Source organism: Halichoerus grypus, chromosome 4, assembly GCF_964656455.1.
Source record: "Halichoerus grypus chromosome 4, mHalGry1.hap1.1, whole genome shotgun sequence".
NCBI lineage: Eukaryota > Metazoa > Chordata > Mammalia > Carnivora > Phocidae > Halichoerus > Halichoerus grypus.
The window spans coordinates 85051631-85339988 of record NC_135715.1 but is presented as its reverse complement, the minus strand read 5'-3'; the positions used below and the strand labels follow the sequence as shown (position 1 = coordinate 85339988).

Here is a 288358-nt window from a genome sequence, read left to right as displayed (position 1 = left end):
CAGTTGCCTAGCTGAGTCCAGTGTCCTGGTCAGTGCTCTGGATGGCGAGCTTCTCATTATCCAAGGATGAGCCAGCTAAGTGCACATGATTACCATTCTCTCTCCCAGGAGTTTACATTGGGACCTTCTCGCCGCCTCATTTCCCTCCTGAACCCCCTCCTGCGCTCAGCACCTGGGAGAGTCTACACACAGTCCCAGTCTTTGGCTGGGACAATGGAGACTTGGGACCTTCAGGAGGTGCCCATATCACCCTGATTCCCTTCCCTGCTAGTGTCACAGTGTCTATGACTGTGAAGATAGATGGGGGACTGACTGGTGGGGTGGGCCCTGGCCATGACGTGTGGACCCTACACAGAGAGTGGGTACCCCAAGCCTCAGTACCTCTGATAGACGACCAGCCTCAGACCACAGGAGAAGACGCTTAGGGTCCAGAGAACACCTCCAGCTAAAGTGGACAGTGGCTGGGACCCCAGGGGAAGGTGCAACACTGGTGTTTATGCACTCTAACAGTGCCAAGCCATGTGCAGGGTCTTGCCCTACGAGGTGGAGAAGGTTGCAAACCCCAAGCTATAGCCTACAAAACCCAGGCTCAGAGAGGTAGCCTTCCCAAGGCTGCGGCTGTGTGGCTCTGGGTGCTGTGCTCTATCCATCCATCCATCCAGCCAGCCTTTCATTCAACAAAGCATTTAGGAGAATCTAATCTGCTCTGGGTGCTGAGGATCTAATGCTGAACAAAACAGCTGTGGTTCCTGTCCTCAGAAATTCACAGGCTGGTGGGGTGGTAGTGGGGTGGATGAGCACTCAGCACATCATGGCAGTTTACAGTTGGGGTGGTGCCGTGAGGCTGAGTGGGAGGGTGTAAGAAGTATGGTTCAGGCATCAGACGTAGCTAGGGTGGAGGGGCAAGGGGCTCCTGCGCAGGAGGCTGAGCAGCTGGCTGGTGGGGGTGGTGTGGGGTATGGACCAGTAGCAGACTGCAGGAGGGGTGAGCACAGGGGGCAGGGCAAGGCCGCACCTGAGCAGTGGAAGGAGGCCCTCGTGGCAGAGCGAGGGAAGCAGAGAGGCTGGGGCCTACACATTGTGCCCTGTGAGGACGGGACTCCTTCTTGAGAAGCTGTGCCCCTGAGAGTGTTGCTGAGACAAGGAAGCCGCCCAACTCGGCACCCGTCCCTTTGTTCTTCAAGTGAGAGAGATAATTATAATGCTGACCAACAACCCGTCCTTGCACAGAGCAGGCCCTGTGCAGGCTGCCATGCTGTGTGGGGTTGGCATGCACTGAGACCTGCTGAGGGTCTGGTCTAGTAAAGCCCACAGGCCAGCAGCTGTATGAGTGCGGGATCCTCATCGCTGGACCCTGCCTGTCCATCTGCCAGTGCACCATCTGCCAGTGCACCATCTGCTTGACAAAAGAAGACAGGTGGAGCTGGGCTCAGAGAGGGTGGGCAGAGGGAGTTCTTTCAAGGAGGCCTCTCTGAAGAGGTGATGTTTCAAGAGAGTCGAGAATTATGATGAGGAGCAGAGAGCAGCCTTTTGAAGACCGCCAGACAGAGGGAGCAGCCAGTGCAAAGGTCCTGGGGCACAAACAAACTTGGCACATTGATGTGGACACCAGTGAGGGAAAGAAGGTAAGGCAGTAGAGGGAGGCAGGGCTCAGATCCTATGGGGCCTTCCTGGTAGGCCATGGTAAGTAGTTTGGGTTTATTCCAAAGGAGGGGAAGCCATTAGATTTAGGCAGAGGGGTAACACCTTCCTTGTCCTCCCCTATTTTGTCCCCCGCCCTTTACTGAGGTCCCTCTGGCTGCTGTCTGGAGACTAGGTAGGGGTGGGGAGGGTGAGCAGATCGGAGTTGCAGCCAGTCGGTGAAAGCTGAAAGGTGGCCATGTGGGGTGGTGGTGGTGCAGCTGGGGATGTGATTAGACCAGGGACTCCATGGGGTGAGGGAAAGAGAGGAGGCAAGCCTGTGCCGGCTCAGTTACCCACAGACATTGACCTGCCAGTCTGTGTTCGGGTCCCAGGTGGGCACACGGCAATGAATGGCGCCTCCTGCAGGGAGGACACACATGAACAAGTCTATGAGCAGCCACCCGTCTCAATAGACAGTGGTGGGTGGCCCCATGTCTGCAGCTCAGGGGACAAGGTCTGGGCTGGTGTGTCGTCAGAGTCTTGTGGGCAAAGCTTGGCATCTTCAAACCTCATGGGCAGCCACAGGATCCCCTGGGGAGGGGTGCCTGGGAGTGACCCCAGGCTGTGGTGGCCCAGCATGGAGTGACTGGGGGAATCCAAACCTGACCTCTCTTTGCCCCATCTGCCGGTGCCTCCCACTGGCTGAAGGTGACAGGAAGGGCCCACAGAGGCCGTCCAGTGGGTAGAGGAGGCTTGATCAGGAGGGGCAGATGGAAGAGGCTGACAGCTGGCTGGCCAACGTGTCTAGGGTGGGGTCTCTGCACTCAGGGCGCTGCTCGGTCCTCCTCCCCCTGCAGACCTGCTTTCTCTCAGCATGAGCTCCGTCGGGTGGACTCTTGGCATCTGTATTTATGCACCTGGGGCCAGGAGGAGAGAGAACTGGGACGAGTGGCTCTGGCTGGGTGTCTGGCCTGCTCCAGAGAGCCCCAGCTGGGGGAGGAGGCAGGGGCGTGTGGGTGCTATGGCTGGGTGGGGCCCCCGTCAGAGAAGGGGCCTTCTGTGGGCGCAGCACAAGTGTCTGTCATCCTCGGTGGGCCTGGGCACATTCAAAGGGCATTATCTGGGCTGCTGACCCCTCACACTGGGTCCCTCCACCTGCCCCATGCCAGGCCCTGACCTGAGCTCTGGGCCACAAGCTCTGGCCTCGGCTGGCCCATGGGGAAAGCCATGTACTTTTAGGACCAGAAAGGCCCACCAGTGGGGTCCAGAGACAGACAGGAAAAGAGGCCAACACTTTCCCAGTACCACACTGCGGCCACTGACTCTTTTCTCGGCTTTTCCTGTTTTTGTTTTTCCCCAGGAATATCTCCTCACCTGCCATGAATTTGGATGACCCTTGACCTCCAGGTCAAGCCAACTGCCTCTGTCAGGGTGGGCCTTGCAGGAGCCCGCGTTCCTCTGGCATGGGTGTGAGGTGGGGTCTGAGGCCAGCTGAAGCAGCCCTTGGCGGGGAGGCCAGGTGACAGGGGCTGTATTAGCGTAGTGTCTGCATCCAGAGGGGCCCCTCACACGTGGTATTTCATCGAGTTCTCACCACTACCCTGTGTTATAGATAAAACAACTAAAATTAAGCACTGACAGAATTTTCCACCGGTCCAGCTAGCAAGTGGTGAGCGGGGCTGAAATCCATGTGTGACACAGTGCCTGCCTATCCCTGTCCCTGAAAGCCCATAGGAAGGAACCCCCCGACGCGCGCGCACACTCGCCCATTCCCTCTCGTCCGTGCCCGTTCACCTGCACGCCCACGACTCCCCATGCCTGCCCCACATCGCATGAGGCTGTTTTCTGAACGCACATGGCCCTTGGTGCCTGGCTTGGCTGTGGCCGGGAGTGGGGATTCGGAGTGCAGAGGTAAAGAGAGATTTTTCCTAATTCGAACCATGTCCAAGCCATTGTCTGCAGACGCAGCCCTGCGGCCACCACATTTCTCACAGACGGTGTCTTGCCAAGAAAAAGAGGAGCCTCTGCCAGCAGCCGAGGGGGAGGAGAAAGACCAGGGAAGCTGCGCAGCAGGGCAGGCCTGGCTTCTGCGGGCCCCCAGGGGGGCTCCTGCCACAGCAGCGTCGGCCGGCGGGCGATGGCCTGCTGCCCAGGGTGGGCACAGCCTACTCCTGCAGCTCCCGGGTTCACATCTTCCCGGCCCAGCTGGGGAGCTGTGCCCCTGCAGGCCTTCGATGCCTCATTCCTTCTTTTCTTTCTTTTTAGAAACAATTGTTTTAGATTTTGTGAACAGGCAGAATATCCACATGGCTCAAGTGCCAACAGCTGTTAAGAGGCTTTTGCCCCATTCCCACTACCCTATTTGCCTTCCTGGGGTGGCCAGTGTCACGTGTTTCTTGCCTGTCCTTCCAGAGATATCTTCTGCATGTTCAAGGCACACTCTCCACACTGCTCTTCACGTGGCTGTTTTCACTCAACAATGTCATGGTGGAGCCCACTCTGTGTCAGGGCATGGGAGACTCTTGCTTAGCTTTTGGAGCTCCATCATCGTTCATGGGAGGGAGGGATCACAAGTTACTTAACCAGGGATGCATCCCGTTTTCCAAGCTCCTGTGGGCAGCTCCCACCATGCGCCCGGCACTGTGGCCGGGTCCCGAAGGAGACAGGAGGCAAAGGCCATTGGTTATTACGTTCCTCGAAGAAGAAGAGCAGGGCTCGACGTTGTACTTCCGCCCTGATGATGCCGTGGGGAAAGACCCCCCGTTCATGTGGACCAGGCCCGAGAGGATGCAGACCAAAGGGGCACTAATGTGGGGGGCTTGGAGGGTGGTTCTTAGCCACCCACCCAGGAGCAACTCTTGTCCTGGAGGCAAAGGAATGTACAGATAGAATGGCAGCGATTTCAACAAGTCACTTTGTATATTACATTTTTTTGAGTATATCTGACACACAATGTTACATTAGTTTCAGGTACACAACAGAGTGATTCAAGTTCTCTTTAACAAAGTACATTTTAAAACATAAGGCACATGTGTAATGGCCACCCTCGAGACCTCCCTGTTCCTGTGGGGGTGGGACTGTCCCTGCCCCTCCACGTCCAGGTCTGTGGGGTGCTTCACGGCGGCTGGACAGGCCACCCTGTGATAGGTCCCCATCTTCAGGTTCTAATTCTACCACTTGTCCCTCTCCCAACAAAGTCACCAGAGCTTATGGGCCTATTTCACGACCCCCTGCCCCCCTCACTGAAAACCAGCCATCTTGTAGCTCAGTTCTAGGACTCTGTTTTCCAAAACAGGGGAAAGGGAACAAACCAAAATTTAATGAGCATGTACTGGGCGCCAGAGCGAAGGGAAAATAAGGGCTGAATTATAGGGTAAAGTCAGTGGTCTATCAGTATTCAGAAATCATCTCATAAAGTCTGACACAATTATGAAAATGGGCAGCAAATTTGAAATTGAATTTCTTGGTGGCCAAAGCAGATCAGCTTAGAAAACGCAGACTTGTGGATATATGCATTTTTCATATATGACAAAACTGGCAAAGCAGTAGGAAAGGAAAAGTTGTGTTTTTTTTTTATTAATAGACAGTGCTGGGATAAGTGAGTGGCTAAGTGGAAAAAAAAGAAAACAAACTTGACCCCCATCTCACACCAGACTCTATGTGGGTTTGGATTAAATGGGAAAGGCAAAACAACATGGTCTTAGAAGGTAATATAGGTAATATGCCCATATAGGTAATATCAGGGTTCAACCAGAGAAGCAGAACTAGTAGATGATTGTGTGTGTGTGTGTATGTGTGTGTGTGTGTGTGTGTGTGTGTGTGTGTGTATGAATGAATTTACTACATGGCTTACACAGTGGTGGGGCTTGGCTAAGCAAGGCTGAAGTCTGTGGGGCAGCCATCAGGAAGGAAGACCCATTGGCTGCTGGAGTCTGGCTCAAGGAATGGCTAAGCGCTTTGGGAAAGGCCTTTCAGCAGGTTGAGTCAGGCCCATCCAGAATAGTCTCCCTTTTGATTATCTTAAAGTCAACTGACTTGGGAATTTAATCACACCTGTGGAATTCCCTCCCGGCAGTGTGTGGGAGACTGTCTGTGTGCTCCCCTCTGTCCTCTGGATCTCAGAAAGAATGTCCTTTGTCACTCCGTAGATCCCCTATCTGAAAGCATAACTAGAAAGGGCATTCTGGTGACTGCAGTTCAGCCAACCCAAATTTGACACACCAAAAAGCCATCACAATAGGAAAATAGCTTATAACTTTGGGGTAAGAAGAGACTTTTTAAGCAGGATATAAAAAGCACAAACCCTAAAGAGAAAGCCTGATACATTGGGCTACATCAAAAGGAAGAATGTCTGTTCATCAAAGATATAATTAAGGATGTGCAAAAGCAAGCTAAGAGTGGGAGAAAGTATTTGCAGCACATATAACTGACAGCGGACTCTTTTTTGTTTTATGTTTATTCAGCTTAAAGGTAGGCTGTGTTTACTGTTTTCTTTTTTTTTTATTATTATCTTATGTTAGTCACCATACAGTACATCATTAGTTTTTGATGTAGTGTTCCATGATTCCTTGTTTGTGTATAACACCCAGTGCTCCATGCAATACGTGCCCTCCTAATATCCTTCACTGGGCTAATGCATCCCCCCCACCTCCCTCCCCTCTGAAACCCTCAGTTTATTTCCTGGAGTCCATAGTCTCTCATGGTTTTTCTCCCCCTCTGGTTTCCAACCCCTTAATTTTTCCCTTCCTTCTCCTAATGTCCTCCATGCTATTCTTTATGTTCCACAAATAAGTGAAACCGTACAATAATTGACTTTATCTGCTTGACTTATTTCACTTAGCATAATCTCCAGTCCCGTCCATGTTGATGCAAAAGTTGGGTGTTCATCCTTTCTGATGGCTGAGTAATATTCCATTATATATATGAACCACATCTTCTTTATCCATTCGTCTGTTGAAGGGCATCTCGGCTCTTTCCACAGTTTGGCTATTGCGGACATTGCTGCTATGAACATTGGGGTGCACATGCCCTTCTTTTCACTACATCTGTGTCTTTGGGGTAAATACCCAGTAGTGCAGTTGCTGGGTCATAGGGTAGCTCTATTTTTAATTTTTTGAGGAACCTCCACACTGTTTTCCAAAGTGGCTGTACCAACTTGCATTCCCACCAAGAGTGTAAGAGGGTTCCCCTTTCTCCACAACCTCTCCAACATTTGTTGTTTCTTGCCTTGTCTATTTTTGCCATTCTAACTGGGGTAAGGTGGTATCCCATTGTGGTTTTGATTTGAATTTCCCTGATGGCTAATGATGATGAACATTTTTTCATGTGTCTGTTAGCCATTTGTACGTCTTCTTTGGAGAAGTGTCTGTTCATGTCTTCTGCCCATTTCTTGACTGAATTATTTGTTCTTTGGGTGTTGAGTTTGAGAAGTTCTTTATAGATCTTGGATATCAGCCCTTTGTCCGTAGTGTCATTTGCAAATATCTTCTCCTATTCTGTGGGTTGTGTCTTTGTTTTGTTGACTGTTTCCTTTGCTGTGCAGAAGCTTTTTATCTTGATGAAGTCCCAAAAGTTCATTTTTGCTTTTGTTTCCCTTGCCTTTGGAGATGTGTCTTGAAAGAAGTTGCTGTGGCTGATGTCGAAGAGGTTACTGCCTATGTTCTCCTCCAGGATTTTGATGGATTCCTGTCTCACGTTGAGATCTTTCATCCATTTTGAGTTTATCTTTGTGTATGGTCTAAGAGAACGGTCGAGTTTCATTCTTTTGTATATAGCTGTCCAATTTTCCCAGCACCATTTATTGAAGAGACTGACAGGGACTCTTATCCAGAATATATAAAGAACTTCTACAAACCAACAAGAAAACACAAATACCACAACAGGAAATTGGGAAAGAGGCTTGAATAGGTACTTCACAAAAGAGTTAATCCAAATGGCCAGCAAACACATGAAAAATAAACTTCATTAGTCAGAGAAATGCAAATTAAAACCACAGTGAAATACTTCTAGTGGTTTAAAAATATGCCCACAAATTCTTCAGTACTCCTCTTTTGAATAGCTGGACCTTACTTCCCCTCCCCTTGAGTGTGGGCTGGACTTAAGTGACTCACTTTGAATGACTAGGATATGGCAAAAGCAATGGTGTGTCCCCTCCAACACTAGGTCATAAAGACAATGTGGCCTCTCTCTCTCGGCTCACTGGCTGGGGGAAGCCTGATGCCATATCATGAGGACAGTCCAACAGCTCTGTGAAGAGGCACACGTAGTGAGAAACTGAGGCCTTCTGCCATCTTGGGAGTGTGCCATCTTAGAAGCACATCCTCCAGCCCCAGCCAGGGCTTTGGATGAGTGCAGCCCTGGCTGACTTCTTGACTGCAACCTTGAGAGAGACCCTGAGCCAGAGTTGCCCAGATACATCCCTCATGACTTTCTTACCCGCAGAAACCTTGACGTTTACTGTTTTAGGGTAATTTGTTATGCAGACAGATAACTAATATAGCACCTTTACTCACCGGAATGGTTAAGGTTAAAAAGACTGATAACACCGAGTGTTGATGAGAATGTGGAGAAACTGCAACTCATACCCTGCTGGTAGGAGTGTCAACTGGTACAAGCATTTTGGAAAACAATTTGGTGTTTTTTCTATTTCTACTGTTTTCCATATAATTGAAGGCTTCCATTTCTGATGCCCTATCCCCAATGATCCAGCAATTCCACTTATAGGAATATACCCAACAGAAACATATATAGATGTGCACATCAGGATTTATATATGGAACGTTCCTAATAGTATTCGTGATCGCCCCAAACAGGAGGTGGGTAGAAAGTCAACTCATAGTTTGTTCATACAACAGGATACTGTAAGCTATGGAAATTAATGAATTGTGGCTGTAGGCAACAACATGAATGGATCTCATAAGTATAACTTTGGGGGAAAGAAGCCTGACACAAAAGAATACAAATTGTATCATTTCACTTAAATGGAGCTACCTGTGGTGAGGTGGAGGGGCCCCAGAGGCTTCTGGGGGAGTTGGAAATGTTTTCTTTATCTGGGTGGCAGTTATATGGGTGTTCACTACACTCTCTCCACATTTTTTTGTTTTGTGCCTTTTTCCATGTGAATGTACACTTTAAAAAAGATTTTTAAAAACCCCAACAAAACAACAGCATAATAACAACACAACCCTGGTTTTATGGGCCTGTCTTAACAGCTCTCAGCATGGCTCAGCAGACAATCCTGATGGGCCAAACCACACAGTCAAGCCTGAGGCTCCCTGGGAGTTGTGGTCTCCAGGAGTCCCTGGAATGTGTGTTCTCTGGGCAACCCTCTGTGAATAATATTCCTTCGATTAAGGCTGGAGAACAAAGTTGGAGGCATGTTCTCTAACGAGAGCCTGAAACACTGTTCCTCAGCCCGGCTGATCAGAGGCCGGTGCACCCGTGTTAGGAAATGAATGGTACTGCGGGAGAGCTGACATCCTCTTCAGATGGCCAGGGAGCCTCAGCCTAGTTCTCATAGGAATCCATAGGACCTCCTGCGCTCGGTGGGCAAGGGGAGAATGTTGGGGGGCGGGGGAGGACTTACGCTGGACATTGCTGAAGCTGGAGTTACCAGTTGCCCCGAGGCCACATGTACACCCCATCCTGTATTTAAATAGGGTAGTCGGCCCTCTTGAGGATAAGGCTGTGGAACAAGCTGAGGTGACTGTGCAGTATGTGCCTCCTGTCACGGCTCCTGTCATATCTGCATCCCTCTGCTCATGGAAGCAGTGCAAGCTGCTCGGGCTCAGGGCCAGCCATTGCCTGTGCCATGTGGGCATCTGACCCCAGGCCTGGCCGGTGACCTATGGGAGGGGGATGGTGGTTCATGAGCCAACCTGATGAGTCCCTCTTCAGTCCCTGCCCCTCCAGAGCCAGAGAGGGAGGAGCTCTGAGGCAGGAAGACCCAGGGAATTTGGGCAAGAGCTTGGGACTTTCTTCCTTCTCAGAAGTTGGGGAGCACCTCTGGTCCTTCACACAGCTTTTCCAGGCTGTCCCTTGGTACCTGTGGTCCAGGCCTCATCCCCATCCCTGCTTCAAGAGAAAGCCGACTGCCTTCCTGGCAGGACAGTGAGGCCGAAAGCAGAAGGTAGCCCCACCAAGTATCAGAATGGAGGCTTTTATTTGCAAGAAACAGAAAATCTACGTCAAATTGGCTGAAACAATAAAGATTGTTAAAAAGAATTATGATTCACATGCCATAAAATTCACCATTTTAAAGTGTATATTTCAGTGGTGGGTATATTCACGGAATTGTGCAATCATCACCAAGTGCAGAACATTACGTCACCCTCCAAAGAAACCTTGTATGGTCCACTCCCCATTCCTTGCTTCCCCTGGCCACTGGCAACTATAAACCTACTTTCTGTTTCTTTGGATCACCTCTTCTGGAAGTTTCATGTAAAATGGAAGACTTCTGTCTGGCTTCACTCAATAGCAATAGATTTTCAAGGTTCACACATGCCATAGCATTTATCAGGACCTCATTCCTTATTTCATTGAGCATAGATGTATGAGTTTATTTCTGAAATCTCAGTTCTGTTCTATTAATCTCTCTCTATATCCTTATGTCAGTACTATACAGTTTTGATTATTATAGCTTTTTACCCAGTTTTGAAATTGGGAAGTGTGAGTGACCCAAATTTGTCCTTTTTCAAGATTGTTTCGGCTATTCTGAGTCCCCTGCATTTATTTTTATTTATTTATTTATTTATATTTTTAAAAGATTTATTTATTTATTTTGGTGGGGAGGGCCAGAGGGAGAAGCAGAGAGAATCCAAGCAGACTCTGTGCTGAGCACGGAGCCTGACGTGACGCTCGATCTCACAACTTTGAGATCATGACCCTGAGCTGAAACCAAGGGTCAGATGCTTAACTGACTGTGCCACCCATGTGACCCTCCCTTGCATTTCTGTATGAGTTTTAGGATCAAGTTGTCCAATTCTGTGAAAAAGAAAGTTGGAATTTTGATAGGGATTGCATTGACTATGTAGAATAATTTGGGATGTATTGACATTTTAATGATATTAAGTCTTCCAATCCTTGGATGTCAGGTGTCTTTCCATTCACTTAGGTCTTTAATTCCTTATAATGGTGTTTTGTAGTTTTCAGTGTACAAGTCTTACATGTTTGTTAAATTTATTCCTAAGTATTTTATTCTCAATTCTCTTATTAGTAGAATTGGTTTATTACTGTCATTTTTGGATTGTTCATTGCTAGTGTAGAAATGTAACTGACTTTTGTAAGTTGATTTTGTATTGTGAAATTTTGCTGAACTCATTTGCTAGCTGTAATAGTGTGCATGTGTGTATGTGTGTGTATTCTTTAGGCTATTGTATGCTCAAGAGCATGTCATCTGCAAGTAACTAGTTTTACTTCTTCCTTTCTTATATGGAAACTTTTGTTTAACTTTCTTGCCTAGTTGCTCTGGCTAGAACCTTAGTATAGTTTTGAATGGAAGGGCCTCCTTTTGAAAGAAGCTTTAGTAGAAGCCCTGCCCAAGAACTACCTATATACCATTGGCCAAAATTAGTCACATAGTCACTTCTATCATAAGGCAGGCTGGAAAGTGTGGTTTTTCTCATGGGCATATTGCTGTACAAAAAAAAAAAAAAAAAAATCAAGTTTATTTTACTAAGAACAATAGAGGAAAGAATGGATATTTTTGTAGGCAACCAGTGATTCCTGCCACACTGTCTCCTATAAGTAAAATGCAAGAATTCTTGCTTCATTGCTCTGTGATTCTTCTGTACTTAACTCTATGGCCAGTCCCATCTCAGGCTGACTTGTGCATGGTAACAAAATGACTTGTGCAGTTCCAGGCCTCACTCCTGCTCAGTTACATGATCTAGAGCCACAGAAAGCACCTGTGTCTCAGGATTCCTGCCAGAGTATCCTGAGACTTGTTCTAATTGGATGAGCTTAGGTCCCATGCTCATACCTGAACCAGTCACCAAGGCCAGTGGATTGAACATGCTGTTTGGATCAGCCTATGTACACCTTTCACGTCCCGGAGCTGAGGGCAATCTGAGATATTGGTCCCCCTATATCCACTCTGCTCCTGAGAGTCAGGTGTTGGGACTGAGAACCTGGGGGCTGACTGTGTGTATGAGTGTACCTGGAAGCCATGCCTCATTCCTTATCCTGGCTGTCAAATCTGGGGGGCTTAGGCCCATTGCCCAGTGGACTCTCACCTCCGCTTCCACCAGAGAGGGACCTGGCCATCCTACAGCCCTGGGACAATGGTGAAGATTCCCAAGTTCAGTGTAAATGGGACAAGCATTGATGATGGTGCCTTATTTTACCTGATAAGTAAAAATGTGCCTGTAAATTGAGGAATTGGAAACCCCATTCTATTTTTCCACTTTCCAGCTTTTTCAGAGGTACATTAGTGTTATTTCTGATTGTGTGTCTGGGAATCGTGGGTTCTCACGCTTGACCTCCAGGTTTTGGTAGCTGAGAGCTGTGGAGTCCGGCAGGCCAGGGACGAATCCTGGCCCAACTGTCTACCATCTGAGCGACCTTGGGCATGTTATTTAGCCTCTGTACACCTTTGTTTTCTCCATTATAATATATATGTTATGGATGGGTCCTGCTTATCTTTTGGGGGTTGGAAAAAATGGATGGGATGGTTTGTGTAAAAGACACTTGGCACATTTTAAAGTCAGTAGATAGGGTGACAATGACAAAGATGAAAGTGATGCCGTGTCAGACATTTGCTCTTCACTCATTCACTCTCAGCCCCGAGAGCTGCTAATTCCTCCTGTTCACTGATCTGTCTTCGCATTTCCCCATTGCTGACTGTGCTCCAGCAAGTGAAAAGGAACTTTTACTTACTGGTCCTTGAAACCAAACCACCTTCACGCTGCTCGGGCAGAGAGGGCATTTATTGGCATTCACCTGGGATAGCCAGGGCCTCATTCCTTACTCCACTGAGCATAGATGTATGAGTTTATTTCTGAAATCTCAATTCTGTTCTATTAATCTCTCTATATGTCCTTATGCCAGTACTATACAGTTTTGATTATTGTAGCTTTTTACTCAGTTTTGAAATTGGGAAGTGTGAGTGATCCAAATTTGTCAGGTGGGCTCCAGAGATGGTGCCTGGCTTCATTCTAGCCCCTGAGCTTGCTTTCCCTTGTGCTGGTGTCACTTCTGCCTTCTTCCCTGCAGTGGGGGAGGATGGCGCTCAGCTGCTTCAGGCTGCCTTCCTCCCAACGAGCCCCACAAGGAGACAGTGTGGGGGAGTCCCAGGGCAGGGGAGAGTGATGTGCAGCAGGGTGGGTGATGACCTTCGGTGGTACTAGAAGTGGGGCCTGGGAGAAATTTCTGGGTCCAACATGTAAGACAAACAAGGACCAGGTCATCTGGTTCCTCTGGGACAGGAAACCTTGCAGCTTGGAGTTTCTAAGTGAGTGATCAAAAGGAACTTAAACTTCATAGCCACGGTCTCCTGCACAGGGTGCCCCTCAGGGCACACCCAACTGTGGTTTCATCCTCCAGGCCTTTCTTGCCTGAACACGCTCTGGATGCCCAGAGGTCCAGCCTCAGAGGCCGAGGACTGTTTCACACCTTTGTCATTGCCATTACCTACCCTGGGCGTTTGTTCATGCTCAGGGACATGGGACATTGTTGTTACTCTTTCACAGCCTGGCGCACATTCCTTCCTGAACACCCCCTCAATACTCCCATTTGACCAATGGGATGACTGATGCCTCCCTTGGGCTCTGCTGTCTGCACCCTGTGGCCTTCTGTACCCTTGGAGCTTCCGCATCTGCCCAGGAGTTCAAGGGCAGGGCAGCCTTATTCTTCTCTGGGTTCCCAGCTCCTAGACCAGGGCCAAGCCAGTGGAGATGTTGGGGAAAAGCATGGTGGGCAGTGGCAAGATCAGAATGGTCACAGGGCCCACTGGGCCTCGGGCTTGACAGCTCTGCTACAGGTTAGTTTCAGGGTCACTGCACCAACTCACTTCTAACCTGTTTGGTGTAGTCTAGCTACCTTCTGGAGAGGTCTCACCCCTGTGAATTATTTTTCAACCACCAGGCTTTCTGCTGCTCCATTTGTGTCCCTGCTCAGCTTTCCCATTGGCAGTGGGGCCTGGGGTCCTCTGTGAGGAATGTGGCTCAGCAGTCCAGGGCAGTGGTGCCAGTAGGCTGATCACAGCCAATTTCATCAGAAACCTGGTCTGCCCAACAGTGGAGCCAAAGACCTCCCCACTGCACCGGCCCCTAGCTAGAGGTACTGCTCCCTGCCCCTCAAGACTGTAGGGTCCCCATCCCCTTCTCAGCCTTCCAAGTGACCCTTCACTTGCTGAGTCTCCCACCAGTTAGGGTGGAGCTTCCAGAAGGCAGGACCAGGTCCTCTGCCTCCTGTGTCCCCATCCTGCCTAAATGCCATCCTTTGCATGTTGTTTGGTTAGGGACGGTATGGAGCAGTGGTTCTCAAACTTTTCGATCTCGGTGAAAAAGAACTTCAACTCCCTCCATTCTGACCTCAATCTATACTTTCTAATTGACTAAGTTCTTCTTTGCAGCTTATATTTCAAGTCAGGCAAATGACCCGGTGGGCAAAGCATCCCCTGATGGGACCCAAAACTACCCCAAGACAGTGATGGACCTGCCTACTGCCCAATGCCTACCGACCTTTGCTCGTATTGTCCTTACACAAACCTAGAAGTATTTTCAGCACTTTGGGGACAGTCTTAGGGACACTATCCCACTGTCGTCCCAGTGTTGGCTTCCTGGAAATCAATTCCTTTCTTGTTTTACCACTCTCTGCCTGTGGATTTTGACAGTGGTGAGTGACTGAACCTGGTCTGTTGGGACCCCTGGAGCCCAGTTACATCAGGACCCCTTTGTGTTCTTTTTCTTTTTTAGTCTTCTTTAAAACTGAAGTATAGGGGTGCCTGGGTGGCTCAGTATTTAAGTGTCTGCCTTCGGCTCAGGTCGTGATCCCAGGGTCCTGGGATCGAGTCCCGCATCGGGCTCCCTGCTCGGCGGGAAGCCTGCTTCTCCCTCTCCCACTCCCCCTTCTTGTGTTCCCTCTCTCACTCTGTCTCTCTCTGTCGAATAAATAAATAAAATCTTTAAAAAAAATAAATAAAATTGAAGTATAATTTTTTAAATTTAAATTCAATTAGCCAACATATAGTACATCATTAGTTTTTGATATAGTGTTCAATGATTCATTAGTTGCATATAACACCCAATGCTCATCACATCCCGTGCCCTCCTTAGTGCCCATAACCCAGTTACCCCATTCCCCCACCCACCTCTCCTCCAGAAATCCTCAGTTTGTTTCCCGGAGTCAGGAGTCTCTCATGGTTTGGCTCCCTCTCTGATTTCTTCCCATTCAGTTTTCCCTCCTTTCCCCTATGGTCCTCTGCTCTATTCCTTATATTCCACATGAGAGTGAAACCATATGATAATTGTCTTTCTCTGACTGACTTATTTCACTTAGCATAATCCCCTCCAGTTCCATCCATGATGATGCAAATGGTGGATATTCATCCTTTCTGATGGCTGGGTAATATTCCATTATATATATGAACCACATCTTCTTTATCCATTCATCTATTGAAGGACATCTCAGCCCCTTTCACAGTTTGGCTATTGTGGACATTGCTGCTATGAACGTTGGGGTGCATATGGCTCTTCTTTTCACTACATCTGTAACTTTGGGGTAAATACCCAGTAGTGCAGTTGCTGAGTTATAGGGTAGCTCTATCTTTAACTTCTTGAGGAACCTCCATATTATTTTCCAGGGTCGCTGCACCAGCTTGCATTCCCACCAACAGTGTAAGAGGGTTCCCTTTCTCCACATACTTGCCAACACTTGTTTCCTGACTTGTTAATTTTTGCCATTCTAACTGGTATAAGGTGGTATCCCGTTGTGGTTTTGATTTGTATTTCCCTGATGGCTAATGACGTTGAACATTTTATCATGTGCCTGTTGGCCATTTGTACGTCTTCTTTGGAGAAGTGTCTGTTCATGTCTTCTGCCCATTTCTTGACTGAATTATTTGTTCTTTGGGTGTTGAGTTTGATAAGTTCTTCATAGATCTTGGATACCAGCCCTTTATCTGATATGTCATTTGCAAATATCTTCTCCCATTCTGTGGGTTGCCTCTTTGTTTTGTTGACTGTTTCCTTTGCTGGGCAGAACCTTTTTATCTTGATGAAGTTCTGATAGTTCATTTTTGCTTTTGTCTCCCTTGCCTTGGAGACGTGTCTTGCAAGACGTTGCTGCGGTCGAGGTTGAAGAGTTTACTGTCTGTGTTCTCCTCTAGCATTTTGATGGATTCCTGTCTCACATTTAGGTCTTTCATCCATTTTGAGTTTATCTTTGTGAGTGGTATAAGAAAATAGGACCCCTTTGTGTTCTTAAAAATTATTGAGGACCCCAAAGAGCTCCTGCTTATGTGTGCTCTACCCTGTGCTGTGCTGGTGCTGTCTCTCACCAACAGGCTTTGTTGCTTGAATACCTGGTTGTTGAACATTTAGCAGTGTACTGTGGTTATCCTTGTCTATGTTCTGTCTCACAATTTAAAATTGAGAACTTTGTAAAACAGGAATACACTGTATATATTTCATTAGCTGTGAGAGTGAGGATGTATTACACATCAGCGGGCTCTGGAAAACTCCTGGATATATTCATGAGAGAATGAGAGTAAAAAGAGCAAATGATGTCTCGGCATTATTTTGAAAGTAATTTTGGGGCGCCTGGGTGGCTCAGTCGGTGAAGCGTCTGCCTTCAGTTCAGGTCATGATCTCAGGGTCCTGGGATTGAGCCCCATGTCTGGCTTGCTGCTCAATGGGGAGCCTGCTTCTCCTTCTCCCGCCCCCCCACTCATGCTTGCTCTCCCTCTCTTTCTCAAATAAATAAATAAAATCTTAAAAAAAAATAAACTTCTTAAAAAAAAAAGAAAATAATTTTGACCTTTCCATCCCCCTGGGAAGGTCCTGAGCCCAGGAGACCCCAGGCCACATCACAAATTTTACAATGTCATGAATAGCTGTCTCTTTTATGGAGTGAATGTTTGTGTTTCCCTAAGTTCTTCTGTTGAAATCCTGACCCTAAGTGTGGTGGTATTAGGAGGTGGGGCCTTTGGTAAGGTTGTGAAGATGGAGCCCTCATGATTGGGACTAGTGCCCTTATAAGAAGAGGCCCAAGCGATGGTCTCTCTCTCTTCCTCCAACCCTCCCCACTATGTGAGAACACAGTAAGAAGACAGCCATCAGTGAATCAGGAGGAGGCCTCTCACCAGATACAGCATCTGCCTTCAGGTGCCTTGATCTTGGACATCTAGCCTCCAGAACTGGGAGAAATGAATGTCTGTTGTTTAAGCCACCCCGTCTGTGGTATTGGGTCATAGCAGCCTGAGCTGACTGAGACAGGCCCCTACATGCATACCCTTTTTGGCATCTCTAACATGATGAGGATCACCGTGGCTGCTTTAACTCTTCCAGGCAAATGGAGGAGAGAATTGTTGGAGCCTGATTAGGGGAGTGCCCTGGAGGGAAAGAGAGTCCTCCATGGACCTCAGAGGGGCCTGTAGGTAGGGCATGTGGGCCTCCCAGGGTTTGGCTAAACAACTTCCTAAGCAGGGAGAGGATTAAAGTGGGGCCAGCACCTGGACAGCCCACCTGGAGTGGCCAAGGACCCGACCTCCTGTGAGTTGGCGAGCCCATGGTACACGGCTGACCTCGAGCCCCATGGATTCCCAGCGGAAGAGCTGCGCTCTGGGTGGGAGACTGATCAAGCAGTAGGAGCAGACACGGCCCCTGGGACCACCCCCCTGAAGGGCACCCACATTCCCAGGAAGGACCCTGTCTGGGCGCTTCCTTGGAAGGAGAAGCAAGGCCTTGCCAGGGAGGGCCTTTCCCTCCCTAAGTCCTCCGGCTGCACTTGTGAGGGGAGCACGGGTAGTAGATTGAGTTTTATTGAGACTAGATGCATGGATGCTTTCCTTTGGGGCTGGAGTTTTTAATACTTGGACATATCCAAAGAGAGATTTGGCTGAGAGTAGTGACTGGAGGAAAACTAAAAACCATTTTGTATTCACACCACTGACCTCAGACTCAGAGGCAAGCTCGATACACCAGCTTTCCCTCTCACTTCCCTGGGCAGGGGCGAGGAGTGCGGGGAGGTCTCTGGTACAGGCAGAGGTGCCAGAGTGTGGCTGGTGTCGTCAGCTGTCCCGTCTGCTGTCTCGTCTGCCATGTTGTGTCTGCTGTGTCCTACTTGCTGTCCCCCCGTTCCGCTGTGTCCTATTGTTCCCTGTTGACTGTCCCCTGCCTGCCACGTCCTGTCTGCTGTCTCATCTCCAGTCCCCTATGTTCTGTGTCCTGTCTGTTGTCCTCTGCCTGGTGTCTTCTGTCTGCCGTGTCCTACTTGTCATCCCCTGTCTACTTTTGGGGGCACACACCTGCCCGCCAGAGGTAGTCCAGCCTGCTCCTAGGTGTATAATTTATCTTACAGGTGGGTTCCTCCTTAGCCCCAATGCCAGACTAGTTTCTGGGGGCTTATCAGGGACATATGTCTTTTAGTGGGTGAGTGTTCTTTTTCCACCAACCTCTGACTTCTTTCTCAGGGCCATGGTCAGGGAGGGCCTTCTGGATGAGCTGAATTCAGAGGAGCTCTTAAGGAAAAGCAGGAGTTTGCTTGGTGTCAGGAGTTGGGGGCCTGACTAGGGTTCCCTCTCCACCCCCTTGCATCTGCTTCTTGATCAGGAGGCTGACCTGAGTGGGGGTCCTTCCTGAAGATCATGCCTTGAGGTGGGGTCACTGAAAGCTGCATGATCAGGAGTGACAGGGGTCAGCGTTCCTTCTTGGAACTGGCCTGCTGGGCACACAGGCAGCTTTGGGGGTGTGTGGAGGAAACCTCCAGGCTAGGCTGGGGTTGGGGTAAGAGTTCCATCCCATCTCTGGGAGGGTTGGGGGCTGGGCTTTCTTTTCTGACCCTACTCTCTGAGTCCCCGGAGGCCTGGGGAAACAGGCAGAGGCTGAGACAGGGGTGCATTTTTGGAATTCCAGGCATGTCTGCTTCCTTTCCAGGCCAGGCTCTGCCTAGAAGCCAGGAGCTGTGCAGAGCTTTTGGCTCCGGGCTCCTGGTTAGTCCCATCCCAAGGATCTGGGGGTGGGGCTTTCCAAAAAATGTTGCCAGATGAAACCCGCTCCACCAGGTCAGGCCTTCCCAGTTCTCCACTAGTCTCTGAAAGGGGGTGGAGGGTGGGTGGGGAGTGGGGCAGCCGTCCCCTCCCCCAGCCTCTTTCAAACCCTCGTGGGGGACTTCGCCCCAGGACACATGGTACCAGAAAAAGGCCACAGAAAATGACTCACTTAATTTAGGGACCAAACTATTGTAGGGGGTTCTTTTAAAAGAGGTTTACAGGGACATTGTGTAACCATTGAAACGTTAAAGGTAAACACTTTAAAAAGCTTGATTTTTACCTTATTCTTAACTTTTGGTTATGATAACTCCTATGCAAAGATGATATGTATGCATGTGTGATGTTACTGACAAAGCTGGACATTTGGCTCTTGTGACATGATCATAGGAAGTGTCTCTTTTGAAAGAAAAATCTGCCTGCAGGTCAGTTTCCCTGTGCACCTGGCAAGTCTTGGAGCCTCGTCGATGGCCTGCTACTTCTCCCCCTTGTTGTGTGTGTGTGTGTGGGGGGGTTCCTCCTCTTCAGCTGGTCACCTCCCCATGCTGCCGACCTCTCTACACAAGGGCTTGGGGTGTTAAAGGCAGCCATTCTCCACTTTCCTCGACTTTACCACATCCTGCATTTTTCTTGCAAGATTTGCCATTTCCATCTGCAAAACGTCTCCCATTGCTGGGAGAGGCAGTGGGGGAGGCTGAGGTTAAGACACTGCAGACATCTGCATGCAGTCATAAGGGGTCATTTGTGAGAGGGTTTTCCTGCACTGTGACCTTGGCTTTCACATCCCCACCTGTGGGGAAGTAGCTGCTGGAGACTTGGGTGAAGAGGGCCTAGGACCAGCAGCTCCTCCAGATTCCATGATCTCCACCCCCCTTGCCTGGCCAGACTGGCGCCGAGGCCGGAATGCCGCTCCCAAGCCCCCCTCCTCCCTCTCCCTTCAGGCCAGCGAGAGAGGCCCAGTCCCCACTTGAATGTGCCTGCTCTTCATAGCAGCTGTCCCCAGGCAGCACCCTCCGTGGGGGAACCTGATGTCCCTCACCTGCCCACGGGCCTGGGGATGGCTGTCTGCAGCTGAAATTGAGCTTGCATGTCGAGTCAGGCCCTGCCCACTCTAGTCGGGGTGCAGGTCCTGGGGGAGCTGCTGTGAGTTCCCTGCAGAATGCTAGGCCTGTCGACTGGGCCACCGAATGCTGTCTGTGTGACCCTGCCTTGGCATAGCCCTGCACGTCAGTCTTCCCAGACTGTGGGTGACACCTCACCCCCTCCCCCAGCAGATTCTCTTGCTTTTGCTGGACTGACAGCTTGGCAAATGTGGGACACGGCTCGGCCACTCCTTTCTGGCCAGCTTCATGAGTTCTTCCTGCCAGGTTTGCCTGGGGGTCCCTCAGGTTCCTCCCTCCACTGGAGGGGGGGCACATTTAGCAGTTGTATCGCCTATCTATCACTGGGTAGTAAGCCACTTCAAGATTTAGTAGTTTAAAAATAACAATAATTTGTCTTCCTTGTGAGTCTTCAATTTGGGCTGCTCCTGGCATCAGCAGAGGGGTCCCTTCCAAGATGGTGGACTCACATGGCATGCTGGTGCTGGCTGTCAGCTGGGAGCTTGGCTTGGGCTGTGGGCCCGGGGTCATGGTTTTTCCTGGGCTGCTTGGATTTCTTTAAAGCAGGGCAGCTAGGTTCCAAAAGTGAGCATCTCCAGAAAAAAAGGGGAAAGCCTTTAAAGTTATATCACATCACTTCTACCACTTGATATGGATTAAAACAGTCACCAAGTTTCACCCAAATGCAAGGAATGGGGACATCGGCTCCATCTCTTGATGGATGAATGGCAAGGTTCTAGAAGAGCATGTGGGATGGGAGATACTGTTGCAGCCAGTTTTGGGGAAATGATCTGCCCCAGGAATGAAAATGATATGCAGCCTCTGAGATGGCTCCAAGAATCCTCTCCTCCTAAGATTTGTGTCCTTAGGGGCAATCCTCTCCTCTTGAAAGTGGGATGGACATATGGACTCATTTCTAATGAGCAGAATATGGCAGAAGTGATAGGACGTTACTTCTGAGATTGGATTACAAAAAGGCTGTGGCTTCTGTCTTGGGAGCTTTCTGATGCTCTCTGTTGGATCACTCATCCTGGGGGACACCAGCTGCATGTCATGAAGCAGCCCTGTGGCCATGTGACAAGGGACCAGGGCCTTCAAAACCATGTGAGAGAGCTTGAAGGCAGAGTTCCCCATCAGGCCTTCAGAAGAGACCGCAGCTCTGGCTGACAGCTTGACCGCAGCCCCATGAGAGACCCCTCACCAGAGGCCCCCAGCTAAGCCGAGTCTAGATCCTGGCCCACGGAGATTGTGGGATAATAAATGTGTGTTATTTTAAGCTGCTAATTTTAGGGGTAATTTGTTACACAGCAGTAGATAACACAAATAGTTTTGCCATAACAAGTAGCTTGAACCCATGGTACACTCATGTGTCCTTTCAACCCAGAGAATATGAAGGCCATTTCCTCTCCTGATGTTCTCTTGCTTTTGCTTGCATTCAAGCCTCCAAATAAACATGGGTCATACTGACAGCAGCTAAAAATGGTTTGAATTAAGAGTGAAGCAAGGAAGAAAAAAAGTATTTTGGTGAAACGTTTTCTGTATCAGGAAGGAGGTATTTTTTGCCAAACTCCACCAACTGCTCTCCACCAACTGCCTAGTTCATTCACGTGATCTGCCCAACATCTGCTAGGGATAGACCCACATTCCTCCACTGCTGGTGGTGAGGCACCACCTATGAGTATCCCTCATAGGACGGGAGCGAGGGTGCTGTAGGTGTTGCCGAGGCTAAGGCCACAGAAGAGAGATGTCTGGGTGGGTCTGTGAGGAGGCACGGATGCATGCAGTACTTGGATTGGCTAGGCTGTTTGGAGCTTGGGGTGAGGGAGGGTCAGGCTTGGAGGTGGGTAAAGATGCTTGGCTGAGGCAGGTGGCTGAGGCTTTCCCTCAGAGCTGCTTTCCCTTAGCAGGGGAGAAGCTGGAGAGAGCTGAAGGTGCACTAGCTGGCCTACAGTGGAGGTAATGATCTAGGAGAATTGTAGGCAGCCAGGTCTGGGCTGTGAGTCATGGCTGAGCAAGGATGCAGTAGGTGCCAGGGCCACAGCTCCTCTCCAGGGCATGGAGGATGCTCTCCACACTGGGGGAGGCTCTGAGGGAAGGGCCAGCTTGGGAAGCCCTCCCCTGTAAGGGGAAGCCCAGACCGTGGGCTCGGGCTTGGCTCTGGGGTCCTGCCGCTCCAGCGCCAGTCCCTCCCCGGCCTCCACCCACGCAGCTTTGTCACCCTGACACCCATGCAGTACTTGGACTGGCCAGGCCGTTCCAGATGCTCTTTGCAGATGCTTCCCCAACTCCCTGGAGTGCTCTTTCCCAACTTGTCCCTATGACCTGTTCAGGTGTCTCCTCCCTTCTGAGATGGAGGGGATCCTACTCTTTCCTCCCAGCCTGGCAGTGTCTCCACCTGCTGGGCCCCCCACCCTGAGTTTACCTCTCACACTGGTAGGCTTCCTTCCAGACCCAGGGCTTCTTGGCTGGTGCTCATGCCCTGAGGACTATCATTGGGCCTCCTTAGCCCTCTGCCACACGTCCTGATGTCCCAGCTCTGCTGTGCAGACCCTTGGACCTGGGAGCCTACCACTGACTCATTTTGAGGCACTTCTTTGCATGAACACAGAGTGTTCTAGAAACTGAAGCCAGCTAGAACTGAGATAGGCCTCCAGGTCTCCTGACTCCCACCCTACCCTGCCTGCAGTGTATGCTCCCCTCTGCCCTTGACACCTTTACTTTGCTTTTTCCCTTTTGTAGTTTGGACCTTGACCATGGGGACCAGTCCCCATGGTTCTGTATCTGAGTCATACCTATTCTGCTGACAGAGACTTCAAATTTTGCAGATCATTGAAGTCCACATGTCTGGGACATCCTGAAGGGACATTAATTAATATTTGGAAGGATTCCAGGGGCCCCTTGTGGAAAGGTGCTACGTGTAGGAGATATTCTTTTAAAAACTGATTATAGATCCCCTCCTGAGACCCCGTAATTAGGCAACTGTTGCTGTACTTGAGTAGCTGCAACTTTAATATCCAACTAGATTGTAATTAAGTCGGGCCTCCTGGAATCGGATGGGCCTTGCTTTGCAATTGGGGAGAGAATTCCACCCGTAGCAACTCATTACAGGAATGTGCTTGGATTCCAGGAACTTTGCCAATTATTTTTTTCTATAATTCAAATGTGGTTTTAATCTCCCTCCTTGCAATTTCCTCTTAGGTGAATGGAAATGTCTTCTCGTCTCTTTATACTTTTCTGGTATTTAATTGATCAAACATCCTACAGCTAAAGCCACATGTGGGGGTTTCAGTTTGAACAGTCTTGATTTAGCCCCTGTCCCAGAAGCAGACTCAGAGAAGACATGTGTAGGGAAACCCAATGGCAAGATGGGTGGTGGGAGGAGGGGAGCCAGATCCTGGGCATCTAACCCAGGCCTGGCAGGAACTGGCCTGATGTCCCCAGTCCCAGTCCCTCAGGCCCTTTTTCTGGGCACACTTGGACTACATTTCCCAGCCTCCCTTGTGGGAAAGTTGGGTCATGTGACTGCATTTTGGCCAATGGACGTGGGCTGAAATGAGGGGTGTGCCAACCTTCAGGCTCGGCAGAACCTTCAGGTTTGGCAGAACCACATCATATAGGCTTCTCCACACTGTGGCCAGCACAATGTAGAGGGTTCAGGCAAAGACCCCAAAGACCCTCGACGACAGTGCCCCTACTAAATGGCAGGAACTGGCCAGCAGAGCCACAGACCAGAGTATCTGCACTGGGTTTTGCATCAATAAGGAATAAGCTTTTCTTGTGTCAAGCCAGGTTTTTTGGTTTATAGAGCAGCCAGCGTTAATAACTGTAACACATGGAGACTCGATTTTCTTACCGGCAAAATGGAAAGAATGACACTTTACCCAGACCACATCACAGGGCTGTTGAAAAGGCAGACAGTGGATGAAAAAATACTTTAAAATGGGGAAATGTCCTTAAAGAAGGGACTGCGTGGAGCCCTTAGAGTTCACAGGTAACATTTACACGCTGTGCTTTCTTTTCAAAATGGTGCTGTGTGTGTGGGTGGTAGCCTGGCTGCACAGAGATCTGGGGCCCGAGGTTGGGGTGGGCAGAAGGTATAAGCCTGGGCAACTGAAGCCCCAGGGTGTGTGGAGACAGAAGTGACTCGTGTGTCCTGCGGTGGTGGGGGGCCTGGGCCCTTGCTCTCCCAGGTGCTGCCCAGCCTCTCTAAGTGCTGGCCGTCCCAGGAACTGTGTAGCCTTAGCTGCTTGGGAAGGCTGGTGACGGGAACTCTTGCAGCAGGCAGCTTAGGGCCGAAGGCTGCACCCTCAGAGCCCCAGCCCGGAAGCTTACAGGCTTGGCCCTAACTTGCAAGCTCTATGACGTCTTTGCTGAGGAGAACTCGAGAAGCATCTGGCACCCAGGCTCATCTCGCTTCCCTCCCTGTGCTCTTGCCTGGTCCCTGGCCCAGCCCAGATGCCCTGGAAGGGACTCTGCCCTGTCTGTTGAGGTGTCTACTGTTCCCCCTAATTCTTACTCCATCCCTTCTTGGTGCCTGTTGGGCCTCTGCCACGTTTCCCTCCCCGCACCCCTGAGTAGCATGGGCCGATGATCAAGGCGTAGGGAGGGCAGAGCCCATGGCTGGTACCCCCTCCTGCTCCCAGCACCATCCCCTTATGTCGTGGAGTGCCCACCTGCTCTGCCCACTGGGCTCTGGAAATGGTGGTTCATTCTTGGTTCTCAGATCGCTCACATGGCCTTGGCTTCCTGGAGCCTCAGTTTCCTCACTTCCTGTGTTAATGATACCACTTTGCAGGGATCACACAAGCGTTCAATGAGGCTGCGTGTGAAAAGTGCCTGGCACAAGAGCAAAACAACAAGAATAACAACAGCTCATATCATGGAGGGCCCACCTGCACCGGCACTGCTGTGTGTAGGCGCTTGACTCCTCCCACTTGCTTGTGAGCAGGGCCCACCACCTACAGCCCCACTTCACAGAAAAAGAGTAAGCCTCTGAGAGGTGCAGTGGTGAGAGCCATGGCCACACAGGGACAGTCATCGAGCCAGCATTCAGTACCCTGAGTGCAGTGCCCAGTGACTGCTGCTGGGTGAAGATGTGAGTGTTGGTCACGGTCAGCACTCTATGTCCAGTGGCTGATGCATCACCAACAGCAGAGGACTGGGGCCCCCACTGATGCCACCCATCTGCCCACCCATCTGGGAAGCTGGGAGCGGCATCACCCTGAGGAAAGAGATGGGTGCTTTCAGGATTCTGGGCTGTTCCTGAAGGCTGGATGTGGCTGGTGAGAGATGGGCCTGGGTTCAGAAGCCTGCTAGGAGGCTGTGAGGGTACAGAGGCAAGATGGGGGCCATTCAGAAGCTTCTCACCTCCCTCTAGGTTCTCAGTGGCCGTTGAAGGTGTGTGTCCTGTCCAGGAAGGTCATGAGGAGGAGGAAGCACAGGGCAGGGGTGGGACTTCCTCAGCATCCCACAGAGGTGACCACTCACTTGTAGGGGGTGGTCAGCATCATCAGGAGGGAAGGTGAGCTATGGACACAGGGAGTCCATTCCAGAGTCCTGATTGTCCAGAGCCAGTGTAAAAATGGTGTTTGTCTACTTGGGCTGCCATAACTAAATACCAGAGACTGAGTGTCTTAAACAGCAGACATTTATTTTCTCACAGTTTTGGAGGCTGGAAGTCTGAGATCAGGGTGCCAGCATGGTGGGGTTCTGATGAGGAGTCTTTCCAGTTTACAGATGGCTGCCTTCTCACTGTGTCTTCACATACTGAGGGAAGGAAAGAGGGGAGAGAGAGGGAGAGAGGGAGAGAGGAGGGAGTGAGGGACGAGGGAGAGAAGGAGAGAGGGAGGGTTCTTTGGTGTCTCTTCTTACAAGGGCACTAATCCTATCAGATCAGGTCCCCACCCTTATGACTTCATTTAACCTTAATTATTTATTATATTTATTTTTAAAAGATTTATTTATTTGAGAGAGAGAAAGCACAAACAGAGGGAAGAGGCAGAGGGAGAGGGAGAGGCAGGCTCCCTGCTGAGCAGAGAGCCCGCTGTGGGGCTCGATCCCAGGACCCTGGGATCACGACCTGAGCCAAAGGCAGACGCGTAACCAACTGATCCACCCAGGCGCCCCCATTTAATCATAGTTAAATGGCCCTATGCTTAAATACAGTCACTTTGGGGATTAGGGCTTCAATGTAGAAATTTTGGGGGCACACATTTCAGTCAGTAGCAAATGGTGACATTTTCATGAAAATAGAAAAATGAAAACTTGGCAAGTAATTTCTGGGCTTTGGTGGTTCCATGCTTGAGATCGCCACATTGGGATCAAGAGCTCTGGTTTCTAGTTCTGGCTCCACCCTAAACAACCATCTGTAAATGGCCCACAATTTAGGCCCCTTCTGTGCCTGTGGCAGGCATCACTAATCTACCACAGAGCACTTTCCTTCTGAACTGACAGGCAGCCTCAGAATCCTTCTCAACACACTGTTCTAGGCAGCTCTGACCAACAAGCCACAGGTGGCCTGTGACTTAAAAATGACCTGTTTTTCTTGTGTTAAATAAAGTATGGGTTTGCTCAGGGCGGGGCAGGGTCTTCTCATCTTTGTGACTGTGTCTGACAAGGGGCAGGCCCTGCAGAGGCCCTGGTGAATGACGAGGTGGGGGCTGCTCAGGTTTCTTACCTTTCGTACGGTGGGGAGAACTCCTGTCTTGCTCCACCAGATCGTAGGTGGAGTCTCGGGTGGTAACGAAGGAGCCCGTGTTCATCGTAGCAGCTGCTTCAAGCACAGAGACTCAGACGGGGCTCCCTATCTGTTTGCAGAAGGGCCAACTGTCTACTGACAGCAGTAACCGGTGATTGCATGGGGTGCCTACCAGGAGACAGGGCCTGCCTGGGCCCTTTTCTCATTCACTCCGCCATACAATGTGGGTGCTATTGTTATCCCTAGTTACAGATTGGGAAACCGAGGCACAGATTGGTGAGGCTACCTGCCAAGGTCATGAAGGGAGGTAGGAGGGAAGGCAAAGAGGTAAGGGGCACCCAGACTTTCTGACGGCGAGGATGCTGGGCTGTCCACCTAGGCCAGAGCATGGGGACCAGGCCCAGACTGTCTGGAACTTGGGTGGGGGTGGGTAGGGGAGAGAGGAAGAGGGTTTAGAACTGCTGCTGGGGGTTTGGCAGCAGGAGGGGGGTTGGATGTGGGCACCCAGCCCGGGCTGAGTTTCTGGGCTGGGATTGGAATACTGCTTGGGTTTTTCTAGGGGAGGTTTGTGCCTGCTCTCAGCGCAGCATTGTTCCTGCAACGAGAAGGCTTTTTATGTGGGTTCCCTGGGAAATCAGACATGCCCAGGCTCCCCGCTGCGTGTCCGCGTTCCCGGCAGGCTGGTGGGAGATGACTGTGGAGTTCTTAGCACTTGAGAACAAGTTGCTTAAAAACAAAACAAAACAAAACAAAACAAAACAAAACAAAACAAAACACACAAAACAAAGTAAAGCAAAACAAAGCTTATTGTTTTCTTTTATTCCTTCAATTAAAAAGTAGAGATTTTGCAGAGACTTTGGAAACATAGAGACGAGAAGAAGAAGCCAGCGAAGCTGGTGGTAAGCCCACCAGCCTGAGGTGCGTGCGGGGGGAGCATCCTCTGCTCCTAGGGGGTGAGTTCCCTGCGAGCTGGCCTTTCTGACCCATCCATTAGGGATGCCTGGAGCTGACCGTGGGAAAAGGCTGCAGGCAGGGCCTAGGCCGGGCTGCATTGTCTCGTGTCCCTCCCACCCTGTAAATCCTTCTCAGTCAGAGCCTGGAGTGTCCTGTGGGAAGATTGATGGGGACTCTGAGCCTGTCAGCTGTTCCTGCCCTGGGACTTGTGATTTAAGTCCCTCAGCAGCCGGGGGTGGGGTGGGGGGGTGGGGGGGGAGGAGCCTCCAAAACTATCCCTTGCAAAATAGATGCCATTCCTGACCTGGAGAAAGAGGAATGTGGAGGACTTGAGGTCACCCCCAAGGCAACATGTGAGGTCAGTGATGGCAGAGGCCAGAGCCTGCTTTGGATCTGCCTGCCAGGAGGCATCTCCGCATAATGAAACATTTATCTTCTTACAGCCACCCGGTAGAGAAGGTCAAGGGGCACGGAGGGACTCCCCATAAACATCTGAGGGGGATGAGCACCACCTTCTCAGCGAGGCCACACCTCTTCCCCTCTCCCTGGCCCCCTGGCCTCCTGGCCTCCTGTCTGTGCCTTGCGGTTTTGGAAGAATTTCCCAGACTCTAGGAGTGAAAATGTGAACATTAGAAATGTCTCTGCCTCTTATCTCTGCCAGGGAGATGTGAGTAAATAGGCTTATGCTAAAGAAGTGGCTGGTGTACCAGAAAGAGCAGTGTCATTGGGCTCTGCAGACTGCTTTCTGGGGAGAGCGGAAATGGGAGGATGTCACTTCCCAGCCCTGTGGGTTTGCACTGGCTACTTCCCTCACTGAGCCTCAGTTGTCTCATCTGTAAGATGGGAATGACTACTGTGCTGTCTTCGTATGGGAGCCCATCAGAGGCCTCCTGTGACCAGGACTTGCAATATTATCTATGCCTGTGTCTCATGCGCAGATGCAGGATCTCTAATTATCCCACCAGCCCTTCTGCGAGGCAGGAATTCTCAGTCCTGCCAAAAGGACGAGGAAAACCAGAGAGGTTGAACAGCCTGCCTGAGGTCCCATGGTCAGGCTTGAACACAAGTCCAGTCACCTAAGGCCTCCTCACAATTTTAATGTTACTTCTCTGTAACATGTCCAGGATTGTGCTGGCCTGTGTGTGGGGTGGCAGTTGCCCCCGGTGAGCTGGCCTCCTAGATGGCCCTGAGGTGGCCCTGCCTCCGGGCTGACCCTGCAAGATGACAGGCACCTCTGTCCCCGCTCCGCTACTCCCAGCAGCCAGGTCCCTCCCGCTCGCGCCTCTCCCATGCTCCTGTCACCAGGGGGCTGCCCTCCCTCAAACTTACCATCCTCTTCTCTCCCTCCTCTTCACCCCTTCCCTGACCTGGCTGTCCTGACTGATTGGGGGGGTGGGCTGCTCCTCGGGGCAGGTTTTTCTTCCCTCCCCCAGACATGTTTCATCCCCACAGTGAGGTGGCTCCAGGGGTTGCGGTGTCAGGAAGTGGCTGCAGATCGCAGCTCCCTGGGGCCGGCAACCTGGTGGCAGAGTCTCCACCCAGGTTGGCGAGGCCCCCACTTCCCCTGGCCTGGGTGTCCTTCTCCACAGTGGCTGTGGCCACTCTGAGGACAGCTGCAGGACCAGCTGATGGTGCTGGTGCTGGAAAGCTCCCGCGGAACCTGGTGTGCCGGGGCCCCAGGCCAGCTCTCAGCCTGGCAAGACAGGAGACCCAGAATGCTCCCCCGTGTGCCTTGCTGAGATTCCTCCTCAGGCCTGTGGCTGTGTGTGGCTGCTCATCCACGTGCAGGGAGAGAAGTGCTTTGCTTCTGTTGGCTCTGAGAACGTTAAAAAAATTATCTTTTAAAGTAAAATATTTGGTGCCTGCAAGGGAATATATAAAGCATGACCATGACATAAACAGGAAAATCTACACCCAGCCAGGCCTGTCGCCTGATTGCTGCTGGTGGAAAATGTGGCTGTCGGTCCCTCAGATATAGCTTTGAACCTCATCTTTACCATCTGCCACCTGTTAAACCTTGGAAAGGTCGCAGAGGCCCAGACCTTGGTGTGTCCAGCTGAAAAATGGGTAGGCAAAAAGTTCAGGGTGTCCTGGAGGACTGTGTCCTGAGACTCGTGCAGAGCTTTTCCTTTATTCTTCCCCGTCCTGCTCCAAGACTGGTTCGTGGTTCTCTGTCGGGGGCTGTCTTGCCCAGAGAACAGGCTCCCGACCTGCGGAGCCTCTGCAAGTGAACAGCCACGGTGCATCAGGTTTGGGGGCTGGGGGCTGACATGACATTTGTCCCCCAAGTATCCATGCTGCCCTGCACCAGGGCCATCGGCCCGGCCTTGGTCCTGTCGTCCCTGCCTTGGGAGATGCCTGCCGCAGCAGGAAGGGCCATGTCCAGTCTCCAGAGGCTCCTGGTGTGCTGGGCCACCGTCGCTCACTCAGCTGGTGTCGGGGGCCTGCGCAGCACTCTGAGATTCCGGGGCGCCGGCCACCCGTGCGGGTGCTCGCTCGGTGGCTTCACGGACGTCCCGGCACAGGAAGCGTCCTTCCGGCCGAGCGCCACCGTCCTTCAGAGCCCGCTGGCTGCGCCACCTTCTCCCCACGTCCCGCCCCCTCGCCGCCGTATCTCCGCTCCTCCGGGGCTCGAGGCGCCTTGCCTGGCTATAAATCACACACATCTAGTAATTTTGTGAAAATTTATGAACTCCTCTTTTGGCTGTGAACACACAACTTCTTTTTTCCTCCTTTTGAGCTGCGAGACTGGCAGGCTTCGTTAATTCCCGGGATGATGTCGGCAGAACCTGTTGAGATAATTGAAAACCCAAACATGTAGATAAAAAATGGGGGAAGTGTCACCAAGGCGTGTCTGCGGCAGTTCTTTGGGATGCAGTGTGTGTGTGGGGGGCTGGGGGTAGAGCGGGTCTGGGGAGGCACGTGCTGCACAGGCTGCAGGGGGGCCCCAGGCCCAGCCAGTTCGCGCCTTCTCATGCCTTCTGCTCCAGTCCAGCAGGCCGGGGTCTTCACAGCTGTCCCTGTGCCTGAGAGCCGGGCTCGAGGGGCTGATCCGGGCTGGAACCACCCACCGCTTTCCTGGAGACTATGTGTGTGTTCTTACTCCAGGCGCCTCTCCTCTTTGCGCTTCCTTCCCTCATCTGGGGGGTATCCATCCACACCTACCAGTGCCATGAGCTGATGTGAGAGAAATAATGGCCACGGGCAGGACGCTGGGTTGGGGTTGCTGTTTGAACATATTTTTTTTGTCCTCTAGTTGGGAGGGCCAGGGAAGGAAGAACCGCTTGTGTGTGGGGCCTCCTTAGGGATCTGGTAATGACTCTAAGACCAGGGGCCGGGGAGGATTCCTCCCTCCTCACCCCACCTGAATCGCTCACCCCCACCATGTCCTCTTGGTTTCATGGTCCTCTTTGGATGTACCCCCTGAGTTGTCACTTGAGCTGTGTAATTCTTCCATTCCCATCTTGTCTGCCCGTGCCAGGAGAGGCCTTGGGTGGATGGGGCAGGGTGGCGGTGTTTCTGCTCACCACTGTCTCCCCGAGTGCTCAGCAGCTTGCTCGGTCACATTTATTGCCTGGGTGTCAGAGCCCATCCCCTTCAGCAACACCACAGGGGGCTCCCTGAGTCTGCAGGGGCCCCTCCTGAGGCAGGGGTTCCTCCCTCCGCACACGGTCTCTGCCAGTCTGCGTGGTGCTGGCGTCTACCTGCCTTGGTGAGACCCTGTCTGTGAGACCACCCAGACAGAAGGCACAGGGCAGACCTCTGGCTGCGGAACATCCTTCAGGTCCTTCCCCAGTCCCTTGGTTCCCACTGTTTCCAGCATTTCCTCTTAGGCTCGGTTCCTCTGGCCCTCTATGGCTGCCCCAGAGGTGTCTCAGTTGGGGCATGTCCTCCCCCAGGCTCACACACTGGCTCCCACTGCCCTCACGCTCAAGTCATGCTTTCTTCCCAGCGTTGACGGGCCATGAGTTCGCCCCTTCTTGTGCCTTCTGCTCCAGTCCAGCGAGCTGTGTGGGGGCCCCCTGAAGTCCTGCCTCTGATCCTTCCCTCACACCAGCCTCTCTTCCTGAACACTCTTTAACTTGCACACTCCTCTCCAGTGCCACCATCTCTGGGCACCCTCTCCTGTCCCCCTGAGCAGGCCACCCGCCCGCTGTCTGGGCACCAACTCCACTGCAGCGAGGGACACACAGGCACATCTCCTCACTTGCTGGTCTCTCCCCACGGGGCTCTGGGCAACTCGAGGCATCTGGCGGCCCTGGAACTAGTTGTGGAGTTGACATGCCCGCTCGCCAAACAAATGAATAACCTGGCCTCTCCTTCCCTTCCCGCCTCCCACAGGAGCTCGGGGCTGAAGGCCTGGATGGCACGCCCCCTCCCCCGTCCAGTTAGATCTTCCACTGAAGATGCAACCGTGTAGCCCTGCCGAGTGTGGGCGGGAGCGGGGAAGGCACAATGGGAAGCAATTATGGAGCGGAAGGCCAAGGGGTTTGGGGCTGCACGGCTCTGACATGTGCAGAGGAATATTTGTGGCTGCCGTGGCTTGGTGTGAGGGTAGGAGAGGAATTGCAAGTATGTGTACTGAGTAAACACCAGGTACATTCAAACCTCCTGGCAGGTGTGGGTGTGCCTGCTGAGACTGTGTGTTCTCCCTTTCTGTCTCCCTGCCAACCAACCCCGGGGGAAGACTAACCCGTAGCCCTGGCTCAGAGAGCAGTAGCGAATGTCGACAGCTTTCCTTCCCAGAGATGCTGGGCATCTGGGCGTGCTGCCATGGCCTTCTGGGCCCCTGCTTGGGATGGGCAGACATTCCCGAGCCCCACGGGGAATCCTACGCTCTTATTCTGGGAGAGGGGAGCTCATGAATGTTGGGTACAGGATTTGAACCTGGCTTTGCCTTTTGTCAGTCCTGAAGAGTTTCCTGCAGACCACGCTGCACCTGGCCCACGGGGAGGCGCCATCGAGCAGGGGCACCATGGTCACTCCTGTGCTGAGGCAGACCCTTGGTGGGGAGGCACAGCTGCTGTCCAGCCAGGCCCCGCCTGCGTGAGGGCCCCATGCGGGTTGTGCAGCCTGGTGCCCCTGTCCCATCCAGGCTAGCGAGACAGGAAGAGGGCCCTCTCATTCCAGGGCCAGGGCCAGGAGGAGTGGGGCCGAGAGATGGGGCAGGGGTCAGCACGCCGAAGATATTAGGACGACTGCTGGCGTGGGGCTGGGGCCGGGGGTCGGGGGTCGGGGACAGCGAGCTGTTACCATTCACCCAAGCTCACTCCATTTCTCCGTGCTGTGCAGATTTTCTCATTTTCACTCCAGACTCTTTCTTCCTTTCCCTCTCACCATGTTGACCAGGTGCAGATTGTGGCATCTGGCAGCCCTGGGCCAGGGCCGAGGGAGGGCTGGGCAAGGACACCACAGGCCTAGGAAGGCCCATAAATAAATCATGGCGGCACACTTTCCATCTTGAGGAATTTGGAGGAAAAACAGATGGTTGTAGCTGGGCGACATTTACTTTACTGTCTGTCAATATTTGAGAGGTTTTATTACTTCGCAGTGCCAGGTTTTAGAATAAATTAAATGGCTAATGGAAATATTAAAATAGAATTAATTTAACTAAACAAATAAAACTTGGAGGGTTGGTATGATTTGTTTAGAAGTTACTAAATATATTTTCAAAATGAAACCTCAGGGAAGTGAGTAATTCCCTATTCACTGGATAGGGGCCTAGCCAGCCAGATATCACCAGGCCCTTTCTGGGTGCCAGGACCTGGGCTGGCAGTGGTGCAGAAGCCAGGCAGGCCGGGGCACGTCTGCCCCTGGAGAGCTCACAGCATGGCAGACTGATGTGTGGGAGACAGACGTGCGGGCCGTAGCATCGCCTGTGATTCCTTTGAGTGTGCAGGGCTGGGGGGAGGTCTGGCGGAGGAGGACTCCATCTGCTACATCTGTCCCTTCATCCAATCCCTGGGCACTTGCTCAGTGCCTGGCTGGAGGTTAAAGATTCAGAGAATAATGGGTTGTACACCTCTCAGCAAGCTCACAATTTAGGGAGGGGAGCAGAAAAGGTAATGGGTAACAGGTAAAATACTTTTAAATAACATAATGCTAGAGACCTGGCCAGGGGAGCTCGGATCTCGGATGGTGGAGGAGCTGGATGAGGTAAGCAGAGTGGGCAGCAGCTCGGTCGTGCACCGCCTCAGGTGGAGGACAGATGATATGGATGTGTCACCTTTGAGATGTCTATGAGAGCGGGGGAGATGCTGGGTGAGAGGGGGAAGAGTCTGGAGGGATGTCTGGGTACGCCTGTGTTTGGGAATCTGCACACATGGATCGGCCGGGATGGGAGCAGGGAGGGCTTGGAGAGAGAAGACAGGGGTCTGGAGTAAGCCCTGGTGCTCAGAGGAGGAGACCAGTAGGCCCGTCTAGCGACCTCGGGACCTGACGTGAGCCGGGTCGGGCCATATCCTGCTCTGAGAAGGGAGTGTTGTGGCCCATTCCCAGAAGCAGCTCCAGCAGCCCTCTAGGGCCTGGGCACTGCCATTTCCCCAGCATGCCCTTACCTGAGTACGTGGCTGTAGGAGCCTCTGGGGAAGGACCGACGAAGTTTACCGAAGATCCTGCCACAGTGTTTCAGGGCCTTCTTCCTGGAGACTCACCCTCTCCTACAGTCTGTAGCTTCTGGATTCAAGACTGGCTTAGGGCCTGCCACTGGGCAAAGGGCTGGAGCTTTTTAGTGGAGCCTTTGTCCTCAGTGTCTGGTCGTTCAACCCCGACTTATCCTGATGGTGTAAATTGGCAATCCCCTGGTTCTTGGCCCATCTTTGTGGCTCCTAGGAACTCCACCTTCTTCATTTCCACTGGCCACTACTCGGAACTTGTCGCACCTCATGCTAACCTGCACACCCGGCTTCTGATGTTCAGAGTGGCCCCCTGGACTCTGTGGGGTGGGCTCCCGTGTCTCCACTGTTGCCAGTTCTGTAGCAGCATCTTCTGCGTCCAGCCTGCGTGGACAGCCAACCCTGAGCTCCTCAGGGGCCGCTGGGGCTGCTCCCCATTGCTGTCATCCTCACCAACAGATGAGGCGTCCCCAAGCCCTCTTGGGGAACACGGGCATCTGTGGTTGTCCTTCTTACCTAGTCCAACCACTCAAGGAGGTCCACTTTTTGGAGTCCCTGTGCTGTCCACGGTCTGGCACTTGCGCCTCACCGAGTGTGGGCCACTTCCTACTGCAAACTTCCAGGAACCACGTGTGTGAGCCCTCCTCTCCCGGGTCCCTGCCAAATTACAGGACAGCCTTCCCAGGTCAGCACCTCCTCCCTGTGCAACTTCTCTCTCCCTTGCTGCGGCCCACCCAAATTCAGCCCTACTGTTGCGCGGAGTGGCTTCTGCTGGAGTGTGCGGGCTGGCCCCGCAGTCATGGGCCACGCTACCTGTTCTTCCTTTGGCAGGCTGGCTGCCTTCCCTGCCAGGCCGTGAGGAGCATGATCCTAGTGTGCGGGCTGGCCCCCCGGAGGGCGGTGGGCACATTTTCAGGGGGTGGCACTGTTCTGGTGGCACCCACCTCGTTAAAGCCACACAGTGCTCCCATCAGGTGGGGCGCTGTCTTCTCAGCGGGGAGTGGTTGCTCTGGCAGGTTCAGGGAGCTGGGAGTTGCATCCCGAGAATTGGGTCCCCTTCATTGCACACTGGGGCCCTGAGCTTGGTGTGGGGGACTGGCCAGGGCTGAGAATTCCATCTTCTCTGAAGTTTGCACTCTTACGTTAAGTCCTGAGCTTGTTCTGTTCTTAGCCGCAGGAAGTTAGAGTTTCCTTAAAAGCGGTCAGGAAAGGCCCCCTTAGCTTTCACGGATTGCCCTCAGTTGGTGATTAATCACTCCAAGCTGTCATTTTCTTTCTTCAACGAATCAGTGGCCTCAGCAAGTGCCACCCATTCCCTAGTCCTTCTGCTCACTGCTTCTCCCAACCTCTCAAGGGCCGGGGACGCTGCCTGGCCTGTGGTCCTCTTCTGCAGGCCTGTCCCTGCTCACCACCAGCATGCTTGCCGGGTCTGCTGGTACAGTGTGCCCGGCGTCCACGCTCCACCCTCCACCAGCGCTGGCCTAACTGTGGGGGCTGGCCAGAGGGTGGCTGCAAATTTCCCTTTAGAATCTGCCTTCAAGGACTGTGCCCACCACCAACTGTTTTAGGTTGGGAAACAGATTCTGAATGGGGAGCTGGGTGTTTACTGGGAGACACATCTGCAGAGGAGTGGGGGGCAGAGCTGGGCAGGGGCAGGTGCTGACTGGCAACATGGTTGCCATTGGGGCCTCTGCCCTCAGAGCTGTTTCAATGGAGGCAAGGGGCCGAACCTCTGGACCTTCTATCAGCGGTCACTGCCTGCAGACTTGTCCCAGAAGGGGGTGCAGGTTGGGTGGGGTGGCGCCCCAGGCTGGGGGCAGTTGCCAGTGAGGGATGCAGCTCTGAGCCCATCTTCCCAGCAGCTGGCTGGGCAAGCTAGCTCCGAGGAGATCTGTTCTCCAGATGCCAGGACAGCAGTGTGCTTCCAGAAGGAAGAACGGAGTCATCTTGTTTATTGCCATGGAGAGCCAACTGTCGCAGTTCTCTTGTCATGGGGGAGTGGTGGGACCAAGGGCCTGAGTGGAGAGGGTGAAAAACCCATCAGAACTTGCGAGGAGCCATCCTGGGCACTAGGGACAGCGGCCTGCACAGGAAGGAGGTCGGAAGGCCGGCTCTGGAGGGCGTCCGCTGTGCGTTATGTGGGGCCTTCACTTGGGCCTGGGCTTCAGTGGGCAGGACAGGCTTTTTCTTCTCTCTGCTCTTTTTCTCCACCGTACACATTCCAAGAAGGTGAGGGAGGAAAAAAGGAAGAACAGAACTGCCAGTGCCAAAGGACATCCTGGTCTTGAGATCTTTGCAGCCGGCAAGGAGAAGCAATCTGGGGAGGCACAGTGGAGTGGCCGTGGCCTGGTCTGTGGGGGCAGGCGGCTCGCTCTCACTTCACTGAGCCGCGTCCCAGCCTGCCTACGAACGATGGCACGGCTCCAGCTTTTATTAAATCAAGAGAGGAAAATATTTTTGAAAGGGGCTAAATAGAACTTAATTTGCCATGTGGTTGGAATTAACGGAAGGCACTCCCCACCAGCCTTTGGAGGCTTTGGCGGTTGACGAGGCCTTGCTCTCTGGTCTTTGGGCACTGGTGTGGTTCCGAGCCAAGTCACCAAGATCTGTGGACAGCCCCTGGCTGGCCCGGGACATCTTGGGTAACTGTTGGGCTTCAGTGGCTGCGCCCCGGAAAGCCTTCCTCTTCACAAAAGCCTTCCCTGAACCCAGCAGGAGGCTGACTTGAGGCTCACATTCCAGGGGAGGCAGATGTTACCAGGGGTCCAGGGATGGCGGTGCTGGCCAGAGGGACTCATCCAGCTTCTTTGGTCCCCTTCCTGCTGTTCAGGCCTTGTTCCCAAACAGCTGGTCGCCCTCTGTTATAGGGAAAAAGTTGTGCGATGCAGAGAAGGATGCACTGTAGAGAACATTGGCCTGTGTCATTAAAAATTCATTAAGTAATATTTTATTTTATTTTATTTTATTTTATTTTATTTTTTTTAAAGATTTTATTTATTCATTCGACAGAGAGACACACAGAGAGAGGGAACACAAGTGGGGAAGCGGGAGAGGGAGAAGCAGGCTTCCCACAGAGCAGGGAGCCCGATGCGGGGCTCGATCCCAGGACCCTGGGATCATGACCTGAGCCGAAGGCAGACGCTTAACCGACTGAGCCACTCAGGCACCCCAATTAAGTAATATTTTAAAGTCTGCATAATACCCCCCCCAGTGACAACTATAACACACTGATCAACCCCCACCGCTGGGCATTCTGGCTGCTTCGGTCCCTCTGCAGGCAGGCCGCCCGACAGCTCGCACTGTGCCCACTTCACCCATCCTCACCGCCCCCAGCCCCCCACCTATGGGGGCCTCTTCTACATGTGTGGTCCCTAGTCCTCCCTCGAGCACCCTTGCTGGGTAACCATTAGCAGGTCCCTGCCCTGGGACAATCCTGCCTGCCCCCCCCCACCCCCCGCAAGCCTAGCCTGTCATTCAGAAGAGCCACACTGGGCCTCTGAGCCACAGTGGCCCCTGGGAGAGGGTGTCGTGTGGGCTCCAGAGCCCTAACAGCTGACATCTTGCCTGGACGACATCACGGACACCAGGGACCCTCCTGTCAGCGGCGAAGGATCAGCCAGGCCGTGCAGCCCCCTGGAGCCTGGCCCGTGTTCCTGCTTTCTCTCTAGAACACTTTGGGGGTCTTTTGTACCCTAGCAGGGGTCTGACATCTGCAGAGGCTGGACAGCAGCAAGGACCCGAGCCACTGCTGACATATCAGAGTGAGGGTATGACGGGGAACCCCCCTTTCCTCAGGGGGCGTGTGTGTGTAACCCACAAGTGCAGTTTGGCCTCTCACCTTGTGCCTCACCCTGTCCACAGCATGTGCGCTCCCCTGTGGGCTCTGAGGTGAGAAGACTGTGGGCCCCAGCCCTCTCCCTCTTCCTTCCGTTCACAAGGCACCTCATCCCGTGGGTGTTTGTCCCAAATAATCGTGAGGTTCCAAACACCCAGCCTTGGGCCCAGGGCCAGCACAGGCCGGATGGGCCTCTGGACCCTGACATGTGATGCCAGCAGTGGCCCCAGATGGTGTCCCTGCTGAGTGCAAGGAAGTGAACCTGGGGCGCGGGGCAGGGGATGAGTGCGGCACAGGGCAGACACCCAGACTGTCAGGCTTGGGACAGCGAACATTAGTACCGGCCCGGGCAGACCCCTGAATCCAGGGCAGCTCTCCTCCCGGGGCCCATTCAGTGCACCCATGTAGGTGACCCACTTATTCTCCCCAGGGTCTGGGGACCAGGCAGTGCCATCGTAGGGGCTCAGGACTCCAGCTCCATCAAAGCCAGTGAGCAGGGCAAGACATTAGCCAGGAGAAGGGGAGGAGCCCCCGCCCCGACAGAGCCTCTTACTCTGGCTTTGTGACTCCAGCACCACAGCTCCTCATCTATGAAAACTGAAAGAGACTCGCAGGGTCGTCAGGAAAATTACTTGACGGGGGCCAGGTGTGGGAGCTGTCTCCCGCTCCTCCCTGCGGTGACTTCTCTGGGTCCTTGGCAGGCTCCCGTTTCTCTCCCCTCTGCCAGGTACCTGGGGCCCACCCACTGTGGCTGTCCTGTCTTATGGAGGCTCAGCTGCTTAAGGCTATGCCTGTGGGTCCCCAGTGGCTCTGAGCACAGGGACCTCTCTGGGTGGGGGTGAAGGCCTCTTAGACACAGAGAACAGCTCCTGTTTGAAAACAGTAAGTACTGCACTAAATAACCTTGCATTCTTTCTACACCCACTGTGCGCCAGCACCACACAGACTCATGTCATGCATGACATTATCAGATTCAGTTCCCATGACAACTTGACCAGGTACCTATTATCCTCCCCATTTCATGGTTTAGGGAACTGAAGTCCAGAGAGGTTGAGGCACTTGCCCAAGGCTGCACAGCTACTCCTAGGTGGAGATGAGATTTAAGCAGTTTGTTGCTATCAGTCAGGATGCTCCATGGGGAGCTCCGGGGAATATGGCCACCTCCTGTCTCATTTACTTATGCTTCTTTGAACTTCGTCTGTTATCACAGTGCTGCCCAGTGACCGGTCACCTTCAGAGTGTGGGCTCCGGCCGTGAAGAGGTCAATGAGAAGTCCGCCTCCCACCACTGAGCCACGCGGTCGTCCACGCCTGTCTCAGGTGTCACTGTTACCCATTTCTCCTACTTCCTTCCCGAAGCATTCTATTCCTCTGCAAGTGAATGTGTTCTTGCCCCATCAGGTGGCCACATCTTGGGTTTTCAGTCCTCGGTACTTCTCAGGGACGGTTGGCGGTCGGCACCTGAAGAGTGATTCCTGTTTTAGTGTTGTCAGGATTCCGGTCAGGAATTCCATTCACCTGCCCCGTTGGATGGCATCTGGCTTGGTGACTCACTCCCGAATCACAGCGGCCTAATCCAGGGATAGGCATTTCTCAGGCACGGAAGGTCCCAAATGGCCTCTAGGTCAGCAGTTGGCTCAGGGCCTTCCACTGGTGGCTGAGCCACCGACCCTGTGCAGCTTCCGCGGGTGGCCATGGGCGGACTGAGCAAGGCGAACTGGTGTAGGAGTGTTTTAGGGCCACCCACGTGGCACCGCCAGTGCTGTGGAGGTTCACTGCCTGCCGGGAGGCCACCCGGGTCTGGCTGGGTGCCCAGGGGAAAGGGGAATGTGTTGGTGACTGATGGGTTCTCCCATCACTTGCTTCCATCCTTTGCTCTAAAGCCAAGGCTGCAAAGTGAGATGGGTGCACCCCAAGGTCAAGCAGGCAGCAGTATTCCCTTTTTAAATTTAAATGTAAATTTTTATTATTTTTTTCTTCAATTTTTTATTTAAACTCTAGTTAGTTAACATACAGTGCAATATTGGTTTCAGGAGTAGAATTTAGTGATTCATCACTTACGTACAACACCCAGTGCTCATCACAAGTGCCCTCCTTAATCCCCATCCCCCATCTAGCCCACCCCCCCACCACCTCCCTCCAGCAACCCTCAGTTTGTTCTCTATAGTTAAGAGGCTCTTATGGTTTGCCTTCCTCTCTCTTTTATTTTTTCCCTTCCCCTATGATCCTCTGTTTTGTTTCTTAAATTCCACATGTGAGTGAGATCATATGGTATTTGTCTTTCTCTGACTGACTTATTTCACTTAGCGTAATACGTTCTATCTCCATCCACGTCATTGCAAATGGCATGATTTCATTTTCTTTGATGGCTGAGTAATAATTCCATTATGTATATATACCACATCTTCTTTATCTACTCATCAGTCAGTGGGCATGTGGACTTTCTCCATAGTTTGGCTACTGTGGATAGTGGGAGCAGTGGTATTCTAATCTAAATAGTGAGGTTGCACCAAGAACCCAGACATGGGTGTGGGCCTGAACTGGTGCACCTGCATCCCTCTGCTGGGTTCGCAGAGCAAAGCACTGCAGACCCCATGTGTGAATGTTCTTTGCTGCCCGAGCATGCTTCTCAGACACCTGCATGGGAGAAACGGGTTCTGCTCAGGTCCATTGGCACTGGGGTCCCAGGAGTAAGTGCATGGACCTCCTACAGCCCGGAAAGCCCAGTGTTAACCCGTGCCTGAGACCCACAAGAAACCGAGGCGTGTCTGCAACAGAGGGGAGATGGGAAAGCGCAGTTCCATCTCTCTCTAATCTGTTCTGATCTGATCTGACTTAATCTAAGCCAGTATTTTTATGGATAGTAGAAAGCTTTTATGTATAATGCAAAGCCTAGGCATGCAGGCACTGAGGGTGAGTGAAATATGTACCTGCTCTTCACAAGTTCATACTTCACGGCCACTCTGGGGTGCGTTAAAATTACCTGGGTGTTTAACAAAACAGGTCCCCCCTCCGCCCCCCCACCTTACCATCCATCTCCCCAGACACATCCACTCACTCACTTGGTTTGGGGTGGGCCAGAGTTTTGGCATTTTTAATGAGCCCCAGGCAATGCTAATGTGCAGCCTGGGCTGAGAACTGTTGCCCTGGGGAGAGAGGCAGACACCCGGGGCTCTGCTTCAGAGCAGGTAACCAGGGTTGTTATAGAGACAAGGCTTCTGAAAAGCCCAAAGGGACCCGCAAGATGGGGACAGGGACAGGGCTATCTGCTGGACATCGTCTTTCTGTCAGCAGGTTTATACGTTATCTACTAAATGCATATTCCAAGGGGGCTACCTCAGCACACAGAGTGAACTGAGGCTCCAAGAAACCCAGGGACACATCCCGTGGCTCCTGTCCAAGGTGCTAATCCTCAGTTCTGCGTGTTCGGCCGTGTTGGAGGTGGCCTTAGTGTGGTGGCATTTTGGCACAGCTTTGGGAGGTGGACTGAGAGACTGCATGTCAGAATCATGGAGCAGGAGGGGAGGTTTGAAATCCTGTGGAAAATACAGATTTCTGGGCCTTCCTCTGGCTCTGATTCTGAGGGTTAGGCAGGAAAATCTGTTCTAAAGCAGCTGGTGCGCTGACCTGCACGGAGACCGCTGAGATCTTTCTGTGTCTGGAAGACCAGGGTGCATTATTAACAACGCGCATTTGTCCTAGGACAAAATCTCCCTTCAGTCAAGGCTGAGGGGGCACAGTGGAGGCGGCACACTGGAGTCCTGAGGGGTGGGCGGAGAGCAGGGCTGGGGGCGGGGGAGGGGGCGGGGGAGGAGGCCGCGCACGGCTGCTGAGCACTTGCCCGCCCGCTCCTATCCCACTCCTGTATGGGACCATCACAGCAACTCCACAAGGAGGATGTTGTTTCTCCCCAACTTCCTGAGGAGGACTATTTTCTCGTTATGCATTGCTGCTTAACAAATCATTTCAAAACTTAGTGGCTGGAATAGATTTATCACAGACCTTACTCGGAAGTCTGCCATCGGGCGGCTCACCTCTGCGCGTGGTGGCTTCCACTGCAGTGGCTCCACTCTGGGCCGCTTTCGGAAGGCTCTCCCGCATGGCTGGCCAGGTTGGTGCCAGCTCTTATCTGGGAGCTCAGCTGGCTTGAGGGGTGGCCTTGCTTCTTCTTCACGGGGCCTCTCCGTGTGCTGTGCGTGCTTCCTCCTGGTCATGTGGCTAGGTCCCCAGCGTGAAGGAGCGGAGAGCAGGCCCTTTCAGTGCCTGACCTTTTCATGATGCAGCCTTGGAAATCACGTAGAGTCAGGTCTGCCGTGCTCTGTTGCTGGAGGCGGTCCAAAGACCCTCCCGGGTTTATGGGAGGGAGGTGCAGACCTAGCACAATCTGATGGGAGCGGTGTCAAGGTCGCAAGGCAAGATGAGCCATGTGGGGCTGGAGACAGCGCTGCAAGCCGCTTTTGGAAAGCACAACCTGCCACAGATGTGAACATTTGGAGATGTTGCTGGCTGTCTAAAGCTACCGGTTAGGGAAGGAAAGCACCAAGGAGATGGGAAGCTTTTCCCGCTGAGCTCCTTGGCAGGGAAGGCCCTGGATTCAATCAGTCAGAATTCACGTTTTATGATCCGTTTCTAACCTAGGACATGCATGCCTACATTTCCAAAGTGAATATTTTCATTGGGAAGATGGGTTGATAAAGCCTGTTCTCAAGTGTTCAACTTCCCTAGAAAAACAAAGGAGGGGGGTGGACCGAGCAGCATGATTGGGGGCTCTCCATTCCCTAATTTGCAGCCTTTGTCAATGTTCGAATTCAGCCACGACTGATTTCAAGCTACTAACGGTTTAACAACAGGCTTGCACAACTCCTGAATATTTAACATTTTGCTGCCAATAAACCACTGGCTTTTATCACTGTAAATGAGGGTAAGACCGTAACCTCACACTCCCATCCCCTCCCCCCCCCAACAGTGGGAGATGTCCCTGAACACGCTATACTCTTTGGCCTTTGCCCTTCCTGTTCTCTCTGCCTGGAATGCCTCCTCCCCTTGTCCTCCAATCCATATGGGCCAGCTCACATGCCACCTCTGTGGGAGGCTGGCCTGGGATATCCTCCCTACATCTACGTGCTTTCCCTCAGAGAACTGAGTACACCCTCGTGGTGCTTGCAGCATTTGGCTGGAAAGTGTTTTTGTGCTTCTATTACTACTTACTAAGTGCTGACTGTACTTACTTACTGCTAGGGGGTGTGCTGGCTTCTGGAAAGAGCTTACCCTGGGGGGATTCATTGTGCACGTATTGTATGCCAGGCATCGTCTAGGTCCTGGGTCAGCAGCAGTAGGGCTATGTGTGAAATGACAGGTCCTGCAGATGTGGCAGAGACACCCCACTGAGATGGGGGTGTCTGGAATCCTGAGGGCAGCTGGCAGAGCGGGGAGCCTTCCTTGTTGGGGGCAAAACCGGGAAGCCCGAGTATCTGGAGCACCAAGAGCCCACGGAGGGCATGGCTGGGGGCCAGGAAAAGCCGCACGGAGGCTTGGGGTTAGCTTGGGTGGCAGCAGGCAGGCCCGAGGGGAGCCTGTGGTGAGAGAGCTCCTTGTTCCTGCTTGGGACCAGGGTGGACGGGGTGGGGCAACGGGCATAGGGCGTCCAGTGCCGAGGCAGATGTGGCTGGCAGAGGAGAGGCAGGTCTGGTGAAGGGGCTGTGGCCGGGGTGGCTCTCCAGTGTCCTTGAGGCCCTGACCTTTCCCCATGATAACTCATACTTTTCCTGAACTATTAAAAAGAACAATAACAACCAACACACCACATTTGTTCAGATGTCGTGGGCTGAGGGAACTGTGCTACTGACGAGTGTCCTTTTGTTACCTGACGGAGGCCACCCATCAGGAAGGTCTGCATCTCCAGGGCTGCCCGGCCGGGCGTTCTCCTTCCTGGCTCCCATTCCTGTCCTCTACTTTTGAGCTTTATCTGCTCCCACTTTGTCTTAAATGATCCCATGTCGTCTCTGCATTTTTGTGAACTGACTTAAATCCTTTAGGCTATATGATGGTGAAATCAAATCAGTTAAAAATGTCAGCCGTTTGGTTCACTGATGTGTACTGGGAAGGACTTGTGTGTGTGTGTGTGTATGTGTGGGTGTGTTTGGGGGTGTGCTCCTGGCTCTGGGGTGTTAAAAGGAGACAAGGCTCTGTCCTCAGCTGCCCCTGGATCGGGTGGTAGTTTCTGGTGAAGCTGATTTGTGTTACTAAGGATCTTGCCGACAGCGGCCTTCTGCGTGCTGCTCACACAGCCTTTCCTGTGTCTGTGCATGGAGGGAGAGCAAGCTCTCTGGTGTCTCTTTTTATAAGAACACTAAACCCATCACGAAGGCCCTGCCCTCATGAGCTCATCCAGCCGTAATTACCTCACTAAGGCCCCATCTCTAGACATCCTTGATCTGGGGTTAGGACTTCAACACGTGAATTTTGGAGGAAATGCACACATGCACAAATCAGGGATAATTTCAGTTCAGGAACCACTGCAGCGTGAGGGTGCCCCACTGCATCAGCAAACCACCCTTTGGTTGCCCTTTAGCGCTGCACTGTCTGGGTGACTGGTTGGCTGCATGTTTTCTCTTGCACATGCATAAAGCCGAGTTCTCTCATGCTCCACACATGTACCCTCTTCCCGTACTTCCAGCTTGGCACTGTGCTGTCTGCCACCTCTGAAGCCCGGTGTCCCGGTTGGCAGCACTGCCTGGCTGGACATCCTTGGAGGCACGCGGTGTTGCTCAAAGCTGCATCTCCCACAGGGTGCTGGGACTGCCTGGGGTGGGAGGCACCCCAGCTGGAAATCCTCTGCCTCGATCCCTTGGATGGCTCTGTTGGGGGTCTGTTGGTAAGGGTATAAATCAAGCTTGCAGGAGACTGTCCAGTCTTCACTCCCTAGTTTTGTTTGGTGAGTGTGTGTGTGTGTGTGTGTGTGTGTGTGCTTGTGAAGATCCTGCTGCTTACAATCTTTTGGACTTGGGTGGGTGGGGCGGGAATTTCCTTTCTCAGTTTGTCCAAGTCCTGCTGGAGTTTATGACCCTGGGACTAAAAGCTGAACCCAACTTAAAGTGAGGAGTCTATTCTTGGCAAAAATGCATTTGCCTCTTCCTTGATAAAAGGGTGCTAAATGACTTATAAGAGGTTAAAAAAAGAGCTTCATGCATGTTAAAAATTCTTGCAAAACATGTTTGTAACGATTTGTAAATTAATAAGAAACAAATGCATAATATTTTCTTTCCTACACTATGAAAATTAAAAAGAAAATATAAGAAGGGTCTGTGGGGAAATCACGAGCGGGGGGTTTGGCCTTTTCTGTATGGCTGAAGACCCCTGAGGGTTGCCCTTTTGTGTCCCACACATCCTGAATCCTAGTCAGTGGGGACCTGGCTTGGCTCCTCGGCTGGCCCCAGGTGGCTTCCAGTGCGCTCAGCAGAGGCTGGGTGAATGGGTGCTAAGGCCCTCCCTCCGAGCTGGGTGGTGCTCTCCGCAGCCTTTGTTGCTTGTCTGCTGGGCCAAAGATGACCCTTGACACACGGAGATGGGATGGCCGTGTTGGTGTCCTCAAGCAACTCTTTAAGACTGCACGGAAACCATGGGCGAGGGGCTTACCAGGCAGACTTGGACTCCCTGTGAATCGGGAGTTGGAGACATTCTGGTGTTGTCCCTCTATGCCTGGCAGTGCGTGATGGTCACCCTGTCTTCCCTCGGGGTGATGGCTCCTTCCCTCTGAGACCCCCGGACTCCTCCCCTCGGGGTTTGAAGCCCCGCCCCGCATATTGGCCCTCCTCTATTTCTCTGACCTGGTCTTCCCTGTGCCCACCCACCGGAAGTCCCTGACACGTGTGGAATGCAGTTTACCTTGGAAAAGGAGACCCACAGAGGCTCCCTGCTCAGAGCTCACACCGCATCAGCAGTTAACAAGAGGGACTTACTTTTGACAAGCAGGGATGCTTTCCACCGCTGGGCCATGATGGGGGCAGATGGCCTGCCAGAAGCACCAGCCATGCTGTCACTACCGTAGTGTGACCTTGGGCAGCTTATCTACCTGGTCTGGTCATGATGCAGCCATCTGCAGGTGTAGTGTAAAAAGAAATGAGACAACGTATGACAGGCCCTCTGTAAGTGGTGGCTCTCGCAATGTGTTGTAATGCCATGATTACATTTCGGAGCTATGATGCCTGTGGTTAGAATAAACAGCCTCTGGCTTATTGATCGGAGCAGTTGGCTGTTCATAAACCTATTTCAGGCAGACATATTACCTTTCAGTACCTTACACTTGAACCAGAATTCCCAGCAGGGAAGGGTGATCACCCCTCCCAGTATTACGATGCTGATTTACATAATCAGCGTATTATTTAGACAGTCAATGCTTGAACAGTTTGTGAACTTCTTGAGCAGTTTCTTCTTGTGCCATTACCTTCTTCTGGTTTCGGTTTTCTTCTTCAAGTTCTTTCTTTAGTGTTCTTTCAGTGAGTCTGTGAGTAGCAGTAAACTCTCAATCCGTAAGATGATTGACATTTTCTCTTGGCACTCTGAGACCATTATTTAATTGTCCTCCAGTCCCTGTCATTACTACTGTGGACTCGGCTGTTTGTCTAATTCTTGCTCCTCTGTGGGTAATCAGCCTTTCTCCCTGGCTGCTTGTGAGAGCGTACCTCCGTCTCTTGGTTCAGCAATTCTACCTTATGTGTCTGCAGTGAGTTTATTTTTATTTATTCTGTGTGGGGCTCTGATTCACTAATATGTGCATTAATATCATTTTGGAATATTTTTAGTCTTTATTTCTCAAATACTGCCTTTCTGTCATTCTGTGAGTTTTTAATTTCAGAGTCTTTGCTTCTTGTTTGTAGCTATTCTATTTGCTTATCTTTTTTTCAAATGGATCTGTTCTTTTAAAAAATATTCTTTTGGTTTTGGGGCATCTGGGTGGCTCAGTAGGTTAAGCATCCAGCTCTTGATTTTGGCTCAGGTCTTGATCTCAGGTTGGTGAGATCGAGACCTGGGTCAGGCTCCTCGTTCAGTGCAAAATCTGCTTGTCCCTTTCCCTTCCCCTTCCAGCATCCCCACTCCCGCCACCCCCCTGTACTTCTCTCTCTTAAATAAATAAATAAAATCTTTTAAAGAATAGTCTTTTGGCTTTGAATTCTTCTTTTGTTTCTTTAATAATTTTATTTTGTAGTCCCTGTCAGATTATTCTAAAGTCTGCGCCTCTTGGGTTAATACTCTAGTTTGTACTCATGACTCTCACTCATGGTGGGTGATCTTTATTGAGTGTGTTAGTATTTTTTGTTGTGAGCTTATCTTTGTAGTGGCTACGTCTCTAAGGCTCTCAAGAACTTAGCTGAGGTCACGTCCTTCCAGACTCAGTCTTTGCTTTTGCCAGGTGCTCCAGGGACATCCCTGGCCTGTAACTTCATTTTTATGTTAATTTCTCAGATTGGTGGTTTGTGGATCATGAGGTTAAGGTAATTTTAAAAATCTGAAACAGCTGAGCCCTAAGCTCAGGTGTTTCAGATTTTCAGGGGAGGATTTTATTTAATTAATTATAAATATTTTATTTGTTTATTTGTCAGAGAGAGAGAGCACACGCAGGGGAAGCAGCAGGTAGAGGGAGAGGGAGAGGGAGAAGCAGGCTCCCCGCTGAGCAGGGATCCCCATGCAGGGCTCCATCCCAGAACCCTGAGATCATGACCTGAACCGAAGGCAGATGCTTAACGACTGAGCCACCCAGGTGTCCCTCAGGGGAGGACTTTAAATCTGTACTCAGAGATCAGGAAGAACAGACAAGCTTCCTAGTCATTCCCCTGTGCCCGTGGGTGGGCTTTCCCCGAGTTGACCCTTCTGTGGGTCTGTAGCCCATTACAGGCTTGGCCTGGATCCCACTCACTCAGTGTGGGCCTTCTATCCTCACTGCATGCTCACTCAGGGCTGCACCTCCAGGCTTCCCCATGGCAGAGCTTTGTTTCCGTATTTCTGACTGAAACCAGTTCCGTTCTGTCGATGTGTGTTAAGTACCGACTGGGTCCCAGGAACTGGAGTGAATAACCTAGTCCTGCTGGCTCCTGCAAACATGTGGACAAGCCCTCAGCTTTGAGAGCATCATGTTCCCACCCTTCTCCTCCCTTTGCCTCTGAGGCAATCCCCGAGTTCCTTTGCATTTTTACATCCTAGCTGGAGCAGTAAGAGAGCAAAGATTTTGGTCAGACCACGCATCTCTCTATACTTCAGCGGTGTGACTTCCTCTGGTTATCTCTTTTTTTTTCCCTTAGATTTGAAAGGGACCTCAAAAAATTTGGCCAACTCCTAGGTTTGTGAAGTAATAGTCCACCATCCCTGTTAGGACATTATTCTGTTGTTGGTATAAAAATGGCCCTAGAGCCACAGAGATCTGCTAGTTCACCAGAAACTCACTTCAGTAGAGAGGTAGGACATCAGCATGCTAATGAAGCTAATTAGAAGGGAGGACTGAACCAGGTAAATGAGCCTTTCCTTCACTCTGTGTTGCAAGCCAGAAGAATTTGGAAGCCTGAAATCCAATGTCTAGTTTAGTTCAGCTTTGACTTTTGTTCTCTCTGTGGCAGTCAGGGCTCCATTACCTGTTATAACAGAGCTGAAGTGTTGGCCAGCCAGTTGCCGTCAGTGGGTGCTGAGGACAGGATATTAAGGGACTGTGTGGAGGCAGGTCTTGTGACAGTAGGACCAGCACCAGGAAGAGGCAAGAGACACTTTGCTGTGTGATCTTGGGCACATCCCTTAACTTCTCTGAGCCTTGGTGTTCTGTCAGGAAGGTTTCATAACTCCTGCCTTGCAGGGTTGTTGTGTAGTCAAAGAAAGAGTGTTTTGGGGACCAGTTTATAGTATTAAAAAATCTGAAAGGGCCTAAAGTCACCTGATGTAATTTGTGAAGGTTTTCGCGCAAAAGCACTTTCAACAAAGGACTGAGATGACAAATGGTCACCGGTCTGTCAGGCTTTTCTCTGGAACCTGGTGCTTCTTGTCTTGAGAGTTTCCATCCTTTTCTGTGGGAGGGACTTTTCAGCTGCTTAATGTCAACTGTAGATGTACCCAAGGTGCACTGGACACGTCTCAGTCGAGCTGAGAGAGTAAACAATCATGTCCTCCCTTTGCTGGGAGTTGAACATGGCTGACACTGCCCAGCCTTGGGCGACAGGCCCCCAAAGAAGCTGGGCTGGGTTTGGCTGCATATGAAGTGAGGGCTTCTCTGGGGGTAGCAAGCACCAGGGCCCCTTGTTAGTCTGATCTGTCCTGGGAGTCCCCATGCTGGGGTCTCAGCTGAGGGGCAGACGGGCAGAAATCCTGTGGGGAGAGGTAGGCCCAGAAATAAGAATTTAAGATGTTTGCTCAAAGTTTAAGTGCATCAGAGGAGGACCTTTTGTACTGCCTATGATTATTTCATTAAAAGTTTTGGTTAGAAAGTATATATTTTCATCTTTTGAATATTCTAAAATTGGGGCCCTCTGAAGTTGGAGGTGTCAAGAGTCCCGTAGAGCTAAAGATGCTGGGGGTAGTTTTGGGAATGCAAGAGTGGGTGGGTCCTGAGTGGCCATACCTTCTTGCTTTTTCTCCCTGGGCCACGGCCATGGCCACCAGACAGGCCTTGGGAGGCTGAGGGCCTTTCCCCAGGCTATGTTCTCTGGCCTCAGTATTCTCATCTCTAAAGCTGTGGGATTAAAATACCAGAGTGGGTGCCTCAGTGCCTGAATGCTGCTGAAGGAAAGAACGAAGAGGTACAGTTCCGGGAAGTTATTATTGCCCGTAAATGACTGCCACCAGCTTGTTTCCGGGGTGCGGCGGAACACTGTGCATTGTGCACCAGGGGTTATCATTGCTGTTTTACAGGAAGGAGGGATTGCCAGGTCACTAGCAATGGGGCGTCCCTGCCAGGATCTGGACTCAGATGTCCCCTGCACAGGTGTTCCTGCTCCTCCCACAGGTTACCCCGGGGGCAGCTCTGGGCCTCGCTGTCTGAGCCCCTCCCCATGCCCCCAGCCTCCCCCGCCCTCCCCCCGCCGTTTCCTGTGGGGCAGCTGCTAATGTCCCAGCGGCTTGCACATCTGGTCAAGTTCTGGCCCATTTCTCTCTCAACAAATGGTAGCTGGGAAGCACACATCTTTTGTCAAGCATTCTTATGACTACATATTAAGCACCCGAAACTTACTGGTGTTTTTCTGGGGCCAGATTATTAATTTGCTCAACAAACAGTCATGGAAAAAGGATAGGGAGTGCTGTGGAGGCTTGCTAGCACTCCCAGCCGTGCCCTGCCTTGTGAAAGCATGGAAGGGCACGGATAGTCCTGAGGCTGGGGCTTTGAATGGCTTCCCTACTCCCTCCTGGTGTTTCCTTCTGCCCAGCGTGATGGTGATCATAGGGGGCTCTTCATTCTCCTCATTTCTTTTTCTTTTTTTTTTAAGATTTTAGGAGAAGGAAGGGAAAAATGAAGGGGGGGAAATTGGAGGGAGAGATGAACCATGAGAGACTATGGACTCTGAGAAACAAACAGGGTTTTAGAGGGGAGGGGGGTGGGGGGATGGGTTAGCCTGGTGATGGGTATTAAGGAGGGCACATACTGTATGGAGCACTGGGTGTTATACGAAAACAATGGATCGTGGATCACCACATCAAAAACTAATGATGTATTGTATGGTGACTAACATAACATAATAAAATAAAGTTAAAAAAAGATTTTATTTATTTATTTGACAGAGAGAGAGAGAGAGAGACAGCATGAGAGGGAACACAAGCAGGGGGAGTAGGAGAGGGAGAAGCAGGCTTCCCGCAGAGCAGGGAGCCGGATGTGGGGCTCGATCCCAGGACCCTGGGATCATGACCTGAGCCAAAGGCAGACGCTTAACGACTGAGCCACCCAGGCGCCCCACTCCTTGTTTCTAACTTGCAGGGGGGAACAGAACCGAGCAGGTAGTGACAAGGAGTCCTGGTCTTGATTGTGTTTCCCCAGTGGCTGGTGGCACTAAACATCTTAAACATGCTTATTTGGCATCTGTTTATCCTCTTCTGTGAAATGTCTCATGTTTTTTTTTTTTTTTTTTTGCTCATTTTCTAATTGGATTGTTTGTTATTTTTAAGAAATTACATGTAGTATTCTTTCACCTTGATTTATTCCTTCATATGCATCACTACTCTTTGAGATTTTTATTTATTTATTTACTGGATTTTTGTCCAAATCCCTCTAATCCCTCACCTTACCACTACCTAAAAAAGAAAAACCGTTCATCATACATTCTAGAAGCAAGTCGTTTGTCACATATGTGGTTTGCAAGTATTTTCTCCCAGTCTGGCTGGTTTTTTCATTAGGGTCTTCCCCAGAGCAAAAGTTTTAAATTTTGATCAAGTACAATTTAATGATTTTTCTCTTTAATGGATGTGATTTTGGTGTCAAGTCTAACTGGTCAGCAAGTCCTAGGTCCTGACGAATTTCTCCTATGTTTTCTTCTAAAGGTTTTATAGTTTTATGTTTGCATTTAAATCCATTTTGAGGGGCACCTGAGTGGCACAGTTGATTAAGTGTCAGACTTTTGGTTGCGGCTCAGGTCGTGATCTCAGAGTCATGAGATCGGACCCCCCTCGGGCTCTGTGCTCAGCGTGGAGTCTGCTTGAGATTCTCTCTCCCTCACCCTCTGCTCCTCCTGCTAACGCTCTCTTTCTCTCTCTCAAATAAATAAATTGCTAAAAAAAAAAAAATCCATCTTGAGTTAAGTTTTATATAAGGTATGAGGTTTAGGTTGATTTTTCTTTTTTTTTGCCTATGGATTTAGAATTGCTCCAGCACCATCTGTTGAAAAGACTCTTACATCCATTACTTTTGCACCTCTGTCAAAAATCAGTTAGCCATATTTGTGTACATCTATTTCTGATTTCTCTATTCTGTTCCACTGATTTACGTCTGTCCCTCTGCCATACCACACGGTCTTGAGACCAGTAGCTATATGTCTTAATGTTGAGCAGAGTGATTCCTCCCACATTATTCTTCTTTTTAAATTTGTTTTAGCTACTAGTTATTTAGACCCACTTCTTTTGACTTTCCATATAAATTTTAGAATAATCTTGCCTATGTCTCTGAATATTCTTGCTGGGATTTTGATAGAAGTTGCATTAAGCTTATGATCAATTTGGGGAGAACTGACGTCTTTGCTAAATTGAGTCTTTCGATCTATGAACATTATATGTCTCTTCATTTTAGATTTAGATTTTTTTAATTGGCATTTTGTAGGTTTCAACTTCAAGTTTTATTAGATTTACACATATTTCATTTTTTGTTTTGCACTGTTGTAAACAGTACTGTATTTTTAGTTTTGGTTTCCATGTGTGCATTGCTAGTACGTAGAAATACAGTTGATTTATGTATGTTGAGCTTATATTCTGCAACCTTGCTGAAATCACTTAATTGTTCTATGAGTGGTTTTGTGTATTCCTTGGGTTTTCCTACGTAGACCATTATGTCCCCGTCACCTGCAAATCCCTTTATTTCTTCCTTTCTGATCTGCACCCTTCTCCTTCCCTTCCCTCCCATGTTATTGCCTTGTTGCCCTGGCTAGAATTTCCAGTGTCATGTTGAATAGCAGTGGTGAATGACCATCCTTGCTTTGTTCCAGTTTCAGGGGGAAATAATTTACTCTTTTACTATTAAGTCTAGTGTTAGCTATAGGGTTTTTGTAGATGATCTTTATCAAGTTGAAAAAAAAAAAAAGAAGTACAAAAGGTTCCCTTCTATTCCTGGTTGGTTGAGAGTTTTTATCATTAATGGGTATTATATTAGATTTTGACAAGTGCTTTTTTCTGCACCACCTGATATATGATCGTATGCTTTTTCTTCTTCAGTCTGTTAATATGTTGATTACATTGATTGATTTTCAAATATTGAACCAGCCTTGCATATCTGGAATAAATCCACTTGATTGGGATGTACAATTCTTTTTATTGGGTATTTTTATGGGTTCTATAAGTTAATCTAGTGTTAAGGATTTTTGCATCTATGTTCATGAGGGATATTGGACTATAGTTTTCTTTTTTGTGCTCTTTTTGCCTTATTTTGTTATCAAGGTAATACTGGCATCATAAAATTAGTTGGGAAGCATTCCCTCTTTTATTTTCCAGAAAATATTATGTACAATTGGTGTTAATTATCTTTTTGGGTGGGTGGTAGATTTTTCCAGTGAAATCATCTGGGCCTGGAGATTTCATTTTTTGGGAGTTTTTAGCTTACAAATTCACTTTCTTTAAGAGTTACATAGTTATTCAAATGATCTATTTCATATGACGTGAATTGTGGTAGTCTGTGCTTTTTGAGGACGTGGTCCATCTCATCTAAGTCATGTATTTATGTGGGGAGAGTTGTTCACAGCATTCTCTTAGCCTTGTGCTGGCTGCAGATTCCAGCCCTGTGGTGATAGCCCCTGTCACATTCTTGATATTGGTAATTTCACTCTCTCTCTCTCTCTTTGTTGGTCAGTAAAGTCTTGTCAATTTTATTGATCTTTTCAAAGAGCTGACTTTTTGCTTCATTGATTTTCTCTATTGTTTTCTGTTTTCAATTTCACTGATTTCTACCCTTACCTTTAGTATTTCCCTTCTTCTGGTTACTTAGGGTTTATTTGCTCTCTTTAATTTTACCTAGTTTCTGAAGGTGGGAGGTTAGTTTATTGATTGGAGTCTTTCTCTCTTTTCTAATGAAAGCATTTAGTGCTGTAAATTTCAGTCTTTGGTGTCAACATTTTACTAGTTTAAACGAAATGTGGAACACTTTCCTCTTGTTATGTTCGTTTACCCTGATCCATTTATAATATAATTCTTACATATTTCCTTTACGTACATATTGAGAACCACATCAGACCATGATGTAAGTCTTGCTTTAGCTATCAAACATAAGTTAGGAAACTCAAGAGCAGGAGCGTTTATTGTATTTCCCTACATTTTTTACTTTTTCTATTGCTTTTCCTTTCCTGATTGTCCAAGATTCTTTCATTTTTTTTTTTTTTCTGTTTCCAGAACTTTCTTTAGCCTTTTCCTTAGGGTGAGCCTGTTGGCTCAAATTCTCTTGCCTTTCCTTTGCTTAAGAATGTAGCCACAATAAAAATGTTACAGAAATGCAGTTTTGAACACAATTGAAATAAGTGAAAGACAGAAAATCTCAGCAAAGAAATAGAATATCCAAAAAAGAACCAAATGGAAATTTTAGAACTGAAAAATACAATCACTAAAAAAAAAAAAATCTCAATGGGTAGGCTCAAAAGTAGAACAGTGAAGGCAGAGAAAGTATTGATGAACTTCTAGATAGAATAAAAATGATCCAATCTTAACAACAGAGAGAAAGTAGAGTGAAAAAATGATCACTCAGGGACTACAACAACACAAGATCTAACATTTGTGTCATCTGAGCCCCAGAAGGAGAAGAGAAAGAGGGTGGGACTGAAACAGGATTAAAAGAAATAATGGTAAAAATGCTACAATACTTTTTATAAAAGAGAGAAAGACTCCAATCAGGCTTCTTGAATCTGGAGGCTTATATATTTTGCTAAACAAACAGGAAAAACCCAAAGGAACCATGTCAAACATATCACAGTCAGACTTCTGAAAACTAACGACAATTAAAAAATCTTGAAAGCATCAAGACTGAAATGACAACTTAACCTAAGGAATAACTGATCTGAATGAGAGCAGATTTCTCCTCGAAGACAACGGAGGCCAGAAAGAGGTAACGTGACCCATTTTGAGGGATGAAAGAAAAGAACTGTCAACCAGATTTTTATACCCAGCAAAAACTTGAGGGGAAAGCAAGACATTCTTAAGCAAAGGAAAGGCAAGAGAATTTGAGCCAGCAGGCTCACCCTAAGGCAAAAAGAAAATCCTGGGAATTCTTGAGGGACACTGCCATGTTCACCCTAAGGAAAAGGCTAAAATTCTCCTCAAGTTCCCTAACTGGGCAGGCTTCTCTCTCCTTTCCAGAGTGTTTCTTATGCTTGGTGTTTGGTTTATATGTAATATGCAGGGCTTTTAGCTGTGATTTGTGGGCAAAAGAGGGAGAAGTGTGTTTACTCCATCTTGTCTGGAACTGGAATGCAAATGGGTTTTAAAGCCACTGCATGAGGGAACCTCCGTGTTGTTTCTAATTACCTTTTGGGGTTGGGTGTGAAAACTCACTCAGGGGGCTACTCTGCTGGCTGAAATTAGGCAGGACACCCCCATCTCCTCCTATAACCTGGCACAGGGCATCCTGAGGCAGGCATGACTTGTATACGCACCCAGAATACTCACTGCAGGGGGAGAGGGCGTCTCTGTTGTGGACCTCTTTCATACCTGGCGCAGCACCCTTGACTCCCACAGGGTTTCCTGTTTCTGATAGCCTAAGGACAAGATACTCTTTCTTCTATGCTGCCTGCCCTGTACACGCACTATGCATCTCCCTAAGTGTTTACCCATTCATGTGCCCATGACTGGGGAGATATATTTCCTTTTATGACCCAAACCCAGCCCGGGTCTGTTACACAGGAGCCACGAACTGAGCTGGGTAGAGCTGGACAGGCTAGAAGGATTCCTGGGGCTCTGACTAGGTGTGTGTTAGGGCAGTGTTGCTGGGAACAGAGACTTGGAGGCTCACAGTTGGGAAGGGCATGTGTAGGTCATTGGCTTCCTAAGAGTGACCTGTGGGATTCCCCAAAGCCCCAAATGACAGAGATCTGGATAGAATTTTATCATGGTCAAGACAGTTAAATCTTCTTTCACCCAAGTCTCAAATTCAGGGAATGCTAAATAAGAAAGAACAGAATTCAGGATTAAAGTAAATAAAGGAAAGATTAGTTTCTGTTTGAACTACCTGGGTGATTTGAATATTCAGCTCTTTTCAGTGGAATGTCAGAGGATTTTCAGGAAAAACAAATGAAGATTATCCACATTTGTAGAAGACTTTAAAATAAGTCTGTTAAACAATTATGTTCATCTGTCAGGGGCTGAAGTGGCGTAAGTGAGGGGAGGAGAAGTAGGGTGGGATGTTTCTTCTCACCAGACAGTGTGGGCTAGGGGACAGGAGGTCTGGGTCTGAGGTCAGCCTTTTCCCCTGAGTCCTTCTGCTGTGTGATATTGGGTGATTTCTTGCCCTCTCCGGGCTTTGGCCTCATCATTGGCCATCTGAGGCAGTTGGACATGTCGTCCTCAAACCTAATGTTTTGGGATCCTTAAAGTTGACTCACTTAAAATTCTTCAGAGGATCCCCATGAACACCTGAATCAAGTCCAGACTGTAAAGGGCCTCCTGGTAGTTCAGAAATACACCCATGCATATACGGTCAACTAGTCTTTGACGAGGAAATTAAGAACACACAATGGAGAGAGGACAGTCTCTTCAATAAATGGTGCTGAGAAAACTGGATATTCATATGCAAAAGAATGAAACTGGACCATATCTTACACCACTCACAAAAACGAACTTAAAGTGGATTAAAGACTTAAGTTTAACACCTGAAACCATAAAACACCTACAAGAAAACATAGAGAAAAATCTCATTAATATTGGTCTGAGCAATGTTTGTTTTTTTTTTAAATAAGACATCAAAAGTGTAGACAACAGAAGCAAATATAAACGAGTGGGACTGCATAAAACTAAAAAGTTTCTTCATAGTAAAGGAATCCACCAACAAATGAAAAGACAGCCTATGGAATGGGAGAAAATATTTGCAAACCATATATCAGATAAGGGCTTAATATGTTAAGTACATAAGGAACTCAACTCAATAGCAAAACAAAAACAAAAACAAATAATCTGATTAAAAAATAAGCAAAGCACTAAAATAGGCATTTTTCCAAAGAAGACATATAAGTGACATAGCAGCACTATTCACAATGGCCAAAAGGTAGAAACAACCCAAGGTCTATCAACAGGTGAGTGAATAAACTAAATGTGAGGTATCATACAATAGAATATTAAGGAGCCATAATGAAGGAAGGAAAGGTAAGGAAATTGTTCTGGACCTAGAAGTGGTGATGCTGCAACATTGTACAGGTAACTAAATGCTGCTATATTGTACACTTGAAAATGGTTTATGTGATGACTTTTGTGTCATGTACATTTTACCAGGATAAAAAAATCCTGATTTCTGGACCCCACCGGAAACCTCTGAGATCTAAATCTCTGGAGGCGGGGTCCAGGAGCCCTGATTCAGAACTCTCTGGGTGATTCCAATGTGCAACCAGAGTTGAGATTTCTGGGGTCTAGAGTCCAGTGCTTGCAAAGATGCATCGGAATGGGCACTTCTGTATATTGTTAGTGAGAATGTGACTTCTTGCATTTTTGGAAAGTTAATATGACAGTTCCTGTTGAGATCCCCTTTCTGGGACTCTACCATAATAGAGAAATTGTTACTGAAGAATTGCTTATAGATAACAAAATATAAACCAGAAATAACCTGCAGGCCTTCAAAAGTGGAATGGTTGAATAATCAGAATGCACTCACATCATAGGATATTATGCAACTATTAAAAATAGTGAGTTAGACATCTATCTATTCACTTGAAGAAATTCCATGTTGTAAACACTGCCAAGTTAAAAAAAATGCCAGTTTTAGAGAAAACAAGGCCTCCTGTGTGTGGCCTATTTTTCTGTCTTTGTTCCCTCCCTCTCCCCCATTCTGCTGTGGTCTTCAGTTCTACTTGCAGTTCCTGAAATGGGCCAGGCTTGGCCATATCTCTGGGCCTTGACCATGCTGTTCCAGTTGCCTAGAATCACTCCTCAGCTTGCCACCTTGCTAATACCAACTTACTGCTCACATTAAGGAGGTGTCTCCTCCTCCAGGAAGCCCTCTCTGGCCTCCCCTCCCTCCGATGTGTCCTCTAGTTCCCCAGGCTTCCCTCTGACCTGCCCTTATGATGTTGTTACTACTCTTCCTTTGCCTCTGGCTGGGGGCCTCCTTTATGGGAGAGGGGCTGTGCCTTGGTCACCCTTGAACTCTCCATGCCCAGCACCAGGTCTGGGAAGGGGCAGGAGTCGGGGGGCAGTGGTGTCGAAACGGAATTGAAGGTGATGTGGGGCTACTGCCTGTAGGGGTGGGCTGACCATTGTGAATCAGACTGCGAGTGAAGAAGAGGTCAGCAATTTTCTTGTCTGCTTCTCTAGACCTAGTCTTAGGAAATGTTGATCCATTTAAAAGGAATGGACTAACATTATGTTCTCGGTTATCAAAATCTTTGAATGAACCATTATGCATTTTCTAGCTCTTTAAAGGTGGTTGGAAGCAGGGTGATCAGCTTGTCTTGGTTTGCCTAGGGCTTTCTTGCCTTTGGTGCTAGAAGTCTCGTGTCCTAGGTAAGCCCTGACAGTTGGTCGCCTGACAGTATGAGTTACTTGGTGAGGTCTCTTATTTTCCTCTCCAAGGGTCCAGCTTGTGTGTGGAGAGTGGGGTCAGCAGGAAGGAGCTTTCTAGGGGAGAATGGTACTTGGTGCTGGCATGGCCAGGTTTGGCCAGTTTCCTGCCACTTTCAGCAAATGCCCTTGACCCTTGAACAACATGGCTGAAAACTGCATATAGTTATGTAAATGTATTTTCTCTTCCTTATGACTTTCTTAATAACATTTTCTTTTCTCTAGATTACTTTATTGTAAGAATACAGGATATAATACATGTAACATACAAAATATATATTAATTGACTATGTTATCGGTAAGGCTTCTAGTGAATAGTAAGCTACTAGTAGTTAAGTTTTTGGCAAGTCAAAGTTAACTGTGTGTGGGGCAGTGCCCCTAATCCCCAGTGTTACTCAAGGGTCAGCTGTAACCTCAATTTAACTCCAGGAACCTCAGTTTTCTAATACTCAAAAAGGGCATAAAAATCCTAAATCAGTTTGGTGGGAATTTTCAGTGTGATATAAATAAAGCCACTGGAGTGAGGTGGTCATGGCAAGAGCTTCTACCTTTAGTGCACAGTGGGGGCTAGGCACTATGGTTTTAACTCTCAACAATCTTAGAGATTGGAGCTAATATGATTCCCATCTGACAGACCAGAAGGCAGGGGCTCAGGGAGGCTGAGCAATCTGCCTCATGCAGGTGGCAGGGCTAAGCAATTGTTCAAATGCCCTGGGGCCCGTGTCCGTTTCTGACTGCAGGCTCCTGGGGCTGGCCAGGTGTACATGTGTGGTTGCTTTCTCCTAGACCAGGCCTCCCCACCAATGTTGGGTAATCGTGCTGGGGAGGCTCTGGCTTGATCCTCTGGCCTAGGGCAGTGGGAACAGCTAGCAAAGCCAGCAGCCGCCGCTGGGTGCCCATGATACATCGCCCAGGGCTTCATCAGAGTTGGGGAAAAAAAAGGACCCAGCAAGGTGATCAGGGCAGTGATTCTTTCATTCTGGCAAGCATTCCTGCATGCATTAATTCACACAGGGGTGCACTCACTAACTTTTCCACCTGAAGGGAGGGAGACCCCCACCAGCAAATACACTGGTGCTCCTAGGGAGAGGAGCACCCAGGATTGTCTGCCTGGGGCAGTCAGTGAAGGCTTCCTGGAGGAGGATGCATTTGAACTATGCCTGGAAAGAGTGACTCTGCTGCTGGGTGAGCAAACTGCCAACAGCATTGTAGCAGCAAGGCCGGAGCCATTGTGCAAGTGCAGGAGACTAGGGGCAGTTTGACACTGCTGGAATTGAGGAAGTGTGGCAGGGGTGTGGTGGGGAGGAGGTCAGACCGGCTCTGTGGCCTCTGGAAGGGGCTGTGGTCATCCTGAGGTCATGAGCGGTCACTGGAGAGTTCTGAGGAGTGACAGCCTGCGTTGTGGGCTAGGAAGGCACAGTTGGGATTACTGGGGGACTGAAGTGTCCAGGTGAGGGATGGTGAAGGCCAAGAGCAGAGCAGGGCAGGGGCCCAATCTCTCACTGCACCGTGTTCTTGCTGGCCCCAGAGGGAGGGAAGGGAGGGGTCTGGCCTCAGGCCCAGGGCCCAGAGTGGGGGGTGGGCGGAGGGGAGACGGGAAGAGAGGTGGTGGCGGCTTTCCGGGTAAGGGGAATGATGAGGACTTGGTTTGAATTTGGAAAGACATTTCCCCCCTACCTTCCGCAGAAGGAGCAAGTGCCTTTCAGACGCCCTGACAGCTCCTCATCCCGCTGTTTAGCACAATATACAATTTCTTTGCATAACAGACAGAATAATCTCATTTTCTCACTGGCTACACAGCTTAGCTTTCAATCAATTATTCCAAATACATTAAAAAAAAAGTCTCCATGTCACTTCTCCACCTGCTCAGTGCTCCGTTTTCCCTGTCAAGGAATTTGCAAATCAATTGCTTTAACAATACTTTCCACAAATTACCTTCGAATGCCTGTGATGTCACCCACGGTTAATGCGCTCCTGATAAATAATGCATCAGGAAGTGGTGAGGCTTTTTCTTTCTCCTGCCTTCCTGAGATGCAGTCAAGGAACCAGCGTGTTTTGTGTTGAGCAGCCTGGCTTCGGCCCTGGGGCTCTGGCCCGTGTGGTTGGGTGCTGGGAGGCAATTGTGGGTGGAGAGCGAGCCCGCTGGGGGCGGGGCGGCTCTGCACCCACTGTGTGGGCTGGCCTGCGCAAGACCCTGCACCTCCCTGCACCTCCCTGCACCTCAGTTTATGCGCTAGGACTCGGGGATAGTCAGTCTTCCATCCTTACAGCCTTATCTGGAGTCCAGAGAACTCCATCCAGCAGCTTGCCCGTGGGAGGTGTGGGACTGGGTGCTGTTCTCACTGTGGTGCTTTGGTCCACTGCAGAGGGAGTGATTTTGGCTCCTAGTTCCTGAGAACCATGGAGAGTGGCTGGGAAGCAGAGAGCGTTCTCCTGAGCTGGCTAAGATCCCAGCCCAAGGAACCCCATTGGGATGCATTCTTAAATTCACCATCCCCTGTGCACGGCTACTCTGGAGAGACCTCTGTGCTCTGAATGGGGCTGCGGACCCTGAATGCAGGCCTCAGGTGTGCCTAGAGGTGCTGTGGCCTCGAGGGAGAGCTGTGTGTTCTGGGGGCTCAGGCAGCACATGAACTGGTCTTGGCTGGGGGTTGGGATGACGGGGGCTTTCGGCTGGGTTGAGTTTATGCAGTTCCTTCATTATAGACTGTGTGCAATATATGCTTGTGTGCATGTGTGTGTGGGGGGGGCATGGTTGTGTGCAATCACTTTATGAGTGACATGGGGTGGGCACTCTGTACTGAGGCTTTTCACAAGGGGCAGTAGGATGCTGGTAAGGCCATCCTCCGGGGCTGCAGAATTTGCTTACAGGAATAAAGTTCATTTTTCCCCCCTGTAGGACTCTTACTACTGCTGGTGTCTTCATAACTATAAGTGTATTTTGATATTGCAAGCAATAATATAGAGTTTCAGCACAGTTAAATAATAGCAACCACAAACCAAACATTTGGAAGTGGCCTGAGCTACCAGGAACATAGAACAAGGACCTGTCACCCCCATGTGTGAGATTTAGGCTCCTGACAGCCCTGCATTTAACCAGGGCCCTGTGTGGAATGCACACTGCGTCTCCTAATTAACTGATCGCACTGTGTCTAATTCACATCATGGGGGTGCACACCACAGGAAAGCCTGTCTGCGTGCAGGGCTGCCAAGGTAAGAGGGAAGGAGGGCTTGATCCTGCGTAGGGAAGTCAGAGAGGATTCCAGAAGGAGAGGACTCTGGGTTGAGTGTGAAGGGCGAGTGGGGTGTGTGGAAGTTCCTGAGGTCCTGGGACCTGGGAGAGCGGCTGGCAGTTGGGGAAGTGTTCTCTGGAGCCTCCTGGGTGGAGCCAGGGGAGATGGAGAAGTTTCTCTGGTGACGGGCTGAGGAGTCTGTGTTCCCTCCTGTACGGTGACTTTCCCTCAGTGTGCGTCTTGAGACGTGAAGTCCAAACGGCACACTTGGGTGGGCAGCCACAGGGCCTTGGTGGTTTGGGTGGCCTGCAAAGTGGTGCCCACTGGGCTGTGCACTCAGGTGGTGGTGGTGTCAATGCAAAATGAACAAACTTTTTTACAAATTTAAGGAGGGGCGCTTGGGTGGCTCAGTCGGTTAAGCGTCTGCCTTCGGCTCCGGTCATGATCCCAGGGTCCTGGGATTGAGTTCCGCATAGGGCTCCTTGCTCAGTGGGGAGCCTGCTTCTCCTTCTCCCTCTGCCTGCCGCTCCCCCTGCTTGTACTCTCCCTGACAAATAAATAAAATCTTTTAAAAAAAATTAAGGAGAAAGGAAGAGAGTTTTATTGGAGCCCAAGTTAGGACAGCTGCCTAGGATACACAATCCTCACAAAGAAGAGAATGCTCCGAGGAAGGAACATTTGGTGCAGAGTTACATACATTTTTTACATAAAGAGTTACAAATCATCAAGACAAAGGACATTCCAGAAAGTTACAGACGTTATCTTCTATCTTTAGTATGTGCAAGGCCGTAGGACTTTAATCTTATGGGAACCAGGGAAGTTTCTTTCTTTTTCTCATCTAGTGTTCAGAATTCTCCTTTTTGGTTATTATTTATTTATTTATTTATTTATTTATTTATTTAACAAAGCAGACATACAACGTGTGCTCGGAGAAGAAATAGAGCCCATGCTCTGAGGTTTTGCTCAGTCATTTTGACCTTGGTAAATGTTAAAGTATAGCTTCCCTGGGAGCCCAGGAACAGGACCCCAAAACACTAAAAGTTGAAAATGTCTTTTATCAGTGGCACATGGGGATACTCAGAGGCTCTGGGAGGTCCTAAAAAAATCTCTCTCAGACACAGGGCCACCAAGCCACTTTTATTTTGTAATTTGTATTAATGTAATGCAGAAAGTGGTTTTGTGGAACATACTTTGGGAAATACCATGTGGACAGTGAGGAACCATCAAACTGTTCCTTGTTTCTTGGTTGCTCCTCTGGCTGGTTGCTGGCCCTATGAAGGACTGGATGTTTGATGCCCTGGCACTGGGCTGACTCAGGGCGACCCAGCACCTCTGGGCTCCTACAGTGAGATCCTCTGAGGACCAGTAGTGTTTGGGGCCAGGTGCACGTGGAGTCATTTGTGGCCATAATGTCTTGGTCTTGAGGCCTTCTCATGGAGGCACCTGATCTGTAATTTCTGAACCAAAGAATAAAGTGGGCGATGGGGAAGAAATAAAACTTGAAATGTATCAAGATTCTTTTTAGGCCCCCGTGAAATCTGAACCTACCCCAGATGATTTGGGGTCACTTGGGGGGCACCTGGGGAGGAGTTAGGTTCAGTGGGCTCTCTGTCCTGATGTGTGCCCTCCTTCTTCTTCTAAAACTCCCTAAACTCTCTCTGAGGGTGACCAGTCAGGCTGGCCAGTCCTGCTGGGGCAATATGAGCTCAAAGCCAAACCCGAGGAAGCAATGATGAATCTCGGATGGCTAATAAGCAGAAGAAAAGCTGCTCACCTGGCCAGGAATAAGATAGACAGGGAGGTCCTGCTTCCTGCCCAATCATACTGGAAGTTAGAACATCAGATAATGACAAGTGTTGGCTAAGATGTGGGGAAGTGGGCCCCCTGTTCTGCTGGTGCAAGAGCAGTCTTAGACTGCGTGTAGCATGGGATCAGTGGTCCCCCACCCAGATCAGTTCTGAGAGACCTGCTCACATCGTGGGGAGCGGGTAAGGGACCTGCAGCAGTGCCGTGGGCACCATGCAACAGTGGAGGTCATGGCTGGGCATAAGTAAGCACCTCAAGTGGTCTGAGAACCGGGAGCTGAGTGCAGAGGTCAAGGACAGGAGTGAAATTTGCAGTACAATTTCATTTATGTAAATTACAATGCAAACACTCAAAAGACAGATTCAAGGAAGCCTCCATCTTCCAGGAAGTCCAACCACATAGGGCAGTCGATGCCTCCAACGGGAAGGAGGATGAAAGATGGGGTTGCGGACAAAGGAAAATAGAGGCAAACACCAAAGTGGTGTCTTAGCCTGGGTTCCCTAGGAAGCAGAGCTTGAGGCAAGGATTAAATACTAATGCTTTATTAGGGAATGGGAAGGCCAAAGGGGAGCCTGGGCAGAGGTCCCCCCATGCGGGGTTGCCTTGCTGGCCTTTGGCAGCACCTCATCTGTGAGTCCAGGGACTCTGGGAGCATGACCAATTGGCTGCAGGCATCGGAACCACAGTGTGATGGGGTGCACTGGTGGCCTAGGGGCAGGAGGTTGAAGGTTAGGAAGACAAGAGACCAAGAGAGACTGAGAAGATGCTCAGGAGGAGGCAGTCAGCTGTCAACGGAGCAGTGTCACGGACTTGTGGGCTGAGAAGGAGCCTGAGTCTCCGTGCCAGAGCATGTACATGAGCACGTCTTAGATCTAAATAGACCTGGGTCTGAACGCTTGAGCAAATTAGGTGCCTGGCTAGCCTGGGTTTCCATGTTGACAGAATGGACACAATGGGAGCGTCACTTCATGAGGGTTTTGTGAGTATAAAGTGCCCGGCATGCTTGGCACTCAGCAAACACACCGTGTCACTACCTGGAGTGAGCAGGCCTGCCGTGTGGCACTCAGCTGCCAGCCACCCGTCCGAAGTGGGACTGTCAAATTGCCCAGCTTCGAGGGATCTCTTTCGCATTGTAACAGCCTGGGATCTGCAGCAAGGTGCCCTTCTTCCAGGGAGAAAACCCACCCAGATCCCCTTCATAACCAAGCACATGATTTATTTTTCTCCTTAGGCTTCTGTGTTTTGACACCTGATTACATTCAGCTTCACACTCCGAGCTCTCTGTGTACCAAGCACTAATTATTTCGTGTGTTCTGAAATAGAGACAACAAAATGCCACTTATTGCATTAATTGGGATTCGTTTCACCCCTGGGACTCTCGTTCTGCACATAGGTTTTATTCTGTGTTTGTTCATTAATTCAGCCAGCTAGTCATTAGGCATTTTTTGAGGGCTTGCTACACGCCAAGCGCAGTGTGGACACTTGGGTTCCAGAGGTAAGACCCAACTCTGCCTCCAGGGCCTGCAGGCCATGGGGGGACAGATAGGCGGCACCCAGTGGGATGGCCCCTTGGGAGGGCCTGAGGGAGCAGATGAAGTGCTAAGGGGCCCCTGGGAGACCACTGCCCCTGGAGAGCCATCTGGCCTGAGTTGTAAAGCATGGGTGGGATTTCTCAAGGTGGCAAAGTGGGGGCTCGTTTGGTGGTGTGTGCTGATGAGGTGCCCGGATTTGGACTGAAGTGTCCCTGGGGTGAAAGGAGTACCAGGAGGTGAAATTGGGGCTCGATGAGGTGGGCTCTGGATGCCAGGCCCAAGTGTCATTCTGTTGGATATCAAGCAGCCGTGGGCCAGCTGGGAGGTGGAATGGGGTACAGGGTGGCAAGCCTGGGGGTGGGGAGACCGATGGGAGGCAGTGATCACAGACTGTACCAGGTCCAAGGAGGGCCTGGCTATGTACACATATTAGATGTCCCTGAGTGATCATGGCAGGGACACCCACGACCCCTGGCATGTTGGGGGGCGCCCCGGCTTCTGTCACTCTCACTGGGGACACTTTGTTCATTGTGGGCTCTGGCTTTGCTGCTGTGATTACAGTGTTCAGGACGGTGAGATTTGCTTATGTAAATCCAGCTTTTTGGTCTTTCAAAATTTGATCTCCTTTTATTTTAAAGAATATACTTATTTTATAAAACAGGACAGATTTTATGTGTTAATGCAGTATACTCAATATAAAGCATAAGGTTTCTAAACAGGAACTACATGAATTACTACTGTGGGCTGGGGGAGGGCAGGCGTTGACAGTATTTCTCCAGAAGTGTTGTGGTCCTTTGCAAAGATGTGTCCACTTTGGCTTGGTCTCCAAACAGCAAGTGACCCCTCCTGCCCAAGAGACAAAGCTGGGCAGGAGCTTTGGTGGAGGAGCAGCCTAGAGAGACGGCATGGGTGACCCTATATGGGAGATAAAGGCTACAGTCCAGTGTCAATGAGCAAGTGTTGTGTTGGAACTGGCGTGCAGATGGCCTAGAGCAGGGGCAACCCTATCTCCCTGGACAGTGCCGCAAGTCCGTCTGCTCTGGTGTGTGTTTTCCAATCGAGAGAGAAGGTTGGGTGCCAATAGCCCACACTCTGTTTTTATAGAACATTTGTAACTGTATGTTGGTTATGTAAGATTCATGTAATTCCAGTATTTTTTCTTACCTACGGATGCTAGATACTGGGAGGCCTTGGAAGGATCTTAGCAATAGTAGTGCCGAGGTGTGTGAGGTGGCGGATTCACCTGGGGATTTCCTGGTGCTCACAGCAGCACATTGTGTATCACGAAGTAAGGCAGTGGGTGAGATGAGCACGTGGGTCCTCAGGATGAGGAGCTCTGGGTCATCCCTCTCAATGAGGGCCCTGCTGCTGGTAATGGGGTGTGGGTTGTGATGGTGACAGGAGGGGATGGGCAGTGTGCACAGGTTATGAGCTCCTCAGTGCTGAGCAGAGGCACCATGTCTCCTCCCACAATGCTGATGGGCAGCAGGAAATCAAGACCATGTTCTGAGATTTTGCACGTCAGACTCTTGTCTATTTCTGGCCCAGCGTTGGCCCCTGGACATCAGAGAAGCCATGATTCCTGATGGGGTAGGAGGGGCCAGAGGCTGTAGCATGCCAGGAGTTTTCCAGAGTGTAGTAAAGGAAGTGAACCTTTAGATAAACTAACGGATAAGAATTGGTGTCTTGAAGTAAACTTTGGGCAAAAACATTGAGTGAGCTTGAAAATTATTTGCGAATTGTTACAAGAGATGACACAAACTGAGCACAGGTCAAGAACTGCAAGGGACTAGGAGAGAATCCAGAGAACCTGGTATGAGAGGAACACAGACTGGCACACAGTTCTAGACGCTGGTTTTGGAATCTTCTGTCTACCCTTCATGGTTGCTGCCATTAATGTAGGTCAACCATTCATAGATCTTCTCTTAGTATGTCTCCCAGCAATGCCGAGTAATGCCTTGGTTAACTGCATTGAGTCCTGAGTTAAAAAGCCCTCTAGATGGATAGTTGTTTACCCACAGTCAATACTATGGTACCGAGAGTAGCCAAAGCCTGGGGCGCTACTCTCTCAGGCATGGAGACCACATACTCTCTCAAAGCATGGAGATCTACTCCCGAGAAAGCCCTGCAGTTAGAAAGGGCACCGTGTGGGCAGTCAAGCATTTGCTTTTGTGCTCAGTCATTCAGGAGCTGAGGCCCCTTGGACAAGTCACTGCCCCTCTCTGGGTGGCTGTTCACTCACACATAAAACGGAGGCTTGAGTGGACTCAATGAGCTGTATGGTCCTTGCAGTTTTGAAACCCTTTGATTCTAGGCTGTGCCTACTGGGAGGTGGGGATCACGTGTTGCCTTGGGTCTAGCTTAGGACACTTAGGTGCTTAGGACAATTAAAAAAAAATATTTTATTTATTTATTTAAGAGAGAGAGGGAGAGAGAGAGAGGATGGGAGAGAGAGAGAGAGAACGTGTTGGGGAGGGGCAGAGGGAGAGGGAGAGAGAGAAAATCTCAAGCAGACTCTCTGCTGAGCAGGGAGCCCAATGTGGGGCTCAGTCTCACGAGCCAGAGACCATGACCTGGGCCGAAATCAAAGAGTCCAATGCTTAACCGACTGAGCCACCCAGGAACCCCAGGTGCTTAGGACACTTAGCAGATCCAAAACACCTGCCGGTTCTCTCTGGTGGGGGCCTGTGTGGGAGAGAGCATCCAATCCTACTTTCTTGGAGGGACTCAGGTCTTTGGCAGACAATAGATGATTGCGGGCAGTTCCATGTACTCTGGAGTGTATGTCTTGTGGCCATGCTGTCTATTAGATGTAGAACAACTGGCTTGCACCAGGTATTCAGACTCTAAACCTAGTGCTCTTCTTGCAGAATTCCAGGGTCTGTCCCTAGGGAGAAGTGAGGTCCCTGCATAAGTCAGAGCGAAGTAGATAAGCCTTAGTGCAGTGGCTAAGTGAGGTGGGCCTTGCAGGGTCAGTGCAGAGAGCTCTTGGGTTCTGGTTCATCATTTAATTCACCACTCACATCTGGGGAATGGCTGGTGGGCCTGCCATGAGCTGTGTTTGCTACAATTCCAGTATGATTAGGGAGAGTCATTTTCTGTGCCTCCTGGCACAAGGTCTGGTCCACAGGTGGTGGAGATAAAACTCCCCTGGAAGGATGCTATAATGGCCAATGTAGATGGTGGCAGATTATGCATCTTAAAATGTGATTGCAAAATCAATAAGCCAATTACAGTGATTAAATCTTCCCCACCTTTTCAGAGCTGCTTGCGGAGCTGAGCTGCTTGCTGCTACATCAGGTGGCTGTGCGGCCCAGACTGCAGGGCTGGAGGGGTGGGGAAGGCCGCATGGGAGGCCTCCTTTCTCTCCTTTGGGAGCCCCACCCTCACTCTCTGGACTCCTCTGCAGAAACAACAGTTGCTAAAAACTCCTTTGCATTGAGGCGTTGGAGATGGGGGTGGAAGGTAAGGAATATTTTTTGAGCTCCTCTGGTGACTTCATATATCACCACTACATCTTAACCACCCTGTGAACCAAGTGTTGGCGTCATCATTTCACACAGAAGGCCCGTCGGTCTTCCTTGCTACAGAGCAAACCTGCTCAAAACTCAGTGGCCTAAAAGAACATGCCACTGTCTATTGAGCTCACAGTTCTGTGGGTGGTTCCTTTTGGTCTGGGCTGGGGCAGGCTGATGCTGGTGGGTTGACTGGGGGCCTGCCGGTCCCGGGTGGCCTCATCCCAAGTCTGGGAGTCAGCTGGTGGTTGGCTGGCGTGGCGGGGGGCGGTGACAGTACCCCTCACTGTGGCAGGCGAGCCTGGGCGTGTTCCCATGTCAGTGGAGTGTTCTGAGAGCAGCAAAGATGGAAGCCGAAAGGCCTATTTTAGGTCTAGACTCAGGGTGGACACCATGTCACATCTGTCACTGGCCGGAGACAGTGGCAAAGCAAACCCCTGGGGCAGCCCAGCATGATGGGATGGGCTGCCAAGGATGGTGGCCATTTTTGTAACCCACCACATGGAGCCACTGAGGTTCTGAGACTCGAAGCTGCCTGCCCGGGTCATGCAGCTGGAATGGGAACGAGCCTGTGCTTTTCCGATCCAGCATGTGGTGTGCAGCCCCAGCAGGGAAGTTCCACTCTCGAAGAGAGAGCAATGCTCAACTCAGATAAATGAGTCTGTGCTGTGGAACTTGAGCAACAGTGGCTGATGGTGGGTGGGAGTTTACAGATAGAAGGCGAGTTTTTAAATTGCTGAGTATGGAGAGCATCCGGTGTTGTACGGCTGTTGAGTCCTCGTTGGCTGTGACCCTCATGGACCCCTGAGTACAGGGCTTCTGTATGTGCTCTGTCCGCCATCCCCTGCCTCCATCCCCTTGCTCCATGGCTCTGTTATTCTTCTGGCCTCATTTGTGGTGGGGGAGGCGTGTGTGTGTGTGTATGTATCTTCTAGCAGAAGCTATGCTTCATCTTTTTGGAAGTAATGGGGTTTAAAAAGACAAATTCATATCAAATAGATTTTTGTTTGCAATGCTGGTATTTACTTCCATATTTTGAAATAATATGCTGATACTGCTATTTCTTGATTAATTGATTTTAAACATTGTCTATTGACTGCAACGGAAGATGGTGATTTAGTTCTGTACACACTTCCTTGCATTGGCCCTTCCTCCATCCTTCCATGTACTTATTATCACAACTTTTGGTTAAATCAATAATCAGTGTTTCTGTTCCTAGGACAGTACATTTTGCTTACTGCTAAGTGAAATAGACTATGATGATGTTTCTTGGACTTAATGCGTGCATGTTTTCCCTTTATATGGTTTTCTATGTACCTATACTTATTTCTCCTAAATACTTTACCAGATCATTTTTTTTTAAAGATTTTATTTATTTATTTGAGAGAGAGAGAGAGAGAGAGAGAGAGAGAGCATGCATAGAAGGGCAGAGGGAGAGGGAGAAGCAGACTCCTTGCTGAGCAGGGAGCCTGACTACTCGGGGGTCCATCCCAGGACCCTGAGATCACAGCCTGAGGTGAAGGCAGACACTCAACCGACTGAGCCACCCAGGCGCCCCTGCCAGGTCATTTCTATATGAATCAATATTATGTTCCCAATAGTCAAATTGACATTCTATCAATTTCCTTTTTTCCCCAGCCCTTCCCACGTGGGGTTTCTGGCTCTTGGTTGTTCTGAAGATTCCTGAGCAGCCTGTTATTGCAGGGCTTCCCTTCGCAGCACGCTCTGGATGGACTCCTGGGTCTCACGGTTCCCTTTCCTGCTTCACACCATCATTTTGCTAAAGCATGTCCTCTGGTAGCTCCTAAGTTATGGGAAGTAAATTTTTAGGGTCTCTGCATGTCTGAAAATATTTCAGCCAAGCCGACTCTGGGATATGGGTTTGTGTGAAGACGATTCATTAGGAAGATACTCCCAGGAGCAAGTGGGAGGGGGTGGGGAAGGCAGGGCAGGGAGGAGGAAGCCAGGCCAAGTTCGATTTCACTGGCAGTGCCTGACTCAGCCTTACCAGGGAGCCTTGGGGTGGATACTACATGACAGAGTTTGTCCTGCGAAAGGCAGGGGCGGGGTGTAGGGGAACCTTTGCTGCAGGCACTCTGCCTGGGCCCGAGGGTCCTCACCTGGAGACCACTGATGCCCAGCACATAGGCCAGGAGAGGCCGGCTGGGGGAATCAGGAATGATGTCACCAGGGCAACTTGGCAGCTGTGCTGTCAGGGTCCAACGTTCAATGGAAATAGATATCATTATAGGTGTTCACACCATTTTTGGAAAGAAACGATTTCTAGGCGGGCCCCCTTGGGTGGATTCTCAGAACAATACGTAACTGCCCACTAGGGAGCCACTCCCTGTGCCCCACCCCGTGCCGCCCCCCCCCCCCCCCCAGTAGCCCCAGAGCACAGACCCTCAGTTCTTCCATGCAGGCTGAGTGATAGAGAAAGAAGCCACCTCTACCTCTGCCATAGCTTGGTGTCACACCAAGAAAGCAGCGAGGAGGAGTCTGGGGACCTGTTAAAGGAAAGTGGCCCCTTCTTAACCAGGATTGACTGCCGGAAGCTTCATGAAAATGGCCTCGCCCCCAACGCAGAACCCAATTTATATCCAGGACGGTGGCTGTGAGCCAGTCTGGGAAATAGAGTTTTATCTGTCTAATCTTTACAAATACAAGGAGGGTAAGCTGGAGGTTTAGAGAGCAATACAAATGTCATACAACTGGATATACAATTCTAGATTAAACAATTTCTTTTTCCTGAGAATTTTGAAGGCATTGCTCCATTATGTTCTAATTTCTGCTTTCACTGTTGAAAAGTCTAATGCCATTCTCATTCCTTAATAAGCGACTTTCTTTCTTTTTTCTTACCTTTGGAAGCTTTGAAGATGTACTCTTTTTCCCTGGCATTCTAAGATGTTATGATGATGTAGTTGGTGTGGGGTTGTTTTTCTTGCATTTTGCTGGGTGCTCAGTGGACCCCTTCAATCCAAACCATATGACTTGTGCTATGAATTAAAATTTGTGTTCCCCTTCCTCCAAATTCATATGTTGAAACTTAATCCTCTATGTGATGGTGGGGCCTTTGGGAGGTGCTCTGGTCACAAAAAGGAGCAGGGTCCTCATAAAAGAGGCCCCAGAGAGCTCTGTCACCCCTCCACCATGTGGGGACACAGGGAGAAAGAAGACGGATGTCAGTGAATCAGGAAGAAGGCCCTCACCAGTCCCGGATTCTGCCAGGGCTATGGTCTTGGACTTAGCCTTCAGCACTGTGAGGATAAGTGTTGGCTGTTCATGGTATTTTTGTTACAGCTTCCTGAACAGACTAAGATGATCTGCAAAATATTTAGTATCAATACTTCATAATTTCCCTCACTAACTTTTCCATTCTCTCTTTCTGGATCATATAATAGATTGAAAATTTTCTGAGTTGACCTTTTCAGTTTCTTGTCTTTTCTGCTTTCCATCTCTTTCTGCTCTGATTTTTTTTTTCTACTTATTTCAGCCATTATTATTTGAATTTCCAAGAGTTCTTCGTGCATCTGTTACTTTTCCCACAGAACTCTATTCTTGTTCTGTGCCTGCAGGATCTTTCTGATTTAAATTTTTTCCTCCTTTTTTTCTATTTTGGTTTCATTTTTCCTGTGTTAGAAGATTGCTTCAAATGTTTGGTGATTGCTGGCTGCCAATTCATATTTAACAATGAAGCACTCAGAGTGAGTGAGGAGCTCTTGGGTATGGGGGTGCTGATCAACCAGAGGCTTCACTATATGAGAGCACCTGGCAACAAGACCTGTCATTTGGGATCCCCGAACATTAGGACTTGGAGTGTGCACAGTAATCCTTCTATGTCCCCTCTCTGGGTGTGAGCCAGGAGTGGGCTGGGTGGTGATGCTTCTGCTGTTGGAGTTCGGACTTCCTGTCAACCTCTGTTTCTCATCTGCACCTCAAACCCACACTCTGTTGTGCTTGGGTCCCCTCGGCTGGAGCCTTCTGGCTTAATTTCTCCAGAAACAAACCTTTGATGTCCCAAGTCACAGGCTTGAAGGCTTGAAGAAGTGCTGGAGAGCACCTGAGCCTCTGGGGGCTGCTGGACATCCATCACCTTTCACCATTCCTGGGATTTTCCTCCGCAGGCCAGCAAAAGTTGTGTCTGTTGCCTGGCAGAATTACTGATGGCGGCCCTCCTGAGTGGTCCCACTTGGGATCATAAATGTTGTGGCCACCTACCCACACTTCCTTCTAGCCTCTAGGTGTGCCCTGGGCGTCCCTATCCTGGGTCCTGCAGGGGTGTTGGGACCAGCCAACCACCTTCCCTGTGCCCTGTCCCTGCGCTTCACCCAGGGCAGCTTCCCAGGTCCTCCTGGGTCAGTTACCCTCTGTAGCCTTTTTCTAGATTCCAAAATGTTCCTGCAGTTTTGCATCTGTCCCCTCCCTCATTCTCTCAGTCCTTATGGATTTATATATTTAAAAAAATCCATTGATGTCATTTTAGTAGAGCATTGTGAGGGAGAGCTGATGACAGGTGTGATCAGACTTCCACGTTTACCTGCAGTCTGGAGGGGACTCAAGGGAAATGCCCAGCCATTAGGAAGAAACATGGTGGCCATCACACCTCCTGGGTAAGCTCTTCCCCTGCCTCACTGTGGCAGCTCACAGGTTTGCTGCTTAATTAATTTACACATGGGGTTTGCTGGATATCTGTGCATTTACAGTGCACGAGATGGTTATTGGTGCCTTGCAGGGCCTGGTCTTGGCCGGGGATGGGGCAAGACAGTAGATGAGTTCCTGCCCACACAGGCTTACACTATTGGGAGGACAGGTCTTGGGTAATGGGTGCCAGGGCAGGTCATGCACTGGGTCAAGAGGAGGTCTATATAAGAGCCTGCCAGGCATCTACAACCACCGGGGCCAGACAGGAATAGAGGTATGAGGCATAATGGGTGCCTTCAACAGCATGACGTTTGAAGCTTTGTAAAGGAGAAGTGTAAAGAAAGTGCAAAGAAGCTTTGTAAGGCAGGCAAGCCCTCCCTTCTTCTCCCTTTCCTACCTCAGTCTGCAGAGACACCAGAAGGGCCCCTTTCTGTGTCCTTAGAAAAATCTGCAGCAGCATTGGGTGAACTGATCAGGGCCAACTCTAGTTCCCATGGTCCTAGAGCATCATGAGGATTTTCTTTCACTGGGTCAGATTTGCATAAGTTGTGACAAGAACATATCGGTGGATCTGGGGTCTCTCCCCAGTGTCTAATAAAGCAAAATCCAATTCAAGGTAGATCCTTCTCTGCCCCACCAGACCAAGTGTGGTTCAATTTAATTCACCCGAGATTAATTCCTTGTGCATTCGTTGCACATCCTCCCTCTATTAGTTTTCTATGTTACGTAACAATTACCACTGACCTCAAACTGTATTAGCTCCCAGCTCCGTAAGTCAGAAGTTCAGCATGTTGTGGCTGTGTTCTTTGCTCAGGGAATCACAAGGCTGTAATAGAAGTTTTGGCCATACTGAGTTTTCTTCTGGAGTCTCTGGGGAATAATTGCTTTCTTGCTCATTCTTTTTTTTTTTTTTTTTTGACATATAAAAATTATATATGCTTAAGGTATACAAAATGATGGTTTGATATATGTATACATTGTGAAATGATCACCACGATCATGTCAACACATCCATCACTTCATATAGTTACCATCTGTGTGTGTGTGCATGTGGTTGGGTTTAATTTGAGGTCTGTCCTCATAGCACATTTCAAGTACACACACAGCATTGTTGACTATGGTCACCGTGCTGCACATTAGATCTCCAGGATGTATTCATCCTGCGTAACTTCGACTTTGTACCATCGACTAGCATATCTCCATTCCCCCCAACCCCCAGCTCCTGACAACCTCCATCCTACCTTCTTCTTCTACGAGTTTGACTATTTTAGAGTCCACATGTGAGATAATGCAGTATTTTTCTTTCTGTGTCTGCCTTATTTTGCTTAGTGTAATGTTCTCCAGCTCCATCCACGTTGTAGCAAAGGGTAGGATTTCCCCCGTTTTAAAGGCGGAATAATATTCCATTGTTTCCTTATCCATTTGTCTATCTAAGGACACCTTAGGGGGTTTCCATGTCTTCGTTATTGCGAATAGCGCTGCAATGAACATGGGAGTGCAGATACCTTTTCAAAATCCTGGTTTCAGTTTCTTTGGATATATACCCACAAGTGGGGCTGCTGGGCCATATGGTAGTTCATACCGTTTTCCATAATGGCTGTACTAATTTATGTTCCCATCACCAGGGCACAAAGTTTCCCTTTTCCCCACGTCCTCACCAGCACTCATGTTTTGTCCTTTTGAGCACAGCCATTGTGGCAGGTGTGAGCTGAAAGCTCCCTGCGGTTTGATGACGAGTGATGTTGGGCACCCTCTCACATAGCTGCAGGCTGCCCGCAGGTCTTCTTTTCATAAGGGTCTATCTAGGGGCTTTGCGCACTCATTCATTTTATTGGTGGAACTCAGCTCCTTGTGGTATTAGGACTAAAGTGCCCTACTGCTATCCCCTGGGGAGTGCTCCCAGCTTCTAAAGGCCACCTGTACTCTTTGTCATGTGCCCCCCTCTCTCTTCGAGCCAGCAGAGGTACATTAAATCCTTCTTATGCTTGGAAACTCCGACTTCCTCTGCTCTCACCAGCTGGAGAAAACTCTCTGCTTTTAAAGCGCTCATGTGATTAGGTTAGGCCCTAATAATTTCCCAGTCTTGAAGTCAGCTGTCCCAAGTACCATACCCTAATCACAGAAATAACCTCCCCCCACCCCGCACCCGGCATTCACAGGGTGTGGACGCACCAGGCTCCCTGTGGGGCAAGGGCCTGGTCTCGGCTCTTCACAGCTGCACTCTGTCCAGGGACACAAGGCTGACACAGATGAACTCAGGCCGGGTGTGGAGAGTGTCAGGAGAGCCATGCTCTCTCTGCTCCCATCACTGTCGCTAACTAGCTGCCTCTCCCTGGGGCTCAGTTTGTAAGTGGCTATACTGGGGTTGACTGAGGGGCTTTATTTCGATGCTAACTCTGGCTGGTTGGCATGGTGCTTGGGGTGCTTCTTGAGGCTTGTGAGGTCAGCCTTGACCCTGGCGGGGAAGAGGATGGTGATTGGTGTCTGTGAAGGACACCCGATGGGCCCTCTAGCCAACTACCGACCTCTATGCCCTTCCAGCTCATTTGTTCAGCACATATTTACCGACGCTCACTTTCCACGGCATTTCAGCCTGCTGCTGAGTTCACACTGAATCATCAGGGAAGTTTTTTTTTTTGTGGGAGGAATAACAGGAACTCAAGACTGGGGCACTAGGGGATAAATGGAAGGCATGAACCTGTGTAAAACCTCCGAGCATGAGAGACTCTATTCTGGGGACTAAAACTTCATCCTGTTTTTTTTTTTTTTTTTTTTTGGTTTGTTTTTTTCTGAAAAAGATAGTGCATTGAACTACTGAACTGGTCAAAAGCATATGACTGAACGCATGACTTCGGCCCCCACACTCTTGATAAAAATTGGACACTCTGCAAAAAATATTTTCCTAGTAACTGTCATAATGTACTCAGATAATTTTGTACTTTGTAGAATTTAATTGTATCTTCCAACCAGAATTTTTGGAAGACAACTTGTGCAAGTTTCTGGAGACTTCCGCAATTTGCTAATAAAGATCCCGGGCTTTTACTCCTCGACAGGACACATTTTGGGTTGCTACCTGAAGTTATGCTTCCCAAATTGCAATCCTAAGACCCCAGATAAATGCTTTTGCTTTATTTTGGTACATCCTCTTTTCTTGGTCAACAAGGGGAAGGAGGAAAACTGACATTCTGCCCATTCTACCTTGATGTGTGCTGCGTGGGCCGTCTGCGCCACACGCAGCCTGCCATGGTCTTGTTCTGCTCCGTGGATGCCATGTCCCCCTGTAATCAATAAGAAACCCGAGGCACAGAGAATTCAAGTCACTTACCCTGGGACACACAGGGGGGAGACCCCTAGAAGAAACCATCGCCCCTCTGACAGTATTAAGCACTAGGCTGCTGGATCAAGGGCCCAGGAAAGCAAGAGGAAGCCCCTCACGCCCAGGCCTCCCCCAGCCTCCTGCCCTGACAGTCATTTTCCTACTAACTTGGTCATCCCACCTCAGGGGGCATGTGGCCTGGATGAAGTGATAAAACACCCTCTTTGCACCAAGGAAATTGAGAGCAGAGGGTCAGGGGCTGGTTGCTCTTGGGTCTGATGCCTAATCACTTTTTAAATCCCTGGTGCCTTGTGAAATAAACATGATTAACTTTGGGGGCTGGTTTCTGAAGCCTTGTGAAGAGGAGAGGCCCGAGCAGCCTGCGGACAGCTAATTTGATCAATGGTTGTGATTTCTTCTTCTCGCCTCGTGTCCAGCGCAGATAAAATGGAAGGAGGGCGGAGATGCTTAATTAACCCTGTAATTCTTGCATGGACTAATTAGCATATAGATGAGGGCAGCTCTCCAAGCCTGTCTCTGAACTGTCTCCTGTCTGTGTGCGGAGCGCTGGGCCAGCCCCATGTCACCCAGCCCCCGTCCTTCCCAAGTTCTGCTTGAAAGAGGCCCAGGACAGTGAGGTTGGTAGAGGGGAACTGGGGGCCTCTTATGGACTTAGGAATTTTTAACACAGTCCCTCAACCACTGCTTGAGAACAATATTACCAAGGCTGCTTGGGCTTCTGATTATTTTGGCCTGGTCTGACATTCGGGATACTCTGGGGTCCACTCCCACCCACCCCCTGATGCTGTCTTCCCATGCTGACTATGCGGCCAGGTTGTGGCAGTTGCCCAGGAGGAGGGGTTGGACTCAATCATCTGCCATGTCTTTCTTGGAGGTGCCTCTGTTACCTCTCCCCTCCCTTGTCCAGTTGCTGGGTTCAAGGCTTGGGGCATCTCAGAAGCCCTCTTGGAATTTCCTCCTGGGGCCTCCTATCCCAACCACCCCACCAACTAGGCTGTGGGCATGGCCAAGCACAGCTGGTCACATGGTGGGGGGTTGAGGGTTCCAGCGAGGAGTCTGGCAAAGGTACTGTGTGGCCCAGTGTGTTGGGGAGGGGGTGGCAGGGAAGAGGTAGAACCGTGGGTGAGCCCCTCTGGCACCCCACCCTTCCTGTGTCCCAGCCTGAGGGTCTGCCCTTAAGCTCTACTGCTCTCCCCCACCTCCCTCCCCACCCTGCAGCTCTGGAAGTCTGCCCGCAGTACCATGTGGGGCTGGGGTTTTGAAGAATGAAAACATTTGTTTAACAAAGTCCAGATTTTTTTTTTTTTTAAATTTTTTTATTGTTATGTTAATCCCCATACATTACATCATTAGTTTTAGATATAGTGTTTCATGATTCATTGTTTGTGCATAACACCCAGTGCTCCATGCAGAACGTGCCCTCCTCAATACCCATCACCAGGCCAACCCATCCTCCCACCCCCCTCCCCTCTAGAACCCTCAGTTTGTTTTTCAGAGTCCATCGTCTCTCATGGTTCCTCTCCCCCTCCGATTTCCCCCCCTTCATTCTTCCCCTCCTGCTACATTCTTCTTCTTTTTTTCTTTCTTAACATATATTGCATTATTTGTTTCAGAGGTACAGATCTGAGATTCAACAGTCTTGCACAATTCACAGCGCTTACCAGAACACATACCCTCCCCAGTGTCCATCACCCAGTCACCCCATCCCTCCCACCCCACCCCCCACTCCAGCAACCCTCAGTTTGTTTCCTGAGATTAAGAATTCCTCATATCAGTGAGGTCATATGATACATGTCTTTCTCTGTTTGACTTATTTCACTCAGCATAATACCCTCCAGTTCCATCCACGTCGTTACAAATGGCAAGATCTTATTCCTTTTGATGGCTGCATAATATTCCATTGTATATATATACCACATCTTCTTTATCCATTCATCTGTTGATGGACATCTTGGCTCTTTCCACAGTTTGGCTATTGTGGACATTGCTGCTATAAACATCGGGGTGCACGTAGCCTTTCGGGTCCCTACATTTGTATCTTTGGGGTAAATACCCAGTAGTGCAATTGCTGGATCCTATGGTAGCTCTATTTTCAACTTTTTGAGGAACCTCCATACTGTTTTCCAGAGTGGCTGCACCAGCTTGCATTCCCACCAACAGTGTAGGAGGGTTCCCCTTTCTCCGCATCCCCGCCAACATCTGTCATTTCCTGACTTGTTAATTTTAGCCATTCTGACTGGTGTGAGGTGGTATCTCATTGAGGTTTTGATTTGGATTTCCCTGATGCCGAGCGATATTGAACACTTTTTCCTGTGTCTGTTGGCCATTTGGATGTCTTCTTTGGAAAAATGTCTGTTCATGTCTTCTGCCCATTTCTTGATTGGATTCTTTGTTCTTTAACAAAGTCCAGATTTGAATTCGATCTGGGCTGAGCATGTGTCCTGATGCACACAGGTTCCACGTGGGTTCCTGATGACCTAAACACATAGGGCGGAGGGGGTGCATAGGACAAAATGGCCAGGACAGGGATGCTGACCCTGCCCCATCCCAGTAGTCCCCATCTGTGAAATGGGGATGATGATACACACTTCACAGATGCTATTTCTGATCTCACAAGAAGAACCCTGAGGGTGGAACCATATCCCCATTTTACAGACAAAACTCTTGGGGTTCAGTGTTGCCATGTCTAGCTCAAGAGGCCAGAGCTGGGAACTGAGCCCAGGGTCCTACATGGACCTGTAGGACTCTGAGCTCCTGTCCTCCCCAGCAGAAGGGGGCAGAAGAGGGCAGAGGGCCCCCATGTAGGGCCTGTCAGGGTGTGCATGCACATGTGTGTACACGTGTGTGTGCCTATGTGTGCATGCATGTGGTCCAGTGCTCAGCAGTCCTGTAGGGCCGCTCTGTGGAGGTGTGTGTCTGTCTCCCCAACACACAGGCCTGAAGAAAGGCCTGTTTATTCTATCACTTATCTTGGTGGGACAGGTGTGGGCAAAGCTTGCAAGTAGCCAGAAATATTTTAAGAGAAATTTTTTATGGAGATAATTGTAAATTCACATGAAGTTGTAAGAAGTAATAACGTTCCCTTGTACCCTCTACCAGGTTTCCTTCAATGGTAATGTTTTACAAAAGTATAGTATAATATCACAAAGTACATGCTGACATGGATACAACCCTCTGATCTTGTTTGGATTTCCCCAGTTTTACTTGCATTCACTTGTGCGTGTGTGCTTATTTGCGCATGGGCATGTGTGTGTGTCTGTGTGTATAGTGATTTGAGGTGTGAGGCTGATCAAGGGGTGGATGTGACCGTGACAGGCAGTAACACACAACAGCCTTAACTGGGTGATGCTGGGACAGGGCTACATGTGGGGAACCCCTCCCAGCAGAGATCTGTCTAGAGGCTGTGAGGTCCAGAGTGGGGGTCACTACTCAGAAGGAGAGGAGGGTTAGGTACCTTCTGGGAGAGGAGGGGGTGGGAGAGCGGGCTCATCTGTCCAGGTGATGCCACTCAGCCGCACACCAGGTGTCTCTGGGTCACAGAGCTGGGAAGGGTAGCAGCAGCTTTGGGGTTTTTACCTTATCAATAGGGAACAGCTATTGGGAGAGTTTCCATAGGGTATGCAAAGCAGGCAGTTTCTGAATGGCTAAAACCTTGCTTGTTTGGACTATTTTTTAAAATAATTGGATATGTGAAAATTGGAATTTGTTGCCTGTGGGCTTTTGACCTAATGGGTCCCAGCCAGTGGTAAAGAAATAAACAACGAAGGGGCAATACACACAGGCCATCTTTAGCTCATTTATATGAGTGTGTGTGTGTGTGTGTGTGTGTGTGTGTGTGTACATGCCTGTGTGTTCATATAATTTTATCACCTGTGTAGCTTCATGTATCCACCACCACAGTCAAGGTACTGAGCAGTGTTAACACCACAACGTTCCCTCCTGTTGGTGTTTTATAACTCACTGCTAGTCTCTCCCTTCGACCCCCACCCCATGGCAACCACTAGTTTGTCCTCCATTTCTTAAGTGTCGTTATTTCAAAAATTTTATATGAAAGAAATTATAATCTCCTTGGGATTGGCTTTTCTTTTTTTTTTGCTCAGCATAATTCCCTGGAGATTTGTCCAGGCCCTGTGTATTGAGTTTGTTCTTTATTACTGGTTAGCATCCAATGGTATGTAGGTATCACCTTTAATGATTCACCTGTTGGAGGACCTTTGTGCTGGTTCCAATTTGGCCTATTACAGATAAAGCTGCTGTGAACATTTGTGTATATGTTTTCATGTGAACACAAGTTTTCATTTCTTTAGGATAGTGTTCAGAGTCCTATAGCAATTGCATGTTTACTTTGTAAAGAAACTGCCAAACTGCTTTCCTGAGAGGCTGTACCATTGATGTGCCCCAAAGTGTGGGACATCTGGTTTCTCCACCTGCTCCCCCAGTATTTGGTGGTGTCACTATTTTTTACCGTAACTCTTCATAGGTATGTAGGGATATCTCTTGTGGTTTCAATTTCCATTTCTTTAGTGGCTGATGATCATTGACTATCTTTTCGTGGGCTTATTTCCCATCTGTATATCCTATTGAGTGAAATGTGTTCTCATGTTTTTTGTTCTTCAGACTGGATTTATTTTCTTAATGTTGGGTTTTGATCATTCTTTATATATTCTAGATACTAGTCCTTTTTTTTTTAAAGATATATGGTTGGCAAATATATTCCCCCAGTCTGTAGCTTGTCATTTCATCTTCTTTATGTAGGTATTCATAGAACCAAAGTTTTAAATTTTAATAAGACCCAATTTATTAAATTTTCCTTTTATAGATTATGTTTAGGTGTCAAGTCTAAGAACTCTTTGCCTAGCCTTGATCCTGAAGATTTTCCCTTATATTTTTTTTCCTGAAAGTTTTATAGTGTTATGTTTTGCATTTAAATCTATGATCCATTTTGGATTTTTTTTTTTTTTTTTGTATAAGATGTGAGGTTTAGATCAAGGTTTATTTTTTTGTTTTTTGAAAAGGCTATTCTTTTGTCTAGTTGGTTTTACACTTTTGTCAAAAATTACTTGGGTTTATTTGCGTTCTCTATTCTGTTCCATTGATTTATGTATTCATTCCTCTACCAATACCACATTGATTACTGTAGCTTTAATATTAGATAGTGAGATTCTTCCCACTAAATTTTTCTTATCTCAAGATTATTTACTATTCTAGTTTCTGTGCCTTTTCATTTAAATTTTAGAAAAGTTTCTCTATGTCTACAAAAAACCTTGCTAGCATTACATTAAATCTATCAATCAATTTGAGGGAGAGTTGACATCTCACTATTTTGAGTCTTCCAATCCATGGAATATCCAAGAAGTGGAATAGCTCTCTATTTAAGTCTTCCTTGATTATTTTCATTAGCATTTTGTAATTTTCAGCATATAGATCCTATAGGTGTTTTGTTAAATGTATATCTAACTATTTCATTTTCTTTTGAGCAGTTGTAAATTGTATTGTGTTTTAAGTTTTGCTTTCTGTATTTCATTTCAGAAATGTGATTGATTTTTGTGTGTCGATCTTACATCCTGTGACCTTGCTGAACTCCATTATTAGTTGTAGGAGGGGTTTTTTTTTTTTTTTGTAGATTTCTTGAGATATTTCTATGTGGTTAATCATGTCATCTTCAAATACAGTTAGTTTTTTTTTTCCTTCTTGACGTCTTTTCTTTTCTTTTTCTTGCCTTACTGTAGTGACTAGAACTTCTTGGGGGAAATATTCAGTTTTTTTGCCATTAAGTATAAACATTAATAGTTGCAGGGTTTTTTTTTTTTTTGTGGGGGGGTAGATGTTCCTTAACAAGTTGAGGTAATTCATCTCTTCCAGGTCTTCTGAGAGTTTTTTCCTTTTAAATTGTGAATGGGTGTTGGATTTTGTTAAAGGCTTTTTATGCACCCACTGATATGATAAATGGTTTTTCTTTAACTTGTTGATATGGTGGATTATACAGATTGATTTTCAAATGATGAGTAAGTTTTGCATTCTTGGAATAAGTCCCACTTGATCACAGTATATAATTCTTGTTGCACGTTGTTGGATTTCTTTTAAATTTCATTGAGGGTTTTGTATCTAAGTCCATGAGTGTAGTTTGGTCTTTGATTTTGGTATGAGAGTATTCTCTCCTCTTCTGTTTTATGGATGAGATTGTGTAAAATTGATGTTACTTTTTCTTTCAAATGTTTGATGGAAATTTCCAGTGAAACCAGCTGGTTCTGGACATTTCTTTCTTGGAAGCATTTAAATTATGCATTCAACTGGATTGATAGTTACAGGACTAGTCAGATGTCTATTTTATCTTGATTGAGTTTTGGTACTTTATAGTCTTCAGTGACTTGGTTCATCTCTTCTAAGTTGTCAAATTTATGAATATAAAGGTGTTCACAGTATTCCCTTATTACATTTTTAATGACAGTAGAATCTGGAGTCATATTGGTGATTTGTGTCTTCTCTCTTTTTATTTTTGTTAGTCTTGCTAGAGGCTTATCAATTTCATTGATTTTTTTTTAAAGAACCAATTTATTCTTTCATTTATTTTTCTATATTGTTTCTCTATCTTCAATTTCATTGACTTCTCTTTTTATTATTTAATTCTTTGTGCTTGCTTTCCACATATTTTGCTCTATTTTTGCTAGTTTCTTGATGTAGGAACTTAGGTTGATTTGACATTTGATTTGAGATTATTGATTAGATTTTATTAATTTCTAATGTAATTATAAATAATAAATACAAATATAAATTGTGCTATAAATTTCCCTCTCAGCCCTGCTTTAGCTGCATCACATATATGTTGTGTTTTCATTTTCGTTGTGTTCCATGTATTTTTTTTATTTTTTTATTTTTTTTATTTTTATTAATTTTTTTATTGTTATGTTAATCCCCATACATTACATCATTAGTTTTAGATATAGTGTTCCATGATTCATTGTTTGTGCATAACACCCAGTGCTCCATGCAGAACGTGCCCTCCTCAATACCCATCACCAGGCTAACCCATCCTCCCACCCCCCTCCCCTCTAGAACCCTCAGTTTGTTTTTCAGAGTCCATCGTCTCACATGGTTCGTCTACCCCTCCGATTTCCCCCCATTCATTCTTCCCCTCCTGCTACATTCTTCTTCTTTTTTTTTTTTCTTAACATATATTGCATTATTTGTTTCAGAGGTACAGATCTGAGATTCAACAGTCTTGCACAATTCACAGCGCTTACCAGAGCACATACCCTCCCCAGTGTCCATCACCCAGTCACCCCATCCCTCCCACCCCACCCCCCACTCCAGCAACCCTCAGTTTGTTTCCTGAGATTAAGAATTCCTCATATCAGTGAGGTCATATGATACATGTCTTTCTCTGTTTGACTTATTTCGCTCAGCATAATACCCTCCAGTTCCATCCACGTCATTGCAAATGGCAAGATCTCATTCCTTTTGATGGCTGCATAATATTCCATTGTATATATATATATACCACCTCTTCTTTATCCATTCATCTGTTGATGGACATCTTGGCTCTTTCCACAGTTTGGCTATTGTGGACATTGCTGCTATAAACATCGGGGTGCACGTACCCTTTCGGATCCCTACTTTTGTATCTTTGGGGTAAATACCCAGTAGCACAATTGCTGGATCATATGGTAGCTCTATTTTCAACTTTTTGAGGAACCTCCATACTGTTTTCCAGAGTGGCTGCACCAGCTTGCATTCCCACCAACAGTGTAGGAGGGTTCCCCTTTCTCCGCATCCCCGCCAACATCTGTCATTTCTTTACTTGTTAATTTTAGCCATTCTGACTGGTGTGAGGTGGTATCTCATTGAGGTTTTGATTTGGATTTCCCTGATGCCGAGCGATATTGAGCCCTTTTCCTGTGTCTGTTGGCCATTTGGATGTCTTCTTTGGAAAAATGTCTGTTCATGTCTTCTGCCCATTTCTTGATTGGATTCTTTGTTCTTTGGGTGTTGAGTTTGATGAGTTCTTTATAGATTTTGGATACTAGCCCTTTATCTGATATGTCATTTGCAAATATCTTCTCCCATTCTGTCAGTTGTCTTTTGGTTTTGTTGACTGTTTCCTTTGCTTTGCAAAAGCTTTTTATCTTGATGAAGTCCCAATAGTTCATTTTTGCCCTTGCTTCCCTTGCCTTTGGCGACGTTTCTAGGAAGAAGTTGCTGCGGCTGAGGTCAAATAGGTTGCTGCCTGTGTTCTCCTTTAGGATTTTGATGGACTCTTGTCTCACATTTAGGTCTTTCAACCATTTGGAGTCTATTTTTGTGTGTGGTGTAAGGAAATGGTCCAGTTTCATTCTTCTGCATGTGGCTGTCCAATTTTCCCAACACCATTTGTTGAAGACACTGTCTTTTTTCCATTGGACATTCTTTCCTGCTTTGTCAAAGATTAGTTGACCATAGAGTAGAGGGTCCATTTCTGGGCTCTCTATTCTGTTCCATTGATCTCTGTGTCTGTTTTTGTGCCAGTACCATACTGTCTTGATGATGACAGCTTTGTAATAGAGCTGGAAGTCCGGATTTGTGATGCTGCCAGCTTTGCTTTTCTTTTCCAACATTCCTCTGGCTATGCGGGGTCTTTTCTGGTTCCATACAAATTTTAGGATTATTTTTTCCATTTCTTTGAAAAAAGTGGATGGTATTTTGATGGGGATTGCATTGAATGTGTAGATTGCTCTAGGTAGCATTGACATCTTCACAATATTTGTTCTTCCAATCCATGAGCATGGAACGTTTTTCCATTTCTTTGTGTCTTCCTCAATTTCTTTCATGAGTATTTTATAGTTTTCTGAGTACAGATCCTTTGCCTCTTTGGTTAGATTTATTCCTAGGTATCTTATGGTATTGGGTGCAATTGTAAATGGGATCGACTCCTTAATTCCTCTTTCTTCTGTCTTGTTGTTGGTGTATAGGAATGCCACTGACTTCTGTGCATTGATTTTATATCCTGCCACTTTACTGAATTCCTGTATGAGTTCTAGCAGTTTTGGGGCAGAGTCTTTGGGATTTTCCACATAAAGTATCATATCATCTGCAAAGAGTGAGAGTTTGACTTCTTCTTTGCCGATTTGGATGCCTTTTATTTCTTTTTGTTGTCTGATTGCTGTGGCTGGGACTCTTGTTGTGTTTTTATTGGTTTCTAGTTTCATTCCATTACGGTCTAAGAGCTCAGTCTATGTCATTTCAGTTCTTCTAAACTTGTTGAGACTTAAATTTTTTTTTATTTGAATATAGTTGACACACAATATTATATTAGTTTCAGTTGTTAAGAGTGGTTTTTTTTAAGTTTTTATTTAAATTCCAGTTAGTTAAAATACATTATAATATTAGTTTCGGGTGTACATTTTAGTAATTCTATACTTCCATGCAACACCTGTTGCTCATCACAACAAGTGCACTCCTTAATCCCCATCACTTGTTTAACCCATCGCGCATCCACCTCCCCTCTGGTAACTCTCAGTTTGTTCAAGAATGGTTTTGTAGACCAAGATATTGTCTGTCTTAGTGAATGTTCCATGGCCACTTATTAAATGTGTATTCTGCTATTTTGGGGTGGAGTGTTATACATATGTTAATTAGAGCTTGTTGAGTAGTTGTGTTGTTTGCAATCCTTCTATATCCTTGCTGATTTCCTGCTTAGTGGTTCTGTAAGTTGCTGAGAGTGTTGAAGTCCCAACTATAATTTTAGCTTTATGTTTTTCTTTTTAGCTCTTTCAGTCTTTGCTTCATGTGTTTTGATGCTCTGTTGTTTGGTGCATACACATTTAAGATTGTTATGTCTTCCCGGTAGTTTGGTCCTTTTATCATTATGTGATATCCCTCTTTGTCTTTAGAAATTCCTCTTATGAAGTCTATTTTATCTGATATTAATATAACCACACCTGCTTTAAAAATTTTTGTATGACCTTGGACAATGAATTCCCTTTTCAGCTTTGGGTCTCAGTTTCTCATCTGCAAAATGGAAGGAGAGATTTGGGGTCAAACAAGGTTGCCTTGAAGACCTAGTGGTAATGTCACATGACTCACGCCTCCTCCCATGTTCTCTGTGTAGGTGATGCTCTGTGGTGCCTCTGTGTGAAGGATTCTTTCCTTGGTGAGTGCAAGCCTGGGGAGCAGGCATGAGGCCCAGGGCAGTGGAACAGGGCAGGAGGAGGCCCGGGGGAAGTATCTCACTGAGCTGGACTTGAGTGAGAGTCCAGGGCCCCTAAGAAGCTGGTCCTTGAGGTGAGGGAAGGGAGCGGCAGTGAAGGAACTTACCCACTGGTTCCTGTATGCCACTGGATAAAGGTTTGTCTTTGGGGTATTAGCCCCCGGCTCCTCCATACCCATGTGTGTAGATGCTGTGGCCTCTCTGGGGATGTCAGTAGGGATGCTCAGGTGGCAGGGGTGGCAGGGGCAAGGGCAGGGGGCAGGCACTTCATTTCATCTGTGTGAAGTTGGTCAGAGACCACGTGGAGCAGGAACAGAGACAGGAGGGCGAGAGGACCTGAAGCAGCAGCCTCAGCCATCTCTGTTCTCACTGTCAGTGATACTCATCCCTTCCTTCCTTCATTGACTCAGCCGAACATCATACCATGTACGGATGGCTTGATTATTCTTGGACCACTTTTTCAACACTCAGGCACATATGACCTTTTTTTTTTTTTTTTCCCCTGAATGTGACCATTCTGAGCCACTGGCTTCCAGCTCTGGGATGGGGGAGGCTGAGCCATCTGTGATGCAGGGTGAGGCTCTGCAGCATGCCATGGCATCCTCTACCCATTGCTCTATCCCATTGGGGTCCAGGAGCTCCATGACCTCACAGTTGCAGGGGCTCCAGCACTTCTGTCATGCTGGAGTGTTCTGCCAGGGGTGCCCTAACAAGACCCCTTGCATCCGCTCTGAGCTGCATGGAGTGGGGATCTTGTCTGGCTCAGCTCTGATGTGCCCATCTCCATCCACATGACAGTTGCTTTTGTGAAGATTTGCTCAGTAAATTGCCTTGTGTACTACGGTGCACCGTCTGAAAGATCACCATTAATGCATAGTTCTTGCTAGGTTTCAAAGACCTTCCCATGGGTCCCTAGCCTGTGCGATGATAGCAGAGATGAAAACCAGTGGGGGCAGATGACGGAGCTGTTGGGAAAATCCCAGAGTCAGAGGGAAGACATTTGCCTGATAACTGCTCCAGTCTGCAGGAAGTCAAGAAAAACCTTTTTTTTTTTTTTTTTTTGGCTTGCCTTTCTCTTTTTTCTTCTGGCGGGTGGCAGTGATTCAGGCTATGTTTCCAATGAGGACATATGGTAGAATTAACGAATCTCTTCCACTGTACATTGCAGGCCACATTTAGTATGGAGAGGATGTGAAGTTTTCCTTGGTGATAATAATGCCAGCAGCTGTCATCTTCCAAGCACCTACTCGGTGTCAGATCGTAGCAGGCACTGTCTCATTTTATCTTCATGACAGCCCTGAGGGTAGGTGTCATTACCCAATGTCACCTGTTCTGGGTGGGGGCTTTGGAAATTCCTTTGTTCATGTTGGGGGTGGGGTGGGGCTGGGTCCTCTCAGTTGCTCTGAACTCAGGCTGTGGATGAGGCCTGTGTGAGCCATGGGTGCTATTAGGAGGATCATGGAGGAGTGAGGATGGGGGACCAGTGCTCCAGGGAGTAGGTGCCCCAGCCAGTGGGGTGGGATAGGGCCCCTGGTACACAGAAGGAGCAGGGCACTGGCATCAGCCTGGCCCCTGGGTGGACCTGTGTCTGGACCCTAGTGGAACTTGGGGACAGTCATTCTTCTGGGGCAGAACTTCTGTCTTAGTCTGTCCAGCTTTGGAGCCACAGGGTTCCTTTGGGAGTGGAGTTTGAAGAACCTGGCCTGCATTTTCTCCCATTATTCCATTCCCCGGGCCTGCATAGAGCATCCACTGGGCTGGAAGCTGTGCAGGGTCCTGGGGATAAAAAAGTAGAAGACAGGGAGTGGGTGCGTGCAACCCTGGTCCTACTGCAGGTGTCTGAGCCAAGTGGCCCTGGGCTGCTCCACGTGTGGCCTCAGATGGAGCCTCCTCCTCTCTGGACCCCAACTCTTCAGCAGGAAAGGACAGGTTTGAGGCAGATGATTTCTAAGAGCTGCCCCTTTATGATATGGAGGTCACCACTCCAGGCACTGGCGACAGGATAGGCACCCCGAGGTGCGAGGCGGCTGTTGGGGCCCCGCACAGACCCAGCCCTCAGGCTGGTGTCACGTGAGTTCCAAGGACTTCCAGTTTTTCAAGAGAAGCCAGAATTTAGATTTTATGCAGTAACTCCTGGGTTTTAAAAGCTGGTAACAAATTAACAACAACCACAGCAACAACAACACTGAAAGCTAAACAAGGCCCCTTTGCTAGCTGGTTGTCCCACAGGAGCCACTGGGCACATCTGGGCTAGGGCTCTGAGTCCATGAAAACAAATCTCTACAAGGAGGGAGGAGGTATCGGCATCTGAATCAGCACTGCCCCCTCCCACCCATGCCCTGTGTCTCCTTCCTTCTGTGCTGCTTCCCAGTGCCTGGCACAGGGCTGGGGCCTAGTGGACTGTTAGTAATTTCTGAGGAGGTGATTTCTTTCATACATCCTCCATGACTTTCCATCAGGGGTCCAGAGCTTTGTGCTTCAGGGTCATGGGGGTAAGCATGTGTGAGAGTCTGTGAGAGTGGTTGCATGTGTGTGTGTGTGAGATGTGTTTGTGTGTATGAGTGGGTGTGATCAGTGTGTATGTATGTGTGATTGTGTGCCTATATGAAAACGTGTATGAGTGTGAATGTGTATGAGTTATGCGTGATTATGAGTGTGCATATGAGTTTGTGGGTAGGAGCAGGTGTGAGTGTGGGTGAGTGTGTACAGGACAGAGTGTGTGTATGAGCAGGTTTGAGTGTGGGTAAGTGTGCATGAGAGACTAGTGATAGGAGCAGGTGTGAGTGTGGGCGAGTGTGGTGCCATTTCCTTCAGAGTCTGGGGTTGCTTTGCAAGCTGAGCACTTTTGCTCCGGACTCCTGCTGGTTGCTGACAAGAACATAATTATTCCATGCTGCCCATTCCCTCGGCTCCTGTCGAAGATGTTTTCCCCACAACAAAAGGGACTAAGCACTTTCCCCCCTCTGGTGTCAAGCATGGGCCTGGATCCCCGCACCTCTGCCTGGACTATTGCCCCTGGAGCCCTGCTGGAGAGGCCGTGTGGCATGGCCCTGAGACCATGATGGGAGGGCCAGGGGCCTAGGCATGTGAGTGGGGACATCCTGGACCAGCCATCCTGCCAGCTGAGCACATGGAGCAGCCCTAGTCAACGTCGCACAGAACCCAAGAATCACCCAGCCAAGTCCTACCTCAATTCCCAACTCACAAAATAGTGAGATGTTATAAAATGGTATTGTGCGAAGCCACTAAATCTTGGGATGGTTTGTAAAACAGCAACAGATAAGCAGAATAATCAATTCCTTTAATATTTCCCAAATGGTAATGTGTCATATTTGCTAAAAGATTTCTTTCATGCTGCTTCAGTTTAGGAAGAACTATGTCAGCAAACTGTGACAATTAAAAAAAAGAAGAAGAAGAGGACGAAGAAGCCCAAATCCCAGTGAGACCCAGGCTAACTCATTCATTTGGATTCAGTTCTAATGATGATTACTTATTTCCCCCTGTTAGCAGCATCACTGGTAACTAAAGTTAGCCTTGGCTCAAAAATCAATGTGTTATTTTAGAGCCCAAAGTAGGGAGTGAAGTGTCTGATGATTGACGACAGGACAGCGGGAGCTCGGCTGGCTCCGGGCCTCACTCCCTTCTCTCGGGCTGCCTCCTGGGTAGCAGCGGGGGGGCAGCCAGCCCCCTGCCCTGGTGGCCCACAGCCTGTGTTGAGGCATAGAAGCCGTCAGCCAGTGTCCATCCTCAGGCCAGGCCGTCCTGGAGGCAGCGAGGCAAAGCGAGTCCACCGCTGCTTGCTGTTGTGAGCTGAATTGAGTTTTCACCCATTCGTATGTTGAAGTCCAAACCCCCAGCTCCTCAGCATGTGACCTTATTTGTGCATCCAACGTGCGTGGAGTCCTCGTGAGATGAGGAGGTTAGGACACAGATACACACAGGGAGGACGATGGGAAGACACTGGGGGGATGGGCATCTACAAGCCCAGGAGATGGGCCTGGGACCCATCCCTCCCTCACAGCCCTCACACAGAACCTGCCCTGCTGACACCTCGGTTTTGGACTTCATTTTGACAGCCACCGACCTGCACTGCATTCCTGGGCATCATGTTTGGTTACCCATTCACTGCCCACCGGTCCACCACTCTCCCCATGCTCTCAAGACCCTCCCAAGCTTGACCCTACTCCTTCCCAGGATGACGCTCACAGGACCACACTTCACTTGTCCCAGTGGCCCTTTATGCCATTTGTGGGGTTTTGCTCTTTGTGGTTTCATTAATGTGAGGTGGGGGGTCCCACAATTGGGACAAGCAGGAGTGACACTCCAGCTGAGTCCTCTGTGTCTTATGGCTGAGAAATCCCCAGGGTGGGACAACCCAGTAATTCTAAATCAAAGCTCGGCTAGCACCGGCCCACCCCCATGTTGTCTCTGACAGAGCACATTTGGACCCACTGGGCCCATTCTTCGTTTGTTCCAGCCAGGCTCCTCATGGCACGGTTATCCTGCACATGAAGGCTGAAGCCAAGGCTGAGGCAGGAGAGGGGCCTCCCAGGAGGGGCCACCCCAGAGGTGGTGTGGGGTGAGGCCGGGCAGGCCTAAGAGGCCATAGCCGTGGGCAGCGGCTGTCAGAGGGCCGAGGCTGCAGGAAGGACAGGATGTGGAAGGAGGGCACAATGTGGGTTGGGAGCAAGGACTGCAAAGCCTGGCAGGGCTGAACTGTTCACTGAGTCACAGAGGAGCCGGCGGTAAGCTGTAGTGGGAGAGGAAAGCAGGCCAAAGGCTCAGTGGGGAGAGGCCTGCGGCCAGCCTGGCGGTGTCCTGCTTCCCGGAGCAGCGCCTCTTTAGCGTCCCTGGCATTCGTACGTGGTGGTTGCACACCAGCTTCCTGGACGCAGGGTGATTTTTTGGGAGGCATCTTGGGAGGCAGTGAGGGTGGATGGGGAGAAGTGGGGCTGCCATGCAGGCCAACTCCCCAGGGAACACTGGCTAGAGTGGCCTTCAGAGATGTCCCATGGTGGGCCGAGATGGCCTGGCCCTGCCTCAACCAGCCGCTGGACAGGGGCTGCCCGGGAGGGTGGGACCTCGGGCCAGGCTGCTCTCTGCAGCTGGGGCCCACCCTGCAGTAGCTGACAGCACCCCAGCAGCCTAGCAACCATTCGGGGCTTCCTGCCTCTGCCCCTGCTCCTGCAGGCCCCCTCTCTGCTGTGCTCTCCATCTTCCGTCCCCCAGTATGCAGGGTTTCCCAGGGACACATGTCCTCCTCCCCTCAGGCCTGGCTGTCTCCACAGGTGTGACAGGCAGAGGCCTCTGGTGCCTGCCCAGCTCTGTGGGACCAGCTCTCTGCTGATGCCGTGTGCTTGGTGTCATCACAGGTGCTGTGGGCTCAGCTGGGCCCTGCCCCACTCCTCCAGGAGCACAGTCCCTCCCACTGGGCACCCCACCGTAAGTAGGGTACGTCTTGCTCGGCTCACTGCTCAGCTGTGTGTGTTCCCAGCCCTTGGTGCCGCCACCCTTGAGGCCCGTGTCCTCTGCCTGTCACACCTGTGGTGATTGCATTCTTTCCCTTACTCTTTCCTGAGGGCATCCACTGCCCTAGGTCACTGGGGTCAGGGCTGCTCCTCTCCCTCAACCTGAGCCAAGTGACCAGAGGAGGGTACTTGAACCGGGAACCTATTTGTGGCCGCCCAGCCACCTAGGCCCCAGAGAAAGCCACCGAGGGCTTGAGCTGGGCCAGTCAGGTTCCAGAAGTGGACCCTGAACTGGGGAAGCCAACAGAGCCTGTGGTGAGAAAGGGACGGGGAAGGGGCTGCTGTGGTCCAGAGATGTGGAGAGCAAGCAGAGCACAGAGAGGGAGAACGACCCAGTGGCCAGGGAGTGTCTGCCTCAGGGAGCCCCACCCCCCTGGGCCTGCTTGTGCTTTTAGGAAGGGCATCCCAGACCTTTCCCCAAGGCAGCCTTGGTTTTCGCCAAACCAGTAACCAACTCATCCTCAGGTAGGGCTCCTACAAAATTGGTGTGTGGCCGGCCCGGGCCAGCCCTCTGCGGAAGGTGTGAGGAGAGCAGGGGTGAGGGGCACTCAGGGAGAGCTCAGGCTGGGGAGATGCCGCCTGTGAGCACCTGTCCCTCTTCAGGCCGAAGTTGAGGGCAGGCCCAGGAGTAGCTGGGGTCCTGCAGAGGGGCGATTTCTGGGCCTCCTCTTGAGATGGTGCCAGCCGGGTGCCGCCTTACAGGCCTTCACAAAGGCAGGACTCTGAGCAAAGAGGCCAGGTGAGAATGTGCCCCGGGCATGCTTGGACATGCAGACCACGATTTGCACCCAGAAAGAGGCCCTGCGGCTTTATTTATGTGGCCTGAAATTGGCAACTACCTAAGGTCCACCTTAGGGGAATGGCCATCTAAATTTTGGAGCGGTTTGAATGAATGTCTCGCAGCCATTACAGGGTTTACTAAACATATGAATTAACACCATCACGTGCTTGCAATGTGACCTCGAGTACAAAAAGCAGGCTATAGAATCATACCCCAATCTCGTAATTTTGCTTTGTGAACAAACAGAAGGTAAGCATAGAGAAAAGCTTGGAAGGAAATATATGAATATATTTCTGGTGACAGTGACAGTAGTCAACAGTGAGTTTCTGGGTTTTAAATTTTTTGGTATTTTACATATTTTCTATGAAGACAAAAGTTATTTAAAAAAAATAAAGAGACTGTGAAATGCTATTGCTATGTTGGTATCAGGTGGGTATGAATGAATTCAGGCTTCCCATCCTGCAAACGTCCTGATCATGTCAAGGCAGAGCCTGTGCTGGGCTCAGAGGCCAAAGGGGACGATGATGGGCCCAGCCCATGGGAACCCACTGTGTACTGGGGCAGCTGACCGAAGACCAGGCCTTCCAGCTGTGGTGAAGGGGAGCAGGGGTGGGGGAGGGGGTACAGACAAATCTTCTTAGAGGAAGAGGCCCCAGAAGGACCTGGCCTGAGGGCAAACCAAAAATCTCATCTTCCTGGGATGGAGGCCTCAGTAGGCCCTCCCATGCATGCCATTCTCCTGGCTGCCTGCAGGAAATGCAGTGGGCTGCCGGCCGCCGCGTACTCTCTTTTCTCCGGAGGCAAGTCAGCTGGGTCTAGTCCTCACTGGGCAATTCGCCAGCAAGGGCCAAGACAAAACTCTTAGGGGCCTCTATTTTCTCACCTGCATAACTGAAGTGGTCACCTACCAGCAGCTGAGGGCCTCAGCCGGGTGCCGTCATGCAGAGGCTTCCGAGGGAGAGGCCATGTCATGCCAGGCCAGTGGGCAACAGCTCAGTGTGGGCTCTAACTGCATCTCAGCCCGGGGCCTGGTGCTGGGGAGTTGTGGAAAACACAGGATGGTGCTCCTGTCGGGGCCGCAGGGTCAGGGAGGGCCTGGGGTAGGAGCTCAGTCCCCACACCTGGTCCAAGCGTCTGACGGAAGGGGCTAGGTACTGCTCATGCCTGACACCTATTTCGCTGAATGAGTGAAGGGTGAATGAATAAACAGTGTCTGGTCTTTGGCAGACACTGGTTTTTGCCTAAGGCTGGCATGCTGAAAGATGCAGTGAATTTGGCCCCGGGATGGTCACTGTAACGCCCGGAGCCATCTCTTCTGCACTTGGGCATTCCTGCAGTCCTGTCAGGAAGGACCTCCCCAGGCAGCGCTGGGGTACCTGGTCGTGGCTTGTGAGGAGGAAGCTACATGAGCAGCACTAATTCCCAGGGTTTAATTCTGGCCTCACCAGTCCCTCTGACCTTCCCCACCCCCACACCACTGCCTTTCTGGGATCCCCAGGGCTCCCAGGTGCCTGCCAGTGTGGTCTTCCCTTTCCTGCTCCCCCAAGAAGCTGCCCTGTGTATAGGGTCCTCATGAGGATGCTCAGATGCTTGAGAGGGCCCAAGCTGCCAGTCCCAGAGTACTCCCCACACTTCATCCCAGGGGAGCCCGTATAGCCGAGGCTCTCCTTCCTCCCTGTGCAGGGCTCAGAGCTGATGCCATTCAAGGGCCAGCCGGCCCCCGTCTGCTCTCCTCGTCCCTCACGGCCAGGCAGCCCCGCCTCAGCCCCAGCCTGGGAGACTCCCGTGTGGGTGGTGGTCAACGGGCACACGGCAGGGGAAACTTACTGGCTCCCCTGTGGTTTGCGGGCTGAGGCCCAGGGCCTGGTTCTGGCTTAATTGTGAGCAGAAGTGATGAGTGTAACACCCAGACTGGGCATTTCATTCTGATGTCAGGCCCTTCAGAGTTCTTTTCCTCTTCCAGTGACCAGCAGAATTCCAGATGTAGCCCTGAAACTCCACTCGGGTCTCGAGGTGAGGGAAGCCTTTCTGGGGGTTTCACGGTGTGAGCGAGGCTACCGCTCGCTCTCTGTCTTGTAAGTCACTCAGCGTGGGTTGTCAGCTGTCCCAGGGCCGGCAGCATCCCGACTGAAACAGGCCCTGTCGAAACTGCATCTTGCCCAGAAAGGAAGCGCTCCTTCCACTGAAGGGGCCCTGGTGACTCATCTAGTTCAACCCTTTCATTTCACAGCGGGAGAAACTGAGGCTGGAGATGGGAGGACAGCATCTCCAGTCACAGCCTGTTGGAGACACAACTGGAACCGGGTCTCTGCCTGTTGTGTTGCCCGCCCCCCGCCTTTTTTTTTTTTTTTCCTGAATCATGTTGCCTCCAGAGTGGATCTGTGGAAATGCTTCCAAAGCAGAACAGAAAAATGAATGGCCTGACTTTGGGGTGAGGGAGAGTTAATAAAGTAGAAAAACCTCTCACTGAACACTCATTATTAAAGTTAGCCTGAGGCCAAGAGGGTGTGTGCAGCTGCTGTCCCCCAGGCTGAGGGCTTCCTGGCAGGAGGGACGGCCCGGTGAGGCCAGGACACCTTCGCGCCAAGAGTGTAGAGCGCAGACCGGCCTGAGGTCCGTGAGGAGCGGAGACAGCGGAGACCCGGCGCCCGACAGCCCGGAGGGGTCGGCGATGGACTGCCTCACTCACGGCTAGGCCCTTCCTGGACAGCCCTGCACCAAGGAGGTTGTATCAGCCCTGTTCCAGAGGAGGCTTGCAGACGTGAAGGGACTTGTCCAGGCCACGCAGCTTGTGGGTGGTAGAGCTGGGGTTTGACCCTGGGTGGTGTGGCCCCGGGACCTGTGCGTTCTTAGGACCAGCCCATGGTGCTGCTGCAGAAAGCCTGGTTAGCATCCCGGTTTTGCCACATTTGAGCTGTGTGTCCTTGGGCACTGCTTTGCTTCTCTGAGCCTGTTTCCTCACCTGCCCATCAGATGGAGGTGCTGGGGCGATCCTGGGACTGGTTCCTGGTGTTCCCACTAGCTTGGCAAACAATGTGTGGGATGCCAGGCACTGCCCAGCATATGGTAAGCCTACCCTTGACTGTGATTTCAGAGGCTCCAGGCTGGGGCCGTGCATTTACTGGGGTCCTTGGAGGTTTCTCAAGCACAGACTGCCCTTGGAGATCAAGTACTTCTACCCCAGTGACCTGTGTGGGTGCCTGCACCCGGCACGTTCCCCAGAAGAGAAGCCTGTTTTCCCTGAGGCTTTGTGGGTGGTGTGGAGAGAGAAACGGCCCTTTCTGGGAAGGAAGGAAGAGAGAGGGTGGTGGGAAGAGCAGCTGGGGCCTGAGCACAGAGGTCAGGTGAGGGGAGCAGACGATGCCGGGAAGAGCGTATTGATTTCCTCCTTTTAAAAATGGACTCAAGTGGAATCATTCATAATGTGCTCTCCCCACTGCTGACAATACCCATTGCCATCACTGTTGGGGAAATGGATTTGCAGCACTCTCAGAAAAAGAAAACACATTGCCTGAGATGTGCAAAGAGGGCTTGGTTCCCTTCCCAAATGCTTTCTGGACAGCCTGCTGGTGACTCTCTGGGACAGAGGGCAGCAGGATGCACTGTCAGGGGCTGCTTCCAGGAGGTGGTCTGCATTGAGTACTGTGGCCATAACATGCAGTCAACCCCTGGTGAGCTGGGCCTCCAAGGGGGTGTGGATGGAGCTTGGGGGTCAGGAAGCCACCTGGGGGAGGCCGCGTTTGAGCTGAGTCTCCAAAGCAGGAGTGGCCATGGGGAACATTTTAGGTAGAAGGAGGCCATACCCAATTCCCCGAGGCCAAGTGGCTCCTTGCAGGGAACCAGGGGAAGCCTCGTGTGACTGGGACCCAAAGGGTGAAGGTGGGAGATGGGGTGGCTGGAGAGGTGGGCTGGGCTGGTCCTGGAGGTTCTGATGCTTTTCCTTGCTGCCACTCTTTGGGGGCTTCAGTCCAGTGTGGACCAGAACACCTTGGGAGACAAGAGTGGGTGTCTGATCAACCCAACATGCCTCTCTTGGGCCTGGAGCTGGGCAAAGGGAGACTGACTGGAGGTCACTGTTCTGCTTTCCTTAGTTTTGGCCTGAGGCTGTGTGGCAGCACGTCAGCCACCAGGCTCAGCTAGCCATGGCCCCTGAGCCAATCCCCTGCCCAGCCAGATGGTTTCTCCTTGCCAGCAGGGGTCAGGAGACTGCCACATTGAAGGAGTGTCTTGGTGTTGGTTAGTTTATTCACTCATTTATTCATTCATTCATTCATTCCCCAGGAGGCCTGCTGGGTAACCCATGGCGAGCTGGACTCCTAGCATTAAGGAGGCCACGTGGACAGACACAGGCGTTGGAACCAGCCAGACCTGCGATCAAGTCATACATACTAGCGAGTGACCTTTAGAAAGCCATCTGAGATCTCTGAGCCTCAGTTTTCTCAACAGCAAAATGGTGCTAACCCTTATCAGATGGTTGTGGGTAACCCTAAAAGTAGCTGGCAAGTCCAGGCCACCATCTGGCCACCAGGAGCTCAACAAGCTTCCTCCATTTACCTGGACACAGTGGGACGGCTGAGCCTCAGGGCCTTGGCATATGCTCTGTCCTTGCCTGGGGCACTCTTATTTCCTGATGCCCTGCGGTCAGCTCCTAGACTCCCTTCAGATGCTTGCTTAGCTGTCACCTGCTCTCCCCACCACCTCCCCAGTCCTATGCACACTGCCATCTGATGTAGACTTGTGAACTTCATGAGGGCTAGAGCTTGTTTTATTCCCTGGGTCTCTTCTGTGCCTGGGACAGTGCCTGGCACATTGCAAAGGGTGAAAGGATACTGCTGAGATGAACTTTGCCATGCAAGGGCACAAGCACTCTGCTTATTAATCTCCAAAGCCACAGAGACAAGGGCCCAGTGTCTCAGTGGCAGGAGCTCTACTAATCTTTCTGAGCCTCAATAAGGTGGGCACAGAAAGCGCTGAGCTTTGAATCAGACAGAACTGGTTGTCTGTGTTTGTGTGTGTGTGTGTGTGTTGGGGGAGGGGTGCAGTGTGGCCCAGGTCTCAAATGAATGAGGCTCTCTCTCTGCCTGTGAGGAGCTCCTGGGTCTGAGGGGACACAAGGCCTAACTGAGGTGAGCCCTCCAGGATGACACCAAGCCCAGGCCCAAGCAGTGACTTCCCAGGGAAGGGATGCCCTGGGGACCTCAGAGGGGTGCTTGTGGCAGCTCCTGGTGGGGGGGCTCCTCCTTGATCCCTGTTTGTGTCTGTGAGACCTGGGCTACTTACAGACGTTGTCCTGGGGGCCCTGAGAGCTGTTCTCCCCTGGACATTACAGGGAACACGCAGGTGGAAGAGGACTTTGTAAAACTTCTGAGGGAGGTGGGGTGCAAAGGGACCCCCATCTCAGCACACGTAGCCCTTCCCTCGGTGATGAGCAACGCAGTTAAGAATGCAAGTCTCCCAGGAGAGGGGACCAAGCCGGGTCTGAATCCTGCCCCTGCTGACATGCTCTGTGACTGTGAGCTAATGACTGAGCTCACTGAGCTTGTTTCTTCATCTGTGCAATGGGCACGGTAAAAACACCTGCTTCAAGGGGCTCTCGGGTTCATGAAAGCACGCTTTGCATGCACTGTGCTCACTAAATGCTACTCATTCCTGTTATTACCATGCGGACTTACATTCACAGCACAGTATAAATGACAGGTACCGGAGCTGTTCCTTTTGGGAGGAGAGATCATAAGAAGAGACCCCAGGCAAGAAAGGAGGGCTGTGGCCCAGGCCACATCCAGTACCTTCCCAGGTGCCCACGGTGTTGCCTTTCTTGGGGGGAGGAAGCTCCCAGAGTTGGCCTGTATGCCTGCTCTCTGTCCATGCCTGGCCCACAGGGACTCAACTGAGCTGGGTCGGGGAGGGCCGTTGACAGTAGGCAGAGGTGGGGATTATGGAGCATTCTTCTTGGGGGGGGGGTAGTACCACATTTGCTAAGTGCCCACTGTGTGTCTGGCTCAAAGCTGGGGCTCCCAGCCCCTCCCTTCAGGGGCCCAGGCCTCTGGTAACAGACTCCCCTCAGGCTCCTGGTCAGGGCGGCCAACAGCTCCAAACTGGGCAGTGACCTCTTTCTGTTTCTGCGCTCAGAGAGTTGTAGTCAAGATTCACTCCCAGGCTGGACAGGAAGAGAGTGTGAAGGAGAGACCGCTGGTCCCTGTCCGTGGGATGGAGCTGCCGTAGGCCCTGTGCTGAGCAGGGCCACTGAGGAGGATACGGCTCCTGGAAGGGGCTGGGCTGGCCTTGGAGGGTGAGGACGATGGGCTGCATGAGGGAGGGCTGGGAGACGCAGTGGGGAAATGCGGCTTCAATGCTTCTGCGTTGTGGCCCAGTTCATGGCCATGTTTGCTCCCGCTGGACAGTAGATCGGTGAGCCCACAACATGTAGAGAACTTTCCTGATCCCATTCTGAGACCCGAAGCCCCTCTTGTGCACAGGGGCAGGTGACCTCATTCTCTCAGGGGTCACTGGTGAGGGAAGCTAGCCTCATTCCTGTGTCCTTCAATCTTTCCAACAGTCCTGGGTCACCCCCTTGGCCCGCCACCCCGCCTCTTCCATCTTACAAGAAAGGCAACTAGAAAGTTAGGGAGGTTGCTTGTGAGTGGTAGATGCGAGGCACACCCAGGGGCCTTTGCCCCGGAGACACCCAGTGCGGCTCTGGGCCCCAGCAGAGGATGTTGCTTTTGGAAAGATTGTATTTGGATCTCTGTCTCACCTCTGCTCCCAACTTAGGCCCCTACCCAAACTCCCCAGTCCCCCTGCCTTGTGTAAAGAGAGGAGTTCCACAGAGCCAGACCCGGGCTCTGGGGAGCCATTTCTAATGGGAAAACATGCCCATTTGCCTAAATGAATCAAATCCATTTCTCTCCCATACATATTTCATGGGCTTCCTCTCTGTGTAATTTAATTATCACTGTTGTTAGTGTTAATGTCCTGGTTGGTGCAGCACGGCTCCCCAGACCCTTGGAGCCTAATGCTACAGCGGGGCTCTGAGGAGGAGCCAAGAGGATGGAACCATCTCTATGGTAACAGGATGCGATAATATTTCCCAGTGATCTATTGCTTTAATCTTGAGGGCTCTGGGTATATTGCCAGCATTAATAAATAAGTCTAAATAACACCCTGGTGAGGTTGATGTTATTCTATCCATTTTACTGATGGATAAACAGCAACTCAGTGGGGTTAAATGCCTTGCCTGGGGGAAGAGGTGAGAAAGATGGTGATGAGTATCACCCTGAGTACCGCCCTGGCTGAGTACCACCTGGCTCCTGGGAGGCCCAACATCCCTGCTGGAGGGGCTGCATTGGGTGCACAGAAGCCTTAAGGGAGCCCGTGGGACCATGATGGCCAAGTGCACTCTGGATGTAATCTCTGTTACTCTTTGGCGGGGGGGGGGGGGGGGGGAGCCAGGCTTGCTCTTATGGGCAGCAGGAAGGACCCTGTAGCCCTCAGCATTGCTCCCTTGCCTTCCCACTGTGGGGGGGCCACCCTAAGAGCTCCCATCCTTTGGTGTCTGTGTGTTCAATAATACCTTTCCTGGAGGAAATAGCCTTTAATCCAATACAGGTCTTGACACCCACTGTGAGAGCTACCAGGATGATGACTGAGACTGCGTTTCCACAGTGGAGAAGCAGGAGTGAGCAAGGAGACAAGGTGCCTCTGTGATGGGGGTTGGGCAAGTCGTCACATGCCCACCTCTCTAGCAAAGACATGCAAACATGTGTTCCCACCTTGTCCAGCTATGGGCTCGAACCTCTGCATACCTTATTAGGAGGAGACCTCCCTGCTCTCGGCTGCCCCCAGGCTTACTTGCTCGGAGGAGTTGGTTCTGTGTCCAAGGGTACCCCGTGCTTCCAGGCCTGGCTACAGAGCATCACAGGTCCTGTTACACGGTTCCGTAAGCCGGGTGGCTGGGTCCCAGTGCTGCTCCCTCTGGCCTCCTGCACTCCTCTTCCCTCTCCCTGAAGAACATCAGCTCCCTGCCCCCTCTGCACACGGGCCAAAATAGCTGCCCCTGGCACCCAGCCTCATGCCGTGGCCAGCACAGCCCTCCTCACAGGCCCCTGCCCACCTCATTACCCAGGCTCCTTCTTCCTGCAATGTGAAGCTCTTTTGGGGGGTCACTGGTGTCCTTTTTCTTCTGTGAGCCACAGACAGAGCCACCCAGTCTATCGGAGGGGGTCCTGATAAAGCGGGATCAAAAGACAAAGGATCTGTAGCCCCGTCCCTTTCATTAAGGTGCCTCTTTTATTCCTGTCCCTTTTGTCTGACACCAGGTATGTCCACCTGGGGGACCTAGGTGCAGCGCAGGTCTCACGCCTGTTTGGCAATAAGGCTAAGTCATTCTAGACTGAGATTATTTTAGACTGTTTCAGGCCTTCCTGGAGAAGACCAATTCCAGGGTGCCGTGCTGATGGCTTTCCTGGCTACCCCGGGCAGGGTGGCCTCGCCAGGCCCCTCTTTCCCCAGGTGCGCTGTCTCTCCACTTGCTGTGTGAGCTCCAGTGCCTCACCTTCCACGTCAGCGCTGAGCACCGTGCCCGCGGAGTGGATGCGTTGGAAGAGTTGCCCCAGCCTGCACCACCTTTGCCTGTACGCACCTGTCTGGCCGTGGCTGCCTGGAGCACGTGTGAGCGCCTGGCCCCAGCTGGACCCCTCACGTTCTCTCTCCCCATCACTTGAGCTCGAGAAGCCTGTGACTGTATTTGAACCAGGAGAAATTATAGGGCAGGCGGCCCGGGGCAGCTACCTTTGGCCAGTGAGCCCGTGGAAGAGGATGTTGGGAGGGAGGAGGGGAGAGGAGGGAGGAAGAGAAGAGAAGGAAGACAAGGAAACTGAGGCCGGAAGAAGCAGGAGGAGAGACCAGGAGGCCGGTGTGGGAGGGAGGAGGGAACCCTGATGCCTAATGACTTCCCTGGTCTGTTCTGCTTCCCCTGGCAGCCCTGCCCTGAGCTCTGGGAAGTACAGTCCCCTTATTCTGCTTTGCGGCTGGGAAGGAAAGGGTGAAGTCAGCAGGCTTCGGTTGCTCAAACCCTGCACATTCCAAATAAAGGCCTGTCTTCAGAGATCTTAGAATATTCTGTCTGGTAAGAGTGTTTTTGCGTGCCTGAGGCCTGGGGCCATGCTATACCGGTTTGGCAGATAAGTTTATCCTGCCCATGTGACTTATAGACAATGCCTGGGTTTTCTCTGGGAGGGGGCTGGGGTCCGAGCAGCTGAAGCCAGTCACATAGGTGCTGAAGGCTTACATGACTGATCCCCAGTAAAAACTCTGGACACAGGGCTCAGGTGAGCTTCCGTGGTTGGGAACTTTGCAGCTATTTCTGAGTTGTTGCTGGGGGAATGAAGCGTGTCCCCCTGGGATGCTGTTGGGAGAAGGCACCTGGAAGCTTGTACCTGGGTTCTCCTGGGCTTCTCCTGGTGCCTTTTCCCTTTTTGTCTGTATCCTTTCCCTGTGATAAACCGTACCTGTGAGTATAACAGTTTGTCCTTCTAGCAAGTCATCGAATGTGAGGATGGTCCTGGGGACCTCTGACATGGCACTTAAGGTGGCTTATGCATATTTCTCTCCCTTGCCAATGGAACAGATTTGTCTGAGGCAGCTTGGAATGAAAAGGATGTACAGGAGAGGGTCCCAGCGGGGAATGGCCCACTTGTCCTGGTGACTGGGGAGGGAACTGGGGAGCATAAAGACATAGCAAACAGGGGAGCTGTCAGCAGCCCAAGGTGGGGGCCGACCAGAACCTGGAGAAGACTCTGGTTGTGTAGGAAGGGGCCCTCACAGAGGCCATGGTGGCAGGTAGAAGACACAGCTCTGCCCACTGTGGCCTGGCAGGGAGAGAGCCACAGGATGCTAGCCTGGTTCTGACCTGCTTCCTTCTGTCTCCGGGCTCTGGCCAAGTCCTCTCATTGCCCAGATCCAACAGGAAGCTCCACGGCAAGTGGGTCTGCAGGGGCAAATGGGGGCCATGCCTGCCCTGACTACTGGTGCTGGGGAGGGACCAATGTAGGGGCTGCCCCTCATGGTCCCTGATGGAGGCTGGGTTTAGGGTGCCAAGGGGTTTGCCCTGTGCCTGCTGAGCTCAGCCCAACTACACAGCCTCTGTGGGCCCAGGCACCATGATGAGCATGGGGTGGGGCTAGTGCAGTGGGGCTTGGGAAGAAGGAGGAGGGAAATGGGGCTGTCCCGCTAGTAGAGTGCAGAGTGGGTGGGGGATGCTCAGGCAGTCAGGATGCCCTGTGAGCGGTGCCCGGTTCCAGAGCTCCAGGCTTCTGTCTGCTGCCCGCAGGCCTCAGGGAGGGGCCATGTAAGGCAGGGTGGGCTTCCAGGATCTCTGAGTGGGGCCCCTGCCTGCCAGCTCACAGCCTTCTCCCTAAAGCTGCCTCCTTCCCACCTGCAGGGTGCTCAAGGTGTGTGCTGTGGGAATGGGAAGGCCCAGGTGTAAAGAATGTATGGAAAAAGACTTGCTAATTAATTTGTTAATTAATGAATGCCATTCCTCTTCCCGCAAAGGATTCAAGGCAATTTACGAGAACTTATATAATACAGTAATTACAAAATAGAGACAGACTTACTGGGCCTGGGACAATGTAAATAAAAGTGTGGAGTGGGTGCTGGCAGGCTGCCCCATGGCCCTTGCTCACACTTCCCACCGCAGGCTCCCAGCCTGGGCCTGCCCTCCCTTCTAGGTTCTGGGCTCTGGAGCATGTTTGGCTTCCAAGGAGTCTTCCTCACTTCTGTGCAGGACACAGGGAGCTGGTTTTACCCCAGGAACAGTCTCTGTCCTCCCTGAGCTGGCTGGCTACCATTGCCACCCCTTGGGTCTCTGTGTCCCATGCTGTGCCAAGCTCCTCTGACTGCAGCCCTGGTCAGTCTTGGAACCCACCACACCCTTCCACCTGCCCTGGCTTTCATGCTGCTTCCTTCCTGGCCAAGTCTGTGAAAGGATGCTTCTGGGCCCACACACCCCAGGTTGCCTTAGTCCTAGTTATTTCACTGTATTTTACCATGCTTGACACGGTCAACATCACTGACACCTGTGTGATTCTGTCGGACTAAGTGTACAGTGGTACTACCAGACACCCCGAAGCACCTGCCGGGAAGCCTTGGGACCTGTAGTGGGCCACGTGGCCAGGAATGGTCCTAGCCCAGACCTTCCCTGCTGCTGGCTGTGATGCACCAAGGACAAGGAAGGGCAGGGTGATGTGAAGTCCATCTGGGGAGACCTCCTGTGGCCTGACCTCACCTCTCTACACAGGTGCCTCAGCTGGCCGTGAGTGGGCCACCAGCCCTCCACAGAAGATCTGACAGGGAGGCTGTACAGATATCCATGGAAAAAGAAGACTCACTCACCTGGTTTTGGGTGCACTATCATATTCCCACTGTTCCAGGAGGAATATACAAACAAAAAGGGAAATCATGATATAAATGTGCTAGCAGTAAGCAGTCAGGCCTGACTTTATTAAACCATTAAACCATGCATTGAGTTATATTAATTATTATAAATGATAGCACAAAACAGAAGAAAATGTCTCTAAAAATAATGGAAGATAGAATGTATAATATAAAATAATGATTTAAAATAAATAACTCTGACAATTTATCATATGTTAAAGTGGCATGCTGAATCAGCTGGGTCAAGTGGATTAATTTGCCAACAAATATAGTGAGTGCTCTAGCAGGCCCAGTTTTTTCATCCCACACGGTTGGCCTGGGCCTGGATCTGTGTGACCTTGGCCACTTGCCTCATTTCCTCGCTGGAATGGTCATCATGATGGTTCTTGGACTTTCTGCAGGACTAAGGCCACTAGAGCTACTGTGTTGACCCATCTCCCCTCGCTGTATGGGCCTCCCTGGGGCTGAGAGCAAGGGTCACCCCTGAATCCTACCTCCACAGCTCTCTGCCCAGGTCTCACCCTGTGGACCACAGGGCCTGCTTGGAGAGGCAGGGGAAGAAGGCAAATCAGTGCTCCAGGGGGTGGATGTTGGCCAATGAGTGGAGCAAGCAGGTGACAGGCTGTGCCTCCCCTTCCTGTGGCTGCTCTGTGTTCTCTAGACGTGACCTATTTGGCTGTGTGCCGACAGGCTTTGCTTTCCCCTCCTTCTCTGGCTCACTTCTTTCCCTCACTCTTGTTCCCTGGAAGCATGAACACATATGTTTGACCTTAGGCTCTGATTTCTAGGGACTCCCTGCTAAAATAAGTGCACACCTGTGCAACACTGGGGGGGACACATCCACCCTATGTCCCTCGACATAGCAATGCACAAAACAGAAAAACATCCCTGTCCTCATGGAATTAATGTTCTAGAAATGATAGTGGGCTGGGGAAGACAATAAACAAATCAGTAAGTTACAGAAAAAATCAGAAACTGGTGAGTGTCTCAAGGGTGGGAATGCCAAGGGGAGGAGGAATGGAGCAGTTTTTTTTTTTTAGTTTAAAAAATTTTTTAATTTATTAAAAAAATTTTTTTTATTAACATATAATGTATTATTTGTTTCAGGGGTACAGGTCTGTGATTCATCAGTCTTACACAATTTACAGCACTCACCATAGTACATACCCTCCCCAAAGTCCATCACCCAGCCACCCCATCCCTCCCACCCCCCTCCACTCCAGCAACCCTCAGTGTTTTTCCTGAGATTGAGTCTCTTATGATTTGTCTCCCTCTCTGGTTTTGTCCTCTTTCATTTTTTCCTCAGTTCCCCATGATCCTCTACCTTGTTTCTCAAATTCCACATATCAGCGAGATCATATAACTGTCTTTCTCTGATTGACTTATTTAGCTTAGCATAATACCCTCTAGTTCCATCTACATCGTTGCAAATGGCAAGATTTCATTTTTTTGATGGCTGCTAATATTCCATTGTATATATATACATCTTCTTTATCCATTCATCTGTTGATGGACATCTAGGCTCTTTCCATAGTTTGGCTATTGTGGACATTGCTATAAACATTGGGGTGCATGTGCCCCTTCAGATCACTAAATTTGTATCTTTGGGGTAAATACCCAGTAGTGCAATTGCTGGGTCATAGGGTCATTTATTTTCAACTTTTTGAGGAACCTCCATACTGTTTTCCAGAGTGGCTGCACCAGCTTGCATTCCCACCAACAGTGTAGGAGGGTTCCCTTTCTCTGAATCCTCGCCAACATCTGTCGTTTCCTGACTTGTTAATTTTAGCCATTCTGACTGGTGTGAGGTGGTATCTCATTGAGGTTTGATTTGGATTTTCCTGATGCCGAGTGACATTGAGCACTTTTTCATGTGTTTGTTGGCCATTTGGATGTCTTCTTTGGAAAAATGTCTGTTCATGTCTTCTGCCCATTTCTTGATTGGATTATGTGTTCTTTGGGTGTTGAGTTTGATAAGTTCTTTATAGATTTTGGATACTAGCCCTTTATCTGATATGTCATTTGCAAATATACATTTATTTATTTTATTTTATTTTAAATTTTATTATGTTATGTTAGTCGCCATACAATACATCATTAGTTTTTGATGTGGTGATCCACGATCCATTGTTTTCGTGTAACACGCAGTGCTCCATGCAGTACATGCCCTCCTAATACCCATCACCGGGCTAACCAATCCCCCATCCCCGCTCCCCTCTAAAACCCTGTTTGTCTCTCAGAGTCCATAGTCTCTCATGGTTCATCTCTCCCTCCAACTCCCCCCGCCCTATTTTTCCCTTCCTTCTCTTAATGTCCTCCATGCTATTCCTTATGTTCCACAAATAAGTGAAACCATATGATAATTGACTTTCTCTGCTTGACTTATTTCACTTAGTATAATCTCGTCCAGTCCCATCCATGTTGATGTAAAAGTTGGGTATTCATCCTTTCTGATGGCTGAGTAATATTCCATTGTATATATGGGCCACATCTTCTTTATCCATTCATCTGTTGAAGGGCATCTTGGCTCTTTCCACAGTTTGGCTATTGCTGACATTGCTGCTATGAACACTGGGGTGCATATAGCCCTTCTTTTCACTACATCTGTGTCTTTGGGGTAAATACCCAGAAGTGCAATTGCTGGGTCATAGGGTAGCTCTATTTTTAAATTTTTGAGGAACCTCCACACTGTTTTCCAAAGTGGCTGTACCAACTTGCATTCCTACCAACAGTGTAAGAGGGTTCCCCTTTCTCCACAACCTCTCCAACATTTGTTGTTTCTTTCCCTGTCCATTTTTGCCATTCTAACTGGTGTAAGGTGGTATCTCAATGTGGTTTTGATTTGGATTTCCCTGATGGCTAATGATGGTGAACATTTTCTCATGTGTCTGTTAGCCATTTGTATGTCTTCTTCAGAGAAGTGTCTTTTCATATCTTCTGCCCATTTTTTGACTTGATTATTTGTTTTTTGGGTGTTGAGTTTGAGAAGTTCTTTATAGATCTTGGATACCAGCCCTTTATCTGTAGTGTCATTTGCAAATATCTTCTCCCATTCTGTGGGTTGCCTCTTTGTTTTATTGACTGTTTCCTTTGCTGTGCAGAAATTTTGATCTTGATGAAATCCCAAAAGTTCATTTTTGCTTTTGTTTCACTAGCTTTTGGAGATGTATCTTGAAAGAAGTTGCTGTGGGCGATATCAAAGAGGTTACTGCCTATGTTCTCCTCTAGGATTTTGATGGATTCCTGTCTCACATTGAGGTCTTTCATCCACTTTGAGTTTATCTTTGTGAATGGTGTTAGAGAATGGTCAAGTTTCATTCTTCTGCATGTGGCTGTCCAATTTTCCCAGCACCATTTATTGAAGAGACTGTCTTTTTTCCATTGCATGTTTATTCCTGCTTTGTCAAAGATTAGTTGACCATAGAGTTGAGGGTCCATATCTGGGTTCTCTATTCTGTTCCATTGGTCTATATGTCTGTTTTTGTGCCAGTACCATGCTGTCTTGGTGATCACAGCTTTGTAATATAGCTTGAAATCGGGCAACGTGATGCCCCCAGCTTTGTTTTTCTTTTTCAACATTTCCTTGGCGATTCGGGGTCTTCTCTGATTCCATACAAATTTTAGGATTGTTTGTTCCAGCACTTTGAAAAATGTCATTGGAATTTTGATCGGGATGGCGTTGAAGGTATAGATTGCTCTGGGTAGCATAGACATTTTAACAATGTTTATTCTTCTGGTCCATGAGCATGGAATATTTTTCCATCTTTTTGTGTCTTCTTCAATTTCTTTCATGAGCGTTCTGTAGTTCCTAGAGTATAGATCCCTTACCTCTTTGGTTAGGTTTATTCCGAGGTAGCTTATGGTTTTTGGTGCTATTGTAAATGGAATCGTTTCTCTAATTTCTCTTTCTACAGTTGCGTTGTTAGTGTATAAGAAAGCAACTGATTTCTGTGCATTGATTTTGTATCCTGCCACATTACTGAATTGCTGTATAGGTTCTAGTAATTTGGGGGTGGAGTCTTTTGGGTTTTCCACATAAAGTATCATGTCGTCTGCGAAAAGAGAGAGTTTGACTTCTTCTTTGCCAATTTGAATACCTTTTATTTCTTTTTGTTGTCCGATTGCTGTTGCTAGAACTTCTAGTACTATGTTGAACAATAGTGGCAAGAGTGGGCATCCGTGACGTGTTCCTGATCTTAAGGGAAAGGCTCTCAGCTTTTCCCCATTGAGGATGATATTTGCTGTGGGTTTTTCATAGATGGATTTTATGAACTTGAGGAATGTTCCCTCTATCCCTATACTCTGAAGAGTTTTAATCAGGAAAGGATGTTGTATTTTGTCAAATGCTTTTTCTGCATCAATTGAGAGGACCATATGGTTCTTCTCCCTCCTCTTATTAATGTGTTCTGTCACATTGATTGATTTGCGAATGTTGAATCACCCTTGCATCCCGGGGCTAAATCCCACTTGGTCGTGGTGGATGATCCTTTTAATGTATTGTTGGATCCTATTAGCTAGGATTTTGTTGAGGATTTTGGAATCCATATTTATCAGGGATATCGGTCTGAAATTCTCCTTTTTGATGGGGTCTTTGCCTGGTTTGGGGATTAAGGTAATGCTGGCCTCATGGAATGAGTTTGGAAGTTTTCCTTCTGTTTCTATTTTTTGAAACAGCTTCAGTAGAATAGGTATTATTTCTTCTTTGAATGTTTGGTAGAATTCCCCAGGGAATCCATCAGGCCCTGGACTCTTGTTTTTGGGAGGTTTTTGATCACTGCTTCAATCTCGTTACTGGTTATTGGCCTATTCAGGTTGTCAATTTCTTTTTTTTTTTTTTAATATTTTATTTATTTGACAGAGAGAGACACAGCGAGAGAGGGAACACAAGAAGGGGGAGTGGGAGAGGGAGAAGCAGGCTTCCCGCCGAGTGGGGAGCCCGATGCGGGGCTCGATCCCAGGACCCTGGGATCATGACCTGAGCCAAAGGCAGACGCTTAACGACTGAGCCACCCAGGTGCCCTGGGGTTGTCAATTTCTTCCTGTTTCAGTCTTGGCAGCTTATAGGTTTCCAGGAAGGCCTCCATTTCATTCAGATTGCTCAGTTTATTGGCATATAGTTGTTAATAATAATTTCTAATAATTGTTTCTATTTCCTTGGTGTCAGTCGTGATCTCTCCCCTTTCATTCATAATTTTATTAATTTGGGTCCTTTCTCTTTTCTTTTGGATAAGTCTGGCCAGTGGTTTATCGATCTTATTAATTCTTTCAAAGAACCAACTTCTAGTTTCGTTGTTCTGATCTACTGTGTTTCTGGTTTCTAATTCATTGATTTCTGCTCTGATTTTAATTATTTCTCTTCTAATGCGTGGCTTAGGCATTGTTTGTTGCTTTTTCTCTAGTTCTTTAAGGTGTAGAGTTAGTTGGTGAATTCGGGATTTTTCTATTTTTTTGAGTGAGGCTTGGATGGCTATGTATTTCCCCCTTAGGACCACCTTTGCAGTATCCCATAGGTTTTGGACCGATGTGTTTTCGTTCTCTTTGATTTCCATGAATTGTTTAAGTTCTTCTTTGATTTCTTGGTTGACCCAAACATTCTTGAGCAGAGTGGTCTTTAGCTTCCAAGTGTTTGAATTTCTGCCAAATTTTTTCTTGTGATTGAGTTCCAGTTTTAAAGCATTGTGGTGTGAGGATATGCAGGGACTAATCTCAATCTTTTGGTATCGGTTGAGACCTGATTTGTGACCCAGTATGTGGTCTATTCTGGAGAAAGTTCTATGTGCACTCGAGAAAAATGAGTATTCTGTTGTTTTAGGGTGGAATGTTCTGTAAATATCTATGAGGTCCATCTGGTCCAATATATCATTCAAAGCTCTTGTTTCCTTGTTGATTTTCTGCTTAGATGATCTGTCCATTGCTGAGAGTGGAGTATTGAAGTCTCCTACAATTAACGTATTGTTATCAATATGACTCTTTATTTTGGTTAACAGTTGGCTTATGTAGATGGCTGCTCCCATGTTGGGGGCATAGATATTTACAATTGTTAGATCTTCTTGTTGGATAGACCCTTTAAGAATGATATAGTGTCCTTCTGTGTCTCTAATTACAGACTTTAGTTTAAAATCTAATTTGTCTGATATAAGAATTGCTACCCCAGCTTTCTTTTGAGGTCCGCTGGCATGGAAGATGGATCTCCATCGCTTCACTTTCAGTCTGGACGTATCTTTAGGTTCAAAATGAGTTTCTTGTAGGCAGCATATGGATGGGTCCTGTCTTTTTATCCAATCTGCAACCCTGGGCTGTTTTATGGGAGCATTTAGGCCCTTCACGTTGAGAGTGATTATTGAAAGATATGAATTAATTGTCATCATGTTGCCTGTGAAGACGTTGTTTTTATAGATTGTCCCTGTAAATTTCTGTTGTAGATCACTGTTGGGGTCTTTCTCCTTTTATAGAACCCCCCTTAATATTTCTTGCAGGGCCGGCTTAGTGGTCACATATTCTTTCAGTTTCTGCCAGTCGTGGAAGCTCTGCATCTCTCCATCCATTCTAAATGACAGCCTTGATGGATAAAGTATTCTTGGCTGCATGGTCTTCTCATTTAGTACCCTGATTATGTCTTGCCAGGCCTTTCTGGCTTGCCAGGTCTCTGTGGATAGGTCTGACGTTATTCTGATGTTCCTCCCTCTGTATGTAAGGAATCTCTTCCCCCTAACTGCCCTTAAGATGGTTTCCTTGGTTCTAAGATTTGCAAGTTTTACTATTACATGCCGGGGTGTTGGCCTGTTTTCTTTGATCTTGGGAGGGGTCCTCTCTGCCTCTAGGACTCGAATGTTTGTTTCATTCCCCAGATTAGGGAAGTTCTCAGCTACGATTTGCTCAAATACATCTTCTAGTCCTCTCTCTCTCTCCACTGCCTCCGTGATTCCAATTATTCTGACATGAAACGCTTCACAGTGTCACTTATTTCTCTGATTCTATTTTCAAGGATTCTGAGTTGTTTCTCCCTGGCCTCCTCTTTTCCCTTTTTATCTATTATATTGTCTTCCAGGTCACTTATTCGTTCTTCTGCTTCACTTACCCTAGCTGTTAGATTATCTAGATTGGATTGGATCTCATTGATAGCATTTTTAAGTTCTGCCAATTCGGCTTTCATTTCTGCTCTTAGAGATTCTATGTTGCCATTAATTGATTTCTCCATTCTAGCCACTGTCTTCACAACTGCTAGCCTGAATTCCATCTCTGACATCTTGGTTATATCTGCATCCATTTGTAAATCTGCAGCATAAGTCATGATCTCTGAGTCTTTTCTATTTTGGGGGCTCCTCCTCCTAGTCATTCTGTTGATGGGTGTTTGAGGGAATGTATAGAGTCCAAATTATTGACCAGAACCCAAGCAAGATGCACCTGTTTTCTTGGGACCTTAGGGTTGCTGGCCTCCTGTTTTCCCAGCCTGTCTTCTGGGGGAGGGGTCTGCCACGCTGTTACTCAGGCAACCCTGTTGGGCGGAGTTGCCCTGCCCCCCTGTGGCGGGGGATGGGCTCAGCGGGAATCAGTCTTTGGGGCTTTTGTTCTCTGGCGCCTTTCCCTGGCGTCTTTCCGTGTCTCTTCCGCGAGTCAGAGCAAAAGAGACCATTTCCAACCCTCTGCCTCAGAGCAGAGAGACCGCAGTCTGTTCTTCAGTGAGCTCTCCAGGCCACACTGTCTCCGTTTCTGTCCGTGCTGCTATAAACTGCAGCATCCTGGGTTGTGCGCCCCTCTGCAGTGCCCCCAGTCCTGCCTCCAGGTCGGGGCACGTCTCTGCCCTTTGTGCTTCTAAAACCACCAGCTGCTCCCAGTTCACCCGCGCGACCCCGCCGCTCCAGGTTTCTGCCCTGGGGGCTGCCCTAAAGTCCTTTCCCTGCCACTACCGGTCTGCGAGTCTGTGCCCCGTCCCCAGCGTGCGAGGCTGTCACTCACCGGCAGTGTAGGATCCCCACGGCCAGGCTCCTTCCCGCTGCCATTTATCCTCCGATATCTGCCTGCAGAATCAGGGCTCCCCGCTTCATACCTCAAAACCAACTGCCTGCAATATTCTGTTTGTAGAGATCCAGATCTATCTTCTTACATCTCAGGCTGATTTCGTGGATGCTTAGAGTGGTCTGGTAGATATCCAGCTCAATTCCAGGGACCAGTTGAAATAAGGCCCCCTACTCCTCTGCCATCTTTTGCCCTCCAGTTCTGGAGGCTGGAAGGCGCCAATCCTGACCTGGCAGGGCAGGTTTCTGGAAGAGCTCTCCTGGTTTGTGGCTGGCAATCCTTCCGCTGTGTCCTCACAGGGTGGACAGCAAGCTTGGCTCTGGGGTCTCTTCTTACTAGGACACAATCCTGAAGGATCAGAACCCCACCCTTACAGCCTCGTTTGTCCTTAATCACGTCCTCAGAGGCCCCACCTTCAAGTACAGCCATACCGGGGGCTGGGACTGCGACGTACTGTTGGAGGGGATCATCGAGAGGCCATGATGGCTGGTTGACCCGGGAGCTGAGCCAGAATGGAGCAGTTTTATATAACATGTTCCCATAAGGCCTTGACCTTTCAAAGAGTTTGAAATATAGACACAGACCTAAGAAAGCAATGGGGAGAAATACATGGGGAAGGCTGTTCCAGGTGGAGGGAGCAGAGGTGCAAAGGCCCTGTGGCAAGACTCTTCTTGGCATGTTAAAGGCTTAGGAAGGAAGCCAGAGGGCTGGAGCTGGGTGAATGAGGAGCAGAGTAGAGGTCACAAGAGGGCCAGACCATGTTGGGCCACTGAATCTTGCCAGTGTTGGGGGAACAGGGAGATCCAAAGGCACTGTTGCATTAGCACAGTGAGAGATGGTGGTGGTTTGGACCAGCATTCAGCAGAGAACTTGATGGCTGGATTCTGGATAGAATTTGAAGTGGAGCCAGTAGGCATAAGATTTAGACATGAAAGGAAGAGAGGAAGCAAGGATGACTCCAAGGTACTTGGCCTGAGCACTGGAAGGGTGGAATTGCCATTAACCATGGTGGTGGGAAGAACAGGCTTTGAAGGGGAAGGTCAGGAATTCAGACTGTGTACATTGAATCTGAAATGCAAGTGAAAAGGGTGGATAGATAGTTGGACATAGGAGACTGGAGTTTGGAGGTGGGGATTTGGATTGGAGATTGTGTACAGTGCTGCCTGTATTCTTTTATATCTTGGTGCTTCTACTTGACATTATGTTTCTGAAAGTCATATCAGCTGCAGTTAATTTATTTTGCTGTAAGGCACTCCAGTGTATGAATATATCTGAATTCACTTATCCATTTCACTTTTGATGGTTGTATGGATTATGTCCAGTATTTGACTAATATGGATATTTCTGCCATACTTATTCTTGTATGTGTTCACATGTGCTCACATTCCTCTGGGATATATGCCTAGAAGTGGAATTTCTAGGTCATAAGATAAGTATATTTTAATTTTATATTTTTAATTATAATTTTATTTTAATTTTACTAGATAAAACCAAACTTTTCAAAGTGGTTATACCACTTTGTATGCCATTAGTGGTGTCTGAAGTGTCTGAGAGTTCCCATGGCCCCATGGTGCTTGTTGACTTTTAATGTTTGCCAGCATATTGGGAGCATAGGGGTATTCCCTCATGCTCTTGATGTGTTTTCCTGTTTTATTTGTGATGCATGTATTACTGTTTCAATACAAGTCACTAAAAGATACTAGTGATAATGAAAACAAAGAGAAATCGACTCAAGAATTATAAAACTGGAAGAAAGGGGGAAGGAGGAGTGGAGGAAGTAAAGATGTGACTCTTTCATCTTACACTGGATTAGTCAGTGGACACTGCCTGGAGCCAGAGTAACTTACTGGGCCTATATAACATGAATGCAAGAAAAAAACCAGAAGGCCCTTGAAAGTCATACTGGAAACTTCCTCTTCAACCTCCTTAGTTCTGCTTCTAAGAGGACACAGAGGCTAAAGCTAAAAAGGGGAAGAACAGGGGGGGAGGATGGGTTTGGTTTTAAGCAGGAATTAGTTGCATAATTCAATTCCCTTAACTTGGTGTCATACTTCTGGACAACTTTCCAAACAGTTTCTGTAGACTGGTTGTCCAAAGCAATGGAAACTGGAAAATCTGCTAACGTGCTGGCCATGACCCAGAATTAGAACACAAAGCAGCCTAAGGATGTCCCGTGAACAGCAGGTGACAGGCCTTGGATGGGCAGGCCAGGCTCCATAAGGCACACAGGGGTTCCTGCCACTGTCCCTGGATGTGCTGCCTCTCCTTTGCTTAGTGACGTTTTTCTATTTTATTTCTCTGTAACAATAGCATTCCAGAGTACCATCAGGCCCTTTGGTTGACAACAGCTCCTTCAGTTGCATACACAGAAAATGTGGCAGAAATACAATAGTAGTGAAAATTTGTAACACAGCTCTCTGAGGGCTGGATGCATCAATAAGGACATGGAGACACTAGTGATATAATCAGTGGAATGACATGAAGTTTACATATCAAACTCTGTGCCTTTCAGACTGAGAAGTTATGTTTTTTTCTAGTGCCCATGGGACACTTACAAAAACATTTCATTCATTAGGCAACAGGCAAGGAAAATTTTCCAGTAAATTCCTCTTAATAGAAATTGTACAGGTCAGTACTTTGACCCAGTGCATTGAACATGGAGAGTAATAACAAAGTAAAAACAAAAAACCTCCATCCATGTGAAAACTGAACAAACATAAAAACAGTGCAATCATTTCCTGAATAACTTTTGAATCAAAGAGAAATTTGAAACTACAATTGCTGAATACTAAGAAAACAGCAATTTGAAAACCCTATATATCAAGACCTAGGAAATCTGTCAAGGTTACAATGAAGAAATTCATGACCTTAAATGCCTTCAATGTTAGAGAGAAAAGATAAACAATTAAGTAAGCTTTCACTTCACCTTAAAAAGAGAAGAATAAAGTAAACTTTAAAAGAGCAAGACAAAGGAATAAATAGATAGGAACAGAAATTAGTGAATTAAAAACCTTGAGCCATAAATAAGTGCCAGGACCTGTTCTTTGGGAAACTCTCAATAAAAGAGATAAATTGCTAGCTGGTCCTGCTGTCCCTGTGTGTTTCACCAAGATACACATGATGGATGGCATTGCAGGCAGGATGGCTCCCTGTGAGCAGACCCTGGGATAATGTGAAGTCCACCCTCCCTCACACAGGAGCTCCTTTACTCAAACACTCAGAAAACTCTCCTGGAATGCAAGTAAGTGGAGTGTGATCAACTCAGGGATAAATTTGGATTTGGCCTGGTTAATAAAAAGGAGTCTGTGAAATTTTGGAAATTGAACTATAATTAGAAAGCAAAACATTTCATTGTATATTTAATCTGATTGTGCCAAAGAAAGCATTTTGTCTTCATGGTGGAGAAGAAGGAGGAACCTAAAGCAGAGGGGACTAGGATGGGGGAAGTATTTCATATGTGGAGGAGATTGAAATGGGGTTAAGAAATTGCTTAATATATGGGGCACCTGGGTGGCTCAGTTGTTAAGCATCTGCCTTCTGCTCAGGTCATGATCCCAGGGTCCTGGGATCAAGCCCCGCATCGGGCTCCCTCCTCAGCGGGAAGCCTGCTTCTCCCTCTCCCACTCCCCCTGCTTGTGTTCCTGCTCTCGCTATCTCTCTCTCTGTCAAATAAATAAATAAAATCTTAGAAAAAAAAAGAAACTGCTTAATATAACTCAATGGATTTCCCAAGTGATCAAAACTTACACCAAAAAAGAGAGAGAAAAAAGCAGAATATAGTAACATCTATGGAAAAAGTAGAGAAGTGATCTACAAAATGGTAGATAGACAATCAGTTACATGTCATAGAGGATGACAGAATGGAAAGTTCTAGGAATTGGTCCTTCCAACAAAACAACCATTGAGTGGGACGCCTGGGTGGTGTAGTTGGTGAAGCGTCCAACTCTTGGTTTCAGCTCAGGTCATGATCACAGGGTCATGGAATTGAACTCCATGTTGGGCTCGGCACTCAGAGTGGAGTCTGCTTAGGACTCTCTCTCCCTCCCCACCCCCACATGCTTTTTTTTTTCTGAAATAATAAATAAATATATAAAAAAACCCAAAACACCAACTATTGAGCTGGCATGAATTGTCAGAATCAACTATTTTGGAACTCTGGAATCTAGCCAAAACCTCGTTGAATCTGGGGGAGTGCATGATGAAAAAAGGGGCTGGTAAATTTTGGTGTTTATGTAGCAACTACCATTCCTCATTCCATAGCTTCAAGCCATGCAGTCATGGAGAAGATGGCCTGCCTTCCTGGTGTGCTTGCTGGTGCCAGGGAGGGCAATAAACCTTGCCCTCCAAAAATGGAGTTGTATGTTTTGTTCTGTCTTGATGAGCAACTGAGGGGTCAACATAAATGCTGGCCATTGTTTTAACCCCTTTGGCTGAAGTGGCATCCTGGGTAGCATCTGTCGAAAGGATTTTTTTGTTTGTTTGTTTCTTCTCTTATTGGATTCAGGCACTCAAGGAAATCTCTATCATGTCACTGTCTGATCATGAGGTAACAGAACAGAGACTTCAATGACCACACAGAACAAGGAATATAGATTTTACAAAAATAGTTTAGAAATGTCACTAAATATAATGATGTACTATATGTTGGTTAGCTGAATTTAAATCTAAAAAAATAGCAAAGAAAAAAAATGTCATAAACAAAGAGATGACTGCAGTCCTCAGCAAACAAAAACAGCAATCCCTGGGGATGTAGGAGAATCTGATTTCCAGAGTTACTATACTACATTACAATATTCAAAATGTCTAAGTCTCAACAGAAAAGAAATGATAGAAACTATCCTTATGAAAGCCCAGACATTGAGCTTACTAGGCAAAGACTTTAAATTAACTGTCTTATATATACTAAAAGAGTTGAAGAAAACCATGGTCAAAGAACTAAAGGAATGAGAAGAATGGTGTATGAACAATTAGGAAATATCAATAAAGAGATAGAAATTATAAATAGGAACCAAATAGAAACTCTGGAGCTAAAAAGTACAATTGCTAGAATAAATATTTCACTAGAGAGTTTCCACAGAAGATCTGAGCTGCAGAAGAAAGTATCAGTGAACTTGAAGGTAGAGCAATTGAAATTACCCAGTCTGAGGAGCAGAAAGAAAAAAAGAAGAAAAATGAACAGAGCCTAAGGAATCAATAAGACATCACTAAACAGATCAATATGCACATTATGGGGATCCCAGAAGGAGAAGAGAGGAAGAGTGAGAGTGAAAGTAAGAGTGAGAGTGAGAGAAAGGAGCAGAAAAGATATTTGAGGAAATAATGGCTGAAAATTACTCAGATTTGAGGAAATACATAAATACATCCCAAAACTTAAAGAAAATTCAAGCCGGAGAAACTTAAAGAGAACCACACTGAGACACATTATAATCAACCTGTCAAAAGTTAAAGGCAAAGAGAAAAGCAACGAGAGAAGCAACTTGTCAGGTACAAAGAATAGTCAATAAGATTTTTTTTTTTTTTTTTTAAAGATTTTTTTTTATTTATTTATTTGAGAGAGAATGAGAGACAGAGAGCACGAGAGGGAAGAGGGTCAGAGGGAGAAGCAGACCCCCCGCCGAGCAGGGAGCCCGATGCGGGACTCGATCCCGGGACTCCAGGATCACGACCTGAGCCGAAGGCAGTCGCTCAACCAACTGAGCCACCCAGGCGCCCAAGAATAGTCAATAAGATTAATAGCTAGCTTCTTATTAGAAACCATGGTGACTAGAAAACAGTGGGATGATATATTTAAAGAACTGAGAGGAAAAAAAAATGTATCCAAGAATTCTATGTCTGGTAAAATGATCTTTCAAAAATGAAAAAGTTAAGATATTCTTAGATAAACAAGAGTAAGAGAGTATGTTGTTAGAGACCTGCCCTACGAAATGCTAAAGAGAGTACTTCAGGTTGAAAGAAAAGACACTAGAAGGTAACTCAAAGCTGTATGAAGAAATAAAAATCTCTAGTAAATGTAACTATATAGGTAAATACCAAAGTTAATATTGTTGCATTTTTTGTTTGTAACTCCTTTTTTTTTGTTTCCTATATGGTTTAAAAGACAAATGCATAAAACAATAATTATAAATCTATCTTAATGAGCACACAATGTATAAAGATGTAATTTATGACAATATTAACACAAAAGAGTGATAGAGTGGGATAGGATTGGAATTAATGTATACTACTGAAACTAAGCTGGTATCAATTAAAACTAGAGTGTTACAAATTTAGAATATTAACTTAATCTCCATGCTAACCACTAAGAAAATAAATTAAAAATGTGCAAACAAATGGAGAGTCAAGAAGTTACACTAGAAAAAAATCGAACACAAAAGAAGGTGAAATTGAGAAAAAAATTATATAAGACATAAAAATAGCAAAATGGCAGAAGTAAGTCCTTCACTATCAGTAATCACTTTAAATGTAAATGGATTAAACTCATCAGTTAAAAGACAGAGATTGGCAGAATAAATTAAAACACACACACACACACACAGAGTCCAATTGTATCCTGCTTACAATAGACTCACTTTAAACCCAAAGACAAATAGGTTGAAAGTGAAAGGAAAGAAAAAGAGAGCTGGAATGGCTATACTAATAATAGATTTTAAGTAAAAAAATTATTACAAAGAGCAAAAGAAGAACATTAGACAGAAAAATTATAAATATGTACATACCAAACAACAGAGCCCCAAATATATGAAGCAAATATTGACAAAACTTGAAGAGAAAAACAGATAGTTCTATAATAATAATAGGAGACATCAATACCCAACTTTCAATTATAGAACATCTAGACAGAAGACCATAAGGAAATAAAGGACTTGAACAATATGATATGCCAACCAGACCTAACAGAAATATAAAGACACTCCACCCAACAACAGAATATACATTCTTCTCAAGTGCCTTTGAAACTCTCTCCAGGATAGACAATATTTGGGCCATAAAACAATTAATTATCAATAAATTTTAAAAGATTGACATCATAGGAGTATCATCTCCAACCACAGTGGAATGAAGCTAAAAGTTGATAACAGAAGGAAAACTGGAAAATAAGGACATTCATGGAAATTTTACAACACATCCTTAAATAACTAATGTGTCAAAGAAGATATCACTAGAGAAATTATAAAACACATTGAGATGAATAAAACCAGAAGCACAACATACCAAAACTTATAGGATGCAGTGAAAGCAGTGCTCAGAGGGAAATTAATAGCTGTAAATGCATATTAAAGAAGAACAAAGTTCCCAAATCACTAACCTAACTTTATGCCACAAGTAATTACCAAAATAAAAGCTAACTAACCCCAAACTAGCAGAAGGAAAGGAATAATAAAAATTAGAGTGCAGATAAATGAAGGAGAGAGTAGAAAAACAATAGAAAAAGTCAAAGCCAAAGGTTGGTTCATTGAAAACATCAACAAATTGGCAGACCTTTAGAGAAACTAAGAAAAAAGAGAGAAGACATAAATAACTAAAATCATAAATGAAAGTGTGGATTATATCAACCATATGGAAACTAAAAGGATTATAAGGGAATACCATGGATAATTCTATCCCAACAAATTAGGTAATCTAGATGAAATGGACTCATTTTTAGAAACACACAAATTGTCAAAACTGACTAAAGATGAAATAGAAAATCTTCACAGACTTAATGAGTGAAGAGATTGAATCAGTAATCAAAAACCTCTCAGTAAAGAGAGGTCCATGATCAAATGGACCTCAAATGGTGAATTCTACTAAGTGTTTTTTTTTTTTTTAATTAACACCACTTCACTCAAACTCTTAAAAAATAGAAGAGCAAAAAATACTTCTGTATTAGTCAGGTCCAGTGGCCATAACAGGATGCCACAGCGTGGCTTAAATAATAGCTATTTATTTTGTCACAGTTCTAGAAGCTAGAAGTCTAAGATCAAGGCACCAGCAGGCATGATTTCTGGTGAGACCTCCCTTCCTGGCTTGCAAACAGCTGCCTTCTTGTGTCATCACCTGGGCTTTCTTCTGTCTGGTATCTTTCTTCTCCTCTTCTTATAAGGACACCGGTCCCACTGAATCAGGGCCCCATCCTTAGGACTTCATTTAACCGTAATTACATTCTTAAAGGTCCTATTTCCAAATACAGTTACACTGTAGGATAAGGCTTCAACATATGAATTTTGGTGGGACACAGTTCAATGCTTAACAACTTCCTAACACATTCTATGAGTCCCTGATACCAAAGTTAGACAAAAATACTGCAAGAAAACTATAGACCCATAGGCCTTATGAATATAGACACAACCTTTCCCTGCCAAAATACTCACAGACCAAATCCAACAGTACATTAGAAGGATTATCTTTCAGACCAAGTGGAATTTATCCCAGGAATTCAATGGTGACTCAACATAAGAAAATCAATGTAATATACCACAGTAATAGAACGAAGGGAAAAAAACCCCGCATGTATCTCAATGGATGCAAAAAACGCACTTGAAAAAATTCAGCATCCTTTCATGATAAAAACACTCAGCAAAGTAGGAATAGAAGGGAAATTCCTTCACATGATAAAAGGCATTTATGAAAAACCCACAGTCAACATCATACCCAATAATGAAAGACTGAAAGCTTTTCCTCTAAGATTAGGAATAGGACGAGAATGTCTGCTTTTGCTAATTCTATTCAACATTCTACTGAAAGTCCTAGCCAGAGCATTTAGACAAGACAAAGAAATAAAAGGCATCCAAATTGGAAAAGAAGAGAAAGTATCTCTATTTGCCGATGACATAAATCTATTTATTGAAAATACCAAAGAATCTACAAAATAACCAGCAGAGCTACTAAATTCTGCAAAGTTACAGGATACAAGATAACACACAAAAATCAGTTGTGGTTTTACATACCAGCAGTGAACAATTTCAAAAGAAATTAAGATAACAGTTCCACTTGTGATAACATCCAAAAGAATAAAAAACCTAGGAATATAATTCAACCAAGGTGGTAGAAAGACTTGCACCTTTCCCCAGGGCAATGTAGCTCAGAGGCCAAAACAGGTGACCGTCATTTCACATCTCAGGAAGCGGAGGTAGGTGTCTTTTCCACCCTTTCCCCAAAGCCTGGGTCTGTGTGCCAATTGATCCATCATTAGCCTGCAAACCAGAGGTACCAAAGGGTCCCCAAAATGTAAGCTATGCCTCCATGTCTTGCTGCTCTGCACTGCAAAAAAGTGATGCTACTTTGAAGGGCAGAAAAACCAGCTTCTATAGATTAAAGAGTCTTCCAATGATAGCCCTCAGCATGGGGCTGGGTATATGCCAAGGGCCTGCTGATGCAATTCAGATTAAATCTGTGAAATACTGAGGGATGACTCCCAGGTTTGGGCCACAGAACAAGGGGAGACCTCACCAAAGGAGAGTGAAACCCAGAGGAATGTTCCCCCTTCCCGCCTTTCCCTGTGGGCTAACACCCCTTCCAGATGTCCAAGCAGGCATGAGGAGTGGGCATGGTGAGTCTCATGGAAGGAGGTACAGCCCAACCCCTCAGGGAGCAGCCCTTGAAAGGCCTGGAGGTGGCCAAGCTCTGCTTTCCCTGGTGGGTCAGATGGTCGTCAGGGCCCGAGCTGTGGCAGGTGGGCCCAGGTGGGCTTCCTTACTCTGGCCTCTTTTCTCCCACCAACCTCCGTCTCATGTGCCCTGGCTTCAGGGTTCTTCCAGAGCACACCAAGGCTTTGCCCTTGCTGGTTCCTCCTCTGGGAGCACCTGTTCCCCACAAAGTCACTTGGGTCACACTTTCATGCCCTCAAGCCCCTGCTCACTCCAGTCTTCTCTGACAAACCACTCAAGGCCACTCCATCTGAAATTGTAACTTCACAGGATGTGTGTCACATTGGTTGGCTGATCTTGCTTCCTGTCTCTGGGTCCCATGAAGGCAGACCTCCTTTACCCTGGTGCTTGCTGAATCCTGCTGGGTGCTCATGGTGCTGGATGAAGAAAGGCATGAAGGTGGGTCCCCACCTGTGCCTCAGACATTGAGTCCCATGGGGATGTTCCAGTTCCATCTTTCATGTGGCTTTAACAATACCCATGTCATTCTCTACTTTTAGGACCCACTGCACACCCCTATAGGGCCTCCTGGTCCTTCTGTGGACTGGCCTCCATCCCTGCTATTCCAATGACATTGTTCTGACCACACCCAGCATCACCAGTATCTCCTCAGGGCTCCTTGCCTGCTCACCTGCACAGAGACTCCATAAGCTGAACTGTTGGCCTCTGACTGATGAGGGGGATCCCTGGGAGCACAGGTTCCTTACCCTGGGCAGGGCCTGGCTCAGAGAAGGCAGGCCACCAGTGCTCGAGGAGTGAGTGCCTTTGCACAGTGAATCTGTTCCTGGGTATACCTGCTCATTCCTTGCCCTTCCCCTCCTCTCTCTCTGGTTTCCATTTTGTCCATTGCCTCTCCTATTTGCCCAGAGCCAATCTAGCTTATGAAAAACAAGCTGTCATCTTAGTGTTTTTTATACTTCGTTCCCCCAACAGCTGCTCTGTTTCCAAATGTTCATTACTGCTGTATTAGCAGAAGTTGTTAATGACACTCAGGCTGACAGAATACAAATTGATTTTCAAAAGTTATGCTGATTGCTTAGGCATGTTTCTTGTACCAGCTAAGCAAAATGGGGGGGGGCGGTGGTGGGGAAGAACCATGCCATGTGGCACATATGGTCTTTAACACAAGGGGCTCAGGCCACATGTGAACCAAATGTGACTGGAGAAGGTGTGGAGAAGGATGGGTTTCCAGGAAGTTTTAACCAGGCTAAACCCAAAGGGAGATAGTACCTAGAAGCAATGTGCCCCTGAGATGCTTTGTGGTTTCTGGCTTCTGCTGTGGGGAAAGAGGGGCATTGGGGAGTTTGGACCCAGCAGTCACACAAGCCTGGTTTAGATCCCATTGCCATTGATTTGGGGTATGTGATTTGGGGGAAATTGTTAACTCCTGAACATCCTTATCTGCAAAATTCAGACAGTGTGGGAATATTAATCATCATCAAACAAGACAGATACATGCAAAAGTGGAATGGCTCCCTTACCAGCTTGGTCATGATAGGGAGATATGGTTACTTGTTAGTGAATTACTCGAGTGTTCACAGCCTTCATTGGTAGGAAGGGCAGAGACTCCCTGAACTATTTGAGAACCCGGAGCTTGTCCTGCTTCCAGACACCAGGGGAGAGAAACAGCTGGAGAATCCAAGCCAGAGCACTATTGTTTCTGTTGCTGCCACATGGTGTCACTGTTGCACACAAGCCCCGCACAGCCCGGTGGATGCTGGTCCACTGGTATGGTGGGGCCTTGTTCCAGGTCCCTGAGAGGGCTGCACTGTGCCCCACCCTGGGGCTGCAGCATTGTGAGGCTCTTCCTTTCCCTCCAAGAAGTTCCCTGGGATACTTTGCTGGAGATTGTGCAACACAGAAAACTAAAGGTCCTCTTATAGCCTTTCCTGGGGCAAGGGTGCTTCATTGATGTCATAACTGGCAAGGGGCCATTTCTGGGATTTCCCCAGAAACACCTCGAGGACTCAAGGTGACTTGTATCTACTCCTAGATACAGAAGGAGCTGTCTGGGCTTTTAAATTCCAGTTCATCAGCACCACCTCCCATGTGCCAGTCATCAAGCTCAAGTGATTGGTTCACACTGATCTATCAACTGATATGAGTGAACTCCCTTTTCTTTCTACCCGGGTGAGCCAGCAGGTTACATGCTGTGTCAGAGGCCCTGGCAGGGTGTTTTGGTAACTGGGATATTTATCTATTGATCATTCTGCAGCCCTGACTCCTGGGAGTTGTGGGGGTAGTGGATGGAGCAGACCAGATCTGGACAAGATGCTATTTCCCCTGTGCCCAGAGCCTGCCCCAGAAGGTCCAGATATAAAGGGCTTGGGAACTGAGCATTCAGGTCTGCTGGCTGGATGCAGTGCTCAGAAGCACTTGTTTTTTGAGTTTCCAAACTCAAAAAGTGTTTCCAAACCCACTCTGTTTTCAGGAAGCCCAACAATCTGTCATGTGCATGGTGCATGATCAAGAGAGACATCTCTTTCCAACTTCTAGCACCACATCTTTAATCTCCCATAATGGCCTGGAGACTAGGGAGCATGTCTGTGGGCAGTGTGATCACCCAGCCACTGGCCTTCTCAACCACATCCATCCCCAGATGGTCATCGCACCCGGAATGAGGAACTGAGAGGTCCAGGGGCAGCCACATGAGGAGGAAATGGGGTGCACAAATCAGGAAGCCATCTGACATCTCAGGGTCAACTCAACTGAAAACTCATCACAAGTGTGCATGGAGCCCCAAACAGGGCTCCCTGTGACCTGGCATGGAGAAACTGAAGCTAATGTGGGCAGAGTCCTGACATGCTTCCTGACCCATTGCTGGGAAGGTGAGATGGTGTTTCCAGAGCTGAGGCCATAGCCAGAACCCTAGCCCTGACACAGATTGCCCAGAGGGTTTTGGGCAAGTCATCATCCTGCTCAGGGCTGTGTTTTCCCAAAGACTGATTGTCTGGGAGTGCTGGAATGTTAGAGGAGAAGGCCCTCGAAGATCATTCCAGTCATCTTTTCCTGTCTTGATCACTCTCCACCACCACCCCAAGGGCTTGAAGTCATTTGCTTTCTCATGAGGCTGTGATGAAAGGAAGGAATGGAAATAAGGAATTTCACAAAGCTTTAAGGGATGAACAAACAGGAGGAGGGAGTTTCAATGAGGCAAAGTTTGGACCACTGAACGGACAAGTGCCTTGAGGGAACAGGCTCTAAAATGGTTCTTTCTCATGTGAAGAAGGGTCTTGACCCCTGTTCAGGCCTCAGGAGCACATCCACTGGGTCAGGTAGAGAGTGGAGAGTAGGAATCTCAGAGTTTCTGTCAAGTTGTACCTTGCCACACCTTATGGGTGCGTTATTCAATTCACTCATTCATTCATGTACTGCTGAAAGTCTGTGGTGGTACAGCCCTGTGGCTGGTATGGTGGGGGAGGGGTCTGAGGCTCTACAGCTCACACAGTGATGGGTTCGGAGGAGGCTGGGATCCTAGGGGCAGGGCAGGGCCTAAAATTCTGGGTGAGAGGAGCACATGGGAATGACTGTGTGAAGCTTGGGCACAGGGCACTTGTAATGGTTGTATTGGGCATGGAGGCCAGAAATGTGCTCAGCTAGTCTGGAGCAAGCCATTTGGTTAGAGAAGGAAGGAGAGAAGACAAGAGGGAGGGAGACACCTTCTTCCTAGAAACTCTCTGTCCACCTTTCATTGGGCTAACCTTTCCAGTCTCAAGTTAACTGAGATGTCCCCTCGTTAGGCAAGCTCTCCTCCCTGTCTCCCAGTCTCAGACCGAGTCAGGTCCCTGATTGTAAGTGTCAGCCCCACATGCGTTTTAGCACAATTCATACTAAATGATGATTGGTGTGATTATTTGTTTGTCTTCTGTGATCTGTCAGGGTACCTCACTTGGGGTCTTGTCCACAAATGATGAAACAATGTCTCCTGAATATTGCACCTGCCCCTGGGTGGACAATCAGAGTTCTGTCTGTCTGTAAACGTGCTGGCAAGGGATCTGAATTTCCCTTCCAGGGTTGTCACTTCGTGAACCAGTAAGGTCATTCTCCTTCTGGTCTCAGTTTTCTTTGAAAAAATAACAAATTATTAAAGCAAACTATCTCTGAGTTTCCTTCCAGCCCCGAACTGCTGTGTATCACAGAAGAGTGATGTTCTAAGAGTTGACAAAGCCTCCTCGGTCTTGGCTGGGCTGCCTCTTCCTTTGTCTTTTCCTTATGTCTGCTTTCCTCCTTCAATCCCTGTAGGACCAGGCTCTGCATGGGAGGCCCCTCAGCTGGAAAGCACCCATGGTTTCATGGGAAGATCTGTCAGCCTCTGCACACTTGTGATGAGTTTTCAGTTGAGTTGACCCTGAGATGTCAGATGGCTTCCTGATTTGTGCACCCCATTTCCTCCTCATGTGGCTGCCCCTGGACCTCTCAGTTCCTCATTCTGGGTGCGATGACCATCTGGGGATGGATGTGGTTGAGAAGGTCAGTGGCTGGGTGATCACACTGCCCACAGACATGCTCCCTAGTCTCCAGGCCATTATGGGAGATTAAAGATGTGGTGCTAGAAGTTGGAAAGAGATGTCTCTCTTGATCATGCACCATACACATGACAGATTGTTGGGCTTCTTGAAAACAGAGTGGGTGATCTCCATTGATATTTACATCAGAGCGATTCTGCAGATTGTTCTATTTGTCTGTGTGGAATGCTCAGCCTCATTGCTGCTGGCAGAGCTATTCTTTTCCTGTAGCTATTGTCTTGGCAAAAGGCTATCTGGCAGAGATGACCACAGGGAGAAAGGAGCATCCCTTCACCATCATACCGCCCACACCTAGTTAGGAGAAAACAGTTCCCTTGTGTGTTTGCACCTGGGTAGATGGGACTTGGGGAGTCCAGCCCGTGGTCTTACCTTTGTGTCTGCAGGGCCCTAAAATAGCCTGAGGAAAAGTTGGTTTGGCCCTGTGCAGAGGCTGGCTATGCATTTAGAAGTATCTGGTGCTGGCTTAGGTAGAGAGTGGGCCTTTGGACCAGTTAATTCCCATGCTGTCTGGATGCCTGTGGGGGAGGGACACACCCCATCTCATAAAGCTCTCTAGGCCACACCAGCTGGAGGGGATGCCAAGAAGGGGCAGGAGGGGCCCAGAAGAAAGGGTGACATACATGGTACAAGTCTTGCTTTCTCCCTAGCACAGAGCCCCTTCTCTCGCTGCCTCTGCAGTGGGTCCTGGCTCCTCAAAGGGGCTCTGAATGAGCTCTCATGGCACACTCTTATCTCCAAGATGTCCCCTCTGCCAGGGAGGAAAGGCACTGGTCACATGAGGGAAGGGCACAAACATTCGTAGGAATCTGTTTTGGGTTGGGCAGCAGACATACATTATCAAAGTGCAGTGGGCCCCTAAATTTAAAAAAAAGCAGGGGTGGGGACCTCTGTGTGCTCTGGCCTGGGGAGCTGGACTAGACCACAGATAGGGACCTCAGAGTGCTTCCACTTTCCCCCCTTAAAGCCCAGGCAACTCCATCCTGCACCCCATCTGCCTGCCTCTCAGCCTTCTGTGGCCAAGTCCACCTCAATGTCCCGTGTTTCCATCCAGAGGGAAGGGAGGGGTTTTATTAGTGCTTCCCTCCATCCACTGGAGGTGTGCCAGAGAAGGGGGTGGGAGCACTGGGCACCCCAGCACCTGCATGTTTGTCCCCTCCTCTCGTCTTGGTGTCTCTGCTGTGGCTCTGCATGCCCCCACTGTATTCCTGTATGGAGTACATAAGAGCGTGGACTTTGGTTGGAGTTGAACTGAATCCTTCACTTAGTAGCTATTGATTTTAGCTAAGTTTCTTAACCTCCCTTTTGTTCTTATTTTAATCTGCAAAATGGGGATGCTTTTAGGGTGCTATGAGTAGTAAATGAGGTTAGGACTCAGCGCAGGCCGGTGACCTATTAACTCCTATCACCATGAAGTTCCCTGCCAGAAGCCCCTCTTCTCTCGGGGAGGCTGGAATCCAGGAAAGGACTGAGCGGCCTTTGGAATGGGGTCCCAGGAGAGGTGGAAAGCGCCTTCACTGTGCTGTGGCCCTGAGCCCCAGTTCTTCCATAAAATAGCGTCTTCTGGTTAAGAGAGTGGTTTGCAAATTGTTTCTGAAACTATTTTTCAAATCATGCCCATGAGGATGCCACAGAGACTGCCCTGGGGGGGCAAGAGGGTGGGCTCTGTATCCCAGCCGCAATAGGGGCTGCTTTGCTTTGTAAACACTTTTAAATACTGGGTTCCACAAAGATTTCATTAAAATGTGTGACACACTGTTAAGAAAGTTTGAATAGATACATTTCCATAATGAATATTTTTTAAAAGTTTGGACCCCACCATATTAAAATGACATCATTGTCATCATCATCACCATCACCATTTAAAAAATAAAATCCTACAAAACACTGCCACAGGACAGGCAGTCTTCTAGATTCTGAGGCTGTAAGGAGGCATAAAAACATGGTCCCCACCACCAAAGAGAATAATCAGCAAGTCCTCACACTGTGTGTTCATCAAAGCTGACAGGGGCTGCAGATGAAGAAACAGAGGCTGAGCCTCTTGAAAGTGGCAGCACTGCCAACCAGTGGAACTCAGCTCTGTGGCCAACCCCCTCCACCCCCACTCCATGCCTTCTCCCGCTTGGAGTCCTTCAACCACAGCTATGGGTTTAGAGCATCAATGGACACTCAGACACACTGATGTACACACGCACCTGCCTCCCCTATTCACATGCCCCAATTGAATTCTGTCACTGAGAGCAGGGAGAATGCACATCAGCTGAGACAGTGGCCCTGATGTTCAAGCCCCTCATGTAACTGAAACCTCTTCTGTTTTATTCTAATAACTATTTGAAAGGGGGAGATTTTCAGGCGCAGAAAGCAAGCTGCAATTTTGTGTGTGGTGTCCACACATGCCATTATGGAATGAGTTCCTGGTGTGATTCTGAATGAGGGTTCCTTGAGGTGGTGCTGGGATCTTGGCATCTCTGAGATTGGGCTTTGTCCTTTCCTGGCCAGGTCTGGGCCCTGTGGATGGGCTGCCCTGGGCTCAGTGCCTCAGAGATTTCAGAGTTTGGGCAGTCGGCTGCTAAGCATGCAAAAGGTCTGAGCCATGGGTCAGGAAAATCACCCAGCTTTGGGGCAGACAGAGCAGAGTTCTTGGAGTGCCAGCACCAGCCAGCTCATGAACTTGGTGAATCCCAGCAGCTCAGTGTTCTCATCTGGAGGTGGAGAGGATAAGATGACAGGGCATCCACAGGGCCTGGAGTTTGGATGTGCTCATGGCACTCTGGCACTCATTCTTTTGTGGGTCTGGAGCTCTGGGTAGGATTCTTTGGGAAAAGTAACAGAAACTGTATGGCCAACTCAAGGAAAAGGGAAAGTTTTCAAAGACTTTGCAGCAGCCACCAGAGATGATGGATGATTAAAATTGAGCCAGGACAGGAGCAGGAGTACCAGGACAGTCTCCTCCTGGGGACCTGGCAGGATGAGTGACCACCAGCCCATACTGGGCTCTGTGCACCTGCACTGATTCATGTCCCAGAGCCAGTGTTTGAAGCTCCTTTCCCATCTGGGGGAGAGTGGGCTCTTTAGTTGCTGTCCCACCAAGACTGGATGTAGGGAGGAATGGGTTTCCCAAGAAACACTGGGGTCCTACCACCTGGAGGAGAGGAGTGGACTTGGGCAGACCCAAACCAGTCCACTCTTATGCGGTCTCCACTTCCAGCATTCTCTTCCTATCAGTCGTGCACACAGCTGCTTAATCAAACTTCTTTAATTGCCACTTACATCTTGTTATTCTTCTTAAACATGCCTTTGGAAGGATGAGGAGGGGCTGGATGTCCTTGGGGAGGACTTGAGCACCGCTCACTACTCTCCCAGCTGCTCATGCTTGTCCACTCCTCTCCTGCCCCTCCTTCCCAGTTTCCATCCTGAACCCCCTTGGCACAACTGGTAGCTGCTGCTTCGCCTTTCCCATCCCTTCTTCCCCACCAGAGCCCATCTCAGAGCAGATGGCTTTGGGGGAGTGTCTGGGATTTTACTCTGCCCAGACCTGAGCCCCATGTCTGAAAGCCCCCCACACTGGCATTGACGGTGGACTGGGACATTTTATTTTTTCTCCTGGGTTTGCTTTTCCTTCTAGATTTTGAGTTGTAACATTGCTTGCTCCATCTCTTCCAAAATGCTAAGTCTAACTCCTTTGGGGCCATCTTCTGGGGCAGGGACCACATCTTACCCTATTCCCTGCCTCTCCCTCTCCTCCCTGTCACTAGCCTATCACCCACTGGTGCCAGGAAGGTGGCCCCATATTTGTGTTAAAGTGCACATCTGTGCAATGAGGTTGCTGCAGTGGGGGAGCTCAAGAACATGAGGTGTCATCACATGAAAAAATCAGTCATCAATTACATTCCTATGTATGAAGAAATTTTTTTTTTTTTTAAACTTGGATATTTATTTATTTATTTTTTAAGATTTTATTTATTTATTTGACAGAGAGAGACACAGCGAGAGAGGGAACACAAGCACGGGGAGTGGGAGAGGGAGAAGCAGGCTTCCCGCGGAGCAGGGAGGCCTATGCGGGGCTCGATCCCAGGACCCTGAGATCATGACCTGAGCCGAAGGCAGACACTTAATGACTGAGCCACCCAGGCGCCCCTGTATGAAGAAATGTTAATGCCATGGATAAAGGTCATGGAATGTTACATGAAAAAAGTAGGACCTTACACAGAATACATACACAGAATACTTGAAAAAAAAAAAAAAACACAAGCAAATGCACCAAAATATTAATACTGGTTGTTTTTGAATGGAAGAATTTTGTTGATTTATATTTTCTTTATACTTTCTGCATTTTCAAATTTCCTCTGAGAATTGTATATTATTTCCATTTTAATGCTTGTGTTATTTTTATAATGAGAACAAAATCTTTAAAAACTATTGAAAAGTAACAGACTCATTTGTGTTCTGAGGTGATGCTGCCCAGCTTGATGGAACATGGATGTGATTCAATTTTTCCCCCTTTAGACAAGGGTTTTATTATTTCATGGGAGGGTAAAGGTAGTTGTAGTTTAAAACAAAAACATCAACATATATTTCTCTTCCTGATCATTGTATTCTATCAGTAAAACAGAGTAAAGCCAGGTGAATTTATCAGGGTACCTCCTGGAGATGACCTTTGCCTTCATTCAAAGAATGTACTGAAGTCAGAGAAAATATGCACTCCCTCCCACATCCTGGGAAGTTAATCTGACTCTGGCACTGTAATCAGCTGTTGGTTTTAGGAAGTGATTTTACCTTTCTCATCTGCAAAATGGGAATGATGTGATATCTTCCTGGCCAGGTTGTCCTGACCATAATGATCTTATATGTGTCATGCTTCATCTGGTCCTGGCACACAGAAGGGGCTCAACTATGATGCACTTCTCCTGTGATTACCTCCAGGGAGGTCCCAAAGGCACACAGCTCACCAGGGCCTTCGCTGTTCCTCCTGCTCTTTTGGGGCTCCCCTGACAGGGCAGTTTCCACAGCTGGTGGATGAAGCAGATACCCTTAGTCCTGAATGTCACAAGGTCTGAAGATGCCTGATAAGGTACCAAAGGAGGGAATTCAGAGCAAGGGAAAAGGAAGGGTAGATAAGAGACAGATGGGCATGAAAAAGAAAAAAATGGCAATTGTATAACTATAAAAGACAGTATAAATGCATATTTTTCTCTTTTCCTTTCTTAACTGATTTAAAAAGCAATTGTATAAAATAATATGTTTATAATGTATTGTAGAGCCTGTAACATATAGAAAAATATAGATTGCCAAGAACAGCACAAAGATAATGGGTGGAAGGAAAGCTGCACTGGGCTAAGGAAATGATTACAGATAGTAAAGTAATAATTATAACAATGTATTGTTGGATCTATAACATTAATAGATGTAACATATCTGACAATAATGCCACAGAAAAGAAGGAAAGAGAATAGAGTTACATAGGAGTATCATTTCTATATATCATTGCAATTAAACTAATATGAATCTGAAGCTGATTTTGATAACTTAAATACACATAGTAAACCCTACAGCAATCATACACAAAAAAGAAAAAGTGAAAAAAAAATCAAAGAAATTAAATGTTACATCAGAAAATGCTCTTTAATACAGAAGAAAGCAGTAAAAGAGGAACAGAGGAACAAAAAACACATGAGACATATAGAAAGCAAAAAGTAAAATAGCAAATGTCAATCCAGGTTTATCAATAATAACATTAAATGTGAGAGGATTAGACAACCCAATCAAAATGCAGAGATTTTCAGATGGATAAAAAACATGATCATTCATATGTTGTCTACAGGAGACATATTTTAGATTAAGGACACAAATAGACTGAAAGTAAAAGGATAGAAAGAGATATATTATGCAAACAGCAACCATAGGGAAGCTGGAATGGCTATATTGATATCAGACAAAATAGACTTTACAACAAAAAACATTTATTAGAGACAGAGAGGGACATTTTATAATGATAAAAAGGACAATCCATTAGGACAGTATAAAATTACAAACACATATACACCTAATAAAAGAGGAACAAAATATAGGTGGCAAAAAGTGACAGAAATGAAGAGAGAAATTCAATAATAATAGTTGGACACTTCAACAATCCACTTTCAATTGTGGGTTGAACTAGACTTAAGATTAACAAGGTTATAGAAGACTTGAATAACACTATAAACCAAGTAGACCTAATAGACCTCTATAGAATACTCCACCCAACGATAGAATATATATTCTTCTCAAGTACACATGAAACTTCCTTATTCTGTAGGATAGGCCACAGGCCATAAATAAACCTCAGTACATTTAAAAGGATAGAAAAAATATAAAGTGTGGTCTCCAATTATAATAGAATGAAATTAGAAATCAGTATCAGGAGAAAAAGCTTGAGAAAAAAACAACACAATCCTAAAGAGCAAGTGGATCAAAGAGGCAATCAAAAGGGAAATTAGAAAATACTTTGAGATGAATGAAAATGAAGATACTACATACGAAAATTTGTGAGATGCAGCAAAAGTGGTGCTTAGAGGAAAATTTATAGCTGTAAATGCCTATATTACAAAAGAAGAAAGACTTTAAATCAATAACCTAATCTTCCACATTAAGACACTGAAAAAAGAAGAGCAATCTAACACAAAGTAAACAGAAGGAAATAAATAATAAAGATCAGAATGGAAATTAGTGCAATAGAGACTAGAAAAGAACAGAGAAATTCAATGAAATCAAAAGCTAGTTCTTTGAACAGATCAACAAAAGTGACAATCCTTTAGTTAGCCTAACCAAGGAGAAAAGAGAAGACAATTACTAGAATCAGAAATGAAGGAGTGGATGTTCACAAGATTACTAACAGAGAAAAGCTAAGGTTCAGGTGACTTCACTAGGGAATTCTACCAAACACTGAAAAAATTAATACCAATCTTCACAAACTCTTCCAGAAAATAGAAGAGAAGGAAACAACTGTGAACTCATTTTGAGGCCACTATTACCTTGATTCCAAAACCAGACAGAGACATCACAAGAAAACTAAAGATCAATATCTCTTATAAATGTGGAATGTCAATATCCTCAACAGAATGCTAGCAAACTGAATCTAACAACATGTAAAAGAATATATGCCTTGGTCAAGTGGGATTTATCCCAGGAAGGCAAGGTTGATTCAACATGTGAAAATCAATTACTGTAATATGTCATACCATTAGAATAAAAAATAAAACCCACATGATTACTTCAATAGATACAGAAAAAGCATTCGACAAAATCCAACACTCTTTCATTATAAAAAAACTCGACAAATGAGGAATAAAATGGAACTTCCTCAACCTGATATGGAGTATTTACGAAAACCCCATAGCTAATATATTTAATGGTTAAAGACTGGATGCTTTCTCCCTAAGATCAGGGATGAGATAAGGGAGTCTGCTCTTGCCACTTCTATTCAATGCTGTACTAGAGGTTCTATCCAGAGCAACTGGACAAGGAAAAAAAAAGGCATACAGGTTTGAAAAGAGGATGTAAAACCATTTCTATTCAGAGATAACATGACCTTGTATAAGGAAAACTAAAGAATTTACGATGTCCAACTTAAAAACTATAAGAACTAATAAATGAGTTTAACAAGGTTTTAGAACACAAGGTCAAAATAAAAAATCAAGTGTATTTCTATGCAGTTCCAATGAACAATCCAAAAATGACATTAAGACATCAATTTCATTTATAATAACATCAAAATGAATAAAATACTTAGAATTAAATTTGATAAAATAAGTGCAAAACTTATGCTCTTAAAACTAAAACATTGAAAGAAATTAAAGAAGATCTAAATAAACAGGTCAATAAGAACATGAAAAAACGCTCAACATCATTAGTCATCAGGGAAATGCAGATCCAAGCCATAATGAAATACCATCTCACAACCACTAGGGTAGCTAGGATTAAACGTTAGATAATAACAAGTGTTGACAAGGATATGGAGAAATTGGAGCCCTATTACATTCCTGGTGGGAATGTAAAATAGTGCCTCCACTTTAGAAAACACTCTGGTAGTTCCTCAAACAATTAAATATAGAATTACCATAAACCCTGCAATTTTACTGCTAGGTATATACCCAAGAGAAATGAAACCATTTCTGCATAAAAAAGAAAAAAAAAACTCGTGAGGCGCCTGGGTGGCTCAGTCAGTTGAACATCGGACTCTTGATTTTGGCTCAGGTCATGATCACGGGGTCCTGGGATTGAGCCCCACGTTGGGCTCTGCGCTCAGCTCAGCTCGGAGTCTGCTTGTCCTTCTCCTCTGCTCCTCCCCCTGCTCGCACACTCTCTCTGTCTCAAATGAATAAATAAAATCTTAAAAAGAAAAGAAAAAAATAAACAGAAAAACATCTCATGTTTATGTATCAGAAGACTTAGTACTGTTAAGATGCCAATACTTCTTCAATTGTTCAACATAATCCCTGTCAGAATACCGGCTGTTTCCTTTGTTGAAACTGACAAGCTGATTCTAAAATTCACATGTAATTACAAGGAGTCCCAAATAGCTAAAACAATTTTGAGAAAGAAGAACAAAATACAAGGACTCACACTTCCCACCTTCAAAACTTAACTACAAAGCAATGGTAATGAAGATAATGTGGTTGCTGGCACAAGGATAGACACATAGATCAATCAAATAAAATCAAGAGCCTAGAAATAAACCCATCCATCTATGGTCAACTGATTTTTGACAGGGATGCCAAGGCCATTCAATGGGGGAAACTAGTCTTTTCAACAAATGTTGCTAAGACAACTAGACAGCACATGCAGAAAAACGAAGTTGGACCCTTACCTCAGACTTATATGAAAACTCAAAAAGCCATTTTTATAACTCAAAATGGATCAAAGATCTAAACTTAAGAGCTAAAACCATAAAACGGCGAGAATAAAATATACAGATAAAGCTTCATAACTCTGTCACTTCAGGACTTGACAAAGGATTCTCAGCTATGCTAGTAAAAGCACGATCAACAGAAGAAAAAAACACATAAATTGGATTTCATAAAAACTAAATACTTTTGTGATTTAAAGGCACCATCAAGAAAGTGAAAAGACAACTTAAAGAATGGGAGAATATATTTGCAAGTCATACATCTGATAAGATATTCGTATCTAGAGTACATAAAAAACTCTTACAACTCAATAATACAATGACAAATAATCCAAGTAAAAAATGGGCAAGGGATCTGAACAGAGAGTTCTCTGAGGAAGATATACAAATGACCAAGGAGCATATGAAAGGATGCTTAACAGTATTAGCCATCAGGGAAATGCAAATCAAAGCCACAATGAGATGCCACTTCACATGCACAAGAATGGCTAGAATAAAAGGTCACATAATAAGTCTTGACAAGGATGTGGAGAAATAGGAACCCGCATGCACTAATGGTATAAAACGGTGCAGCCACTTTGGAAAAGTCTGGCAGTTCTTCAAATGATTAAACATAGTTCCCATATGACCCAACAATTCCACTCCTAGCTATATACCTAAGAGAAATGATAACATATGCTATCACACAAAAATGTGTACATGAATGTTTATAGTTGCATTATTCATAATAACCAAAAGGTAGAAACAACCTATATGTCTATCAACTGATAAATAAAGAAAATGTAGCCTATTATACAAAGGAATATTATTCTGCCATAATAAGGAATTAAGTACTGGACCTGGGTGAACCTTGAAAACATGCTCAGTGAAAAAAGCCAGTCACAAGTGACCACATATTACATGATTCCATATGATATAAAAGTCCAGAATGGGGAAATCTATGGAGATTGAGGTAGGTTAGTGATTACTTCTGTCTGAAAGGAGAGGGGCGTATACAGGTGTGATAGCTGGGCAGTGCAGGGTTCTTTTAGAGATGATGAAGTTGTCTAGGCATAACTAAATGATGACTGTGCGATGGTTGTACATACCTGTGAACATGCTAAAGTTTATTGAACTGAACACTTTAAATGGATGAGTTGCAAGTTATGTGAATTATATCACAGTAAAGCTGTTAAAAACAATTGTTAGTAAAATAAAACAAATTAGGAAAAGAGAACTGGAGAGAGAAACAAGGAGAAAGGGAACAAAGAGGTGGTTATTCAATGTCAGTAAATAAATCTTTGACTTTAGGTGGGGAGAGATATAAGAAGATGTGAGAAAGCCGTGTGGAACAGCATACAGACTGACATCAAGTGAAATGTCATTAATTGCTGAAAGAATCAGACCAGCTGCAAAGATCATGAAAGGGTTGGGGACAGATGGGAAGGGAAAGGAGATGGGAAGAGTGTGGGGTGGTGGTAAATGAGCCAGTGTTGTCTGTCCCAGGATTTGGGGTGACCTCCCTGACCCGGGAAGAGACGGACAGTGGAATCCTCTGACCGTGTTAAAACGGTGAAATTGACCACTGTGCCTGTCATGGAAAGATGTCCATGATTGTTAAATTATAAAAGCAGGTTACAGAACAATGTATATAAGATATTCCATTTTTGTTAAAAAAAAGATGTAAGAAAAAACAGTCTAGAAGGATCTACACAAAGCAGTAATTAATTTTAGAAGGAGGGATTGAGAAGGAAGTTTATGCTTTTTCTAGATCAGTTGATTTTTTTTTTGCAAGCATATTTTTTTTTGTAATCAGAAAAAAAACCCCGATGAAGGTATTTCCACAAAGAACAAACTAATAAGACAGACCTGATTAACATTTGTGATTTGCAAATATTCTTTGATGAGAGATGATGTGTAAACAAGAGGGATTATTATCATAGCCCCAGCCAGCTTGGAATGGCCACCTCTGCCATTGTCTCCTCCAGGACAATGCTACATGTTCTTCCACATGGCACCTGTGGTCCCAGGGAGGCCACCCAACCTCCCTGAAGCCTCACTTCCCATGACTTTCCCAGTGCCTCTTCCATGCATCCCTGTCACACATCATCCCACTGAAATTGTCATTCTTCTCACCACTTCCTTGAAACCAAACCTGTCATGGCCACTGATGACCTCCAAGTTGCCCACTGAACTTCTCTGTGCCCCTCTCTACTTCTCAGTGTTTGGTAGTCTGGCTCCTGCCCTGTTCTTGGAATGCTTTCTTCTCTTGGCTTCTGGGCACCCTCGCTCACCTGCAAGACCCTCTCTCTGGCTGCTCCTTCTCAGCTGTCCTCCTGTTCTGTGTAGTCTGGGATGTGGGTGTGCTGGGCTCTGACTGGCCTAGCCTTTCTCTTTCTTGGGGACCTCATCTGGGTCCTGCTGTCCTCTCTCTTGGAAGGACCCTAAAGGTTGTTTTCCTTCCCTTGTTTCATATGGAAGAGAAGAAAGAGGCAGAAGTGGAGATTCAGAGAGAAGATTCTCCGAAGGTAAGTGAACTTGTAGGGCTGGATTTTCCTCTTCTCTGACTAGATAAGACCAGGCAAGGGGAAAGGAGAGAGGGAATGTGAAGCAGGCATGGGTGGGGGAGAGAGAGGGGCAGAGGAACAGGTGCAAGTCCTCTGGTGTCTCTTATCAGGGCACTAATCCCATCACAAGGGCCCCACCCCCATGACTCCTTTTAACCCTAATTACTTCTGTCAAGGCCCTATCTCAAAATAGTCACATTGGGGTTTCAACATATAACTTTTGGGGGGGACCCAAACATTAAGTCCATAACAGATGGGGTCAGCCCTGAGTGTTTCTCACCAGAAAGCTTGCTCGCTCTCTCTCCCTGCTCCCTCCCCTTAACCCCCTAAAATGTGAAGACATAGTGAGAAGGGGACAGCAGATCAGAAAAAGTCTGCACATCAGGAAGAGAGCTCTCACTGAAAGCCAACCGCGCTGGCACCGTCCTCTTGGGCGTCAGCCTCCAGAACTGTATAATCAATGCCTGCTGTTTAAGCTGCCCAGTCTGTGGTATTTCGTTGTGGCGCCCGAGCTAAGACAGCATGTCTGGTCAGGGGTCTCTGCTCCTTTGCTTGCTCCTTCTTTCTCTCCTTCCCTCTCCTCCTCACTCATGGCTGGCCCTCAGCACCGTCCAGAAGATGGCTCAGGATGGCTAATCGGTGCTTCAGCTCCGCTCCAGCTGAAAGGCACTTTCTTCTGGGTCTCTGGTTAAATCCTGCAAGGGCAGTCTGCTCGATTTGGCTCCTCTGGTCCTGGTCTGTGGCTCTGCCTGCTGGGGGTGTGTGCCTCCGCATGGCCCACCCCATTCTGGTCCAAGCAGGCCCCCTGCAAGGGGGAGTAGGTGCTTGCCCTTGGGCGGAAGGTCTAGCACCCACTCAGCATGGCAGTGAGAACACAGCGTGAGCGTGAAAGCCTGTGAGAGGCAGGTGGGGTGGGTGTTCTGGGGAGGGAGTTCGCACGCGGGTGAAGGGAGCAATGAACACCTGTGATTGTTCTGCAGTCATTATTCGTGTGCATGCATTTGCCTAACCTCCGCTTCAATCAGGAGGCAGGCAGCAGTGCTAATTTACAGAGGAAGGAATAGGGGCTCCGAGTGCTCAGGGCTCTTTCCCGGATGCTGGGCGGGAGCCGGGGCGGGGCTAGGAGGTGGCTCCGCGGGAGCTCCGCCCCTGGGCGTGACCTGCCCGCTCAGGCCCTTCCCACATTCCCAAATAGCAAGTCCGAGGCCTGGACTCGCTCGGGAGTGAGCCCAAGTGAGCGCGCCCAGGTAACCCCGCTAAACCCCTGGACTGGGCAGCCTGGGAGGCAGGGGCCTGCCTTCTTCCCAGGCCCTTCCTTCCTGTGCGAAGGGGGCGGCGCCACGGAGGCGGTTTGATTGGGCACTGACCCTCTGCCTGCCGGTCCTGTAGGATTAAGCTCTGAATTAAACATGGTCCCTCCAGGCTTTGATTTGGATGCAAACACCTGGTGCAGGTTACACACAGAGCCTTTATGGGCAGCAACACCTTGGTGTGACTTCTTTATCAGATCTTCTTTTCCCTAGGCTGAGACTTGTGCTAGAGAATAGACCTTTGGGAGGATGTGAAGGGAGGGGGAGATCTCTTACAAAGGCACCGTCACTCCTGACAGTCTTCAGCATAGGACAACCATCTGGGATAACCATCGCATGTTTAGGCTGTACTGTGCCCACGCTGCAGCCAGCTGTGGTGTTCCGGTGATGGCTTTGCCTCCTCCTGGCTGTGTGAACAGGACCTGGTTCTTTCTGCGCCTGAATTCCTCAGCTGGAGGAGGCCTGGTGAGCAGCAGTGCCCTGTATGCATTAAGTGCTCAATTACAAGAATAGCAGCGTAACAACCAGTATCTACATATCGATTGCAGATTACAAAGCCATCTTGCATGATTTCCTTTGAGTCACAAACACCTCTGGCAAGTTTGACTCCCGTTTTACAGATGGAGGAGCTGAGGCTCAGAGAGATTAAGAGCCCGGTTCTACCTATGAGTCAAGACCAGCCTTTGTGATTCCACTTCCTCAGAGATCTGAAAGACCTCAGGTTTTGGGTGTAGCGGGACTTTGTGTGGAGCACTGGTCCTTGACAGGATGATGTGGCCTCTCGGAGCCTCGGTTTCCTCACCTGCTAAATGCAGATTGCAGAGTTGCAGTGGGGGGTCATTATCGCCATTACCCAGCCGCCTGGGTCCCACGGGCCTCACGGACTACTCTGCTATTGCTGTTGATGTCTGGGCTTAGCCTGTCTGTCTACAAAACGAGAGCAGAGACTTTGAAGGCTGGGAGTGGGTCAACAAAAGATAAAACACAGCCCCAGCCTATTATCTCAGCTTCAGATATCGACATTGGCAGACTTTTCCGTGCTTGTGGAGGGAAAGCATTGGAACTCCTGCCAAGAGCAAAAACTGATTTGCCCACATGCAGTCCAGCCCTCTGATCTGTCCCTGGAGACAAAATAAGGAAACTACCTCTTTGATTCCAAACTATTTTTATCTGCCTCTGAGCAGTGCTTGTGGTGCATTATGTGTTTTGCAGGGAAGGGTGCTATCAGCAGTAGAGATAACCATTACCCTGGCCCATCCCTGCAAATGGGCCCCTTTTGTCTTTGCTGGCAGTGCTGGTGGGGCCAGGCTTGGGTCACATGCTGACGGCAACTGAGAAATGGTGTCGCCATGCCTCAGCTGGTTGGCACTGACCAGATGGTGAAGGAGGCAAAGTTGTCTTCAATGCATCTTGTCCCCAGAGGTGTGTGCTGTGGAGTGAGGAGGGCCTGAGTGGATGCCCATGCCTACCCTGTGGGCTCTTCCCTCCTGCCCTCCCATCCAGCTTTTCGTCTCTGCGTCATCCCACCCCTCTCCCATCAGGATCCAGCCGAACGCTGGCTTACGGTCTTCATTTCACCCACAGCTTTGGGCAGAGACGACCCTGCATCAGCCCTGCCCGCCACCTTTTCTGGGGAGTGGGGATTCAGACAGAAGGGGCACACATTTTGCTGGGCCTTCAGAGGTCACTAGGAGTAGAGGGAGCCACAGGGAGGAAGGAGGAGATTTATGGCTGGGGGAAGCCTGCTAGTAAAACCCCGCAGGTGGAAATCAGTGCAGCCCTATAAGGTTAGAGGTGTTACACAAGCTCTTTGTGTCTCCCCCAGAAGTGGCTGTTTTCCCTGTACTCTGCTTCCAGGGCACAGAGGCAGATACAGCCTGGAACCAAGTGTGATGGTTGATTTTGTATCAGCCACAGGGTGCCCAGACATTTGGGCACACATTCTGTGTGTGTCTGTGAGGGAGTCAATGCTATCATTTGAATCCGTAGACTAAAGCAGATTGCATTCCCCAATGTGGGTGGGCCTCATTCAATCAGTTGAAGACCTGAATACACAAAAAGGTAAACACCTTCTGCCTGATTGGTTTGAGCTGGGACATCGGGTCTTTTCTGCCTTTGGACTCTAACTGAAACATTGGCTCTTTGTAGGTCTTGAGCCTGTTGGCATTTGGACCAGAGCTATCCCATCAGCTCTTCTGGGTCTCTAGCTTGCTGACTTCAGATCTTGGGACTTGTCAGCCTCCATAATCACCAATGGACCAATTCCTTAAATAAATCTCTTTACACCCCCACAGGCCCTCCCCCCAACATTCTATTGACTCTTTTTTTCTGGAGAACACTGACTAATATACCAAGTGTCAAAATTTAACTTTTCCAAAATATGCCCCAAAACACATAGTAGAGACATAGTCTTGAAAGCCTAGGTTTTTAATGGTAAGAGCCTGGCTTTTTGAAAAGGAAGGATGCAGCACATACAGTTTAGTAGCATATAGACAGGGTTGGGAAGCTTGCATGGAGATGTAACAGCAGATTTCCCAACCCGAGGGGTTGTGTTTTGGTGGGAGGAAGATGACCAGAGGGCTGTGGATGGAGCCTAGAGGGTGGGGTCCCTGAGAAGAGCCAGTGCCCTGCCCCCTCCAATGTCTGAGCTGGGAGGAGAGTGTTGATAGAATGCACTGGATTGTTGAGTGTAGGGGTTGAGGGCTGAGTGAACATGTGCTTGACCCTTCCTGAGGAGAACAGGGCAAGATCCTGAATTGAATGAATATTTACCCAATTGTTCAAATCAAATTTGCACACTCCATGATTTTTTTTCTAGGGTCAAGAGAGTTTTGCCTGCAAATGTTGACTTTTGCTGTTCTTATATAAAAATCAATTAGCTTATAAACTTCTCTCACTTCCTCTCCATGCCTCCATCCTCCATCCTGAGTTATACCAGTGGGGCTATACCACACATGCCTGCCGCCCGTTAAAAATGTGTAATAGTATATTTGTTAGGGTGCTTTTGATCACAAGCAACAGTTAAAGCAGTTTCAAACCAGTTGAAACAATAGAGGGACTCTGACTAACTCAAATGAAAAGTTCAGATGGGTGCAGGCTTCAGGTGAGGCTTGCTCCAGTGGCTTGGCAGTGTCACAAGACCCATTTCTCCACACTTGCCTTCTACAATGTCAGATGAACTATTGAGTGCTTCATATCAGGTCCCAAGATGGCAGGCTGTAGCTTCTTGAGCAACTTGACTCTTTTCTCACGTCCAGCCAGAAGGAGCCTTGGTTCACAGCCATTGTAGTTACTGCCAGGACCAACAGAGGCAGTGCCCATCTCCAGCCCAGTGATTGGATACAGGAATGTCCTTGGCCTAGGATGTCAGCTCTGTGCTTGGAGTGTAAGATCCCTGGGTGGTGGGGTGGGATCAGGGGTGTTGGAAAGGGCAAGGGGGTAGAGATGCTGAGGAGGCAGCAACACAGGTCCTTTATAAAGGGGATCTTGCATTTTCATGTTTTATTATATTTCACCTTTGCTACCATCTTCCCATAGTTTTCCTGCTAACTGGTAAGAAATCTTTCATCTGAGCAGAAATTGCTAAATTCTAACCAGCCAAGTAGGGATTGATAAGTCTGTCTCTTTACCTTGGTTAGGGGCCGGCTCTGAATCATGCATCCCGGCCACACCTACCCTGGCCTTGCTCTGCTCACCTGTCTCTGCTTTGTGAGGTCCTTGTGAGGATAAAGCAGTGTGTCTCCCAGTGTGTTTCCTGCCTCATGCTCAGGGGGTGGTGAATAGGCATGCTCTTAGGATGCACTATTAGTTCATGTAAATGCCCACTGAGGCTGCTCCCTACAAAGTGCTATGGAGGTCTTGGGTATATAGACAGAGGGCAGATCCGAAGGGTAAAGGGGAAGAGGAGGCACAGGTGGCATGAAGCTGTCAGCCAGGACTCTGTGAACTTCAGGTGGAGGGAGGAGTCCCATGAGGAGTGAGGGCCCCAGAGTCATCTGCCAACCCTCTCTGCCATTCCTGATGAGACCTGTTGACCCATCAGCAATTCACCATCCACCTGAGTAAGAGTTATTGAAAGTGGCCATGCTCCTAAGTGGTCACTCCTGGCCTGGTGTGGCTGTCGGGCCTGATGCTGATGGTGTCCTGTTGCCCTGTTGCTGAAGGAGGGGAGCTCTGCAGTGCCCAGTCCAGGGCTGGCCTTAGCATCCCCTTCTGGGCGAGCCCTCAGTGCAAATGCACACTTGAAGCTGCAGGGCCCTTAGGTGTTCAGAGCCACCATGGCGTGGCAACCTTAGTACCCCACCACCCCCAAAGATGGATCTGGGGTTGGGGGTGGAGAGTTCCGGCTCTGCTTAGTCTTGACCAAGATGTTTAAGTTTACCTGGACTCTGTCTCTTCAGCTACCTGTCTCAGGGTGGCAAGTGATGCTTCAGGGCCTTTGGGCAGAACCCCCACAGGCAGGGAGAGATCTTGTAACAAAACATTAATATGGGACTGTTCCAGCAGTTCTGGTTCAGACCCCAAAATGCTGGGGACAAGTGGCTGGTAAGTGTCCCCTCCACTTTGAAAGTGGGGGCTATCTACACAGCAGACGGGGGCTTATGTAGTCAGTGGAAAACCCCTCCTGGGCCTTGGCCCTCCTGCTCAGCCTCCCTGCTGGAGGCCCAGCTCAGGCTTGGGCCTGTTTCCTCTGCCCCCGCCTGGTGAATAGCTCATGAACTTGGCCAAAATGGCACTCCCGACCTCCGCCCCTAAACAGCAGGCCGCTGTCTTCTCTGGCTCAGGTGACCACAGCTCCATTCTGCCTGCCACCTGCTCAGGCCAAAAGCCCCAGGGTTGTCCTGGCCTCCTGCCTTTCTCTTTCACATCACTTTCTTTTTTTTAAGATTTTATTTATTTATTTGACAGAGAGAGAGACAGCGAGAGAGGGAACTCAAGCAGGGGGAGTGGGAGAGAGAAGCAGGCTTCCTGCTGAGCAGGGAGCCCGATGTGGGGCTCGATCCCAGGACCCTGGGATCATGACCTGAGCTGAAGGCAGACACTTAACGACTGAGCCACCCAGGCATCCCCACATCACTTTCAATAAAGTAGAAAATCTAAAAAAAAAAAAAAAAAATTGAAAATCCATTTAGCTTGATCTTGGAACATTTCCTGATTGTGACCCCTTCTCACTGTTTTCATTTCCTCTTCTGGGGCCCAAAGTTCACCTGGATTATTGTACCGACCTCCACTTGCCCTTCACATCCATATCCCCCCCACCCCCAGACTGTCTGCTCTTAACACCAGCCAGAGTGATCCTTTCAAAACTGAAGACTTTCCTCTCTCTCCCTGAGGCCCAGCTTTCCCTTGCCGCACTTTGTCCTGTCTACAGTTCTTGTTGTTCTTTAAATAAATATGCCAGGCCCTTTGCACTGCCCCATTCCCCTGCCCAGAATGCTTGCCCTCCATGCTCCACTCTCTCCCTTCCCCAAGTCCTTGCTTGAGCATCACCTTCTGCCTGAGGCCCACCCACAGCCTTACATTTAAAGTTGCAGCACACTTTCCACTGCACCCTCACTCCCCACCGTGCTCTCTGGCTGTCCCTCCACCAGCACGAGTCGTGTTCGAACACTGCACCCTCTGCTGCACTGTTGTGTTTCTTTCTCTCTCCTCCCATTAAAGGGCAGCCCCACGAAGGCCGAGATTCTCCTCTGTTCCTCTGGCCTCAGAACAGCGCCTGGCACATAGTAAATGCTCAATAAATATTTGGTGAAGGAATGAGCACCCTCTTGATTTTATTAAGGGACTGAGCTTGAAGGAGCCAGGAGAGGGGATTTCTTTGGGGAGATCTGCTGGAGTGCTGGAAGGGAAAGGGTGCTCCCCATTTCCTCCACAGGCAAGAGGGACTTTAGGAAGACCTCTGAGCAGCTGATACAAGTCTCTGGGGTGGGGGGGGGGTGGCGGGGGCACAGGGGCTCTTGGCTGAGTCAGGCCCAAACTGACACCAAGTGGGAAGAAGGCTGGCTTGGGGTGGATGGAAGATAGGGCCACACAGCACGCTGTGTTTCCTGAGGACTAGAGGTGCCTGTGCCTGAGACAGTGGGCCAGCAGGAGTGGGACAAGAGCCTGGGGACAGGAGGGCTGGGCTGAAGGGGAGCTCGGGGATCAGCCAGAGCAGGATCTTTCTGATGAGAGCTCAGGGTTCTAATATCAAACTGGATTCACCTGGAATTATGGGGTTATTAGCCTGGGCAGGATCTTCTGTTATCCTGGAGAGACTGAGAAGCTACAGGACCTGGCCGAGAGCCCCTGCTGTGGGCAGGGGGACAAACTGGTGGTGTGGCTGGAAGGTATAGCAGGAGCAGGGGCATGCTGACCACCCTCTTGGAGATGAATCGTTCCATCTAAAGCAGGGGAAACACCACCCACGTGTGACCCCCCTCTCAGGGCGTCCTGACCCAAGTGACACTGTGCATGAGCGAGGAGGGGCTTCGGCACCATGTGCCAGATATGTGCTCGGGGCTGCAGGTGGCTCTGGTGAGGCACACTCCTGGGTTCTGGGGAACAAGCCTGTCTCCGGACAGCCTCCCACTCCCAGCCCCAAGTTCCTGAGATCCTTAGACCTCCCTCCCGCCCCTCTTTCTCTGTGCCCAGACCCTGCCTTTGGGCTCGCTTGCCTCCTGAAGGTCAGACATGCTCATGCTGTGCAGGGGGAGATCTGGATACTGGGGAAGTTGAGGTGTGGAGGTGACCCAGGAGGGAGCAAACTAGGGAAGGGAGGAGGGCTGGAGCTGTTCGTGCTGGTGTGGTGTCTACTGTGTGAGTGTCAAGGAACGGGCTGGGAGGGGCCGCTGGGCCTCCTGCAGACGTCTCCTGGGCCAGATGCTGTTCTGTGTACAGAGCCCTGCCCTCAGGGGCTTATGTTCTGGTGAGGGGTGAGGGGGCAGACAGACAAGTGCCAGAGGGTGATTTGGGCAAGGGGGAGCAGGGAAAGACTGGGAGGACCATGCAGATAGGAGATGGGAGGAGGCCTCACTGACTAGTGGGATTTGAGCCAAGACCCCCAGGTGTGAGGGGATGGCAGGGGACAGTGGGATGGGACGCTGCCTGTCAGGTGGAGGGCAGGGCTACAGCCTGGATGTTCTGGCAACTCCAGGAGCTGCTGCAGTGTGGGGGAGGTGGGATCGGATCCTGGGGTCCCCATATTGGCTGCCACCCTGTGTGAAGTAGGATTTTGAGCAGAAGGTGATAGACTTGATATAGATTTTAACAGGTTCATTCTGATTTGGGTCAAGAATACCCCTGAGGTGGGCAAGGGTGAGGGAGGGAAAGTGGGGAGGCTCTGCAATCCTGCAGCAGAGGTCATGGTGGCTTGGACCAGGGTGGGGTAGCAGGGACGGCGAGAGACAGTTACATTCTGGATGTAATTTGAGGTTTGAGCCAAGAGGATTTGCTCTGTGCAGGGATGAGAAAAAGGAAGTGGATGAGAATAAACCCAAGGTTTCTGGCCTGAGCGGATGGAAGAAGTCCCACTAATTGAATGGGAAGGCTGGGATGGGACAGGTTTCAGGGAGAAGTGGCTGAGAGTTTTTTGGCCACAGTAAGCTTGAGATGACCGCTAGGCCTAGGAGTCACCGTCTGTAGGAAGTGGTTGTGTGTCTGAGCCCTTGCTTTTAGGGGAGAGATCTGCAGCATGGTCTGAGGCTGTGTCAGTGGTATTTAAAACCCCGGTGAGGGAAGAATCCCCAGCGGAGTGAGTGCAGACGGGAGGAGACATATTCCAGACCCAGAGCTCTGGGCATCTGCCCCTGACAGGCTGGGAGAAGAGCTGAGAGCAGCAAGGGAGCCTGAGAAGCCACCTGGAGCCTGGTGGCAGGCAGGTTGGAGGCTGGCCCAGGCCCAGGGGAAGGAGCATCATTCCTTAGAAGGGAGATTTGAGCCCCTGCAGCCCTGAAGGGCTGGAAAAACCCCTGGTCAGTGCAAGACAGAGACCTCAGTTAGAGCAGGACTACCCAGGCTTACTCTTCCATGGATGCAGTGATGAGAGCAGAGTGAGTGAAAACCTGCAGGCCTGTCTTGTTCTGCTGTGTGGCCAGGCCAGAGGTTGGACTGTCCATTGACCTGGGAAAAGGGTGGCAGAGGCTAGAGGGCTACAGTCAGTGCTGGGAGGAGAGTGGGTGGGTGAAGTCCTGCCTCTAGGCTGGACATATCTCCCTGCCTTTCCATCAGGGAGGGACTGCTATCTCTGTTTCACAGATGATAAAACTGAGGCGGGGAGGCGGTGTGACATGATGTAGGTCACACTGCCAAGTGCAGGCTTGGGCTCCAAGACCAGGGATCTTCTTGCTGCTGGCCACCCATCTTCCTAGAAAAGCTTTACAGATGAATGGATAAAGAAGATGTGGTTCATATATACAATGGAGTATTACTCAGCCATCAGAAAGGATGAATACCCAACTTTTACATCAACATGGATGGGACTGGAGGAGATTATGCTAAGTGAAATAAGTCAAGCAGAGAAAGTCAATTATCATATGGTTTCACTTATTTGTGGAACATAAGGAATAGCATGGAGGACATTAGGAGAAGGAAGGGAAAAATGAAAGGAGGAAAATCGGAGGGAGAGATGAACCATGAGAGACTGTGGACTCTGAGAAACAAACAGGGTTTTAGAGGGGAGCGGGGAGGGGGGATTGGTTAGCCCAGTGATGGGTAATAAGGAGGGCGTGTATTGCATGGAGCACTGGGTGTTATATGAAAACAATGGATCGTGGATCACCACATCAAAAACTAGTTATGGTGACTAACATAACATAATAAAATTAAAAAAAAAAAAAGAAAAGCTTTAGGAAAACAAACTGCAAAGCAAGTTGCAGAAGGTTGCATATGGTCTGAGGCTGTTTAGATAAGGTTTAAAATATGCAAAGCAGTGCTTGATGTTGCTTAAGGACAGGACGGCATAGACCCGAGGTGCGATGATAAACTCCAGTGCAGGAGAGTGGATGGAGAGAGGGCTTCACGCGAGTGCACCTTGCGGTCTTTTGTATTCCAAGCTGGGTGGTGCAGATGGGCGCTGTCATGCCAGTCTTCATGCTTTTCCTATGTCTGAGCTGGGTCTGAGTAAGTGAAGGGAGGCTGGCTGCGGGCCCTCCCGGGACCTGCCTCCTCAGCAGCCTGGCCAGAGACCAGGACCCCAGGAGGAGAAGGAGCCAAGGGAGGCTGGCCCTCCTGGCTGCGTGCTGGGGGGTTAGGTGGGAGGGTCGGGCCCCTCAGAGGTGCCCTTATCATGGTTCAGGGGCTGGGCCTTTTACCAGGGGAACAGTCAGCTCGTGTCACCTTGTTCGTGCCCATTCTGTCCATAGGGCCACTGTCCCTTCCCCACAGAGGCCCCTCCTTCCCTTCTCAGCACAAGAGAGAGATCCAGCAAAACCTAACGATGTGGGGTCCCCTTCCCTTTGAGATTCCTGGTGCTCCTTTATCCCCCCAAGTGGCCTGGGTGCCCTGTGTGTGCAAGCACTGCCCCCTTTGTGGCCCTGCTGTGTGCGTGTCTGGCTGTGCTCTAGGGAGGGGGGCTGCATTGGAGCTGGCTCAGAACGGCTCACAGGAGCCCATGGTCACACTTTTAGTTTTGTGAACTGGGCATCAAACTGTTGGTAGCTTGAAATGGACTGTGAGCGGATAGTTACACCCCAGAAATCAGTTGGTGCTTCACATCAGGGCCTTTTCTCTTTTACTGCGGAGAGCTGGTCGTCGACATTTACGGGCACAGCTCCGTGGAGCTCCCACAGTGAACCTTGCTGAACTTGCCCGGCGGTGTGTCTGGGCTCAGGCCTCAGAGTTCATGGGTCTGCTCCCACTCTCTTAGCTGTCCTGGGGGGCCCAGGCCTGCCCGGCTGTAGTGCCTGCTGCGTGGGGCTGCTTTGCCCTGCTATGCTGGCATGCCCTGAGCACGTGCTGGGGGCCGCCTGGTAGAAGGAGCTGGGCCCTTGCGTCTCACACTAGAGTTTACACCGGCTCTGCTCGTGCCACTCTGGAAAAGTGACAGCCTTTGGAGCTTCAGTTTCTCCCGGGTCACACGATGTGGATGCCACCTAGATGGAACTCCCACCGCTGGGAGGCATGGTGGCTCCAGGAGCACGGCGGGGTGCCATCCGTGGCTAACTCGGGTGGTGGGGCGGGTGTGGCGGGACGGGGGACTTCTAGAAGCTACTTTGAGATGTTTCCCCTCCCTTCTCCGTTCAATGCCACTGGTCTGCAAACAGGTATGTGAAGTACAGGGGCACTTCCCCTGCCTGACCCCCTTATTGCAGGAAAGAACCACCTCCAGCGTCATCCTAGGGGTGTGCGGGGGTGGGGGGAAGGTGTGCTCTCAGGGGTCCTAGCAGCGCTGCCTAAAGAGCAAGGGCGTGGGCTGGGGGTTGTAAGGGCTGTGTGGGTGTTGCTCATGTGTGCGTCTGGGGGAGCAAGGGTCTCCTAGCCGTGTGCGGATATAGATTTCCATGCAATGAATTTGTTGAATCCTGGCCCCACTTGCAAATGGAAGATAGATACTGTGCTCATGATTGGGTTCAGTAGATCCTAAACCCAAAGCTGACACTCTCTCTTGTCCAGTCCTTGCAGTGGCTTAGTGCTGGATACCCAGTGGGGAAGCCCACATTGGCTATTTTGCCGAGTGACTGTCTTTGGATTCCCATTGTGGACTGTATTGGGGCCCCCACTTCATATGTTGAAGCCCTAAACCTAATGTAACTGTATTCGGGGATGGGGTGTAAGGGTGGGGCCTTGATCCCATAGGACTTAGAAGAAGAGGAAAAGACACCAGCCTCTATCCCTCTCTCTCTCTCTCTCCCTCCGAGGGTGTGCTCATGCACGTGCATGCACAGAGAATAGGCCATGTGAGGACCCTGCAAGAAGCAGCCATCTGCAAGCCAGGAAGAGGGTCTCACCAGACAACAACCCTGACGGAACCTTGATTTCAAACTTCCAGCCTTCAGAACTGTGAAGAAATAGTTTAACCCAGTCTGCGGTATCTGATGAGGCAGGCAAGTGGACAAAGACACCAGAGGTTACTCTCTTGTATTGAGCGCCATGGGCTTTATAAACATCATCCACATACATTATTTATCTTTGCGTGATTTACATGCATTATTTCACTTAGATTGTCCTTGTTTTACAAACGAAGTGCCTGAAGCACAGTGAGGTGGAGTGACTTGCCCAGGGTCACAGCTAGCAGAGCCAGAATTTAAGCAAAAGAGGGGTTCACCTTGTAACCTATGGTCCTGACACCACACCACATTTGGGGTCCCCACATGAAGCTCCTTAGGTCTGACCCCAGTTGGCCCCCACAGCCCTCAACACTGTGACCTGAAGTGACCTGGTCCATGAATGGGGCCAGAGATGCTCTTTCTCTGGCACACTGGAAATTAAGCTCAGGACTAAACCCCAAGAAAGTGGGGCCAGTGCCAGGCCCGTGACAATGGGGCTCTCTGTTCTGCACTCTGGCATTTTGATGGATGAAAAACATTTCAAGTTTTGCTGTAAAAATGTCTGTTGTGGAAAGATAAGGTAATTCTAGCATATGCAACAGCGACTTCTTAACTAGTTCGTGCAAGAAGAGTTATGCTTATTTTTAGCCTTAGGGCTGGGTACATCATGGCCCTAATCAGCAGCTGGGGTGAAGCCAGCCAGGTCAGCACCACTCCAGACCCAAAAGGCAGTATGGATACGGGTCCTCTGCCAAGGGGTGCGACCCTGGGACCCACCCTTATCTGCTCACCTGGTGCCATGTGCCCTGGCCACGGGAGCAGTTGAAGAGCCCTGCAGAGAACCCAAGGGCCCTGGGCACTCCCAGCCACAAAAGAGATGCACACCCACCTCCCCGGTTGGGGGACTGAGCATGACAGTGAATCCTGGGGCCTGGCAGGGCCTTGCCTGCCCTGTGACCTCAGACAGCTCCATTCATGCATGCAGTGGGAGGAATGGGTGAACTGAGCTCAGCGTTCTGGGGGCCCTGGAATCCTGTCCTGCTGTCGGCTAGGGGCTCTCCCCTGAATGGTCAGAGATGGGGCGTGTGCTGGGGGCAGCATCTTCATCTGTCATCTGCACTGGTACTCTCTCACCTGGAGTCCTCAGAGCTCTGCCCGTATGCCCTAGCAAAGCTGGGGTAGTGGAGGCATCCCATTTTTGGCCAGTGCAGTACCCCAACTTCCCAATAGCAGATGCCTCAGGGGCCCCCCAGTCGGCAAGGGAAAGTCAGATGGGGAGCATATGCCCAGCCCCTGGTCTGTCCCCCTTTGCAAGTGCCACCAGGTGTGGCCCCTCCCTCTGCCCTGGACAGACCACACCTGTCCCCATCTCCTTTGCTGCAATCATTAGCCATGTTACACCTTGCTCTCCACTCCAGTCGGGGAGCCCTGAGGGCTAATGATGACAGGTTGCCTCATCAACTGGACCCAGAGGAGAATACAGCCCCCAGTGGCCTCCCTCCTTCTTCTAGCCTCAACAATTTGGGTTCTCTAGCTCCAAAGGGCTGTGAGGGCCTGGCCCCAGCTCTAGGCTCAGATTACTCTAGCCGCTGGCTTTTCTTGCAGACCCCTCACTCTCTTCTACTTCCAGGCCTGTCCAATTAGAGGGGGTCTCAGGCCCTCACCCAAAGCATCCTTCTTCCATTTCCAGGGTCAGGAAATCCAGAATCTTCTTTGCTCCTGTGTCAGCCACATCAGTGGGCATTCTGGCCAGGCCTGGCCCTGCCAGCTGTCCAGGAGGCTGTTTACTTGTGTGTTCCCTGCCCGAGACCTTGTCCCCAGTCACCCTGAGGACCAGAGTGCTCAGGAGGGAGGAGGCATCAGCAATTTGGGTGGTCGCCCCTCTCTGACAGTGGGCTGTGCAGTCAGAGGGAGCTGGGGTTGCATCTCAGCTCAGGTGCTGATCAGCTGGGGGACTGAGCCCAGTTGATCTCTGGGTATCCATGACCTTCTGTGACAGGTGGGTGACAGGGTCACTGTGAAATCTGGAGAGCTACCTCACAGTACCTTCAATGCAGGGCTCCCTGTACAGAGGCTGCCTCTATTCAGGCTGACTGCAAAACCATTGCCAGGCTCAGATGTGCTGGGGAGATGCACCATGTTTTGCTCTAGGTAGCGGTTTCTTTCTCTGTCTGGGGTCGGGGTGGGGGGAGTTGCCTCCATGGTCTCTGGATGACCCAGCTCAGTTTGGAACAGTGGTGAAATCTTCAGGCCCCAGCCCAGACAGGGCCTAGTTAGCACCTCCCCTAGGGCTGGCACAAGCCCACTTTATGATTCTTGGAAATCCCTCTCTGAGAAAATGCACAGTTCATTCACCCTTGGGGAGCTCTTGGCAGCACTGGGTTACATTTCTGCCCATCCATGCAAGGGCCTGATATTCAAGCTGGAAACCTAAGCCCACCCTGAATGTGGTCATGACAAACAGGAAGGGGAAGTGGATTGGAGATACAGGGAGCAGTGGCTCCGGCTCTGGGTGGGGGAGACGATAAATTAATTGTCCACTGATGTGGGAGAAACGACACCCTGATTCTGTGCAGTTCCCGGCCCTGCTGCAATCTATGTGTGTGACGTGTAATTGCATTGTATTGCCAAGAGAGTTGTGGCAGGGATTCATTTACACTGCAGAGGAACTGTAAACATCCCCCACACCCTTTCTCGTCTGGTCTCTAGTGTTAGAGAAGATGCTGCATCATTAGGCTCTGAGCTCAGCAGAGGAAGCACCAAGAGCCAGGTCACCGCTCCATGGTCCTTCGTCCCACAAGGGAACTTCCTACTTCTGAGCAGAACTCCATGGAGTGAGCAGGAGGAACTGAATGTGTGTGTCCCCTATAGTTCAAATGTTGAAGCCCTAACCCCCAGTGTGCTGGTATTTGGAGGTGGAGCCTTTGGGAGGTAATTAGGTTTAGATGAGGTCAGGAGGGTGGGGACCCTGATGGATTAACATCCTTCTAAGAACAGAAACAGAGACCAGAGCTTGCTCTCTGTCCACCATGTGAGGACACAGCAAGAAGACAGCCATCTGTAAGCCAGGAAGAGGGCTCTTACTGGAGACTGAATCAGCTGGCACCTTGATCTTGGACTTCCCAGTCTCTAGAATGGTGAGAAATAAACATTTAAGCTGCCCAGTCTGTGGTATTTTGTTATAGCAGCCTGAACAAGTTAGAGTTCAACAAAATGCAGTTGGTGCCTGTAGGTGAAGCAGGCACTGTCCACGGGGACTGGAGGAGGCCTGTTGTCCTATCGCTGCCTGAGGTCCCACATACCTCCCCCACCAGCCCCTGCAGGCCCAGTAACGACTCTTCGCCTTTTATTAAACAGCTGTTTAAAATGAGGGACTGGGATTCTTCCTACCTGTTTCTGGCATGGTGTTAGATATTTTTAAAGTGTTTTCCTTTGATCCTGGAAGCAATAAGCACCCTTGAGGCAGGATTAAGATTTTATGCTTTAAGGGAAGGGGAAGCTGAATGTGCACTGGGTGCTTACTGTATGCCAGCTACTGTCCCAGGCAGTGGGCAAAATAAGCAAAAATCATCATCCTTGCAGAGCTGCATTCTGGCAGAGGCACACGATAAACCATGGACATTATATAGTAGGTTAGAAGGAGGTAGTGCTTGAACAGATTAGACCCGAGTCAGTGGAATTAGGAAGCCTGGAGTGGGTGAGGACAGGAGGTGGGATGCAATTTATATAAAGTGCTCAGAGCAAGCCTCAATGACAAGGTGATGTTGAGCAAAAATTTGCAGGAGGTGAGGGAGTTAGCCATGTGGCTATCTGGGTGAAGTATGTTCCAGACAGGGGGAACAGCCATGCCCAAGCCCTATGACAGAACATGCTGGAGTGCTTGGGGAACAGCTTGAGGAATAGGTGGTTGGTGTGGATGAGCAAAGTGAATGTGGGGGAAACAGGAGCTGAAGTTAGAGGGGCCACATCAGGGAGGGTCTCATAGACCATCGTGAAAGCTTGGGTTTTTACTCTGAAACAGGAGCCATGGGAGGGATGGAGCAGAAAAATGACATGACCAGAACTTTATTTTAGGAAGGTCATTGTGACTTTGTGGCTGGAGGCAAGGGTGTGGCTGGTCGAGTCTTTGGGAGGCTACTGAAGTAATCCCGGTGATGGGGTAGGGGCGACTGACACCAGGGCAATAGCAGTAGAGGGAAATGGTCAGATTCTCGATGCATTTTGAAGAGTGAGCCACCAAGATTTCCTGATCAGTTGGTAATGGGTTGCGATGGAGCAAGTAAGGCACTGATGACCCTAAAGTATTTTACCAGAGTGACTGGAAGGATGGAGGAGGGGTAGGAAGGTGCAGGTCATCAAGTTGGGGACAGAATCATGAGCTCAGTTCTGGCTGGCTGAGTTTGAGATATCCAAGTGGGACTGTCAAGGAGATGGCAGCCCAAGATCCTAGAAGTGGGAGAAATTTAGATTTTCCAGGTCTGTCTGTTATTTCATGGTTTTCTCTCTTCCACTAGTTTTGAGAACTGAACAATAGAAAGGGGCTGGTACAGCAAATGTCACATTTGCTTTGGTATGTGAAAGCCAGAGTTTCCCCAACCCCAGAAGCTCTTTCTGTGAATGCCCTGGCTAGGGCAACAGCTCGCACCATGGTGCTGCACAGCCCTCTGTGCAACACCCTCTCTCCCTTTAGACTGTGAGTCTCCAGAAGATAGCACTGGATTGCTCATCTCTGGCTTCTCATGCCCAGCTCTTGAGGTGACCCTATGGCAAATGACTCAGTGAATGACTGATGTCACCTAGAGAAGCACAGCCATCTGACCCCCAGTACAGGAAGCAAGGGTTTGAAGTGGCCCCCTTTAAAGGAGAATCAGTGATTGCAAAATCTTTGGATGGTATTTCTGACTGTAGCTGTAGAATTTAGTGTGGGCTGTGGAGCCAGTCAGCCTCTCAGGGACACCTGCCTTTCTTGGGGAACCCTGAACCTCTCTTCCACATTTGTTACTCTTCTGGTTTTTCTCTTTTTGCAAATTGCTCATTCATATTCTTTATCCATTTTTTTCTTCTTCTTTTGGGTTGTCTGCCTTTTGCCTTTTGATCTGTAGGAATTCTTTATATACAATGGCTACTGATCTTTTGCCAAGTTGCAAATATCTACTTCCAGTAGTGGCTGTCTTTTCATTTTGTTTCTGATATCTTTTGTTCATAGAATTTAAAAATTTTATTATAGTTAAATTTATGATCTTTTCCTTTATTGTATATTCTTTTTGTGTCCTTTGACAAATCTCTTTAAAATGACATAATAAAAGATATTTCTTAATATATTCTAAAAGTTTTACAAGTTTTACTTTTCATGTTTAGATTTTTAATTCACTCGGAATTGATTTTTGTATGTATAGGTATATCCTACAAAGTGAAGATCTGTTTTTATATTTTCTCATATGGATACAACACTGTCTTTGCATCATTTGTGGAAAAATCTATTCCCACTTATTTTAATGCCAACTCTCTTATACATTGCTTTCTATAGACATGGATCTGTTTCTGGTCTCTCTTACTTTGCTCCATTTTGCTATTTGATGGTCCCTGGGTCAATACCACACTGCTTGAATGCCTACAGCTTTATTACAACTCTTGATATTTGATAGAGCCAACATTTCTATCTGTGTCTTTTTATTAAAAATTTTGGGTCATTTTTGACAAACATATTTTGGTCAGATATATTTTAGAGTCACTTTGTCAAATGCCATGAAATACCCTGTTGGATTTTAATTGGAATTACATTGAATTCCTAGCATAACTTGGGGAAAATTGATATCTTTATGGTATTGAATCTTTAAACCCATGAACATGGGAAGAATCTTTTTTACATTTACTTTAATTTTTTTTCAATGCTGTCTTAGAACTTTCTTTATAAAGGTAGGGCTACAATTGTATAGATTGTGTATCTTAGTCTATGTAACGATGCCCCTGGAGTTTTGCAATGTATAAACTTCCTGGCTACTCAGGACAAACATGTGTATAAGTCTTGCACAACTATTTTTGGACTTATTTCTAAGGATCTTATAGTTTTTGTTGCTATTGGAAGTATATCTTTAAAAAATTTACATTTTTAAATTTAACATAGCTGGTATATATGTGTGTTTGTGTGTGTGTGCATGTGCACACACATGTCTTGTATTCAGTGGACTTGCTGAACTCTTTATTAGTTCTAATAGTTTGTAGGTTTTTTTTAGATTTTTCTTTGTAGACAACCATAATATCTGCAGATAATAAAATATTTGTTTCATCTTTTCTAATCCTTAAACATTTTTTAAGTGCAATGAATGAATAAACTTCAATACTGTATTTAAAAATACAGAAAACTATATGTTGGAACAATTATGGAAATATGAATATAAACTAGATATTACTTGATAATATGGAATTATTGTTAATTTTTTAAAGTATGGCAAAGGTATTGTGGTTATGTTGAAACATAACTTAATTATTTAAAAAAATTTTTTTTGGGGGGGCACCTAGGTGGCTCAGTCAGTTAAGCATCTGACTTTGGCTCAAGTCTTGATCTCAGGGTCCTGGGATTGAGCTATGCACTCAGGGGGAGTCTGCTTCTCCCTCTCCCTCTGCCCCTCCCCCTGCTCATGCTCTCTCTCTCTCTCAAATAAATAAAAAAAAGATTTTTTTTTGTTGTTTGAGTATAGTTGGCACACAATGTTACATTAGTTTCAAGTGTACAATATAGTGATTCAACTTTTCTATATGTTGTGCTGTGCTCACCACAAGTAAGATACCATCTGTTACCATACAACACTATTACAATACCATTGACTATATTCCCTATGCTGTGCCTTTTATTCCCATAACTTATTCATCCCATAACTGGGAGTCCTTACATAAGCTTTTAAAAAAAGTTTTATTGTACTTTTAACTGATTTTAAGAATCTGTTTGTAGTGAAATTATCACTCCTCTTTTCAATCTTTTAATGTGGTGAATTACACTGATATGTTTTCTAGTATTAAATCGTTCTTTCCTGGTGGCATCTTGGTCATGATAAATTGTTGTTTTTATTCATTACTGGCTTTGATTCACTAATATTTTCTTCATGACATTGGCATTTATGTTCATGAGTATGACTGACTTATAATTTTCCCTACCGTGTTATCCTTGTCTGGTTTTGATATCAAGGTTACACTAGGGTCATCAAAGGAGCTATAGAACATTCTCCCCATCCATTTAAATTGTTTGTATATTATTGGGATTATCTATTCTCTGACTGCTATTAGAACTCATCCTAAAATCATCTGGCACCTGGGCTTGATTTCTCTCTCTCTTTGTCTCTCTATTTCTCTCTCTTTCTGTAGATTTTATTTTATTTTATTTTATTTTATTTTATTTTTTTTAAAGATTTTATTTATTTTTTGACAGAGAGAGACACAGCGAGAGAGGGAACACAAGCAGGGGGAGTAGGAGAGGGAGAAGCAGGCTTCCCGCAGAGCAGGGAGCCCGATGCGGGGCTCGATCCCAGGCCCCTGGGATCATGACCTGAGCCGAAGGCAGACGCTTAACGACTGAGCCACCCAGGCGCCCCTCTTTCTGTAGATTTTAAACCACTGATAACTTTGATGGAGATGAGTCTATTCAGCTTTTCCATTTCTTCTTGATTCAGTTTTATTAAGCAGTATTTGTTAGGAAATTGTCTAAATTGTTGAGCGTGCATGAAGTTTTAAATAATTCTCTGTCTTTTAAAAATTGCAGCCTCATGGGGCGCCTGGGTGGCTCAGATGATTAAGCGTCTGCCTTCGGCTCAGGTCATGATCTCCAGATCCTGGGATCGAGCCCCGCATCAGGCTCCCAGCTCAGCAGGGAGTCTGCTTCTCCCTCTCCCTCTGCCTCTCCCCCTGTTTGTGCTCTCTCTGTCTGTCTGTCTCTCAAATGAATAAATAAAATCTTAAAAAAAATTGCAGCCTCTGTCCGATCTCTCTCTCTCTCTTTTTTTTAATGAGTTGTTTGTTTGTTTGTTGTTTTTAGATTCCACAATATAAGTGAGATTATACAGTGTTTGTCTTTCTCTGTCTGACTTATTTCACTTAGCAAGCCCTTCTGGTCTATCCATTGCTATTGCAAATGGCAGGATTTCCTCCTTTTTGAGGCCAAATAATATTCCATTGTATTTATCTACACTACAGCTTCTTTATCCATTCACCTGTCATTGGATACTTAAGGCTGTTTCCGTATCTTGATTATTGTAAATAATGCTGCTATGAACATGGGGGTGCTGATATCTCTTTGACATAGTGTTTTTGTTTCCTTCAGATATGTTCCCAGAAGTGGAATTGTGGGATTTTATGGTAGTTCTACTTTTAATTTTTTGAGGCTCCTCCATAATGTTTTCTACAGTGGCTGCACCAATTTATATTCCCAGCAATAGTGCACAAGGTTCTCTTTTCTCCATGTCCTTGCCAACACTTGTTGTTTCTTGCTTTTGTGATAATAGACATTCTGACAGGTGTGAGGTGATATCTCATTATAGTTTTGACTTGCATTTCTTGATTATGAGTGATGATGAGCATCTTTTCATGTACATGTTGGCCATTTGTATAACTTCTTTGGAAAAATGTCTATCCGGGTCATTTGCCCATTTTAAATATTGGATTATTTGTTTTTCTTGCTATTGAGTTGTAGGAGTTCTTTATAGGTGTATATTAATCCCTTATCAGATCTATGATTTACAAATATTTTTTCCCATTCTCTAGGTTGTCTTTTCATTTTATTGGTGGTTTCTTTTGCTGTGTATAAGCTTTTCAGTTTGGTATAGTCCCACTTATGATTTGGGTATAATATCACATCCAAAAAATCATTGCCAACACCCACATCAGGGAGGTTTTTGCCATTTTCTTCAAGGAGTTTTATGGTTTCTGGTCTTACATTTAAGAACACTCAATGGAGGAAAGGCAGTCTCTTCAGTAAATGGTGCTGGGAAAATTGGATATTCACATGTAAAAGAATGAAACTAGATCCCTACCTTATAGCACAAATATCAACTTGAAGTGGATTAAACACATAAACTTTAACATGTCAACTTAACAAGTCTAAAAGTGATCAGCCTTGCATACTGTCCCCAGATACTATTGAGGGCCCAAAAAGTACTGTAGCTCTGGTCATCCCTCCTCTGCTTACCTTATTACCTATTGCTTGTTAACTCTCATTCTGGTAGGTTTTCTGGTAGTAGGCACTTTGTCTCTGGTTCTCTGCTGTGTCCATGGTGCCCTGAGCAGTTCCTGGCACATAGTAGGAGCTCAATAGATGCTGAATAATTGGACTTTGTTGTTACTCAAACTTTAAGTGTATTTAGCTTATATTCCCCACATTAGTCATCACTGTTATTATTGTTTTATATCTTTATTGAGAGGCTGCCACTTTTTCTCTTCATTAAGCAAGACATATTTCAATGAGAAAAATGATTCCCTCCCAAACTAGGGTACGCCTTATGCTTGATGAATCATGTTGCCGGGTCCCAAAGATACTGCATCTTCCAGTGGTGGTTTCTTCACCTCACAAAGCACCTGCTGTTCAGGGCCCTTCAAGAATTCTACAGGCAAAGAGTCTCTGCGAGAGTGTGTGCTGCCCCTGGTTCGTCTGTCTGCCAGGGAGAATGAATCTTTAGCATACGTGCCAGAGATTTTAGGACAGGGCTCCCCAGTCCTCCCCCTCTTTCCTACATCATTTCCCTTCTCGCTATCGGATCGTTCCCATGAACATACAAATGTGCTGTCATTTCTCCCATCTGGGAAGCAACCCTTTCTGACACTGCTTCCTCCTCCAGATACTGCCAGAGATGGGGCATGCTTCGAGCTGGAGCTGGCAGGGCTGCAGATGGATTGGCTGCATCGGAGAGAACGGTGTTGAGGCTGACACTGGGTGTTTGGTTTTCTCTCTTTGCAGAGATCTGCAGGCAGTTCCATATAAAGCTTGCATCCCTGAAATGGAGGCAGGAGTGGGAAGGATCATAGCTGGGGAAAGGCCCAGCTTCCTTGGGCCACTGGTCATCCTTGGGGAACCTGGAGCATGTCCTCAGCTGGTCTCCAGACAAGATCTACTTTCCCTGCTATTTCTAGACCTCTGGGGTCTATAGGAGTGTGGGTTTACCTCCCAGGCACAACAGTACTTCTTGGGCTCTGGAGCAAGTAGGGAGTGTAACCCAGAGAGACTTTATGGGATGCTCCTCAGACTGGGAGAAGCCCTGCCATTGAGAGACATCAAAGCCTAGGTGACCTAAGATGAGCAGAGTAGTAGGAGTGGGACTGGCTCAGTGAGAGGGATGTTAGTCCCCAGAGGCAGGTATAAAATGTCCTTCAACCATGTTGTTCTGTTGTCAACACTGCTTCAAGGGAGGCCTGTCTGGCTGGCACCAATGCTCCAGGCATCTCCAGAGTGCCAGGGTGTCACCTTGGTTCTCCTCAGCTGATCAGACTCAAGAATCCCTGAGCATCCCTTCTTATTTGGGGGCAGCACACAGTAGGACAGCTTCCCCAGGTCCACTTGAGCCCCACTCAAGGGCCTACTGGATTAGCCCCTGCCCTCACCATATGTGCCCTGTGAGCAGTGCCAACCTCACTGAGTCCCACCCCCTCCCTATCCCAGGGGGGCATCTCTTCAGCCAAGTCAGGAGAACAAATAAGGCCATGTGTGCTAAATGTATCGTGCAGAGTCTGGCATACACTAAGCAGTTTCTAAGGATCCTTGTCTCCTGTCACCAGCTTTGCTTGTCATCTTAGCTGAGTTGGGCTCTAGGCCTCTGTGTAATCATCTGCTAAATCAAGTAAATAATCTCCATTTTAGCTTCCCAGGACTACTGAGAGAAGCAAGTTGATGTGTGGACTTGAAAAATGCTTAATCTAGGCCTAATCCCTGGCTTGGCCCCCACCCTTCAGGTGGAGTGGGATTTCTCTCCTCCACTTTCAAGCCTTTGTATCTACTGTGTTCTGAGGCTGCCTTTAGCTGCTAAGAGCTCCACATATGTGACATCCCCTGAGGACCCCCGACCCATCTCCCCCAGTAAGACTAGGTCCCCCCTCCCCCCCCCACCGCCACTCCACAGCAGAGCTCATCACTCTCTGCTTTGCCTCATGGTCTGTCCTCCTAGCAAGATCGGGGTCCAATTCAGACCCAGACCCTTGGATACAGCAGAGGTCTGACAAGAGACCCACGATGGCTTTTTAAACAAGTGGATGCATGAATGGGTAAGCAAGCTAGCAGATGAGCTGTGAGTGATGGCCAGCTCAGGGAAGGAAGAAGAAGATGTGGCTTACAGCTGGTGGGCCCTCTCTGGGTGTGATGATGCCCTGGTGTTTCCAAGTTTCCAGCCACCCTGGTGCTTAGCTCAAGGCAACCCCAAAACTGCCCTTGAGTGTTAGGCGGGCTCCTGGGCTCACACTCAAGTTCCTGTCCTGCAATAGGCCCCTCACTGCTCTCACCTGTCCTGTGTATCCTCTTTGCAAGTAGCAACCTTTTGCATAGACTGGAAGTTGAGTGTTGAAGATAAAAAGGGCTCCATATCATTATCAGAGATGTTTCTGGTACAATCTCTAATTCCTCACCATGCATTCATTCTGCATCCAGCTCATTTGCCTCTCTCCCCCGCCATCTCCACCAGACCTGGCCTTGAGCCGCATGTTGTCAGACCCAGGCTCCACATTCTCTGAGTAACACCGCCTCAAGTGCCTACCTTCCAGGAATCCCTCCCCTTCTTTTGGCTCCTCCGATCCTATTTTGCCTGCCTTTCCTTTTCTGCCTTCTCAGATACACTCACTTTCCTGAGCTCTGCCCTGAGCATGCCCAGCACCATAGCCTGGGCACCAGGGCACGTATGTATTTGTAGGCTGAGCCCCCCATGGATCACAGCTCAGGGGCTGCCTGATCCCTTCACTTCTCAAACTGGACCTGCTCCCCTTCCCCAAACTCAACCAATAATTTTTCTCTTGCAGTCTTCTGTCTTGGTCTCTGTTCTGTAGTTGGCACTTTTATCCACCCAGGTGGTCAATCCTAAGTCTTAGAAATCATCCTGGGGGTGCCTGGGTGGCTCAGTTGGTTAAGCATCTGACTCTTGATTTTGGCTCAGGTCATGATCTGAGGGTCATGAGATCGAGTCCTCATTGGGTTCCATGCTGGGTGTGGAGCCTGCTAGAGATTCTCTCCTTCCCTCTCCCTCTGCTCCTCTCCCCTCCCTCTCTCTCTAAAAAAAAAAAAAAAAAGAAGGAAAGAAAAAAGAAAAAAGAAATCATCCTGATTCTTCTCACTCTCTCACACACTACATCTGAGCCATGAGCAAGTCCCATTGTTCTGCCTTTACTCCACACCTCTCCTCTTACTATCTGTATTCCCCATGAGGTGTAAACTCCATCTGTCAAGTGAATGACTGAGTTTCATTTCATCTACTGAGGAACTCTATGAAGTAAGAAGAATAGGGGTTATGACCCTCATTTTGGAGATGGGGGTGCAGAGAGACCTGGGGCCAGAGCTGCCCCAGGCCAGAACCCTTCTGTTCCTTCTGTGCATCTCCCCCACCTCCCAGTCATGACTTTAGCATGGGGATTGAGAGCACAAGCATACAGGTTTAATCCAAGTCTGGGGTTCATTCAGACACCACCTTCCTCCACATTCGTAAGGGCTGTGAGGCTTTAACTGTTTGTACCTCAGTTTCTCTTACTGTATTTCAGGAAGAATGATGCTACCGTGCTGTAGAGCTGTTGTGAGGATTAGGTGAATTGATGCCTGCCGTACACTCGGCATTGTGCCGGCACAGACAGCGCTCAGGGTAGGCTGCCTGTTTATAACAATGCTTTTATCACTGAAGAGTTCAGCACCAGGTTTCTCATTAGAGCTGTCTACACACATTGGCTTTCTTCACTTCCTTGCCCTCTTCAGTGCACTCCCAATGGTCCTCCCACCCCTGCACTAGGAGCTGCTCCACAGGGTCATCAGGAATGTCTACAGCTCTATGTCCCACACATTTGTCCTTGTGTCATACTGGATTTCACGGGGCACCTGCTCCCTCCCTCCTGAGACAGTCCCTCCTTTTGGCAGCTAGGATACTCCCAGTTTTCCTCCAGTTCTCTAATTTCTCTTTCTCTTGCTCCTTTGCTGGCTCCCCCTCCTCCATTGGACCCTAAGGATTGGCATCTGTCCCCAAGGCTTTCAGTCTTCCTTGCTCAGGGCTGCCTCTTCCATGAGACCTTGTCCACCTGCGTACCATCACAGGCCAGCCACTCACCAGTGATGCCCCATCTCCTGTCAACCCTCACCTCCTGGCCAGCCTGCTCCCCTGAGCTCCCAATACCTACAGCTCTTTGACACTACCTCTTGGGATCTCCAGGGCACTGGCACTGAGTATATTTAAACTGAGCTGTGCTTTTCCCTGAACCCGACTCACCTTTGTCTTCCCACCAGGGCAGGGTCCTCCACCCCAAACCCAGGGAATCCTGCTTAGCCTGTTCCCTCTCCCACCCTCCATCACCTCCTGTGTCATTCACCTGCTTCATGTTTCTCGGGTCCATCTCCTTTTCCCATCTCTGCACGTATCACTGTAGTCCAAACATGTAATTTCTCACCTGGATGGATTACTTTGCCTCTCTAATCCATTCTCTGCAAAGCAGCTTATGTGATCCTTTAAAAACTCAAATCGGATCACATCACTCTGCTATTAAAAACTCTTCAATCTTTGCCTGGGCCTCTGCTGATAAAATCCCAGGTCCTTGGCACCCTTCACTTTCCTGAGCTCAGTCAACTCACAGCCTGTTTCTGCTCCTCGAATGTCCCATGCTGTCCTCTGCCCTGGCCTGGCTAGCTCACCTCAGTGTCACCTTCACATCACTCCCCCAAGGAAAACTTGCTTTGCCCTCAGACTGGGTCAGGACTTGCCATTGCAGGGGCTCAGAGAAGCCACCTCTCTGAAGCACGCTCCGTGACTGCCTCAAAGAGCTGTTCACATGAATGTAGCTGTGATTTTGGGTTATTCATCTGAAGTGAACCCATCTGGACTCTCAATTTTAAATTCCACAGAAGTATTGGTGCTTCCCCAGTTCCCACCTCCCTGGGGCACCCGATCACCCACTTGAAACCTGCATGGGATGTCCAGCAGACACCTCAACATGGAACATGCCTGAAAACCAAATTCCTGATCTCACCACGGCCGGATCGGCTCCTCCTGCAGCTGTGCCCAGTGCAGTGTCCATGTGCTGAGGCCGCAATTGCAGGCCCACCCTTAACGGCTCTCCTGCTCTCTCCTGGTGGCTATAATTCAAAATACCTCCCAAATCCCAGGGGCATCCTGAGCACATTTGACACCCACAGATGATATTTCTTTAACATCCCCCTTGCTATGGACCGAATATTTGTTTCCCCTCCAAATCCCTAGTGCGATGGTATTTGCAGGTGGGGCTTTTGGGAGGTGATTAGGTCATGAGGGTGAGCCCCCCCCATGATAGGATTAGTGCCATTTTAAAAGAGGAAGAAACACAAAACTCTCTCTACATGAATTCACCAAAAAAGGCCGTGTGACAACATAATCAGGAAGAGAGCCCTCACCAGGAAGCCCACCATGCTGGCACACTGATTTTGGACTTTAAGCCTTCAGAACCATGAAAAATAAATGTTTGATGTGTAAGCTGCCGGTCTGCAGTATTTTGTTATGGCGGCCTGAACTGATACTCCTCTTCTATGTGACATTATTATTTTCAGTAATAATCAATTAAATAAAGAATAGGATCCAGAAAAGAAACGCAGAGCACATTTTCTCAAATTGAACTTTGTGTATACAATCATGCCAATACAAAAATAAGTGAATTTTAATAAAACAGAATCAGCCACAAGAGGTACAAGAGGCAGCCTCTAAAAGATATCACTGATGTAACATATTATTTACTTGGTTAATTCTTTAGTTTTAAAACAATCACTTAACACTTATGAAAGGCTACGTTTCAAGGATATTATTTACAGGGGTGCCTGGGTGGCTCAGTCGTTGAGCGCATGCCTTCTGCTCAGGTCATGATCCCAGGGTCCTGGGATCGAGCCCCGCTTCGGGCTCCCTGCTCCGTGGGAAGCCTGCTTCTCCCTCCCCCACTCCCCCTGCTGGTGTTCCCTCTCTTGCTGTGTCTCTCTCTGTCAAATAAATAAAATCTTAAAAAAAAAAAGGATATTTACAATCAGTAACAGTTTATGTAGGAACTGAAATATGTACTTCTCAAACAAAAAATTACACCTTCCAGTTTGTAGTGTTTCACTGTTTCAAATTTTAAACACAAACATCTCACGTGGTCGCACAGAATGACAGAGTTGAAGTAACTCACATTCTGCTTCCTTTTCTTCATAACTGCTGTGCTATCAATATTTATTTCAAATTTACTGCTTGAATGCAGGACCTGGAGACTGAACCAGGTGAACTGATGTGTGACCTGGTCCTTGCAGGGGGTCAGCCATGTAACTGAGAGTTGTCTGGATTAATGTCCAAGTAGAACACAATGTTGATTAAGGAAACGTCATAAAATGTGTTAAGTTGAAGTTTACAGATGTATTAATAAAACTCAATAGTAACTGCAGCAATTGTTTAGAATTAAGTAAACAAAGCTTTTTTTTTTTTTGAGGGGGGAGTATTTTATCAAAGATTGTATTTAGCATTGGCTGTTTTTAGAGGTTACATTCTCTCTGGGTGATGCACCCCTTATTACCTTCACTTGGGGCAGACTGCTCCCACACCCTACCTTAACACCCACCTGCAGGATCAGACCCCTTCTCACCATCTTCCCTGCCACCTTGGTGGTCCCAGCCATGCTCTCTCACCTGGATTACTGTCATTGTCACTGTTAGGGGCTGAATTGTGTCACCCTTAGACTCCACCCTGACCCCCAGTACCTCAGGATGTGACTGTTTAAAGACAGAACCCGTAGAGAGGTACTTAAGGTAAAATGAGGTCATTGGGGTGGGTCCTAATCTAATATGACTGGTGCCCTTATAAGAAGAGGAGATTAGGACACGGACACATGTGGAGGAAAAGACCACATGAAGACCCAGGGGGCTAGACCACTGACTGTGTTGTTTCTTAGGCAGTCCAAGCTGACTGATACAGTCAAATAAGAGATTCACATGTTTCTGCCCTTGCCCCGACTCTAATCTTTCCTCATCATAGCAGCACAGTGATTCTTCACATGTGACACCCTCCAAAGGTCCCGTTCCCTCTCACAGTAGGAGCCACAGGCCCTGTTGGAAGGACTTCCAGTCTCATCTCCCCTCTCCTCCTCTGCAGGACCCAGGCCTCCTGCGGCTCCTCCTCAAACACCCCAGACCCTCCCACCTTGGGGCCTTGGTCTTTCTTGTGGTTACTCTGCAGGAATGCTTCTCCCTCAGGGCTCACACTGCCAGTTCCACCATGGATTTCCTTATTAAAAAGCCACCTCCTAGGGCACATGGGAGTTAAGTGGTTAAGCATCCGACTCTTGATTTCGGCTGGGCTTATGATCTCAGGGCTGTGAGATTGGGTCCCGCAATGGGCTCGATTCTCTCTCTCCCTCTGTTTCCCCACTCCCTCTCTAATAAATAAATAAGTAAATAAATAGCCACCAGGCTTGGCAACACTTCACATCACCTCACCTCAGCACTTCCCATTTCCTCTCCCTGCTTTATCCTTCCTACCTAGCGCACAACCTCACATTCTAGCATGCTGTATCTATCTCTGTGGCCTTTCCTGGTACAGAGAAGGCTCTCCACCCTGAATCTCAGTTCCTAGGACAGTGCTTGGCACAGAGTAGGTGACCAACTATTCAAAGAAAGAATGAGAGCATGAATGACTGTCAGATCCCCTGCAGCCCTGTCTACCAGAGCAGGAAGCAGGCCTGGCTTATTAGCAGCTCCATCCCCAGGGCCTGGGCTAACATCTGGCACATTGAAATTCTGAATTCAAATGTGCCGGTTTCCTTGGATTTCACCACACTCTCTGAGCAGAGTTACAAATAGAGCTAAGATTGCAGAATTAGTCCCCCAAGACTTGGCTCTTTCAACTGGGAAGTGAAATGGGATTTCAGAGAAGGGGTGGAAGGATGTAAGAGGCTCAAAGGGCTTCAGTACAGATACAGGTTAGAGGAAGTCTCTGGAAGTTAATGCATCCACAAAGCCTCTAGTTACACCTTAGAAGGGTTTGGGGTTGAATCAGCCTATTACTGTTCATTTCATCTGGGACACACAGCCCAGAGAAGAGCTGTACATCCTTTACTGATTCACTAGTTAACATTTTGACACCCTTCCCCCACCCTGGTGCCTGGATGGGATTATCTCAATCCATGGCCACATGGAAGCTTGCCCTCCTCACGGGGACCCCACCCCTCCTTGGAGGGGCCCAAGACCTTCAAGCCTAGGCCAGGCTAAGTTGCCAGTGGCTTAGAAATGTTTCTTTCCTTCGTGAAAGGGTACTTTCAAAGTTGTCATTTCAGGTTTCCTGGAAAAGGCTAAGTAGTTGGACACAGTGGATCCTCCTGCGGGTGAGGACAGGCAAGTGCTTTCCTTCTGCCTCTCAGTTTGTTCAGCTATAACCAGAGGAGAACCATAGTCACCTGGCAGGTGCATGTGAGGGTCAAGGAGAATGCAGGGAAGCATATGTCCTGTGGTTTGAACTCTATTAATGATGGGAACTAACACTACCCACTATAGCAATGAGGAGGATGCAAGCCAAGAGTCTCCAGTCCTGGAGTTCAGGTAGGACACTGAACAAAGGGAAAGAGGCATTGGGTGCCCAGGTTTGCTGTCTCCTCCTTCCTGCCCAGCTGCTGTGCCCACTAGGCTCGTGATAGCTCTGCGGTTCTGAGGTCCCCATGGTGATGGAACTGCTAGGCACATGGGCCATTAGACTTGCGCTGAGGGTTTGAGAACAGCAATCCTGAGGCAGCCTTTCAAGCCAAGGGACCATCATGGAAGCATATTTCATGCAGACTGCCAAGTGTGTGTGATTTTTCCAGTACCTGGCTTCTTTAAAATGTTATCAAAGTCTCCATGTATTAATTACAGAGCCATTTACTGAGTAAGTGAAGGGAGAAGGGCAGACATTTATTTTCTGGGGGCAAAGTCCATTAGAAATGGAGATATTCTCTTTTGCTTGTGATGGGGTACTCACAGGGATGGAGAGTCTCAAAGAGGACCTCAAATGGGTCTGTGTCCCTTTGGCTGACACCTGACTGTCAGAATGGCCTGTCCAGGCCTGAGGAACCTTGATGACGTCTGATCCAGGCCACAGTGATGTGGTGCAGTCCTCTGGGGCCAGGACCTCAGAGGCTAGTAGGGTGACAAGCATCTTGGTTTGCCTGTCCAATGTTTAACATGGAATTCTGGGCAGTCTGACATAGTCTGGCTTTGCACCCCCACACATGGATCCACCATCCCCACTTGCTGTCACACTGAGGCATCCACACGACATCCCCTGTGTCCCTCTCACACCTTTGTTCTTCCTTACCATGAATGAGATGGGGGGCCAGGGCTCTACAGGTCACTTAGGCCAGTGGGGAGGCCATTGTGTCCCTTGACCCTGGAGTACTGCTGGGGATGGGGAGCTGGCCCCCCAGGATTAAATGACTTCTGCATCTACCAGAAGGCAGTGGGTACTGCCTCCAGGGAGATTAGCCACTCTGCCTGGGCTTTTGGCACAGGAGGCTCTTCCAAATTCTTGGGAGAAAAACTGTCATGTAATTGTCTCCTGGGCTAAGGAATTATTTTAGTCTGCTTCTTCCTTTATGGGCCAGAGCCTGTGCTGGGGGCTGGGAAACATGGAGACATAAAATACTATTCTTGTCCTCAGGGGGCCAGGAGGGGCACACACTTAAACAAGGACACTAAGAGGGGTTAAAGTCCCTAAGGGAGAAAGAAGAGGCCAGGTGTGTGTGTGTGTGTGTGTGTGTGTGTGTGTGTGTGTCTGTGTGTGTGTGTGTGTGTGTGCATGCGCCTATGTGAGGCATCCGTCCCAGTCCAGGGGGCTGGAGAGGTGACAGGTGAAGGCTCCTGGGGAAGATGAGACACAGAAGCAGGGAGCTACCGGAATGGTCTTGACTGAATGCAGCACTGGAAGGGCCCTGAGTGGCCTCAAGAAGCCATATAAACCCAAGAAACTTGTAGTCACAGTGGAATGAGGCCTAGAAATGCCTCTTTCTCGCTCTCTCTCTCCCTCCCTCTACCCGCTCCCCCCCCCCCCCCCAGTCCGCCTTCTCTTAACTGTGGTGATGTCTTGAGGCAGGACCCAGAGATTTTCCTCCTCTTCAGGTGTCATAGTGAGGTGAGGGATGTTAAAAATAGGAAATTCTGCAGCTAGGGAAGTGAGGGTGCATTCTTCATTTATTAACAATGAAGAGACTGTACATGGGGTACAAAAATCTTGCTATCTGCTTGGATGGCCTAGAAACAGAATTTTTTTCTATTTTTTCCACAAAAACATTTCAGTATGTATTTTGAAAACTCCTAGGTGAAACATTTCTAAAAAATATTGTTCAATTAAAAAAAAAACCTTTGATCAAAGTTATGAATGTATGGGGTTTAAAGAGTCTAACAGCACAACGAGTTTTGTTATGCAAAACAGCAGTTCTCTTGCCCTACCCTATGGATTCCTGCTTCCCAGAGGAAACCAATTTTTAACAGTTCTTTTGATACCATATTCACAACTCTAAATAAAATGCTAACATTGCTAACTTTTGATTTTCCAGTTTTGGGCATTATCCTTTTACTTCCTGCCATGGAAGGTGGGGAATTATTTTTTGTTCACCCCATTCTGGGCAGCACTACACAAATGTTCGAACATTTCCCATCCCCCACTATCAGCAACGTAGTTACCTCCTAATTCTGAAGGATTGAGAATACAAAAGTTCCCACACTCCCAGGAAAAGACCGATTGTTCTGTAGCCATGGTAACAAATAACCGCAGAACCAGTTTTAAACCTTTTCAATGGATAGACACCAGCTGACTTCAATGAACGTGCTTTGCAGCCAACCAATCAGTGTCGGTCCCTAGCTGAAACTCAGCCAATCAGAGACAGACACACTCGAATAAGCAGCCTCTGAGTGCCAGCCAAGCAACCATTTTCTTTCATCCATTCACCATCAAGGGATGATGGATGACATCACCCCTAGTCCAGATGGCTGGCCAATCCCTGCACTCCCCACTCCGTGCTCTGGGAGACTGCCTGAGCAGCAAAGTTTAGGCTTGCTCATGTGAGCAATAAATTCAGCATTGTGTTTTATTTTAGAGTTGAACTAGGGCCTCATTACCTTTGACAAGATTAACATTCTGTGTTTACAGTGTGATTATGTTAAGGCTTTTCACAGATAAGTTTTTTGTTTTAACTGGAGTTAATAATTGCTCTATATTTTAAATTTTCTTAATCTTATTTTCCTTTCTTTCATAACTTTTTTGTTTTACCTGGAGTTAATAATTGTTCTGTATTTGACATTTGTTTGGTTTTTTTCCTGCACTTGTCTCTAATTTATCCCCAAACTCCTTTCTTTTGCTGTGCCCATTCCCTGTTGATGTAAATTTCCTCTCACAGTGTTCCAATCCATTACCTGTGCTATCAATTTCATTTTCCTGCAAAGTGTTTCTTTGAGGCGTTGACTTCCCCAGCTGCCCTGGCTATTCTGGCCCTGCTGTTCAGCCCTCTTGGGGTCTCCCTTCATTGCTTGCCTGGGACCCCCTTTAACTGTCTGTCCTGTTGGACTCCTGTTTTCTGCAGCCCTGGCAGGGCGATGCCCTCATCTGGGAGAAGCCCATCCTTGAGAGCTTCTTGAAGTCCAGGGGAGAATAATCTGAGAAATTGCATGTCTGAAAATGTCTTAAACTCTTACTTACTCCTGATAGTTTGGCTGGTATAGAATTCTCTGATCAAGATCATTTTCCTTTAGAATTTTGAAGTTATTGCCCTTTTACTTCTGGTTTTCAGAGTTACTAACAAGAGTCTTCTGGCATTCTGACCCTTGGACCTTTGTATCTAACCCATGTTCACTTATTTTTATATCCTTTATAGCTTATAGGATCTTCTGTTTGTCCTCAGTATTCTAAAATTTGAAACATGGTGATTGCAAGCTCATTTATCCCAACAAATATCCTCAATTCCTTCAAATTGTCCTATTGCAAGTTTAAACTCACCAGTTTCTCTCCCTGCCCCCTCAATACTCTGAAGTGCTTGGGTGGAGCTTTTGAGCTGGCAGGGAGGGACCAATGCATCAGGGAAACATTGCCTCTGCCAGGGTGGGCCCTAGTGATTACCATTTAACCCACTGGCAACTGATGGGACATCTGGGTCCTGCCTTGGTCTGTGGTCACCTGACACTTACTCTGCATTTCCTTATGTGAACTCTGACGCCACAAGGGCTCACTGGCCCCCTTAGCCATGCTGTTGCTCTTGTCACAGACACAGGACAGCTGTGTGTGTGTGGGGGGGGGAGGGGCTATCCAGGCCTCTCTACTGCCTCCTGTGGTTCCCACAGCCAATGGACACATGTCCTCATGGCTTTAGGAATATTCTAAGTTTGCTGGGGGTTCTATCATTCCTGTTTTGGGAGCTGACCTGGGGTGTGGGCTGAGGGGCAAGGGATCTTTAGCAACACCCAGCTTCTCTGACCCTCTCCTCCCCCAGGCCAAAGGCCCCCATTTGCTCTCTGTGGGGGAAGTAGCGAGGTGGTACCTTTCCATCTTGCTACTCATGCAGGGACCCTATCTCTTTTTAGTCAGACCCTGTTTCTCCTGGAGTGCTGTCTCTGTCCTGGCCTCAGATGTCTATATGTGGAACTACAGAAGGCTGCCACATGGTTTCTTTGCCTCAACTCTTGGAGCAGACCCAGGGGGCTTTTTACATTTTTAACTTATAGCTCAGGTTCATCCCTCCCTTGCTCACTGTTCTGATGTCTTTGCTCCAATGTCTGATGTCTACTGGCTTCTCTTACCTTCCCTGCTCTTTCTTTTGTTCCCTTCCTCCCACTCACTGGTTACTTGGATGCTTCTTAAAACTGCCTGTCTGGCCTCAGGGCCTTTGCCCTGCTTTCCCCGCTTGGATGTTCTTCTAGCTCTTCTTCTCTACTTCATTCATATCCCTGCCTGAGTCTTCACCAGAGTGGCAATCTTTTTGACCCCTCTAAGAGTTTCTCTTTCCCTTACAGAGCACTATGGAAGAAAACACATGGTGTTGGAGGTATGTGATTGTGTTTTACTTCATGAGTGGCTTCACACTGTCTGCATGTGGGCTGCAAGGGCAGGGACTTCTCTGATTCATCATGCCACTTCCAGCCCTGAAGGAGCTGATGTGGAGCAGGCACTTGGTAAATTCTTTGGATGAATATGAATGGCACTTTTCTTGGTGAGCTCTAGAGCTGAGCATTGACTCATGCCACCATCTCTCTTCTGCAGTGAAAACCCTTCCTGAGTGTGGGGCCCACACTGAGCCCTTTAGGCTGCATGCTCAGCCCACCGCAAACACAATGGTCTGCATATCAACCTTTCCTTACCAGAGCAGCCTGACCTCAGCGTGTGTTAATTAAACCTCTTGATGTCACTCTACACCTAAACCTCTAAGCCAGGAGCATTCCCTGGCACCAACCCCTCCTGCTACTAGCCAGGCTCTGCTTCTCTGCTAATCTGCTCATTTGGTGTTCTGCTGTGAAAGAGCAGGTAGGTAGCAAAGTGTGATGCACCCCTCTATGCCATTCTGATGTCCAGCCCCACTGAGCCTTCCCGTCCCTGGCCCACCCAGCCTGCCTACCTGCACTTTGACTCTCTACTGGTTTTATAAAACATCTGGAGAATGTAGCAGCTGTCATCAGATCCCTCCCACATCCCTGCTGCTCTGTCCCATGTGTGGGATGTTGTAGGAATATTGGGAATTAACATTCCCCAGAGCAGCTCTGAATCAGTCTCAGGATTTTTGTGTAAGTCTCCAGCTCCCTCACCCTGGGGGAGGATGGGATGACTCTGAGGCTTGTGTTTTACACCATTTCCCAACAGAATTAAGCTGATGGTGGGCTAGTGAATGTTTAACAGCAGTTCCCTGGGAAGAAATGAGTCTGATTTGTACTGTTTGTGATTTCCATGGTGTGAAGACTCCCACCATGACAAATTTCAGCTACCACGTGAACGTCACTGAAGGCAGAGCTGGAGACATGCTCACTAAGGGCAGGTGTAAGTTGGCTCCTGTTCACCTGCAGCCTAGTTTTTGTAAGCACATCTTTCCTTCCCTTCTCTTTCTGCCTCCTTCCTGCTGGGATCCTGCACCTCCCAAATAAACTAATTCCACACTTCTACTTGAATCCAGGGCTTAGGACCTGCTCTGGGGAATCTGATTTAAAGAGTGAAAGCTAACTCCAGAAGGGACGTGGAGATCATTCATTTCTCAGAAGAGGAAATGGAGGCCCAGAGAGGGGAAATGACTCCCCAGGACCCTACAGCTGGGTTGCAGCAGATCCAGCTTTGGAACCCCCGACCTAGGGGTCAAGGGTCATCCTCAATCATGCCACCTTTAAAATTCCATGTTTGAACCGCTTCTCAGATGTGTGGAGTTTGGGGTCACACACATGGCTAAAAGGCTCAGGAGAGTATTGCTCCAGAGATGGGCCCTTTGCAGATAAGGTGCTGAGGAGCCTTGCAGCCCAGGGTTCCAACAAGACAGTGGAAGAACAAGAGTAGGCTGGAGGGGACGAGGCAGCTGGGAAATTCAGAATCTCATGGTGCCTTTCCACAGTGAGCCCGGATATGTCACTCTTATATGTGCAGTCCCTCCACCTATAAGGTAGTGATTCTGACACTGAGAACTTTCCAGAGACCCCCACTTAGTGCCTAGCACAGAGTGAGCCCTCAGGGAGTGATGGTGATGAGGATGATGATGGAAATGCCAGGCAGCAGCAGTGTGGCTGGCACTCCCTCCATAGACCTCAGGCTCCTTATCTGCAAAGCGGGAGGCGGCCTGTGTGAGCAGCTGACAGTTTGAAGGCGGGCTCTGTACTGGTGGGCATCCTTGGGTCCCCACAAGACTGCATGCTCTGGTGGCTGGGGTTGTCCCAGGCCACTGTGGAGGCAATGAGTGCGTCATGTCCATGGTCCTAGGAGTTCAACCATGCTGCTCCTCTCAGGAGAAATGGGCTCAAACGCAGCCACCTCAGTCACTGAGCTGTCATAGCTAGAGAGACAGGTTGATGCCCTGGGCTGATTATTGTTGCACGGAATTGTGAGAAAGGGGGCACAGTGTGTGGGGTGGGGGATTAGACTGGATTTTTGTACTGTACATTTGTAGGTAATAAAATTATATTTTTAGAAAGCATTTTCATGCAATTCCCATGGCTAATTCCTCTTTGTTCTTCTATTTTCTGGTGAAATGTTATGCAGTGATTGGTTAATTTGAACTTTTAAACTTATATCAAGGATAATTATCAAATGTTTGCCATTGGAATTAATAGGATTTTTTTTAATCAAATGGAATGATAGCATTTTGAGATTAGGCCATCCTGGGCAGGGAGGCAAGCTCTCCTGAGAGACCCGTGTCGAGGGGGGTGAGAAGGACTCAGCCTCCCCTTATCGAAGGGGCCTCCCATCTCAGAGACTGTCCCCAAGTTCTGAGGACTCCACATGCCCAGCCTATTCTACAGGCCACCACATATTGGGAGGAAGCAGCCCAGGGTGGGAAGTAGGTAGCCTTGGTCTTATACTTTGCCCTGCCTTTTGCTGGCAGTGTGACTTGGAGGCTATTCATCTTCTCCAAGCCTGTCCCGTAGTCTGATGGGCAAGCTGTATCATCCACTTAGGTGCTTATAAGAACTTGGGAAATCACATGGTAAAACTCTAAGCTCAATTCTTGACACAGGGTGGATATGTGTTTTTCATTAGTTCCGTTCTCATCTTGTCAGACCACCCATTGTTTTTATGGAGCACCTACTGTGAGCACATCCTTTTGCGGGCCTGCTCCCTGCCCTCCAAGGACTTGAGTTTCTCCTCCCTGCATGAAAAAGAATGTAGGGTGATGCTGACAATAACCCACGTGCAGGAGTGATTCCTACCTGCCAGGTGCTGTTCTAAGTGTTTGTATGAATTACTTCATTTAATCTTCTTAATAATCTTTTTCTCATTTTATAGGTGAGGAAGTTGGGCACAGGAAGATTAAATGACTCACCCAAGGCACCAAGGCCAGGGTGGAAGAGTCAGGATTTGAACCCTCGACCCACTCCCTTAAGTACCTCTTTGTGGCTTCAGGTACCAAAGCAGCTGGTTCAAGTGTGTGTGCTGCTTATGACCAGAGAAGGGATGGTGTGAGTCTGAGGTCACCTGGAAAGCTATCCTGAGAATGGGTGGGTAGGTAGATGGGCTGTGGGGAGTGACTTCAAAGGGGGCTGAGCTGGGGATAAGGTGGCAAAGGCTTTAGGTGGAGGGCGAGGCGAGAGTAGAGAAGAGTCACAGCTTCCCCAAATACCTCTGCAGCAGGAAGCCTTCCTTCAACACAGATGGCCTTTCTTCTGCATTCAGTGAGAGTTTCTGCATCACTCATTGGCTCAGTAAATATTCCTGAGCCTCATTCTGATGCAGAGGTAGCAGGATTGGAGTTCAGTGAAGTCTCTTCCTTCTGTGGAGGAGATAGACCTAAGCAAGTGGACACAGTATGATATGTTGGGAACTATGACACAGGGGAATGAAGATTTGAGGTAGGTTTGGGGATGGGGCAGTGTCAGGGCAAAAGATGAGGAACAGCTTGAGATGTGTGCAGACTATAAGGGTTTTGCTCTGTGTGGGGTAAAGAAAAGTTTAGGGGTCCCAACTTTGTTGAAGGACAAGAGCAAAGTTAAGAGACTGACTTCCCATTTTCAAGATATACTATAAAGCTACAATAATCAGGACAGTGTAATATTGGTGGAAGAATAGACAAGTAGATCAATAGAACAAAATAGAGAGCCCAGAAATAGACCCACAGTCAACTCATACTTGACAAAAAAGCCAAAGTAATACAACAGAGAAAAGATAGCCTTTTCAACAAATGGTGCTGAAACAATTGGACATCCACATGCAAAAACAATGAATCTAGACACAGACATTATGCCTTTCACAAAAGTGAACTCAAAATGGATCACAGACCTAAATGTAAAATGCAAAACTATAAAACTCCTAGAAGATAACATAGGGGATAATCTAGATGACCTTGGGTTTGGCTATAACTTTTTAGATACAACACCAAAAGTATGATTCATGAAAGCAAGAATAGATAATCTGGACTTCATTAAAATTAAAAACTTCTGCTTTGCAAAAGACACTGTCAAAAAAATGAGAAGACAAGCCATAGAAGAAAATAGAAAATATTTGCAAAAGACATATCTGATAAAGGGCTGTTCTCCAGAATATATAATGAACTCTTAAAACTCAGCAAAAAGAAAACAAACAACCGGATTAAAAAATGGGCCAAAGACTTTAGGGGACACTTCACCAAAGAAGATACACAAGATGGCAAATAGGCACATGAAAAGATGCTTTACATGATATATCATCAAGGAAATGCAAATTAAGACAACAATGAGAAACTACTACACACCTATTAGAATAGTCAAAATTCAGAACACTGATGACCCCTAATGCTGGGAAGGATGTGGAACAAGAACTCTCATTTGTTGCTGGTGGGAATGCAAAATGGTACAGACGCTTTGGAAAGCAATTTGGTGGCTTCTTACAAAACTAAGCATAATCTTATCATACAATACAGGAATCACACTCCTTGGTATTTACCCAAAGGGTTTGAAAACCTGCACATGAATGTTTATAGCAACTTATTTCTAATTGCTAAAACTTGGAAGCAACCAAGATATCTTTCACTAGGTAAATGGATAAATAAAGTATGGTAATCCAGACAATGGGATATTATTCATCACTAAAGAGAAATGAGCTTCAAGCCATGAAGAGATATGGAGGAAACTTAAATGCATATTACTAAATGAAAGAAGCCAATCTGAAAAGGTTACATACTATATGATTCTGATTATATGACATTCTAGAAAAGGCAAATTATGGAGACAGTATAAAGGTCAGTAGTTGTCAAGAGTTGAGAGGAGGGAGGAAGGGGTTGGCAGGCAGAGCACACAGGGTTTTTTTTAAGGAAGTATAACTACACTGTATGAAACTACAATGGTGGATACATGTCATAGTAAATTTGTCCAAACGCATAGAATGTACAACACTAAGACTGAACCCTGGTGTAAACTATGGACTTTGGATGATTATGATGTGTCAGTGTAGGTTTATCAATTGCAACAAATGTACCACTGTGATGGGGGATGCTGATAATGGAGGAGGTTATGAATTTGTAGTGGCATCGGGTATATGGGAAATCTTTGTATCTTCTTCACAGAATTGCTGTGAACCAAAAACTGCTCAAAAAATAAAGGCTATTTAAAAAAAATGAGATTCTAGAGGTAAAAATTAAAATGTCTGAGATGAAAAAACATGCTGAATGGGATTAATGACTGATTAACACTGAAAAGACTAATGAATTTGAAGAAATAGCAATAGAAACTATCCAAAATGAAACATATGAATAATGAACTATAGGAAAACCTCAAGTGGTCTAAAATATGTAGAATTGGAGTCCCCAAAAGAGGTGTAAGGGGGAAGGGCAGAAAAAACATTTCAAGAAACAACAGCTGAAAATTTTCCAAATTAGATGAAAACTATAAACCCACAAGAAGCTCTATGAATCTCAAACACAAGAAACATGAAGAAAACTACATCAAGATGCATCACAATCAATTTGCTTGAAACCAGTGATAAAAACAAAATCATAAGGCAGCTGGAGCAAAAAGTCATGTTGTGTACAAAGGAACAAATATGAGAATGAAAGCAGACTTCTCATTGGAAATCATGCAAGTCAGAAGACAGTGAAGTGACACCTGTAAAGTACTGAAACAAAAACATCTCAACCCAGAATTCTATGTTTGGTAAAAGTATCTTCCCAAATTAAAGTGAAATAAGGATTTTCTTAGACTGTCAAAGGATGGAAGAATTAATCACCAGAAGACCTGCACTAAGACATGTTAAAAGAAGTCCTCCAGGCAGAGGAAAATGATTCCAGATGGAAATGTGGATCCACACAAAAGGATGAAGAACATCAGACATCATAAAGATGTGGGTACATATAAAATACTTTAAAAAATCTTTTAAAAGGAAGATTGGCTATTCAGAAATGAAATATATCACAAAAATAACAAAAAAAGCTGGGAGAAGGGACAAATAGAAATATACTGTTGTAAGGATCTTATACTATGTGGGTTGTACAGTAACATTACTTAAAGGTAGATAGTATAGTATAAACTCTAACACAACCACACACACACACACACACACACACACACACACACTCACTCACTCACACACACACAGTTATGGACAATAAACCCAAAACAGAGGTAAACATGGAATCATTAAAAATATTCAATCCAAAGAAAAAAATGTAGAAAAAAAGAAAAAAAAAGAACAGATGGTACAACTGGAAAACAAATAACAAGATGGTAGATTAAAATCCAACTGTATGTAATCACATTAAATGTAAATGATCTAAATAGTCAAAATTGATTGTTTTCTAGTGTCCTGTATGCTTCAGAGATGGTCAATGCATTCTAAGTCTTAATCCATTGTATGTGGTCTAGGTTTTCCTTTCTGAAACATGTAGAAGCTGATTTTCTTCCTGTTCTCTAAACTTCTGTAGTAAAATGACTTGTGGTGGGTCTGTCCTTGTTGGTTTTGCTGGGTCCTCCATAGACCTCTCAATATGGAGATTTGTGTCTTTCAGTTCAGGGGTTTTCTTGTTTGTTTGATTTCCACCATTCTGTTTTCTATGTTCTTCAGGAATTCTTTTTTTTTTTTTTTTTAAGGTTTATTTATTTGTCAGAGAGAAAGAGAGAACACAAGCAGGGGGAGCAGCCAGCAGAGGGAGAAGCAGGCTCCCCACTGAGCAAGTAGCCTGATGTGGGACTCAATCCCGGGACCCTGGGATCATGACCTGAGCCAAGGCAGGTGCTTAACTGACTGAGCCACCCAGGTGTCCTTCAGGAATTCTTATTATTTGGATATACACATTGTCTTAGGTCAGGTCCCCAAGAAGCAGACCTTGAGATGTGGGTTTACATGTAAGTGGCTCATTAAAGAAATGCTTCCAAGGGAAATTGGTCAGGGAGTGGGGAGCAGGAGAGGGAATTGGAAGCAGCCCAGCAGGGAGCAGGCGAGCCTTCAAGCCAGGTCCCCAGAGGGGCACTTTGGCTGTCCAGCAGGGGCCTCTGGGGTACAAGTTATCCTTCAGAATGTCCTGCCCTAAGGCAAGGGAGCTGGCCTTTGATTCTCCTGTGCTCCACTAACCCAGCCATTGGGGGATCTAGACTTCCAGCACTCTGGCCCCTGCAGATACAAGTAAAGTGTCTGCAGTTGAGCAAAAACCCTGCAATGCTGAGGGAGAGGAGCAAATGAGGGTGGGAGTGTCAGTACAGGACATCGACAGGGCTTGCTACATGGTCTCCTGATCCTTTGTTTTCCTTCCTTTCTTTCTTCCTTCCTTCCTTCCTTCCTTCCTTCCTTCCTTCCTTCCTTCCTTCCTTCCTTCCTTCCTTCCTTCCTTCCTTCCTTCCTTTCTTTTTTTTCTGCCCTTCTTGACCTTTTTCTCTTCTTTCTGAGAGATGTCCTCAACTTTTTAGTCCATTGCTTCTATACATTTTGAAACATTTACTATCATATTTTTAATTTTCAAGAGCTTGTGTTTGTTTTTGAATATTCCTTCTTTTTTTTTTAAGGTAGGTTCCATGCTCAGCATGGAGCCCAACTTGGGGCTTGAATTTACCACCCCAAGATCAAGACCTGAGCTGAGATCAAGAGTCAGGCACTTAACCAACTGAGCCAACCAGGTGCCCCTGTTTTTTGTTTTAAAATTTAATTATATTTAAATTCAATTAACATATAATGTATCATTAGTTTCAGAGGTAGAGTTCAGTGATTCACCCATTGCATATAACACCCAGTGCTCATTACATCATGTAACTTCCTTAATGCCCATCACCCAGTTGCCCCATCCCCCTACTCACCTCCCCTCCAGCAACCCTCAGTTTGTTTCCTATAGTTAAGAGTCTCTCATGGTTTATCTCCCTCTCTGATTTCGTCTTATTTTATTTTTCCCTCTCTTCCCCTATGATCCTCTGTTTTGTTTCTTAATTTCCACATATGAGTGAAATCATATGATAATTGTCTTTCTCTGATTGACCTATTTTGCTTAGCATAATACCCTCTAGTTCCAGCCATGTCGTTGCAAATGGTAAGAGTTCATTTTTTGATGGCTGAGTAATATTCCATTGTATATATATACCACATCTTCTTTATCCATTCATCTAGCAATGGACATCTGGGCTTGTTCCATAGTTTGGCTATTGTGGACATTGCTGCTATAATTTGAATATTCTTTTTATAGAGTTTCCTTTCATATTTCATGGATATACTATTTTCTGTTATTTCTTAGAGGCTGTTAATGATAGTTTTATTGGACTTTCTCTTTATGTGTGGGTTTCCTCTGAATGGCTCATTCTCTCTTTCTATCATGATGGAGGCTTTCCTCAGATGTCTGCTACACCTTGGCCTAAGAGCCAGGGCTCATATGCTGCTTAGGATTGGTGAAGGGGTAGGTGGCTCTTGTAGAGCCCTTGGGGGGGGCCTTTGTGGGAGACCCTTCTGTCATTATCTTTAGGTCCCTCCTCTGGGACTAGTAGGTTTTCCTGGAGCTTGAATACCCTTCTTATCTCCTGCCTGGAGGATGAAACATCTGAGTGCAGTGTTCTGGGAGCCAAGAAGGGGAGACTACATGCTATTGGTTAACAGCTTGGTGTCTGGAATGGCACTCACAGCCCTGCTGTGTGGTCCCTGGTCAAGAGTCTGCTTTATCTTCTTCTGAGAGTAAACTTCCAGTCTTCCTCTGGGGGAAAGGGAGTGCTGGCTGGGGGAGGGCAGCCTTTCCATGCAAGGCTGAGCATGGAAGAGGGGATCTAGGGATCTATTTCCCAGACAGCTTCTGGCCAGTTCTCCTTATTTTAGCCCCATTGTAGTTCTTTATGAATCTGAGCTCCTCGTGCTGCCAGTTCCTGAGCATTTTGAGAATTCTGAAGTGTGAATTGGGTTGATTCTTTGCTTTCCCTGGTGATGGCTTATGATTTGCCTTTTTCCAGTTTACTTTACACCTTTTAAATTTTTGTTGGTATTGCATCTTCTCCTGTTCTCCGTGTCCTTGTAGATTTATACCCTTTAAAAGATTTTTTCACAGTGTTTTTTTTTTTTTTTTTTTTTAAGGTAGGGGAGTGGATTTGAGATGAGGTGAAATTAGGTGTGCATGCTCAATTAATTGCCTTAAGTTTGAAGTCCTTCTGTCTCTTTATCCTCATGGGCCACCTAGCCCCTGGGAGAGCAAGTGGGGCATGTGCCCTATGTCTTTGGAGTGGCATATTTCAACACATTGTTCTTCCTCTGTGAGCTAAGCAAATCCTAGCTGCAGCCTGGGCCTGCAGGGCAGACAAAAGAGCACATGGCTGTGTCGGTGCTTTCTGAATGTGTCTGTGGTTGACCTGCGTAGAGGCATCCTTCTGGCCAGGGGGAGTGCTGGGGTGAGAGGCTGCTCCAAGGAGGAATAGTTATGAGACTCCTGGAAAGTGGGCTGTTGGAGATCAGTCATTAAGCCCCTGCCCTTGTAGACCACTTGCCCACGTTCATTAGTTGGTATCATGCTTGTGGTCATGGTTTCTCACTTATTTTTCACAGTAACCTCTTGAGGTTGTTACTTCCCTTCTTACAATGATTCCCCTTTACAATGAGAAAGCTCAGGTCCCGCCAGTGGGCCAATGTGTGTTACAGAGCTAGGAGGTGAGAAGTGCTGAGTCCCAACCCCACATTTAGAGTCTTTGAAGCATCTTGGGAACAACTTAGAGGTAGAGGCCACACAAGAGCAGCTGTGTGTGGGTGCTCATGACTGGAACTGTAATAAATTATTCTATTATCTATAAGATTTTAAACACTTTCCCCAAATCCCCTTATTCATCCCCATGGTTGGCATTTATTCTCTGGCAAAAGAAACACTCAGAGAGGAAATATTTTTTAAAGGAAACAGTCATTGCTGGGAGCCTGCATGGGTTCATTAAAAACAAGTCATGGCCTGGGGCACCTGGGTGGCTCAGTTGGTTAAGTGTCTGCCTTCGGCTTGGGTCATGATCCCAGGGTCCTGGGATCGAGCCCCACATCGGGCTCCCTGCTCCACGGGAAGCCTGCTTCTCCCTCTCCTACTCCCCCCGCTTGTGTTCCCTCTCTCGCTGTCTCTCTCTCTGTGTCAAATAAATTAAAAAAATAAATAAAAAATAAAAAATAAAAACAAGTCATGGCTTAATGGCATTCAGTTTCATTGAACAGATATGCTAAACTGTAAGACTTGGTGCTTTTAAATAAAGTGCATTGTGAGTTCTGTAAAATATTTGACAACATTTCTAATTCTGTCACTGTGAACAAAATAGGGCCTGAATGAGGGTCACTGCAATTAGAAGGACACAAAGTGGGTGGACCCCTGTGCCCTCATCTGGAGTGATGAGCCTCCTTTTGTTTAAATGCATTTTCTATACCACAGCTGTAGGCTCTGTTTGTCAGTTCATTTTAATCAATGACCTAAATTATGGAGGGCTTACTTATATTGTGCAGATGGAAGAAAAGCTGGGGGAGAGAACTGCTATGTTGGATGAGAGGTTCTGAGAGGTGTTGGAATGGTGAGTAAACCCAGAAGGTGGGGCTGAAATGTGCAATCACAGGCCTGCTACACCTCCATGGAAGCTAAGCCATGGTTGGTCATGGGGCTTGGACATAGGAGGATTTAAGTTTTCCCAGAAGATTCATGGTATGTTATAATCAGCCCTACTAATTAGACTACAGACAGCCTCTTCAGGGTCTCAAAGGAGTTAATTCTCAGATCCCCAGTGGGTCTCTTTTCTTTCACACTTACCACCTGCTCACTTTCCCACCAACCCACTCAAGTGTGCCCCCATTACCATCTACCCATTTACTGCCATTGCCAATCCACCCACTCACCATTTATCTAATTACCCATCCATCTATCTACCTAACCAGCCATTCACCCATCCACCCATTTACCCACCCATTTATCCATCCATCCATCCATCTATCTATCTGTCCATCCATCCATCCATCCATTCTCCCAGATATGGCATCCACCAAAAGCTTAGCTCAGGCACTGTACCAGGTGCTGGAGAGCTAACAGATGAATTCAGTGCAGCTCCTACTTTTAAAGAGCTCATGACCTATTTATGGGTGGTCATGTGTCTGAATTCAATTAATTAACATAATGTATTATTATTAATTATTAACATTAGTTTCAGAGGTAGAGTTCAGTGATTCATCCATTGAATGTAACACCCAGTGCTCATTACATCATGTACCCTCCTTAATGCCCATCACCCAGTTGTTATCCCATCTCCTTATCCCCCTCCTCTCCAGCAACCCTCAGTTTGTTTCCTATAGTTAAGAGTCTCTTATGGTTTGTCTCCCTTTCTGATTTCGTCTTATTTTATTTTTCCCTCCCTTCCCCTATGATCCTCTGTTTTCTTTCTTAATTTCCACATATGAGTGAAATTATATGGTAACTGTCTTTCTCTGATTGACTTATTTCGCTTAGCATAATACCCTCTAGTTCCATCCATGTTGTTGCAAATGGTAAGATTTCATTTTTTTGATGGCTGAGTAATATTCCATTGTGTATATGTGTGTGTGTGTGTGTGTGTGTGTGTGTGTGTATACATCTTCTTTATCCATCGATTGATTGATCGATGGACTTCTGGGCTTTTTCCACAGTTTGGCTATTGTGGGTATTGCTGCTATAAACAGTCGGGTGCAGGTGCCCCTTCTCATGACTACATTTGTATCTTTGGGGTAAATACCTAGTAGTACAATTACTGGGTCATAGGGTAGCTCTATTTTCAACTTTTTGAGGAACCTCCATACTCTTTTCCAGAGTGGCTGCACCAGTTTGCATTCCCACCAACAGTGTAAGAGGATTCCCCTTTCTCCACACTCTTGACAACATGTTTTCCTGAGTTGTTAATTTTAGCCATTCTAGTAAGTGTGAGGTGATATCTCATTGAGGTTTTGATTTAGATTTCCCTGATACCAACTAATGTGGAGCACTTTTTCATGTGTGTTGGCCATTTTTATGTCTTATTTGGGGAAATGTCTGTTCATGTCCTCTGCCCATTTCTTGACCAGATTATTTGTTTTTCTGGGTGTTGAGTTTGATAAGTTCTTTATAGATATTGGATACTAGCTCTTTATCTGATAAGACATTTGCAAATATCTTCTCCTATTCTGTAGGTTGTCTTTTGGTTTGATGACTGTTTCCCTTGCTGTGCAAAAGCTTTTTATCTTGATGAGGTTCCAGTAGTTCATTTTTGCTTTTGTTTCCCTTGCTTTTGGAGATGTGTCTAGCAAAAAGTTGCTGCGGCCAAGTTTGAAGAAGTTGCTGCCCATATTCTCCTCTAGGATTTTGAGGGATTCTGTCTCACATTTAGGTCTTTCATTCATTTTGAGTTTATTTTTGTGTACGGTGTAAGGAAATGGTCCAGTTTCATTCTTCTGCATGTTGCTGTCTAATTTTCCCAACACCAGTTGTTGAAGAGACTGTCTTTTTTTCCCACTGGATATATTCTTTCCTGTTTTTTTGAAGATTAGTTGACCATAGAGTTGAGGGTCCATATCTGGGTTCTCTATTCTGTTCCATTGATTTATGTGTCTGTTTTTGTGCCAGTACCATACTATCTTGATGATTACAGCTTTGTAATATAGCTTAAGTCCAGAATTGTGATGCCACCAGCTTTGGTTTTCTTTTTCAACATTCCTCTGGCTATTCAGAGTCTTTTCTGATTCCATACAAATTTTAAGATTATTTGTTTTAGGTCTGTGAAACATGTTGATGTTATTTTGATAGGGATTGCTTTGAATGTGTAGATTACTCTAGGTAGCATAGACATTATAACAATATTTGTTCTTCCAATCCCTGAGCATAGAATGTTTTTCCATTTCTTTGGGTCTTCCTCAATTTCTTTCATAAGTGTTCTGTAGTTTTCAGAATACAGATCCTTTACCTCTTTGGTTAGGTTTATTCCTAGGTATCTTATGGTTTTTGGTACAGTTGTAAGTGGGATTGATTCCTTAAGAGAAAAAGAATGTTTGTATTTAAGGTTTTTGGAGTCAAGTGAAGGGTGGAAAAGGAAAAGCACTGAGGAGTTAAGCAGAAAGTGCCATGGCAAGATTTACATTTTAGGACCATGTCTTTGGCAGTTCTGGGCAGGATGGATTACAGGGGAGAGGTGAAAGGGTGAATGGTTGGCAGGTTGTCTTAACACTCTCCATGAAGAATGATGTGGCCCTAGGGAATAGAAGGAGAAAGATCAAGGAAGGCTAAGGGGTGAGATGCTTTGCTAGTGCAATTTCAGGCTGGGGACTAGTATGTTTGATGTTTGGATTGGATGGATATTTTAAAGTGTAGAAGCAGAGATCAGGCTGGGGCCCTGGGCAGCTTAGGGGCTCTGGAGGCCAAGACATCATTATTGCCTGGTAAATGGTCTCTTATTCCGAAGGCCTGGTGCCCTCCAGTTCTTCCTCCTCCTATCATCCTTGCTTCCCCTGACCCACCCTTCCTATTTCTAGAATTATGAGAGCTGACAACAGCCAAGGGTCAGGGGAGAATAAGTGAATTTCCTGCTTGTAAATCACTGCAGGAGCACAGACTATTCTTTGCAGTTTCACCCTGACCGGCAGCCATTTATCTGGATAATGTATTTATTTATTGCTGCTTGACCATTTTGCATTGAGATACATGTGCAAACTGAAAGTGCCAATGATTTGCTTGCAGACATCAAAGGTAGGAAAAGAAAATGAAATCGGGCATATTAGATTATTTGGTATTGAATTCAATGTCTGCAGCCTCCCATTTTTCTCCATCTCCTGCCTTTCCTACAAATCAATTTACGTGACCTTTGCTGGAAATACTCATTGGTATCCAAATCTGTGGGCAAAATCCAGCCGTGGTGATCATTCTTCTAGCAGAAGGCAGTGAGATGTCGAGCAGGGTGGCTGTGCTGAGCAGCCCTCCTGCCTCCATCCCTCACCCCCCACAGCCACAGTATAGGAGCAGGGGCGCACACACACACGTATACATGCACACATGCTGAGACAGGATGAACCAGTCACTGAACTGTGGCGAGGTATTAAAAGAATGGGTCACTGATGGCTGGAGGAAATCAGGCTTGTCATAAAGCTGCCTGGGCTTGGGGAAATCATAAGCTGGGCTCCAGGTTCTTAGGACTGAGATGCAGGGTTGACCACACCTCCTCTGGGGTTTGTGAGGATTAGGGCTAGTGTGTGAAGATGCGGCCATGTCTAGCCCCACTGAGGCTCACCTCTCTCCCATCTTCTTCCTGATGGCAGTATAGGCAGGCCTCTGGGTCAGTGGTGTGTCTGGGAAGGTGGTCACCATCCAGGCAACCTTGCTGGCCACCTCCTGGGCTCTCCTTCCTCTCTGTGGGGCCTCCCCTCCCCCTGTCCCGCTCCAAGCAGCTTCCTGCCTTCCTCTAAGTCCAGCCTCTCAGCCTCCTGACCCCTCCCCACACTCCTCCCTCTACCCAAATGATGTCTCTCCTACCCCAGGCTCCATCCAGTCACAGCATCACATTACTACTAATCTTTTTTTAAAAATTGCTTCCATAGCAAAGTTTACCTGGTGAGGTAGAATGACATATAGGTCAAGACATGGAATAGTTAAGCTCTAGCTGGCTTTGTCTCTACCTGGCTCTGCAGCTCCCTGCAAGGCCCTTTGTGGGTCTCAGTTTCCATATCTGTTAAATGGGATAATTCTTGTTTGCTTACTTCACCAGGTTTTATAAGAATCACACAAGAGAGCAAATGCGAAAAATACTCTAAGTTAGGAACTCGCTGTAAAGCAGCAATTGAACACGGGCCCCAGGAGTCCATGGCTTCTGCCCTATTTGCTGTGTGACTCTGGCAAGTTGTTCATGTCACTCAACCTGGGATCCCTTCTCTATGACACTTACTTCAGATGGTTGTTTTGATGAGGGTGGCAGGAACGGGTGACTATGACCAGGTAGCCATGTGCTTTGCTCAGGCCTGCTACATACTGAGTCCTCATACTGTAGGGATTACTATTTACTTATTTTTTTATTTTATTTTATTATTTTTATTTTTTATTTATTTATTTTTTTAAAAGATTTTATTTATTTATTTGACAGAGAGATAGAGAGGACAAGTAGGCAGAGAAGCAGGCAGAAGGAGAGGGAGAAGCAGGCTCCCCACAGAGCAGGGAGCCCGATGCGGGACTCGATCCCAGGACCCTGGGATCATGACCTGAGCCGAAGGCAGCCGCTTAACTGACTGAGCCACCCAGACGCCCTATTTTATTTTATTATTTTTAAAGATTTTATTGATGTATTTTAGAAAGAGAGGGAGAGAGAGCGAGAGAGCCAGGGGAGGAGAAAAAGGGAGAGAGAATCTTGAGCAGACTCCACGCTGAGCACGGAACCTGATGCAGGGCTAGATCCCAGGACCCTGAGATCATGACCTGAGTGGAAACCAAGAGTCAGACGCTTAACCGACTGAGCCACCCAGGCGCCCCAAATTACTATTTATTTTTAAGGAAACATTAAAATATGTGGAAGTTGGGTGATTGAGAAAATGTGATTACTTTATGAATCAGGAAGAATTTAGAAAAGCCGGGATCTCTAGGGAAAAGGGTCCTTTCTTCCATGTGGAATCTCTTGTCTTACTTTGGGGTAAAATGTAATAAGGAGCATGAGGGAGGTGGGGGAGATTCTCAGAACCAGCTGCCAGGAACCTGGTGCTCTGTGGACCTGTGGCTTCTTCTCAATGCTCCTCTGTCTGTCTGTCCTCTGTCCTCCCATGTTCTGAGAGTCTGGTGTGACCTGAGTGGGCAGGTGGCTGTGCAGAGCCCTGTGGTCCCTCCTGCTCCTCCTGGGAGCCGAGCTCCGAGAGTACACCCCCCACGACAACCAGGGCTCTGCTCAGGTGCTCCGTCTGTCCCCTGTCACCCACCTCAGACTCCCCTGCCTGCCCTTCCCTGTTGCCTTCAGGAAGCTGGTCTAATGAGGTGCAGTTGACAGCCTGCTGGGGTGGGCCAAACTGCTCTGTCAGCATTTCTTCAGCTTCTCATAAATTCACAGAAAAACTCCCTGCGGACAAAAGCTTGGCATGGAAGCTTTCTACTCAGAAAGGCGTTTCCTCTTGAAGTTAGAGTGGGAATCAGTTTCCAGGGCTGTCCCCACCCCATGGTTTCCTTTTGGGAAAGGATGTGGAGGGGCTGAGGAAGGAAGAGGGAAGGAAAACCACTTGAAAATTTCAGGCTTGCCTCCCCCAACCCTAGTCCCTTCCTCCCACTGCCCTTCCCCTTCCCTCCCTTTCTCCCCTGCCTTCCCCCTCATTCTCATCTGTGGCTGCCCTGGTGCTAATGTTTAAAAACCTTGAAATTCCATCATCACACTCTTCCACCAGAGCAGAGCATGGTATTTTGTTGGTGCAAAGTGTTTCAGTCCCAGAGATGGCACACCTAACATTGATGGCTTCTTTACACATTGCCTCTGGGTTCTGGTGGATTAGGGTTTCTGGAGCCCCATGGACTTGGATTATGCTTCCAGATCATCCTCTTAGTAGATCAGGGACACAGAGATTTTCGCATCCGCATACGCAAAAGTGTCCAGCACACAGCTGGCGCCCAGGAAAGATGCAGTATCCCCCGATGTGCGTCTATCTTTGAGGCTTCTCCAGGGTGCGTGCACGCGTTCCTCATGGGCATCAGCGCACAGCTGCTATGGAAGGGTCTATCAAGTCCGAGATAGTGTTGAAGGCACACATGGCCGGACCCTGGGTGAAAACAGATGTTAGTCTGTACCCACTGCAGTAGGGGGGAGCTGAGCTCCCTTCTGACTGCAGCAGAGGTGTGTGGGCTTTCAAAGGGAGAGGGAGGGACTGCGGGCTTGAACAGAGTCAGGCAAGTGAAATAGCCCAGAGAGTAGGTGAGAGGGTTGGTCAGTGTCGATGCTGTGCCTGCTAACTGGCACTTCCTGAGTTAGATTTGGACGACTGCCCTCCCACCGAGACTGGGACGAGGCACCCTGTCCTTCCTGATGACTACATTTCAAAGGACTGGCCCCTGAGTCCTTGAGAAAGATACTCTGGGGTGGTAGGAAATACATCTCAACAGAAGGACAGGCAGAGGAAGGATTTACAATTGTATGTTTTTAATTTTAGTATATGTGCTGCCAAAGTGAGCACATACAATTGTATGTTTTCTAGAGGAACTGCTTTATTTGGGGGATTCAGGGGCCTGTAATCAGGTGTTGGCTGAAGCAAATGGCAAATTCTTTTGGCAGCCTTATCTTTCTTCAGTAGGCACTTGGAGGGGTTCAGGCTGTCCCAAGGGATATGGTCTTAGGCTGCCAGAAACCATGCTAGAGTTGTTCAAGTCCCTTAGTGAGTGTGTGGGTGGGTGGAGGAAATTGTTTCTGCTGAAAGTGGCAGTTTTATGGGCTGAGGTTGAGGCCTAGTGGACCGGGGCCCCCAGGGGCCTGGCTAAGTTTTGAACACGACTGAGTGTCAAGGCCAGCAGGAAGTCCAGGAGCTGTTAGCCGTCTTAGCTCATGGAGGAGCAGGCTGAGGCTGAGAGAGACCTGCCAGAGTCCAGGTTACTGTCTCCATGATGGGCCTGGACCAGGTTTACCCCTCTGGATGGAATCGTGTGTGGTGATTGCATTTGACACTCAAAGGAAGGGGGAATGAGCATTTGTCTCATGAGGCCCAGAGTTGCTCAGGACAAGGCCCTGAGCCTCCCGTGCCCTGTTCTCAGAGTGCTGAGAAGGGCCCTTTGCTATCTTGTTTCTTCTCTGGGTGGGTTTGTTTTCCTCAAAATGGGTGGAAGGCAGTGAAGTGGCCCCTCTTCTTCACAGGGAGGTGGCTCTGTGCTCACAGGAGGCCTCCTCCTGCAAAAGCTTTGGTGTAGGGAGCTCCAAGGTTGCCGGCCAATGTGGGAGGGGCAGGGCATCCTACATCCTGGATCAGGGGCTCATGCTGGAACTCTCCTGGGGTCCATCTCAGCCTCCCGAGGGCTAGGCTATAGTGTTCTCTGTGTGGTCGGGGCTGCCCCACTTCACCAGTGAGCCGATCTCCACAGAGCTGGCCTGAAGCACCTCATTTTGGATGAAGAATATGGGCTGCACCTGGCACCAGCATGCCGGGGGGTTGGGTGGTGTCTCCCTGACCTCTTTGGTAGCCAGCTCTATATGGTGGGTCCTGCTATGGCTGGGCCTCAGGCGTGAGCCTTCTGGAAGCTCTGTGATGGTGAGGGATGTAGGCTACTCCCTATGTCTGAGTGTTCCCCTGTGTCCCATTCTCAATCTGAGAACCACCCTCCTTGGCTCTCTTCATGTTACAGCAGCACCAAACAGCTGAGGCATCTAGCACAGGGTCAGACGTGTATGCTGGAGGGAGGCTGCCCCTGATGGGAGGGGTCGGGACGGCAAGCTGAAGGGGTAGTACATGTGGGTGCTGGCTGATACAGAGGCTGTGCCCGGAAGGGGCCAATTCAGCAGGGAAGAGTGGGTTCCCATGCACATGAGGTGGATGCTGCAGAGCAGAGAGTGGGTGGGGGTCCAGGACAGAAGAGTCCGTGCTGGGGGAAGCCTGGACCCCTGGGCTGGGCCAAGGTGTCCTCGGGCTGTCACCAGTCCACAGCCCAAGGTCAGGTTCTCAAAAGCTGGCCAAACTGGAGGGACATTAAGAACATCACATCTCAGTTAACAGGAGAGCCAACTGGATCAGGAAGCAGGTGGTCTAGGATGTTGGATTTCCTGATTAGCGGAAGTGCCTGAAACTGTCTCATACTCCCCTTGTTAGAGGAATCTCTCTGGTGCCTGAGCCCTTCCCTGCTCCACGTCCACTGATGGGATGCTCTTGGGACTCCAGGGACTTTATGAATGAACCCAGTGCCCTCTGTTTGGGCCCGTGGACACAGAAGGACAAGGTGGCATCAGACTCATGCCCAGGACCTCAATTGGGATTTTATTACTTATTACATCTTCTGGATCATTAGTCTCTAGGGAGCTGACTTCCCAGGGTAAGGGGAGGGAGAACTGCATTTGTTATTTTTCCTTTCTCCCAGCTGCTGGGGTACAGCATGGCCAGGCGTCCCAGGCCCTTGTCCTTGAGCCCCCATTCTGAGGCGTGGGCTCCTGGCCTCCCAGGATGAACTTCGTAGAGACCAGTTTCTCATGTGTAAGAAAGGAGTGGTGCCAAGCAGGCTGTCCACAGGACATGCTCATGTCAGGCTGGAACTCTCCCTATCCTGGGGGTTTACTCAAGCTCATAGATGGGTCTTATGGGAGGTCACTCATTTCCAGATGTCTGCATCAGAATTTCCTACAGCATTGTTTAAAACACAGACTTAGGGATGATCCCTGGCCTGCTGAACAGCACCTCCTTATACCCAGGAGCCTGCATGAAATCAAGTGGCCCTCAGGCTTGGAGGCTGGGATTAGCATTTGGGTGGAAGATTCCTTCTCAGCCCTGAGTCTGATGCTGGCCTGGGTATGGGCAGTGTGGCCACTGGGCCTCAGAATGTTCAACCTTGAACCTAGCCCAGCACACAGAGGGACCACTTTCTGGGGTGCTGGGGATGTGCCTAGAAGTCAGGGAAGCAGCATCTTTCCTGCAATGTTTCTCCAGTGGCTTCTGGCTGCTCCTAGGTCTGCCAGACGTGCATCAGCCTGTCTTTGTTTCTTTCTATGTTTCTTAAAACATCATTCCTTTTAAGAGGAAGCTATTTTGCCTTCAACATCTGGGCTATTATTATTGTGTGTGTGTGTGTGTGTGTGTGTGTGTTTCCCTAGGATTCCCTCTTACTTTCCTAAATTGCAGTATCCTGGGGACCATTACTCTGTAACTGGATTGGGCAGGATGCCCAGTGTCTGCACATGGCTGTCTGGGGAGACAGTTTCCTGGGGCCCACCTGAGAGGATCACTTTCTAGCATCCTGATTTCCTTTTTCTCATTCCAGAGCCAGGGGCACAGGCCCAGCTCCATGCTGGCTGACCTTGGACTTTCCTTTCTCTGGGCCTCAGTTTCCCCAGGTATAAAAATGCAAGTCCGGTTGTGCTTGCTGTCGGGTTCGGGGATGGGGTCACCCTGAGGTTCCCATGTCCCCTTTGGGAGCTCAGCTTGCTCTTTGGCCTCCAAGGCTTGAAGTCCCAAGACCTGTGTTTGCTTCCAGAAGGGACTTTTGGATGAAGAGTGTGGCCAGTCATCAGATTACACAGCAGGCCTGTCCTCATTTTCCCTGGCCACAGACAGGAAGTGGGTCTGAGCATGGTGGGGCCAAATCCTCTGGGAGGGGCACAACCAGCAGCTGCCCTGGAGTTGGCAGGAACGTCCTCATTGTCCAGGTGAGATGCCCTCACGTACCTGGCTAAGGAAGACAGACCACCAGGGTGGGGGCTGAAGCTTGCTGGCTACTCACCTCAGTCACTGGTCACCTCCACTTTCCCTGCTCAAACTTGGGATGACAAAGCATTTCCCTGGGTGGGGCAGGGGGTGGGTGCTCCCTGTGCCCCTAGTTATCAGGGTCTAGGTCAGAGCCCAGCTTCCTCCTCCCCTCCCTCTTCTTGCTAGAAAGGCTTTTGTATTTGGGCTGCAATCTTCTTACAAAATCTGCTGCTTGGGTCCTACCCTCTCTGGCCCAGCCTGGAGGGAGGCAGGGCCGTGAGGTGGAAAGAGCACAGCCCTTGGGACAGAGCTGACATGGATTTGAACCCAACCTGTAGCTGTCATTCCCCAGGGCAGGGAGTTTGCATGTTTTGCTCACTTGAGTGCCCCCAGCTCCTAGACCACGTGGTGGGCTCGCGTATATGCTTGCTAAATCCATGAACAGATACGCGTATGGTATCGGTACAAAAGAATATATTGGTAAGAAACCAAAAACAAGAAAACCCCAAACCTGCCAGCGTCTCTTCCCCAGGCTTCCACCCAGCCAGCTTTGCCTCACTCTGTATTTGTGTATTGATATTTTGACTTCTGGGACTTAAATCCAGGCAGACAGATGCCTCCTGGGGCCGGCGCTCAGGAAGTGTGTGGGGCTTCTTTCCGCCTCACTGATTGAAAGTCCTTCCTGCAGCAGCTGGCCTGACTGCGTTCTTTCTCCCATGGGGTCTGGCACAGCTTGCTCCCTGATCTCAGGAACCCCCTTGGCGGGGGTGGAGGGGGTGGGGGGTGTGGGGAGTGGGGGTGGGGGTGTGGGGGTTGGGGAGGGGCATCAGCCTGGGCAGGATGCAGTGCATAGCGCCTGGGCCTGTGCACTGTGCATGGGAAAAGCCCAGTGAATGCCATGCATGGACTTCCCTGCTGACATACCCTTTTGCATTGCCCTGTGTCCCTGGTCTTGTCTGTGTCCACTTCCAGTGTTCTGCCCATCCCAGCCCCCCACTCCTCCTAAGCCATGTCTGCTCCCCACTCTGGCTCCTTGTCTTCTGGAAGCTGTGAGTTTGGGGCACAAACACCCCACTTCCTTTAGAAACCCTTTCCATGGATGCTCACCTGGGCCCAGACAGTGACATTAGGGAGTTCAGACCCAGGCCACAGACATGGCTTTTCATTCCCGGTAACAAGAGGAGACAATCTTGCCTCTTCCACCTTCTTCTAGAAGCAGCCGGCATTCCTTGGCTCCAGCACACATCACTCCAGTGTCTGCTTTGGGCTTCACAGAGCCTCTCCTGCATTTTCTGCTCCTGCCTCCTTCCCATAGGGACCCTTGTGATTGCATTTAGGGCTTACCTGGGTGAACCAGGAAAGTGTTCCCATCGCAAGGGCCTTAATTTAACCATACCTGTAGTCACTTTTGTCAAAGAAGGTGACATTCACAGCTTCCAGAGATCAGGGCATGGACATCTTGGTGGAGGGATAATTCAGTCTGCCACAACAACTTTGTAATTTTCAAAATGCATTGTGTGTCGAGACAGTGGAGTAGAAAGAATTCTGTAGCTGGGATTCAGACAGACGGGCTGTAATTGTGGCTCTCCTGTGTGGGTGGCCTGGGACAAGACCTCACCTCTCTGGGCCCCAGCTCCCTGGGCTGGGTCTCAGAATTCTTAACCCCCTTCAGCACAGGCACTGGCTTTGTACATTTTTGGTGACTTGAAATCAAACACCTGAGTGTCTGCATTAGAGGGTGGAAAAAAAATAAAGGTTGGGTTGAGACATCAGAAAATGAGGTACCAAATGGTATCCGGACCTTTATTTTTCAGCCCAGGGTCAGTCTCTGCTAATTTATCCTGGTATTGATTCCAGAAGTCTGAAGACTGAGCTCTTTTGCTCTCCACTGTTTAAAAATGTTTGCTAGGCACTCCCAACTTGCAATTTGCTGCAGTTTGGGCTCCAGGAAGCAGGAAGCTTCCCCTAGGCTAACTTGAGGTGCAGATTAGTTTAGGAGGTGTTGGGTCAGCAGCTGAGTAAGGCAGGTCAGGACACAGGCTGGGGTAGAGGCCCCAGCTGAGCAGAGACCCCAACGGACTCAGTTGGCCCCACAGAGATCTGGGGTGGCCGTGAGAGTGCAATGGAGTTGGGACAAGGGGTGGGAGCAGGTGTGTATGCCAATGTGTCCAACAGTCATGGATGTGGCCATCTGGGGAAGGGGAGTGGGGGGTGAAGTCTTCATTCTTGAAGGAGGAGCCAAGTGGCGCATCATTGCCTCTCAAACCACCTGCTTTTTCTTTCCTTCTTGCCTCCACACCTTTGCCCAAGGTGGGCCCTATTCCTGGAATGTCTTTCCCTTCTGTCCACTTCCTTTAGCTTCCTTGATAACTTCTACCTGGTATGCTCAGCTCAGCTCAGGGAGCCTATATCCATGGGTCTCCCACCACCACACACCTGAAGCTGTTGCTTTTGCTTCTGTTCTTGCATCTGAAGCTCTTGTCAAATTACAGGAGTATTTGCTTATGGGTCTATGTTATGGTCTGGATGTTTGTGTCCCCCCCCCAAATTCATGTTGAAATCTGAACCCCCGAAGGTGATGGTATGTAGTAGACAGGCCTCTGGGAGGTGCTTAGGTCATGAGGGTGGAGTACTCAAGAGTGGGATTAGTGCTCTTATAAAAGACCCCCCCAAAGCTCTCTAACTCCTTTTCACCATGTGAGGATGGATTTAGCACTCTGTGGCCTGGAAGAGGTCCTCACCTGACCATGCTGGCACGCTGACCTCCAGCCTCCAGAACTGCGAGCAATACATTTCTGCTCTTTATAAGCCACATTGATCTGTGGTATTTTGTTCTAGCAGCCCAGACAGACTAAGATAGTCTATGCCCCACCAGCCTGGATGCTGGAGGGCAGCTACTGCATCCTATACATCTTTGAATCAGGCTCTATATGAGTGTGTAGTTCATTTATGTTGCATGATCTTCTGAGTACAGAGGGTTTAAATGACTTGAAATCTCCTAGGACACATGACTTTTCAAGCTTCCAGACAGGAATACTAATCTAATCTTCTTGACAGAGTGGAAAATGTAGGGTTCTAATTGTATTGTGTTGGGAAGATAACCCAGGAAGCCTAATAAAATGCCATGTGGCATTTTCCTGCCCTGTGAGTTAATATTTGACTTCAAAGAGATGGTACGAGTCCTCCCTCAGTTATAAAATGACCCTCCAAATTAAACTGGGGCAGAAAGAACAAGGGCAGCCCATTTCTCCGTGAAGGGAAGCCGCTAGGGACGTCCAGCCTCTATTAAGGGAGCATGTGGTCCGTTGGAATCGGAGGAATACAGCTCACCTTTAGGCAGATTAGGTGGGTCATCTTTGCCTGTTAAGCCTGTTATTTTTAATAGATTTCATTTAAAAAGATCCATTGCCAACCTAATGTCAGAGAATTTTATGCAAGAATAGCTTTTAGATTTTGATATGCTTCTGCTCACTTAGAGGAGTTATTATTTTAATCTTTCTTTTTAAATATTATGTTTCCATGCCCCTCCCCAACTCAAGGTCCAGCCACAGAACCCAGTCTTGATGTCACCCCAGCGCCCACGCGGCCCCAGGATGCTTTGGCACACCCACTCACGCCCATGGGGGGGCGGGGCGAATGCTTCCCCGGGGCTGGGTGGGGTGAGTAGAGAGAAAGCGAGCTGGCAGCGTGGGTCCAACATGCTCCTCCGCCCGTGCCCAGGACAGACTTAACCTACCGGCTCTGTTGGTCCGTTGGACCTGGGTACCTCCTCGGATGTCATCTCAGCACTGCCCCAGGGAGTCACTGCCCACCAAATAAATTTCCATTTATTTTGCGCAGAAGATTGGAACTCGTTTTCCATCCCCATTTAACCCCCGCCAGTTACAGCACCCAGCGCAGGGCGCTGTAATTGTTAGCTCTGTGGTTTCTCCCCTGCGTGTCGATGTGCATGGCTGGATGGCTGTCGGGGCGTTTGAGTGGCCCCAGGTGATGTTTGGGTGCCGGGATCCCCACAGGGCCTTTCAGCCGCCATCTCACCACTCACTGTTGGCGAAGCCCTCCGCTCACGCTCAGGCTGCCCTCCTCACCGCCGGACTTCCCGACCTCAGCCGAGCTGCCGCTTGTATGCTTCTCGGTCTGCTCTGGGTCTTTCACTGCCTGTGTCCTCTGTCCTTGCCTGCTTGTAGTGGGGCTTGCTTTGCCACAGGGTCCTGTTAGGAGTCACTTTCCAAGGGTGAATTTAGGAAGTGGGTGGGAGAGCGGGAAGCTGTGAGGACATGGAGGCAGAGGCAGGTGGCCCTCCGGGGGGGGCGGTACCCACACCTTCTCCCAGCTCCCCCTGCCCTTCGCTGAGCTCTGTCCTGTTGGGCGCCTGAGCCCTCAGCAGCAGTCAGACGCTGGTGATGGCTTCTGGGGCCCAGTGCAGTCGCTCTGCAAAGGCTCACAGCATCCTCAGTGCCAAGGCCTTCTCCCTATGTGGACTGTGAGCTCCTGCACAGCGGGGACCACACCTGGAATGCCATTTCTCCCTTGGTGCTGACTCTCTGTAAATGCATAAATGGTCATGCGAACGCTCCCCATTCATCAAGTGGTTATGGAACCCCTACTCTCAGCAGGCACTGTTCTAGAGCTCGGCATCCCTGACCCATGAACCTGCGTTCTTGGTGGGGGAGGAATTAAACAACAAATGCAAAGTGTTTCGTACTTCATACGGTGCGGTGGTGATTGGTGTCTGTAACAAAGATGAAGTGGAACAGAGTAAGTGGCCTGGGAGTGCTGGCTATAATTTTGCACAGGGTGCCCAAGACGAGCCTCAAAGAGCAGGCGGCATGCGGGCAAATGCTTGAAACAGGTGAGGGTGTTGGCCGTGCAGATATCTATGGAAGGAATGTTCTGGGGAGAGGGAACGGCAGGTACAAAGGACCGAGGGCAGGTGTGAGACACAGTGAGGTTGCATGCAGAGTGGCTGAAGGGTCAGGTGTCGGACAGAGCTGGGGCCAAATCCCTGGGGCCCGCGAACCTTCGCGGGGGCTGGGGTTTCCCCTCCAAGTGAGGGAGCGGCCTCGCTGGGGTTGTGGGAACAGACTGTGGAAGGCTGGTTGGAAGGACCGTGCGGTAATCCGGACCGGGGCTGATGGCAGGTGGGACAAGAGTGTGAGCAGGGAAGGTGGCAAGAGGTGACCCCGTGCTGGATGCATTTTGAGAGCAGAGCTGGCAGAATTCCCAGGACACAGGGTTTCAGAGAACACGGCATCAAAGACAAGGCCGGGGTTTTGACCCCCTCAGTCAGAAGCATGTGCTGCCGTAGCGGACATGGCAAAGGCTGTGGGTGGCAGGGTTCGGAACACGCAGGGCTGGAGGTGCCCACAGACCCCCAGGAGGCCTGCATGCTGGACGGCAGCAGGTGGGAGGCAGGCTGCGGGCCCAGGCTGGGGGGCAGACGGCCATCTGTAGAAGCCCTCTGTCTTGTCAGTACAGCAGGATAGCCATTAGCGGTGAGTGAGGACGGCGGAGGCGTCGCAGCATCTGGGGACAGGTGGGCAGGTGAGAGCGGCCACCTTACTCCGTGGGAGGGGGCACACATGGGAGAGCCTCGGGGACTCCCATGAGCTCCATGCCATGGGAAAAATTAATGGAGGGCTATAGCAATCCAATAGAGGCTGTGCTACGGGTGGTTCAGATCCTTCAGGAATGAAGGTGTGGGTCACCTGGCCAGGTAAAGAACCATGATCAGCACAGGTGCTGGCCCCCGGCGAGGAAACAGACCTGGGTAGAGGGGAAAGGCAGTCGTGAAGGCAGACTAGGGCTGTAACAGCTGGGTATGAGTTCTTCTCTGCTTTATTATGCCTACAATTGTACATATTTACCCATTTCTTCACTCTCCCACCATGAGTCGCTGATACAGGATCTCAAATGGGGATTGTGGCTGAGCTGGAAATGGGACGAACGTTCTCCAGAGACAGATCTGTGCTCTACAGGTCTTTGTCCCTTTGTTTTTTGAAGAGGGATTGGGTGTGTTTCCAGCTCTGTGAGGGACTGTCACGTGGGGTGAGACGCAGGTACGCCGCTGCTGCCCTTGCTGTTGGAGACAGCTGGCTGTCCCCTGTGGGCTCCCCGTCACATTCTGCTCTGCATCGCTGCAGGGGAGGTGCCTGGGGCTACGGATCCTAGAGCCCCCTTCCTCTTGGTCTGGGTAGAGGCAGCCAGAGAGCGGCACCGGGTGAGATTTGGGAGGAGAAAGGGGTCACACTCCTCCTTGGTGGCAGGTGATGACAGCTTATGAGGGTCAGCTGTTTGGTACTGTAGGCTGCCAAGATAATTTCTGGTGGACTCCTTGCTCCCGAGCTGTCCAGCAGTCATGAAAGCCTCTAACTCTCCATGTGAAAACCACTTCCACAACTAAGAGGAATATCTCGAGGGGCTTCCAGCATCTTCACCAAACCCTGCCTGATGCAGTGTGATAGACAGCTGTTGCATATGCTGGGCCCCATGCACCCGAGTGTGCCTGGGACCTGGGGACCTGGTTACTGATAATTTCTACGGAAGTGGACACAGGCACCCTCCCCTGCTCCCTCTGTGGGGAGGTGTCTGCAGGGCAGTGTGGGGCTCTATGCTCTCTCCAGGAACATTTCAGGGTCTTTGTGCCTACAGATGATTTTATCAATGTTTAACTAAACTTTCCTCATAAAATTGACAAGTGGTCTAAAAATATTTCTGCTAATAAGCTGTGGACTGATGATCATACTAATATGAAAGCAGAAGTGACGGAAAGTAGCAGGACTGGCATGTATATTCCTGGCGGGGAATTTTCTTGCTTCCACATTAAGTTGTGAAAACACTGCTGAGCTGGTGAGATTTTATATGCAAGGATATTTTATTGTTAGAAAATAATTAACATTACAAAACATAGTTGGGAATTAGTTTCCTGTATTAAAAAGTCACAAGGAATAAAAAAAACCCCACTACCTGTGATTATCTCCATGAAATTCAAAATGGCATTTGATAGAAGTGCCCAGTCACAACTATAGCAGGAATAGAGAGAAACACTTCCTCCATGTAACAAGAGAAACAAACTGAAGCAAGAAGCTGGCGTGCTGCGGAGTGGGGACTCCCTGAGAGCATGCCCATTACAGCAGAAATGAGGAAAAGATGATCACTTCCCCACTGTTTTCTGACACTTCCCTGAAAGGACTCGTTATTAGAGCTGGAAAACACGCAGGAATAAAGTATAAAAATCGTGAAGAAGGGAGCAAAGTTATCATTATTTTCAGGTGACTTAATGGTGTGCCTGAAATCAGCAGGAGAATCTAGGGAAAACTTGTTGAAAAATAAGGGAATTTGGTAAAATGTCTGATTATGGAATAGATAACACAAAATATTTTCCTGTAATAATTCATCTGCTAATTGTCCTATATTCTATGTATTTTTCCCTATATCCAAATTTGGTAACTCACATTTTCCTGGAAAGTCATCCATTTCTTCTAGGTTTCATATGTATTTGCATGGATTTGAGCAAAATATTCTTTTATTATGTCTCATGAATTTATTTTCTGTCATTTCTCATTCTCACTTGTAACTTGGGGCATTTTGCTTTTCCTTTCCCTTGATTAGATTAGCATGCTGCGATTTCTCCCTTTGCCCATCCCCAATCTATTTTCCATCCTGTCCTGCCCTTTCTGGGCCCCAGGAGGCACACCTCTGTGGCTGCCACCTAAGCAAGCTTGCATGCGTGGGCTGGCTGGCGTCTAGGAGGGCTCAGAGGGCAGGGCAGGCACTGCCTCCTCACCCAGCTGCTCTGCAAGTTGGGCTCTCACCTGGCTCCCCACAGAGTCCCACACCTGCCTCTTCCGTCCTGGGATGGGATAGCTTGCTTCACCAGATGCGAGCTCTGGGTGCTCCACTTCCCTCCCTTGCCCCCCTCACCCTGCCCACACCTCTGTAAGTAGGTTGGCCATTGAGGTCTGGGGGCCCAGGAGGCACCACTGTGTAAATGTCCCATGGGCCTTAGAAAGAAGGGGACATTCTGTTTGCTGGGCATGGTTTGAAACATTTTGATTCATTTTGTTACATAGGCCCCCCTCCCTGCCCTTAATCTTCTGTCATTGTGTTTTTGTGATTGATTGGTCATAGGCAGAGAGAGAGGTGACTTAAATCTGTTTGCTCCTGTTGTGTTTCTATTTCTCTTTGTATTTACTGTGGTTTTTCTTTTTATAATTTGCTGCCGCATTATTTGGTACATAAATTTTCCTGACAGTTAGAACTTCATTGTATATTATACTCTTTATCATTATAGAGTGCCTTTCTCTCTCTCCATAATGCTTTTCCTTGAATTGTCTTGACTGGTATTACTTTCACACCCCCAGCTTTGCTTTGTCTGTGTTAGCCGGGATGTCTGCAGAGGCTTCTCAGTGACTTTGCTGTAGATGCAGCTCTTTATTTTCAGCAAGTAGATTTTTCAAATATAACCTTTAAAACGTGAGTTTATCCACTTACTGATAATATCTGTTATGTTTGGTCTTAGATCTATCATTTTTTTTTGTTATAATACTGAGTTTTAATGTTCTCTGTGTGTGTGTGTTTATACTTTGTATATTTTCTTCCCTTAATATGGAGGTTGGTTGTCTTGTTTCATAGTTTTCATATTTATATAATATACTTACAACTCCATTTCTTGATTTATCAACTTCCAGACAGTATTTGACAGCCCATTATGAAGTATGAGAACAGGAGAAGATTAGACTTTGTTCCAAATCACTGCCCTGCTCATACCTCCAAGTGTGCTTAGTTGATACCATTCTCACGTGGCTGATGTTAGCATATTGACATGGAGAGTCTAATTTGGACCTTTGGCCTTGGTCCTGTAAGTAACCCACTTCTGGACCAAGTCCAGTCCTTGTACCAGGCATTGCCATATATGCCTTGGCTGGCTGGCTGTTTTCAGTCAGTACGACTTTCAAGAGACTTTCATGGGTGCAGTATTTTGGGTACTTGCATGTTTGAGTTTGCCTATTGCTCAACTTGGCTTAGTATACATTTTTTAGGTCAGTTTATTTCCCACAAATGTTGAATATATTCCCCTGTGGTCTTCTGGAATGTAGTGGGGCTGGGAGGAATCTGAAGGCAGCCTGATTTCCTTCTCTGTAAGGAATTATAATTACTATCATTTTTCCTGGATGTCTAAAGAATTTCTTCTCTATCCTTGAGAAAGCTTGCTAGGATATCCTTTAGTGTTGATTTGCCTGTATCATTTTCTTCTAGAATGTGTTGTGTCCTTTCACTCTGTAGATGAAGCTCTTCCTTTTTTTTTTCAAAAATATTTCCTTCTCATTTACCTTCAAATAATTTTTTTAGAAGATTTACTTATTTATTTTGGAGAGACAGAGAATGAGAGAGAGAGCAGAGGGGAAGGGTAGAGGGAGAGAGAGAATCCTCAAGCAGACTTCCTGCTGAGCATGCAGCCCCATATGGTGCTCGATCTCACAACCCTGAGATCATGACCTGAGCCGAAATCAAGAGTTGGACACTTAACTAACTGGGCCACTCAGGCACCTATTATTTACCTTCGGATATTAATGTCCATTTGGTAGGTTCCTTATTTTAGGGATACCAATTATCCATTAGCTGGATACTTGTTTGCTCTTTGTGTCCACTGACTTTAATCAACCTTCCTTTTCATTCTGCATTCGTTTTGATTATATTCAGTATTTCCTTTTTGCCAGAAATGCGATGATCCAACCTGTCTTTCTTTTGCTATTTCTAATTTATTTATTAGTTCTGAAAGGCACTCTATTTGTTTCTTTGCATCTTTAATCTCCCCTTGTTATGCTGTTATACTATTTTAAGCACTTTTAAAATCTGTAAATCCTCAGCAGTCTACCAGACCTTCCACATCATTATCTCATGTAATTCTTTTTTTTTTTTTTTTAAGATTTTTTATTTGAGAGAGAGAGAGCGAGAAGGAGCAGTGGGGAGGCTGAGGGAGAGGGAGAAGCAGACTCCCTGCTGAGTAGGGAGCCCAACACGGGGCTCTAACCCAGGACCCTGGGATCATGACCTGAGCTGAAGGCAGATGCTTAAGTGACTGAGCCACCCAGGTGCCCATCACGTAATTGTTATGATGGTTTTGAAGAGTAGGAATTATCTTTCCTCCCCAACATTTTATTATATGTATTTTCACATACAGAAAAGACAATGGAATTTCAGTGATCATCCACTTATCCACCACCCAAATCCCATCAACATCTTCCTATACATGCTTGAGCATGGTTTCTCCACCTCTCTTTTTTTTCCCTCCATCAATCTTTCTTGATGCATTTCAAGTTGCAGACCTCAGCACACTTCCCCCCAAATACCTCAGCAGAGACATCTACTTTTGAGGTCTGTGTCAGGTTTGCTTTAATATGCAGCACTTTTGGGATATTTCCTACTGTTTCTTGTCTCTCTCCCACCCAGAGCGGATTATTAATCTTTTTTTGCCTTATGTTTTTTCCGTTAATTTATTCATTTCTTTGTTCTCATATTTTCCATAGCTGCTATATCCTTTCTTTTCATTTGATTATATGTAGCTCAATGAAGACTTCCTCTTCTTGTTAATATGGTGTGGGAAATTTCTCCTTCCCTTGCCCTCCTCGTATTTGAGACCCTTTGTTCTTTCCCCTCAGAGCTTCTGTTAGAGGGCTGGGTGTATTGTGTTCTCGTTTCCTGTGGCGGGATCTACGGGTGGGTGGTGTTGGATGTGGGGTACTGGGCTGTGGTTAATTGAGGTTGTGGCCCTGCTTGTGCTTGCCTCTGCCCTGCAGTAGTAATAGAAGCTTTGTTACAGGCTCTCTTCCTCTGGGCGAATGCAGGTTTTAACCCTGAGGAAGGATCCCTGGCTTTCATTCAGCTCAGAGCTGTGCTGCCAGGCTCAGGAGCAAACCTCCTTTCTGGTAATCTTCCTCTCTCCGGAGCTCTAAGCAAAGCCCTGGGGTAGGACCTGCTCTGTGCTGTCCGGGCCTCTCCTCCTAGCTTCCTCCAGCTCCTCTGAGGACATTCTTTTCTCTTTTGTCCTCTGCTGTGTTAACACCATGTTTATTTACTGAAAAAGATCAGCCCTTGGTGAAAGGACTTTTCGCTGTTCCCCTCCAGATTGCTGAGCAGACCTGCACGCGGTGTCTTCTCCTGGCTCCAGGGAGGGGTGGCAGGCTATTCCAGAGGGGCGCCTGCCGTTGCACTCAGCACCCTTGCATCTCTTCTCAAACTGTCCCTGCCTCCCCCACCCCCACGGTGTGATTGTTCAGTTGCTTTCTTCCAGGGAAGAAACCATAGGAGCTGTGCCACCAGCTCATGTTCCCTCTCTCCTTGTTCACCATTATTTTTTGAAATTTATGCTGAGGATATCTCAGATTCATAATAAATTAAACCAGGTCTTACTCACTTAATAGCTATTAGATGTGACACAAGCCATTCATGGTTGCTGCAGTAAGTAAAGCTGGGGTGGCCGTGGGGCTCACTGCCCTCTGCCTGTTCTAGCACCTCAGGACCCTCAGTGTGGGCCAGAGTCCACCTTCTACTTCATCTGAAGAGCCAGGGGACAGGGAGCCAACTCTGAGCGCCTAAAATCACAACTGCCAAGCAAGTTGCCCTCCATCCCTGTTCTGAGGAGCAGTGCTTTCTGGGCCCACTCAGGATGCTGCTTCAGTGTTATAAGCATTTTCGTGTTGATGAGGGGATCTGCCAGAGAGAGAAAAGGAGAAGAGAAAGAGCACTGTTCGTCTTCAGCTCAGATGTTAGCCTCTCCCCCAGGGAGAGACCCATGTAAGATAGAAGACTAGCAAACTTGGAGAAAAATGGTCACAGGACAAGACCCTGCATTTCTCAGAAGACAAAATCCCCAATGGCTAATAGGCTCAACTGCCATGTCTGGGGAGGTGCCCGACCACGAGATGCCACCAGATAGGCCATGACAATGACGAGAGTGACCAGGGCAGGTGATACACGCTCTCCCTGCTGGGAGGACTGCACCCCAGCTCTGCCTTTGGAGGCCAGATGGGCAAGCCCTAATACAACTGAATAAGCACAAAACCATAACCCAGAAGTTCTGCGAGGTATTCTCCCCAGGGAAACTCCTCTGTGTGAAGGTGTGAACGTGGCTGTTAGCTGGAGCATTGTTTATAGTACTGAAAAATCACAATGTCCACCACGAAGGAATTGGCTAAATAAATCATGCTATATTCACATGCACACATTCTAACAGCAATTACAACAAATGAGCTAGATTTATATGAATCAACTGCAAGAAAGCTTAAAGCTGGCATATGACTATGATGAGTGAAGAAAGCATGTTTTGGAATTATAAATTCGGTATGACTTTATGTAAATAGTAAAAACAAACAAAGCATTGCTATACTGTCTTTTAGGATGCATAGAGTAAAATATGACTCTCAGGATGGGAAGAACACATACCAGCTTCAGATAAGGTTTGTCTGTCTGGCCAAGGAGGAGGAATGGGTTGGGGAAGGGGTACAGAGCAGACTTGATAGTTGCTATATTATTTTATTTCCTTAGAATCTCCTAGGCACTTATGGAAATACTAACATCTGTTAATTCTGGGTAGTGGGTACATAGGCAGTTATAGTTCTCTTTGTATTTTTTATTTTCTTAAATATTTAATTATACTTTTCAATGAAAAGGTCCTGGAGTCTCCCATGCAGCAGAGGGGAAGGTGGGAATGCAGAGAGGCCAGGACCGCAGACTGGCCACTGAGTTGCTGGGTGGCTGCGTGACCGCTGCTTTACTGTGAGTGTCTGGCCTGGCCCAGGAAGAGCTGCTGTTGGAAACCGACCTCTGTGCTTCAGAGCCAAAATATAACGTGAAGACAGTGTGGGATAAAGAAGAGTAATAGCTTTATTGCTTTGCAGGGCAAAGGAGGCTGCGGCAGGATAAGGCCTTCAGCAAACTGCAAGCTTGTCTAGAGGAAGGAACTGGGGGGTTTTATAGGGAACTACAGGATCTTGCCAGTTTTTTTTCTTTTTTAATTTTATTTTATTATGTTATGTTAGTTACCATACAATACAGCATTAGTTTGTGATGTAGTGATCCACGATTCATTGTTTTCATATAACAACTAGTGCTCCATGCAGTACGTGCCCTCCTTAATACCCATCACTGGGCTAACCCATCCCCCCACACCCTTCTCCTCTAAAACCCTCAGATTGTTTCTCAGAGTCCATAGTCTCTCATGGTTCATCTCTCCCTCCTATTTCCCCCCTTTTATTTTTCCCTTCCTTCTCCTAATGTACTCCATGCTATTCCTTATGTTCCACAAATAAGTGAAATCATATGATAATTGACTTTCTCTGCTTGACTTATTTCACTTAGCATAATCTCCTCCAGTCCCATCCATGTTGATGTAAAAGTTGGGTATTCATCCTTTCTGATGGCTGAGTAATATTCCATTGTATATATGGACCACATCTTCTTTATCCATTCATCTGTTGAAGGGCATCTCGGCTCTTTCCACAGTTTGGCTATTGTGGACATTGCTGCTATGAACACTGGGGTGCATATGGCCCTTCTTTTCACTACATCTGTGTTTTTAGGGTAAATACCCAGTAGTGCAATTGCTGGGTCATAGGGTAGCTCTATTTTTAATTTTCTTAGGCACCTCCACACTGTTTTCCAAAGTGGCTGTACCAACTTGCATTCCCACCAACAGTGTAAGAGGGTTCCCTTTCTCCACAACCTCTCCAACATTTGTTGCTTATATGGAATCAGAAAAGACCCTGAATTGCCAAGAAAGTGTTGAAAAAGAAAAACAAAGCTGGGGGCATCATGTTGCCCAATTTCAAGCTATATTACAAAGCAGTGATCACCAAGACAGCATGGTACTGGCACAAAAACAGGCATATAGACCAATGGAACAGAATAGAGAGCCCAGATATGTACCCTCAACTTTATGGTCAAATAATCTTGGACAAAGCAGGAAAACATATGCAATGGAAAAAAGACAGTCTCTTCAATAAATGGTGTTAGGAAAATTGGACAGCCACATGCAGAAGAATGAAACTCGACCATTCTCTAACACCATACACAAAGATAAACTCAAAATGGATGAAAGACCTCAATGTGAGACAGGAATCCATCAAAATCCTAGAGGAGAACATAGGCAGTAACCTCTTTGACATCGGCCACAGCAACTTCTTTCAAGATACATCTCCAAAGGCTAGTGAAAGAAAAGCAAAAATGAAGTGTTGGGACTTTATCAAGATAAAAAGCTTCTGCACAGCAAAGGAAACAGTCAACAAAACAAAGAGGCAACCCACAGAATGGGAGAAGATATTTGCAAATGACACTACAGATAAAGGGCTGGTATCCAAGATCTATAAAGAACTTCTCAAACTCAACACCCAGAAAACAAATAATCAAGTCAAAAAATGGGCAGAAGACATGAACAGACACTTCTCCAAAGAAGACATACAAATGGCTAACAGACACATGAAAAATGTTCATCATCATTAGCCATCAGGGAAATTCAAATCAAAACCACAATAGCCAAACTATGGAAAGAACCAAGATGTCCATTGACAGACGAATGGATAAAGAAGAAGTGGTATATATACACAGTGGAATATTATGCAGCCATCAAAAGAAATGAAATCTTGCCATTTGCAATGACGTGGATAGAACTGGAGAGTGTTATGCTGAGCGAAACAAGTCAATCAGAGAAAGACATGTATCATATGACCTCACTGATATGAGGAATTCTTAATCTCAGGAAACAAACTGAGGGTTGCTTCAGTGGTGGGGGGTGGGAGGGATGGGGTGGCTGGGTGATAGACACTGGGGAGGGTAAGTGCTATGGTGAGCTCTGTGAATTGTGTAAGACTGATGAATCACAGACCTGTACCTCTGAAACAAATAATACATTATATGTTAAAAAAAAAAAAGGAAGAAGATAGCAGGAGGGGAAGAATGAAGGGGGGGAAATCGGAGGGGGAGATGAACCATGAGAGACTATGGACTCTGAGAAACAAACTGAGGGTTCTAGAGGCAAGGGGGTGGGGGGATGGGTTAGCCTGGTGATGGGTATTAAAGAGGGCACGTACTGCATGGAGCACTGGGTGTTAATGAATCATGGAACACTACATCAAAACCAAATGATGTAATTTATGGTGATTAACATAACATAATAAAAAAACCCAAAAAACAAAACAAAACAAGAAAACACATTGAGACACCACCTTACACCAGTTAGAATGCAAAAATTGACAAGGCAAGGATCTTGCCAGTTTTGACAGGAATTGAGTACTTGCTGCCAACCTCCTTTGTCATGTCTTGAGGGTGGTACCAGTTCCAAAACAAAAGGCTAAGGTGGGAGGATGGGAGGTTTGTGGAAGAGAAGAGAAAGGTTACTTTAAACTCCAACTTCACTGAAGCATTAGTGCAGCCATTTTGATTTTTGTTCAACTTTATGTTTTTAAGTGGTTTCAGAAGGACAGCTGTGCAGGTGGTCTTGTTTGAGTCGAGCAGAGCGGTGAGGTGACATCTCCCTCTGACTGTCTCCCAGGGCAGGGATGATGGCCTACTCCTTACTTCTGCAGTGCCATCTCAGGATCTGGCTCAAGGGGCCATGCCATCTATGCATGCCTGTTGAATGGACAGGCCCTGAGGCACGGGATGTGGGGCAGTGTTCTGCAAAGGGGTGACCCTCTCGGCTCCAGCCTCACCCCGCAGAGCCCAGCCTGGGAGGGCCTGACCAGGCAAGGGGTGGGCACCAGCCTAGAGGTGGGGGCCAGGGAGGAGTGTCTTCTTCTGCTCTGTACCCAGGCCTCTGAGACACACCTTGAAAGGGAGGAGCAGTTCCAGGACAGTGAGTCCTCATCTCCTCACCCTGCCTCCAGGGATGCAGGAGCAGAGCTTTAAAATGCTTCAAAGTGCCTGCCCTGGGCTTAGATTAATGAAGGAAGGCTAACAGCAGGAACAGCCACCACCACCACCACAACACCACCTTGGAGGTTTGGATGCCAAATGTTCATAACTGTAAGGTATCTCTTCTGTCAGGTAGCTGATTTTGTCAACTAGCCAATGGATAAAGAATGGGTGCCTTCTCATGGAGTGTAAAGGGAAAATATTGGCACCTCACCGTAGACCCTGTGGGGAGGGGTGCTGGCAGGTCTTTGGACAGGCCAGTTCTGGGTGGCTGGGGAGACCAGCAGGAAGCCCACTTCTCTTGGCTCTGTTTATATTTATGGGTTCTGATTTTTAAAATAAGTAGTCATGAATTGATAAAGTAAGAATCTATTTCATGTTGGCTTTATGCTGGACCCTGTGCTGGGAGGGCAGGAATCACAGGGGCCCTTGCCCTCACAAAGTCCCCTCCCTCTGGGTGTGAACCCTGCTAGGGCATGGACATCTGAGCTGGGAGCTGGATGGAGATGGGAGGGGGGATTCTGAGCAGATTCAGGAGCAGCTTGAGTCTGAAAGCCAGGGGGTTTGGAAGAGCCTAGTGCATTTAGGAAACTGTAGGCTTTAGGGGTATGTGCATGCATCTTTGTATGTATGTGTGTGTGTGTGTGAACATGTTACATAGAACATGTGTGCACATGCTTGCATGTATGAGTGTGCATGTGTTCAGGAGGGTTATGCAAAGAGGAGATGAGGATGGAGGGAAGTAGGGAGCAGATATTTGAGTTCCAGGAAAGGAGACTGGCCTTTTCCTCTGTGAGTGGGGGGGGTGTCAGTGAGCATATAAGTTGGTCAGGTGGGCCAGGTCAGGCCAGTGGGGACAGGGGACAGCAGTGGCAGGGGAGGGTATGGACTTGAGAGAGTCAGGCCCTGCCTTGGTTCTTCAGGTGGGAGTGTCACAGGCTGCACCCAGGAAGGGCTGTGCAAGTTGAGACTCACTGTCAGACTCACCTAGACCTGGGCAGCATAGGCCATCCAGTTTCTGATAACCAGGGAATTGGTTTTTCACCTTACTCTGGAAGTGAGACAGAGTGAAGGCACAAGGGGAAGAGAAGAGAAGGAGCTGACAGAGTGACCAAGGACCCAGCCTCTTGACTGTGCTTTGTGAAACAGCCTCATTTACTTGCCTCAGATCCCATGTCCCTCTTAGGGGACTGCAGGCATCAGGGGGTGGCCCAGCAGGGAAAAATATCAGCAAGTCAATGAACCAGGTCTTTCATTAGATAACTGCACTGAGGGATACTCATGGTTTTAGCCTTAGTGAGGCCCTTCTCTTTAGAAAGGGTCAGCTTTTGAAAGTGTCGTGTAGTAAGAGCACTCCACGGAGAAGGTGGGCTGAGAAGCTTCCATGTGCCTGTGGAAATCCAAACCCACTTCCCCAGGACAGACTGGATTCAATAAAGGAAGGGACTCTTACTCAGAGAAGTAATTGGATTTTGAGGATAGAAATGGAAATCTGGGCCTAAGTGAAAATAATTATGTTAGCTTTTATATATGACACAATTTACATTTACTTTTTTATAGATAATGCCAATTGGTTTCTTTGGTGATATTTCCAATTTATTCCTCATATTTGGGCACCATCACAATCCACAAAACACGTGGGCAGCACTGGTGGAGCCATGAAAACATCAGCGAGGACTCGTACTCAGGTTCTAGTCCTGCTGTCTGACCTTAGGCAAGCCTTTTCACCCTTCTCAGCCTTAGTTTCCCTGTGGTAGGACAAGGGGGCTGCACTACGTTGTCCTTAATGTGTGGCCCGGTTCTAACCTTCCAAGATGGAATGTGCCATGTGCATGAAGCACCCGCCTATGTGTGGGACGGTATCTATCTGGGTTTGGCCATAGAATTGACATAAAGAACAAACATAAACAAAAATAGGAATAGAAAAGTTCTCTATGTTTTTAATAGAAATTTGCTGTCAAATCCAACATTATTCACTTCTTGATTTTCCAGTATGCCTGACTTCAATAATATGCTCTGCTTTATACCAAAAGCCCAGAGGCATGAAATGGATTAGCTCTTGGAAAATTGGGAGGTTAGTCTATTCTTCTATTGATTATAGAAGTCACATATTCTAATAGGGAAAATTTTACAAGTACAGAGAAATCTGAAGAAGAAAACGAAAATTGCCTATAACATTACCGCCCAGAGGACAACGTTGTTAATATTTTATGTATTTCCTTTTAAACTTTTCTTAGCATATAAATTCAAATATAGAAACCTTAAAATTGCAGAAAACTACAAATATAACAAGCATCCACCATATAGAATATCTATATCCACCATATAGAATCAACAACTGTCAGTATAGATCACATTTATCATGTCTTTTTACTTTCTAAAGAATTACAACATAGCATACAATTGGAATCTCCGTAACCCCCTACCCCAGGCCAGTTCCAACAACAATTTTTTTTTTTTAAAGATTTTATTTATTTATTTGACAGAGAGAGACACAACAAGAGAGGGAACACAAGCAGGGGGAGGGGGAGAGGGAGAAGCAGGCTACCCGCTGAGCAGGGAGCCTGATGTGGGGCTCGATCCCAGGACCCTGGGGTCATGACCTGAGCCGAAGGCAGACGCCTAATGACTGAGCCACCCAGGCGCCCCATCCAACAACAATTGTTATTCCATGTGTATCTTTCCAGTCTGTGTTTTGGGGACTTGTATGTTACATACTAGTATCCATGAGTAATTTACCATATTGTTTTCTGTGCTTCTAAAATGTGTATAAAAGATATCATATTAAAAATTTTATTTTTCAACTTTTTGTGATTAAACATTACATTTTTTGAGAAAAATCAATGTTGATAGAGATCTAGTTTTTATTTAAACACGAATAGCATTTTATTGAATGAATATTCCATGTTTTGTTTAACCTTTCTGTGAATGGTGAACATTTGTGTTTATATGTGTATATGGATATACAGTAATTATATAGGTTTTTACATTATGCTTTTTTCAAGAAATATTTCATAGTAAAAATTCCCTTGTATCATTGACACTTCTTAAAAAAACCCAACATTTTTGAATATTGACTATTACTCCATTTAATGGGTACAGCAAAGTTTATTTAACTGTTAATTGTGTGGTCTAGTATTGTTCAGGAGAATCACTGAGCCATCCAATACTGTGGACCCACATGAATAAATTTGAGTTTGAGGAAATGTGTGGCATCTATGGGATTCAGGCTGACCTATGATAGATTTCCAGCATTGCCTCTTACAAGCTGAGTGAACTTAGCAAATTCCTTAAATTCTGGGAGCTTTCAAATCCCCACCTGGACCAAAGGGATCATAATGATATCCTCAGCTCCTGGGTCTGCAGGGAATATTGCATGCATGGAAGGTGCTCAGTGCGGTGCCAGGCATATCATCTGCCAACACTGCTAATCGTAAGTAGGGTTATTATTGATAGCTGTTGAGAATTAGGTTTGCTCTCTCAGACTAGTTTTCTCCTGGGAGCCTTGAGGTTATAGGTGCATTGTTTTGGGGTTATACACGTAGTCTGGTCCAACACTTTCAAACTGCAATGTGCATAAGCATTTCCAAGGGTCTCATTGAGATGTGGATTCTGATCAGTACATGCAGGGCACCCAAAATCCTGCTTTTATGAGCAGCTCTGTGGTGAGGTTAGCACGCCTGGTTTGATTAGCAGTGAGGGTTGGCACCACCTTGGCCTCTTCCCATTGGCTCATTCTCCTCTGGGCTTTGGTCTTCTTCCACATCTGTAGGTGGCTGCACATGAGAAGGGGGTATGGTTAGTGAAGCATCAAGAAGATCCTCCCTACCTCCTTTTCTCCCATCCCGGGGGAGGCCTGGGGGCTTCCTGAGCCTTGAGGTTGCTGAGGGTTGCAGATGCCTTCATTGTTATCATGGTGACAAGGAAGACTTCCCCCAAAGAGGCTGTTGTTTTTCTCTGTAGTACTCCTATATTGGTGAGTTTTTGCAACCAGGGATTCAAAATGGAAGGAAAAAAAAAAAAAGAGACCTGGCCTAATAAGTGTGTTATCCTGTCCCGAGTTACTAATAGTTAATTTTACTTAAACTGGATTCACTCAATCAAAATTTTGGTCTTATTTAATAACCTGAAGATTTTTTGACCACTAATTAAACATAAAAGAGCAAATCTAACTAATGGATCTTGGATAAAGGCTGAAGGGTTGCAAATGGGATGTTATGATGTTCACATAAAAACAAAAGATTCAGTCAGCCAGAGAACGAAATCCTTGCTTCTACATATGCTGGAGGGGGAAGGGAAAAGGGAGCCTCCCCACTTCCTCTCCACTTGCCCTCTCATCCCAGAGACACCCCAAAGCGAAGCAACCCTCCCCCCATATTGCTGTGTGGCTTCCAGTTGTGCAGGGGCAGTGAAATGAAAGGTGATTCCTGTTGTTCCCACCCCATCCCCTGTGTCCCTGCTCATCTGGAGATTCAGGTGGCAGAAGACCCCGGGCAGAGCCCTGTCCTTCCCCCAGTGCCTTTCTCTGACCCTGTCCCTTCCGGACCCTGTTCCTGAGCTGTTTCTCACTGTTGCCTCATACACTGCACACCCCTGGGAGAAGACAGGCCTGCATGGGGCTTGTCTCTGTCCTGATATGACCTCCAGATCATCACTGCTCCACCTTGTGTGCAGGTTCCCTTCCTCAGAAGCCCTACCCTCTGCCTCTGTTTCTCCTAACTCACTAGCCTTAGATTATGTTGACCATCTCCTGACATGTTCCTGGGAGATCTCACGTTGTAGGCTCTGGGTCCTCCCTAGCTTCCTGAGCCCTGGGAGCACTATCCCCTCACTGCTTGAAGCCAGCCCTCTGTCTTCCCTGACTCGCTTTAAGCTCTCCATCTTCATAGATGGTGCATGTGCTCTTCTTCTATGGAGAGTGCCAAGCTCCCGCTGATCTTCCAGCTGCCAGCCCCTCCTGCCCCCTGCCTTCCTGGGGCTCCTCCATCACTTGTGCCTTGCTGTCACTGCCACAGTCATCTGGGTAGATGCTTCTTCCAGAGCAGGGAGGTATGGGACCACTGGGCATAGCTCAAGAAATCAAACTTCCACTGTGCACGTGGATATGGACAATTTAATGACCTCCTGTCTCGGCGAGGCTGTCATACTTCCAGGGGTCCTTGCCCATATCTCTGTCATGTCCCTCTGTTTCTTGGGACTCTACTCATCTTCCATCCTCTTTGTGTTCAGTGGAGGACACTGCCTCCTTCTTCACTGTGTTAATTGAGAGCACCAGGAGCTCTCCATCACCTTCTGGCCCATTCTCCCCAATTTTCCATGATCATACTCAGCCTCATTCCCGTACACTTCTGAGAGGGTGAGTCTCCCCATCTCCACTCAAGGCCACATTTTCTTGTGTCTCGGTCCCAGCCCCCTGATGTTTGTGAGTATATAGCTAACATTTATCCACTCCACACTCCCACCCCCACCCCCACTGTGAGCTCCAGATGATCAGGCATTGATTTTTGTATTCAAGACTTATTCTTATTCAAGAATTTCTTATTCTTATCCTATGCTCAGGTGGCCTTCAATAAATGTTTGGTGAATTAGTACTATTGATTCTCAAATCTATATTCCATTCTTCTTGCTGGCTCATATACTAGTTGGCATCCCTGGGATGTGCCACAAGCAATCCAGACCCAAACTGATCCCAAACTGAAGCCGTTGTCTTCTTTCTTAAATTGGGATAAGTCCAGTGTCCCCCATTGCCCATTGTCCAGTCTAGAAATTGGGAGTTATCATCAACTCTTCTTGACTGAATGAGTGTTCTCCCATGCAATTCCATTTCATGTCCCACAAATGTCCACTCTGTTTCCTCTCCTAGGACTCAGTGATGGGGTCCAGGCAGTACTAGTCTGGCTGAAGACGGTTCTAGACCCCTGGTCTGTGGAGCCAAGACAGGGTACCAGTGATTCTGTTTAGGCCACAGGGCCTTGGGAAAAGCTAGGGTCAGGTGGCTACTCCACCCCTACATCTCAGTTTGTATTGAGAAATAGATAAAGATAGGTGGATTCCACCTCCATTATAGTGTCCAGGTCTCCTCAGTGCCAGCAATAATCTGGCAAGCAAAGGTTCCAGGTTTGCTCTATAATTTATAGTGGAAGCATAATCTATTCTAGATACGTTTGCAAAGTAAGAAACAATAATTCCACCAATTAACAGAAAATAATGATCACCAAGATACTACACAAAAGCCATCTACAAAAGGACCCACCATGTTCAAATAATATATCAAGAGTAGAAGCCATAAATAACATGGTCTTTAGGGCAAAGGAGCCTCCCCACTCATCCATAATACCAGATCTTTCTTGACTTATGATAGAGTTATGTCTTTTTTTTTCAAAGATTTATTTATTTATTTGAGAGAGAGAAAGAGCGAGAGCACATGGTGGGGGCGGGGGGCAGAGGGAGAGGGAGAGAGAGAGTCTTAAGCAGACTCTGAGCTGAGTGTGGAGCCCGATGCCAGTTCCCGAGCTCTATCCCATGACCCTGAGATCATAACCTGAGCTGAAACCGAGAGTCGGATGCTTAACTGACTGCACTACCCAGGTGCCCTGATAGGGTTATGTCTTGATAAACCCATTGTTAAGTTGAAATGTCGTTAAGTTGAAAATGCATTTAATACAGCTAACCTACCAAATATCATAGCTTAGCCTCACCCACCTTAAATGTGCTCAGAACACTTATATTAGTCTACAGGTGGGCAAAATCATCTAATACAAATTCTATTTTATCATTAAGTATTGATTGACTATCTCATGTAATTTTTTGAATACTGTACTGAAAGTGAAAACCAGGATGGTCATATGGGTAGAACGGTTGTCAGTGTGGGGGTTGTTTGCCCTTGTGATCCTGGGGCTGACGGGGAACTGCAGCTCATTATTGCTGCCCAACATCAGGAGAGGATAGTCCTGCATAATTTTAACCCGGGAAAAGATTAAAATTCAAAATTCGAAGCACAGTTTCTCCTGCATTTGTGTTGCTTTTGCACCATCCTAAGATCAAAAAATTGTAGTTGGACCATCACAAGTTGGGGACCCTCTGTACTTAATAGTCCAATGCTCTAAGGCAGACAAACAAATAAACTCATTCTCCCAAAACTTAAATCCAATATGAGGAGCAGTTGGTGAGAAAATCCCAGGCTCCAGTCCTGGATCATTATCATAAGGAACTTTAGAAATATGAAAAATAATATATTTCTGACCAAATTGGTAAGCTCAATTTCCAAATTTAGTGAAGATCAAATAGAGCCACTAATAGCACCATTAATCAAGTGCCAGAAAATCAAGGGGGTTTGGGGAACTGGCACTCTCTGACTTCAGAGCATTCACCCATGACTCTAAGGGAAAAGGCTGTAAATAAATGATCGAGGTTGATAGTATCTCAAGGCAAAGGCATCTGCTTTTATTTTTTAAGCATTCTCTCATCGTTGTTCCTAGATCCGAGGCTCTGCACCAGAGCCCTTTTTGTGTCTGAGCTGAGAAGACAGTAAATCAAGGAATCCTGCTCCACCCAGGGAATCATTTCTGTGTTCCCCAAGGAGTGCATTGCACCCAGAATCTAATGCATGGCACTCACTTTCTGCAGCTTGGCTTCCCCAAAGTCTGAGCAGGAAATGAAGGGAATGGGAGCTTTCAGAGATTTCTGGGTCAGCTGCAAGTGCCTTTGATTTGGCAGGGCCAGGAGAGCACTGTCTGAGGCCATGTACCCCCGACTCAAGCTTCGACTCAAGCTTCAACTCAACCTTGGTGCCAATGACAATTATAGGGGCACAGGGCTGCAATGGGGAGATGGCTCCCAGTCATGTTGGGGAAGCAATCAGGATGTGGGTCATATAAGTCTGGCCAGTGAGAGGCTTTGGACAGTCTGCAGGCCACTGTGATTCTTTCTTCAGGCAGTTCTCTGCCTTTACAGCCACATCTCCCTTGGAAAGGGAATAGGGATGCCTTTTACTTTGGAACTTGACTACTTTGCTCTACTGCCTACTCCCTCTTTCTGCTTCTGCTTTATCCTTGTTATTAACCCCATAAAGCAACATAGCCCAAAAGACTTAATTACAATTTGAGCTCAGGCTTGTCCTTCAGGTTTTGGTTGAATGCCACCATCTCTGGGCTACCTTCATGGCCTGCCTCGGCCAGGTTAGCTTCTCTGGCTGGGTCAGCATCACACACCTACCCTTCTGTAAGATTTTGTGTGTCAACCTTGGAATCGCTTGTTGAATCCTTTGTCTCTCCTACCAAACCACAGGCCCTGTGGGGTCAGTGACCCACTTCTAGACACATAACCAGGGGCAGGGCGTTTGATCACAGTCTCTCAGTCCAGGCCAGCCTACTTGGAGTCACACTGCCTACATGGGGCCCAGGGAGCTCTCTTGGCCACATGAGTATAGAGGACTTTAGGATCAACAGCTGGTTAATGGCACTGGGAAGTCAAGTTCCAGGGACCTTGGGTCGGGGGGGAGGTGTGACTCTTAAATACGGAATGGAGGGGGAATTCGGTTATTGCCCTTGGCCTCTGGGGATGTCCCGGGTTGAAGAGGCTCATCCTGGTGGAGGAGAATGCTGAGATGTTTGAGCTGCACTTGGATCACAGGCTGACTGGAGCGGGTTGAACAGTGTGCTTCCCATTGTCTCATGACCCACCATGAAAGTACTGTTCAAGATTGCTCAAGATGGGGTTCTACCTTTGTTCTGCTCTATTGATTTATTTGCCTGTCTTTATGACAATACCATATTCCCTTAATATTACTGTAGTTTACAGTGTCTTGAAATCAGGGAGTGTTGGTCCTCTGGCTTTGACCTTTTCAAAGTTGTTTTGGATAGTCTATGTCCTTTGTATTTATGTCTGAATTTTATAATCAGCTTGTTCATATGTAAAAAAAAATTCTGTTGGGATTTTGATTGGGATTATGTCAAATCTGTAGATCAGTTTGGAGAGAATTGGTGTCTTAATAATATTGAGCCTTCTGATCCATGAACATGACATATATCTCCTTTAATTTCTCTCAACAGTGTTTCATGATTTCCAAATCTTCTTGTCAGATTTATCCCCAAGTGTTTCATATTATCTGATGTTTAAGTGGCATTTCTTAAAAATTCAAATTATGATTTTTTATTCCTAGTATACAGAAATACAATTGGGTTTTTTTGTACATCACTCTTGTGACCTGCAAACCTGTTAAACTTACTTTTAAGTTTATTTAAATTAAAATTAGTAGTTAAAATTTTATTGGATTTTCTATATAGATAATCATGTGACTAGAGACGGTTTTACTTCTTCCTTTCCAAGTATTCTTTCTTTTTCTTGCCTTATTGCACTGATTCGAAACTCCAATGCAATGCTGATTGAAGTGGTTAGTAGACATCTTTGTCTTGTACCTGATTCAGAGGGAATGTGTTCAGTTGTTCACCACTGAGTATGATTTTCTTGTAGGTTTTTTGTGGATGCCCTTTAATGGGTAGAAGAAGCTCCCTTTCTGTTCATATGTTGCTGAATGTTCTTTTTTTTTCATCAGGAATGGATGTTGAATTTTTTCCTCATCTATTGGGATGAACGTACAATTTTTCTGTTTTAATTTGTTAACATGGAGATTACATTGGTTGGTTTTTGAATGCCATACCAATTTTGCAATCCTGGGATAAACCCCACTTGGTTATGATGTATTCTTCTTTGTAAACATTATTGGATTTATTTACTGAAATATTGCAAAGAATTTTTACATCCACATTCACAAGGGATATTGATCTACAGTTTTATTTTCTTGTAATGTTTTTTTCTGGTTTTGGTATTATAGTAATTCTGACTTTATAAAATCAGTTGGGAAGTATCCCCTCCTTTTCAGTTTTCAGGAATAATTTTTGTAGATTTGCTATTATTTCTTCCTTAAATGTTTGGTAGAATTAATTAGTGAATCCATCTGGGTCTGGAGTTTTCTCTGTGGAAAAATTTTGACTACAATTATGTTTCTTAACAGATATAAGGATAAATAGAAGTTATCTTTTTTTGTGCGTGAGCTTTTGGTAGTTTGCATCTGTCAAAAAATTTGTCCATTTCACCTAAATTTTCAAATATATTGGCATAAATATTTTTATAATTGTACTAGTTTCCTAGGATTTCTGTAACAAATTACCATGGCTTAAAACAACAGAAATTTATTGTCTCATGGTCCTGGAGGCTAGAAGTCCAAAGTCAAGTTTTTGGGAAGGATGGTTCCTTCTAGAGGCTTTGAAGGAAAATCTGCTGCATGCCTCTCTCCTAGCTTCTGGTGATTGCTAGCAATTCGTGGCATTCCTAGGCTTATAGATTCTTTACTACAATCTGTGTGTCCATCTTCACATGATGTTCTCCCCGTGTGTTTCTCTGTGCCAAATTTCCCTCTTCCTGTAAGGTTACCAGTCTTGGATTTAGGGCCCAACCCAATTTATATGACCTTATCTTAACTTCATCCGACCTTACTTTAACTTGATCACATGTAAAGACACTATTTCCAGAAAGGTCACATTGACCGATTTCAGGTAGACATGAATTTTTTGGGAACATTATTCAACCAGCACAATAATTTTTCCTTATTATCCTTTTAATGTCTGTAGAATCTGTAGAAATGTCACTTCTCTCATTCATAGTTTTGATAATCTGTGACTTCTCTTTCTCTCTCTTTTTTTCCTGATGTCTGGTTAGAGGTTTAACAATAGTAGTAATTATTCCAAGGAACTGGTTTTTGGTTTCATTGATTTATTTCTGTTGTTTTACTGCTTTTCTATTTCTATTATTTCCTTTCTTCTACTTCCTTTGGATTTAATTTTCTCTTATTTTCTAGTTTCTGAAGGAAGAAGCTGAGATAATTGATTTGAGATCTTTCTTCTGTTTAAATACAGGTGTTTAGTGCTTTTATTTTCTCTAAGTACTTCTTTAGTGGCATCCTGCAAATTTCAGTGTGTTGTGTTTTCATTTTCATTCAGCTAAAATTAATTTTTTTAGGGCTTTAAATGCTGTTTTCTTTCTTTCTTTATTTTTATTTAAGTATATTTGACATACAGCATTTTATTAGTTTCAGGTGTACAACATAATGAGTTGATAATTGTATATACTGTGAAATGATCACTAAAATAAGTATAGTTAGTATCTGTTACCTCACATAGTTACAATTTTTTTTCTTGTGATGAGAACTTTTAAGATCTATTCTGTTAGCAACTTCCATATATGGAATACCCAATATTATTAATTAGTAGTCACCATGCTGTACATTATATCCCCATTACTATTTATTTTGTAATTGGAAGTTTCTACCCTTTGTCCTCCTTCACTCACTTTACTTACTAACCCCACCTCCCACCTCTGGTAACCACCAATTTATTCCTTGTATTTATGAGCTTGTTTTTGTTTGTTTATTTGTTTATTTTTAGATTTCACGTATAAGTGAGAACATATGGTGTTTGTTTCTCTCTGCCTGACTCATTTTACTTAGCATAATGCCCTCAAGGTGCATCTTTATTGTCACAAATGACAAGATCTTCTTCTTTTTTATATATATTTTCTTTATCCATTCATCTATCGATGGACACTTAGATTGCTTCCTATCTTGGCCACTACAAATAATGTTGCAATGGACATGGGAGTGCATATGTCTTTTCCAGTTAGTGTTTTAGTTTTCTTCAGATAAACACCCAGAAGTGGGATTGAGAGATCATATGGTAGTTCTATTTTTAATTTTTTGATTAACCTCCATACTGTTATCCATAGTGGCTATACTAATTTACATTCCCACCAACAGTGCACAAGGATTTCCATTTTTTCACATCCTCACCAACACTTATTTCTTGGCTTTTTAATAATAGTCATCCTAACAAGTGTGAGGTTAATATCTCATTGTGGTTTTGATTTGAATTTCTCTGATAATTTGTGATGTTGAGTACCTTTTTATTACCTGTTGTATGTCTTCTTTGGAAAAATGTTTATTCAGGTCCTCTGTCAAATTTTTAATTGGATTGTGTGTCATTGACTTGTATGAGTTCTTTATATATTTTGGAGATTAACCCCTTATCAGATACATGATTTTCAAATATTTTGTCCCATTTGGTAGGTTGTATTTTCATTTTGTTGATTCCTTTGTTGTGCAAAGCTTTTTAGTTTAATGCAGTCCCACTTGTTTATATTGCTTTTGTTGTTTTTGTTTTTGATGTCAGATCCAAAAAATAATCACCAAGACTGATGTTAAAGAGCTTACCATTTATACTTTCTTCTAGGAGGTTTGTTTTTTTTTAAGATTTTATTTATTTATTTGAGGGAGGGAGAGAGAGAAAGAGAGAGAGAGAGAGAGCATGAACAAGGGGAAGGGCAGAGGGAAAAGGAGAAGCAGACTCCCCACTGAGCAGGGAGTCCTACATGGGGCTCTATCCCAGGACCCTGGGATCATGACCTGAGCTGAAGGCAGATGCTTAACCGATTGAGCCACCCAGGCACCCCTCTTCTAGGAGTTTTATGGTTTTAAGTTTTAGGTTCAAATCTTTAATCCAATTTTTGTGTATGGTATTAGATAGTGATTGAATTTCATTCTTTGGCATGTAGCTGTCCAGTTTTCCCAATACCAGTTATTGAAGAGACTGTCTTTTCCCTATGCTATATTCTTGGCTCCTTTGTCATAAATTAATTGACCAAATATGTGTGGGTTTATTTCTGGGCTTTCTATTCTGTTCCATTGGTCTATGTGTCTGTTTTTATGACTATTCCATACTATAGCTTGATAATTATAACTTTGTAATATAGATGAAAATCAGGGAGTGTGAGACCTCCAGCTTTGTTCTCTCTCAAGATTGCTTTGGCTATCTTTGGGATCTTTGGTGATCCCATACAAATTTTAGGGTTCTTTGTTCTATTCTTGTGAAAAATGCCACTGGAATTTTGATAAGAACTGCATTGAATCTGTAGATTGCTTTGGCTAGTATGGACATTTTGACAATATTAATTTTTCCAATCCATGAGCATGGAATATCTTTCCATTTATTTGTGCCTTCTTCAATTTCTTCCATCAATATCTTATAGTTTTTTTTTAGATTTTTAATTATTTATTTGACAGAGAGATAGAGAGATAGAGAGAGAGCACAAGCAGGGGAAGTGGCAGGCAGAGGCAGAGGGAGAAGCAGGGTCCCCGCAGAGCAGGGGGAGCCTGATGTGGAACTCAATCCCAGGACCCTGGGATCATGACCTGAGCCGCAGGCAGTTACTTAACCAACTGAGCCACCCAGCCGCCCAATACCTTTTTTTTTTTAAAGATTTTATTTATTTATTTGACAGAGAGAGACACAGCGAGAGAGGGGACACAAGCAGGGGGAGTGGGAGAGGGAGAAGCAGGCTTCCCGCCGAGCAGGGAGCCCGATGCGGGGCTCGATTCCAGGACCCTGGGATCGTGACCTGAGCTGAAGGCCGCTGCTTAACCGACTGAGCCACCCAGGTGCCCCGAAGTTGCCCAATATCTTATAGTTTTTAGTGTATAGATCTTTCATCTCTTTTGTTAAATTTATGCCTATGTATTTTATTCTTATTGATGTAATTGTAAATTGGGTTATTTTTAATTTCTCTTTCTGATAGTTTGTTATTAGTGCATAGAAATACAGAAGATTTTAAAAAAAATATTGAATACTTCATGAATTTGTGGGTTATCTTGTGCAGGGACCATGCTAAGCTCTGTATTGTTCCAATTTTAGAATATGTGTGCCAAAATGAGCACCAAAATATTTTTATATATTGGTTTTGTATCCTGTAACTTTACTGAATTTATTAGTTATAGCAATTTATTTTCTAATTTCTAATTAAACTTTTGATTTTGTTATTTTATGTATTACTTATAAGCATGTTAGTTTCCAGGTATTTGGGGATTTTAAAGATATCTTCCTGTTATTGATTTCTAATATAACATATTTGTGACAGAGAACAGTTTGCGTATTCTTTGAATTCTTTAAAATTTATGCAGATTTGTTTTATGATCCAGAATATGGTTTATCCAAATAAATGGTCTATGCACACTTGCAAAGAATATGTATTCTGCTTTTTTTGGATGGAGTGTTCTTTTTCTTTTTTTTGTCCCTCGTTATTTTTTTAAATTTTATTTTATTATGTTATGCTAGTCACCATACATTACATCATTAGTTTTTGGTGTAGTGTTCCATGATTCATTGTTTGCATATAACACCCAGTGCTTCATGCAATATGTGCTCTCCTTAATAACCAATACCGGGCTAACCCATCCCCACACCCTCCTCCCCTCTAAAACCCTCAGTTTGTTTCTTGGAGTCCATAGTCTCTCATGGTTCGTCTCCCCCTCCAATTTCCCCCCTTTCATTTTTCCCTTCCTTCTCCTAATGTCCTCCATGCTATTCCTTATGTTCCCCAAATAAGTGAAACCATATGATAATTGACTTTCTCTGCTTGACTTATTTCACTTAGATGGATTGTTCTTCTAAATATCTTTTGGATCAGGTTGGTTGATAGTGTGGTTCAAATTTAATTTTACTAATTTTCTGTCTACTTATTCTAGCAATTATTGAGAATGGGGTATTGAAATATCTAACTATAATTTTAGATTTATTACTCTTTGAAGTTTTGTTTTTTATTCATGTAATTTGATGCTCTGATATTAGGGGCATGAGTGGGTAATATTTTTATGTCCTTCTAATCCAACAAACATTTTATTATTATGAAATACTCATTTTGGTCCATGGTAATATTTTGTTCTTTGAAACCTATTTTATCTGATATTAATATAGCTCCTCCAGCTTTCTTTTGGCCAGTGTTAGCATGATATATCTTTTTTCTATCTTTCTACTTTTAACTTATTTGTGTCTGTGTTTCAAGTGTATTTCTTGTAGGCAGTATTTGGGTATTGCTTTTTTATCCAATATGACAATATCTGCCATTTAATTTGGGAGTATTTATCCATTTGTATTTAATGTGACTATTGGTGTTATTAAATTTAAATCCATCATCTTGCTTTTGGTTTTCTGTTTGTCCTATCTGTTCTCCAGTCTCCTTTTCTTATTTCTCTGTCTTCTTTGGGATTTATTACATAGTTTAAAAAAGACTTTATGCTATCTTCTTTGTTGGCTTTATCTTATTATTTTTGTGGTTGCTTAGAGTTTTACCTCTCTAACTTCTCTTGGTCTGATCTGCATTTACACAAGTTTGAGAATCAGTGTCTCCTGAAATTTTGTGCCTTACATGCCTCTTCTGTCTCACCTTAGTCCTAGCTCTGGTTTTTATGTCTTTATTTGCTAACTCAAACCTCTATGAGGTTGTAGGTTAGATTTGATTGATTTATCTCTTCATTGGGAGTTCTATTTTCTTGCTTCTTTGTATACCTGCTAATTTTTTATTGATGCTGGACATTATGAGTTTTACCTTGTTGGGTAATGGATATTTTTGTATCCTCTTAAATATTCTTGAGTTTTGCTTCAGAACACATTTGAGTACTTGGAAACAGTTTGATGATTTTGAGTCTTGCTTTGAAGATTCTTTTAGGAGCAGTGCACCTTAAGCATCCTTAGTATCCTAAGTCTAGTGTTCACTATTACCGAGGCCCCATGAATTTCAACGTTTTTAGTATGGTTGGTGGGAACAGGCATTATTCCCAGTCTTCTTTTGATGCCAGGCACTGTTACCTCCAATCCTTAGGGTCTGTCTTTTCATGGCCTTGAATAGTTTGTTTACAAGTATATGCTGATCAGTTCTCAGCTGAGGAGTTGAGGCAGGTCCTCTATGGTTGTTAAGAGTTTCTCTCTTAGCAGCTCTTTTGTACTCAGCACTGTTCTGTGGACTCTGGTGGACTTGGTCTTCCTGGGTCCTCCATTCCATCTCCTCAACTTAGGGAGTCTGAAAGGCTCCTCCTTAATTTGAACTCCTGTGCTTTGCCTTGGAATTTGAACTCCCAGGATGATAAACTGGGGCAACTTTAGGGCTCGCTTTATTTTTTCTCCATCTCTCAGGAATCATTATATTCTGTTGCCTTAAGTACAGTGTCTTGCAGATCTTTGTTTCACTTTTTTATCAGTTTCTGCTGCTGTTATGTTTCAGGTGGGAGGATAAATCCAGTCCTTGTTACTTCCTTTTGGTTGTAAGCAGAAGTCTCTATTTTACCCATATGAAAGCCCAGTTTTAAGTATACATACCACTTCTGCTTGAAATCTACCTGTAGGGGTTACCTGGAGAAACTGAAATTCATATCCTCTTCAATCTGTCCCATCAGAAATATGCTCTCATCATCAAAAACCTTTAAACTCTAATTTTGTTACTTGAAAGTCAGAGCATAACTTGTCAATGAGTCATTACAAATTTCAACTGGTGGTTTCACCACACATGAATAAAAATCATCACTTTTATAAATGTTTTATTTATAAACCATAAATATATTTAACTGCTCACTTCTAGTACACACACAAATCACATATTTAGGGACATTGATAGAGAGAATGAAAAGTGCACTGGATTTTGAACAGGACAGATTTGGCTTTTTGAACCTAGTCAACCAAGCTCCACTTTCCTCTCCATCCCTGTTTTGTAAACATTAAAGGAGGTATGTGAAGTTCTAGAACATTCAGTAGGTGTTAATAGCTTCCACTCATCTCTCCTCTCCCCATCCTCACTATAACCCACCTCTGCTCCCTCATTTTATGTAATTTCTTTTGGCTGAAATAACCATGAACAATAAGACATCAGGGTTATATCTGAAATACACTGAAATACCTTTCAGGGTGAGTATTGGGTGGGTAGATTAACAGTGTTTTGTAGTCAGTTTCGGGGGCAGCATTTTGCCATATGGAGTTGTTTTGCTTCAGGGAATGCATTTTCCCTTAGTGGTAGATCTGAGTCGCCAGCACACTTATGGAGTCATAGCTCTGCAGGGGAGCCAAGACCTTGAGGGATTAGAGAAATGGTACAACTCTGGCTCCCTGCTAGAGGCCAGGGTTACCTGTGGAGGGAAGGTGACTAGAATGAGCTCATGGCAGGTGGTGGTACAGCTGGATTTAGAATCTCCTGTTTCCTGGTGCTGGGATTGCTCTTGTGCTGTGAAGAATTCTATCCCCTCAGAGAATGTGTTTCGCATAACTGGCAGCAGATAATTAGAGTCATTTGGGGTTCATCTGGACTGTGACTCAACTAGTGGGGACTCAAATGCTTTCAGTGTCATCTCAGTTCTGTTGGCAGCAAAGAGGACAAACAGAAATCACCTGATTGTGTCCATTCTCTTCTTACGTGTAAAACAAGACCTACCAAGTTAAATTATGCCGACAGTCCTTGTTGCCATGAATTCACAGTTCAATATCTACTTCCCTCTTCATTAAAAAAAAAAAAATCACACATTTTCTCTATTAACAAAAATGTGAAAGTCAGAGTTAGAAAGAAGAATTTTTAAATTCCCGTCGTGCCTCTTACCAAAGACAACCACTGTTAACATTTAGGATACTTTTTCCCATTAAAAAAATTCTAGGATGATTTTTTTGCTTTCTGTTATTTTTTTAAAGATTTATTTATTTATTTGAGAGAGAGAGAGAGAGAGAGACAGAGAGAGAAAGAAAGGGAGCTCACAAGCATGGGGTGGGGCGGAGGGAGAGGGAGAGAGTCTCAAGCAGACTTCCCACTGAGTGCGGAGCCTGACATGGCAGAGGTTGGGCTCAATCCCAGGACCCTGAGATCATGACCTGAGCTGAAATCAGACGCTTAACTGACTGAGCCATCCAGGCGCCCTTGTGTTTTTTTGTTTTGTTTTGTTTTTTAATATATAGTTGTGACCTTAGTCCATATGCAATTTCATGTTCTGCAGTTTTCATTTTACATTTTAACAGAAGTTTTTCTCATAATTGTTATAAATTCTTTATAAAAATAATTTTAGTGGCTATAGAATATTAACAACTGGACTTATAACTTCTACTGTAACTGAATTCTAGGACTGAAACTACTAGAGAAATGTTTAGAATGTTTGATAACATATTGTTTAAATAACAAAATAATACACAAATATTATATAAACATGTACAAAGAAAATAATCAAATGTCCAAAAGAACAGAAAATAAAAGGCATGTAGTCACGTTCTGCACCTTTTCTAACCCATCATCCTCTGTTAACCATTTATAACTTTTGTTTTTCTGGAAATTGCCTCTCCAACTGTAAGTAAGAGTTGTCAAGCATTCTAAACCCCTGTCTAGTAATTTTAGTCCTCGTACTTGGTAACAGCAAAAGGTATATATCCAACTATCCAGGTACTTAATAAATTGCCCAGATAGGTATCATGCAGCCACTAAAATTATTTTTATAAAGACTTTGTAGTAAACATGGAATCAAGCATGCCTCTATTCTTGATTTATCAACCAAAACCCATGGGATTCAGTTCTATTGAGGACTGAATTAAAGTGAGGAATTTAGTTCGCTTAAGGTATCCAGTACTTTTCATTTTTTCTTCCTCTCATTTTTTAATATTTATGCTATTACCGTTGCTATTACAGGTAGTAGTTGTTATTTTGATGAATTTCAATTATGTGCTTACACCTCTATTCTTGGGCTGTCCACTCTTGGGGCATCTTATGGCTCTTGCATCACACAGGAGGAAAAACATGCACTCCTCTGCTTCTTCCCAGATTCCTTTCCTCCTTCCCACTGAGGATGTCTTGAAGCATCACCTCTTTACATGACAGGGCTGATAAGCTTTCAGTGAGGTTGCTACTGACTTGAGACTGTTCTTGGAGCTGCATTGACCAGACTTGCACTAAAATCAGTAATCCAGGGGCAGAAGGACCAGCCAATACTATACCTTCCAGGAGAAGGTGGGGCATAAATGTCCCCGCTCCGTGACTGCATCCAATGAGATGTGTTTGCTCAACACAACGGGTCAACTGGAGGGACACTGGCCATTCTTTCTGCTGCTCATCTTTTGGAAATCTCATGCTTTCCTGGAGGAAGTGTTCACTGAAGTTGGGGTAAGAAAAACACTAGCAGCAGCTTCCTTCCCTCACTCCCTTCCCTGCCTGTGCAGAGAGCTCCTCCTTCTCAGGGGCTGTGTAGATGGATTGGGGGTCCCTCCGAGGTGGCTGCTCCCAGGGAGGAGCTAGTGGTGGGTGCCCACCCCCCTGAGGATCCCTGGGTGCAGGCCAGTTCCAGCTGCCTCTTCCACTGCTGGCTGGGGGAGAGGCTCAGTGACTAGGATCCTCGTGTTCTGGTCAGGAGACTGGTAGGATAATCCCTCTCAGGGCTACATGAGGGACACAGGTGGGGAGTGCATGGGGTAAAGCCTGGCAAACAGTTGGGTGTCTTTGTGCTGAGCAGAACCCAACTCTGATTCCTCCTAGGCCATGTGACATCCATGTCCTCCCTGACAGGTCCATGCCCAGGGTCTGTTTCTGCTTGTGCCCGTCACTGTTCTAGCTCCTGGGGACATGAACAAAAGGGACGAGAATCCCTGTAGGAGCTGAAAGTCATTGCAGGGAGGCAAACAACAAGCAAAATCAATGCCATTTATGGTGTGGGGTATCAGAAGTTGGTGGGTGTGATGGATAGGGTAGCACAGGAAGGGCTGGGAACCTGGGTGGGCCTCACCTGGATCCTGCTCTCCCTCGGGCTCCCCACTGTCCCCCTCTCCTGCATTGTGCCTTCTCCTTTCTTCCCTGTGTTCCCAATCCCTGTGCAGGGAGCTTCCTGGCAGCATTGGGGGTGAGGGGGTAGTGAGGGGCAGACTACAGCAGTGAGAGGAAGGGTGTCCCCCAGCTCCAGTCAGGTGCTGCTGGGACGGAAGGGCAGGAGAGGGGGTGAGCTCAGGGCTCCCCCATGAGACCATCTGGAGGGTGTCCCAGGCACACCCCTCAGCTGCCAGGTTGGCTCCTGGGCTGGGCTCCTTTTGCATGGAGGAAAAGAGGGTGAATCTTCCTCCCTTGGTGGGTGCAGCCCCAGAAGGTGAGCTGGGACTGGGTGCTTGCGGGATTGCTGGCAGACAGTGCTCTCAGCATTACCGGGGAAGTTGCCAGCACAGGCAGAGACGATCCCAAGCTCCCTAGCCAGCAGCCTTGTCGCTTCAGTCCTCAAATAACCCACCAAGCCTTTTTGGTGAGACGGGAGCCTTCCTCCCCAGTTGCCATGGCCTGGCATGAGGCTGACTCAGTCATTCAGTAGGCACTGACTGGATGTGCCAGGCTCTGTGTGGGTGTGACCCTGTGCTGCACGCTGCCGCTGGGCACAGAGAAGGCCCTGTGGGTTCTGCCTGGTTGTCATCATTCCTCATCAGTCCTACAAAGAGGGAGGAGTGGGCGAGGGCTCTGAGAGGGTGCCAAGGAAGACATGGGGAAGGAGGGGAGAGCCACTTCAGGCAGGGCCCTGCGTGGACACGGCAGGGGGGCGGGGCGACACAGAGCCGAGCCTGGCACCTGAGTTGGTGGGAGAAGAGAATCGAGATATTTCCAGGACAGCTGGGGATGTCTTTTCATTATTCTTTTGCTCAAAATAGAATTATCTTTCGAAATCAAATTTGACAGGCAACCTAGGCGTTTTGCCTGGGCTGTCTGGAGGAACTGGCTTCCTCGCCTACAGATACTTTTTTTCCTTCCAAAGGAAGAGGAGGTAACATTCTGCTGGTTTAAAAGAAAGTGGGAGGAGGGAGACATGCAGTGGATGAATTTAGAAGGGTGAGGCTGGGTAAGGTGGGCAGGGGAAGCTGGGATAAAGCCCTTAGCTAGTCTGAAAGGCTGAGGAGCCCTGTACTGACCATTTTGCCCCCTGTGTCCTCCCCTAGGAAAGTGATTCTTGGACTCTCCAGGGATGTAGCCCCACAGCACAAGCCCCTGGCTCAGATGTCACCATGAAGACAAGAAGAAAGCTCAGTATGAAAACCAGGGAAGAAAAGAAGAGACAGAGACAGGCACAGCATGTCAGGCACTTGGGGTGAGGGGTAGGGAGTGAAGGAGGGGGAGTCAGAGATAGCAACAGGGAGGTTAACAGGCCAGAGAGCAGGAACCCAGGCCTGGTCCGGCCACTGCTGTCCTCCGTTTCCTTGTCTGGAAGAGTGAGGTGGTGTAGACCCTTCCTGCCCTTGCTTGGTTGGTCCAGGCAGCAGATCTGGGGGAAGCTTGGCATTGTCCCTGTCACCCTCTGTAGCTCCAGACCCTCCATCTGGGATGCCGTCTGTTTAACTGTTTTCACTGGGGCTGCTCTGGGTGAGCACTGATTCCAAGCGGGGGTCCTCTCTGGGTTGCTTTCTCTCTGCTGGGGGTTGGGCAGCCCAGGGCTAGAGCTTCTTCTTTGCGAAAGTGACCAGAATGGGCTGGGCCTTCCCTGTCCCTGCTCACCAATAGGGCTTGGACCTAGGCAACATGATGCAGGTGACTTATTGATGCAACAAAACCAGAGGTGCATTCTTGCTGGGCCTTGAACCTAAAATGAAAATACTGCCTAAATCCCACATTTGGAGGATTAACAAAAATAGCTCACAAGTGCTCAAGACAGCGCGTAGTACAGCGTGCACTTTCCAAGGGGAAAGCTGTGACCGCAGTGACTGGGAGCCACTGTGTGTCCAGTGCTCACAGACCTTCCATGACTCTTGTTACTGAGGCCTTCAGCAGGTGAGTGGGGACGGGGATGAAGCCCCTCATGGCCTGCGTTGGCCTATCTGACAACAGGTCCAGCCCCTTATCTGCCTGGCTGGCTTTAGCCTCTGCCTCCTACTATTCCGTGTTCACCTGTGCCCAGCACTAGCCAGCCTTGCCTCTCCTCTGGACACTCAAGCCAGTCACTGGCCTCTGTGCAGCGCTGGTCTGTGCCCTGTGCTCCAGGCTGGTGAAGATGACCTGAATGGCCAAAGATGGTACTGTTGGTTAGCCATTGGGCAGAACGAAGTCCAGGGACTTATGGAGACAGAGGGAGGGGCCTAGGTGCTCAGGGCAGAACTCCGGCATCCTCCTAGTTGACATGAAATGAATGGGAGAGGGCACTTGAAGGTGTTCAGATGCCAGAGCAGCAGGTGCAGAGGTGAGACAAAGTGCAGACCCACAGCTGCATATGGTTGGAGGGTCCAGGCAGAGCTGGCAGGGAAGGTGGGGCTTGCATCTCAAAGGCAGGGTGGGCAGGCCCAGGAGTCTGACTTTGTCCACTCTATGGGGCCAGGTAGGGAGGATTGTGCCCAGATGGCGGGCTCCTGTGCTGCTCCTCCATGGCCCAGCTCCCCCAGCCATCCCTGACTCAAAAGGAGTGATGGCTATCCTTCCCAGCCCCCTTAGGTGCCCTCTGCTGTGCATTGAGCCATTTGGCCCCATCTGTCTGCTCTTCCCTGGGCTCTGAGTCCAGTCATGTCTGCCCTGCTTCTGAATCCCCTTTGCACCTGCACAGGGCCTGTGGCGCACTTGATGTGTGTGTGGAATGGATCAGTGCAGCAATTAAAAATCTTAGGGGAAAATTTCCAAAAGGCAAGAAGGGGTTCCTTTTTAAACAAGGAAATTGAACATATACAGTGTTCTGTCTCCTATCAAAATTTCATTTAAATGACAGTAAAGGAGTAAAAAGAGCAAAAACTTACAAGAACAAAAAGAGAACCAGGGAGGACATAACACAGGCATGTGTCAGAGATAGTGCGGGTTCAGCTCCAGACCAGCTCAATAAAGTGAATATTCCAAGAGAGTGAATCAAATGGATTTTTTGGTTTCCCAGTGCATGTAAGAGTTATCTTTACATTGTGCTGTAGTCTATTAAGTGTGTAATATCATTATGTCTAAAAAATAATGTGCATACCTTAATTAAAAAATAGTTTATTGCTAGAAATGCTAACCGTTCTCTGAGCTTTCAGCAGGTTGTAATCTTTTTCCTGGCAGAGGGTCTTGCCTGGATATTGGTGGCTGCGGACCGATCAGGGTGGTGGTTGCTGAAGGTGGGGTGGCAGTGGCGATTTCTTAAACTAAGACAACAATGAAGTCTGTGGCATCAATTTAGTCTTCCTTCCATGAACAATTTCTCTGTAGCACGTGATGCTATTTGAGAGCATTATACCTACAAGAGAACATCTTTCAAAATTGGAGTCAATCCTTTCAAAGCCTTCCACTGCTTTATCACTAAATTTATGTAATATTCTAAATCCTTTGTTGTCATTTCAATAATCTTCACAGCATCTTCACCAGGAGTAGATCCCATCTCAAGAAACTGCTCTCTTTGCTTGTCAGTAAGAAGCCACCTCTCATCTGTTCAACTTTTATTCTGAGATTGCAGCCATTCAGTCCCATCTTCAGGCTCCACTTCTAGTTCTAGTTCTCTTGCTATTTCCACCACAGCTGCACTCCCTCCTTCCACTGAAGTCTTGAACCCTCCCAAGTCTCCCATGAGGGCTGGAATCAACTTCTTTTAAACTCCTGTTAATGTTACTGTTACTATTTTGACCTCTTCCCATGAATCACAAATGCTCTTAATGGCATCTGGAATGGTAAACCCTTTCCAGAAGATTTCCAATTAACTTTTCCCGATCCATCAGAGGAATCACTATCTATGGCAGCTTTAGCCTTATGAAATATATTTCTTAAGGAGTAAGACTTGAGAGTCAAAATTTACTCCTGATCCATGGGCTGCAGAATGGATGTTGTGTTAACAGGCGTGCCAACAACATTAATTTCGTACATCTCCATCAGAGGTCTTGGGTGAGGAGGTGCATTGTTAATAAGCAGTCAGTAGTTCTCAACAGTCGGGTCAAGATCTTCAGTAACCCATGTTACAAATGGATGTACTATCATCCTGGTTTTGTTTTTCCATTTGTAGAGCACAGACATAGAAGATTTTACCATAATTCTTAAGGACCCCAGGATTTTTGGAATGGCAAATGAGCATTGGCCTCAACTTAAAGTCACCAGCTACATTAGGGCATAAGAGTCAGCCTGTCCTTTGAAGCCAGGCATTGACTCCTCTCTAGCTGTGGAAGTCTTAGATAGTATCTTCTTCCAATAGAAGGCTGTTTCGTCTACACTGAAAATCTCTTGTTAGGTGTAGCCACCTGCATTAATGACCTCAGCTGGATCATCTGGAGAATTTGCTTCAGCTTCTACATCAGCACCTGCTGCTTCATCTTTCATTTTCATGTTGTGGAAATGGGTTCTTTCCTTAAACCTCATGAAGCAGTCTTTGTCAGCTTCAAACTTTTCTTCTGCAGCTTCCTCACCTCTCTCAGCCTTCATAGAACTGAAGAGAGTAAGGGCTTTGCACTGGATTAGGCTTTGTCTTAAGGGAATGTTGTGGCTGGTTTGATCTTCTATCCAGACCACTCAAACTTTCTCTATATCAGCTATATGGGGGCTTCATTTTCTTCTCATTTGTGTGTTAACTGGAGTGGCACTTTTAATTTCCTTCAAGAACTTTTCCTTTGCCCTCACAACCTGGCTAACTGTTTGGTGCAAGAGGGGTAGCTTTTAGCCTATCTCAGCTTTTGACATGCCTTCCTCACTAAGTTTAGTCATTTCTAGCTTTTGATTTAAAGTGAGAGACAGGAGACTCTTCATTCCCTTGAACACTTAGAGACTATTGTAGGGTTATTAACTGGCCTCATTTCAATATTGTTGTGTCTCAGGGTATAGGAAGGCCTGAGAGGGAGAGAGACAGGGGAACAGGTGGTTGGTAGAGGAGTCAGAACACACATAACATTTATCAATTAAGTTCACCGTCTTATATGGGCGTGGTTTGTGGTGCCTCAGAACAGTCACAATAATGTCAAAGATCACTGAGCACAGATCACCACAACAAATATAATAATAATGAAAAATCTGAAATATCACGAGAACAACCAAAGGATGACACAGACACGAAGTGAGCAAATGCTGTTGGAAAAATGGCATCGATAGACGTGCTCAATGCAGGGTGGCCACAAACCTTCAATTTGTGAAAGATGAAGAATCTGCAAAGTGCAATAAAGTAAAGGGCAATAAAATGAGATGCACCTGTATCAGACAAGAGGTGTTCAGAACGTTTTGGAAGCCTGGAAGTGAATGGATAAATAGTAAGTGACTTCGGACACTGGAGAAAGCTGAGAACTAATTATCTATTACTGGTACAAAACCCCAGGAAGGCTCTTGAATTAAAGGCGGGGTGTTGGGGTGGGATTGGAATGGAGACCTGGATAAAAGTTTCGAGGAATTCTACCCCTGATTCAGGGCCTGATAATGGCCCACCTTGACTGGCTCTGTGGCCTGTGCCTGCTCCTCTTCTGCTCCAGGTGGGACAAGCTGTGGTTTCTGTGCCCTGTGGAGATTTGGGAAATAAGGCAGACCGTGGTGAAATCACCAGAACCTGGTGAAACCTGTGCCGTAAAGCCTGACCCCTGTCTTCAGGCCTGGTCACCCACCCCTCCTGCCACTGTCAGCCATGTGGCTTGGGGCATCACCATATCACTGTGATGGTGATGGTCTTCCCCTTGGGAACCCCCCAGCATCCAGGCCCCAGGCAGCCACAGGAGTTACGGAGACCTGGAGGGAAACCCAGAGCCCCCCTGTGGCAGGCAAAGCCCTGCCTCTGAGCACTCCTTGGGCACCAAAGCAGCTGCTGGTCAGAGCTCTTACTTTTCCTGGGCTACAGATGGGTTTATCGAGACGTGTCCGACACAGACAGGACCATTTATGTTTCACCTCGGGCATACTGTTGGTCCCCTGGGCTGGCTGCAAAGCACTAAGCTGATTGCTGAGATTGCCTGTGATGTGAATTTAGCAACCTCTCAGCTTTGTTGCAGCGGTGGCCCTCTGCCCCTGCCCCTCTGTGGTCCCCACCAGGCAGAACCTGGGTCTGTGTGTGCGAGGTGCCACCCATCAGCTTGGGTGGGAGTGGCCCTCTGCAAGCATCATCTCAGGTAAGACAGCAATGTGGGCAGTGTGGGGTTGGTGAAAGAAAGGACACCTGACAGCTTTTCCAGAGCTCACCTGGTCAGCAGCTTGTTTTGGAAGACTCAGGTGAACTGGCTCTCCCAGTACCCTACATCATTCCCACTGTGGTGTTTCCAGAGAGGAGAAAACAAGATCTCTTAAGTGTAAAGAGTGGATCACAGGAATCTTCCTATGAATGCCATCTTCATCCTTCTGGTTGCTCAGGTGGGAAGTCTGGGAATCATCCCATTTCCCTCTTCTCTGGCATCCCATATCAACAAATATATCCAGAATTGGGCCTCTCCTCCCACCTCTTGCATTTTCCCTGGTCCAAGCATCCAGCCACTCTGGCCTAGGTGACTACCATGGCCACCCACCTGTCCTTGCTGCTTTCATTCTACCCCGATGTCTATACCTGGCACTGCAGCAGGAGTGACCCTGTTACACTTGAGTCATATTGGGTCTGTCTTCTGCCCAAACCCTCAGTGGCTCTTATCCCTTACAGAGTGAAAGCCAAAGTCCTCAAATGCATGTTTACGGCCCTTCTGGACTGTCTCCGCAGCCTACCCCCTTGCTCCGCCCTGGTCAGACCCATCTATTCCTTGTGGGTGCCCAACTCACCCTGCCCCAGGGCCTCTGCTCTGTGCCCCTGTGCTGGGGACATCTACATGCTTGCTTCCTACTCCCCTCAGGTCTCAGAGGCCCTCCTGATATGAGTAGGGGACCGCGTCCCCACCCCGCCCTCCCTGTTGCCTTTCCCTATTTGGTTTTGGCCACTGCACTTGTTATTAGCTGACCCAGTTGATATTGACTTGTTTACTGGCATTTTTGAGTCTCCCCACTGGAATATGAACAGCATGTGGACAAGGATTTCATTTGTTTCGTCATCTACTGTATCCTCAGTGCTGATGTCCCCAGCATGCACTGGGCTCAGAGTTCCAGGTCATTAGCACAACAGTGCTACCTCAATGAACACTCCCTGCAGGCAAGTGTACAGGCTTCCTGGGCTAGTCTTCACTGAGCTCTGTGAGGTCACCTACAGCTTGCAGCCTCTACAGTCCCGGCTGCCCTGAGGGAGGCCCAGTCATGTGGCCATGGGCAGGTGGCCAGTAAGGTAGACCTAGCTCCTCACCACTGCCAGGGTACCTTTCTTGATTTAAGCTTGACCTCTGGTTCCTTGGCCAAGTTATTTAAGTTTTCTTAGCCTCAGTGTTCTCATCTGTAAAACAGGGATGATAATATACCTCCCTCAGTGATAGCAATGCTGATGGACAGGATGGAGCAGTGGGACTGGCATTCCTACCTCTGTCCCCAGATGCCACTACCCCATGGAACTTCTCTTATGGATTCTGGGTGAATATTTTCCTGAGCCGTGGGCCCTGGACGGCTTAACACTTTGCTTTGTAAGTATTCCTGAACATATCCATTCATGAATTCAGCTGATGTGGGTGCAAGGTCCAAAATCAATTTCCTACAGGGTCCTTCCACTGTTGCTCTTGAAAATGCTACCCTTTACCTTTCATAGGTGGTGGGGTGCTCCACAACCTGACAAAGTGAGTGGCCAGGTGACATTTTCTAAGAGGGGCTGTCTACCTCCTTTGCTCATGTTGGAAGAGACCCCTGTTCTTAACGAATATAGTCAATAATATTATGACAACCTTGTATGGTAACAGATGGTAGTGAGACTTACCTTGGTGATCACTTCGTAATGTATACAAGTGTTGAATCACTATGTTGTACACCTGAAACTAATATAATATTGTATGCCAACTACACTTCAGTTAAAAAAAAAGACCCCCATTCTTTCTGTGGCACAAGTGCAGTCCTGTTCTCTGAGCTTTATGGGTTGTTCTGGGATAATGCAACTGTGATAGGGGGGTGGCTTTCGGCTCCTTTGTCCAGAACAAGAGGTTCTTGACTGGAATACAGCTGGGACTGGAGACCTAGCTCATGGAACATGGACGCAGACACTTTCCATGTCACTCCATTAAACGTCCACCCATTGTCAGCCCCCCAGGCTAGTGGACTCTGTTCCTTAGAACCTCGTGACCCCCAGGAGCATCTTTCAAAGACTCAGGACATCACAGACAAGTTTCAGAGAGACTGGAGAGGTGCTAAAAGGGGCAAGTCCATGCTAGGGAGCCTTGAGCAGCCAAAGGGAGCAGGGAGGTGGGGAGGGCAGGGAACTGGGCTCCAGACCAAGCTTTGTTGGGGCTGATCTTCTAGAGTACCTTCTCACAGCCTTGCAGCCAGCAATTCAAGTCCTGAATCTCCTGCTGGGCTCTGGATGAGTTCTTAGTCATTGAGGGAGACAGAAAACAGATGGGCAGGTACTGTGCTGTGTAAGTAATGGAATGTGATAGACGATCCAGAGTCGAGGGGTACAGGACAAGGGAGGGTACATAGCCCAGGCTCAGGGAGATCCAGGAAAGGCTACAAGGAGGCTTCCATGAAGAGTTGCCAGCTGAGGATGAGATGGAACACGAGCATGAGCTAGCCAGCCTTGAGTGGCAGGCAGAAGCGGTGCAGGGGCCCAGACAGAGGGAGAACGGGAGAAAAGCCCTGAAGTGCAATCAGTGTGTGTGTGTGTGTGTGTGTGTGTGTGTGTCAGCAATATTGTGCAATGAGGGGGTGTGAGCTGGAGCTAGGGAGATGGGAGACATCGCACAGGGGCTGAAGGAGGGTATTAATGAGTTTGGACTTTATGTTGCACACAGAGGGGGGCCATTGTGGGGTTTCAGGCCAAGAGTGACAGATGGGATTTGGATTTGACCTAGTGGAGGAGTGTGGATGGGGGTGGGGGTGGGGGTGGCTGGAGGCACAGAAGCCAAGAAGGAGTCTGTGGCAGCAATCTCAGCCAGATGGGATGTTGTCCTTGATTGGACATGGAAGACAAGCCAAAGGGAAGAGTCCTTTGCAGCAGCTATGGGAATAGCAAACACAAGAAGCACCCCAGCTGAGACCTCCTGAGGGAGTCTTCCCAGGGGCCCAGGGTGGCCACCTGGGGCAGCCAGAGGCTCTGGGGCTGCGAGCTTGAAGCATTCCCATGCTGCAGGCCTGGCAGGCAAAGTGCTTAAATATTTATTACAAACAGAAATTGATGTTGGAGAACTAAATTCTGAAAAAGGAAATTGAAAGGAAAGGGAAGGTGGGCCTCTGAATTCCAATTTGTAGCACCCAGCCTCTGCATATTTCATCAACTCCTCTGAGTGTGGAGGGACCAGATGTTCAGGATGAGAGGAGGTCCGGCTATTCACGCTCCAATGCTCTGCCTGGCAGCAGCTCATTATTCAGGGGCTGTGGTGAGGAAGGTCAGATGCAGAGATGCTTGAAAAAAGGAAGAGTGAATGAAATCATGATGGACAGGGGAGGACTTGTGTCAAACTGCTGAAGGAATAATAGATATGAGAAGTGAGTTGAGAATTGAAATGAACATTGGAAAAAGGCAATGGCAATTTCCAATGTTTGGAAAGAACATTGAGTAGGAAATCAGCTAGACCTTCATCCTTTTACCAGCTCTGAGAACTTGAGAAAATGTCTTAATGTCTCTGTACTCAGTGAAGTTCAACTAATATAATCTACAGCCATCATTATCATCATTATCACCAACAACATCATCACCACCATCACCATTATTATCACCATCACCATAATCACAATCATCACTACCATCATATTACCATTATCATCATCACCATCATCATCATCATCACCACCACCATTATCATCACCACCATCATCATCACAATCATCATCACCACCATCATCATCACCACCATCATCATCACAATCATCATCACCACCATCACCACTACCATTATCATCACCACCATCATCACTAGCATCACCACCATTACCATCATCAGCACCATCATCATCACCATTATCATCACCACCATCACCATCACTATCATCATCCCCACCATCATCACCACCATTATCATCACCACCATCATCACTAGCATCACCACCATCACCACCACCATTATCAGCATCACCATCATCACTAGCATCATCACCACCATTACCATCATCATCACTATCATCATTACCATCACCATGGTCATTACCATCATCATCACTGTCATCACCATCACCATTATCACCATCCTTATCATCACCCCACCATCACTGTGATTATCGCCATTATCAACATTATCATCATTATCATTTTCATCATATTGACCACTTACTGTGTGACCCACAAATAGTATGACCTATTTTCAAAACAATGGTATCATTGTAGACTATTGTCTATATATCCCCTTGTACAGTTGAAGAAACTGAGGCATAATAAGTTTCGGTCAAGTTGACCAGAACCAATAAACGGCAGAATGGTTCTACCTGACAGCACAGCACCCAGCATCTCCTGGATTGAGTGTTGCTGTGAGTATTAAATACAGTGATGTTTGCACATTGCTGGGTGAAGCGGGTCTTATTACATGGGGTTTCTTATTACATGTGCTTTATTTGGTGAAGAGCAGCTGTACTATGGCCTTGTTCAGGGTTGGCATGAATCAGGTTGAGACCTGTTAAGCAGAAAAAGTCCAAAGACATTTTGGGGACCCTACTGTGTGCTGAGCAATGTTCTGGGAAGCACTGGCTGTGCAGCCCTTGACACAAGCACCAAGAACAATGTCTATGTCTGTTGCCTGGACAAGAGGATGGTTAGCCTGTGTGAGGGGCTCACGCTGGAGGGGGCCTGGCGACTCCCTCTGCCTGCTGCCCAGTGAGCCACTGATTGGTGGCTGCTGGGTCAACTCCCAAAGACAAAGGTGGAGAGAGAAGAGCTTGGTCAGCAACTGCAGTGGTGCCGGTAGAGGCCAAAGGCCTGCTGGCTCCTGTTCAGGTGCTCAGGTGGGTGCTTGGCAGCCACACCCAGGTCCTGGGTTGGTTAGCAGAAATGGCTTGAATCCGAGAATTGGCCTTTGACATTTTGAGAGCAAACGGCTGAAGAATTTGAATATATTTTAATTACTTTAATAAAGTACACCCTATAGCATGCATTTTAATGGCAGAAGGAAGGAGGGAAGGGCCTTGCAATTTCTCCAGCCCACTGCATAATTTATTTCATGCACAGTAGAATCACCTCAGACATATAGGAATTATCCACTGTGCTGTTGGCAAAGGAGAAATCAGTCAGAAAAGGGAGACTTTTTTCTTATTGGGCTAGTCTTATCCATCTTGTTAAAGGGTCTAAATTTATTTTCAAAATAGAAGTCAGAGCTTTACCATTCAAAGATGAACCTTTTGTTAATATTTTGTAAATGTACCCTTTCAGTCTTCTTTTTCTTTTGTTATTTTTGTTAAGAAAAGAAGGACAACAAAAGGAAGCAATGGAGGGTTAAGAAGTATTTGGTGGAAGGAGGGACCCTCAGGGAACGCTGAGGGTGATGTGATGCCAGAGAAAGTGGGTTGGTTTGTGATTGGATAAATGCAGGTTAAAGCTGCACTCTGCTCATAACTTTGACAGCCACTGGATCTCCGTGCTTCAGATCAGAGTACCTACCTGTCAGGATATGCAAGATTAAGTGAGGTGAGCTGTAGGAAGCACCTGCCAGGTGCTTCAGTAGGTGGCCACCCCTCAGCTGCCTGAGACCTGGGTGCTCTGGGCTACACAGAAGACATGCCCTGTGCTTCATGTGGGTGCCTGGGATCTAGTCATTACCTTAGCGTGGATGGGTGTATGGTATGTGTGTGCATGCATGTTTGTGTGGATACACACACACACACACACACACACATGCAGATAAATAGTGGAGCTGCGGACACAGCTAAGAACAACCAGGGGACCCACCAGCCAGCCAGGAAGCATTCAAAAGGTGAGGAGCATTTCAGAGCCAGTACAGGGTGTGCAAGCTTCTGCTGTCTGCGTGAGCTGTGCCTGCCATGGTCAGACCCTTCCATCCAGTGCACATCCCTGCAGGAGCTTTTGAGGAACACAGGCTCCACGCTGTCCCATGGCTCCCGGGCCAAGCAGAGGCTCTACTGTAGCTGAAGGAAGAGACACCTCACTGCCACCAGGTGTGTTGGCCATGGCAGCTTCTCTCTTCTTAGCCACGATTATCAACCTCGTAAGCACCATCAGCTGCAAGGCTCTGTGAGGCTCTGAGACAGCTCTTAAGACATGGGGTATCATGTATGTGGGATAGACTGAGTGTCCTTGCCTTGAAGGATACTTGGGAAAACATGGTAGCTGTGTCTGCAGTGGACAAAAGAGTGTGTTCTGGGCACAATCTTCATGGCTCTGAGGGGCCAAGTGCTGACCTTCAAGACTCAGAGAGAAGATATTAGGCCCAGCTTGCCACAGGCATGTTCCTGTCTATCTGAAATGGGGGCAAGGCCAGCGCTGTCTGCAACATGACTGAGAGGTGCATTCATTTGTGACGTGCTCATTCATTCCATCTGAATTGTTTGAAGTCCATGTCCCGGGGGCCACTGTGCAGGTGAGTGTGGAGGCTGAAAGATGGCTGCCACCTCTGGGCTGCTTTGACCAACTGAGAATGGAGGGTAAGAGGGCCCAACCATGTGGAGACCTTAGAAGGGGCTTGTACAGGGAGAGGGGGGCCTGTTGCCTGAGGCCAGGGGTGGGTCCCGCTGGAGCGTGCTGCCCCCACAGCCCAGTGGGAGGGCCGGGGTCCCAGAGGACATGTGCCAGGTGGATTCTCTGAAGAGAATGTCTTAAAATGTCTTAGGTGAGCTTTCCCCCTCTCCCTTCCACACCCCTGCTCAGTTATGGGGCCCTGAAGAATATGCCTTGTTTTGGTCTGCATTCCTAATTTCTGATTGGAAATTTGGAAGATATGGAAAAGTATAAAGGAAAAGTAGAAATCGTCTGTAATTCTCCCACTTAGAGATAACTCCTATTATAGTTTGATAATTTCCTTCTTACTCTTTCAAGAATCACTCTGAGATAAAGACTACAGGTTCCCCAACAGCAAAGAACAGGAATTCCCATGCACTCAGGAAAAGTGCCGATCCCAGTGGCCTTGGGGGCTGTGCAATGCACTTAGGCAGCTTACCTACCTCTCTGTGCCTCAGTTTCTTCCTTTGAAATGGGGATAATAAGAATCCTTACTTCACAGGCCATCTTTGGAGCATTCATTGTCCTGCTAAACTTTGAGTGGGGGTCACAGGGGACACTATGTGAGTGTTGGTGTTGTATGACCATGTTGAGAGCTGGTGTCTGCCAGGTCCTCATCAGGGTCAATGCACAACGCCCCTTCTCTGGAACTGGGAGTGCCACACTTCTGCCCCAGGAGAGGCACACGGCCAGGGACTGCATGCCCTAGGGGAGCCCCATACTTCCAAGCACTCTGTGCTTGGGGCCTCGCCCCCCATCAGGGTGAGACTGACTTTATCTGAGGTCACCCTGAGTTGGCCCTTTCCAGGAGGAGGCTGCCTGCGCTGCCTCACAGAGCCTCCTGGAAAGCTCACCTAAGACATTTCGACAACCATGCACATCTGAGCCCCAGGCTCTGCTTCTCGGGGGTACAACCCAAGACAGCAGTATTAGCTTCTTGAGTCTGCTGTAACAAATTACCACATGCGTGAAACAACTGAAAACAACAGACTTAGTACTTTTCGGTCCTACCGGCGAGATGCCTGAAATCAGCTTCACTGGGTATTAAAGGGTCACTAGAGCTGGGTTCCTTGTGGAGCCTCCAGGAGAGAATCCCTTTCCTTGCATTTTCCAGTGTCCAGAGGCCACCACACTCCTAAACATGTGGCCATTCTTCCATCTTCACTGCTCGTTCTCCAACCTCTGCTTCTGTCACCAAGTCTCTTCTCGGATTCTTCCTGTGGTTACATCAGGCTGTGTCTGTAATCTGAATAATCTCCCATCTCAAGATTCTTAACTCTATCACACCTGTGCAGTCCTCTCTGCCATGGTAAGGGATATTCTCAGGTTCTGGAGATAAAGACAGGGATATCTTTGAGGGTCATTACTCAGTAGCCTCCAACAACCATTGTTATTGTCAAAATTCTTCCTGGCTGTGTGGACGGGGGCACTGCGGGAGCCAGGGAAGGGCAGAGGCCTTGACGCAGGGGTCCAGGGCAAGCTTTGGGCTGTACCCCATGCTTTTCCTCCTCCACACCAAACATGAAATCGGACCTGGTTCCTCTCTGCTCCAACCCTCCAGTGGCTCACATCCCTCTCAGAAAACCCCTTGCTCATGCCTGTTTTTGCCCCACTGGTCACTTGTAGTTTCCTGAACATTCCAACCACACTCCTGCCCAGGGTCTTGGTACACACTGTTCCTCTGCCAGACACCCATCCCCAGACTTCCTGCACTTCTTTCAAGTCTTGGCTCAAGATTACGTGATGGACCTGTCCTTCCTAACCTCTTCAAACTGGCCCCACCCCCACTTTTCATCCTCTTTGTTTTTCTTCTTGACACTTTGGTGTAGCTGACGTAGGTTTTTTGGTTATTTGTTTTGCTTCTGTGACCCTAGCATATAAACTGCTGAGGTCAGGGACTTTGTATCCCTGGTGTCTAAAACACTGCAAGTCTAGGTAAATATCAAATGAGTGAGTGAATGAGTGAATGAGTGAATGAGTGAATGAGTGAATGAATGAATGAATGAATGTCTTATACTTTGGAGAAAAGCTCCCAAAACATAAGATCCAACATCAGCAAGGTGGGAAAGAAAATTTTGGCTTGGGATTCCTGCTTCAAAATCATCTGGCTGCCTCCCTGCTCCTGGGAGCTCACAGCTTACTGGGAAAGGTGTCACGTGACCCCTCCTGGACTTGACCCCAGTGTGCTTGGGGAAGGGGGCTGTGGCTGCCCACACAGGAAGAAGAAATGGCTCTTTTTAAAGCCGGGTGGCATCAAGACCTCCACTGGGAGGCTCCTCGGGTGTTGTAAGCTTCTTAATGACATTGGACCTGAAGGGAAAAATGCGCTCTGTAAATATGCTCTCACAGACTTAAAATTAAATTCTACATTTTCCTGAGCTCATGGGAACTGACACTGCCATTAGTCTGTAATTTGTTTCTCAAAATTTTCTATTTTAAGAAATTAAGCAGGAGGAGAAGAGGGTGAGAAACAAAAGAGAGGGAGGGGCTGGAGGAAATGAGGACACCCCAGAGGCAGACAGAATGGGGCGCGGGGAAGGCGGCGTGGGGGAGGAAGGGGGGTGGCGGGGGGAGGTGAGAGACTGCTGAAGCCTGCGCTCTCTGGTCTTTTCCTCCCCATGGATATTTCTAGCTGGGAATGTCTTTGCTGCCAGTCTGTGTGGAGGCCGTGGTAAAGCCACAGCGGTTGCAGGGGTGTCGGGGGCCATGTCTCAGTGAGGTGTGGCATCCCAGGCTCCCACCGGCACTCGCTGCACACAGGGACCAGCCTGACCTGCGCAGCGCCAGGAGGTTTGCCAGAGCACGCTCCCTAACAAATGTGAGGAGAAGAGCTTCTCACACTCCTGCTGCCCTCTGGGCATGTGGCAATGATCCTGGAGGGCTGGCTGGCCCCTCCAAAAGTACAAACCCCACAGCTCTTTGAAGGAACGAGGGCAGTGGGTCCTCAGATGAGCTGGGGTCAGGATTTCCTGGTGGGTATGGACACCCTCAGGTGTGAGCAGCTGCTAGTTCCTGACAGCTCCCATATTTTGCACTGGAAACTGGTCCACTGATTTCAATTAACCTTAGGATCATGTCCATTACAAAGAATCACCAGGGTGAGTGTTGGCAGGTGCTTACTTATGGATGGGTGGTACATCACTGCTCAAGGAGGTAGGGAATGAGCCCTGAGTTGGTATATTTGGGTTGAGTGCTGTCTGGGCCAAGAATAGTAAGTGCAAAGGCCCCGAGGAGATATGCTCCTGGCTTGTTTGAGGAGCAGCAAGGAATCCAGAGTGGAGTAAGGTTGGGAGAGAAGGGTAGGGGAGGTGCTCAGAGGTCCTGAACAGCATGGGGGCAGATGGTGCCTTGCAGGCAACTGTGGGGACTTTGCCATCACTGTGAGACAGTGGCACTGGGGCTTGGAGCGAGGAGGACCCTGGCCTGACCTACACTGTGGAAAGAACCCTCTGGTGACCTGCTGTGGGGAGACAGTCAGGGGCAGGGGTTGGGGGAAGCACAGCCATGTGTTAGGAGGCAGGAGATGGGGCCGAGCTTGGACCAGGATGGCAGCAGGCAGGGCAGGCTCAGAGAAGTGGCTGGATCCAGGTTTATGGGATTGGGAGGGCAGAGCCCTCAGCTTCATTGCTGTGGGGTGAGGAGTGGGAGAGGAAAGTGGGAACCACAGCTGATGGAGGTTGTATCAGAGGCAGGTTGAGGGAGTGGCAGGTCTGGGAGGAGATGGGTGCAGAGGACAGTGGTGTATGATGGGGTAGGTGTGTACATTCCTGGGCTGTTCAGGGAGGCTGCCCTGGCAGGTGATGCCTGCCCAAGATGCCAGAGCCGGGGAGAAAGAAGGACGAGCTTACCCTAGGGGAATGTGTACAGCCACCCATTTCCAGTTCCCATTCTTGGCGACCCAGCTGCCCAGGGCCTCTTGACTGAGCAGCTCTTAGTTTCACTTGCTGAGGGGTCAAGGTGCTCTCAGCTCTGAGAGCTGGAACTACTGGTGTCCCATTCTCATCCTCACTTCCTCTGTCAGGGCCCTCTGCAGCCCAAGCCTTGGTGGTGGTACCTCTGCTCATAAGCAGGGCCCCCATGCTGGACTCGGGGGAGCTGGGGCACAGTCTCCCTCCCTCCCTGGGAGTGCCCCAGCCTCTCAGTCAGCTCCACCTTCACTCATATTATCAAGATCCATGGTGTGCAGGGCTGAAGCTCTGTGGTTTTGGTCCAGAAGTGAGTTCTACACTGAGGACAAACACCTGCTTTGACTCTGCTGCTGGCATACAGGAGGGCGTCCTCTTGCTCTATGGCTAGTCTGGACCCTCTGCAGCCTTGAGGTCAGAGGGGACTCCTCTTCACTCCTGACTGCTCAGATCAGTCCGGGCCTTATTTTGTCTTAGATTTGCACCATGCCTTTCTTCTAAGGTTTTTTCCTTGAAGCTTTGGGTTGCTTTTTCATTGTTATTGTTGTTATAATTTTTTAGTTTTTGTGTATCTTTGTTTTACTCTAAGACTTGAATAGATTTTCAACACTTCTCTAAAGGCCCCTCCTCCCCGGTGCCCTTCTTCCCTCTCCCTGCAGTCCTGGGGGCCTGTCTCGGCCTGCAGCTCAGTGGTCCTCCTGGGTCACCTCCACCTTTCTCTTATACTGGATGTACTGTTATCTGGTCCTGTGTCTTCATATACCCTGGTTTTCACTCTCACTTCACTGGACTCTATTAGGAATAACTTCCTAAATACGTGGGTTTTATAGAGAGTTTTATAGAGAGTTAAATTTTTTAATCACTGCATTTCTAAAAAGATTTATTTTGCTCTCACATTTTCTGATAGTGTGGCTAGGTGAACAACTATATGCCTGTACAAAGTATTTCTGCTTAGAACCTTGCAGGAATCCTCCGTTGTCTTCTGGAAACCCTGATGTCTGATGTTACTGGGATAGTTGAATGTTTATGGGTGATGTGTTCTTTTGTCCAAAAGACTTGTATCTTCCTTTAACTCCAGCAAATTTCCCTCTTAATTTTTAGATAATTTTCCCCCTTCATTTTGTTCTGCCTTTTTGGAATATTTACCAGTCAGTTGTTGGAGCTTCTAGATTGATTGCCTAGATAGTTTATCATTATTGCTAGTGTTTCCTTCTATGCTCTAGGGAATATATATATTTTTTATCTTCCTATTAAATTGTTCATTTTGGCAATGTGTGTAGTATTCATGAGAATTTTCTTGTTCCCTGATTTTTAATTTATTTTTTGTTTATTTTTTTAAAAATTTATTTATTTATTTTTAGATAGAGAGAGGGAGACAGAGAGCAAGTGCTAGCAGGGGTAGAGGCAGAGGGATAGAGAGACACAGAGAATCTCAACCAGACTCCGTGCTGAGCGCAGAGGCTGACTCGAGGCTCCATCTCAGGACCCTGAGATCATGACCTGAGCTGAAATTAAGGGTCAGATGATTAACCGACTGAGCCACTCAGATGCCCCTGATTTTTTATTTTTATGACAGCCTGTTCCATGGATGCCTTCTTTATCATATCCAATTTCTCCAGAACATTCACTGGATGTCTCTTCCTAAAGTTATTTGTGGAGATCTGTTTACTGAGTGATAGCAATTTGGTTTGAGACTGCCCCTCCTCTTTATGCTGGCCTTTCTTTTCTAGGCTTTCTTCATGAGTTGTGGTCTTGGGACCACTCATGTTTGAGAACAAGGTACACAGGCTGCCTGGAAGTTCAGAGTTTTGGGAACTGCAAGCCCATGGTCAGGAATCCCTTTAGATGACATTGGCCATTATTTGGGGACATGTTTGAGACGTGAGGGCTGTTGTGGGTTGCCAACCTGCCCCCTTGGTTCTCAGCAGCACGGGACACAGCTGGCCACTCCCAGGTCACTGTCCTCTTGCTCTTTGCCCCCTCCATGGCCACCCTTTGCTATCTGCTCTCCTGGCCTCTCTTCATCTTCCTGACCCAGACGTGTTGGAGGCCCTGGGGCTACATCCTGGTTCTCTTCTCTCCTCCATCTTTACTCACTCTCTCTGGGGTCTCATTTGAACTCATGGTTTTGAGAAATAGGTACATGCTAATGCCTCCAAATTATGTCACTGGAATTCTTCTCAAAGCCTCATGTGCCCCATCCTGTTGAGGGTCTCTGGGCACATCCCCTACCCTTCTATCCCCTGACCTCACTCTGCTCTGGATTCCTTTCTACTCCTCAAATGAGTCAGGAACATGTCCCCTCAGGGCCTTTGCACTTGCTATTCTTGGCCCAGACAGCACTCAACCCAAATATACCACTCAGGGCTCATTCTCTACTCCTTCAGCAGTAGTGAGGTATGTATCACCCACCCATAAGAAAGTACCTGCTACAACTGACCCTAGTAATTTTATGTAATGGAAATGATCCTATGGTTAACTGAAATCGGTGGATCGATTTCCAGTGCAAAATGTGGGGCTGTCAGGAACTAGCACCCTGACTGTATTTCCCCTTGCCCCCACGCCAGAGGCAGAGGTGGGAGGAGGAAAGGGGCTATACTGGCTGGTCCTGGGCCATGCAAAGGAGGCCCTGTGGGTGTAGGTGGGAAATGGGCAGAGTGGAGTTGATTTGCATAAGCAAATGGGAGGATTGTTTTTAGTTTTCTCCTGAAGGAAGGAGGCAGAGGAGAGACAGGAGGGAAGAGTCTCAGCATGGCATGGCTCAACCAAATACATTTCAGTCCAGGAATGTGCACTGTGCCATGGCAAGAGGTTTGCGTGCAGTCATGGGGGGATCTTCCTGTGTTTCCTGTCTTTCAGTCATTGCCAGGGCATGATTACAAACAGCAATGTAACTCAGAAATGTTAGAAGAGAAGTCAGTGGGATGAGGCAGCCAGAGCTACTGGGGACCAGGAATCTGAAAACCCCTTAGAGTTTCCCAGGTTTATTGAGGAGGGCTTTAGATCTTCAGTGGAGCCTGCCTTCCATAGATAGAAACATCAGGGAGACCACCCCCAGCAAATGTCCAGCCCCTAGTTCTAAGGATCTGGGAATATGTTATTTCACATGGCAAAGGAACTTTGCAAATGTGATTCCATTAAGGATCTTGAGATGGGGAGATTATCCCAGAAGGGTCAAATCTAAGTCCTTTAAAAAGTAGGAGAGGAAGATAGAGGAAGGAGGTTAACAAGACACAACACTGGAAGGACTGGGCTTGCCCTTGTTGGTTTGAAGATACAGGAAGGGAGCTGTGAGCCAAGGGCTGTGGGCAGCCTCTAGAAGTTTGCAGCCAGCAAGAAAATGGGGACCTCAGTCCTACAACCACAAGGAACCTGATGCTCCCTTGGAATTGCCAGTAAGAAACCCGGCTTGCCAACACCTTGATTTCTGTGCAGTGGACTTCTGACCTGGAGAACTAGAAGATAATGAATTTCTGTTGCCTTAGGCCTTGGAAGCAGTGGTGATTTGTTCCAGCTGTGCACAGTAAAGGATTAGCTCTTTAGGCCTGGGTTGTGCAAACCCTGCCCTTTCCAAGTTGTTTAGGACTGCCCTTCCCAGCTCCTGGGGCATAACTTCTGAGCGCTTGGAATATCTTGCCTGATAAGAGGGTCTTTGTATATTTTTGTATAGCTGAGGCTTTGGGCCATGCTGGACAGTTCATACAATGTGATTTAGGACTGTCTCTGTCTGCTCAGGCTGCCATAACAAAGAATCAGAGGCTGGACAGCTTGAACAACAGAAATTTATTATCACACATTCTGGAGGCTGGAAGTCCAAGATCAAGGTGTTGGCAGGTGTGGTTTCTCCTGAGGCCTCTCTCAACCTGCAGATGGGAACCTTCTTGCTGTGTCCTCACACAGTCTTTCCTTTGTACTTACACTTCCCCTGGTGTCTCTGTGTGTCCCAATTTTTTCTTCTTGTAAGGACACTGGTCAGATTGAATGAGGGCCACCCTAACGGCCTCATTTAACTTAATCACATCTTTAAAGTCCCCATCTCCAAATACAGTCACATTCCAAGGTGTTGGCGGTCAGGGTTTCAGCATAAAACATTTGGGGGGGGAATGCAATTCAGCCCATAACAATGATGAGTGCTTGTTTTCTTTGTCTAGGTCCTGAGCCACACTGTGTATAGTTTGGCTGCTGGGGGCTGGAGACTGAGTCAGTAAGGTCATTCACATGTGCTCTCCATGCCTGTGGGACTGACCCCCAGAAAACACTCTGGATGGCCACACTGCACACATGTAGTCACATATCCTTGCCGGGAGACTTAAATGCTGTCCATGTGACCCCACTGGGAGTGAACACTGAATGCTTGTGCCCGGTATCTCCTGGAGCCACCCTGTGCGCCCTTTCCCTTTGCTGCTTTCAACTTCTATCCTATCACTGCAACATACCAAAACTGTGGGTACCAGCAGCTTTTCTGAGTTTTGTGAGTCTTATTGACTTGTCAACTGAGAGAGGTCCTGGGAACACCTCGACAGTGGTAGCAATAGAAAACTATGCATATTGAAAACAAAGCCAGGCTGTGAAGTGAATCAAGCTGCAGTGGGAACACTGCTTCATCAGTTCAAACGTCAACTCTGCATGTGAGTGTGGGTCTAGGCCTTCCCTGGCAGGAGTGAATGGTGGTGTGAAGGGGTTCTGGGCACTTAGCAGAGTTGGTAGGGATCTCCTTCCTGGTGGAAACCACTATCACACTTCCTAGGACCAGCTAGATTCCTGTTGCATGTTTTTCTTGTAAGGAAATATGTTCCAAAAAGAATCTTAATCTGACCCTGTGAGAAGGGCCTGGAACCCCCTTCTGGAGGAGCCTTGAAGCTGAGTGGCCAATGGCATCAAGGTTGTGGCTGTCCTGCCAGCATCAGGGATGCTTCGGAAGAGAATCAGTGTCTGCAGTACTGATCCCTGCTGCCTCTTAGCAGTCCCTGGGAGCAGTGGCAACATCACTCTCCTGCTGGTTCTGTCAGGCCTGGTGGGTGAGCTGTGCGTGAGCTGAGATGTTTCTCTACTATGGGCTCGGGAGTAGTGGAGGCTGCCCCCTGGGAGACTACACAGCACAGCTGCCCTGCTGCTCCTCAGACACCTGCATCTTGTAGCATCGAGCCCTTTTGCTCTCTGTGCCTTTTCTAGCCTTCCTTCTTCTAGTTGGCTTGTGTAGGCTCTGCTGTGCCTGGGAGCCATAGCTCCGACTCATTCCCGGTTGCAGAGATTCTCAGGTTTGCAGCCTGGATGTTAAAAACATTAAGTCAAAGTGAGCATGCCCCAGAGTCATGGGATAATGGAACAAGAAGTAACGTGATAGCACTTTGCAGATACCAGTACATGGGCAAAAGGACACGAGGCAGGACAACAAAGCTCGAGGAGGTAGCAGCATGGGACAGCTCACAGAGGGAGTGCTGCCTTCACAGCCCTTCCCAGAAGTAGTGCTGATGGCTCAGGAATGTGTGAGGAGGGAGTGGGGGGAATGTGGGAGCACCTCCCCAGGCAGGAGGGTCAAGGATCCAGTGTGTGGAAATGTGCTGCTCGTTAGGAACACACAGCCTGGCCGACCACACAGTCAGCTGCTCTCCTTGGACACAGAGGGTTAGCCTGCGCCACGCCATGTGCTCTCCCCTGTGGACCCTCAGCTCTGCTGAATCAACTCCTTCCAGCCGGGTGGCCTGCCCCAGGAGGCTACCCTGACCCTGAGGTCCTGGCAGATTCCTGCCCCTGTGGCAGGACCTCCTGGGCTGCTGTTTTTCTCCAACCTTCCCCAACTTCTTTTGTTTTCAGGAAGAGAAAGAAACAAGCAAGCGCCGAGTGCCAGTCAGGCCCTGCAAGGGTGACTTGGCACAAGGGTCCTCTCTGATCTCAGCGAGGTGGTGACATCACCACTTTACTGATAAGCTGCTGAGGCTCAGAGAGCGTCAGGGCAACCCAGCCAGGATGGGCTTGGGTTTGTCTGCTCCAAAGTGCCTTCCTGAATGTCTTGGTGCCTAAGAGGCCCCTGCAGTCCCCTCTGGGTCCTGGGAGCCGAGTAGTCAGACTGCTGTAGGGATGTGGGTCCCTGGAGGGAAAGAGCTGCCTGCCTCGGGGAGCTGGAGGCTGTGCACCTCTCTGCCCTCCCTCCCCCATGGTCTCTTCTGGGGCTTTTCTGGGTTCTGAGCAGCCCTCCTTGCATAGCAGAGCCAAGTCCTCCTGGGCCCATGAGCCAAGCTTCCTCTCTTACTCTAGAGCAGTAGGACTGTGGCCACAAGACTCTCCAGGCTCAGGTCCCTGGCACTGCCCCTGCCTGGGGGACCCTAGTCTAGCCCCTGTTGCCCTCCCAGTACTTCTCCCTCTCTTCCCCAGAATTGCCCCTCTCTTCCACCCAGCCACCATCTCTAGATGACTAGCCAGGTGGGTCCTAGGCAGGAACCCCAGCATGCCCCCCTCTGTGGGACCCATTGGCCCTTGTACATTCCTTCTCAGGTGTAGTCCTTCCAGGCCTGGGCCTCTGGCTCTTCTGACGTGAGTGGTGTCTCTCTCAGCTCTGAACCTGTGCCCAGTTACCCATGCTGCATAACTAGCTCCCCAGCCTTAGAGGCATATGACCCCCATTAGTTATGCTCACGATTCTGTGGGTCAGGAGTTCAGGCAGCACACAGTGGGGATGGACTGTCTCTGTTCCATAGCATCTGGGGGCTGGTTGAGGAGTCTTGAAGATGGGGGCTGAAGTCACTGAAGGCCAGTTGCTCACGTGTTTGGTAGGTGATGCGGCTGTCAGCTCTGGCCTCAGCTAGGGCTGCTGGTTGTAAAGTGCATGTGGCCTCTCATGTGGCTTGTCTGGGCTTCCTCACAGCATGGTGATTGGGTTCCATCTGGAACCAAGGTGGAAGAGGTGCTACCCATTATGACCTATCTTTGGAAGTCACCTTGTGTCACTTCCCGATAGTCACAGACCTTTCCAGATTCAAGGCAATGGAAACACAGACCCTGCTTTCTCAATGTAAGAGAACCAAAAACACATTGGGAGAAGAGGGTATGGGATGGAAGAGATGGTAGCACCATTTAAAAAAATGCAATCTGCCACATTAGCCATGGATGAAATGAGTACATTTGTTCATTCATTTATTCATTCAACCACAGTGTCATAGCTCCTCCTGTATGCCAGATGTCTGCTGGCCACTGGGAGAACAACAGCAAACACCACCGACCCAGTCCTAGTAACCCTGGGACATGCAGTCTAGTGGAGGAGGCTGAGAGAAAACAGAGCAGAGCTCAGTGCCTGTGTGGAGCAGCATTTCCCCCTTATTGGACATTGTTAAAAATCTACAAGTTCCAAAAGGCTTTTAACTCACAGGTTGAGTCCTTAGCAAGATTCTCAGACCATTGAAGTCCCTGACTCATCTTCAATTCCCCAGCTCTGGGAATGGATCTGGTCCATGTGAGTTCTGGGGGGTTGGGGAGCAGAGCTGGCCCTGGCAAGTGGGAAGATGGGTGATCCCAGGAGGGGAGAGGAGGAGCCAGCAAGTACAGCTGTGCATTCCAGAAGATGCTGTGGGTACAGGTAGACTGGCCTTGGCCTTGGAGAGAGCAGGTGGGCAGCCTCAGCTTGCTCACATCTTGTTCAAAACTCGTCATGAGGATTAAATGAAGCAACGCACAAGAGTTAGCCAGGACTTGTAACTACCTTTGGCAAGTTGGTGAAGCCTATGGTATCCTTCTCAAAATAATGGCTTTAAATGCATCAAATAAAATCCGTAGGATTATAAAGGAAGCCAATTATACTGAAATATAATTACCAAAACATTTAAAAAGCAAGTTTGAGTTTCAATAGCATCTGCGTATCTCAATTAACCTGTTATCTAGCAAAATTAGCACACTTCTAATGATTACCATAGTTTCAAAGTAATGATGAGGTAGGTGAAGGATATTTTGAGATGTCTGTGGCACCTGCTATGTGAGAGGAAAATACTTGTGATTTCTTCAGATGATAGTCCCAGTACCACTCATCTTACTGTGGTTTGTTGCTCATATTCATCAGGGAAGGAAGTTCTAATTTCAGTTAGAGTTTGGTGGAAAAAAAAGATAAAATGTTTTCATTCCCACATTCGGGGCTCCCCTGAAATTCTATCCTTAGATGCCCCAGGTTAAGGTCTCCTGAGAGCCTACCCTGTGCTCCCTGGCAAGGGAGGCCTACCTGGTGTTGATGGTGCTCAGTAAATGTTCCAGAACCTTCTCTGCTGCTGCTGCCCTGGGCCCCGCCCATGGTGGTGAATCCCAGTCCATAAACCCCTCAATTCAATCTAAGCTCAGGCAGCAACCCGCAGGATGGCCACTTTACGCCCCCCAGAGACTGATTTTCTCCTTGCTCTGAGCAGAGGCTCCTTGGATTACACTGACATTTGGGGCTTGGGTTTCAGCCACATTTTCAAATTTTTCTTTTCATTTGCACAGAAACCTGAGAAGCCTCTGTGGTCTGATCGCATCATTAATCATTGTGGGACTCCTGTGCTTGCATGCCCAAATGGGAAATCTGTTCTTTGTTTCTTTTTGCTCCTTGGATTTTCACTCTGCCTCTGAATGAGGTTTGGACAATTCCATGCTCCATGCTTCTCTGTGCTGTGCCTGCTGTCACCCCACCAGGCTCCTCCTCTCCCCGCCCCTGCCCCCTTCCACATCCACCCCTGCCTGCCTTGTTGTGGGGAGGGTGACACACTCCCACACCCCCACACACCCACACACACACACAATCTATTTGTTCTTTCCAAGAACTGGTTGGCTTACTGCAAAAGTGCTAATTAGTTGGGGTAAGATTCAATTGCCAGGGAAAATTACACAATGGAGATAAATGGTTTTGTGGAGGTGAATGTTAGATTGCTCTGTCTGTACTTTCTCTCTTTCTTTTTCCACCAAAAATTTCAGTGAAGACTGAGACCTGGATTTCAAAGGCTCTTATGGTTAGACTCTAAAGGGGTTTCTTAACTCCATGTCCCCATCTCCTCACCATCACGGCTGTCCTGTCCTGGTGGGCAGGTTGTTCACTGCACAGGGGTTGGCCAAGCAGGGGCTGAAATCCAGTCTCTTCTGTTGTCTTTGGCTAAGTCTAATCTCTCACTTCCTGGATGCTCTAGCTGAGACCTTGACCTCCCCACTGCAAGGTAACGCTCATTCACCCTGTCTCAGGGATCTCTTGCACATGGCAGTCCAGAGCAAACCAACCCTTCTCCTAGAGAGGGGCAGTTCTTCCCTTAGACTCACCTCTCCAAATGCTCATCGCTGGCCCCTGCTCCTTCCCAGACCGATGAGGAGGCAGGGAAGGGGCTTTGTCTTCTTGTTAGTAAAAACCCAGGACCCCAAGGAAGCAGTCACGTACTTCCAGAGTTTCTGCCTCTTTGTCTGGGGTCTCATTCCAACATAAATAGGAACGTACCATGGGGCCTCACTAAGCCTGACTGGGGTGGGATGCTGACAGGCTTATAGAACCACACACATAGACACAGACACACACACACTATTCTCTAACAGAAGACTACTCTGAATATAAACCCAGCTCACATTCTGCATTCAGAATCAGTCTCTGTATTGAGTCTCGCCCAGGGCAGTGGGTGGGCATTCACTACCTCAGCCTCATATTTGCATAACTAAAAGAGCCACCCAGGGTTTTCCTGGAACAAAGGGGCAGTTGCACCTCGAGGTTAATTCCAGTCTCCTTTCCAAATGCAGAATGTGCTGGTAACTTTTAAAATGGCAGTTTGCTTTTAGATCCAAATGTTCATTGTAAGGAGCAACCCTACAGGGACTGCTTGGGACAAAAGCAGGGAAGGATCAATGCATTTCAGACAGGATCTCCTCTTCTGTCACCATGCTCTTTGGTGAGAAAGAGCTGGAGTCCCAAGTGGCCCTGAGGTCATCCCTTGGTTTCTTTGTACAGGAAAACAAGGAGTGCATCCCAAAGGGGTCTCTTTTCATTAGAAGAGCTTGGTTTTGTCCTGGGAAAGCAGCATTTTACTGTTCCTTGGGCCTGATGATTTGAGTCCATGTTCTGCTGCCCAGAGCGAACATGGCCAGGTCATCAGGCACCTACCATGTATGTTCAGGTTTGAGGTTGCTCTGTGGAGCACCTGTGACAGAGAAGTCTTCCTTAATTATATGGAAGGGAGGGGTTAAGAAGCAATATTCAACTGAGTAAATTTGAAGATCTGATTGACTGTATTTAAGGATTCATGAATCAAGCAGCATCCCATCTAGCAGAAAGGAAGAGATGAGATGAGATGACAAAAGGCAAGCTGACCCTCCACCTACTGCCCCCCACCCCCCAGGTGGGAGGGGGATAGATGTGACATTTCTCAGGCACTGCTGACTGCCCAAGAACAAAGGAAGGAAAAAGCCAATGATCAGCTGATAAAGCTCACAGTCACGAAGGGCATGAAACCCTGTCAGTTTGTTACTGTCTTAGTGATTTACAAGAAAAGCACCATCTTGAGAATAGTCAGACCTCCGGAAACTTATGGACTCAATTTCCTGGAGCCCTAACGTTACCTTCCCCTCCATAGGACAGAAAACCCTATATAATGGTCATTCTTCACACTTATATGCAACTCTTTCTGCCCATCGGTCCTGTCCCTGTGCTTTAATAAAATCACCCTTTTTACACCATGAGACATCTCAAGAATTCTTTCTTGACCATTGGGCTCCACCATCCCACATCAGAAGGAGCCCAGAGGAACAGCACAAAATGGAAGGCTTTTACAGGCAGAAGGAGGTGGGACAAGGAAGTTACTAGAAAAGAGAGAATTCTTTCAGGCAAAGTCATCTTCCTTTGGGGACAGCAGAGTTCTGTTAGGCTGGTTACCTCACTAGTGCTGACCAAGAAATTCCAGACTGACTGCTTAAGAGTACATTCCTGGAAAGGCTGAAACCACAATTAGGTTAGACATTACGTCTTGGTTTAGTGATGTGGGCTTAGCACAAGTGACTCAATTTGGGGCCTGTTGCTTCCTTTTTTTTAACAGAAGGAAAAGAGAAGGAGCGAGCAGATGCAGTTGCTTCTCTGACTTAGGAGTGTGTCTCTGAGACCTGGTGTGGATCTGGATCCTGGACATAAGCCACTCTGCAGACATGTCACTAATCCATGAAAATAAGACATTTGAAACCTAACATCCCAGGCAAATGTGTAGATACCCCCAAAGGGAGTGATTTAGGATGACAACAGCAAAGCACTTTTCATGATCTGTCTGAATTACTGGCCCCTGCCCCAGCTCTTCAGTTCTCGCATGGGTCCAAGTGGGAAGGTGCCACTGGGAGACCCAGCCTTCATGGCAGGAGGGCACCAGCTGTGCCCCTGCTCCTAAGTCCAGAATGCGGGCAGCAGCATTGCTTACCTTCCTTGGATTCATGGGCAATCTTGCCCTGCATCCCTGCTGTAGGAAGGGGTAGGGGTGACTCAAAGGCTAAGGCTGGAATCATCTGGAGACTTCCAGGAGGAGCCAGAGAGGACTGCAGGTGTTTCATGTGGCTGCACCAAGGGCTCTCATGGTCTGGGTCCAGCCCAGCAAGCAGGGCCCCATCCCTTTTTTGACCAAGCCTGGGAAGTCATGTCCTCTGTATTTTACTGATTGCAGGTGAGTCCCAGCCCCACTCCCTAAAGAATTCAAGGTTCTAAATGGGAGGAGCACCCAGGTAACTGTGAAGAAGAGCAGGTGGGGTAGGGAGCAGGTTAGTAGGTTGTGGCATCACTGGAAAATATACTCAGTGGGGAGCACTGCTCCATCCTCCTTCTCAGAATGTCCTTCCTTCTGGCCCACCTTGAGTCAGTTTTTCCTTTCCACTGCTCAGAAAATCCACAGCTGTGATTAAACCTTATTCTCCACCCACTTTGTGTCTCCTTCTGAAAAGCTGAAGTACTGGAGGAAGCACATGAACCCCATGGTTGGTCTCACATTGTTTACAAATCCTGGATGTGGCCTGGCAATCATGGGGTATCTCCCTGTCCTTTCCTACAGGACTTCTCTGCTATTTTTACCTGAGAGGTAAGCAGAACCTCTGCAGGCAAGTTACTTGCAGGCTGCCCTCCTGAGAGGTCTGGGAGGGTCACATTAAGGCCTCCTTCTGGCAGGAGGGGAAGATAGATTCAAGGCACCATCTTCCTCCTCATAAAGTTGTCTCCATTGGGTTTGGCACCCAGGCCATCATGCCAGGGAAGGGGCTGGGGACCGCTTAAAAATGAACGCTGTGGGGGCGCCTGGGTGGCTCAGTTGGTTAAGCGACTGCCTTCGGCTCAGGTCATGATCCTGGAGTCCCAGGATCGAGTCCCACATCAGGCTCCCTTCTCAGCGGGGAGTCTACTTCTCCCTCTGACTCTCCTCCCTCTCATGCTCTCTGTCTCTCATTCTCTCTCTCTCAAATAAATAAATAAAATCTTAAAAAAAAAAAAAAATGAACGCTGTGATGGCAGAACACACTGCAGGTCAAGGGGCCACCACGTCAATCTGTTGGCAGCCCCCTGATCTTGCCAAGGAAGGGGCTGGCACTTCTCTAATCAAACAGCTTAAGATCCTGCAACCTGAGGGTCAGGTCCTCTCTAGGAGTCCGGTTCAGCCTTGCTGACTGTGGGCCACTTTCCCAGACTGGGAAGGGACAGGTGAGCCAGCACCTGTGGCTGCTTTGGTCTTTGAGAGTGCCCCTTCCTGCATCACTGTTCCGGAAGGGCTGGCCTCCTGCTGCCTGGTCATTGTCCTCTGACTGGGGGACACGGTGCACCTCTCCCCTCACCTATAGCCTTTCACACCTCTAGGTGCAAAGGTGGTGTGGCCTGTTTTTGTGGCCAATCTCATATCTTACACTTTCATCCCACCAAGAAAAATCTACTTCTAACATACCTTCTGCTAAGTGTCCTCTGGTGCAGACTTAGTGAGGTCTTTGTAATAGTTTCTGTTCCCAGTTAGGGTCCCTTTAATGCTACCCGAGCACCTGAGGGTATAGACTGAACTTGACTTCTGGCACATGTTATGTAGTACTGTCTCTTCTAGAGTGTTTTAAAGTACGTTACAGTCATGAGGAGATGGGTGGCTCTAGTTTTACCTTCAGGTTCTGACAAGTGCTCCTGGAAGAGTGCTTATGTGTATGTGTACATGTGTGCACGTGTGCTTGTGTTTTCCCTGTGCATGTAGCCGGTGCCCATAATAAGCTGGGTAACTTGGAAGCAGGGCTGAGCTGTCTGGGTAATCGGATTCACAGGTCTCACGTAGAGGCCTGGCACTAATGACTTTCTCTGAGTTCCCAGCAGGATGGAAGAGGAGCAGAAGGAGGAGGATAGGGGGTGGAAATTCAGTTACTCCTGGGTAGCAAAGAATGTCTTCCTGAGGATCACTGCTCTTTCTTCCAAAGCTGCCCTGGCCATCCCTTCCAAATGACTCCATGGAGAAACAGGGATGCAGGGAAGGGGTGCATGATGTGACTTTTTCTGTGACAGGAAGCCAGAGGACCGCCCCCCACCCCCCAAGGCAACGCCTTGGTGTATCAGTCTGAAAAATCAGGGGGCTGGACTCTGATCCCTCCCAGCTCTGACATTTTGAGCATATGGTCTGTGGTGGCTGTTGTGTGGGTGCTGGAAGATCTGTGTGTGTTGGGAAAATAGGCTTCAAAACCAAGAGCGTGCATGTAGCTCTGAGTGTTGATGGAAGGCTGAGAGAAGCGTACTCCCTTCTGCTCTGTGGCGTCTGGGCAGTTTCCCTTTTCTGTGGGAACCTGCTCACCTTCTGCTTTTCCAGTGAATACATTTGCAACTTTAATATTGCATTCCTGGGGATTTGCTTGGTTCATTTAACAAAATGATTTACTGTGTTGGGGATTGTTTGCTGTTTGGCTTCCCCATGACAGACACCTGAGTCTGTGCTGTCCTGCAGAGACAACTGGGAAGGGACTCTCATCAAGAACCCCTCTTCCTGCACCCCATGAATTGTGCTGTGACTGAGACATTGATGATATAATTCCAACCAATGCATTCACCTTTAGAGCCTTGATTTAAGAACACCCACACGGATATGACAAATGGCTAGTGTTTAATTTTGGTTAGCAGAATATATGCCCCCAGAATCCAATATATTTCTTAACCTCATACAATTTAATGGAGGCCAGTGTGAATTTGCTTGAGACCTAACACATCATAATTCAGTCTGCATTTTATAGCTAAATTCTGGAAATGAACTAATGTCACCTCAGAGCTACAGATTTCCAAATATCTGTGTTAAGATATTAGAAATCAGTCAGCTCTTTGGGGGAGAAGGGGGTCGACCCGAGCCTCCCTTTAGAGCTCGTTGGGTTTACTTGTCCTTAGATGTGGGAAGGAGCAATGCCAGTCGAATGAGGGGGGCCAGTGTGGCCACTCTCTGGAGGTCTTCCCTAAGGGAGGATTGTCCTGTCTAAAACTCTTGGGTTAGTTTGCTTATAAACCAAGCATAGATTCTCCTAGGGGCAAACTGAAAGATTCCTCGCAAGCAGTGAGGTCCTTGTAGGCAGAGATTGTCTGTTTTCATCTTTGTTTCCCAAACCCTGGCCCCTGGCAAGGGTCTGGGCAAACAGAACGGCCTAGTGACCACCCAATGTTGAGGGAAGCTTTGTGGCTTGCTGGGTCCTGCCTGGCTGTAGAGCCAAAGCATCAGTCTGTGTGAGTGGCCTCAAGACAAGAATTTCAAAATGGTTCTGGTGTATGTGGCCAACACGTGGGGGGTGGGGGTGGTGGGCATTGGCCAAAGCAGCCACATGACCAACCTCCATTTGTCAGTCTCTGAGTCCCTGGGAAGAAGTGAGGGGCTCTCTGGGGGTGTGAGGCTGGCTCTGCCTGGATGGAGTGTCCTTTCCTCACCTGAAACACGTCTTTCCTGCAACCCCTTTGTCTTTTTCATTCTGCCTAATTAGAGAGAGAGATTTTCTAGAGGCATTGGGTCTAATTCTATGATTTGGATTGTGACAATAGCTAGCACATGGCTGGCACTTCCTAAATGTTTAATAAATAATAATAATTATCCTAATGATAGGCCTTCTGCTTGCTGACAGTTTCTGCCCTCCTCCCTCCCACGAGCTGCCAGCTCTTCTGAGGGTTCCTTCCTTCCCCTTTGCCATCTTCACAACTCAGTGGCCACGATCCGAGCTTCCCCATTGCTCTTCACCTCCCTGGAGGGCTCTTTACAACTGTCATGGACAGACAGAGTTCCCTTCGCTTCTAGGATTCATGCTCTTTCTTTTGCAGCATTTGTGAGCAACTACAGGGACTCTTGCACAGCTCAGAGGATGATCCAGAAGGAGTCAGCCTCTTTTAGTGTGGAGCCTGAATGAGAGTGTTTTCTGGGATGTTCAGAGCAAGTGCCAGCTTCTGAGCACCAAGCAGGAACCAGCCCATGGACTCCTGTACCCTGTCTCCCAGGGGGTCACAGGCAGGGTGGGTAAAGCTAAAAATTACCCACAGTCCTGCTGCCTTCATTTGAAGCCTGCATGAATAGTTTGTAATTAGCAAGTTCTTTGTTGCTGCTGCCAAAGGGCTTGGAGACTGTCTTATTATTTCCCTCCTGAGTAGAGGCTCTCTTCATGGATTGAGCAATGGGAGGCTGCTGTCTAGGTTTTGCTGGACTATTACTAGATTTCTAATTTTTTTGCAACCCGAATAGTAAAGTTTCAGTGGAAATACGTGTAAGACTTTTAAAAATGTGGCTATTATTTGAGCAGTAATGGAGCTTTTTATGTAAGCTTTTTCCAAATAAGCAAATCTTCATGTATTCACTTAAAAATGTTTAGAAGAGGTTGTATGTGATTGTGAAATGTATGTGTGGATGTCAACTTCGCTGGGACACGGCATCCCAGTATTTGGTCAAATAGTATTCTGGGTGTTTCTCTGAGGGTATTTTTGGGTGAGATGAAAGCAGATTGCCCTCTGGGTGGGCTTTGTGCAATCAGCTGAAGGCTTGAGCAGAACAAAAGGCTGACCCTCCCCCCCCCTCAGTAAGAGAATTCTTTACACTAGATGGCCATGGAACTGGGATATCAGCTCTTGGTGATACAGCATTTTCTATTCTGCAGATTTTGGACTTGACAGCCTCCAAAGTCACATGAGCCAACTCCTTATAATAAATCTCTCTCTCTCTCTCTCTTTCTCTCTCTATCTCCTATTGGTTCTGTTTCTGTGGAGAACCCTGGCTGATACACTGTGTGATATTATGGAAACAGCTTGGGATCGAGTTAGACCTTCAGCTCCTCTATTTGGGACCCTTGGGCAAGTCACTGAACCTCTCCAAGTGTGAATTTTTCTCACCTGAAAATAGGGGATCTATCTTATAGGGTCGTTTTAGGAACCGGGTGCTCAGATAAATACTGAGGGAATGCACTAATGATCACACAGAGAAGACATAAAGGAGAGTAGATTGCCTTCTCTTTTTCCAGCCTGTGTTAAGCATTGAGATTGACTAAACCTAGACCTACTGCTTTGGAGGACACAGATCTCTCCCTCCACCCTGCTCTGGTAGTGGCAGCTGCAGACACTTACTGTGGGCCCACTCCAGGCAGGGGACACCTCTCTGGTACCTCATGCCTCTATTGGGAGACATTCCTGGGTGATCCAGTGCCTTTGTTTTCCATCAGCCATGCCCACTCTTTCCCATATTTCACCTGTTTTTAGACCCTGTGTTCCAGCCCTTTTAAACTCTGTTCTCTACTTTCCAGGTCAATGACTAGCTAATTCATTGGCCTAATCCCCAGAAAGCAGAAGGAAAGCCCCATTCCTGCTCTTTCTTGGTGTCATTTCTAATAGTGATGCCCTGGAGATTGCCATGTGGCATGAGCCTGCACCCGTTGGTATCACTACTGGTAAGACACTTCAGGGAAGAAGGGATGGGGCATTGGCCCCTCTGTCCACTGCATGGCCACTCATCCTTTCCAAGCCCTGCCCTCTCTGGCCTAGTCTGCCAATCCCCTGTTTGGCTTCCCCCTTCTCCTTGCTCTTGTCAGGCTCAGCTGTTCTCTATAAGTCACTTGTAGCCATCATTTGAAAGTGCAAATCTGAGCACCTCATCCCCATGCTTAAACCATCCACTGTCTTGTTCTCAGGGACAAGACCAGACTCCTTGGAGGCCTGTGGGGCCAAGAGGGACACAGCCCTGCCCAGCTGCAGCCTCTCCCACACTGCCCCTGGCTCCCCCGGTGTGTCCCTGACTCTCCATGCAAAGGCTTTACATGGGTTTTGTGTTAGGGACTCTTTCTGACCATCTGGGTTTTAATTTTTTCAGTGATACAGGTTTTTTTTTTTTTTTTAAGCTTTTTATTCTTTTTGAGTCTATTTGGTAATTTTTATTTTACTAGGAATTTGTAAGTTATTTGCTTTACTATTTTTAGATTATTGCTGTATCTGTAGTTGTCCCATTATCAATCCTGACATTTTTAATGTCTCCTTTTATTAATTTTTGATTATGCTTGTCAGAAATTTGTCTATTTTATTAGCTTTTTCAATGAAACAATTTTGGTTTTTAAAAAACACTCTTCATTTTCTATTGTACCATTTCTGTAGTCATTGTTCTTATTTCCTTTCTTCCTTTTTGGGTATATTTTGCTGTTATTTTTCTAACCTCTTTGGTTGGACATTTGGCTCATTAAATCTGTAGCTTTTATTATTATTATTAATGCAAATGTAACATACCAATTGTATCCTACTTCAACTTGCTTATTTTTGGAAGAGTTACTGATGTAGAATTTCCCTGCAGTAACATTTATTCATTTAAAGCGTATACTTCATTGAGTTTTGACCAATATATAGTCTTGTAACCACCAACACCAAAGATATAGGACATTTCTATCACGCCAAAAAGTTCCTTTATGACTCTTTGCAATCAACGTCCTCCTCCCAACCCTAGCCTTTGGCAACCACTGATCTGATTTCTTTCTCTTTATTTTGCCTTTTCCAGAATGTCAGATAAATGTAAACTCACAGTGTTACCATTTTGTGTTTCATTCCTTTCATGCACTCGGTAATTTGTGAGATTCATACACGCCATTGCACGTTTCAATAGTTCATTTTTTTGTATTGCTGAATTGCTGAATAATATTCTGTTGTTTGCCTATATCATAGATATGTATTGTTTCATTAGTTAATGGGCATTTGCTTTCATTTTTGACGTTATGAGATCAAGTTGATCTTCATGAGGACAAATGCTCTCCTTTCTGAGCAAATGCATGGAAGTAGAATTGCTAGGTTGTATGTTTAACTTTATAAGTATCTTTCAAACTGTTTTCCAAAGTGGCTACACCATTTGCATTCCCAACAGCAGTGTATAAGAATTTTAGTTGCCCCACATTCTTGCTGATATTTGTTATGGTTATTCTTTGTAATTTTAACCATCCTTTTTTTTTTTTTTCTTTTGTGTCTGGCTTCTTTCTTTCTTTTTTTTTAATTTAATTTTATTATGTTACGTTAGTCACCATACAATACATCATTAGTTTTTGATGTAGAGATCCACGATTCATTGTTTTTGTATAACACCCAGTGCTCCATGCACTATGTGCCCTCCTTAATACCCATCACTGGGCTAACCCATCCCCCCACAACCCTCCCCTCTAAAACCCTCAGTTTGTTTTTCAGAGTCCATAGTCTCTCATGGGTCATCTCTCCCTCCTATTCCCCCCTGCATTTTCCCCTTCCTTCTCCTAATGTCCTCCATGCTATTCCTTATGTTCCACAAATAAGTGAAACCATATGATAATTGACTTTCTCTGCTTGACTTATTTCACTTAGCATAATCTCCTCCAGTCCCATCCATGTTGATGTAAAAGTTGGGTATTCATCCCCTCTGATGGCTGAGTAATATTCCATTGTATATATGGACCACATCTTCTTTATCCATTCATCTGTTGAAGGGCATCTCGGCTCTTTCCACAGTTTGGCCATTGCAGACATTGCTGCTATGAACATCGGGGTGCATATGGCCCTTCTTTTCACTACATCTGTGTCTTCGGGGTAAATATGCAATAGTGCAATTGCTGGGTCATAGGGTAGCTCTATTTTTAAATTTTTGAGGAAACTCCACACTGTTTTCCAAAGTGGCTGCACCAACTTGCATTCCTACCAACAGTGTAAGAGGGTTCTCCTTTCTCCACAGCCTCTCCAACATTTGTTGTTTCTTGCCTTGTCAATTTTTGCCATTCTAACTGGTGTAAGGTGGTATCTCAGTGTGGTTTTGATTTGAAAATACCTGATGGCTAATGATGATGAAAATTTTTTCATGTGTCTGTTAGCCATTTGTATGTCTTCTTTGGAGAACTGTCTGTTCTTGTCTTCTGCCCATTTTTTGACTTGATTATTTGTTTTTTGGGTGTTGAGTTTGAGAAGTTCTTTATAGATCACGGATACCAGCCCTTTATCTGTAGTGTCATTTGCAAATACCTTCTCCCATTCTGTGGGTTGCCTCTTTGTTTTGTTGACTGTTTCCATTGCTGTGCAGAAGCTTTTTATCTTTTTAAAAAATTTTTTTATTGTTATGTTAATCACCATACATTACATCATTAGTTTTAGATGTAGTGTTCCATGATTCATTGTTTGTGCATAACACCCAGTGCTCCATGCAGAACATGCCCTCTTTAATACCCATCACCAGGCTAACCCATCCTCCACCCCCCCTCCCCTCTAGAACCCTCAGTTTGTTTTTCAGAGTCCATCATCTCTCATGGTTCGTCTCCCCCTCCGATTTCCCCCCCTTCATTCTTCCCCTCCTGCTATCTTCTTCTTTTTTTTTCTTAACATATATTGCATTATTTGTTTCAGAGGTACAGATCTGAGATTCAACAGTCTTGCACAATTCACAGCTCTACCAGAGCACATACCCTCCCCAGTGTCTATCACCCAGTCACCCCATTCCTCCCACCCCACCCCCTACTCCAGCAACCCTCAGTTTGTTTCCTGAGATTAAGAATTCCTCATATCAGTGAGGTCATATGATACATGTCTTTCTCTGTTTGACTTATTTCGCTCAGCATAATACCCTCCAGTTCCATCCACGTCGTTGCAAATGGCAAGATCTCATTCCTTTTGATAGCTGCATAATATTCCATTGTATATATATACCACTTCTTCTTTATCCATTCATCTGTCGATGGACATCTTGGCTCTTTCCACAGTTTGGCTATTGTGGACATTGCTGCTATAAACCTCGGGGTGCACGTACCCCTTTGGATCCCTACATTTGTATCATTGGGGTAAATACCCAGTAGTGCAATTCCTGGATCATATGGTAGAGAAGCTTTTTATCTTGATGAAGTCCCAAAAGTTCATTTTTGCTTTTGTTTCACTAGCCTTTGGAGATGTATCTTGAAAGAAGTTGCTGTGGCCGATGTCAAAGAGGTTACTGCCTATGTTCTCCTCTAGGATTTTGATGGATTCTTGTCTCACATTGAGGTCTTTCATCCATTTTGAGTTTATCTTTGTGTATGGTGTTAGAGAATGGTTGAGTTTCATTCTTCTGCATGTGGTTGTCCAATTTTCCCAGCACCATTTATTGAAGAGACTGTCTTTTTTAGCTATTCTATATAGCCATTTAGCTATTTTTAGTAATTTTAGCCTTGTAGTGGTATTTCATTGTAGTTTTAACTTCATTTCCTGTATTGAATAAATTGTGTCTCTCCACCAACCTCATATGTTGAAGTCCTAACCTGCAGTATCTCAGAATGTGACTGCATTTGGTGATAGGACCTTTAAAGAGGTGATTAAGTTAAAATGAGGCTGTTAGGGTGGCCTTAAACCAATCTGTCTGGTGTCCTTATAAGAGGGGGAAATTTCGACACATCAAGAGACACCAGGGATGCCCACACAGAGGAAAGGCCAAGTGAGGACATGCAAGGAGGCTGTCTGCAAGCCAGAGAGAGAAACCTCAGGAGAAACTCACCCTGCTGGTGCCTTGATCCTGGACTTGGAGCCTCCAGAACTGTGAGAAGTAAATTGCTGTTGTTCAAGCCACCTGGTCTGTGTTATTTGTTATGGCAGTCTGAGCAAACCAATACATTTCCATAATGAATAATGCTATTGTGTATTTTGTGTGCCACTCATATATCTTTTTTTGGTGAAGTGCCTGTTAAAATATTTTGCCCATCTTTAAAAACTGAGTTGCTGATCTTCTTATCATGGGGTTATAAATATTCTTTATATATTCTGAAAAGGTTCTTTATCATATATGTCTTTTGAAAACATTTTCTCCTAGTCTATGGCCTGACTTTTCATTTTTTTAAATGGTGTCTTTCAAAAACAGATTTTAATTTTGAGGAAGTCTAACTGATCAATTTTTATTTGTGGGCTACAATTTTTAAGTCTTATTTAAAACATTTTTACTTAATCCAAGAACCCACATATTTTTCTCCTATGTTTTCTTTTTAAGAGTTTCAGCTTTTGGTTTTATATTTTGTTTTATGCTTCATTTCAGTTATTTTTTGTGTGCATATGGTACAAGAGTCACAATGCATTTTAAAAACGAGGCTATCTAGTTGAAGTATCATTTGTTGGAAAGACTGTCCTTTCCCTTTTGAATTATTTGCATGCTGGTTGCAGATCAATTGATCATATATGTGCAGGCCTATTTCTGAACTCCCAATCCTATCATATTGCTGTCTGTTGTCTATCCTTATGACAAGACCACATGGTGTTGATTAGTGTAGCTTTATAGTAAGTATTTAGGGCAGGTGTGGTATTCCTCCAAATTTCTTCTCTTTTTTTTTTTTCCCCAAAACTGTTGTGGTTATTCTAAAAGCTTCTGCTTTTCAATAAAAATTATAGAATGAGCTTGCTAATTTTAGAGGTTCTTAGTGAGTTTGCCTTGAATCTGGATCAATCTGGGGAGAACTGCCATCTTAAACAATGTTGAGTCTTGCAATCCACATGTTATATTTCTCTGTAGTTTTAGGTCTTATTTAATTTCTCTTATCAATTTGGGAATTTTTTTGCATACAGTTTTTCACATATTTTGTTAGATTTATCCCTAATTATGTGATGTGTTTATGCTGAAGTAAATGATTTAAAATATATATATATTTAGTATTTTTAAAAATTTTATTATGTTATGTTAATCACTATACATTACATCATTAGTTTTTGATGTAGTGTTCCATGATTCATTGTTTGTGTATAACAGCCAGTGCTCCATTCAATACATGCCCTCTTTAATACCCATCACCAGGCTAACCCATCCCCCCACCCCCCCTCCCCTCTAGAACCCTCAGTGTGTTTCTCAGAGTCCATAGTCTCTCATGGTTCGTCTCCCCCTCCGATCCCCCCCTTCATTCTTTCCTTCATACTATCTTACATACTATCTTACATACTATCTGAACATACAATGTATTATTTGTTTCAGAGGTACAGGTCTGTGATTCAACAGTCTTACACAATTCACAGCGCTCACCATAGCACATACCCTCTCCAATGTCTATCACCCAGCCACCCATCCCTCCCAACCCCCACCACTCCAGCAACCCTCAGTTTGTATCCTGAGATTAAGAATTCCTCATATCAGTGAGATCATATGATACATGTCTTTCTCTGATTGACTTATTTTGCTCAGCATAATACCCTCCAGTTCCATCCACGTCATTGCAAATGGCAAGATTTCATTCCTTTTGATGGCTACATAATATTCCATTGTGCATATATATATATATATATATATATATATATATACACACACCATTTCTTCTTTTTTTTATTATATTATGTTAATCACCATACATTACATCATTACTTTTTGATGTAGTGTTCCATGATTCATTGTTTGCGTATAACACCCAGTGCTCCATGCAGAACGTGCCCTCTTTAATACCCATCACCAGGCTAACCTAACCTCCCATCCCCCTCCCCTCTAGAACCCTCAGTTTGTTTTTCAGAGTCCATCATCTCTCATGGTTCGTCTCCCCCTCCGATTTCCCCCCCTTCATTCTTCCCCTCCTGCTATCTTTTTCTTCTTCTTCTTTTTTTTAATATATAATGTATTATTTGCTTCAGAGGTACAGATCTGTGATTCAACAGTCTTGCACACTTCACAGCGCTCACCATAGCACATACCCTCACCAATGTCTATCACCCAGGCACTCTATCCCTCCCAACCCCCACCACTCCAGCAACCCTCAGTTTGTTTCCTGAGATTAAGAATTCCTCATATCAGTGAGGTCATATGATACATGTCTTTCTCTGATTGACTTATTTCGCTCAGCATAATACCCTCCAGTTCCATCCACATCATTGCAAACGGCAAGATTTCATTCTTTTTGATGGCTGCATAATATTCCATTGTATATATATACCACTTCTTCTTTATCCATTCATCTGTCAATGGACATCTTGGCTCTTCCCACAGTTTGGCTATTGTGGACATTGCTGCTATAAGCCTTGGGGTGCACGTACCCCTTCGGATCCCTACATTTGTATCTTTGGGGTAAATACCCAGTAGTGCAATTGCTGGATCATATGGTAACTCTATTTTCAACTTTTTGAAGAACGTCCATACTGTTTTCCAGGGTGGCTGCACCAGCTTGCATTCCCTCCAACAGTGTAGGAGGGTTCCCCTTTCTCCGCATCCCCGCCAACATCTGTCATTTCCTGACTTGTTAATTTTAGCCATTCTGACTGGTGTGAGGTGGTATCTCATTGAGGTTTTGATTTGGATTTCCCTAATGCTGAGCGATATTGAGCACTTTTTCATGTGTCTGTTGGCCATTTGGATGTCTTCTTTGGAGGAATGTCTGTTCATGTCTTCTTCCCATTTCTTGATTGGATTATTTGTTCTTTGGGTGTTGAGTTTGATAAGTTCTTTATAGATTTTGGATACTGGCCCTTTATTTGATATGTCATTTGCAAATATCTTCTCCCATTTTGTCGGTTGTCTTTTGGTTTTGTAGACTGTTTCCTTTGCTGTGCAAAAGTTTTTTATCTAGATGATGTCCCAGTAGTTCATTTTTGCCCTTCCTTCCCTTGCCTTTGGCGATGTTTCTAGGAAGAAGTAGCCATGGCTGAGGTCGAAGGGGTTGCTGCCTGTGTTCACTTTACGATGTTGATGGACTCCTGTCTCACATTGAGGTCTTTCAACCATTTTGAATCTATTTTTGTGTGTGGTGTAAGGAAATGGTCCAGTTTCATTCTTCTGCATGTGGCTGTCCAATTTTCCCAACACCATTTGTTGAAGAGACTGTCTTTTTTCCATTGGACATTCTTTCCTGCTTTGTCGAAGATGAGTTGACCATAGAGTTGAGGGTCCATTTCTGGGCTCTCTATTCTGTTCCATTGATCTCTGTGTCTGTTTTTGTGCCAGTACCATACTGTCTTGATGATGACAGCTTTGTAATAGAGCTTGAAGTCTGGAAATGTGATGCCACCAGCTTTGCTTTTCTTTTTCTTTGTTTTTTTTTTTAAAGATTTTATTTATTTATATTAGAGAGAGAGAATGAGAGAAAGCACATGAGAGGGGGGAGGGTCAGAGGGAGAAGCAGACTCCCTGCTGAGCAGGGAGCCTGATGCGGGATTCGATCCAGGGACTCCAGGATCATGACCTGAGCCGAACGCAGTCGCTTAACCAACTGAGCCACCCAGGCGCCCTTGCTTCTCTTTTTCAACATTCCTCTGGCTATTCGAGGTCTTTTCTGGTTCCATACAAATTTTACGATTATTTTTTCCATTTCTTTGAAAAAAATGGATGGTATTTTGATAGGAATTGCTCTAGGTAGCATTGACACTTCTGCAATATTTGTTCTTCTAATCCATGAGCATGGAACGTTTTTCCATTTCTTTATGTCTTCCCTCAATTTCTTTCATGAGTATTTTATAGTTTTCTGAATACAGATCCTTTGCCTCTTTGGTTAGATTTATTCCTAGGTATCTTATGGTTTTGGGTGCAATTGTAAATGGGATCAACTCCTTCATTTCTCTTTCTTCTGTCTTGTTGTTGGTGTATAGGAATGCCACTGACTTCTGTGCATTGATTTTATATCCTGCCATTTTACTGAATTCCTGTATGTGTTCTAGCAGTTTTGGGGTGGAGTCTTTTGGGTTTTCCACATAAAGTATCATATCATCTGCAAAGAGTGAGAGTTTGACTTCTTCTTTGCCAATTTGGATGCCTTTTATTTCTTTTTGTTGTCTGATGGCTGTGGCTAGGACTTCTAATACTATGTTGAATAGCAGTGGTGATAGTGGACATCCCTGCCGTGTTCCTGACCTTAAGGGGAAAGCTCTCATTTTTCTCCATTGAGAATGATATTCGCTATAGGTTTTTCATAGTGGCTTTTATGATATTGAGGTATGTGCCCTCTATGCCTATACTCTGAAGAGTTTTGATCAAGAAAGGATGCTGTCCTTTGTCAAATGCTTTTTCTGCATCTATTGAGAGGATCATATGATTCTTGTTCTTTCTTTTATTAATGTATTGTATCACATTGATTGATTTGCGGATGTTGAACCAACCTTGCAGCCCAGGAATAAATCCCACTTTGTCCTGGTGAATAATCCTTTTAATGTACTGTTGGATCCTTTTGGCAAGTATTTTGGTGAGAATTTTTCATCCATGTTCATCAAGGATATTGGTCTGTGATTCTCCTTTTTGATGGGGTCTTTGTCTGGTTTGGGGATCAAGGTAATGGTGGCCTCATAAAACGAGTTTGGAAGTTTTCCTTCCATTTCTATTTTTTGGAACAGTTTCAGAAGAATAAGTATTAATTCTTCTTTAAATGTTTGGTAGAATTCCCCTGGGAAGCCATCTGGCCCTGGGCTTTTGTTTGTTGGGAGATTTTTGATGACTGCTTCAATTTTCTTAGTGGTTATAGGTCTGTTCAGGTTTTCTATTTCTTCCTCGTTCAGTTTTGGTAGTTGATACATCTCTAGGAATGCATCCATTTCTTGCAGATTATCTAATTTGCTGGCATATAGTTGCTCATAATATGTTTTTATAATTGTTTGTATTTTTTAGTGTTGGTTGTGATCTCTCCTCTTTCATTGATGATTTTATTTGGGTCCTTTCTCTTTCTTTTTGATAAGTCTGGCCAGAGGTTTATCAGTCTTGTTAATTCTTTTAAAGAACGAGCTCCTAGTTTTGTTGATCTGTTCTACTGTTCTTTTGGTTTCTATTTCATTGATTTCTGCTCTGATCTTTATTATTTCTCTTCTCCTGCTGGGTTTAGGCTTTATTTGCTGTTCTTTTTCCAGCTCCTTTAGGTGTAGGATTAGGTTGTGTATTTGAGACCTTTCTTGTTTTTTGAGAAAGGCTTGTATTGCTATATACTTTCCTCTTAGGACTGCCTTTGCTGCAACCCAAAGATTTTGAACAGTTGTGTTTTCATTTTCATTGGTTTCCATGAATTTTTTTAATTCTTCTTTAATTTCCTGGTTGACCCATTCATTCTTTAGTAGGATGCTCTTTAGCTTCCATGTATTTGAGCTCTTTCTCACTTTCCTCTTGTGATTGAGTTCTAGTTTCAAAGCATTGTGGTCTGAAAATATGCAGGGAATGATTCCAAACTTTTGGTACTGGTTGAGACCTGATTTGTGACCTAGGATGTGATGTATTCTGGAGAATGTTCCATGGGCACTAGAGAAGAATGTGTATTCTGTTGCTTTGGGATGGAATGTTCTGAATATATTTGTGAAGTCTATTTGGTCCAGTGTGTCATTTAAAGTCTTTATTTCCTTGTTGATCTTTTGCTTAGATGATCTGTCCATTTCAGTGAGGGGGGTGTTAAAGTCCCCTACTATTATTGTATTGTTGTCGATGTGTTTCTTTGCTTTTGTTATTAATTGGTTTATATATTGGGCTACTCCCTTGTTAAGAGCATAGATATTTACAATTGTTAGATCTTCTTGTTATATAGAACCTTTAAGTAGGATATAGTGTCCTTCCTCATCTCTTATTACAGTCTTTGGTTTAAAATCTAATTTGTCTGATATAAGGATTGCCACCCCAGCTTTCTTTTGGTGTCCATTAGCATGGTAAACGGTTGTTCACCCCTTTACTTTCAATCTGGGGGTGTCTTTGGGTCTAAAATGAGTCTCTTGAGGACAGCATATCGATGGATCTTGTTTTTTAATCCAATCTGATAGCCCGTGTCTTTTGATTGGGGCATTTAGCCCATTTACATTCAGGGTAACAATTGAAAGATATGAATTTAGTGCCATTGTATTGCCTGTAAGGTGACTGTTACTGTATATTGTCTGTGTTCCTTTCTGGTCTATGTTGTTTTTAGGCTCTCTCTTTGCTTAGAGGACCCCTTTCAATATTTCTTGTAGGGCTGGTTTTGTGTTTGCAAATTCCTTTAGTTTTTGTTTGTCCTGGAAGCTTTTTATCTCTCCTTCTATTTTCAATGACAGCTTAGCTGGATATAGCATTCTTGGCTGCATATTTTTCTCATTTAGTGCTCTGAATATATCCTGCCAGTCCTTTCTGGCATGCCAGGTCTCTGTGGATAGGTTTGTTGCCAATCTAATGTTTCTACCATTTTAGGTTACATATCTCTTGTCCCAAGCTACTTTCAGGATTTTCTCTTTTTCTCTGAGACTCGTAAGTTTTACTATTAGATGTCGGGGTGTTGACCTATTTTTATTGATTTTTGAGAGGGGTTCTCTGTGCCTCCTGGATTTTGATGCCTGTTTCCTTCTCCAAATTAGGAAAGTTCTCTGCTATAATTTCCCCCAATATACCTTTTGCCCCTCTCTCTCTTTCTTCTTCTTCTGGGATCCAAATTATTCTAATGTTGTTTTGTCTTATGGTATCACTTTTCTCTCGAATTCTGCCCTCGTGATCCAGTAGTTGTTTATCTCTTTTTCTCAGCTTCTTGATTTTCCATCATTTGGTCTTCTATATCCCTAATTCTCTCTTCTGCCTCATTTATCCTAGCAGTTAGAGCCCCCATTTTTGATTACACCTCATTAATAACCTTTTTGATTTCTACTTGGTTAGATTTTAGTTCTTTTATTTCTCCAGAAAGGGTTTCTCTAATATCTTCCATGCTTTTTTCAAGCCCAGCTAATATCTTTAAAATCATCATTCTGAACTCTAGTTCTGACCTCTTACTAATGTCTGTATTGATTAGGTCCCTGGCGGTCGGTACTGCTTCTTGTTCCTTTTTTTTTAGGTGATTTTTTTCCATCTTGTCATTTTGTGCAGGGGAGAATAGATGAATGAGAGAACAAAATGCTAACAGGGTAACAACGTCCCCAGAGAAATATACGCTAAACAAATCAGAAGAGACCTGAAACTGGGGGAAAGGAAAGGGAAAGAAAGAAAAAAGAAAAAAAAAAAAAGAAATAGAAAAAGATAAAAAAAACAATATGATCAAATATGATCAGATTTGTGAATAGATCAGTGAGACACACTGGATTTTGGGAATGTTTTGGTCTGTTAGAAGAAACTGCCTCCCAAATTTTTAAAGAAAGAAAAGCTTATATATGTAGAAAAATAAGGGTAAATCTGATGAAGGGATGGAATATGACTGTAAAGATAAAAATTATAAAAGATTTTATAAAGGAATTGATAAGAAGTTGGTTGAAAAAAGAAAGAAGAGAAATGAAAAAAAAAAGGGGGGGAGAGAATCTGATCAGGCAGGAGACTAGAACAAAGCCACACACTAGAGATTTAGGGTATATTTTGGTCTGTTAGAAGAAACTGTATCCCAAAATTTTAAAGAGAGAACAACTTATATATATACCAAAAATTATGTTAACTACTATGAAGGGATAGAATATGACTCTAAAAATGAAAAATAAAAAAGATTTTTTAAAAAAAGGATTGATAAGATGGTAGAAAAAGGGAAAAAGAAAAATTCAAAAAAAAAAGAAAAAGAAAAAAAGAAAATTAAAAAAATTAACTTTGAAAGACTTAAGAATCAGCAGAAAAAAGCCATGAATTCTATGTGCTGTATTCCCCTAGTGTTGGAGTTCTGCCATTCTCATTTTTCGCAAACCCGGTGTTGGCTGGCTGTTCTTGCTGATCTTCTGGGGGAGGGGCCTGTTCCCATGGGTCTCAAATGTCTTTGCCGGAGGCAGAATTGCCCCACCCTTGCCCTTGCTGGGGTGGGCTAAGTAATCTGCTGGGTTTGCTCTCGGGAGCTTTTGTTCCCTGCAAGCTTTCCATAGAATGTTTGAGGACGAGAGTGAAAATGGCAGCCTCACAATCTCCGCCCTAGAGGAGCCGAGGACTCGGGGCCCCGCTCCTCAGTGCACCCCCAGAGAAAAGCAGTCAGTCACTCCCGTGTCCCCAGTCTCCGGCTGTACTCCGTGCTCACCCGGCCTGTGACTGAGCATTTCTATCTCTGGCACATGACCCCATGTGGAGTCTCCAAACCCAGCAGATCCCTGCGGTGTGCTTCCGTGCCACTCTTCCCAGGGGAGGAAGGGGAGTCTCCCCGGATCTGCCACTTGTTGGGTCCCTGCTGGAAGAGAAGTGACCCAACTGTGCCGCGGATCATGGTGTATGGCAACCCTGAGCTGAGAGCCCGCGCCTTGGCTCTGTCTTTGCAGCCAGCTTCCCTGCTCTGATACCTGGGAGCTCTGCCACACTCAGGCACCCCTGGTCTTTCTGTGACCCCGAGGGTTCTGAGATCACACCAGCAAGGCTTCCATCCCCCGCTTTAGCCACTGGAGCGATGTCCCTCAGCGGAGCAGGCTTCTAAAAGTTCTGATTTTGTGCTCCGTGGCTCTATCACTTGCCAGAAGCGGCCGACGGAGGCCCCCTCCCCCGCTGTCTATCCTCCCGAATAACGCCTCGGATTCACTTCTCCGCACATCCTACCTTCCAGAAAGTGGTTGCTTTTCTGTTCAGAGAGTTGCTGCTATTCTTTTCTTCGATCTCCTGTTGAGTTCGTAGGTGTTCAGAATGGTTTGATCCCTATCCAGCTGAGTTCCTGAGACCAGACGAAATCCAGGTCTCCTACTCCTCCACCATCTTGCTCCTCCCCCCCTTCTAAAAAATATATATTTTTAAATTTCCAATTGTTTGCTGCTAGTTTGTAGAAGTGCAGTTGAATTTTCCCTCAACTTCCATTGCTTTCCCCTCTCAAGGCAGACTCTCCCTGGCTCTTTGCCATGGTGGATAGGACACCCAGTTCTTATTCCTTGTGGGAGAGGGAGGCGGGGAGTAGAAAACCCTTCTGGTATTGGTGTGTGTTAGCTATCTTTTTTTTCTTTCAAAATTCTCTTTTAAAGGCTTTGATGAGGCCTTGCTCACAGTGGCTAGATGTGAAGGAAAGGAGAACCTTGTTCATCTCCTCCCCACCCTGGATGGGGTCATAGTGTCACCTCCCAGACTCAGTTCCACTGATGCAGAGTGTCAGAGGGAAGAACAAACAGCCACTGTGATAGCATCTGCTCACCATGACCTCAAGCCTGAATCTGAAGAGCTATCTAAAGGCACTGCGGAGAAGGAGTACATTGGGTTGTTGACTGAACTGATTTATTTTACTTGGTTTGGGACAAAAGGACATTCTAGTTTGAGACTGATATTTAGGTGAGTTTATTATGGAGACAAAGGTATTCTGAGATTTGCAATAAAATGCAGCATCTGCAGGAATAAATAATAGACAAAACATTTATATAAATGGTGACTCTGAGAAGGCTTTTTGATGGCAAAACCTCTTCATCAAAAGCAAAATCTCTTTCTCATGCTTGTGTTCCACCTTTGGCTTTGCACTGCTGTCTATTGTGGGCCTCAAACAGGCAGAGCTCATCTGCAGACTGTTTCTGCTGCTTGGCATACATGTCTGCTGTCATTCTTCCAGGTGGAAGACCACCTTCTGATCCTTCTCAGCTCAACGCAGAAATTTCTCCTCTGCCTCTTGATGGGCCCAGTGGGCAGGATGAAGTGGTTCTCCTCTCTGTTCCATGATTTCCCTGTGATCAGTACTCTGTTGGAAGAGGTTCACACATCTGTCTCTCTCCTTGGAAGAAGCACTGGCCTCCATCATCTCGGGGTTTCTGATGCCTCCACAGTGATGGGCATGAGTCATGTTTGCTAGATAAAAATAGGACACTGAAAGGCCAAGCATGTTGGAGACTTGGTTGGACTGGATTTCCAGACTCTGAACACCTTCCTGTGACAAGTGTTCTTCTGGACCTTTCAAGTGCTGGCTGGACAAGCACTAGCCTGACAGCTTGACAGTTTCAGGGACAGCTAGATCAGTAGAGGTCAGAAGCAGATGGGGTTGCAGAGAACTCATGCAAATGGAGCACAGGATGCAGCACAAATGTGGTCAGGAGGACCTGTCCTCTTCCTGGGGCCCCTTATAGGTTCCCAAACTCTCTCACTGCTGGTATATCTGCTCTTCCACCAGCCTTGGCACATTATAGGCAGCCCCATTCAAAGTAAAGAAATTAGAATTTGCATCACATGGCTACAGATTAATTCACTGGGAATGAAACCCAGGTCTGTAGCCTCATTGTTCAGTGCTCTTTCTAGCAGCAAGCAGGGGCAATGTGGTAAAGTGAACAGTCTCCTTGGTCAGCAAAACTAGATGCAACCCCAGCTCAGTCACTTAGCCGAGTGACTGTGGGTGAGTAACCTCACCTCTCTACATCTCAGTCTCTCCATCTGCAGCAGGGGTGTATAATAATGTCCACCTGATAAGCTCAAATGGGTGTCACTTGGAGGTTTCATGTAGGACATAGTGGGAGATCAATAACATCTGTACTATTTTGTTTCTTCTGGCTGCCATGTTTAGAAGGGACATTGCCCACAGGTATAGTGCTACAGAAGGATGCCTGGAATTGTGGCAGGTGGGAAAGCCAGACTCTACTGTGTGCAGCTGCAGAGAGGAGGTGGGGGTGACACATGCAGATGCACCTGCATCCTTGCAAAGCTCAGAGCTCGGATACAGTTGCAGGAGGCTGGCTTGTGTTCAGGATCACCCAGAGGACTGTAGAGTTGGCTTTCGGTAGTGAGTATTCTGTCCATGGATGTGTTCAAGCAGAGGTTTCATGAGCACTCACTGGGCATGCTGGGAAGGGAGTTTTTGGGTTTGTGAGTTGACTAAACCCAATAGCTCCTAAAAGCCTTCCCAGACTAAGCATTTTTATTCATTTCTGTGGTAGGATGAACAATGACCCCCACAGATGTCCACATCCTAATCTCCTGAGCTGTGAATGGGTTATGTTAATGGCAAGGGGGAATTAAAGCTACTAATCAGTGGTCTTTAAGTTAGGGAGATTCCTGGATTATCCAGGTGGGCCCAAGGAGTCACCGGGTACGGTGGGAGAGGGAGACAGAAAATGAGAGTCAGACAGATGCAGTGTGAGGAAGAGTCCACCCACCTTTGTTGGCTTTGAAGACAGAAGAGAGACTGCAGACCAGGGAATGTGGGGGGGGGGGGCTCGAGAAGTGGAAGGGGCAAGGATATAGACTCTATCCTACAGCCTCCAGAAAGGAACACAATCTTGGCAACACCTTGACTTCAGCCCAGTGAGACTCATTTCAGGTTTCTGGTCTCCACAACTATAAGATGATAAATTCATGTTGTTCTAAGCCACCAACTTTATGGTAATTTGTTACAGATACAATAGGAGACAAATACAATTTCATTTCCTGTTTAGTGAGAATTTTGGTTATAATGGGAAAATAGCAACTCCTTCAAAACCCACAGCTGTGATAGGCATTTCCAGATGGTGGGGCAAGTACAACTCAGTTATCGTAATTTGACGAGAAGCAAGGGCCATGGCCCAGGCAGGGAGGTCTGAGGAAGGCAGCCGTATCATGGTAGGTCTGAAGCAATTCAAAGTGCTCTATCACTAAGCTTTGCAAATGGTTTAGCAAATAATACAATAACAAAAGCCATGTATTGTTTCTTGTGTATAGGATGATGGATAGTTCATGAGCCAGGCTTGGCAACTCATAACAGGGTCCCTGGAATGCGGTATTTCAGACAACTGCTCAAATGCCAGATCTGCCATGTCCTTGTGGGGCACCTTGAGCAAGTCACAAACCTTTCAGGGCCTGGTAATGATAGCCCCTCCCTCCTGTGGTCTGTGCAGACATATACATGGTGTACTGCGTCTGGAGTGCTGTGTCAGGGCCTGGGTCATAGAACAAGAGCAATAATTGCATTGTCTCTAATGTAATCTTCCCAGAGGTCTTGTGGGGTAGCAGTTAAAATCCTAGCTTTAACATCAGGGGTCAGGGACCCGGGACCTGAGGGCCAGGTCATGCTGGCACTGGATCTGGCCAATGGGTCACCTTCAGCTATTGTCCCTTTCCCCATGCCCCTGTATATATCTCCTCAAAAATCTCTGGTGGGATGTAAGGCAGCTGGTGGAGAGTTTGGGGTCTGAGTCTCTGTGACCCAGAGACCCTAAGTGCTGAGATGCCTGATACGGTGGCCATGTTCTCCTGCCCTGTGCAACTGTTAAAGGAAAAGGGAAACCCATGACACTTACTGAGGACAGTATGGCAGACTTTATTAAAAGGGGGGGGAAACAGATGATGGGTGTAGGGACCACTACCATGGAATGTTTCAGCGAGGACAGAGATTGGACTCAACCCTGAATATAGCCTGGGCAAGTGGGAATGTATAGCCAAGGAGCAGAGTGGGGGTCAGTGGATGGAAAATTACTAAGAAGAAGCATCGGGGTGGGGGTGGGGTGGTTCTGGCTAAACTAACCTAACAGGACTCTTGCTGAGGGCAGGCCAGGGTGACTGGCTCTCACTTGGGGACTGTGGGGGGTAAGAAACCTGCTTAGGTATTGAGGGTGGTCAGATACTGAGGGTGGGGATTCTGGTTAAGCTGACCTAGCAGGATTCTGTTTAAAACTGGACAATGCAGAGAGGACCATGGAAGTAGGCCTGGTTGAAAAGGTCAGAGGGGCCTGCGCAGAGTTTGACCAAGGACAGAGTCTATGTCACAGGCAAAGCTGTTCCCCATGTCAGCTGGGTGGGCAGGTCACCTGCAATGCCGGCCAGGGACTGTCAGACACCCTGTGCAGACTGGTACAAGAGGCTGGGCCTGGAGAAGAGCTTCCCTGATCCCGGGTCCGTGTCAGAGCCAGAAGGACCCCAGACCTGCATTCCCCACTGAACAATGGACAGCCTGGCCAGAATGTCTCAGCTGTATCCAGTGCCAGTGATGTCTCTTTCACTGTCCTGGTGAATAAATGCAGTTTGTCATCACACAAAGTCCATTATTCCCCAGGATCTAAATGTCCAACAGTGATAGGAAGCCCGAGGCTCGTCCACACCTTGCCATGTGTCCAGCTATGTGGAAAGCACTGGTGCCTGTGGGAAGTGGTGATATTTTCCCAAGACATTCTGGGGACAAAGAAAGTCTCTCTTCTGTCTCTCTGTCTCTCTGCTTTATGGGGTTTACTAACATTTGTAAAGGCTAACATTGAGTAACTGCTGGACTTAAAAAGTCCCTGCTGAATGGCATAGGGCACAGATTCAAGAGAAATGGGGCCTTTCCCTGCTTGAGCTGTCACATCAAAAGGCAGCCCTGGGCCAGGTAACTACTCTTCCGTGTCCTTCTCATCTGTTCACAGGGCCTACAGGGCCTGCCCCATCTCACGCACAGAACCCCTATGAGTCATGTGTCACTTTGGGAAAATGCCAAGGAGTCAGAAAGGGGAAGGGGGAGAAACTAGGAAGGGAATTAGGTGATTTTTAGGGTCAGAGTCACAGCTCGTAAATCGTCTTCCATTTACATAAGGCCCCTGAGTTCCTCGTGCTTTATATAGGCTACCATGTTCAATTCTTACCACTTTTCCTCTGCCCGAGAGCACATTACTCCATTCCTAGATGAGGCCCAGAGAATGGCAGAGGTTTGCCCTAGGACACACAGCAAGTGAATGGCAAAGTTGGGAATTCAAGCCCAGGCTTATCTCAGTCTCAGACTCATGCTCATGACCTCCCTGTCCCACACCATCTAGGTGGGCTTTACTTGAAGTGAGAGTCCTCTCCAGACAGCTTTGAAAAGCCTGTGCCAGTGTGAGGTGTGAACTGCAGAGTCTGTGTAGTGGGAAGGAGACTCGGCTCCTCCCACATTTTTTAAGCTTCTCTTGGTGGCAGATTCTGTGCTTGGTGCTGGGAACACAGACCTGCAGGCTCTGATCCCTGTCTGAGGAGCTCATAGCATGCTGGGGTGAAGAGAGACAATCAGGAAATTGCTGCAAGAAGGGATGGCATTGCACTTCGAGAGTATTGGGTAGGGCTTCTGGTCCCACAGAGGGCCTGGTGGGACAAGACTTGAGTAGGAGGGGGCCATAGCAGGGAAAGTAGTGAGGAGGGTAGAAGCTCCAGAGAGAAGCAGCATGCCCTGGGAGGGAAACACAGGCTGTCAAGGATCACCTGGGTCCCATGTTCTAGGCTGGAAAGCTGAGTCATGAGACTGCAGGTGGAGGCAGAACCAGAGGGCTTTGGATGCCTGGGCTTTCTAGAGTGGGCAGAGAATCAGAATCTTCTGGGAACTTTCAAAATGACAAATGTATAAGTTGCCTCCAAGACCAGCTGGGTGGGAATCTCTGGAGCAACCATGAAGTGCCTGGGAAGGCCTTGAGTGGTGGTGGATGCATCTGTGTTAAGTGAGGGATGACATGGGGAGACGGGCTTCAGAGGGATCATCTGGACAAGTGTGAGCTGAACCTAGGGTGTCATGTGGTTAGAGACAGGAAGAAAAATCAGGCCCCTGCACCCCTGTCTACCTGAGTGTAGACAAGGCCAGAACTGGGGATGCTACCATAGGAATTGGTGATGGGAAGTTCAGAGGAAACATGTATAAGCATGGACCCAGATTTGGAGCCTAATATCACCTCTGCTATTTCTTCATCCATGAGTTAATTTACATTATCTTCTAAATCTCAGTGTCCTCAATTGTAAAATGGGGATACAAATGTCTCTTTGATGGGACTGTTGTTAGGAACAAATGAGGAAAATGTGTTTAAAGGGTGCAGCATGGTGCCTGGCATTCAGGAGCTGTTCAGCAGATGGTGGCTTGTGTTAGTACATTGATTAAACTTGGGCCTTTATCAGATTTCATCTTGGAGGTGTTGATCTATGCACTGGAAGTTTTTCTCACTGGAATGCAGATGATAAATACAAGATGCATACACCACCACTCTCCCTCTCACCTCCCAGATGTTGTTAACCAATTAATGCCCTATTTCCTAATGAGCCCAGGCCTGGACAGAAACCTTCTCCCTGAAGCATCCTGGAAAACCACGGTCAGTCAATCAGACCTGAGATCTGGGACCTGGGACATTTGCCAACCCAGTACTAGATCTTTGGTAGACCTGTGTACTCGGTACCTGTCTCCGGTTCCTGGACCCATCTCCATCCTTTTATGCTCTCCTCTGTGCCATGGGGTTGGGGGCTGGAAGCCTGTAAGCTACATTTCCCAGATGACTTCTTGGCTGCCTTCCAGTTCAGTCCTGCCGAAGGGAGGCCCTGGCAGAGGACAGGAGGGCAGAGGAAGAGAGAAGCCATCTTTTTTTCCCCTTTATCTGCTGCCGCCTCTGGCAGCTGTAAGAAGTTCCTTGTCTACCCCTGCCCCAGCGGCTGACCTGCTGACTGACTCCAGCAGCAGCAGGAGGAGCATTCAGTGCTCCAGCAGCCTTGGCTGCACTTCACTTACGGGCTCTGGCTTACACGCTGTCCACAGTTGTGAGGGTGCCTCATTCACTGCTGAGTGGTGGGGACAGTGGTTCCAACAGCACCAGCAGGGGCAAGGTGTGCCCTGAGCCTGGGAGGCGTGGTAATCATTATCACGGTTCTGGCTACACTGTTTCCTTTTTTGCTTCTCCAGCTCTAGGAGTATAAACAACTCCCCATGGTTACAAGCATCTGGGTAACCTCAGCTTCTCCCTCCTAATTCTGCAGGCTTCCAACACTTTCATGACTGGTGCTCCATGTTACATTCCTGCTCTGTGCATCTGACTGGATGCTGAGTGGTGTAACCAGTATAAACCATGGGCTTAGAAGTCAGGCAGAATTGCCGGTAAGTTTGGATTCTGCTCCTTGCTTTTTGTAACACCCAGAAACTAAAGGCTCAAATAAGACAGAGGTCATTTTTGTCTCCCACAACTGCCCAAGTTCCAGGCCTGCAGACAGCTCTGCTCCATATGCTAATTTAGGGACCCAGGTTCCTTCCATTTTGTTTCTCCTCACCTCCTTAGGCATTGTTCTCATTTGCATGATGAAGACTGGATTAAATCCTTCCAGGATCAGGTTAGTAGGAAGAGGGATGAGATTGTGGAGACAGGCACCCAGTTATAAGGGCTTTGGTCTATATGTGACCCTACTCTTCTCCCATTGGGCCCTGCCTGACTGTAAGGGAGGCTGGGGTGTGTAGTGTCACTATGCAGCCATGTGGCAGGCTGCAGTTCTATTACTGAAGAGGAAAGGGAGAATGAATTTTGTTGGACCCATAGCCACCTCTGCCATACAAGCTTTGTGATGTGCACAACTCACTTATGATACTTTCTTTGTAGGGTCGTGATCATGAGTAAATAAGAATATGCATAAGGTTCTTACTACAGTGCCTGGTCCCAAGGAACCCTCAACCAAGGTGATATGCTCAATGTCTACACTGGATCTGGGCCTGTTGGGTCAGGTGAACGCCAGATCCCGGGGGGAGGACGGAGATGTGCCTCCATCTGGTGTCACAGATAGTCACAGGTTCAGTGTTCAACGTGAGCCAAGAGCTGATGTCTCCTTTTGTCTATTTATGCACGAGCCTTTGTTAGCAGCTCTTTGGGTTTATAGTTATAGTCTGCTTTCAAACTGGAGTTCAGGACAGGGAAATTACATCCTATGATGGAGCAGGTGGTGGGTGAGGATGGAGGCGTTCCCCATCCATCACTGTGGATGGACCAGGGCTTAAAAGATGTGATCTATCACTCCTTTTAAAGGGCTCCTATTCCCTGGCAGCCTGGAAATTGGGGGAACCTGGTCTCTGGAGCACTTACAGTAAGTTGCCACTTCCCAGGATGGCTTAGGAGTGGTTGCCATGACAGTAGATTTGTGCTACTTTCTTGCTTTCAAAGGAAGCTGGGCTGCCCAAGAAAATGAGGGCACCTCCTTCTTGGAAGGTTGGGGGCCTTTGTTCCCTCCTTCCCCTCCCCCTCCAAGAATGCATAGGGCCTCATTATGCTGCTTCTGCCTTTCACGGTATAATTTGGATAACAAAAGAGAGGCACAAGATGGATGGGAGCCATTTCATTTCTTGGCATCATGGCCCGAGCATGAACTTGCTTCTCAGGCTCTGATTAATTTGCTCAAGTGTAGGCTCACAAAGTCAAGTTTGATTCTACTCCTGTGGGTCAAATGGTTCTCTTTGGTCTCATTTTTGCAACTAACTAACCAACTGGCTAACTTTCTCCTTCCCTCCCCCGCTTGTCCCTTCCCTCCTTCCCTACCCCTTCTGTTCCCCCCCCTTAGTTCCTCCTTCCCTCCTTCTTCCTGCCTCTCTCTCTCCTTCCCTTCCTTCTACAAACATCCACTGAACACTTTCATGCTGAGACCTATTATGGCTGAGGTTACAGAGATACATAAGTAAGACCATAAGGCTCAACCTGAACTGTTCACCACCTGCATGTGACACAGACATGAAAAGATGCACTTAGGATAAGAAGCTCTAAGTGCCACAAGGGAGGCAGGTATTTGCCTGGCTGCTGTGGAAGCCCAAAGTGAGAAGGGTCAAGGACACCTGAGGCAAGCTCAGAAGGAGCTTTGAGCTGAGTTTGTCTCCAGTGGACTGAAAGGGAGAGTCTTTGGGGAAACACAGAGTGTCCAAGATTTGGGGAGTGGGGGCTTTAGGAGGTCAGGTTGGGAGGATATAGAATAAGGCTGGGTAGTCTGGTGGGCTCCGACTGCCAGAGGCCTGACAGTTCAGCATAAGGCATCTGGGTGCTATCTCTTCGTACTTGGGAACCACTGAAGGAGTTTGAGCAGAGGAGAGCTGTGATTAGATACAGTGGCCATGTGGAAGAGAGACTTAGAAGGCCCAGCCTGGGAACCTAGGGGTGAGCTGGATGGTCCAAAGGTCCAGGGAGGACATGACAAAGGATAGGGGTGGCTGGGTACCAGGAGGGATGGAGGATGTTCTCTTTCTCCCTCTGCTCCTGTATCCAAGAAACACCGAGCTTCTGTTCTGTATGAGGTATGCACTGGACCCCTTACTCTAAAAGCATAGCATTTAACCCTTTCAATACCTGAGAGGAGGTAAAGACACCTCTCCTCATTTTAAAGGTGTAAAAACTGAGACTTGCTGAGACTGAGAAAAATGATCACACAACCCATGAATGGCAGAATAACAATGAAAACCTAGGTAAGCTTTTCCCCCTCAAAGCCCATGGGCTGCATGGAAACTGGAATTTTCCATGGTACTGCATTCCATTCTCAGTAAGTGTTTGCTGGAGAGCTGGAATGAGCAAATGAATGCCTCCTCTCCTGTTGAACCCCACAGCCCCCTGGCTGCTCAGCCCGTCTCTGAGCTGGGCTTACCTGGGGACCCTTGATTTCAGCAGTGCCTTTGGGGAGTTGGCTTCATCAAATGTGGGAACAGCTGGAACATTTGTTTCTCTTCTTGAGGGTTAAAATGCCTGTGGCTCCAGAAGTCCCTTAAGGAATAAAGCTAACACAGAATTACATACCTTGTGAGGGGCTGGGTGTGGGAACCAGGGGGCAGGTGGGTCTTCTGTCTCTGTCTACTTTTCTACTCATTGTACGGTGCTGATATGGGTAATGTTATGCTGAGTCTTACCACATTAAGCCTTATTTTACAGATGAGGAAACTGAGGTAAAGAGAGGCGATATACAGCCAGCATCACCAGCTATTAAATGATGGTGCTGGGATTCAGTCTGCTCATAATGGGTCAGTTGGCCCATGCTTAGGGCTGGTGCTGACCATGCCCACACCTGGGCAACCATTACTGTGGGCTCCACTGGACTGTTTCCTCAGAGCCCCTGCAGATGGAGGTCAACTCTTAGCACCTGGTTCTACTGCAGATGGATAACTTTATAGGTTTTTCTCTGTCATGTTTGGAGCCCCTCTCCACATCTCAGAGGCCATCTCTTTGAGCACAAGGCCCAGGCTTACTTCCTCCTCTCTGTCTCCTACAGGGTCTGGTCAAGTCCCAACCTTGTGCATCACTTGGGGCTGGAGATGTCCAACATAACAGTGGACAGCTAATCCTTCATCAGTCAGCTGAGTGGGTAAGATGGACTCTGAGACCCCGAAAGCAGCCCTAGCCTGTATTTCTAAGGCTCCATGGTCTGAACAGCCATCCAGGGGTGAGCTCTTGCACCCCACCTCCAGGTGTGACTACATATTACCTTTCAGGGAGTAGGATTTGCTTTTCTGATTTCCAGAGCAGCTCAACCAAGAGCAAAGGCAGTCCTCAAATTTAAAACCCACACACAAGTTAAGAAATATGTTTTACAGAAAGCGTAAGCATTGTTTTTGATAAATAGATCTAGCATGATAAGACTGCTGCTATTCCTGTCAAAAAAGAATTGGTAACTGTCTCAGTGTCTGGGGCTGCAGTCCCCTCCCTTGGTTTTCCTTGGAGGGACCTACGTATTTTTAAGAATCTGACTTTAGCAATTTCCTGGTGGACGTGGTCTACTGAAACCAATTTACATTTCAGGACACACTTGGTGATTTGAAAAAATCCTAACTTTTATCACTTTCATTGAGAGTAATTTATTGAAATGCTTATATGCTTGAATCAAATTTCTCTTTATTCTACTCCTATAGGCATATCTTTGGAGCTTTTCTTTGACCAGAGGCAAGTTCTGGTTCTGTTGAGAGTAGCCCTTATCTGTCCTATATCCACCATGATACTGAAGGGAAGAGAAAGGAAATGCAAATCAGGGCATGCACTGCTTCTCTTCTGAGACCCTACCTCTATTCATAACCCCTCACAACGCCTGTTTTCCATTTCTGTAATTTTGTCATTTCAAGAATGTTAAACAAATGGAATCAAACAGTGAGTGATATTTTGGGATTGGTATTTTCACTCAGTTGGTGCACGTAAGTCTGTTCCTTTTTATTGCTTGGTAGTATCCCATGGTAATGGCTGTACCAGTTTGCTTAACTGGTTATCCATTGAAGGACATCTGGGTTGTTTCCCATTTTGGGCTGTTATGAATAAAGCTGATAAAAACATTTGTGTCAGATTTTATGTGATCCTAAGTTTTCATTTCTCTGGGATAAATGTCCAAGTGTGCAATTGCTGGTTTGTTTGGTAGCTGTATGTTTGTGTTTAAATATATTGTCAAACTGTTTTCTAGAGTTGCCATTTATATTCCTACCACAATATATATTTTGATCGAGTTTCTGTGCATTCTCACAAGCTTTTGGTGTTGTTATTATTTTTTTAATTTTGGCATCTTGATAGCTGTATAGTGATAGCTCATTGTGGTTTTGTTTTGCATTTCCCCAATGGTTGGTGACACTGAACATCTTCTCATGTGCTTCCTTGTCATCTCTATAGCCTCTTCAGTAAAATTTCTGCTCAGATCCTTGCCCATATTCTAAATAGATTGTTTCATTTTTTACTATTGTGTTTTGGAGAATTCTTTATATATTCTAATTACTAGGCCTTGTCAGGTATGTTGGTTGCAAATATTTTCCACTAGTCTATAACTTGTCTTTTCCTCTCCCTTAACAAGATCTTTTTCAGAACAAAATGTTGTTGTTGTTGTTGTTGTTATATATATATATATATTAAAGATTTAATTTATTTATTTGAGACAGAGAGAGAGCATGAACTGGGGGGCAGAGGAAGAGGGAGAAGCAGACTCCCTACTGAGCAGGGACCCCAACACGGGGCCTGATTCCTGGACCCTGAGATCATGACCTGAGCCAAAGGCAGATGCTCAACTGATTGAGCCACCCAAGCACCCTTGTTGTTGTTGTTGTTGTTGTTTTGTAGAGAGAGAGAGAGAGAGAGTGAGTGGGGGTGGGGGTAGGCAGAGGGAGAGGGAGAGAGAGAATCTTAAGCAGACTCCATGCCCAGTGTGGAGCCTGACGTGGGGCTTGATCTCATGACCCTGAGATCATGACCAGAGCTGAAATCAAGAGTTGGATGCTTAATCCACTGAGCCACTCAGGAGAACAAAAATTTTTAATTTTAATTTTAATTTTCTTCTTTTTTGGATCATGCTTTTTGGTACCAAGTCTAACTACTCTTTGTCTAGCCCCACATCCCAAAGATTTTCTTTTTTGGGGGGGAGGGAGATGTTTTATAATTTTATATTTTACATGCTAAAGTCCCTGTTCTAGTTTGTGTTAATTATTGCTCAAGGTGTGAGGCTTAGGTCAAGTTTTTTTGTTTTGTTTTGTTTTGGCTTATGTATGTCTAATTGTTTACTGAAAAGACTTCCTTGATCACATTGCTTTTGCACCTTTGTAAAAAATTCAGTTGGCCATATTTATGTCCATCTGTTTCTGGATTCTCTATTCTGTTCTGTTGTTATGCGTCTGTTCCTCTACCAGTGCCATGCTGTCTTGATTACTGGGGTTATATAATAAGTTTTGAGGTCAGATAGACTGAAAACTCCCAACTTTATTCTCTTTTTTTTTCTCAAAAGGGTTTAACTCTCTTGTTCCTTTCCATTTTCATATAAATTTATCCATAAAAATCTGTAAAATCATGCTGGGATTTTGATAGAAATTGTACCAAACATGTATAACAGTATGGGGAGTATTGACTTCTTTACTTATATTAAAATTTCTAGAACATGAAAATGGCATATGTCTCCATTTATTTAGATCTTTGATTTCTTTCATCAGTATTTTTTATTTTTTAGAATACAACATCTATACATATTTTGTTAGATTTACACCTAAGCATTTCATTTTTGAGTAATTTTAAATAATATATTTTAAAATTTTGTTGTTCAAGTGTTCATTGTTAGACTATAGAAATATAATTGATTTTTGTATGTTGATGTTCATTCCTGTGACCTTACTAAGCTTATTTATTAGTTCTGGGATTTTATTTTTGCAGATTCCTTGGGAATTTCTACAGAGATCATAATGTCACCTGCACATAGTGACTGTTTTAGTCCTTCCTTTTTGTTCTGTGTTCCTTTTCTTTCTTACCATATTGCAGGGGCTAGGACTTCCAGCACTATGTTGAGTAAGAGTGGTGACAGGGACTGTACTTGCTTTGTTTCCAGTCTTAGGGAGAAAGCCT

The 288358-nt window shown here is 47.1% G+C and overlaps 1 non-coding gene across 1 annotated transcript; it reads right to left on the bottom strand.

The window, feature by feature from the left end:
• Positions 1 to 222472: 222472 nt before the first annotated feature.
• LOC118540383 (U6 spliceosomal RNA) lies at positions 222473 to 222574 on the bottom strand. Its single transcript, XR_004919607.1, has one exon. It is a non-coding gene; the product is annotated as a U6 spliceosomal RNA (small nuclear RNA).
• Positions 222575 to 288358: the final 65784 nt, after the last annotated feature.